General features: G+C 46.8%; 2 protein-coding genes across 4 annotated transcripts; one reads left to right on the top strand and one right to left on the bottom strand.

Moving 5' to 3' along the window:
- Positions 1-36,246: 36,246 nt before the first annotated feature.
- On the top strand, positions 36,247-54,192 carry CYP11A1 (cytochrome P450 family 11 subfamily A member 1). Its single transcript, XM_079991624.1, has 9 exons — positions 36,247-36,641; positions 42,561-42,716; positions 44,171-44,370; positions 46,623-46,826; positions 49,224-49,384; positions 50,254-50,420; positions 51,065-51,143; positions 52,138-52,329; positions 53,435-54,192. Exons 1-9 carry the CDS (start codon positions 36,352-36,354, stop codon positions 53,555-53,557), a joined length of 1,572 nt encoding a protein of 523 aa, XP_079847750.1. The 5' UTR covers positions 36,247-36,351; the 3' UTR covers positions 53,558-54,192.
- A 797-nt stretch (positions 54,193-54,989) lies between these two features.
- Positions 54,990-241,928, bottom strand: CCDC33 (coiled-coil domain containing 33). 3 transcript variants are annotated; one of them, XM_079991516.1, is made up of 24 exons: positions 241,652-241,928; positions 240,048-240,116; positions 216,070-216,227; positions 180,387-180,520; positions 167,583-167,692; positions 162,069-162,170; positions 159,976-160,067; positions 158,713-158,833; positions 148,528-148,651; positions 147,129-147,262; positions 145,777-145,848; positions 128,031-128,150; positions 93,124-93,174; positions 76,814-76,878; positions 75,396-75,423; positions 64,589-64,784; positions 63,020-63,108; positions 62,215-62,346; positions 61,260-61,350; positions 60,241-60,368; positions 59,002-59,088; positions 58,749-58,872; positions 57,171-57,226; positions 54,990-55,198 (listed from the first exon to the last, which is right to left on the bottom strand). In XM_079991516.1, the coding sequence occupies exons 1-23, from the start codon at positions 241,700-241,702 to the stop codon at positions 57,222-57,224; spliced, it is 2,283 nt and encodes a 760-aa protein (XP_079847642.1). In that variant the 5' UTR covers positions 241,703-241,928; the 3' UTR covers positions 54,990-55,198; positions 57,171-57,221. The 3 variants fall into 3 exon arrangements, with proteins under 3 accessions (XP_079847642.1, XP_079847640.1, XP_079847641.1); XM_079991514.1 differs by lacking the exons at positions 54,990-55,198; positions 57,171-57,226 and adding an exon at positions 57,608-57,745 and having other exon boundaries at positions 58,753-58,872; XM_079991515.1 differs by lacking the exons at positions 54,990-55,198; positions 57,171-57,226; positions 240,048-240,116 and adding an exon at positions 57,608-57,745 and having other exon boundaries at positions 58,753-58,872.
- Positions 241,929-248,322: the final 6,394 nt, after the last annotated feature.

The raw sequence follows: 248,322 nt of genomic DNA, 5'->3' as shown, positions 1-248,322 counted from the left end.
TCACACTTCATCTGAGAAACACAGGGCAGTTTACATTATAAAAACACAAAAATACACAAGATAATAACAGGCAAAACAATAACCCTCCCCTGCCAGAGGGAGGCTATAGATTGTTTATTTAGCCAAAGGCCTGGTTGGAGAGAGACATTTTAACTTGGCACCTGAATAAATGTAAGGAAGCAGCCAGGTGGGCCTCACTGGGGAGAGCATTCCAAAGGGGAGCCATTGCAGAAAAGGCCAGTTCTCATGTTGCCGCCCTCCCCAGTCCCCTTGTGTGGTGGGGCACATGAAAAAGGGCCTTGGATGATGTGTCTTGCATCATTTCTCCCGCGAAGCATATTTTGCTCCAAGCAAATCCATGCAGATTCCCCCAGAAGGATCAGGGAGTAAAAGAGCTCCAGTGATCCCATTTTACTTCAAGGTGGAGTTTAAATGCTGATAAACGGTTTTGTGGTGCGCTTCCCCTGCATGGAAATTATCTGAAACTGTTGGGATGGAAAATGCCCCACACTTCATGTGTGCCAGATGGATGATCCCTGTCCTAATTTTCCTGGGCTCCATGTTCCAACACACAAATATATCAAGCTGCCTTGAACTCAGTCAGACCACGGAGCCGCATGGCTGGGATTGCCTCCTAATCTGGCAGGCAGCCAAGGCAACCCTCTGCATATGAAGTCTGGGCTGTGCCCCTGAGCAACAGCCATCTCCTCCCCAAATCCAGGATTCTCAGCAGCTTGGCTGGCATTCCGTCTTGCGCCCTAAGCAAGAGTTGTACCCCTAACAATGACAGCAGGTGAGCTGCCCTTTTGTATGTCATTTTCACTAAAATACTCATTTTTATGCACATGTTTCCCCAGTTTAGGCATTTTTTAAAATGTTGACTGCCTAGAGAAAGGTGGCTTTTGAAGAACTGCTGTGTTGCAGTCATCATACCTATTTGGAAGGTGCAAATTTGATAACTCAATCAATCAATCAATCAATCAATCAATCTTTATTATGGTCCAGAGACCCAACAAATCGTTACAAAGCAATGCACAATTCAGACAGCCTACCTCCAGGTTAAACAAGCATTTTGTTCAGACTTAAAGATAGGGATCATTGGTTCTTGCAACCACCGATAAAAACTTTGCCACTGCTAATATTCTAGCGTTTGTCCGGTCTTCCTTTTTTTTAAAAAAATAAAATAAAATATTAAGAGTTTAAAGATTACAAAAAGAAAGAAAAAGAATTAAACATGACGGTGCGAGACTGGTTACATTATTTTCAAATAAGAGAGGCCTATCACTCGGACAGGAAAATTGGTTTCCAGGTGGAAAAATCAAAGCTGGAAATAGAATTGTTAGAACCCAATGCTAAGATATTGTCGAGAATGTATAACCTGCTGTTGAAGTGGAATACTGAGGATGAAACGGTAAAATCTGCTATGATAAAATGGGCACAAGACGTTGGTCATAACATTATGTTTGTTGACTGGGAACAGTTGTGGACCACCGGTATGAAATTCACGGCATGTAATGCCTTAAGAGAGAATATTATGAAAATGATATATAGGTGGTACATGACCCCAGTCAAACTTGCAAAAATCTACCATTTGCCCGATAATAAATGTTGGAAATGTAAAGATACTGAGGGGACATTCTTTCACCTTTGGTGGACGTGCCCAAGGATTAAGGCTTTCTGGGAGATGATATATAATGAACTGAAAAAGGTATTTAAGTATACTTTCCTGAAGAAACCAGAGGCCTTTCTTCTGGGCATGGTCGGCCAATTGGTGTCAAAGAAGGACAGAACTTTCTTTATGTACGCTACAGCAGCAGCAAGAATACTCATCGCAAAGTATTGGAAGACACAAGATCTACCCACTCTGGAAGAATGGCAGATGCAAGTAATAGACTATATGGAACTGGCTGAAATGACCGGCAGAATTCGAGATCAAGGAGAAGAGCAGGTGGAAGAGGATTGGAAGAAGTTTAAAGCCTATTTACAAAAACACTGTAAAATCTTTGAATGTTGAGGACATTGAAAAAGAAAAGAAGGGGTTCTAGTGACTGAGTTAATTAAGAGCACAAAGGGAGGGATTAAGAGTCAAAATGAACAAAATTGAGCTTGCTGAACTAATTATTACATAGAATACAAGATCGGGAGGCGGGTGGAAGCAAAGAAAATAAGGTTTTGAAGGTTATAATTGGAAAGTGAGTTTATTTTTATGTCAAAATTTCCTTTTTCTTTTTTCTTTTTTTCGTCTTATTTTTTGTCTATGCTTTTTTCTTTTCTTTTTTGTATAATGTTTGTGAAAATTTTTCTTTTGTAATGTTTGTGAAAATATGCTTTTTTTGTTCTTTTTGTGGAAAATGCAATAAAAATTGTTTAAAAAAATAAATAAATAAACATGACAATATAATAAAATACAAAAACAAAAACAAAAACACTACATGAAACATTGAATTAACAAAACAAAACAAAACAAAAACAATTAAAAACACTTCCAATATTTTCAATCTTAACTTTCATTCACTTGTTTCATTGACTTCCTCACGCCTCCCTTTTTGTATTCCACTTCAATTAACTGTTTCAGCAATTCCTTTCCATCTTCATCTGTTTTCTGTCCTATAATTAATCTTAACATATTCTAACCTTATTTTTTCCCTTTAATATATTAACAATCTATCTATACCTAGTTCCTTATAACATTTCTGCCAAAGCCATATAACTTCATTCCACCATTTTTCTATAGCTCATTAATTTTACAATATTTCTGTAAATAATCTTTAATTTTTTTCCAATCTTCTTCCCCCAACTCTTCTCCCTGGTCTCGGATTCTGCCAGGCATTTCCGCCAATTCCATATAGTCCATCAACTTCATCTGCCATTCTTCCCGGGTGGGTAAATCTTGTGTGTTTGTCTGGTCTTCCAATAGGAACCTGACATAGTGAGCCTCTGCTTTTCCCGGGAAAGGTACCAGCAAGGTTAATATCAGTTCAGACCTGGCTTGCTCATATTTCACGCAGTGCAGCAAAATATGTTTTATGGAATCGATGTCTTGAGCACACGAGCAAAGTCTGTCCTGGTAGGGAACTCCTCTCAACCTGCCATCCGAGACTGCTAAAGGAAAGACGTTTAGTCTGGCTTTGGTGAATAACCTTCGATAATTTGGTACTGTCAGGTTTTAAATGTAAGATGGTAACTTAAAGACAAGCCCATATTGTACTCCTACTGCCAGCAGACTGCAGGCTGCGTGTGATCGAGATCGCAAGTCACTGTGTGCATTATCCCATAATCTTTGCTTTAACGTCTTTAGGGCGCCTTAAGCACCCTAGGACGCAGGTGGCGCTGTGGGTTAAAGCCTCAGCGCCTAGGACTTGCCGATCGAAAGGTCGGCGGTTCGAATCCCTGCGGCGGGGTGCGCTCCCGCTGCTCGGTCCCAGCGCCTGCCAACCTAGCAGTTCGAAAGCACCTCCGGGTGCAAGTAGATAAATAGGGAGCGCTTACCAGCGGGAAGGTAAACGGCGTTTCCGTGTGCGGCTCTGGCTCGCCAGAGCAGCGATGTCACGCTGGCCACCTGACCCGGAAGTGTCTCCGGACAGCGCTGGCCCCTGGCCTCTTAAGTGAGATGGGCGCACAACCCCAGAGTCTGTCAAGACTGGCCCGTACGGGCAGGGGTACCTTTACCTTTACCTTTAAGCACCCTAAGCAAGAGTTGTACCTCTAACAATGACAGCAGGTGAGTTGTCCTTTTGTATGTCATTTTCACTAAAATACTCATTTTTATGCACATGTTTCCCCAGTATAGGCATTTTTTAAAATGTTGACTTCCTGGAGAAAGGTGGCTTTTGAAGAATTGCTGTGTTGCAGTTATCATACCTATCCAGAAGGTGCAAATTTGATAACTTTTGCTGTTAAATGTGAACTGAATTTCTCCCCCCTTCCTGGAGGGAGGGTGTGTCCTGGGGAGAGACTCATGGGTCAGTCAGAGAGGGGGTTCCCCACCCCCAGATGTATCCCCTGTAGCAGTGGTGCCCAAAGTGGACACTAGTGGCCCTTGGGGGGGGGAGCGGTGGGAATATTTTTTTTTGGGGGGGGGAGCTCTAAGAGGCAAGGGGTGGCAGCAGGAGGTGCTGGAGGTAGAAATAGCTTTGAAAAACCACTATCCCTGGATCAGATCAAGTCCATCAGTTTTGCTGGATTAATTAAACTAGATAGTTTTTTTTAATGGATTTTGAATACATATGTGATTAAGTGTTGCTGTTTTGAATTGTTACCTTAGTGCAAGCTGCTTTTCTGAATAATGCTTTCTTTAAGGGAGGGGGCACTGGGGAGGAGTCTATGAAACCAAGGGGGTAGTGGCCCCCAAAGGTCTGAGCACCACTGACCTAGACCTTTGACTGTAACTCCGCAGGGATGCAGGCCGCATCCTGCCCTCGGCTCACAGCCCCCCCCCCATCAGACGTGCAGGTTCCACGGGGGAATGTGCCCAAGGCTTTAAGCTCTCTGACCGTAGTTGTCAACCTTCCCTTTTTTTGCAGGAAATTCCCTTATTCCAGCGCCGTTTCCCGCTGCTATCCCAGATTGTTAGATATCCCGTAGACTGTCTCCGGGACAGGTGAGGCTGCTGGTCCCTTGTTTTCTAATCCGAAAGTTGACAGCTATGTCTCTGACTCACTTTGGGTCGTGTCCAAGGTGAGCAAGTGCATGGAAACGTGAGCTATGACACAAAGCCAGAGAGCTGCCACGCTGGAGCCGCCCAACCAGTTGGCAGGAAAAGTCATCAGACAATGAGGCCCGTGGCTGAGGGACGGAGACCAGCAAGATTCCCCGGTGACTCATTGACAGAAGCACCTGCTACTAATGGGAGCTGCCTCACGCTGGGCTTGGCAGCAAAGCCGCTCCTCAGGCAAGCGCCACAAAGTGTTTTGCTCATCCAGTGGTTTTCTCAAGGCTAAAGTGAGTAAGAAGAGTCCCGCAGGAATGAACCACCTCATCTAGCATCCTGTTTCTCGCAGAACCAAATAAGGGGATTGTGGGAAATCTACAGCCAAGACTGGCAGAGTGAGGTCATTTTCTGCTCTGGACTTTGTGGCCATAAACACACTTTTGCGCTTCCTTCAAAATGTGGAAAGCCACCACTGCCAGATTTGGAGCCCCTTTTATGATGCTGCATCCGTCATCATATAAAAGGATGTCACATAGAGGAGGGAGAAAGGTTGTTTTCTGCTGCTCCAGAGAAGCGGACACGGAGCAATGGTTCCAAACTACAAGAAAAAAGATTCCACCTAAACATTAGGAAGAACTTCCTGACAGTAAGAGCTGTTCGACAGTGGAATTTGCTGCCAAGGAGTGTGGTGGAGTCTCCTTCTTTGGAGGTCTTTAAGCAGAGGCTTGACAACCATATGTCAGGAGTGCTCTGATGGTGTTTCCTGCTTGGCAGGGGGTTGGACTCGATGGCCCTTGTGGTCTCTTCCAACTCTAGGATTCTATGATTCTATCCCAGACCAAGATGCTCTTCAGATGTTGCAGCAGTCCAGGACTGGGGCTTCTGGGCCAGATGACCCTTCAGGTCCCTCCAACTCTGAGGGGTTCAGCACCCCCCATGACCGATGCCCTTTGTGCTCTGAGTCACTGGGTGCAGCTCTAAAGCTTGGATGTTTCGCTTTCAACTTCTTTTGGGGAAGAATTTCCATTTGAGGTGGGAGCTGGTTCCTTACTTGGAAAGAATAAGCCTTCCCCAAACTATTGTTCCACAACTGGCATCTGTTGATATTGTGTTGCGGTTCCTGTTATGATAAGCGACTAAAATGAGAACTGGCAAAAATAGCCCCAGCATTGTTTAGAAAGGCTTCCTTTTTGCCCAAACACAGTAAGGAGCAAAACATGTCTCTGCCAAACCTGTGGCGAGGAACGTGCTCCAGTTCAAGGGCTGTCCTTCCTCAGGGGCCGTGTGCAGGGTGGGAGTGGGAGGCAAAAGTGGGACTTCTCTTGTGCTTGACCCAGAAGCTGTAGTTGGAACTGTCTGCTGCAGCACAATTGCTGACAGGACTGAGGCCATGTCAGCACATAAGACCTCTGCTGCTCCTTTGCTACCAGGTCAAGTTCAAGGTGTTACGTAAAGGTAAAGGGACCCCTGACCATTAGGTCCAGTCGCGGACGACTCTGGGGTTGTGGCGCTCATCTCGCTTTATTGGCTGAGGGAGCCGGCATACAGCTTCTGGGTCATGTGGCCAGCATGACTAAGCCGCTTCTGGCGAACCAGAGCAGCGCACAGAAACGCCGTTTACCTTCCCGCTGGAGCGGTACCTATTTATCTACTTGCACTTTGACGTGCTTTCGAGCTGCTAGGTTGGCAGGAGCAGGGACCGAGCAATGGGAGCTCACCCCGTCGTGGGGATTCGAACCACCGACCTTCTGATCGGCAAGTCCTAGGCTCTGTGGTTTAACCCACAGTGCCACCAGCGTCCCCAAGGTGTTACTACTAGCATGTAAATCAGAGGTGGGCAAGGCTTACCTTGCCAGGGCCGGTTCACTGCCACGGAGCCCCCTCCTTGGGCCGGATCACAGGCGTGTGTGAGTACGCGTGCCCACGATTTCCGGCATCTGCGCATGAGCAGACGCAATTTCTAGCGCTGCTCGGCGAGTCCCCATACCGTGATGCGCCAGTTTAGTGCAGTGCGCGGGGACTCGCTGAGCAGGTGGCTCAGTTCGGGGTGGCTTGGGGCCGGTAAAATGGCCCCTGTGGACTGCTTGTGACCCATGGGTCTTAGGTTGCTGACCCCTGATGTAAATCCCTTAACAACTTGGGACCAGTTTACCCACGAGATGGCCTCACCCAACATGCGCCCACTGAGCTGGTGGAACTGGCACACCTACAGATGCCACCTACACCCTGGAACTCCCTGCCTATTGATACCAAGCGGGTGCCTTCCCTGTATTATTTTCGGCACCTGCTAATATCATTCTTGTTTAGACAAGCCCACCCAAGTTTTCAGAAAGCTGATGTGCATTTGAACCTTTTAGTATTTTAACTTTTTGTATGTTTTAAACTACTGTCATTTTTACATTATAATTTTCTTGAATCATAGAATTCTAGAGTTGGGACCACAAGAGTAATCTAGTCTAACTGACTGCGATGCAGGAATCTTTCGCGCAATGTGGGGCTCGAACCCACAACCCAGAGATTAGGAGTCTTGTGCTCTACCAACTGAGCTATCCCAGTTTTATATTTCTGTAAACTGCTTTCAGGTTTGTTTCTCACAATCAAGCAGTGTATAAATTTTATGAAATAAATAAAAATAAATAAAAGTAGATGGAGTAAAAGTTGTGTGCAGTGCAGTGGTACCTCGGGTTAAGTACTTAATTCGTTCCGAAGGTCTGTACTTAACCTGAAACTGTTCTTAACCTGAAGCACCACTTTAGCTAATGGGGCCTCCCGCTGCTGCCATGCCGCCGGAGCACGATTTCTGTTCTCATCCTGAAGCAAAGTTCTTAACCCGAGGTACTATTTCTGGGTTAACGGAGTCTGTAACCTGAAAAGTCTGTAACCCGAGGTACCACTGTAGTCACACCTGAGCCACACAGAAGTCAGTGGTTTTCTATCCCAACCCCCACTCCCAGCCCTCCATCCAGACAATATCAAAAGGATGTACTTCTATGTTTTTGTTTTTTAAAAATGCATTGGATCTCACTGGAATGCGCTCTCTCTCTCTCTCTCTCTCTCTCTTTAACAAAACTTCAAAGGAAGGAGAGTCCTCAACCTACCGAGGGAGACTGGTCCATTGAGTCTCCTCTAGTCTTTTCCAGACTAAATATACCCAGCTCCTTCAACCACTCCTCATAAGGCTTGGTTTCCAGACCCTTGATCATCTTGGCTGCCGTCCTCTGCACACGTTCCAGCTTGTCAACATCCTTCTTAAATTGTGGTGCCCAGAATTGGACACAGTATTCCAAGTGTGGTCTGACTAAGGCACAAGAGAGCGCTACTTTTACTTCCCTTGATCTGGAGACTAGACTTCTGTTGATGCACCCTAGAATAGCATTAGCTTTTTTTGCTGCTGCATCACACTGTTGACTCATGTTCAGCTTGTGATCCACCAAAACCCCTAGACCCTTTTCACATGTACGGCTAGTAAGCCAATTGTCCCCCATCTTATATTTGTGCATCTGCTTCTTCCTGCCTAAGTGCAGAACCTTACAGTTGTCCCTACTGAAATTCATTTTGTTAGCTTGCGCCCAGTTCTCCAGTCTGTTAAGGTCTGTAAATGTTAATGTAATCTGTCAATGTAGGTTTGTTACAGTTAATTTATATTTGTTGATATTTGACCTGCCCAGCGAACATGTCCCCAAAATGCATTCATGATGCATAAAAAATGAATATCATAGCAAGAATGAAAGTTTGAAGATGGATTCTCTTCGGGAAATTGCTCACAAAAGATTTGGCTGTGTTGCATGCAAAGGTTTGTATCAGGAGAAACCCACACTGAAGTGCTGGTGATTTTTTTAAAAAGAAAAACCACAAGCTGATATGGAACAGTGAAGCTCCCAACGTAAGACAGGGAAAAGCAAAAAAGAGAAATTGAAATTGATTCACCCACCGCTCTGTGGGACTTTGTTCTTGCAGTGCAGCTATAAAGCTGGAGATGTTGATGGCCCCTGACTCACTTGGTGGTCTGGATGAATCAGCAAAGAGGTCTGGTTTCCCTAAGCCATGGCTTCCTTCTCCTTCCACAGGCCGCCTCCACACACTGAAACTCTGTGGGTGTAAGACAATGAGAATTGCAATCCATGCAGAAGTGCTCCTTGTTCTTCACGGGATGCTCTTTGAAGGCTATTCTCCAGCTATCAAGCAGAACACCATGCTGCCTCTGTTCTTCTTTTAATAGAATGAGGAACTCCACAAACCTTCAGAGTGCACCTACTTCATGAGTCTGGTGTGTCTCTGAGGGCTGGCTGGCTCCAGGCCTCAGTGGGCCCTGAGAAGCGCTGGTGCCAGGTTTTGGACGCCCTTGGCTGGTGGTACTGGGCCTCATCTCAGCATTGCCCCCCAACTCTACTTACAATGATCACAGTGGAACTAGAGATCTATAGAACTGTAGGGTTGGAAAGGATCCTGGGGCCATCTAGTGTAACCCCTGCAATGCAGGAATCGCAGTTTAATAATCCCCGACAGAGGCTCATCCAACCTCTGCTTAAAAACTCCTCCACCTTCCAAGGGAGTTGTCGACTGGGAGCTGCCTGTTTGTTGTTTTACGGAACAACAATGAGTTTGAATGGCCTGATCGTCTTTCTTCAAGGCATCTGATGAAGCAGACCATTGGCCATTGATCACTGAGGGTCTGGCAACACTCTGGGGGGCACTCCATTTGCCCCCTTACCTATTCCAATGAAAGTGCCTGTCTTTTCTCTTTGCCAAACACTGAAGTCTCTAGTGGCAAGAGAAATCAAAGCCAGGTGGCCTGAGAACAGGGTTTCGATCGCTTAACTGGGACATGAAATCCGATGACGATCTGGCATGCTAAATGCGACCCGGACCAAGCCAGGTAATGCTGATGTCTCTTGCACCGTGGTCTGCTTCCGCTTGACTGGCAGGATACAGGAAAGAAAATGCCCCAATTTTTCGCCCGCTCATTCCCCATTTGCCTTTCAGTTTCACGAAAATCTCTGGCAGCTTTTGGACATTCAGGAAATGTCCCTTTTGTGGCACGTAGAGTGAGTTTCTATTTCAGGGTCTGAGGCAAGCAGGCCTCACCCTCTGTCAACAGGAAGCCTGCAGGAATGCAAAGCAGAGGTTACCTGGGACATCCTGAAACGGGACAGCAGAAGAATGGGCTTGCACGTAATTGTGCCAAGTCAGAGGTGAGTCTCCCTCTCGGGCTGCAGGATCTATGACTGCGTGTGCCACACTGCAGCATGACTTGCCAACTGTCTGACTAAGTCCGTGCTCATATTTTGCCCATTGTTCTCCCTCAAAGGTCCTCATCAGGTGCAAGGATGGGCTTTATTTCATTTTGGCTATACAAACTTCACTCCCGTCCAAAAGTATGTAACCCATAACAAAGAAACAAGAGCATCAGTCTATTGGTTTATCAGTTTTGGTTTCTGTTCCTTTCTCAATGTTTCCAATCTTAAAGTCATTCCCAAAGAGTTTATTTGCATAGAAGTTTGGGAATTGCAGCTCTGTTGGGGGAAAGAGGAGTTGTCTAACAGCTCTCAGTAACGTTAACAAACTACAGTTCCCAGGATTCTTTGGGGGAAGCCATGACTGTTTAATGTGTAAAGTGCAGATGGAGACTTAAAGGTAAAGGGACCCCTGACCATTAGGTCCAGTCATGACCGACTCTGGGGTTGCGGTGCTCATCTTGCTTTCTTGGCCGAGGGAGCCGGCGTACAGCTTCCGGGTCATGTGGCCAGCATGACTAAGCCGCTTCTGGCGAACCAGAGCAGCACACGGAAACGCCGTTTACCTTCCCGCTGGAGCAGTATCTATTTATCTACTTGCACTTTGATGTGCTTTCGAACTGCTAGGTTGGCAGGAACAGGGACTGAGCAATGGGAGCTCACCCCGTTGCGGGGATTTGAACCACCGACCTTCTGATCGGCAAGTCCTAGGCTCTGTGGTTTAACCCACAACGCCACCCGTGTCCCAGATGGAGACTTACTCTCCCTTTATTAATCTCTTGTCTCAGATTACCATATCTACTGAGGGCTACAACAAAGAGACGGGGAGTCATCATTTTGTGACTCTCTAAAGCAGGAGTAGGGAATCATTTTCAGCAGGAGGGATGCACACCTTTCTGGGCAGCTGTCTTGTGAGGGGGGCACATACCAGTGGTGGGCGGGGACCAAAAAGGGGCAGAGTTATGAACATGCAGTAGACTAGTTTCTTCTCTCTCTCTCTCTCTCTCTCTCTCTCACACACACACACACACACACACACACCTTTGGGCTGGGTGTTCATCAGTATGCGGATGATACACAGCTCTACCTCTCTTTTAAATCAGAACCAGTGAAGGCGGTGAAGGTTCTGTGTGAGTGTCTGTAGGCGGTTGGAGGATGGATGGCGGCTAACAGATTGAGGTTGAATCCTGACAAGACAGAAGTACTGTTTCTGGGGGGACAGGAGGCGGGCAGGTGTGGAGGATTCCCTGGTCCTGAATGGGGTAACTGTGCCCCTGAAGGACCAGGTGCGCAGCCTGGGAGTCATTTTGGACTCACAGCTGTCCATGGAGGCACAGGTCAAATCTGTATCCAGGGCAGCTGTTTACCAGCTCCATCTGGTACGTAGGCTGAGACCCTATCTGCCTGCAGACTGTCTCGCCAGAGTGGTGCATGCTCTGGTTATCTCCCGCTTGGACTACTGCAATGCGCTATACGTGGGGCTACCTTTGAAGGTGACCCGGAAACTACAACTAATCCAGAACGCGGCAGCTAGACTGGTGACTGGGAGCGGCTGCCGAGACCATATAACACCAGTCTTGAAAGACCTACATTGGCTCCCAGTGCGTTTCCGAGCACAATTCAAAGTGTTGGTGCTGACCTTTAAAGCCCTAAACGGCCTCGGTCCAGTATATCTGAAGGAGCGTCTCCTCCCCCATCGTTCTGCCCGGACACTGAGGTCCAGCTTCGAGGGCCTTCTGGCGGTTCCCTCACTGCGAGAGGCCAAGTTACAGGGAACCAGGCAGAGGGCCTTCTCAGTAGTGGCGCCCGCCCTGTGGAACGCCCTCCCATCAGATGTCAAAGCGATAAACAACTACCTGACATTCAGAAGACATCTGAAGGCAGCCCTGTTCAGGGAAGTTTTTAATATGTGACATTTTAGTGTACTTTTCATCTTTGTTGGAAGCCGCCCAGAGTGGCTGGGGAGGCCCAGCCAGATGGGCGGGGTACAAATAATAAATTATTATTATTATTATTATTATTATTATTATTATTTGTTCTCCACCCAAGTAAAGAAGAATCCCCATCAGAATTCAAACTCAAGGAGGGTGTGAAGCACAGCCAGTGGGGCCTGGGGACAGTCCTGAGGGCCACATCGAGAGGCATTCGGCCCCCCAGGCCCGACGACCCCCCATCCCTGCTGCAAAGTTCTTTGTGTATCAGTAACACTTCATGAAGTCTAAAAGTTATGCACAGTAATGCATATGGAATACAGTGGTACCTCGAGTTACAAACGCTTCAGGTTACAAATTCCAGTAACCTGGAAGAGTTACCTCGAGTTGAGAACTTTGTCCAGAATGAGAACGGAAATTGTGCACCGGCGGCATAGCAGCAGGAAGAGGCCATTAGCAAAAGCACACCTGCAGTTAAGAACAGTTTCAGGTTAAGAACAGACCTCCGGAACGAATTAAGTTCCTAACTAGAGGTACCACTGTATAGAATTATTTATCTCTTTGGCCGCAAAAAATTGTCGACCTCAAAGGTTATTTTGTCTGGTCCTTTGCCCGCATAGGAAATCGACAGTTCTTGGTCTTGCACCAGAAATGCAGGAAGCTTTGTGTGGATGGATGCTTGTTGCAGTGGATCATTTTTGGAATAATTGGGGTAACTTGCAAAGTATGGAGGGGACTTGATCCAACTGGCCATGTTTTGCATCATTTGCATCACGCTTTGCATCGAGTTCAAGGTATTCCTATGGGCATATGTAATTTTTGAATGTTGATGACGTTGAAATGAAAAGAAGGGGTTCTAGTAATAAGGCAAAATAAGAACATGCAAGAATGGATTGATATTAGATGAAAATTTGAAGCTATAATACATGAGGACAAATAATTAAGGGTAAATTAAGAGGTATGAATTTGCTGAACCAATTTTTAAATGGAATACAAAAAAAGGGAGGTGTGAGGAAGTCAGGAAAATAAGTTAATGAACGGTGAGAAATTAAAAAGAGGGGTTTTTTTTACTTTTTTACTTTTCTTGGTTTTGTGTTGGATAATGGTTTTTGTATTTTCTTGTGTTTTTCTTTTTTTCTTCTTTTATCGTATTGTAACTCTTTGTTTTTTTCTGTTAAAAAATCTTAATAAAATATAATTTTTTTTAAAAAAAAAATACTATGGGCATATGTAAAGCCTTGGGACCAGTTTGCCTATGAAATTGCCTTGTGCCACTGGTGCCCACCCAATCACTTGGGCCCGTTTGCAGGGCCCACACGATCTCCGCTCCGCAGTCGTTTAGTGTGGCAGCTGTACCCTCCCTTTCAGTTCAAGCAGACCCCTTCCCAGTATTCTTTCCAGCGGCTTCTAAAAACATCCTTGTTTAGACAAGCCTACCCAGAAATTTAGAAAGCTGCTGTGAATTTTAACCTGTTTTAGTATTTTAACTTTCTATATGTTTTAAAGTCTTGTAAGTTTTTCCTTGTTTTATTGTTCTAGCTTTGAGGTTTTTCCTTCTTTATTTCAACCAGGCAGTGCATACATTTCATGACATACATAAATACAGTGGTACCTCGAGTTACAAATGCCTCAGGTTACAAATGCTTCGGTTACAAACTCCGCTGACCTGGAAGAGTTACCTCGAGTTGAGAACTTTGCCCCAGGATGAGAACGGAAATCGTGCACCGACGGTGCAGCGGCAACAAGAGGCCCCATTAGCGAAAGCACGCCTCTAGTTAAGAACAGTTTCAGGTTAAGAACGGACCTCCGGAACGAATTAAGTTTGTAACTAGAGGTACCACTGTAGATAAATTGGAAGAGAAGGCTATTCCGTCCACCTCTCCACAAAACCTATTCGGTTCTTCTGCTTTCCTCTTCATCAGTCAATGATGCTAATCACTCAACACAGTTCGCTCAAGACAAAAGGTACTCACAGGCACAGCAAATGAGCGAACCGTGTTGAGTGATTAGCATCATGGACTGATGAAGCTTGTTGCGAAACCTGAATAATATCCAGAGAACACCTCTCATCTATTTGGCTTCAGTTGATCATTTGGCTTTGTGCTTCCAGCTAACGACCACTTGAAGAAGGCTTTCAGGAAACCACTCCTACGTTTATTGCTTTGTGCTTCCAGTGAACGACTATTTATTCCAGCTTTGTTGTGATATATTTATCGCATACATAACCAGTACAGCAACGAGAGAGACACTGGTACATTCTATGTTCATGAGTATCTCTGGGCTTGGTTATGCACATTGCACTTCAGTTTGTCACATGAAAGATTGTTTTTCCCCGCTCTGGAGGGCAGGAGTTGAACCAGTGGCTTCAAATTACAGTGGTACCTCGGGTTACAAACGCTTCAGGTTACAGATGCTTCAGGTTACAGATTCCGCTAACCCAGAAATAGTGCTTCAGGTTAAGAACTTTGCTTCAGGATGAGAACAGAAATTGTGCGGCGGCGGCGGGGCGGCGGCAGCAGGAGGCCCCATTAGCTAAAGTGGTACCTTAGGTTAAGAACGGACCTCCAGAACGAATTAAGTTCTTAACCCGAGGTACCACTGTACTCATTGTCTAGTTGGTTTATGAGGGTATATATTTATTCCATTAAAATTGTTCTTTATATTCATAAGCCAGTTCTGGTGTTGTTGGTTTGTTGTTCAATTATTGTTATAACACCTGATACTTTTTGTGTATACAGTGGTATCTCGGGATGCGAACAGGATCCGTTCTGGAGCCCCATTCACATCCCAAAAGGAACACAAGAAGCGACGGCGCATCTGCGTGTGCGTGGGTCGCGTTTCGCTGCTACCGCGCATGCGCGTGACGTCCTTTTGAGTGTCTGCACATGCGCGAGCAGCGAAACCCGGAAGTAACGTGCTCCGTTACTTCTGGGTTGCCGCGGAGCGCAACTCGAACGTGCTCAACCCGAAGCTCATTCAACTTGAGGTACTGTAACAACTTAATGGTGAGTACCAGCACTGTTTTTTCTTTTTCTTTTAGGAAAAGCACCGGTCAGAAGCAAAGTCCTCACTTCTCATTTATTGGTTTCTTCTTCCCTCTAAACAAACCAATTCAGACTCAAGCGTCTCCTTCCGGATTGAGATCACGGGGCTAAAAATAATTAAAGAAATAATCCCCACCCCCAAAGCCCTTGGAGGTACAATGCCACATTCTTTCAATTGCTTCCTCCTTTTCCTGGGAATGACGAAGGTCACTTCCCATTAGCGGAAACACATGGAAGGTTATTTACCTATTCATTTTATTCATGGTATTTATAGTCTCCTTTCATGTACCAAAAATCAAAATACAAAATCATCTAAAAAGGACCGATAAATGTCTATATTCTGGCATAAGGCTGCAGTTTATTGTGGGTTCAGAATGTGAGGTTGTACATCTGTCTCTGTCTCCATCTGCACTACACACTTAAAACAGGATCATACCACTTTAAACAGTCATAAACTCCCCCAAAGACTCCTGGGAAATGTATCTTGTAAGGGGGTTGAGAGCTCACAAAGCTACAGTTCCCAAAGGGGTTTAACAATCAATCAACCTTCCTAGGGAACTCTGGGAATTTTTGGCAGCATGGCAGCCAACTCCAGGAGGCCGTGGCTGCTTAAAGGTAAAGGTAAAGGGACCCCTGACCATTAGGTCCAGTCGTGGCCGACTCTGGGGTTGCGGCGCTCATCTTGCTTTATTGGCCAAGGGAGCCGGCGTACAGGTCATGTGGCCAGCATGCCTTTTTTTAAAAAAATAATTTTTATTAACCGGCCAATCAAATCAAATCAAATCACATCACATAAATTCCGAATTACAAAGCCGAATTTTAAATTTTGTTGAGGGAACCCATATTTCAAGATCCGAAGGGGGATTCTGATCATCTTCTTGCCACTGCGTTAATGTCCAAATCAGTCCAAACAAAGTTCATAATTCTATCCAGTCTTATCTTGCTGTTTCCACATCACATCTTGTTCATATATTTTCTCTTTTTTCTTTATGATCTCTTCTGATAGTCCCCTTAAGCCGATAAACACCAATAATAATCCTGTGTGAATTTTTCCGTTCTTCCAATCCTCAAATCGAGGTGGTTTCCATATATCATTGCCTTCATAGATAACAGCACTCTTTCCATCATTAATTACAGAACTGTTGTTCTTAAGTCCCACTGAGGAGTTTCACCCGCAATATAAAAGCAGCTCTATTTCTCCTCTCAGACTTAAGTCCTCCAACAGAACTTCCCAATATGGCGACGGAATTTTTAACTGCAGCATTCCAAAGCCCTTATACATTCCACGCTCTTCTTAAAACATGCTTTGGTTCGAAAGTTTATCTCCACACAGCCTTAAATCCACAGCTTAAGTCCTTAAAACGACATTTCTGACTTGTGAGGGGAGGGGAGGATTCTTGTTTAATCACATAAGGGAAAGAAAGGAAAGTTTCCCCCCTCCCCCATCAGTCCCTTTGCCATACCGAGTCTTGGCATATCTTCTCATGATTTATACTTGTTCCTCCGACTCGTCTTGTTTTATCAGAGATCTCTTCTGTTAGCAGTCTTTACTCCCCCTTCTTCCTTGAAACCTGTGCATTTGCTTCATCCAAATTGTTTCTTTTGAAGTTCTTGCAGCTAGTGGCGCGGATGAGAGACGGCGTCCAGGAGTGCCGAAATCCCACAGGAGGGCATTGTGCCTAGTGCCCCCATCCCCACAAATTCGGGGGTGGTATAGGGCACAGCAGGCAAGGGTAGTCCCCCACCACAATCCTGGGGGGGTAGGAAGGCTATTTACTCCCATCATAGCCTCCAATTTACCTCGTGTGGGTCGGAGAGATGTTATTGTCAGCCATCTTCTGATGCGCCCCTAGTGGTCCCTCCGTGGCCAGCATGACTAAGCCGCTTCTGGCAAACCAGAGCAGTGCACGGAAACACCGTTTACTTTCCCGCCGGAGCGGTACCTATTTATCTATTTACCTATTTATCTACTTGCACTTTGACGTGCTTTCAAACTGCTAGGTTGGCAGGAACTGGGACCGAGCAACGGGTCCCCATCGCGGGGATTCAAACCACCGACCTTCTGATCGGCAAGTCCTAGGCTCTGTGGTTTAACCCACAGCGCCACCCATGTCCCTCGTGGCTGCTTAGGTACCCACAATAACATAATGGTGAGGGTTGGGCACCCACAAACTCAATGAGAAAAGCCAGCAGGTGGCAGCAGTGCTCCCTTTGACAGAGAAGCAGTCAATATTCTTCTTAAATTGTGGAGTTCAAAACTGGACACTGTACTCCAGGTGTGGTCTGACCAAGAATAGAGTGGCACAATGACTTCCCTTGATTTGGACACGATATTTCTGTTGATGTACCATTAGCGCACGCTCTCTCTCTCTCTCTTTCTCTCTCTCCCTCTCTCTCTCTCCTGCTGTATAACACTGTTAACTCATGTTAAGCTTGTGGTCCACTAAGACCCCGAGATCCTTTTCACATGTACTACTAGTAAGGGTGGTGTCTTCCATCTTATATATTGGTGCATCTGGTTCTTCATGCCTAAGTGAAGGATCTTATGTTTGTCTCTATAGAATTTCATTCTGTTAGTTTAGGCCCAATTCTCCAACTGTTCAGGTCATCTTGAATCCCAATTCTGTCTTCGGCGGCATTGGCTACCCCTCCCAGTTGAGTATCATCTGCAGAGTGGATGAGCATCCCCTCAGTTCCTTCACCCAAGTCATTTATAAAGACACGAAACAACAACGAACCCCTGACAGAACCTGTGGTACCCACTTGTCCCTCGTTTCCAGGGTGATGAGGCACCATTAGTGAACACTCTTTGGGTTTGGTTTGTCAACCAGCTACTAATCCATCTCACAGTTACCTCACCAAGTACACCTTTTACCAACTTCTCTGCAAGAATACCATGGGGGACTTTGTCAAAGCCGTAGTAAAATCAAGATACATGATGTCCACAGCATTTCCCATATCTACCAAGCTCTATCAAAAAAAAGAAACGAGACTTATCTGGCATTACTTGTTTTTGAGAAGCCCATGCTGGGTCTTGGTAATCACAGCGTCCTTTTCTAAGTGCTCACAGACCAACTGTTGAATTATTTGTTCTAGGATCTTGCCTGGTATCGGTGTCAAGCTTGCTGGTCAGTAGCTACCTGGGTCTTCTCCCCCCCCCCCCCGCCCTTTTGAAGATGGGGATAATATTTGCCCACTTCCAGTCTGCATGGACCTCACCTGTTCTCCAAGAATTCTCAAAGATTATCATCAGAGGCTCTGAGATTACATCCACAAGCTCCTTCAGTGCCCTTAGGTGCAGCTCATCAGGCCCTGGAGATTTGAATTCATTTAAAGTAGCCTGGTGTTCCCTTACCATCTCTTTTTCTCTCTTGGGCTACAGCTCCCTCCTAACATCATTTATTCTGTTATCACCAGGTAGGGCGTTGTTTTCCTTTTGGGTGAAGACAGAGACAAAGTAGGTGTGGGATACTCTCCCCAGGGAGGTTCACCTGGCGCCTTCATTGCACACCTTTAGGCTCCAGGCAAAAACATTCCTCTTTAACCAGGCCTTTGGTTCACTGACATTCAACGCCCTTTTAAAATGTGTTTTGGGGAGTGCTAAGGGTGGATAAAGAAGGCTGATCGCCGAAGAATTGATGCTTTTGAATTATGGTGCTGGAGGAGACTCTTGAGAGTCCCATGGACTGCAAGAAGATCAAACCTCTCCATTCTGAAGGAAATCAGCCCTGAGTGCTCACTGGAAGGACAGATTGTGAAGCTGAGGCTCCAGTACTTTGGCCGCCTCATGAGAAGAGAAGACTCCCTGGAGAAGACCCTGATGTTGGGAAAGATGGAGGGCACAAGGAGAAGGGGGCGACAGAGGACGAGATGGTTGGATAGTGTTTTCGAGGTTACCAGCATGAGTCTGACCAAGCTGCGGGGGGCAGTGGAGGACAGGAGTGCCTGGCGTTCTCTGGTCCATGGGGTCACGAAGAGTCGGACACGACTAAACGACTAAACAACAACAACAAGGGTAGTTTTTATGTCATGCATTTTGTGTTTTTTAATTGTGATTTTATTCTGTAAACTGCCCTGTGACCTGTGGGTATAGGGTGGTATACAATCTAATAATAATAATAATGATAATAATAATAATAATAAAGCAGTTCTGCCTTCTCTCTGTTCCCTAATAGCATTTCCCCATCTTCTCCATGCAGGGGACCTACAACTTGCTTGTTCTTCCTCTTTTTTCAAACATACCCAAATAAACATTTTTTAAATTTATTGTTGAGCTCTCTTGCAAGCCTGAGCTGATTCTTAGTTTTAGCCCGCCTGACATTCACCCTGCAACTGTTGGCTATTTGTGTAGACTCTTCCACTGTGATTTCCACTTTCTTCCATTTCTTATACACACCATTCTTAAATTTCAGCTCATCTGTAAGCTCCTTATGCAGCCACAATGGTTTCTTTAGATGTCTCCTACTTTTCTTTCTTGTTGAAACTGTCTGAATTTGTGCCTCCAATATTTCACCTTTAAGAAACTCCAGTCCAACTTGGACTCCTTTTTCTTTGAGTATTTCAGACCATGGGATCTCAGCTCCTGAAGCTTTTTGAAGTTGGTCTTCCTAAAGTCTAGAGTGCATGTCTGACTACACTTATCTTTCCCTTGCCATCACTTCCTCCCAAGTTTCCCATTACTTCATCAACCAGTTCCTCCCTGTTGGTGAGGACCAAGTCAAAGACCCTTTGTTGCTTCTTCAAACTTCTGGGGAAATGAAATTGTCAGTGAGGCAACCAGTTACAAATCCACCTCACAGTTACCTCATCCTGCCCACATTTTATCAGCTTCTCCACAAAAATACCATGGGGGACTTTGTCAAAAGTCTTACTGAAATCAAGATACACTATGTCTACAGCATCCCCCTGATCCACCAAACTTGTAACACTATCAAAAAAAGAAATGAGTTTGGCATATGTATTATTTTCGAGGAGGGGGAAGAGCCTCTGGTGGGGGACACGTTGTGCTCCTTCTGAGGTAATTGTCCACCTTTGGTCCCCACCCTGCACTCAGCTCTCCCCTGCGGCTCCTAGAAGTTGTTAGCAGGCGACAGTGGCCACATACCAGGGAACAACTTCGACTGGCCAGCTAAACCAGGTGAGGGCCGCCAATGGGTTTCAAACCTTCAGTGAGTTAGGGACCTGCCCTGCATGTGAAGACAGACTCTGGCGGACTGAGCAGATGAGACCAAGATTGGGTCCAACGGTCAAGAAGGCATGTGCTGTAGAGGAAAGTGGGGACCAGATGGGGCTCATCAACCTGGGAAGGTGGTCCATCTAGGAGAAGGAAAATTCTGGTGCTGAAACTGCGCTGCCTTGCAGAATATCTTCAGGAAAGGAAAAGGCTCAGGAGTAAACCCTACACAAATCTGGAGTGGAGTCCCTAATACGATTGGATGGTGCCTTGAACACCTCCTTTCAGCAACTCCTGCAGCCAAGCTGGTGCCAAACATATTGGTCTGTTTCCTTTGGACCACATCAGTGAGGCCAAGAGGGAGGTCCCATCATCTGGGCAGTCCAGAACCTCTATACACACTGACCAGGCTTGCTCCCTGGGGAGGTCACTTTGTTGCCGCTCACACACTGGTTTGACTTCACCTACCGTATTTTTTGCCCTATAGGGCGCACCGGCCCATAGGGGGCGCACCTAGTTTTTTGGGGGGGAATAAAGAATTCCCCCCCCAGGCGTTGGGCTGGGGAAGCCCCAGTACAGGCTGCTATCTGCAAGCCCCCAGAACAGGCTGCTATCCGCAATCCTGCTGGGCTCCCAAGGCTTGCGGAGAGCTGCCCGAAGCCCAGGGTGCGCTGCAGAGCGCTCCCCGGGTTTTGGGCTGCAGGCTGCTGTCCGCAAGTCTTGGGAGCCCGGCGGTAACTCCAGGAGCCCAGCGGGTACTTAGGTGCACTCCAACGTCTATTGAGATAGACAGATGTCAACAACTCTGCTCAGCATTTACACTGGATGCAGCCCTTAGGCAGGTTTGCACTAAAATGGAAACTCAGCAAATTTCTCCTTTGTCCCTGACACTTGCCAATAATCTTTTGCCTAGGGTTGGAGCAGGAGTCAGAGCCGTCTTTCCCATAGGGCTTAGTGGTGCATTGCGCCAGGGCGCTGGCCTCTCAGGGACGCCCCAGGGAGTGGGAGAGCTGCATGGCTTTGCCGACGGCCTCCCCTATTCCTGCACACCCACCAGCTGCGCCCCGTCAACCATATGGCATGCAGCTTCCCTCCCAAGCCTCTCCTGCAGCGGCATGGGGGAGAGTCCCCCCCTATGGCTGGCAGTGCGCAGCTTCATGCTCCCCACTATCCATGGTAATTTGGGGGTGCTTGGCGGATATTTGCACCCCGGCGCCACATCTGCTAAAGATGGCCCTGGCAGGAGTTATGGGCTCAGCTTGAGTCCAGTGTACGATTGGGGACGCAATGCCATTGCCCTCCATTACTGAAATATACTCAGAGTCGCAAAGTGATTTCATGCTCTTTATTCAGCTCATAGTGGTGAGGAGGAATGAATGAAAGTCCCCTCAAAGTATCTGCTTTATATACATTATTTACACAATGGGCTGCACATGATTGGCTAATTTCGGAATTCTACTGTAAGCCAATCAGGTTGTGGATTCACTTCTATCTGGAGCATGATTGGGTGGTTCCTGCCAACCAATCATACTGCTGCATTGTTCTAGGACCAATCAGACTGCTGCATTCTGAATCCTATTGTTCTAGGACCAATCAGACTGCTGCATTTTGGATCCTATTGTTCTAGGACCAATCAGACTGCTGCCTTTTGGATCCTATTGTTCTAGGACCAATCAGACTGCTGCAGTTTGGATCCTATTTGACTCAGTGCATAACAATTACAGATCTCAACTTCAGATGGAAAGAGTGATTTGTGCAGCACATGTGATAAGGAAACCTGTGATTCTATATTGTCTTAAGGCAGATGCTAGAGATTCCTGACTTGGTCTCCACGGATTAAATGCATTGCTGGCACTTTCGAGATTCATATGGCAGGGGAGAAGACCGAGAATTAGGTTTAAACTACTCACAGACCGAAAGGAAAGGGGGGGTTTTTCAGTCCCGAATTTAAAACTATACTTCGAGGCTGCCTGCCTATGTTGGGTCAAAGACTGGATAACCCTAGAGAATACCGACCTATTAGATTTAGAGGGGTTTAACAACAGGTTCGGTTGGCACGCTTATCTCTGGTCAAACAAAGAAAAAGCACATAAAGGGTTTTCAAGCCATATTATTAGAGGACCAATATACGAAGTCTGGGAAAAAAATAAAAAAAATTTAGAATGGAAAACACCTTGGCGGTTGTCCCCAATAGATATCCTAACAATTAAAAAAGTAAATATGGAAGAGCAAAGACTGACATATGAAGACCTACTGATAAGATCTGAAGGCGGCTGGAAACTAAGACCTTATGAAGATCTGAAAGGAAAAATAACAGGCTGGTTACAATATCATCAAATAAACGCAATATGGACGGAACATAAAAAAGTAGGAATGAATGAAAAAAAATCCAAATTCCAGATTGAAATAATTGAAAGTAAAACCAAGCTATTATCTAAAATGTATGACATATTATTAGAATGGGATACAAAAGATGAAGAAATTAAGGAGGTTATGGTAAGATGGGCGATGGATCTGGGGTACAACATAGAATATGAAAAATGGTCAAAACTGTGGAAGGAGGGAATAAAATTTACGGCAAGCGTGGCAATTAGAGAAAATTTAGAGAAGATGATATACAGATGGTATATAACCCCTGTAAAATTAAATAAGATGTATAAGACAGGAAATAAGGCCTGCTGGAAATGTAAAATAAAAGAAGGTAGCTTCCTACATATGTGGTGGACATGTGAGGAAGTGAAGAAATTTTGGAACCTGATTTATAATGAATTAAAAAAAATATATTTAAGTACACATTCCTTAAAAAGCCAGAGGCTTTTCTATTAGGAATCATTGGGGAAGAAATTAAGAAAGAAGATAGAATTCTATTCCAATATTCGACAGCAGCGGCCAGAATATTAATCGCACAAAACTGGAAAAGCACAAAATTACCAACGGTGAGGGATTGGCAGTCAAAATTATTTGAATTTGTTGAATTGGCAAGAATGACGCAAAGGGTCAGAAATAAAAAAAATACAAAGTTTATTGGAGATTGGAATAAATTTATGGTTTATATTGATGGAAACTATAGAAACTTACCAACTATAGTAGGTATGTTATAAAACTTACGATGTAAAAACTAGTAACCAATACCAGCTGCAGAAAGTGAAGCCTCTAATTTAAGAAACCCGAAATCAGAAGGGAAGGAAGTCAGTATGTGTATCTGAAATGTATACTGTAATGTAAATGTTCAATGTTTTTCCTTTTTTTTTTCCTTTTTTGCCTTTTATTAATTCTCTTTTCTAATTCACTTTTTTTTACATTTATGTTGAGGTCTATGTTTATGTTTTGTACGTGGCAAATGAAAATTAATAAAAATATTTATAAAAAAAATAAATAAAAAATAAATAAATGCATTGCTGGCGATTTCTCCTGCTGTGAGTGGAGTCTGCCATCTAGTGGTAAATTTATTTGATTTGATTTGTAGGATTTCTGCCTTGTCCTTCACCAGAAATTCTCAGGGCAGGTTACAGTAATAAAATTTAGCTGTAAAAGTAATGAAAAACAGTACATTTGTGAAAACAAGTAAAAGTCTTCCAAATGTAGCAAAAAAGGTGGGACCCGCAAAACACCTCAAATGTTGGTGCAGTTTTGAAATCAGTGGTTATAATCAGGGCAGTTTTGAAAGGCCCAGTCCACCATCTCAATTCAAAATGGCACCTGATTGTACCCAAACACAGAGAGGAAACTTGCTCCTCCAACTTAGGAACCATCATGCAGAAATTGGTTACAATAGTGGTTCCCAATTACAGGTCTGGGGATTTTAGGGTATAGCTAAAATTATTTGCTTATTTGGGGCTACCCCACATTTTATTCAAAAAATTGCAGAGGTTACTACGATAGAGTTATCAAAATTTTCAGAAGTAGGGGGTCTGTGGCTTGGCTTTTGAAAAATAGGGGGTCATCTGTAATTAGCTAATTGGGAACCACTGGGTTATGATATATTTAGAGGTGTTCAGATGGTAGCGAACAAGCTGTTATCTAAAATATAAAGGTGCTCCCCTAGGTGGTTCTGAAACACAGAGCCTTGCTGACATAGCTGAGTACAGTGGTGCCCCGCAAGACGAATGCCTCGCAAGAAGAAAAACGCGCAAGACGAAAGAGTTTTCCGTTTTTTTAGTCATTCCACAAGACGAATTTCCCTATGGGCTTGCTTCGCAAGACGAAACGTCCTGCGAGTTCTTGCGAGTTTGTTTCCTTTTTCTTAAAGCCGCTAAGCCGTTAATAGCCGCTAAGCCGCCAAGCCGTTAATAGCTGCTAAGCCGCCAAGCCGCCAAGCCGTTAATAGCCGCTAAGCCGCCAAGCCGTTAATAGCTGCTAAGCCGCTAAGCCGTTAATAGCCGCTAAGCCGCCAAGCCGTTAATAGCTGCTAAGCCGCCAAGCCGCCAAGCCGTTAATAGCCGCTAAGCCGCCAAGCCGTTAATAGCTGCTAAGCCGCCAAGCCGCCAAGCCGTTAATAGCCGCTAAGCCGCCAAGCCGTTAATAGCTGCTAAGCCGCTAAGCCGTTAATAGCCGCTAAGCCGCCAAGCCGTTAATAGCTGCTAAGCCGCCAAGCCGCCAAGCCGTTAATAGCCGCTAAGCCGCCAAGCCGTTAATAGCTGCTAAGCCGCCAAGCCGCCAAGCCGTTAATAGCCGCTAAGCCGCCAAGCCGTTAATAGCTGCTAAGCCGCTAAGCCGTTAATAGCCGCTAAGCCGCCAAGCCGTTAATAGCTGCTAAGCCGCCAAGCCGCCAAGCCGTTAATAGCCGCTAAGCCGCCAAGCCGTTAATAGCTGCTAAGCCGCCAAGCCGCCAAGCCGTTAATAGCCGCTAAGCCGCCAAGCCGTTAATAGCTGCTAAGCCGCTAAGCCGCCAAGCTGCTAATAGCCGCTAAGCCGCTAATAGCTGCTAAGCCGTTAATAGCCGCTAAGCTGCTAAGCCGTTAATAGCCGCTAAGCCGTTAATAGCCGCTAAGCCGCTAATAGCCGCTAAGCCACCAAGCAGTTAATAGCCGCTAAGCCGCTAAGCCGTTAATAGCCGCTAAGCCGCCAAGCCGTTAATAGCCGCTAAGCCGCTTATAGCTGCTAAGCCGCTAATAGCCGCTAAGCCGCTAATCTCCGCTAAGCCGCTAATAGCCGTGCTTCGCAAGACGAAAAAAACCGCAAGACGAAGAGACTCGCGGAACAGATTAATTTCGTCTTGCGAGGCACCACTGTATATCCATGAGGCAGAGCTGACCATTTTATCTCAGGGAAATCTGGGCTCCTTTGTGGAAGGCACTTTACTTCTCCACAGGCTTGTGAGGATGAAACCTACGTGTAGGTAGAAGCTCACCTCTCAAAATATTGCTATGTGCCAGACAACTGTGGAAAATTGCATTCTCTCCCTGTCTCTCTCTTGTCAAAGCATCTCTGGGCACAATTCAAAGGGCTGGTTATGACCTAGAAATAGTTGCTTCGCTTAGATCCAGGCCATGGGTAGGCAAACTAAGGCCCGGGGGCTGGATGCGGCCCAATTGCCTTCTAAATCCAGCCCGCAGACGGTCCGGGAATCAGCGTGTTTTTACATGAGTAGAATGTGTCCTTTTATTTAAAATGCATCTCTAGGTTATTTGTGGAACCTGCCCGGTGTTTTTACATGAGCAGAATGTGTGCTTTTATTTAAAATGCACCTCTGGGTTATTTGTGGGCCATAGGATTAAGTTCATTCCCCCCCAAAAAAATATAGTCCGGCCCCCACAAGGTCTGAGGGACAGTGGACCGGCCCCCTGCTGAAAATGTTTGCTGACCCCTGGTCCAGGCTATCTGAAGGACCATATCTTCCCAATATGAACTGGCTGTTTTTAAGGAAAGGGCTGGTGCTGTTTTTATTGTAATTATATGCATGTTTTAATCTATGTTTTAGCTGTTGCTATTGAGTCCCTGTCGGGGGGAAAGGTGGGACATAAATAAATATAATTAATAATAATTTATATCCTACCCTTCAGCAAGAAAGTCCCTAGAGTGGCTCAAGAATCAATAAGAATAACACAGTTGCTGCCCCCACCCCCACCTTACAAAATAAAAAGGCACAACACAAAAGGAAATAGCGGTGCGGAGGGCAGAGGGAATTCTTAAATGTCACAAGCTATTCTTATCACTGTTACAAGAATTTAAGGTCTCAAATATATAAATTAAATGTTCATGAATTTACAAGGCAAACATATACATAAGTATGTAAACCACATGTCTCAAATAGTACAGAACAATCCTGAAACCATTTTGACTCTCCCAAATTGACCTCAAAGATTTCTCTGCAAGGAGGAATGAAATGGGAAAACCTCTCCATTGTCTTTTGCTTACCTGTCTTTAGGGCATCTTTGTAAGAATAGGGTGAGCCTGTGACCTGGATTCAGGAATTAAAATATTTACCATCACAAAAGAATAGCCAGGCTGCCCAAGTAAGCAATCATTGGCCACTGTCAGGTACCCTGGCAGGCAGGATTTCTGTTGTAGACCGCCTCCTGTGATGTATGTATGATGTTTTTGGGGGTGGTCTTGGGCTACAGGGTGGGCAATTTCAAAAGTCTATATAAGGGCTTGCACACCATTGTTCTGGGTTCCTCCTCCCTCCTGCGTGGGGTGTGTGTGTGAGCACCTTGCTGCAACAATTTAATAAAGATCAGGCTTACTAGCTGCTTTTGGCCTCTGTTATTTTCTCCTACTGATAGGGAACCTACTTAAGGACTCTCTATGGGTTCTTGGATATCCCATAAGTGAAAAGGAGCAGATTTTGTTTACATCATCACAAAGAGCACTTCTGAAAAGAGGCTTTGGCCATCCCAGGAGGAGGGGAGAACCCAGCCCAGTGGTGGACTGGCCAGGGTGTCTGTCAGCATCGCCCTTGAGCCAGTGTCACCAACTGGACTCATGCACTTCAACCCCGACTGGGCTAGGTGAGCTGGGTAGCACTTCCAGAGACCACCTTCTTCAACTGGAACAGGTCAAAGTGCTGTGGACTCACAGCTTAGAGCTGTGAGCACCGGATTCACTTCCACAATACAGTCGTCGCACAGCAGAGTATAGCAGAGTCTAGCAGTGTATAAACCACTTGGAGAGCAGCTCTGTAGAATATCTTCTTTTATTCTATAACTATAACTATAATACAAAACCATATACAGAGCTAAATAGGTCTAAGCATAGATGAATGCAGCACTGAGTGTCTGCAGCTGCTCTTAGCAGCAACCTTATCTCTACACACAATCTCTAACACTCAGTCTCTCTCTCCGACACACTGACTGACTGACTGACTGACTGACTTGGTGCTGGAGCTGAATAAGTAGAAAGCAGCACACTGCTCCTCCTCTCCGGAGAATCAGCAGACTCGTCAGGAGATTCTTGGATATGGGAGGGGTGAAATTTCCTCAGTGTCAGCTTGCCCAATGGCAAGTTTGTTGTTGTTGTTTAGTCGTTTAGTCGTGTCCGACTCTTCGTGACCCCATGGACCAGAGAACGCCAGGCACTCCTGTCCTCCACTGTCCCCCGCAGCTTGGTCAGACTCATGCTGGTAACCTCGAAAACACTATCCAACCATCTCGTCCTCTGTCACCCCCTTCTCCTTGTGCCCTCCATCTTTCCCAACATCAGGGTCTTCTCCAGGGAGTCTTCTCTTCTCATGAGGTGGCCAAAGTACTGGAGCCTCAGCTTCACAATCTGTCCTTCCAGTGAGCACTCAGGGCTGATTTCCTTCAGAATGGAGAGGTTTGATCTTCTTGCAGTCCATGGGACTCTCAAGAGTCTCCTCCAGCACCATAATTCAAAAGCATCAATTCTTCGGCGATCAGCCTTCTTTATGGTCCAGCTCTCACTTGCCAATGGCAAGTGGGCCACCTTAAATATTAGACAATAAGTTAAAAAGGTTAATTACTTTTGAGCCTCATTCATGGATCACTGCCTTGTCATTGCGAAGGGGCTTGAATAACTCAAAGTAGCTATGAGCTATGCCATGCAGGGCTACCCAAGACAGACAGGTCATAGTGGAGAGTTTGGACTAAACGTGATCTACCTGGAGCAGGAACCGGCAAGCCACTCCAGTATCCCTGCCAAGAAAACTCCATGGACAAAAACAACAGGCATACTCTTGAGAGTCCCATGGACTGCAAAAAGATCAAACCTATCCATTCTGTAGGAAATCAGCCCTGAGTGCCCACTGGAAGGACAGATCCTGAAGCTGAGGCTCCAATACGTTGGCCACCTCATCAGAAGAGAAGACTCCCTGGAAAAGACCCTGATGTTGGGAAAGATGGAGGGCACAAGGAGAAGGGGACATCAGAGGATGAGATGGTTGGACAGTGTTCTCAAAGCTACCAACATGAGTCTGACCAAACTGCAGGAGGCAGTGGAAGACAGGAGTGCCTGGCGTGCTCTGGTCCAGGGGGTCATGAAGAGTCGGACACGACTAAACGACTAAACAGCTTGAGCAGTTTGAAAATACAAATTCCAAGATAATACAATCAACTATGAAACAACTATTAACATGTTAATCCAAATTATTAAGATTATGATACAAGAAAGAATTAGTCATGAAGTTTCTCAAGCAGAATATTATTCTATTCAAGTTTATTCAAGACAAGATAATTCATCCATCCATCAGTTTAGCATTATTATCTGGTATGTACTTAAAGGGGTTATCTGTGAGCAACTGCTTTCAGTTGTGCCAAGTAATGATGGTACAGGACAGGGACTTTTTGATCTGTTGAAACACTTAAAATGGATCCCCAAAATGTTTGTCTGATAGTACAGAGGGAGCTGCAAGCTACCATGGCCAGTATAAAAGGTAAAAGGGACCCCTGACTATTAGGTCCAGTCGTGGCCGACCCTGGAGTTGCAGCGCTCATCTTACTTTATTGGCCAAGGGAGCCAGCGTACAGCTTCTGGGTCATGTGGCCAGCATGACTAAGCCACTTCTGGCGAACCAGAGCAGTGCACAGAAACACTGTTTACCTTCCGGCCGGAGCGGTACCTATTTATCTACTTGCACTTTGACGTGCTTTCGAACAGCTAGGTTGGCAGGAGCAGGGACTGGGCAACGGGAGCTCACCCCCGTCGCGGGGAATCGCTGTGGTTTAACCCACAGCGCCACATAATGGTTGACAAAGTAGGATTACTGATGTGGTTGATCAACATGTTCCCATACGGTGCTATGCCCATGTCTTGAATTTGTTTGGTGATAACTGATAACTGTTGTATGTTTCGTGCCTGCAGTTTCTTTTTTAATTTGCTCAAGAATTTAGCGACTTTTGAGAAAACACCATACAACAAAATGGCTGTACAGATAGAAGTTGTTGGGAAACATATAGGACAAGAAAAAAATGAAATTATTAAAGTGAGACAGGAAGGTCAGGAAAATCCAATGCAGCAATAACTTTATTTGGATGTTTTGATGCTGCTGCAGTTAGTACTTTCGTAAATCTATTGACATGCTTATAATCAGTGATACAAGATTCGGACAAGTTTGATGCACAAACAGAACAAGAAGAAAATGTTTTACGTCAAAGTCTTATAAAGTTGGAAAAAACATTGACAGCATTTATTTACTTGTATATATTTGAAACTACAGCCCCGTTATCAAGTTATTTGCAGATAAGTCATTTAGATATTTTTACTGCATGGAGTTTAGTAAATTCAGCTATAACAAAGTTGAAGGAAAAGACAAGAACATTTGATAATGTTCGCAGCAAGGCATTGGAATTTGTAAATAAATGAAACAAGAAGATTTCACAGTTGAATGTGGATGGAAATCAAACATTGGGAACTGACTCTTTGGAAATAGCATTGCCAATTCAGAGGCAGAGGAAGAGGACAAGAATGGCAGATGAGCTTATAGATCAGGGGTCAGCAACCTTTTTCAGCCGTGGGCCAGTCCACCGTCCCTCAGACCATGTGGTGGGCCGGACTATATTTTGAAGGGGGAAAAATGAACGAATTCCTATGCCCCACAAATAACTCAGAGCAGTGGCATAGCGTGGGGGGTGCAGGGGGGCCCGGCCGCACCGGGCGCAACATCTGGGGGGGGTGCGCGCTTGCCGCCTCCGAAGTCGCCGAAGAGCCTCGGGCGCAGGCTGTAGCAGAGCCCCATGTCTCGCGGAACCGACGAGCTGTGCGCGCGTCCAGGCTAAAGGCGTCCGGCAGGCAGCGGCTCGCCGTGGTCCCCGCGCGTCAGGGCCGTGGAGGGCGCTCCAGGCAGCCCCTCCTCACAGCCCCGCCGCGCCGCCGCTGCTGCAGCTGCTGGGCCATGTTGCATTTTCCTCGCCTCTCTGCCCTCCTCCTCCGGGCAAGCGGCGTCGTTTGGGCGGCAGCGCCAGCGGCAACTCGCCTCAGATCACCTGACACGGACCCGCCGCCGCCGCCGTGGCTACCTTACCGTAAATACCCCAGCCCAGGCAGCAGCAAGAAGAAGCTGGCAGCGGTGGCAGGTTAGGGGTTAGGGGCGCAAATTACTTGCCTTGCCCCGGGTTAGGAGGCACAAATTACTTGCCTTGCCCTGGGTTAGGGGGTGCAAATTACTTGCCTTGCCCCGGGTGCTGACAACCCACGCTACGCTGCTGACTCAGAGATGCCATTTTAAATAAAAGGACACATTCTACTCATGTAAAAACATTCCCGGATTGTCTGTGGGCTGGATTTAGAAGGCGATGGGGCCGCATCCGGCACCTGGGCCTTAGTTTGCCTACCCATGGGTTATGCACTTCTCTAGGAATAAGTCCCATTGAACTCAGTGCTTACTCCCAAAAAACCAGGCACAGAATTTGTGATCCCTGCATAGCAGGGGGTTGGACTAGATGACCCTTTGGGGTCCATTATGACTCTACAATTCTATGATTCACTGGAGGTTTTTAAGCAGAGGTCAGAAGGCCACCTGCCAGGGATTCCTTAGCCGTGGTTCCTGCATTACAGGGGGTTCTTGCTTCAAGCCAGCTCTCCATTCAGCCTCCAGAGGTGCTTCAGTTTCCCCAACGGACCCCAAGGGAGACAAACAGGACTGCTGTTAACAATTGCGAGGAAAGCGTATCTCCTACTGTATCTGAATGGATTGAGAAAATGTGGTCCCTAGTAACTATTATTAAGTTCACTTATTACAAAAGAATATAGTGGTACCTCAGGTTAAGTACTTAATTCGTTCTGGAGATCTGTTCTTAGCTTGAAACTGTTCTTAATCTGAAGCACCACTTTAGCTAATGGGGCCTCCTGCTGCTGCTGCTGCACCGCCGGAGCACGGTTTCTGTTCTCATCCTGAAGCAAAGTTCTTAACCCAAGGTACTATTTCTGGGTTAGCGGAGTCTGTAACCTGAAGCGTATGTAACCTGAAGCGTTCCGGAGCCCTGTTCGCATCCTGAAGCTAATGCAACCTGCGTCCATGGGTTGCGATTTGCTGCTTTCCATGCATGCGCGTGACATCATTTTGAGCGTCTGCACATGCGTGAGCGGCAAAACCCAGAAGTAACGCGCTCCGTTGCTTCCGGGTCGCCTGGAGCACAACCTGAAAATGCTTAACCTGAAGTTACTTCAACCCGAGGTATGACTGTACTTATAAACCAGGTTCGTTAGGAGAAATGGTATTTTTTGGCAGTGCTTTGGAGCAACAAGTTCAGTGATAATGTCCAATTTTAGGCTGCTTTCAGCCTGCTGTCATAGTGTTTCTTCATGCCCTTAATTATTTTATTTATATTGTTTGTTAATAAAATATACACAGGGATGTAATAAAAGAAAGTAAAAGTGTTAATCAAATAATTATGCACTCTGTAACGGCGGGTTTCGAAACCTCCTGTTTTCAGTGGGAAAAGCTGACAGGAACACTTTGCTGCTGTGTCAGAACAGAATGTACACAGGGTCAGATTAAGACCTTCAGAGGCTTTTTAAGCACTGAAAAGATTATGGTGTCCCCACTATACGCAATTCAAAATTAAAACAATACTAAACCACAAAACAACATTCTAAAATAAAAAGCCCATAGATTTATTTCAACACATGAGATTTCCTTGCATTCTTATACAGTATATGTTAATAGGCTCCCTCCCTTAGCTGGAGATAAGTAACAAAAAGACAGCAGGACAAAATGGAGTAAAAGTGCAAGGATGGAGCGAAAGAAGTCTAAACAAGTTCTGATTTCCTGCTATGACGACTGCTATAATGTCTTTTATTTTTTTAAATGTCAAATTCCCCCCTTTTTTAAAAACACCTTTCTCATATTTCGCCCCCGTACCCTAAGCACATGCTTAGTCTGTCCATTGGATGTGCCATCACTAATTGTACAGCTCAGGAAAAGGTCCCATTAATAATAATAATAATCATTTTATTATTTCTACCCCGCCCATCTGACTGGGTTTCTCCAGCCACTCTGGGCGGCTTCCAACAAAATATTAAAACTGCAATAAAGCACCAGACATTTAAAACTTCCCTAAACAGGGCTGCCTTCGGATGTCTTCTAAATGTCAGATAGTTGTTTATTTCCTTGACATCTGACAGGAGGGTGTTCCACTTAGCCACTACTGAGAAGGCCCTCTGCCTGGTTCCCTGTAGCGGCTCACCTCTTGCAATGAGGAAACCCTTCAAATCTTATGATTTTTATAGACTTGAGTCTTATTTAGCAGAAAAAGCAATTGCTAAAATGGTTAGACCATTTTTTGGGGGGAGGGGAGTGGGGGTTAATTATTTATATATTTATTTATACCCCGCCCATCTGGCTGGGTCCGTCAAACAATAGTCCGTCAAACATTAAAAGCTTCCCTAAACAGGGCTGCCTTCAGATGTCTTCTAAAAGTCTGGTAGTTGTTTTTCTCTTTGACATCTGGTGGGAGGGCGTTCCACAGGGCGGGTGCCACCACCGAGAAGGCCCTCTGCCTGGTTCCCTGTAACTTGGCTTCTCACAATGAGGGAACTGCCAGAAGCCCCTCGGCGCTGGACCTCAGTGTCCAGGCAGAATGATGGGGGTGGAGACGCTCCTTCAGGTATACATTTCATCTTATTAACTATCTGCTTTGGTATGTAAGTTTGGATCAAAGTGCTGCCTCAAAAAACAACCAGCTTTAACAACCAGCTTATCAATCAATATATCCATTTACATCCCCTCCTTTTTTATCCCCCCCCCCCGAACTTCCCTCATCTCATCTCTCCGGTTTCTTTACACATATTATCCTCTGCATATTGTAAAATTGTACACATCATTGCCTTATCTATCACATATTCAACTAATAAATTTGTGGATGTTTATTCAAAACCTGACAAATCATTTTGTTGTCGTTTAAAATAATTTGTAAAAATTTCCCATTATTCCTTGAAGTACGATTGTCCTTGTCACGCAGTTTATATGTCAACTTGGCAAGTTCTGCATAGCTTATCAGTTTTTCTTGCCTCTGTTCTTTCATTGGGATTTCCTCGTTCTTCCATCTTTGTGCTTACAAGACTCTTGCCGCTGTTGTCGTTTTTTATTTTTCTTGGCAGGTCTTGTCCTACAAACCCTAACAAAAATGCTTCTGCTTTTTTCCACCAATGTGATTTTAAACATTTTTTTTCAATTCATTGTATATCATTTCCCCAAAATTTTTAACTTCTCTACATTCCCTACATTGTTTGAGTGTCAATGCTAAGAAGTTTCCATCAATATAAAGGAAATTGTTAATACAAGCAGGTACAGTTTGTCGGGCAAAGGTTTTCTTCCTGTGCTGGATGAATGACAACCTGTCTACCCTAAAAGGCTCCCAAGGGTGGGGGGCTTGCCCTGTAGCCGCACAAAGTTTTTGTGTCGGTTCTTCAGAATATGCAATGTCCCAAATTACTTTTGTGCATTTAAACCCTCTCTCCTTTCTAGCTATGAAAATTCTTGCTGCCATAAATAAGCAATCAATTAAACATTTTCATAAAACCCCTTGGTTGTCTTCGCTGAATGCACCCAACAATGCTATTTGGGGAGGTGTTTTTTCACAGACTTTCCCAGCATTTTCATTATTTTTGCAAATATCTTGTCCCAAACTGGGAAACTTTGGCACAGTCCCACCACTCCATTTTGGTAACCATCCAATTTCATTTTTGTATGGTTTTGAAAGAATTTTCTTTAAATTTAGCTGAAGTTGTGTTATAAGGATTTTTTCCTACACAGCTGCCCAATCCTATTATTGTTTTTATCATCACCATCAGTAGTAATTACCCTCCCTTCAGCCTAAGGTCCAAGGTCTTCATTATCCATAGCAGCTAAATTCCACACTCATTTTAGGGCCTCTTTTGCTCCCACATCAGTTTAGGTAACATGGTTTATAAGACAGATATAAACCCTTTCTCCTGGTCACTTGTATTAAGACATAATTTTTCAGATTGGGTTAAGCTTATGTTACCTTGCTGTATAAAAGCTGTTGTCCGGTGACAGTACTAATTTAATTCCACACACTTCTGGGTAATGGTCTGGCATAGATACAGTAGTACCTTGGTTTATGAACTTAATCCGTTCCAGAAGTCCGTTCTTAAACCAAAGCATTCTTAAACCAAGGCGTGCTTTCACATAGCAACGGGGGACTCAATTTACACTCAACAGGAAGCGGAACATGCTCTGCTTCCGAGGCAAAGTTCACAAGCCAAAACATCTACTTCCGGGTTTGCAGCATTCTTAACCAAAGTTGTTAATAAACTAAGTTGATCTTAAACCAAGGTACCACTGTACATAGGGATGTGGGTGACGCTGTGGTCTAAACCACAGAGCCTAGGGCTTGCCGATCGGAAGGTCGGTGGTTTGAATCCCCGCGATGGGGTGAGCTCCCGTTGTTTGGTCCCAGCTCCTGCCAACCTAGCACTTTGAAAGCATGTAAAAGTGCAAGTAGATAAATAGGTACTGCTCCAGCGGGAAGGTAAACGGCGTTTCCGTGCGCTGCTCTGGTTTCACCAGAAGCAGCTTAGTCATGCTGGTCACATGACCCTGAAAAACTTGTCTGTGGACAAATGCCGGCTCCCTTGGCTAGTAAAGTGAGATGAGTGCCGCAACCCCAGAGTCGTTTGTGAGTGGACTTAACTGTCAGGGGTCCTTTACCTTTATCTTTGTACTACTGTATATAAATCTTGCAAGTTAATAAAATTAATTTCTTTTAATGCATTAATGCTTCTTTCCCTATCCTTCAGCTAAAAGCCTGGATGTTCATGTGATGGGATTATTGGGGAAATGCCTGGAATAAAAACCTCACCTCTGTACTTCCAGACTTCCAAAATTGTTCTCTGTGTGCTATCCTGTGATTTCCAGCTATTAACAATTTTTATTCTAATAAATAGGACTCTGTTGCAAGGATGTTCCATTTGGACCATTGCTTGTCTTTTGGGGCTTTGATATATGAGTGCAATATAATTTTAGTAACGGAATTACCCACCCAGCCCTCTGATTTTCTGTATCTGAAATGCTTTAAAAAAGGTTTCCAATGTTGCGTTCAGCCTGTATATATGTTTAAATAAACCTTGCAGCAACGAAAATGCCATCTGTCTCCAGTGACCTTCGTTTCAAGGAAACCGTTTCTAAGGTCTAGATTTAAAATGCAAAAGGTTTCTGCTTCCTTTACGATTCATTCTCATCGTCATCAGTGAATCTGCTTGTCTTTAGAATTAAAAAGGTAAAGATACCCCTGCCCATACGGGCCAGTCATGTCCGACTCTGGGGTTGTGTGCTCATCTCGCGTAAGAGGCCGGGAGCCAGCGCTGTCCGAAGACACTTCTGGGTCACATGGCCAGCGTGACAGAGCTGTTCTGGCGAGCCAGCACCAGCGCAGCGCACGGAAACGCCGTTACCTTCCCGCTATAAAGTGGTACCTATTTATCTACTTGCACTTGGGGGTGCTTTCGAACTGCTAGGTGGGCAGGAGCTGGGACCGAACAATGGAGCTCACCCCGTCGCAGGGATTCGAACCGCCGACCATGCGATCGGCAAGTCCTAGGCACTGAGGTTTTACCCACAGCGCCACCCGTGTCCCTTAAGAATTACTTTAGAATTACTTTAGAATTATATCTTTAGAATTACTTACCCATTATTTGTTTTGGTTTATCTCGTGTGTACTTGCCTTTAAAGTTACACGTTATCTTAGCCAAAAGACTTTGTTCAAATGAATAATATCATAAAGGGGGCGGGCAGATGGGCTGGGATTTCAAGCCAAAAGCCACTGGGCGTTCGGCATCCTTGAGACGGCATCCCAGCTGCTATAAGAGCCTGACCTTTGGAGAACTTGCATCACTTCCAAAGGATTTCTCCTCTGGCTGCTTTGTTCTCTCTTCCTTTTTTCTTTTATTCCCTCCTGCTGCAATGCAAGCCAGGCATGGTTTCTGCCTCCCTGGCTTGGGCATCCCCAGCAGCTTGAGGATCTTATACTGGTCTGAAACTACCCGGCCTCTGGGCCACCGCAGAGTTCACGCAGCTTCTGGAGAGTTGCACCACTCTCCTCTGCGGGAGAAAGTGGGCAGGCCATTTGACCAATTACCTGGCCACTGGAGAAACAGCTGGCTCAACCTGTATCACTTCTGGAAGGAAGACGGCTTCCACAATGTCCACAACATCATGGTAAAGAAGTTCCAGCAATTTGGGCCAATCTACAGGTAAGGGGGTCTCTTTTGGCTGATATGTTCCACCCTCTCTCATTTCTAGCAGCTCCTTGGGCTTTCTGAAACGATTTGCTCATTGCTTTTTTTCTTTAAAAAAATATGTTTAAGGGGTGCTTTCATTTTCACTCAAATAAATCACCATTTTATAGTTCAAATCAGGGGAAATAAATAAATGGACAGGACAGAGAAGGCTTATTCCAAAAGATGGCTTTTAATTTTTTAATTTTTTTTAAAAAAGGAAACTCAGAGGGGAAGACACAAATTCTCAGACCAGAATTTGTGGTTCTGCCAAGAAAGAAAGAAAGAACTGATTATTAAGGACCACAGAAATTATTTTTTAAAAAATATATCCAGAAAAGAAGGAATTGAGGTCCTTCCAGAAGCCTTCCCGTATCCAAAAATAAATGGTAAAACAGAGGGGGACGACGACCAGACATTGACAGATACTTTCAATTGGGGTGGGAAGAAGAGAGAGAGAATTAGTGAAATAAGAGAAGGAAGGGGAAGGGGCGCAGGGCGCATCTCCCAGGGGAGGGAGCTTTTTGGCGGGGGCGCCCAAGGCCAGAGGATCAGAGGACGGCGGAGCTCGCAGGTGGCCGCTTCCTTCCTGCCTCTCCCCTCCTGCTGCCGCCGCATCCTTCCCAGGTGCATTTAGATTCACAAAACGTTTAGGGGTTCGCGTCCCCCGCGCGTCTCCCCAGAAAAAAGGACTGGATTTGCTCATGGGACCATTTAAGACTAGGCTGCTGTTTAAAGGACATCAACCCCCCCCCAGCTCCCATTCCTGGGAACTGTAGTTTGCGATGAGTGCTGGGCGCAGTGCTATGTGAGGGGTAATTTACAGTTCCCAGGCCACTTTGGTGGGGAAATGTGCTTCCATTGTCCTTTAGATGATTGATTCACAAAATAGGGGGTGGCAGCGGGATCGCCTAGGGGGGCGCTAAGAGGCAAGGGGTCGGCGCATGGCTGTCAACTTTTCCCTTTTCTTGCGAGGAATCCTATTCGGAATAAGAGAATTTCCCTTAAAAAAAGGGAACAGTTGACAGCTATGGGTGGGCGCTGGAGCTGTGAATGAGCTTCAGACTTTGAAAAGTTTGTCATCAATTTTGGTCAGTTCAACTAAATAGTTTTAACTGGATTTTGAACAAATCTGCAACTAAATGTTGCTGTTTTGAATTGTATGGTGTTATTGTCCTCTTCAGTGGGTCCCGCAAAAAGCCATTTCCTTCCCCCCCTGAGCTGTTAGCCTGGAATCTCACTGACCCAAAGGAAAGTCTGGCCCAAACTGGCTGGCCCTTTGACAATTGTAATTATTGTGACAATTCCAATTATAACGGTGAGTTATGTTCAACTAACATTTACTCAGAGGAGATCTAAGAGCCATGGCTAATTTCACCCAGTATTCTCTGAGTAAGAATTGAATATAATTCTGAACATGTCTTATTTTTGTTCTTTCTGTTTAACTAACATATCACTCGGCTGTTTTGATTGTTTAACTGATAACTGATTAAGCTACTCTGTGATTTTTTGCATCTTATCTGACTTTATTTGCTGACTTTGGCATTGTATAAATCTCTCTCTATGTGTACGTGTGTGGTTATAGCTATACATATCAATTAGCAAATAGTGTGCAAAACTGTTCTCTTTTCTGGCAATGCCATTAAGCAGGCACCCATTTACAGAGGGGAAATGTTTAAATCAGCTTGCTTAGTTTGTAGAGTTTGTTTTATATGATTTTTCCCCTAGTTTTGATTTTGTATATCAAGAAGCCCTCTTAGAAGACCAAAAAACCATTGCAGCTCCTTGCAATCTGCTTACTATTCCAAATATATTTAAATATTGCCCGTCCTCATTCAGACCTGCTTCCTTGTTTCCCCTTTGTTGGACATCTTACATCTAGGGGAATACGAATATATATATATATATATATATATATATATATCTCCCACTCATCTGACTGGGTTGCCCAAAGTTCCCATTGTTTTGTGTATGTTTTCCTTAAGAGAAAACACTTGTCTGCCCAGCCCCTACTTTACATAGAGCAGGGGTCAGCAAACTTTTTCAGCAGGGGGCCGGTCAACTGTCCCTCAGACCTTGTGGGGGGCCGGACTGTATAGTGGTTCCTCGGGTTACATACACTTCAGGTTACATACGCTTCAGGTTACAGCTCCGCTAACCCAGAAATAGTACCTCAGGTTAAGAACTTTGCTTCAGGATGAGAACAGAAATTGTGCAGCTGCGGCGCAGCAGAAGCAGGAGGCCCCATTAGCTAAAGTGGTGCTTCATGTTAAGAACAGCTTCAGGTTAAGAACGGACCTCCAGAACGAATAAAGTACTTAACCCGAGGTATCACTGTATTTTGAAAAAAATATATGTACGTATTCCTATGCCCCACAAATAACCCAGAGATGCAGTTTAAATAAAAGGACACATTCTACTCATGTAAAAACATGCAGATTCCCGGACCGTCCGCAGGCTGGATTTAGAAGGCGATGGGGCCGCATCCGGCTCCTGGGCCTTAGTTTGCCTACCCATGGCATAGAGGAAGATATGGGTGGTGCTGTGTTCTAAACCACTGAACATCTTAGGTATGTTGATTGGAAGGTCGGTGGTTCGAATCTGCACAGCGGGGTGAGCTCCTGTTGCTCTGTCCCAGCTTCTGCCAACCTAGCAGTTTGAAAAGCACACTAGTGCAAGTCTGTGCACTCTGGTTTCTGTCACGGTGTCCTGTTGTGCCAGAAGCGGCTTAGTCCTGCTGGCCACACGACCCGGAAAGCTGTCTGTGGACAAACACCTGCTCCCTTGGCCTGAAAGCGAGATGAGCACTGCAACCCCATAGTTGCCTTTGACTGGACTTAACCATCCAGAGGTCCTTTACTTTTTTACTTTGCACATCAGATCCTTGCTCCTTACTCTCACCCTGTCTTTAGAGATGGTGTGTGTCTTTCAGATAAGTTAATAAAAATATTTTTGGCCTCAGCAGAACAGGGTGTTTCAAAATGATCGTTCCATCAAATACAATTTACTGCCAGCAATTTTGGTGTGGTTTTTGCTTTTTGCTTAAGAACATAAGAGCCTTCTGGATCAGGACAAGAGGAGCCCATCTTAGTTTTGCTCCCTGTTCTTCCAGTGGCCCATTATGTGAAACCTGAAACCAGGATTTGAGCACAGGACCTCGTGATTTCCAGCACCTGGTATTGAGAAACATTGTGCCTCCAACTGTAGTCAGAACATAGCAATCCCGACTAGTTGCCATCGATAGCCCTTTCCTTCTCCATGAATGTGTCCAATCCCTTTTTGAAGCCACCCAGATTTGTGGCAATCACAACCTCTTGCAGGAGGGAGTTCCATAGGTTAACTGTGCTGCTTCAAGACAATTTCAGCATCAGAGAATGAAATAGCAGGTATCATAATGTTAACAGGAATTCATTTCAAAAGGCTGTGGCCAGAGGGCCTGTCTGCCAGCTCAGTCAGTCTGCTGTCCACCTGCTAACTGTGAGTAATATCCAAGGCAACACGAGGACCAAGTATAACAATGCAATATCAATATAAACTCTTTATATAGTCTATACGGAACACTGAACAATATGAGAAATCAAATAAACAGAAATCTTATAAATCTCTTATATCCGGAATCACTGTTCACTACGTCTGTTTGCAGACCACTTCGGCAGCGTTGGACGTCATAAAACAAAGCTTTAACGGCTTGTTTTCATCAGATAAGAATCTGACCCTTTGCTTCTTTCAGGGACTTGCATAGCCCACAAAGACTCTCAGAGACTTATGTTTATTTGGTTCTATGTTTTCAAGAGAATCCATCAAGAGTGCACATTTAGTGATTTTCAGAGATTTATATGATTTCTGTTTATTTGGTTTTCATATTGTTCAATGTTCCGTATAGACTATATAAAGAGTTTATATTGATATTGCATTGTTATACTTGCTCCTCGTGTTGCCTTGGATATTACTGATAATTCTTTGCAACACAGGGGTTTAATTGTTTGGTTACACCTGCTAACTGTGAACAGGTAACTTCAAGGCTTCTGCTCTCTCACTGCCTTGTCTTTAAACTGGCCTTGAACCTTTTGTGTGGGAACTTGCCCTCTTGACCAGGGGTCAGCAAACCTTTTCAGCAGGGAGCTGGTCCACTGTCCCTCAGCCCTTGTGGGGGGCTGGACTATATTTTTTTTTGGGGGGGGGAATGATGCAAGAGCACCATGAGCCCCGGTGGCTGCTTACCTGTGTCTTGTGAGCAGCAGGGACTGGTAGCAGCGGCGATGGCGGAGGAACAATGAGCGGTGAGCAAAAGGGCTCTGGAGAGGGGCTGCTTAAAACCGCAGCCGCTGGAGCGCTGCTGCTGCTGGCACCAACAAAGCCCAGCCTCCTTCCTTCCTCTGGGCAGGGCGGGGAGAAGCCAGGAGGAGGGAGGGAGAAGATGCCAACGCCACGTGAGGGAGAGGGAAAGAACGTGTGCGCTGGCGATCCACGCGGCGATTCCCGGACCATCCGCGGGCCGGACCCAGAAGGCAATTGGGCCTGATCTGGCCCGTGGGGCTTAGTTTGCCGACCCATGCTCTTGGCAGTCTTTTAAACAGAGGACTGTCAAGTGAGACGTAGAATTGTAGAGTTGGAAGGGAACTTAAGCGACATCTAGCGCAACCCCCTGCAGTGCAGGAATTACAGTGGTGCCTCGCAAGACGAAAATAATCCGTTCTGCAGAAATTTAAAATCTATTTACAGAAACACTGTAAAATTATTGAATGTTAATGACGTTGGAATGAAACGAAGTGGTTCTAGCAACAAGGCAAACTAAGAATATGCAAGAATGGATTGATATTAGATGAAAATATGAAATTATAATATGTGAGGATAAATAATTAAGGGTAAATTAAGAGGGTATGGATTTGCTGAACAAATTTTTAACTGGAATACAAAAAAGGGAGGTGTGAGGAAGTCATGAAAATAAGTTAATGAGTGATATTAGAAAGAGGGATTTTCTCTCTCTTTTCTTTGTATGTTAAACTGGTTTTTGTATTTCTGTGTGTGTGTTTTTCGTTTTACTGTTTTGTAACTCTTTTCTTGTTAAAAAATTAATAAATATTACTTTAAAAAAATAATAATAATCCGTTCTGCGAGTCTCTTCGTCTAGCGGTTTTTTCGTCTTGCGAAGCAACCCTATTAGCGGATTAGCAGATTAGTGCTATTAGCGGCTTAGCGGTTTAGCGGCTATTAAAGGCTTAGTGGCTTAGCGACTAAGAGGCTATTAGCGGCTTAGCGGCTTAGGAAAAGGGGGGGGGAAGCAAAAAAAATCGCAAGACTCGCAAGACGTTTTCGTCTTGCGAAGCAAGCCCATAGGGAAATTCGTCTTGCGAAGCGCATCAAAAAACGGAAAACCCTTTCGTCTAGCGGGTTTTTCGTCTTGCGAGGCGTTCGTCTTGTGGGGCACCACTGTATAGCATGTTCAGCCTGTTTGATGCTGGGTCTTCTGCTGCTACACTTTTGTGTTACTTGCCGAAAAGGCAAGTAAGAGGTGACATGATGGAAGTTTCTAAAATTATGCCTGGCATGGAGAAAGGCTTTTCTCCTTCTTGCATGACGCTAGTTGGTGAAGGGACGCAGCAGCTGCAAGCCGTGATGGCTGGCTGTCTTCTGCCGCCAGGGCTGAAGGCAGCAGCGTTTGTGAACACCAGCGGCTGGAAAACACAGGAGCAGAGTGTGATGTTCTTGTTCCCTGGACCTACTTGTGGGTTTCCCACTGGCACAACTGGCTGGCCACTCCAAGAGCAGGATGACAGACTAGGTGGGCCGTTGGCCTGATCCAGCGGTCTCTCCTTACGTTCTTCCTCCAGAAAAGAGAAGGCCTGGGTGGTGAGCAGTTGCAATTCACCCTGTTCCTCGTTGCTCTTGCTGCAGGGAGAAGCTGGGCACCTACGAAAGCGTCAACATCATTGATCCTAAGGATGCGGCTTTGCTCTTTAAAGCGGAAGGCGTGTACCCAGAGAGATTCATGGTACCACCTTGGACGGCCTATCGCGACTTCCGCAATAAGGCATACGGAGTGCTTCTCAAGTAAGGCTTGTGTGATGTCTTGGGGGCAAGAGGGCATTTTGTGACCAGGGAATCTATAGGGGTGGGGAATAACTGCAGAAAAGCATACATAGGGAATCTGCAGGAAATCTTAGGGGAGGACTGTTCATTTTATTTATTTATATTTTTTTAAAATAAATTCTTATTATTCTTCTCCTTAAACAGTATTTTAACAATACAGTAACACACACATTTACTTTCAGCTTTGCCAAGCCTGTGGCCTCCCTCCCTCCCTTCAGCAGGTTTTCCACTTTCCAAAACCTATCTTGCACTTTAGCTCTTTAGCCTATTGTCCACGCTGTAGAATTTATTTCAGTCCTGCTAGTGTCTTCAGATTTTTGCAATTATTATTCAAATATGCAATAAATTTACTCCAGTCCCTTTGAGATTTTTGATCGTCCTGGTCTTGAATCCTGCAGGTCAGTTTGGCCAGTTCTGCAAAGTCCATCATCTTCGCCTGCCACTCCTCAGTCATTGGTAATTCCTGTAACTTCCACTTTGGGGCCCATTTTAATGGTGACCGCCAGCCACTGGGAAGTATTATGTTTGAGTCCTACTCAGAGTAGATCTATTGAAGCTGATGGACATCCAGCTCAGTGCTGCCTTCCCCAACCACTGCTTTGGATGCCAACTCCTGCCAGCCCCAACCAGCATGTCAAAGGGTTAGGAGTGAGGACTGTTCATCCTCGAAACCCAATTATTAATAACTTTCAGGGGGGATTTGAACATATTCCTGTTTACCCAGGCATTTGGGTGAATCTGACCCCTTTTGACATTGAGATGAAGAGGTCACAGAGGTCACGAGTCCCTTTCCATGCAGTCGCTGGACTTCCTATAAATGCTGTTGGCTAACACTTATTGGAAGTCCAGGTAATTACTATTAGTGTAAACTTGGGATCAGTTTATTCGCTGGGATCACCAGGCACTGTCCCCCAAGATGATCATGTGGGGTAGTACATGATGCCTTGCCCCAACTTGATCACTTCGATGGGCAGAACTGCCCCTGTTACAGGTGCCAAAGAACACCTGCTCCACTTTCACAAGACCTCCACCTTTCAGCACCTACACTTTGGAACTCCCCGCCAATGGATACCAAGCCTTTACTGGACTTTTTTTGGTGCTGGCTAAAAAAATTCTTGTCTAGACAAGCCTACCCAGATGCTTAGATAGTTGATGCAACGTTTAACCTGTTTTCAGTCTATTTTTATTTTAGCATCTTGAAAGTCTTACATTTTTTATTAATTCTCCTTATTATGAATTTTATTGCTTTATCTTCTTATTAAACGAAACCTGTTTTGAGGGTTTTCTTTTTACAATGATAAATGTCATGAGATAAATAAGTAATATGAAATGATGTAAGACCCTGCATACGTTTCTTCTGCATTTCCCTGGGATCTGTCCTCGCTGATCCTTCTGTTTCTCTTTCACCCACTTAGGAGTGGCGAGAGTTGGCGCCATGACCGCCTGGCCATCAACAGGGAGGCCCTGTCCCTCAAGATGACCGATCACTTTGTGCCTCTCCTAAACGAGGTGGGGGAAGATTTTGTCCGGAGAGTGCACACACAGATCCAAAGAAGTGGGCAGGGGAAATGGACGGCTGACCTCAGCAACGAGCTGTTCCGGTTTGCTCTGGAGTGTGAGTGGGCAAGGGGGCTTGGTGGGAGGGAATATATTGCAGGAAGGTGTGCTAGGTGACCCCCAGGGTCCCTTACAACTCTGTCGTTCTATGATTCCAGGAATAAGCGGTGGCTTGAGAGAGGATACAGATGCCTCCACTGTCAGAGGCAGCATGGCTTCCAAATACCAGTTGCTGGAAGCCACAGAAGAGGAGTGTCTTGGTCTTCCACTGCTTATGGGTTTCTCCTTGGGGCATGTGGTTGGCCCCTGTGAGAACAGGATGGTCCATTGGCCTGATCCAGCAGACTTTTCTTATGTTCTTCTTTTTTTCTTTTTCCGTTTCCTATAAATCTTATTAGGGACGCAGGTGGCGCTGTGGGTTAAACCACAGAGCCTAGAACTTGCCAATCAGAAGGTTGGCGGTTCGAATCCGTGTGATGGGGTGAGCTCCCATTGCTTGGTCCCTGCTCCTGCCAACCTAGCAGTTCGAAAGCACATCAAAGTGCAAGTAGATAAATAGGTACCACTCCGGCGGGAAGGTAAACGGCGTTTCTGTGCGCTGCTCTGATTCGCCAGAAGCGGCTTAGTCATGTTGGCCACATGACCACATGACTCAGCCAGTAAAGCGAGATGAGCGCCGCAAGCCCAGAGTCGGCCACGACTGGACCTAATGGTCAGGGGTCCCTTTACCCTTTACCTTTATAAATCTTCTTCTTATTATTTTACATCCACATACAATCTTAGGTACATGTACAGCCTTAAATAATTATACCATTAAATATTGATTCAAACTTGTATTTGTACATGCTCTTTTCTTATAATTTCTAACTAAACAAAAATAAACCAAAGTAAAAAATCCAATAAAGTAAATTATATGAAAACAGACTTCCCGTCATTTCCCGATGTAAGTTACATTTACGACATTGAATGTACTTATACTTCTTACCTCACTCTTACTATAGTCTCTAGTACTTTCTTACAACATATCGTACTGTTATTCCTTGCTTAGTAGTATTTAATTTACACAAGGGTCATTCAAACACTGCCATAGATGTTATGTCGTTATATTTTTGTAGGTATTTCTTGAACATATCCCATTTTTGCGTGAATGATTGTTTTGTATTTCCCCTTAATCTATCTGTCAATTGAGCCAATTCTGCATAGTCTAATAACTTATTCTGCGATTCCCTTACTGTTGGTACTTTCCCCCCTTTCCAGTTCGATGCAATTAATAACCGGGCAGCGGCTGTTGCACATATAAAGATTTCTCTTATATTTTTCGGGATATCACTGCCTAAAATTCCAAGTAGAAATGCTTCTGGCTTCTTTGCAAATGATAATTTAAAGATCTTTTTCATCTCATCATAGATGTGGTTTCAGAACTCTTTAATTTTTTGGCATGTTCACCACATACGGTACATATCTCCTTTTGTTTCTCCTCACTGCCAACATTTGTCTGAAATATTTTTATACATCTTGGAGAGTTTTGATGGTGTAAGGTACCACCTGAACTGCATTTTCACCATATTTTCTTCAGTTGTGTAACAGGCCGTAAAATTCATGTTTTCCAAAGAGTTTCCAATTCACACCTTGCTATGGTGTTGGCTGAGGTAAAAGACAAGGTAAAAGACAAGATGGCGCCCACCCACAAGGCACATGCAGAAGCCTTCCATAGGCCATTGTCTTCCACTACAGGGCAAGGCAGATGCCGCTCAGCTCTGGCCTCTTCTGCTACCTCAACACCTGCTGCCTCACTCTGCATCACTGTAGGACTGGCTCTGAGTTAAACTGTGCAACTCCCTCCCGCAGTAGGCAGCGATGGCTAGCAACATGTGATGGCTTCAAAAGAGGATTAGAGAAACCCATGGAGGAGGAGAGGGTTGTCAGTGACTATGAGCCACCATGGCTCTACCTCCACAGTTGAAGGCAGCATTGCTTTCAAATACCGGTTGCTAGAAAGAGCAGGAGGGGAGACTTGCTGTTATGCTCGGACCCGGCCTTGTGCGGTTCCCACAGGCAACTGTTCAGCCACTGTGAGAAGAGGATGCTGGGCCAAGGCTTTTCTTATGTTCTTGAGATCTTAAAGTCCATTGTGCAACAACACCCAGCCACAGGAAATCATAGAATCGCAGGGATGGAAGGGACCCATAGGGTCACCCATGGGATGTGCGGCCAATGTGCTACCCATTTGACTCCCACCCCCAGGTGGACAGAGTATGGGGCGTTTCTGTACAGCAGGGATTCATTTTCTTCTTCTGCCCTTTCGCCCAGCGGTGTGCAATGTCCTGTACGGTACCCGCCTGGGACTCCTGCAGGATGTCATTGACCCAGAGAGCCAGCAGTTCATCGATGCCGTAACCCTGATGTTCGACACTACCTCGCCGATGCTGTATCTCCCGCCGAGCCTTCTGCGCAGGATCAACTCCAAGATCTGGCTGGACCATGTGAAGGCCTGGGACATCATCTTCAAGCATGGTGAGCATGTGTTTACATGGAGCCCCAAGGATGGGGCACCTTTCTAAGGTCAAGGGCCTTCTAGGGTACTTTCTTGGCAACCTAGAACCTGGCAACCTGGGAGGTAACCTTCTAAGCAACCTCCCAGGGGATGGGGCAGAGCAGGAAATGCAAGTTTTACCTTTGCACAGTAGGCTAGTCCTTAAACATGCTCAGACTTCTCTCTCTCCTGCATTCAGGTCAGCAAGAAGCACATTGCTTTAGTTTCTTTCCTGCATTGTGGTGGGTTAGACTAGAAGACCTCTGGGATCCCTTCCGACACTAGTTCTAAGATTCTGTGATAACCAGAGTTCAAGAACACATCCACTCTGAGGGAAATATCTACAACTAGAAAAGAGTTCTCGGATTTATTTTATCTGACTCTGATTTTACAAAACAAAGTTGGTAAAACAAATGAAGTGTCACGAGATCAAGGTCTTTCAGGAAACAGATAACTTGTTACTAATTATACTAAATCTAGTGACTGTATTCTGAACAAGGTAGTAAGTGCACAGCTTCTTTTAAACTTCAGTGGCTTATTTCAGTCATTGCTCTTCCATTAGGTGTTACAGGTTCCTAGACTAGATGGTAAATGCTCTGCTTATTTCCAGTCTCCTTTCTCTAGCCGTAGGTGTTTTCCTCAGGGTGTATGTTACAACGACAGACCAGAGCCAACCTTCCTTAACTTTCCCTCCGGCTCCCTCTTAAACCATCACCCTCTCCCTCAAAATGGCTCCTTTTATTCTCACTCCCAAAGTGATGGCTCTGCCCCCCCTTGACTGGCTGTCTTGACAGCCAATCAGAGAGAGGGTCCAGCCCTTGGGTGGAATTCCAAGACATGGCATCACCAAACCCTGGTACAGCTCGGCTGTCCGTCACACCATTGATTGTGAAAAGGAGAGCAGGAGTGGAAAACTGCTGGCCCTCCAGTTTCTACTAGAGGCACGGGCAGTTGCCAGGGATGATGGGAGGAGTTGCTCGGGGACATCTGGAGGGCCACAGGCCCCCCAAACCCGAAAGAGCAACATGGCAAAGAGTAGCTCCAAGCTCCACCTGGGGGTGGAGGGGTGGGAAAGAAGGCCTTTGAGGTGCTTCAATGAATCACAGGAATGGTGTCTGAGCAGTTGAAGGAGGAGGGGAGGGGGGCAGAGCAAGGGAGACTCAGAGTCCCAGCTTGCCTTCAGCATCAAGGCTACATCTAGGAACGTGTAAACATCAAAAGCTGACATATGGTCATTTATCCGTTTCGCCCTGTGCTATCCATGCAGCGTTCTCCAAGGTCACACAGTGAGGTCTTAATTTATTTGGAAATGCTTTTCGTTAACTGTAAAAGAACAGTAAGAACAGAAAAAGAGCCTCCTGGATAAGGCCAATGGCCCATCTACTGTAGTGCAGCATCCTGTTCTCACAATGGCCTATGAAATGCTAATAATAAATAATAATAATAATAATAATAATAATAATAATAATAATAATAATTTATTAAATATACCCCACCCATCTGGCTGGGTTTCCCCAGCCACTCTGGGTGGCTTCCAACAAAGTATTAAAATACAGTAGTCTATTAAACATTAAAAGCTTCCCTAAACAGGGCTGCCTTCAGATGTCTTCTAATAGTCTGGTAGTTGTTGTTCTCTTTGACATCTGGTGGGAGGGCGTTCCACAGGGCGGGAGCCACTACCGAGAAGGCCCTCTGCCTGGTTCCCTGTAACTTGGCTTCTTGCAGTGAGGGAACCACCAGAAGGCCCTCGGCGCTGGACCTCAGTGTCCGGGCAGAACGATGGAGGTGGAGACGCTCCTTCAGGTATACTGGACCGAGGCCGTTTAGGGCTTTTAAGGTTCAGCACCAACACTTTGAATTGTGCTCGGAAATGTACTGGGAGCCAGTGTAGGTCTTTCAAGACCGGTGTTATATGGTCTCGGCAGCCGCTCCCAGTCACCAGTCTAGCTGCCGCATTCTGGATTAGTTGTAGTTTCTGGGTCACCTTCAAAGGTAGCCCCACATAGAGCGCATTGCAGTAGTCCAAGTGAGAGATAACTAGAGCATGCACCACTCTGGCAAGACAGTCTTAGAATCTCATTTCTTGTAACTTGTGTCCATTCGTTCGGGTCTTTCCCTCTGGAGCAGCAGAAAATAAGCTTGATCCATCTACCATGTGACAACTCTTCAGATATTTGAAGATGGCTCTCCTACCTCCTCTCAGTCTCCTCTTCTCCAGGCTAAACATCCCCAGCTCCTACAACTGTTCCTCCTAAGTCTTGGTTTCCAAACCCTTGGTCACCCTCCTCTGCACCCCTTGCAGCTTGTTAACATCCTTCTTAAACTGTGGTGCCCAGAACTGGACACAGCGCCCACTTTCTTCCTCTCTGTCTCACCAGCTGACAAGTGTATCCAGAACATCTACCGAGACCTCCGCCTGAAACGGAGAAGTGACCAAGAGTACACGGGCATTTTGTCCAGCCTCTTGCTGCAGAACAAGTTGCCTCTCGAAGATACGAAAGCCAGCGTCACAGAGATGATGGCAGGAGGTGTAGACACAGTAAGAGATGCAGGCAGGGCTGTTGACAACAAGTGTGAGTTGTAGAGATCTGGCTTTAAAGGGGTCCTGAACTGAATTTCTCAGCAGTGCCTGCCTCTAAACCAAACTGTTACAGGAGACACTTAGCACCTGTTTCACATTTGTAAGAACTCAGTTTTTTAGTGTGACACTCTGGAACTCCCTGCCTATTGAAATCAGGCGGGCACCTTCGCTGTACTGTATTCAGCGACCGCTGGAAACATTCTTGTTCAGACAAGTCCACCAGATGTTTAGAACAGGGGTAGGCAACCTAAGGCCTGTGGGCCGGATGCGGCCCAATCACCTTCTCAATCCGGCTCACGAATCAGCTTGTTTTTACATGAGTAGAATGTGTCCTTTTATTAAAAATGCACCTCTGGGTTATTTGTGGAGCCTGCCTGGTATTTTTACATGAGTAGAATGTGTGCTTTTATTTAAAATGCATCTCTGGGTTATTTGTGGGGCATAGGAATTTGTTCATTCCGCGCCCCCCCCCCCCAAAAAAAAAATATAGTCCGGCCCACCACATGGTCCGAGGGACGGTGGACCGGCCCATGGTTGAAAAGGTTGCTGACCCCTGGTTTAGAAAGTCAGTGTGAATGTTAATCTGTTTTTAGTCTATCGCTGATTTTTTTGACTGTTTAAAATAATTCTTTTTACTGATAATTTTATGCTTTATTGCTGGAAACTGCTTTGAGAGGTTTATCTTACAACCAAGCAGTGTATAAATTTTATGAAACAAGATAATACATTTGAAGAAGGCATCGATCCAGTATGTACAAATATTTGGGACAGAAGCCAGCCCAGTATCTCCTTCCTTCTCTCCCCATTGATTCATGGTCTGCTTCCAGACTTCAATGACCCTCCAGTGGGCAATGTATGAATTGGCCCGGGCTCCTGGCCTGCAGGAGCAGCTGCGGTCGGAGATCCTTGCTGCCAGGTCGTCTTCCCAGGGGGATGTTCTGAAGATGTTGAAATCTGTGCCGCTGCTCAAAGCTGCTATCAAGGAGACACTGAGGTAGGGCAGCAGGCGATGGGGCGGTCCCTGTCTAGGGTGGAAGGATTGCCACATAGGGGGGAAGCACCCAGGCTCCAGAGGCTGCCTGCAGTCTAACTTTGGGTACGTGGCAAGGAGTGGGGAAAGAGGGTGGTGGTAGGAAGTCAGCAAGAACAAATCGGGTTGGCAGGAATGGGTCCCTTCCACTTCTGCAATTCTATGCTACTACCTCTGGAGTGGGACATGGGTGGCGCTGTGGGTTAAACCACAGAGCCTAGGACTTGCCAATCAGAAGGTCGGCGGTTTGAATCCCCGCGACAGGGTGAGCTCCCGTTGCTCGGTCCCTGCTCCTGCCAACCTAGCAGTTCGAAAGCACGTCAAAGTGCAAGTAGATAAATAGGTACTGCTGCAGCGGGAAGGTAAATGGCGTTTCCGTGCACTGCTCTGGTTCGCCAGAAGCATGCTGGCCACATGACCCAGAAGCTGTACGCCGGCTCCCTCGGCCAATAAAGCGAGATGAGTGCCGCAACTCCAGAGTCGGTCACGACTGGACCTAATGGTCAGGGGTCCCGACCTTTACCTTACCTCTGGGGTTAAGCTCTCCAGAGTGGATTAGGGCTAAGTGGATGAATGTCTTCCCCCCCCCCCCCCGGTCTTTCCTGAAGGCTCCACCCGGTCGCAGTGACATTACAGAGATACGTGGCGCAAGACATCATTCTTCAGAATTACTGTATTCCTGCCAAGGTGAGTAACCAGGATGGAACGGCACCATTCTTTGATCTACCATTACCGTTGTGAAGCTGTGTGTTGATAATGATGCTGTAATGGTTCTAGGGGTTGCTCGTGCGTAAACCGGCGCCACACCTGGCTGGGTTGCCTGAGTGAACCTTTTCTGTCTGGACAGCCACTCGCCCATGGCTGTCTCAATTGCTGGCAGAATCCGTCAGTGGGAGTTTCTTGAACTTCTTCCAGCAAAGAAGCTCTTTGACGCCTAGTCTCCGCCTACTCTCCCTGCGCGGAAGCCTTCTGTGCAGGGAGGGTGTGGGCAGCGGAGGACCCGTGCTCTCCCCGCTGGTCCCTGGCGAGGAGTCATGGGACCGCCTCGCCGATTTCCCCATCTGCCCCCCTTCTCCACTGGTGCTGCGCTGATTTCCTTCCCCAGAAGATGGGCTGCTTCTCCCCATCCCGGGACGCTCTCCGGAATCCCTCTGGAGCTCCCTCTCTCCCTCTGGTCCCAATGGCAGTTCCCTGACAGATGCCATGATCCAATTCAGTGATCAGCAAAGATTTTCTTTGTTTTCCTGGGCCTTAGGGCAGCATCATTGGTATGATTGTACCATTAAACCCATTTTAAATATCTTAGTGTGACTTGATGGCTGCATTTTCATTATTATGACTACTTGGTTGTGACTCGCTTAGGGGCTTTAGTGGGAAGCAAAACATATATTTAATAAAGCGAGCCTAGCCAAGCCTAATCTAACCACCAAAGGGGAATTGGGAGGGGGGGCCATATCAATGGCGGACCTTGGCGTCTCAAATTTCAGTGGCGTCCTGTGCAACTGCAAAATCTGGTGCTCATATCTGGGACGTCCATAGTTGTGGCCCCTGCTGTCCCAAAAGCTCCATGCCTGGTGTTACTGAGCCAGTTGCACTCTCCTAGACCCGCCATTGGGCCACATACATGAAAAATCTGAAAACCTAGGTATATATTCACTAACCCTTTTCCTCCTCTGCACAGACATTGGTCCAGGTGGGACTTTACGCGATGGGCCGGGATCCCAGGTTTTTCACCAAGCCCGAGCAGTTCAACCCGCACAGGTGGCTGCAGGCGGACTCCACGTACTTCCGGGGGCTGGGCTTTGGCTTTGGCCCACGCCAGTGCCTTGGGCGCCGGATTGCTGAGCTAGAGATGCAGCTCTTCTTGATCCATGTGAGTCTGGCCCTGCCTCCCCCGTGACATGAATAACCAGGTGCACCAATATAGGATGGGGGGATGCCTGGATGGTAGCAAGACATGTGAGAAGGATCTTGGGGTCCTAGGAGACTGGATTCTCAACATGCAGGGAGGTTAGGCTGGCCTCAACCAGAGCCAGGGCTTTTTCGGCTGTGGCCCCGATCTGGTGGAACGCTCTGTCACAAGAGACTAGGGCTCTGCGGGACTTGACATCTTTCCTCAGGACCTGCAAGACAGAGCTGTTCCACCAGGCCTTTGGCCAAGGCATAATCTGACCCCCTCCTTCGGTAATCTTCATAGAACTCTAGCCCAATGGTTGCCATCAATTTGATTCTGAATTGGTTTTAGAATGAATTGATTTTAGAATGCTGTGTTACTTTTACTTTTATTATTGTTAGCCACTCTGAGCCCGGCTTCGGCTGGGGAAGGCGGGATATAAATTATTATTATCATCATCATTATTATTATTAGAGTCAACTGTGTGATGCAGCTGCAAAAACAGCTAATGCAATTCTAGGCTGCATCCACAGAAGACTTTTGTCTGGATCAAGGGAAGTCATGGTACTGCTCTGCTCTGCTCTGCTTTGGTCAGACACCAGCTGGAGTCCCATGTCCAGTTATGTGTACCAAAGCAATGGAAAAAGGAGCCATTGAAAAAGGCTCATCACATCCAATTCTTTTTTTTTATTAGCTTAAATTTGTATCCCACCTTTCCACTGAAAGGTGTGGCAAGTGGCATCTTGATACAAAACAACAAGAGCATACTGCTGTATCCAACTTACTTGTTCAGAATAGCCCTGTTGAAACCAATCATGTACAGCCCTATGCTAATTGCATGGACTTGGGTTTACTGTCAGTAATACTGAGACACAATCTGTATTCTCCTTTTCAGTGATAGAAAAAGGAGCTATATATATACAGTATGAGTCTCTGAGATTTAAAACTTGCTGCCCTGGGTATGGACCTCCAAATCTGAGTCTTGGGGCTCCTGGCTATGCCCTCACAAGCCTACTTGTTCTCCTGGATCGCACCCTGGTACTAAATGCTTCTCTTGACCCCCCCCTTCCTTCCATCTCTCTAGATGTTGGAGAGCTTCAAGATTGAGACCAAGAGGGGAGTGGACATCAACACCACTTTCAAACTCATCTTGGTTCCAGATAAGCCCATCCAATTGACCCTCGGGCCTCTGCACTCCCAGCTGTGAAAGGAGAAGGAGTTCCCATTAGCCTCTGGGGCAAGGCAAGACACATGGAGCCTCCTTCAAGGGGAATGGGGAGCTGCCTGACCGGTCCACTCATATCTGTGTATAAAGATCCCTGGGTGTCCAGTGGCCGTTTTTCCTAAATGCAAAAAAGGGAGACACTAGCATTGAGATAAATAATTTGGGGTGGGACTCCTTAACTCCCACGCAGTACAATTTAGACCAGGGCTGGTGGCTTCACCCACCACTGGAACGTGGCCCCAGAGCTGAGAAAGGTTCTCCACCCTGATTTAGACACTGGAGGGGAAAAGCATGATTGTTGCACAGGTCTTCCCATAGTCTTAGGGCCAAGCCAGAGGCAAGTCTAGAAGGCTTAAGAATGTTAGACAAACTCTGCTAGATCAGGCAACTCAGCGGTTCAGCACCCAGCTTCTTGCAGTGCTGTGGGGAGGCCCCACAGACAGGCCTTAAAGGCATTAGGCCTCTTAAGCTGCTGACCCCTCGTCCAGCAACAGTGGAGCCACGAGTGCCTGTGAAGACGGGTTTTCTACTGAGCCAGCAGCTGTTGAATGACTTCCACTCCAATAAAATTGTTGAATTCTCTATTAAAGGCACTGGTGGCAAATGTCACAAATCAACTGCATGTTGTGTGGAGAAATTTGTTCTTTCCCCTGTCTTTAATCCCCCGCCAATCAATTTCAGTGGGTGAAATGTTCACTTCCTAGGGACATCTGGTTTGGAATTCAGTCTTGACTGCCTTGGAACTCAGCCCAAACTAGCCCCAAATTTGTCCGGGAAACAGAATAAGCCAAGCCAAGGCAATCTGATCTGAGTTTGGGGAAACTCGCTTGCTGCCATTAAGAGCGCCCATTATTCAGGCAGACATTGTCTGGGGATGTGGAAACCAGACTTTGTTCTGTTAGCCACCATCCTTTTTTATATGATGAAGGGGATAGTACCCCCAACCTCAGCGTCCTTCAACAAGCCACCCCCCTTCTTGCAGGGAACAAAGAATGTGGCAGGACTCACAGGGGATGGAAATGAGAGGGCAGGTTGAGGAAGCCCCTATTCCCAGGATCCTCCCTGGCAGATCCACCCACTCTTGTCAGAGCCAATCCCACCTGCCCCCCCTGGTTATTGGTCAATCCTTCCTCTGCATCATCCTGACTCAGCCCGTTTATGAAACTTACAGGGAGAGAGACTGGGTAGCTCCTGCGCACGGCAAATGGTCCCAGCAGGAGCAAAGGGTTGGCTTCTACCCGAGCATCTTTACAGTGCACCAACCTCCTCTCTCCCTCCTGGTAAGCAAGCGCTGTACCTCCACCCCACCTGCAGGATACTTCTGTCCTCCCTCCACCTGTATTTCCAGTAATTTTCTTCTTCCCAAGCAAATCGGCATCAGCTGGTGGGAGTCCATTGATCTTGAAAGTATCCATTTGGGGGGAATGTATGCCAAAACTTTTAAAAAGTTTATTAGGGAATGCCATGCTCCATTCGGTCTCTTGAGGAATGGGTATGAAACTTGAGGGGTATATTTACAACAGATGATCTGCCCTGCCATCAAGCGTAGATCGCCACAGGCTGCACAAAGGACGAAGGCTCCCAATGCTTCTTGAGCTGACTTTGCTAATTTGGATGAGTCTTCTGAGAAGAGGGAAAGAGCAGGTGTCAGGAAGGTGTCTAGAATCTCCATGACCCAGTCGCCAGATCTCCTACCCACTCTGTCTAACATTCTGAGGGCCTGGACAATGTGGTTGCCGCAAGGGCATGTGCACCCCTGTAACATGGTGCAAAATTTCACTCAACGTTTCTGTGTGTGGAAAAAAAGGCAATGATGTAGAGGTTTCCTTGCACATCCCCTGTCTGGGCAGAATGCTCTAGACATGCTCCCAATCTGCCAGGGAGCCTATTTAGAAAGATCAGGCATCAGGTATGTTGGTACAGAAAGTCACAAATACAGGTACAGTGGTGCCTCGCAAGACGAAAAGAATCCGTTCCGCGAGTCTCTTCGTCTAGCGGTTTTTTCGTCTTGCGAAGCAAGCCCATTGGCGGATTAGCGCTATTAGCGGCTTAGCGGCTTTTAGCGGCTTAGCGGATCAGCTGATAAGCGGCTTAGCGGCTTAGAAAAAGGGGGGGGGGAGGAAAAAACCCCCGCAGGAACTCGCAAGACATTTTCGTCTTGCGAAGCAAGCCTATAGGGAAATTCGTTTTGCGAAGCGCCTCCAAAACGGAAAACCCTTTCGTCTAGCGGGTTTTCCGTCTTGTGAGGCGTTCGTCTTGCGGGGCACCACTGTATGGTTGAATGACCCAGGGGGACCCGTGGCTGTTGGGGGTGGGTGGGTGGGCAGGAAGGAAGGAGAGGCTGGCATTGTGGGTGGGGGGAGGAGGACACTGAAAAGGCTGAGGCCTACCCTGACTACTAGCTGAGTCTTCGGGGAGAAGGTGGGAGCAGGGTCGTCTTAAGCATATCTGGCGCTGTGGTGCAAAGATCCCTCTGGTGCCCCATTCCCCGTTTCCCAGTTGTCAACCTTTTCCCAAGCTACTGCAGGGATCGCTCTCCTCCCGTGGGGCTTGGGAAGGAATCTGCACACCTGCCAGCCATATAGTTGGCGGGGCACAGCTTCCATCCTAAGCCTCTACGGGGATCGCTCTCCTCCTGCGGAAGCTTGGGAGGCAAGCTGCACGCCAGCCAGCCAGATGGTTGATGGGGCGCAGCTGGCAGGTGTGCAGGAGGGAAAGGGGAGGCTGCTGGCAAAGCCGCGCAGCTCCCCCACTCACTAGGGCGCCCCTGAGAGGCCGGCGCCCTGGCACAACGCACCAGTAAAACCAATGGGAAAGATGGCTCTGGGTGGGAACTCACCACTTGACTCATCCCTGCAGAGAAGCCTCTCGCAAAGGAGCTTCCCTCAGCACTGATAGGTTAGGTGGGATTAGGCCATGCTGATCCTTTGGAGCAGACATGTGGAATGGGTTCTCAGGCTGCTCTCTGTTTGGATTTGGATTTGATATTCCCCTTTATCACTACCCGAAGGAGTCTCAAAGCAGCTAACAATCTCCTTTCCCTCCCTCCCCCACAACAAACACTCTGTGAGGTGAGTGGGGCTGAGAGACTTCAGAGAAGTGTGACTGGCCCAAGGTCACCCAGCAGTTGCATGTGGAGGAGCAGGGAAGCGAACCCGGTTCACCAGATTATGAGTCCACCACTCTTAACCACTACACCACACTGGCTCTCTGTAACACCTGTCCCCAATTAACGAAAACTAGGGACTCTGTGGATTGGTTTTGCATGAGGCAGAACCCCACATTTGTAGGGTATTTTTGGCACCTGAGGTTCCAAAACCAAAACTTCATCTCTGATTGTCAGATTCCTGGAGAAACCCAATGTCACCCTTGGTGAAACATGAGACTGGGTATGTTGCTGGACTCTGGACCCCCATCAGCCTCGACAATCTTGTCCATTGGTCAGGGATGATGATGGAAGCTGGAATTCAGCAACACAGGGCTCCCTCTCCCTGCCCTTGAGCCGCTGGGTCAAGACACTTGCCCACCAAGGGGCAGCCCTTGCACTGACCTATAATGGAACCAACCCTTCACTGGGCTACTTTGGGGCACTCGCCTTCACTCCATATATCTTTGCGTTCTTCTGCTCTTCATCTCCTCTCCCTTCTCATCCTGTGAGTGGGTAAGGGAGCACTCTGATGAGCTAGAGGCATACTAGAACTTTCCAAGCTAAGTCTAGGCTGAACTTTGGGGGTGGGTGGGGTTGTGCACAGATGAAACCCTAACTCCCTCTACTTTCCCTTTTGAAGGGATGCAGTTCCCAAGGTCCAGAAGACACCAGAGCTCCCTCGTGGCTCTTATTGGTCAGATGTAGGGATGCAAGGAGGCAGCAATTTCCGTCCCATCCTGGTTTTGTTGCAATCAGCGTGGTTTCCATTCTGCTGCAGTTCAGCTTCTGCTAAAACTTAATGCTTTTCGTCTTACTATCCACTATGGCTGAAGCTTATGCAATTAATTTTAGTGGAAAGATAATGTCAAAATAATGCAGGAAATAATATAAATATGTATCTAATGTTTGTGGACTGAAAAAAGATTGCAAATATACCATATATACTTTCCTGACCTCAGGTGAACAAGCAGATTACAGGAATTTCTGCCCCTATTTCTGTTTCCAGTGGAATTCTTTGTGTGCTAGATAGTTGTGACGAGGGATCAGGGAGAAAATCAATTCAGCTGGCATATGAAGCTGTATCTATAAAATTCTCTCTTTCCAAAATAAGTTGAGAACCAAGACAGAGAAGCAGCTTTTGAAATTCACACTTATTCCAATTTTTCAGTGAACTCCAGCTGAACAGTTTTTTTTACAAAATTGCATCTATTAGGGGGAAGTCCCTATAAATATGAAAATATTAGTGAAAACAACATACAAAAATGCATTATATTAGAAGCAATTGTTTGCAAAAAATATGTATGTCAGTCAATCAAAAGTGCGAACAAAGATGTGTTTATTAGGAAAAATTGGCACTAAAATCACTGGTGCATTTTCATGAGGATTTATTTGTTTATTTATTTTGCAAATTAATGCAGAAATGTGGAGAACCAAATTTAAGGGTGGAAAAATGAGAAACTAAGAGGATAGAAATTGACAGATGCTTCCATCCCAAGTTGTGATGGTCTGGATGTCAACCAATAAAGGTAAAGGTAAAGGGACCCCTGACCATTAGGCCCAGTCGTGACGACTTTGGGGTTGCAGTGTTCATTTCACTTTATTGGCCGAGGGAGCCGGCATACAGCTTCCGGGTCAGGTGGCCAGCATGACTAAGCCGCTTCTGGCGAACCAGAGCAGCGCACAGAAACGCCGTTTACCTTCCCGCCAGAGCGGTACCTATTTATCTACTTGCACTTTGACATGCTTTCAAACTGCTTGGTGGGCAGGAGCAGGGACCGAGCAACGGGAGCTCCTCCCGTCGTGGGGATTCGAACCGCCGACCTTCTGATCGGCAAGTCCTAGGCTCTGTGGTTTAACCCACAGCGCCACCGGTGTCCTGTTGCAATTAGATCAGGAAGGAATGGGATGAACTGCCCCACTCTTGGTGTAAACGGTTAGACATAGATGTCTCCCTAAGGCCCACCCAGAAAGCCATCATAACTTGCCCTGGGAAACTCTATTCCTGCCCACAGTTATGCTAGTTACTCACCAGCAACGTGTCCCCTAAGAGTAGAGGGGTCGGTGACAGGTCCAATCCAAGATCGCGCTCCAGAAGTCGGGTGCTGTAGTCCTGCTTCTCTCGCCCCCATTTCCTGGCAGACTCCTCCAGCTGTGGCAGAGAGAACAGACAATCCCTGAGACAAACTTGTGCACTGTTCTGGTTGCCTTGTCTCAAAACGGATACCGTAGAGCTGGAATTCATGCCAACGGATGCGAAGGTTAAAAAGAGGCCCCTTACCTGGTACTCCAAGGCATTGATGCGAGCCTCTGCCCTCTCCAGTTTTGAAATCAAAGAGAGCTTTTCATTGCTGTTGGAAAACGTATCCTGTAGGGTGGGGAGAGAAAGTTATATAACATAAGAAGAGAGGAAGCAGCACGAGAAAGGTAATACACTGGTACCTCGGGTTAAGTACTTAGCTTGTTGCAAAGACCCATGGAATCAGACTGCCTGAAACACCCACTTCTCCGCATACTCAATCTCTCTTCCTTTGAAAACTTTCTGCCCAACTGCATTATTTGCCACCTGTTATTTGTTTCCACCCAGCTCTGCTCACCTGGAGATCAGCCTACAGAGGCCTCCCTCGTGCTATGTTCCCACCTCTTTAGCGGAGTACCGTAGCTTTGTGGTGTCCTTGCATGCAGAAATTCTGATGTCCAACCTCTGGGCAGTGGTGTAGCGTGGGTTGCCCCCCTCACCCCCCACCCCATGCTATGCCACTACCTGGGATTTCTGATCAAAAGGATCAGGTGTCAGGGAAGAGACCCAGTCACAGTGGGTTAATTATGGGCTAGTGGCAAAGAGGGCAGACATCTCCCTCAATTTGGCCATAGTCCAGGATTAGCTAATACCATGGATGCTGAAGGAATTTGTTCTTTACACTTTCTGATAATAACTGCCCTAAGTCAGATTAGCCTCAACCAGAGCCAGAGCCTTTTCAACACTGGCCCCGGCCTGGTGGAAAACTCTGTCTCCTGAGACCAGGACCCTGCAGGATCTGATTTCTTTCCACAGGGCCTGTAAAACAGAGTTGTTCCTCCTGGCCTTTGGCTTGGAATCAATTTGATTCCCTCCCCCTCTTTCTTTTTTCCTTTCTCCTCCTGTGATGAGGCTGCATTTTAATGGTTTAATGTTGCATTTTAACCTTGTTTTTAAGTTGTATTCATTCAACTTGTTTGTATTATTGGTTGTTAGCCACCCTGAGTCCGGTCTTGGCTGGGGAGGGTGGGGTATAAATAAAATTTTTTATTATTATTACTACTACTACTACTATCATATACTGCATAGTAATGTAAAATGTGAGTAAATTCAAAAGGGTATTATGCACAGGACATCTGTCCTGATTTATTTCAACAGAGAATTGTGCACAGGAGAACTGTCCTGATTTAATCCAGGACAATTGCCCTGTTTTATTTCTGTAAGGTATTTTGTCCAGGGAAAGTGCACAGGATGGATGGTTGCTGAACAGCAACATCTTACCGGTAGCGCTTGCTGCTGCAATATGATGGGGGAACGATAGCAGGAAGACTTTCCCAGTTCGTCTCGCAGCCTCATGTTCTCCATCATCAAGGTGGAGTAGAGACCCTTGGACCAGCTGTCACCTGGAACTAGGGGTAAAGAGAGCAGAAGATGCTCAACTAAAGGAAAGAGAAAGCTGTTCCAAAAAGGAGTAGGGAAAAGCCTCTTTACATTTTCAGGGGTGCAAGCTCAGCTGATTTCTACCTACAGGACCGCCTCTCCCGGTATGCCCCACGGAGAGCCTCAAAGTCCATAAATAGCAACACCCTAGAGGTCCCGGTCCCTAAGGAAGTTAGATTAGCCTCAACCAGGGCCAGGGCCTTCTCAACACTGGCCACGGCCTGGTGGAACGCTCTGCCTCATGAGACCAGGGCCCTGCAGGATCTGATTTCTTTCCGCAGGGCCTGTAAGACAGAGTTGTTCTGCCTGGCCTTTGGCTTAGAATCAGTTTGATTCCCTCCCCCTCTTTCTTTTTTCTTTCTCCTCCTGTGATGAGGCTGCATTTTAATGTTTTAATGTTGTATTTTAATCTTGTTTTTTAAGTTGCATTTCAATCAACTTGTTTTTTATTGGTTGTTAGCCGCCCTGGCTGGGGAGGGCGGGTTTAAATAAAATTTATTCTTCTTCTTATTATTATTTATTATGACAAAAATATTTGTATATCACTATATCATAAAAATATATCAAAGCAGTTTCCAATAATAAAACCATAAAATGAGAAATCAATTAGTCATTGTGGATGGATGTAGTTTTAATTGCCTGGTGGAACAGAAAAGTTTTCAGCAGGTGTTTAAAAGATGGCACAGAAGGTGCCTGCTGAATCTCCAGTGGCAGAGTGTTCCCCAGGACTGAGCCAATGACACGAAAGCCTTGCTTTCTTGACGTCAAATGAGCCTTGCCAATGCAGGGAAACAACTTTGAATGCCAGCAAGTGCAGCAGAGATGCTGGAGACGCACAAATTGCCAGCAGTCACACTCACCTGAGCCGAGGGGTGCTTCTGAAAACTGGGTGTCATCTTTTGACTGCTCCTTCATCTTCCCTTCCAGCATCATCTCCATCCTTTCAATCACCTTTCAGTGGAAAGAAGCACCTGGTGAGTTTACAGGAGGGGACCCTTCACTCCACCCTAAGCTTCTGAGAGACGGTTGTGATGTGCTGGTCTCCAGCAATGGGCTCAGTGCAATGCTCCCGCTCATTGCCATAGACCAGCAGTCACATTTCATTGCAAAAGATGGAAATGCCAAGGAAGCAGCTCTGAGTGAACTGCTGGGCAGGAGTGCCAGTTTGGCCCCATGACCATGGATTCCTGGGGCCGTGGCTGCCATGCAGCATGCATGGCCCTGGCACCAAATTTTGTGGCTGCCTGGCCCCTTCATGGGGAATTTTGTGAGTGTTTGGGCACCCAGGGCCCCAGGGAGTTGGCACCTATGCTACTGGGAGAGGTTGCCTCATGGGTAAGATTTAGTATAACAGTAAGACAGACGTCCTTGGGAAATGGTGGTCTCTCCTTCAGTTGAGTTATCTAAGTAGAAGCTGAACAGGCTCAGTCTCATAGGCCATTCTGTCAGCTGCCACATGATACCAGAGACCTTACAGTGACTTTCATGAGGTGGTACCAGATTCTGGGCTTAATGTTTTTATGGGGTGAGTGCCCTATAGATGGCAAAGTGTCTTACTCTACTCCAGGCTCATCCACACAGCTTTCTGTGCCACAGTTCCAGGTCTGCACTTTAAAGCTCTGAGACTGAGTGTCTTTTTTGCCCTGGTGATTTCCCCATAGAAGCCTGCTCTTGACCGCTGAATCAGAGTAAACAGCAATCCACAGGAAACCTGAATTGCCATTTGTGCTGAGTCCCTCCTGAGCAGCCTCCCCAGATTCTGCCCCCAAGTCCTACCCTGATCTCTTCACATTTCTCCCACTCGTCTTCCCTCACCTTTTCTTGTTTCTTCACCGCATCTTCCAGAGCTTGCACCTTGGCGATCTTGGCCTGGTATTTTCTTAGCACCATTTGCTGCTGCTGGTGAGCTCGTTGCAGCATCACGAGGTCCTTTTCTCGGTCATTTTTCTGGTAGTGGGAAAGGACCAAGGCCCTTGAGATGGGATGGAACCAGTCCTGATTTCTTTGGGGGTGGGGAGTGAGTGGTAGAGGCTTCTTTGTGGAGGACTCTGGACAGACCCAGACCCAGACCTAGTGGGGACTGACTGATCCTCTGCTGAACAGAGGTAGAAAACCTGTGATCTTCCAGAGGTTCCTGGACTACAAATCCCATTATCCCCGATGGACAAATCTATCCAATTCCATTTCTTTCCATTTCTCATTTTCTCAATCTTAAGTTCACTTCTCTCAATTTCTATGTTAGTTTGTGATTATTATTTTTAAGTGAACACGAAAAATCGCACACATGTGCATTTTACATATTAAGTGCATTTTTTAATACGAAATCTCCCCACATATCACCATTTTTTTCACACACACGCCCTTTTTCTTTTTTTTAACTAAGAGAAGCACGTGTGTGCACTTTCTCCTTTGGGTATGCATTTTTTGGTTGGATAACTTCATTGCAAAATGCAGTGAAGTGTGAGTTTGGGAGGCTGGCAATGTTTCATTTCAAATTCTGGGTTGGGAATCAGGTAGGTTCCTATTAAAATATGGACCAAATAAATCACTGCCCCCATTCCTACCCACAATGCAGAGTCTCTCCAAAGCTGTGATGAATGGCAAACACAGAAGCGCTTACCCGAATCAGTTCATTCTGCAGCCTTTGAACCCGGTCCTTCATTCTGGCCATCTCCCGAGCCCCAGCACTTAGTTTCTGCTTGAGGGTTACTAAAAAGCAAATGGCAGAGCCTGGAGAAAACCCCATCCAGGGAGGACCATGTCTCTCATACACCATGGTGGATGCTCTGCCTTCTGTATTGAAGGGGACTGGACAAGATTACCCTTTGGGTTCCTTCTACCCTACAATTCTATGATTCCATGATACGAGAGGCTTCTTGACTTATGTGTCCCAGTTCTCAACATCAGGGAGTGAGGCTATGAACATGGGAAGCAGCTTTATATAGAATAAGACCATTGGACTATCTCATCTGTCACTGCCCACTCTGACTGGCAGCACTGCTCAAGGGTCTCAACCAAAGGTGTTTCCCATATTATTATTTTTTATTAAAAAAAACCTGATACAGCAGGGGTTGAATTTGGGACTTTGAGCAAATTGTGTGCTTTAGCTCTGAGCAATACAGAGGATGACCAGGTAAGGCGAAGATGAGATGAGAACATAAGAAGAGAGTGTTGGATTTGGCCAATGGTCCACCAAGTCCAGCATCCTGTTCTCTTCTGCTTGGGTCAAGCTTGCAGGTTTCCCACTGACATCTGGTTTACCACTTTGAGAACAGGATGCTGGACTAGATGGGCCATGGACCTCATCTAGCAGAGCTCTTCTCATGGGACAGTGCTCTTGCCCTTGGGTTCCGCTTATGGGTTTCCCACAGGGCTCTGGTTGGTGTTCATACAGGGCTGTTCCAAAGCATTGATCCTCCTATGATCCTCCTTTTCAACACTGGCTCCGGCCTGGTGGAACGCTCTGTCTCATGAGACCAGGGCCCTGCAGGATCTGATTTCTTTCCGCAGGGCCTGTAAGACAGAGTTGTTCCGCCTGGCCTTTGGCTTGGAATCAACTTGATCCCCTCCCCCTCTTTCCTTTTTCCCTTCTGTGATGGAACTCCTATTTGGGGACTTCCCTGGCTTTTTTCTGGTCCATGTAGGACCAGTTGGGATAGTTGGCCTTGGTGAAGATTTGATGTTTTCATCCCCCAAAAGTTTTTGATTTGAGTTTCCACTGAAATGAGGCTACATTTAATGTTGTACTTTAATCTTGTTTTTCAGTTGTGTTTTAATCAATTGTTTTTATACTTGGTGTTAGCCGCCCTGAGCCCGGTCTTGGCTGGGGAGGGCAGGGTATAAATAAAATATTATTATTATTATTATTATTATTATTATTATTACTACTACTATGTTAGAACCAAATTCCAGCTTGGCCGTAAACAAGGATGGGGCAATCTGTCAACTGCCTGGCTACCCTTTCTGCATTTGTGATGGTCACCATCTGGTACTTAGAGGTATACTGCCTCCAACAGATGACGTAGCATGCACCAATCATGGCTAGTAGCCTTAGGTTTGGGGACAACACCTGAGTGGCCACCCAGTCTAGCTGCCACTCAACAAGCTCTACATCCTTCCCCCATGGGGGACCTTCACCTGTCCCCTCCTGTGTCATATGGATTGGCAGAGAAGTAGGCAATCTCCTTACATATCCTGTCAATGATTTCAGCCTTTGTCATGACATCAGGGTCTATGTCGTGAAACAGGATGCGGCCCACATCTTCATGCATGGCGAGGTTGCGTCGCAGGGCGCTGTTCTCAGACTCCAGGTTGGTGACGTGCTGGCGCAGGGACAGGATATCATCCGCCATCCTCTGCATGGCTGCATGGTAATTGTCCATCTCCTGGCAGCCATTGGAAAAGAAGAAGAATCATGACCCAGTAAAGATAGTTAGAATCCACAAATTGCACCCTGTTAGTTTTGACAGGGCCTGGTGATTATCAGCTTGTGGCAAGATGGAGGTGGGCTTTTTCCACCAGTGCCACCTGTGTTGTGGAATGTTCTCCTGCTGAAATATGAAAGACTCCCATCAGCATTGGCATCCCGCCAGCTCTTGAAGACACACTTGTTTAGACAAACGTTACCCAGAGTCTCTTATTTTCACTGGTGCTGTTTGGATGGATGGGTTTTGTTGCACATTGGAAGGGGACATTTATGAAAGGTATAAGTGCAATTTATTCCGAACAACAGGCAAACTTAACAGTAAACAATGTATTAAATGAAAAATGTATAATAACTAAGGGAACGAGACAGGGATGCCCTCTGTCTCCATTATTGTTTATTTTAGTATTAGAAACATTGACAAGGAATATGACTGGATGAAAGCATAAGAGGAATTACATTAGGGAGTAAAGCGTATAAGTTAAAAGCATTTGCAGATGACCTGGTTATAACTGTGGAAGAACCCTTGGAAAATATACCAAAGATAAAAAAGATAGATAAAATTGGACAAGTAGCAGGTTTCAAACTTAATAAAAATAAAACAAAAGCGTTATTAAAGAATACGTCAGAACAAATGAAAAATTAATTTAAGCAAAAAACAGATTTAGTGGTACTAAAGAAAGAAAAGTATCTAGGGATATGGTTAACAAATAGAAACATAAATATTTTTAAAGATAATTATATAAAAGTGTGGAATGGAATTAAAAGAGCTATGGAGATACAGGGAAGGATGAATTTAACATTGTGGGGAAGGATCTCAGTGATAAAAAATGATTTTCTTACAGTATGGTTCAGGAATCCCTTGTGTAATTTTACTTTCTCATTCCATAGATAATCATGCCAACCATATCTCTTATCATGTCCTTCTAAACCCAGTATATCCGTATTCTTTAATTGTACCCATTCCCGCAACCAGCAAAGACAAGACGCTTCATAATATAATTTCAGGTCCTGCAGTGAGAATCCCCCTCTTTGTTTTTCATCCATTAATAATTTATATTTTATTCTGGGCTTTCTCCCCCACCAGACAAATTTAAAAATATCTTTTTTCCATTGTTTGAATTGTTTTGCTCCTCTGATTATGGGTATTGATTCAAACAAAAACAGCATTCTTGGCAATACGTTCGCAAAAAAAATAAACATGAAAGAGAATTGGCCTATGTACAAAGATCTGTTAACAGAGGTGGAAAATAAATTGAAGGTAAAAGAGTATGGAGAAATAAACCACCTGTTAACAGATTGGTCACAATACCACCAACTAAATAACATATTCAGAAGTGATAAAGAAAAAGGTTTTGGGAAGGAATTCTCAAAGTATGAAAAAGAACTGTTGGAGAATAATGAAGAATTATTATCAAAAATGTATAAACTACTATTGGAATGGGAGACGAAAGATGAGGAGGTTAAAGATGTAATGATAAAATGGGCAAAGTATTTGGGATATCATATCCCACTTGAGTCATGGGGAAAGCTGTGGAAAGAGGATTTGAAATTTACGGTGTGTAGTACATTGAAAGAATATTATATGCAAATGATGTGTCGCTGGTATTTAACTCCAGTAAAGATTGCAAAGATGTATAAAATTCCTCCAAAAATATGTTGTAAATGTAAAGATAATGAAGGCACTTTTTTCACATGTGGTGGATTTGCAAAAAGGCAAAAGACTTCTGGGAAATGATAGATAATGAATAAAAAAAAATGTTTAAGATAACTTTTCATAAAAAACCAGAAGCCTTTTTGCTTGGAATAATGGGGGAAGAAATACCAAAGAATGTAAAGAGACTATTTATGTACACTACCATGGTGGCTAGATTGTTATTTGCCCCAAAGTGGAAAGAAGATGGCGTACTAACGAAGGAAGAATGGACAAACAAGATGATAGACTATGCCAAAATGGCAAAAGATCAGGCATCAAGATGAGAAGAAATTCAAGCAAGATTGGATAAAATTGATAGATTATGTTAAAGAACACTGTAAATATGTTAAAACATTAGCAAGATTGGTGTAGCATTTATGAGATAATTGGAAATCTTAGATAAAAAAATTGAAAAGTAATTATATGCAAGGGTAAGAAATGTATTTTTTTTTTTGGAAACTGGGGGTGGGGAGAGTCAGACAAGATGAATTTGGTGTTAAGATGAATGGGGAAATGTTGTTATTTTAGCCACTAGCCACAGCTGGAGGCAGGAGTGCTTCTGAATAGTAGCTGCTGGAAACTATGGGGCTCTTGTGCTCAGGTTCTGCTTGCAAGTTTCCAAGAAGTCATCTGTGTGACTACTGTGACAGCAGGTGCTGGACTAGATGGGCCATTGGCCTGATTCAAAAGGCTCTTCTTATGTCCCTATGGAATAACTGTTGTTGTTTAGTCGTTTAGTCATGTCCAACTCTTCGTGACCCGATGGACCAGAGCACGCCAGGCACTCCTGTCTTCCACTGCCTCCCTCAGTTTGGTCAAACTCATGTTGGTAGCTTTGAGAACACTGTCCAACCATCTCGTCCTCTGTTGTCCCCTTCTCCTTGTGCCCTCCATCTTTCCCAACATCAGGGTCTTTTCCAGGGAGTCTTCTCTTCTCATGAGGTGGCCAAAGTATTGGAGCCTCAGCTTCAAGATCTGTCCTTCCAGTGAGCACTCAGGGCTGATTTCATTCAGAATGGAGAGGTTTGATCTTCTTACAGTCCATGGGACTCTCAAGAGTCTCCTCCAGCACCATAATTCAAAAGCATCAATTCTTCGGCGATCAGCCTTCTTTATGGTCCAGCTCTCACTTCCATACATCACTACTGGGAAAACCATAGCTTTAACTATACAGACCTTTGTTGGCACGGTGATGTCTCTGCTGGGATTATGGATGTTTATTTAAACATTTTGATGAAATGGTTTTTCATCATGTCTTTTCATTGTTCGAGTCATGAGGAGGATCCATCTGTAGTAGCTCTTGTCATCAGTGGCTGACATGTGTTGATTTCAGCCTGGGTCTGATTTCTGAAACTTGTGGTTGGTTAGACAAATTCATGGAGGATCAAGCCATCAGTGGCTGCTGGTCAGAGTGACAACTTATTGTCTCCAGTATGGGAGGTGGTGTGGGACGCGGGTGGCGCTGTGGTCTAAACCACTGAGCCTAGGGCTTGCCGATCGGAAGGTTGGCAGTTCGAATCCCCATGACGGGGTGAGCTCCCGTTGCTCTGTCCCAGCTCCTGCCAACCTAGCAGTTCGAAAGCACATTGAAGTGCAAGTAGATAAATAGGTACCGCTCTGGCGGGAAGGTAAACGGCATTTCCGTGTGCTGCTCTAGTTTCACCAGAAGCGGCTTAGTCATGCTGGCCACATGACCCAGAAAAACTGTCTGTGGAGTGGACAAATGCCACAACCCCAGAGTCGTTCATGACTGGACTTAACTGGTAGGGGTCTCTTTACCTTTTTATGGTGTTATACGTTGGTATGTCAGGATGTGGGTGGCGCTGTGGTCTAAACCACCGAGCCTCTTGGGCTGGACGATTGGAAAGTCAGCAGTTCGAATCCCTGTGACGGGGTGAGCTCTTGTTGCTCTGTCCCTGCTCCTGCCAACCTAGCAGTTCAAAAGCACGCCAGTGAAGTAGATAAATAGGTACTGCTCTGGCGGGAAGGTAAACGGCGTTTCTGTGTTCTCTGGTTTCCATCACGGTCTCCCATTGCACCAGAAGCAGTTTAGTCATGCTGGCCACATCACCCAGAAAGCTATCTGTGGACAAACGCTGGCTCCCTCGGCCTGAAAGCGAGATGAGCGCCGCAACCCCAGAGTCGTCTGTGACTGGACTTAACTGTCAGGGGTCCTTTACCTTTACCTTTGTGGGAGGTGGCATGCCTCTGAATGGCATTTGCTAGTAATCACAAGACTGGGGAGCACAGCTGTTGCACGGCCTGCTTGTGGGGTTCGCAGAGGCATCCAGCTGGCCACTATGAGAACAAGGCAAGCATTTGGCCTGATCTAGCTGTAGGGCTCGTCCTATGTTTTCATGAGGTAAGCAATCAAAAAAGGATTCTCCTCCCCAACCCCCTCTAACCTTGGCCAGATTGCACACGCCAACTTCCTCCCGTGTCAACAGCTGTTTTGGTTCAGCGAGATCCTGCCCCGCAGTACGAGAGTGACCTTGCCTGCTTGTTCCAAGCCACACTGCTCTCCCTCTTCCCTCCCTCCCGCTTGTCTCTCAGCAAAAAGGCAAGTAGTTTGCACACGAAAAGGTCAGCAGAATTGCAGCAGAGGGACCTTGTCCTCCCGCCCACACAGCACAAGATGCTTTCCCAATCACCTGCAGCTTTTCTCCGAATGAAGATAGCGACCCATCCGGCTATAGAAAGCATGTAGGCACAAAAGCAGATATGAGAGAGGCAAAGTGCAAGCTTTGTGTTCTTACACGTATCCCAAATGTTGGTGCCGGAAATGTAGATCCTCCTGGAAGCATTTTTGCTAGGGATAACAGGGGATGAATTAAAAAAGGAAGACAACAAACTATTCATGTACGCAACGACTGCTGCTAGAATGGCTCAGAAATGGAAATCCCAAGAAATCCCAACTTTAATGGAGTGGCAGACAAAAATGTCTGAATACGTAGAACTGGCGAAATTGACTTAGAAGATTCGGAACCAAAAAGAAGCAAAGTTTGAAAAGGATTGGAGTAAATTTGTTGAATATATACGGAGTAATTGTAAGACTTTAAAAACTGTAGCAGGATTAATCTAAATCTTGTGATGTGGATGGAGTGTAAATAAGAAACTGTAAGAAAAGATTTGAGACATGAAAACCGTTGAAGGGATGGAAGGAAGTTCGGGTGCAATATGGCGCAGGGTAAATAAGAAGACATACAATTTTTTTAATGTAAGAGTATTTGTTTCATTGGTTGTTGTTACAAAAAAGCAATAAAAAGTATTGCGGGGGAGGGATCCTCCTGGATTAGAATAAATTCCAAATTGGCTCTAAATAGGGACGGGCAAGTCTGTCAATGCTCTAATTTTTCCAACCTTAAGTTCAGTTCTCCACATCACTTGCCAAACTCATCAGCAAATTTCTGCTAATACGCACATGTTTTTATGCAATTTTGCCATATACACACATTTAAGCAAATCATTTTTTTTCCTAACATGAAACATTTTTGAAGGTTTTCCCATGCTAACACATGCATTTTTAAGGCACACCTCACTTTAGTATATGCACTTTGGAACACACTTTGGCTGGAGAACTGCATTGCAAAATTGGGGAAGTGTGAATGTTGAAGAATGGATGTGTTTTGATTCACATATTGTTTTGGAAAGTGTGAAGAGGAGGAGGAGGAGGAGGAGGAGGAGGAGGAGGAGGAGGAGGAGGAGGAGGAAGAAGAAGAAGAAGAAGAAGAAGAAGAAGAAGAAGAAGAAGAAGACAAAGACGAAGAAGAAGAATTTAATTGCACTTATTTGCTGCTTTTCTTTTATAAAAAGTGACCCAAAGCAACGTACAAAATAGCACAAAGATTAAAACCAGCATGAAGCAAAAATAAAAACCTAAAACCACATTCATTCCTATCAAAGGCAGGTCTAACACATTCTGGCCAGTGAAAGAGAGCACAAATAGCTAAACCCCTCAAAATTAAGGGCCAAAAGTCTGGGTAAAGAGAAGCGTTTTCCATGCTGCCTAAAAGGAGATAGTGAAGGTACATGCCTCTCTGGGGAAAGCATCTCACAAGTGGGGGGCCAGCACTGAAAAGGCCCATTCTCATGTCTCCCTTCTCTGCACTTGCCTTGGAGGGAGCACACAGACAAGGGCCTCAGATGCCAAATTCAGGGTCCAGGCTAGTTCATGTGGGGAGAGGCAGTCCTTGAAGTACCAGAGTCCTGAGCTACAGTGGTGCCCCGCAAGACGAATGCCTCGCAAGACGAAAAACTCGCTAGACGAAAGGGTTTTGCATTTTTCGAGGTGCTTCGCAAGACGATTTTCCCTATGGTCTTGCTTCGCAAGACGAAAACGTCTTGCGGGTTTGCTTCCTTTTTCTTAAAGCTGTTAATACCGGGGGAATCCGCGCTCCGCAAGACGAAAAAATCGCAAGACGAAGCAACTCGCAGAACGAATTAATTTCGTCTTGCGAGGCACCACTGTATGTGAGGCCTTATGGATCAAAACCAGCCCTTTGAACTGAGCTGAGCTGTACCAGAATTGCTTTAACATGCTCGGACTGCCCTGCCCTGGTCAGCACTCTGGCTACAGAATTCTGCACCAGCTGTGGTCTCTGACCTGTTTTCAAAGGCAGCCCTATGCCCAGTGCATTGCAGTAATTGATCCTGGCAGTCATCAGAGCACAGACAACCGGAGTTAGGTGACCCCTGTCCAAATAGGGGCGCAGCTGGGCCACCAGTCAAAGTTAAGGCAATCTGTGCCACCGAGGCTACCTGAGCCTCAAGTGACAGGAGTGGACCCAGAAGTCCCCCCAAAACGACTAATTAGGCTGCTTTCCCTTGAAATGCAAATCATTTTCCCATGCTTCACACTAAATAGCATCCAAATTTCCTGCCAGGCAAATGCTTGGGGCAGATCAAGCAGATCACAGCAAATAGGAGGCAGTAATCCAAATGTGAGGAACGCAGGTGGCGCTGTGGGTAAAAGCCTCAGCGCCTAGGGCTTGCTGATCGAAAGGTCGGCGGTTCGAATCCCCGCGGCGGGGTGCGCTCCTGCTGCTCGGTCCCAGCGCCTGCCAACCTAGCAGTTCGAAAGCACCTCCGGGTGCAAGTAGATAAATAGGGACCGCTTACCAGCGGGAAGGTAAACGGCGTTTCCGTGTGCGGCTCTGGCTCGCCAGATGCAGCTTTGTCACGCTGGCCACGTGACCCGGAAGTGTCTCCGGACAGCGCTGGCCCCCGGCCTCTTGAGTGAGATGGGCGCACAACCCCAGAGTCTGTCAAGACTGGCCCGTACGGGCAGGGGTACCTTTACCTTTTACCTAATCCAAATGTGAGCAGCAGTTTCCCTTGGCAGTGGGGGTGAGAGGGCACTTGGGGACGGGGATGGCCATGACAGAGTTGCCTCCATGCCAAACTGCTGACCTCACAGGCACCTGGCCTTGCCCCAGTTTTCAATGGGATGCCAAGAGATAAGCTTGGTTTGTTTGTTTGCAGAACAGGGAGATTGACTGCCTGGAATTCTGGAGAGGGGGAGAATGCCTGCCCTTCTGACGGGTGACGAGGAAGCCTGCTGGAGATCACTGTATACGGCAGTATCCTGATATGACTCACAGCCCAGGCATCAGAACTGAAGGCCTCAGCCCCCCCCCCCCGGCAGGGGAATGGATGGGTGCCCAGTAGGGTGCTTGCTTAAAAGGTAAAGGTACCCCTAACTATTAGGTGGGACGTGGGTGGTGCTGTGGGTTAATTCACAGAGCCTAGGACTTGCCGATCAGAAGGTTGGCGGTTTGAATCCCCGCGACAGGGTGAGCTCCCGTTGCTTGGTCCCTGCTCCTGCCAACCTAGCAGTTCAAAAGCACTTTAAAGTGCAAGTAGATAAATAGGTACCACTCCAGCGGGAAGGTAAACGACGCTTCCTTGCGCTGCTCTGGTTCGCCAGAAGTGGCTTAGTCATGCTGGCCACATGACCCGGAAGCTGTACGCTGGCTCCCTTGGCCAATAAAGCGAGATGAGCACCGCAACCCCAGAGTTGGCCATGACTGGACCTAATGGTCAGGGGTCCCTTTACCTTTTAACCATTAGGTCCAGTCATGGACGACTCTGGGGTCGCGGTGCTCATCTACAGGCCGAAGGAGCTGGCGTTTGTCCACAGACAGCTTCCGGGTCATGTGGCCAGCATGACTAAGCTGCTTCTGGCAAACCAGAGCAGTGCACAGAAACACTGTTTACCTTCCCGCCGGAGCGGTACCTATTTATCTGCTTGCACTGTTGTGCTTTTGAACTGCTAGGTTGGCAGGAGCTGGGACTGAACAATGGGAGCTCAGCCCGTAGTGGGGATTCGAACCGCCAACCTTCTGATCGGCAAACCCTACGCTCTGTGGTTTAGACCACAGCGCCACCCATGTCCCTAGTGTGCTTGCTTTCAGGCTGCCAAACAGAGAGGAAAGAGACGTAGGAAGAGCCTGCAGGATCAGGCCAGTGACCCATCTAGTCCAGCACCCTGTTCTCACAGTGGCCAACCAGATGCCTGTGGCAGACCCATAAGGAGGATCTGAGCACAAGAGCCTTCTCACTCCCTGTTGTTTCCAGAAGCATTTAGTGCCTCCAACTGTAGAGGCAGAGCGGAGCCATCAGTGCTAGTGGCCTTCAAAATTTCCTCCTCCATGAAATGGCACCTCTTCAGATAATGCAGAGCTCCTTTATAATTCCCAGCACCCTTAACAAACTACAGTTTCCAGGATTCCTGGAAGGGGAGCCATGTGCTCTAAATGTATGGTGTGCTTTAAATACGTTTTTTAAAAATGCATTGTTTTACAAGTTTGGTGTTTACTGCCCCCTTTGGGAGAAAAAGCGGGATAGAAATTTAATACCAACCGTAATACCCAGGGGACGCAGGTGGCGCTGTGGGTTAAAGCCTCAGCGCCTAGGACTTGCCGATTGAAAGGTCGGCGGTTCGAATCCCTGCGGCGGGGTGCGCTCCCGCTGCTCGGTCCCAGCGCCTGCCAACCTAGCAGTTCGAAAGCACCTCCGGGTGCAAGTAGATAAATAGGGACCGCTTACCAGCGGGAAGGTAAACGGCGTTTCTGTGTGCGGCTCTGGCTCGCCAGAGCAGCGATGTCACGCTGGCCACGTGACCCGGAAGTGTCTCCGGACAGCGCTGGCCCCTGGCCTCTTAAGTGAGATGGGCGCACAACCCCAGAGTCTGTCAAGACTGGCCCGTACGGGCAGGGGTACCTTTACCTTTTAATACCCATCAGTCCCTGACAGTATGGTCAAAGGACAGTGAGTTGCAGTATGGGAAAGGCTTATTTATTAGCTGGCTAGGGCGTTTCTGCAAATCTACTTCTTTGCTGCAGAGGGCAGCATCTTTCTTTTAATAGATTTGTTTTAAAAAGCTTCCAATAGCTTCATGTTCTCCCAAAGATTTCCATAGGGACATCGCAACACAACACAGCACAACTCAACTCAGCACAATCTTCCCTGTATTCTTTTCAGCGCCTGCTAATGACATTCTTGTTTAGACAAACCTACCCAGATGCTTAGAAAGTTGATGTGAATTTCAACCTGTTTTAGCATTTAAACTAGGGGTAGATTTTCAACTGTTGTTGTATTTCCCCCCTTGGTTTTATTGTTTTATCTTTCCGTAAACCCCTCTTGGGGCTGGGGGTGGATGGGAACACACTGCCTTTGCTTGTAGGTAGTGCCAAGATGGAGCTATCTTCAAATATCTGAAGGGCTGCCACGTGGAGGGTGGGGCCGGCTTGTTTTCTGCTACTCTGTGGGGAGGATCCAAACCGATGGATTCAAATGATAAGAAAGGAGATTCTAGCTAAACATCAGGAAGAACTTTCTGGTGGTAGAGCCATTTAACAGTAGAATGGACTCCCTCAAAAGGTGGTAGACTCTCCTTCCTAGGAGGTTTTTAAGCAGAGTTTGGATGGCCATCTGCCAGGGATACTTTAGCTGAGGTTCCTGCATTGCAAGGGGTTAAGACTAGATGACCCGCCGGGTTCCTACCCCCTCTACAATTCTATGATTCTAGAAAGTGCCATAACTCTGTCCAAATGTTATCCTATTTATCCAAACAGAGTCTGTGCCTGTAAGCAGTCTGTTCATAGGTTGTGAGTGATGTCATTGATTAAAGGGTAATAATAATAATAATAATAATAATAATAATAATAATAATTTATTTATACCCCACCCATCTGGCTGGGTTCCCCCAGCTACGCTGGGCAGCCTCCAACAAAATATTTAAAAAACAATAAAACATCAGCCATTAAAAAACTTCCCTAAACAGGGCTGCCTTCAGATGTCTTCTAAAAGTCAGATACAGTGGTACCTCGGGTGACATACGCTTCAGGTTACAGACTCCGCTAACACAGAAATAGTTGCTTCAGGATGAGAACAGAAATCGTGCTCTGGTGGCGCGGCAGCAGCAGGAGGCCCCATTAGCTAAAGTGGTGCTTCAGGTTAAGAACAGTTTCAGGTTAAGAATGGACCTCCGGAACGAATTAAGTACTTAACCCGAGGTACCACTGTAGTTGTTTATTTCCTTGACATCTGATGGGAGGGCGTTCCACAGGGTGGGTGTCACTACCCAATTGGTCTGACGTCAGTACACCTGTTTCCACCCAACTTTTCCATATTACCATCTTTTTTGCAATTCCTAGCATGCGGTTCCCCCACAAAGTAAGGTTAGCATGTGAAAATGGGTCAAATTTGTTTTTATTGTTGAACCTAATGGGCCCCATCTGGCAAAATGGGTCATTTGTTACAAAACAGATACACACCTGCTGCTTCACCTCAGCCCTCTGCATTCATTTACGGCACCTTCCCAACCCCACCCTTCCTACAAGCATAAAATGAACAGGAATCCTTTAGATCTCTTACCGGATCTGGGACCTCCTCGACGATGGGCCTGCCAAAGGCAGAACAAGGTATAAGTCAGTGCTGGGAATATCTTCCTTGGGCCTTCCAATTGAAGGGCATCATTTGTATGGAGGGAACTCTGTGACAGAGGCAGGCGGATTGTGGCCTTCCACGCACGCACAGGCTAAGGAATTATCTGACTCCAGAACCCTGACATTTGGACCAGGAATGTGCATTTTGCAATGAAAAACATACCGGGGGGCTAACACCTGTTCTTGGGGTGGGGCACTCAGCAAGGAATCAGCCAATCTGGATGGGAAGAACATTCTAGATCAGGGCCCTGAGGCTTCCCCTCCTGCTTCAGAAATAAAACAACCAACTAAAGTCGTCTTCTTCTTCCTCCTCTTCTTCTTTTAAAGTGTGCTTATCAAACAGTTTGGCCCACAACTCTCAGTTGTGTCTGTTACAAAGACATGACCCAGCTAGAGATGGTCAAATACAAACGACTCTCCATTTACACAGGGGTTACATTCTGAACCCCCGTGCACACCAGTGAAATGGGGAGTCACTTGTATCAGCTCAGCTTTGCTGGTCCACAGAGCCGCATGAGCCGGAGGGACAGCATGGCTTGCTCAGCTGATGTGCAGGAAAGCAGCCGCAGCTGCGCTTCCCAGCATGTCAGCTGTTAGATGGGAAGGCCTCCTGCTTGCGAGGAAACCCCTCCCCAGAGCCTGAAGAGGATGCCCTGGGCTCTGGGGAAGGTCACCTCGTGAGCCAGGAGTGCTCCCCATTTCCGGGATCCACTTCCGGTTTCCCTGTAGCACACATGTGTACAGTCACGTGGAAATAGAGTGCACGCCAATGGGGAGTTGCCTGTATGTCATTTTTTGTTTCTGTCAGTTTCTCATTTCCCTGCCTTTCCACACCAGTTTGCATTAAAAAAAGAGGTCCTCATCAAAATGCATCAACATTTTAGTGCAAATTTATCCTAATTTTTGCAAAACCATTTTTACTGATATAATGCATTTTTGTATGTCATTTCACTAATTTATGCATTTAAATCATAGCTGTCAACTTCAGATTTGAAAATAAGGAATCAGCAGCCTCAACTGTCCCAGGGACAGTCTACTACAGTCTACGGGATATCTAACAATCCGAGATAGCAGCGGGAAATGGAGCTGGAACAAGGGAATTTCCTGCAAAAAAGGGCAGGTTGACAGCTATGATTTAAATTCTCAATTTGCCCCTGCATATGCGTTTTTGTACACATTACTGGTCTGGGAAATTGCACTGGTACAGGTTTTGAATGTTGGCTCTGCTTTGGTTCTCCGATTCTTTGTGTGACTTGAGTGAGTTTGCCTTTAAATGGAGATGGATTGGATTGCCCCTCCCCCTTTCCCTAGAGGTTGCCCTCCTGTCAATTCATCGGCCCACCCTACCTGGGACGCTTCTCTGGGAGAATCTCCATCACAGCATCGTGGGGTGGCAACTCATCTGGGTTTATCTGCGAGACAAAAGACAGTCACTAAAGAAAACCATCAGGTAAAGTCTGCTGTCACCCACACCCCTGACCCTCATTACTCAGAACACAGTGGAGGCCCAAAGTGGCAGCTGTCAGTGTCGTGCCTTGCTACATTCCACACCCCTCCCCAGCAGTTGTGCTTTGTTTGTTTGTTTGTATCTGTATACCTCTATATCATTAAAAAAAGTCAAACTGCTTTACAGCAACAAAAACATACAATACAGTGGTACCTCGGGTTACAGACGCTTTAGGTTATAGACTCTTCAGGTTACAGACTCCGCTAACCCAGAAATAGTACCTCGGGTTAAGAACTTTGTGTTAAGTTGTGGGTGAACATATCAGACGACACAGCGATTCTTCAAACAGCTCTGGTTTATTCACAGAACAGAACTGAACTGAAGGGTTCAGCCAGCCTGCTTATATAGAGCTCCACTACAACGCAACTGTAACACTTTCTTTAACTATCCAATCCCTGAACGTCACTTTCAATCCCTTATTTGCATATGTGGATCTGAGTGAAAACTATCTACAGTATCCCCCTGCTGGCCCAGGGTGAGAACTTCAGTACATAACACTTTGCTTCAGGATGAGAACAGAAATCGTGCTCCGGCGGCACGGCGGCAGCGGGAGGCCCCATTAGCTAAAGTGGTGCTTCAGGTTAAGAACAGTTTCAGGTTAAGAACGGACCTTCGGAACGAATTAAGTTCTTAACCCAAGGTACCACTGTAATACCATAAAAAGCCATATAGAAAGTTCAAAACAAATATCAGTTAACTACAGCAGAAAGTCCTAGTCTTAATTGCCTGCTCAGGCCTGTTTTCATCAAGCGTTTAAAAGTTGGCACAGAAGGCTGAATCTCTAGGGCAGTGGTCAGCAACCTTTTTTCAGCTGTGGGCTGGTCCACTGTCCCTCAGACCATGTGGTGGGCCAGACTATATTTTGAAAAAAAAATGTATGAACGAATTCCTATGTTCCACAAATAACCCAGAGATGCATTTTTAATAAAAGCACACAGTCTACTCATGTAAAAACACGCTGATTCCCAGACCGTCCGCGGGCTGGATTTAGAAGGCGATTGGGCCGCATCCGGCCCCCGGGCCTTAGGTTGCCTACCCCTGCTCTAGTGGCAGACAGTTCCACAGGACCGGGCCAATGACACTAAAGGCTCTATTGCTCATTGTTGTCAAACACGCCTCACGACGGACGCCTCCTGCAAGTGATCTGAGTGATCAAGCTGGGGGTATAAGGGTTTAGGCAGTCCCTGAGGTATCCTGGACCTAAGTTGTTAAGGGCTTTGTAAATTAATACAAGGACCCTGAACCTGGCTTGGTAGCTGGTGGCTGGCAGTTTTGCAGCACTTTGGTATGGCTGTGTGCTGATGGCAGTTGGCAGATGGCTGCCACTCCATCACCAGAATCTCAGGGAATTGTTGTGCTTTCCTCCCACTTTTCCTCCGAGGAATTTGAGGCAGCTTGTATGGTTCTTTCCCCTCCCTCCTGCTCCCTCAACAGCCCTGTGAGGTAGATAAAACAGAAGGATTGTGACTGCTGCAAGGTCACCCATGCCCCTTCTGCAGGATCCTACCACTTTATGAACAGGCATGGCTGAGAACTGTAGTTTGAGGGTGCTGAGGGTTGTTTCCTGATTCCCTTCACAGAACTACAGTTCTCAAAGTGGTTTTGCAGTACAATAAATCGCTCTTCACAGGGAAGCTGCATGAGGCGGGTGGCGTGCAAGGGCAAATCCTTGCACCAACAGAGCCAGAGACTTAAGTGCCACTTTGGATACAAGCAAATAGTAATAACAATAATTAATAATGTCATTTCAACCCAGCCCTCGTAGAATTTATTTGTCCTTTCTATGCTCTGCTTATCCATCCATTTATCAATCCATCATCCATCATTAGAAAGACACTTGATCATTTAGTTACTTTGGAACTCCCTGCCTATTGATATCAAACAGGCGTCTTTGCTGTGCTCGTTTTGGTACCTGCTAAAAACATCCTTGTTTAGACCAGCCCATCCAGATGCTGAGAAAGTTGATGTGAATGAATTTTAATCTGTTTTAATATTTAACTTTTCTATGTTTAAAAGAATTGTGTCAATTTTTTCTTGTTTTCTTGTTTTTGTAAACCGTTTCGATGGTTTTTTAAAAAACCAATCAAATAGTATATAAATAAATATAAATATAAATATAAATATAAATATAAATATAAATATAAATATAAATATAAATATAAATATAAATAAATAGAATGTAAATAAATATTATTAAATAAACAAACAAACAATACTCAGTGTCATGCTAAATTAAAGCAAATCCCCTTTGCTGTTACTGCAAATACAGCCCCTACAGGGAAGGGCATGTAACACTAATTCACACTAAATGAATGTGAAGGTAGACAGCGACAGACTTGCAGGGTAGAACAGGCTCTCACTATATATGACAAATCAGAGGGAAGCAACTACAGAGCTCAGCCGGATTTCCTCTCATGGAAGTACATAGGATTGCAGCAGAAATGGTTTGTTCAGCCCCAGCCGCAAGAATCCCAAAGTCAAAGAAAGACTGTGAGAATTCTACTTCCTCCTTCTGCAGCCCCAAATACTCACTGTTGCAGAGAAGGGGCGGTAATACAGTGCCATCTGAGTGCTTTGGATGTGCCTCACGCCATCCCATGGGGGGCAGAAATAAAAAGATCCTCTGGCAGAGATCAGATTAACAAGCCTCTCCACTGGTTGCCAGGCGCCTGTCACTCCAAACAGCAACCTCCAGAGGTACGGCACAACTCCGGAACCGCAAAGCAAACAGGTGTGCTCACCTGTCCTCCCGGGAGAGGCTCCAAAGGGCTTTGCATCACATCTGCCGGCTCCATCTCCAACAGAGACAACTGCTAATGGGACGCAATGCCAGCTGGACCCTAAACTGCATGAAGGCAAGCCACAACTCTCCTGTGGGCAGGGCAGGTGTTTGCACCTGATTGCAGAGGTGACCTGCTGCCCACCTTACTCCGGAAGCTGCTGTTGCTACAACACAGCTCCTTGTAGCAACCAGGGTGTCAAATCTCCTTTGACACACAGGGACACAAATGCAGCACCTGTTGAATGTTGGGGCTTTTTTGGACGGTTGTTAAACATGCAGGTGCCTTGGCAGAAAGCAGAAAGATCTACAGAAAGCAGAAAGGATGCGGGATGTGGGTGTTTTGTTTTTTGTTTTTATAAATATTTATTAGATTTTTCCAAGTTAATACAAAACACAAACAAAAAACAAAAATGCACAAAAAATAACAAAAATACAAAAAAGCAAAACAAATATAATTTTCATTACTTATTCCATTAACTTATTTCCCGGACCTCCTCTCACCTCCCCCTTTTGTATTCCAATTCAAGTTCTTAACTCAGCGAATCCTTATTATAACTTGTTATAACTTATTTTAACTTATTCCTCAACCTTTACATTACAGCTGATAACCACTTAATTTCTGTCCAACATCAATCTAACATTCATTAATTTTGCAATATTTCTGCAAATAGTCCTTAAATTTCTTCCAATCTTCTTCCGCCGACCCTTTTCCCTGGTCTCGGATTCTGCCGGTCATTTCTGCCAGTCCCATGTAGTCGATCATCTTCATCTGCCATTCTTCCAGAGTGGGTAGATCTTGTGTCTTCCAGTATTTTGCAATCAGTATTCTTGCTGCTGTTGTAGCATACATAAAAAAGGTTCTGTCCTTCTTTGGCACCAATTGGCCAACCATGCCCAGGAGAAAGGCCTCTGGTTTCTTCAAGAAGGTATATTTAAATACCTTTTTCATTTCATTATAAATCATTTCCCAGAAAGCCTTAATCTTTGGGCACGTCCACCAAAGGTGAAAGAATGTACCTTCAGTTTCTTTACATTTCCAACATTTATTATCGGGCAAATGATAGATTTTTGCAAGCTTGACTGGTGTCATGTACCACCTATACATCATTTTCATAATATTCTCTCTTAGGGCATTACATGCCGTAAATTTCAAACTGGTGGTCCATAACTGGGATGCAGGATGTGGGTTAAGCCTAGGGCTTGCCGATCAGAAGATTGGCAGATCGAATCCCCGTGACAGGGTGAGCTCCCGTTGCTTGGTCCCTGCTCCTGCCCACCTAGCAGTTTGAAAGCACGAAGTGCAAGTAGATAAATAGGTACTGCTCTGGCGGGAAGGTAAATGGCGTTTCTGTGCACTGCGCTGGTTCGCCAGAAGCGGCTTAGTCATGCTGGCCACATGACCCGGAATCTGTACGCTGGCTCCCTCGGCCAATAAAGCGAGATGAGCACCACATCCCCAGAGTCGATCACGACTGGACCTAATGGTCAGGGGTCCCTTTACCTTTACCTTTACCTTTAAAGGAGCAGGTACCCTGGCAGAAAGCAGAAAGGACTACAAAAGTTGGATTACAACACCTGGAGGGCCCTGGGTCATCTGCACCAGGTGAAAGGATTGAGACGGACTGCAGGAAGGATGCACACACATATGAACACTTGCAAATCAGTAGCCCCTGGTCCCCTGTCCAACGGACGGGGACATTTGCTGCGATGCTCTTTCTGGGAAGCAGGGGTGCCAATGGAGGTCACTTCTACACCATAAATTGAAAAGTGCACATCCAATGAAGCTGAATGTTGGGAGATTTGGGACAGATAAAAGGAAGGACTTCTTTACGCAGCACATGGTTAATCGATGGAACTCCTTGCCACAGGAGTCAGAGATGGCTACCAACTTGAGTGGCTTTAAAGGAGGATCAGACACATTTGTGAAGGAGGAGAGGGCTGTTGGTGGCTCTGCTCTTCTTCCACAGTGGGAGGCAGCGATGCTTCCAGATACCAATAGCTCGAAAGGGCAGGAGGGGCATCTCCAAGAGTTGCTCTTGGGCTCAAATCCTGCTTGCAGGTTTCCTTTTGGGGCATCTGCTTGGTGTGGGGTGTGAAACACAGAGCAGTCAAGTACAACATCCCTAGAGTGGACATAAAAAGGGGGTGTCTGGACCAGCCAGTCGGAACTTCCTGTTTCCTCCTAGGCTGGGACAGACTTCCTCTACATGTGACCAGAGGTGGGTGTGACCTCACCTATGCAGGTAACAAAATACCTCAGCGGAGGTCGCCCTCTCTCTCTCTTTGACTACATTCGCCGAAGAAGCAACGTCTTAGTCTAAGATGCTTTCTTGGCTTCTAGCCAAGAGAAGACAAAGGAGCTGTCTCCTTATGGGATAGTTTCCAGGTATATTACTTTTGTAACTTAAGTCTGCCTTAAGTGAACAGAATGTGAGTGAGTAAACTCTTTTTATACTTTTATAGAAGACTGTGTTGTGTCTACAGTGGTACCTTGGGTTACAGACTCTTCAGGTTACAGACTCTGCTAGCCCAGAAATAGTGCTTCAGGTTAAGAACTTTGCTTCAGGATGAGAACAGAAACTGTGCTCCAGCGGCGCAGCGGCAGTGGGAGGCCCCATTAGCTAAAGTGGTGCTTCAGGTTAAGAACAGTTTCAGGTTAAGAACGGACCTCCAGAACGAATTAAGTTCTTAACCTGAGATTTCTTTTATGAGGAACTAAAGGGGAAATTACCAGGTAACTTATTTTAGAGGCTTTAGGGAGCCTGAGCAAAGGCATCCGCTGTGGAAGTTTAAAAAGGGGAATGTTGCTCTGCTAAATTGTCGGACTTTTTAACACAAGTTGGAAAGGCTATTATCAGACAATATATCCTCTCCTGAATCCCACACTTGGCTACTGTGAGAACAGGATGCTGGACTGGGTGGGCCATTGGCCTGATCCAGCAGGCTCTTCTTAAGTGCTTCTGGGCAACTTTGAATAGTCATGGCTCTGTGGGATGTAAACACAGGAGCAGTCAATGACAACATTCCTAGAGTGTACATGTTAGAACATGGGGAGGGATGTCTGTCCAGCAAGCAGGTAAACTTCCTGGGGACGGACTTCCTCCACATGTGACCAGAGGTGGGTGTGGCCTCACCTGTGCAGGTAATGATAAAAGCACAGGGCAGGCAGCCATTCTCTCTCTTGCTCTCTTGCCTCTCTCTCTGCCATCTTCCTTCCATGAGGAAACATCTAAGGATGCTCTCTTGGCTCCCAGCCAAGAGAGGAGATAAGGACTATCTTGCTACAAGATAGATTCTAAGTGTATGTAACCTTTTTAAAGCTGTCTGCCTTCTGGGATCACATTGTGAACAGAACGTGAGTAAACTCTTTTATACTTTTATAAAGACTGTGCCGTGTCTTGTATTTTAAGAGGGAACAAAAGGGGAAATTACCAGAGTAATTATTATAGAGGTTCTAGCGAACCTGTGCAAGCGTTACCGTTGCAAACTTAAAAGGGAATGTCATAAACTCTGCTGATATTTTGGGAACTTGTTAGCACAAGTTGGATAAGGATATAATTAGTCAATATATCCTCTCCTGCACCCCAGAACATTCCCACAGGCTCCCCCCCAAAGCATCCTGGGAGCTGTATTTAGTCCAGGGTGCTGAGAGTTGATGGGAGACTCCCTATTCCCTTCACAGAGCTACAATTCCCAGACTTCCCTGGTAAGAAGAAGGATTGACAGTTAAACCACTTCGGTGGTACAGCAGGGCTTTGAATGTATGGTGGGGGCTGTGTCCCCTGACTGGCCTCGTCTCCATGGGAAGCAGAGCCCCACTGTGTTTCCCGACCCCTGCCAGCCAGAGCCCAACCTTAACTCTCTCTCTGACTCAGCACCAGGCTCCTCTAGAGATGACAGAGAGAGGTATCAGTCCCGCAGTCCCTGCTGCTTAGATGCTCAGCACCTTTCTCTGCCATGCACTCCGCTTCTCATGTTTCAAAGGCTCAATTAGCTTCTGAGGCTTCTCAGCTTTTAAATGTCTCCCTCGGTGACCTTCCTGGGAACGCCTCACATCTCCTTGGGCATCAGCTTGGTCTGTTTTGCTTCATCCATCCTGGATCTGTCTATGGGGGAGAGATTTGGCACGGTTTGCATCGTCCGCTGTGTCTTCTTTCAGCAGCCAAAATGACCTTGTGCTGGCGATCCGCTGCTTTCATTTCCCCTGTAAAGTTGCATGCGTCTACTTTGGGAAGGAACGTTGGGAGCTGCCTTTCACCAAATCAGGACATTTGTCCGTCTAGCTCAGTATTGGCCACACAGTCGGGCAGCGCAGCAAAGGCTCTCTGGGGTTTCAGTCTTGCAGGCGTCTCTCTCAGCCCAACCTGGAGATGCCATTACAGTGGTACCTCAGGTTACATACGCTTCAGGTTACATACACTTCAGGTTACAGCCTCCGCTAATCCATAAATATTACCTTGGGTTAAGAACTTTGCTTCAGGATGAGAACAGAAATTGCAGTGGGAGACCCCATTAGCTAAAGTGGTGCTTCAGGTTAAGAACAGTTTCAGGTTAAGAACAGACCTCCTGAACAAATAAAGTACTTAACCCGAGGTACCACTGTAGTGGAGATGGAACATGTGCAGCACATGCTCTGTCACTGAGCTATGGTGGCTATTCCTTGGGGAAGCGACAGCCTTCAAGGCATGTTTTATTTTATTTTTATTTGTGGCATTTCTATCCAAGACGCTCAAGACGTGCATGCTTCTCCCCACTTCCTCACTGAGTCCCCACAAGAACCCTGTGAGGTTAGCTAGGCTGAGAGGCATTGGCTTGCCCAAAGACACAACCAGTGGGCTTTCTGGCTGTGATGGATAGCTGAGCCAGACCTGCGTCTGGTGATGCAGCCCCTCAGAAACCTCTCTCTGATTGGCTACCTAGACAGCCAGCCAGAGGGGGGTGGAGCCACTGGTGGAGGAAGAGGAGTGCGGGGGGAGTGCACTGCCCCCGGCAGCGTGATCCCAGCAGGGTGCCATCGTGGCTCCCCTGCCTGCGTTTGGGCGTCCTGCCCCCGCAGGTAGCACTCCCCACCCCCAGGGCGTGCGCCATGCCCCCAGGACGCACACCCCGCTCCTGCGGGTGGTGTGCCCCACCCCAGGATGTGTACCAGCCCCACCCCTGCCTGCTCTCCGCCCCCCCAGTGCTGGAGCATGAAGCTCCGCCACTGGGTGCAGCCAGCACTTTCCTGCCACACGCTTTAGACCAGGGGTCAGCAACCTTTTTCAGCCGTGGGCTGGTCCACTGTCCCTCAGAACATGTGGTGGGCCGGACTGTATTTTTTTTGGGGGGGGGGATGAACGAATTCCTATACCCCACATATAACCCAGAGATGCATTTTAAATAAAAGCACACATTCTCCTCATGCAAAAACACCACGCAGGTCCCACAAATAACCCAGAGATGCATTTTAAATAAAAGCACACATTCTGCTTGTTGTGGGGTTTGTGATTTCAGCTCTCTTGACATAATATGCTGGAGACAGTTCTCTAGTAACACTTCTTTATTAAAGCAACAAGACTAAGACCTGAGGAGGGGAGAGCTACATTTATAGGGACAGGGAACTAGCTAGAAAGGATACATTTTGGAGGGAACAATATCAGGCAATCACAGTCCTGCCTTTTGGAGGAAACCAATAAGACAGCGGATCCAAATACAGCAGCTTAAATGAACCAATAGTAGCTGTACCCTCTGGAACCAAAAGGTAGTTACTTTACCCTAATGCAAATACAGACAATAATAATACAGATATAAAATCCTTTGACTCAATACACAACACCCCTTCCCCCCTAGTGAGCACAGCAGACGTAATCTCTCAGGTACTGTGGGGTCCTACAACTTCTACTTGATCTCCTGACAACAGGTGTTGCTGGTTCTGGATTGGGTGTCACCTGTGGTATGGGGGCTGCTATAGGGGTTTCGTCAGGAACAGATGGAGTCCCAGACATCTCAGGGTCCCCTACCTGTACCTCGTCATCCTGAGGACTAGCAGACCCTGGTTCATTTGCTGAAGCCCCTGGTGATTGCACCTCTGGGCCATTTTCACTCTGGTCTTGCAGCTCTGCGTCGTTAGCCAGGGATGAATTATCAGACTCCTCCCTGCTGAGCGCTCGGCGCCTCAGCTGATCTATATGTCTCTTCCAAACTTGCCCGTTTTCCAAGGTCACATAATAGGACACAGGTCCACTAGTCCGGGTGACCACACCAGCCACCCACCGCGAACCTCGTGAATAGTTCCTCACCCAGACCAGATCTTCAGGGGCGAAATACCTTGTTGTGTCAGTCTCAGCCTGGGGGTTTGCTCTTGAATTACGGTTTGGCATTTTATCCGGGTGGACATAATCCAGCACCGTTACCAATCTTCTACCCAAGAGCAGCTCAGCTGGCGACTTGCCCGTCGCAGTACACGGTGTCGCATGCTGCAAAAATAACATTCGCGCGATGCGAGCTGACCAGTTACCCTCCATTAAGCGCGCAATGGATTCTTTGGCTGTTCTTACCATGCGCTCCGCCTGCCCATTGGAGGATGGGTGAAAGGGCGCGGATGTGACCCCTCTTATGAAGTTATCAGCCAAGAATGCCCTGAATTCTTGGGATACAAAAGCTGCCCCATTATCTGATACAATGGTCTCAGGTAACCCGTGGGTTGCAAACAGCTGCCTCAACACCTTGATTACGGCAGCTGATGCCATGCTAGGGACCATCGCCACTTCTAACCATTTGGAATATGCATCGACGATAATCAAAAAGACCTTCCCCTGGAATGGCCCAGCAAAATCTAAGTGCAGCCGGCTCCAGGGAGCTCTGGACTGCTCCCACCAGTGAACTGGTGCTCTGGCCACTTCTGGCCGCACCTCTTGGCATGCCTTGCATGTTTGTACCCATTGTTCTATGTTCTGGTCCATTCCAGGCCACCACACATAACATCGGGCTAGCGACTTCATCCTGACCATTCCCGGGTGTCCCATGTGAAGCGTCTCAAGAACCCTGTTTCTCAGTGGTGCTGGGATGATCACCCTATCTCCCCACAGGAGACAACCCTTATGCATGGATAACTCGTGCTGCCTTGTCGCATGAGGCCTGAATTTGTCTTCATGCGGACCACCTGGCCACCCCCTCCCCACCCAAGTGAGCACACGGGAGAGAACAGCATCTTTCCTCGTTTTCTCAGCAATATCAGTAGCCATTACAGGAGCCCCCGGAAGTGTTTCCAGCATCATTATGTGCTCCGCTGGAGCAGGATCCTCATTGCTCCCGCCAGGAAGGGACAATCGACTCAGCGCATCAGCGTGGCACAACCGTTTCCCCGGCACATAGGTCAAGGTGTACTGGAACCCGTTCAGGAATATAGACCAACGCAACATTCTGGGGGAGAGAATTTGTGGCATTTGTTCGGGTTGAACAACCCCAACAGTGGTTTGTGGTCCGTTTCAATGGAGAAATGACGACCGTACACATAATCATGGAACTTTTTGATTCCTGCCACAATTGCAAGCGCCTCTTTGTCAATTTGAGCATAGTTGCGCTCCGTGGGCGACAACGTACGGGAATAGAAAGAGATGGGCATTTCCGACCCATCCGGTTCCCTATGACTCAGCACCGCCCCCAGGCCGTATTGAGAGGCATCACATGCCAGGACCAGCAGCTTTGAATCATCATAATGAGCAAGGACGCTCTTGCTACTCAGCATTCCTCGCAAGGAGTCAAAAGCTTTCTGCTGCTCCTGCCCCCATCGCCACACATTCTTTTTCTGCAACAGTCTATGTAATGGTTCAGCTACCAAAGCTTTCTGGGGTAAGGACGAATGATAAAAGTTAATAAGTCCCAGGAATGACTGCAACTCCGTCTTGTTCTGTGGTCGTGGTGCCTCGATGATGGCCTTAACCTTAGCATCTGTGGGGTGGATGCCTGATGCATCAATTTTAAACCCCAAGAATTCCACAGTTGGCACCCCAAAACTGCATTTTTCCTTTTTTAGTTGCAACCTCACCTCCTTGAACTTGAGCAACACGGCACGGACACGCGCAACCAGTTCCTGTGGGTCTTTTCCAGCAATCAAAACGTCATCAAAAAATGGCAAGACCCCCGGCAGACCTCTTAACAGGCGTTCCATGAGCCCTTGAAAAATCCCTGGGGCCACACAAACTCCAAATTGTAATCTGTTAACTCTGAATGCCCCTTTATGTGTGACAATAGTCTGTGCTTCCGCTGATTGTGGGGTTACTGGCAGCTGTTGGTAAGCTTGCGCCAGGTCAATTTTGGCGAACACCTTGCCTCCAGCCAGTTTAGCCAACAGATGTGATACGACTGGAATGCGGTATGAGTTTCCCCTGAGTGCCTTATTGATAGTACATTTGTAATCAGCACAGATCCTGACTTCCCCATTTGCTTTAAGGGGCGTGACGATTGGAGTCTCCCACTTAGCGGAGTCCACGGGTGAGAGAACTCCCTGCTTGACCAATTTATCCAGCTCTGCTTCGATCTTGGGTTGCAGTGCAAATGGCACTCGCCTTGGTTTGAGTCGGATTGGGGCCACCCCAGGGTCCAATTCGAAGTCAACTGGGGGCCCTTTATAACAACCCAGTTTTCCATTAAAGAGACCAGCAAATTCTTTGCATAATGCCTCGCTCATCTCAGGGCAGGTTTGGATTGAATTAAGCCCTGATATACTCAGTCCCAGGGTGGGGAACCAGTCAGTGCCCAGGAGACTGGGGCGACAGCCCTTTGCAATCACCAGTTTGAGTACCGCCTGTTTGTCCCGGAACTGTACTCTCACGGCGCACATTCCCATGACATGGATGCGGCCTGCTGAGTATGACTGCAAAGTTGCCGGGAAGGGCTCCAGAGGGGGCAACTTACCCCTGGGAAAGAATGTCCTCGCAGTCTGGTCCGACACGATAGTGAATCCAGATCCAGAGTCCACCTCCATGTCACACAGCTGACCCTCAATCTTCACCTTGACGTGTGCCTTGCCTTGCGCTGGAAACTGCACGACCCTCCCGTTGATCTCCGTTACGTAGTGGCAGTCCTTTAGAACATGGTTTGCTGTGGGCGATCTGCGATGCTCCAGTCTAGGTGCTCCTGTCGCTCCCAACGCCGCCGATCTACAGACCCTGGCGATGTGACCTGTCTTTCCGCACGTCCGGCACATAGCATCCCGGAAACGACAACTCTTCCGCTCATGGTTTCCGCCACAACCAGGGCACCTGCCTCGGTGATCTTTGTGCACTGTGCAGGCCTGACGCACTGACTCGACCCCACGGACTGGGCTCTGGCTCGGAGTAGCCTCTAGCTCGTCCATGGCATGCGCAACTTCTATCTGTGGCTTAGGGGCCCTGCGACTGGCATCAAGCTCCTCTCTTTCATAATTCTCCGTGGCGGTGGCCTCCTTCAAGGCTGAAGCAAGGGTAACCTCTTCTTTGGCCACGATGCGTCTTCTGGCTTTCTTGCTGCTCAGACCACCGATAAACCGATCCAGGAGAGTCTCTTCCAGATCTTGGAAGTCGCAGTGCTGAGCGAGCTTCCGCAGTTCAGCTAGAAATGCAGATACAGACTCCCCAGCACGCTGCTGCCTCTTATGAAACTCCATCCGCCGGGCCATCTTGGTCTCAGTAGGCGCTAAATGGCTTGTTAGGCAGGCAAGAATATCTTTGAGAGATGTCTCACTTAGCTTCGCTGGGGCAAGCAATGCCTTGGCCAGCTTGAAGATCTCAGGCCCGCAGTAGCTCAGGAATGTGGCCCTTCTTTTGCTGGCATCGGTGATCCCTTGAGCCACTGTGAAGAACTCGAAGTGTTCGACGTAGTATTCCCACGTGTGGGGCTCTAATGGCTGGAAGGGCTCCAATACCCTTGGACTCTCCATTGTCCTGTGGGCAGGATCGTCTTCTCAGCTGGCCAGTGAGTCTTGTTCTTAGCTACAATCCGGACTCTGAGGCAGGGCTGCATTTAACCGCTCCTCAGCATTCCGGATCCCATCCTCGTCGCCAGTTGTTGTGACGTGGGGTTTGTGATTTCAGCTCTCTTGACATAATATGCTGGAGACAGTTCTCTAGTAACACTTCTTTATTAAAGCAACAAGACTGAGACCTGAGGAGGGGAGAGCTACATTTATAGGGACAGGGAACTAGCTAGAAAGGATACATTTTGGAGGGAACAATATCAGGCAATCACAGTCCTGCCTTTTGGAGGAAACCAATAAGACAGAGGATCCAAATACAGCAGCTTAAATGAACCAATAGTAGCTGTACCCTCTGGAACCAAAAGGCAGTTACTTTACCCTAATGCAAATACAGACAATAATAATACAGATATAAAATCCTTTGACTCAATACACAACACTGCTCATGCAAAAACACCAGGCAGGCCCCACAAATAACCCAGAGATGCATTTTAAATAAAAGCACACATTCTCATCATGTAAAAACACCAGGCAGGCCCCACAAATAACCGAGAGATGCATTTTAAATAAAAGCACACATTCTACTCATGTAAAAACACCACGCAGGTCCCACAAATAACCCAGAGATGCATCTTAAATAAAAGCACACATTCTACTCATGTAAAAGCGCCAGGCAGGCCCCACAAATAACCCAGAGATGCATCTTAAATAAAAGGACACATTCTAGTCATGTAAAAACACACTGATTCTTGGACCGTCTGTGGGCTGGATTGAGAAGGCGATTGGGCCGCATCCGACCCCCGGGCCTTAAATTGCCTACCCCTGCTTTAGACCCAACCAGTTATATTTCCTCTGCTATCTATTTCATTTATTTATTGCATTTATATCCCACCTTTCCCTCCACGGAGCTCAAGGTGGCATACATGGTTTTCCCACCTCCTCATTGAACCCCCACACAATCCTGTGAAGTAGGACAGGCTGAAGGGCAAGAGTGACCGGCCCCCGAGGTTGCAGCCAGTGGAGCGGGGACTTGAACCCTGGTCTCTCTCAGCTCATAGTCCGTCACTCTGTCCATGACACCACCCCTGGCTCTCTGCTAGATTTATTTTATTTTTTTTCAATAATATTTATTCAAGTTTTAAAAGGTTACAAACAAGATCACAATATATAAAAACAAAACATATCCAAAATAAAAATAAAAATAGAAAAATAGAAAAAGCAAAAACAGCTAAAAAAGAAAAAAAAGATACAATCCAAAAGACAAAAAACAGCAACAAAAGAACAAATTAAACCTTAATATAACTCCCTTTCCTAACTTATCTCCTTGACCTCCTCACACCTCCCCTCTTTGTATTCTAATTCATATAGATATTTCAGCAAATCCTTCACCTTATTTTTATCCTTATATCTTATCTTATTATACTGTAGTTTTCCATTCTTTCTTTCACCAATTAACCATCCACTTTTACTTTATTTAATCTTATTTCTCATTAAAACTTATATATCTAAACTTATCCTTGAAACGTTTCCCCTAGGGACTGAAAATATTCCATTCCACGATTTTCCCATCTCTTATTAAAAAAAACGAGAAAAAAAAACAGATTATAATATATACATTTTAAATTCCCAAAAACAAATTATAATATATACATTTTAAATTCCCAATTTTCTTTCACCAACTCCCCTCCCCGGTTTCGGCCCCTGGCAATGGTTCCATCAATCTCGGAAAGCCATCAACCCGGAGATCTTAAGTCCGAGGCTCTTAAATCTCTTTCATGTCCCCTCTGCCAGTCTTTTTGGTAGTCTTTGGTGTTCAAGAACAGATCTCGGGGAAGCTCTAACCCATCGGTAGTCATATTCCTTCTTAGCAGGTATGCCAGACTTCCGTAGTTAAAAGTAGGGCCTATAGGATATTCCAGATCTTGTTTCACACTCCTTTCAAATCCAAGGGCCCCAAAAGCTCCAGCCTCCACCTGGCTCAGGTTTATATCCCGGCTCTCTGCTAGATTTAATAGGTCAAGTGGGACCAATTAAGGTCAAGGGGGCACACTGCTGGGTGTAGATTTGCAAGCCGCTTGCCCGGACCCTCAGAGACAGGGCACAGAGGAGAGAGACAGAGGCAGAGATATACTTTGCTGCTCCTCAACTCTGTCATCCTGTCAGCTGGGGACCTGCTCCTTCACCCTGTTTGCGCATTGTAAGATTTCACAGAAATGTGCTTTAGTCTCACAAAGTACGGGAAGAGTACTTCACGCAGACAAAAGGCCAGTGGTGGTGCTGTGGTTAGTGTGTCAGACTAGGCCCTGGGAGACCAGAGTTCGAATCCCCGCCCTCTCAGCCATTGAGCTCTTTGGGTGTGATATTGGGGGCCAGTCACTTGCTCTCATCCTAACCTACCTAGCGGGTCTACTGTGAGGGTACAATTAGGAGGAGAACCATGTATGGCACCCCGAGTTCCTTGGGGGAAAAAATGAGACATAAATGTAATATATAAATAATTAAGCCTGCAACTTACATATTCAGTTTTACATGCTTGGCAAAATAATTTTTTTAAGGGTGGGGCAGAATGGGGTCATGCAACTGGGGGAAAAGACTTTGGCAATCCCACCTGTCATTGAACCCAATGTGTTTTAACTATACAGCTGCAATTTTGGCTTTAGGTATGATCCCTGGAACGTAACCCCTGGGAGTGTTGTGGGCTTACTGTAATAAGTCAGGAAATATTGACAAGCCAAAGTTATTATAATTTTTCAGAGAAGTAACTCCAAAAACACTCGCAAAAAAGAAGCAGCAAATCTGTATCTTTGTTAAGGATATGCTTCATCTCAGCCAAACAGACAAGTGGGGATGTGGCTATAGATGCTTAATGCTTAAAACCCTAACAAATTAGCATCATTAGTAATCAGTGACAAAGCAAGAGAGTGGCTTCCTCTTTGAGCCTTGGAGCAGGGACCTGTCCGTCTATACTTCCATTGCTGGAATTGGCACTGCTACAGGGGCCACACAATACCCTTTCTGCAGCGCCTGTACTTTGGAACTCCCTGCCAATTGATATCAAGCAGGTTACCTTTGCTGTGGTCTTTTTGGTGCTTGCTTAAAAACAGATGTATAGAATGGGGAGGTAACTTTAATCTGTTTTGTATTTTAACTTTTGTATGTTGTAACGCACAATTTTATTGATTTTCTTGTTTTGTCTTTTTGTAAGCTGCTTTGCTTTTATTTATTTATTTATTTACAACCAAGCTGTTTATAAATCTTATGAAATAATAAAATAAAACATATTGATGGTGCTGTGAAAACAGAGAGCAGCACTGATACCCTGAGAGGTGGCCTGGCCAAACAGTACTGTAGACAGTCAAGGGGACACATCCCTCAAAACAAACCATGCTTTTGATCATGAAATCAGACAACACGGTGGCTTGAGCCACACTCACCTCTTTTAGGTCAATCAAGGAGCTCTTGTGCTCAGGAGCAATGAAGGAATTCTGGAAAACACAATATAGTTTCCCCTATTATTTTCCTCCAAGGACAATCCTCACAGAAGAAAATGGTTATAAAATCAAATCCACTGAATGTGGTGTGGATATGAAGAAGGCAGGTCGGGGGCATCTGGGTTCTGAACAGATATTGTTCATGGTTCTCCAAGAACGCCCTGCACCACAAAGATGTCAAGAGCTAATTGTGCAGGTTTAGAGACACTCGTTTTTATTTAATGAGATTTGCAAATGCAGTAAACAAAAGCAAGCAAACAAAACATCAAGTTAAAAAAATAAGAATAAAAACAGTCAAAAGAGCAATACAAAATAGCAGAATAAAAATCATAATGATCATAGGTAAAGGGACCCCTGACCGTTAGGCCCAGTTGCGAATGACTTTGGGGTTGCGGAGCTCATCTCGCTTTATTGGCCAAGGGAGCCGGCATACAGCTTCCGGGTCATGTGGCCAGCAGCAGCTTCTGGCGAACCAGAGCAGCGCACGGAAATGCTGTTTACCTTCCCACCGGAGCGGTACCTATTTATCTACTTGCACTTTGATGTGCTTTCAGACTGCTAGGTTGGCAGGAGCTGGGACTGAGCAACAGGAGCTCACCCCGTCGCAGGGATTCAAACCGCCGACCTTCTGATCGGCAAGTCCTAGGCTCAGTGGTTTAGACCACAGTGCCACCCTCATAGAAAGCTTTAAAAAAAGAATGAGTAGCATAAAATATATTCCATGGTGGGGTACAAGGTTCATATTTATACGTAGTCTAATTTTGCAGCTGCCCCTTACTTAACTAACATCACTAACGAAGCTTATAGATGGGCTTTCTCCAGAGCCCGCTTTGAGACAATGCCCTCAGCAGTGCTGTACGGCAAATTTACGCGGGTACCAATGCATGCGCGTCTCTGCCCCTATATGTCTAATAGGGTAGAATCTGTCACTCACATCCTTCTATTTTGCAAATTCTATAGTGAAGAATGAGTTCAACTTATTTTGCCGCTTTTATCAAAATTTATACCCCTTCAACATCATTTGGAATCCTCCCCCGAAATTCTACGAAAATACCTTCTGGAAGATTCCTCAAGCTCAATATCATATGAGGTGGCCAAATTTTGCACTTTAGCAATCAGGAAGCGTAAATCTCTTTTGTTGAATGGCACACTGCGAAGTTCCCTTGTGTAATATTTTTTTTTCTCTTGATGCTGTTGTTGATTTCCTTTTGTTTGATCTTGTGGTGTTCTGTGTCGCTGGCTTTTGCCGCAATAAAACTTGACTTGACTTGGATATTTATACGTAACTTATGAAATAATCACAAATGTTGCCAAATAAACTCATTTAGTAGGAATGTGCCAACTATAAGAGAGTTTGGCCATATCAATCACAAATCGCCCCAAGCAGAAGCTGGAGGGGCCCACCTCATCCCTGGCAACACATAGTTTATAAGTCAGTTTTTTTGGAAATGGAAATAAGCAGGATTTCCTAAAACCCTCAATCCAGAGAGTAACAGGATGCGTCCTTCCTCCAGAGATCCCTAGATGAGTGGCAACCAGCAAATATAGAATGATTTGTTGAGGAGTAACAGCAACAGCAGTCATGAAATTAAAAGACGCCTGCTTCTTGGGAGAAAAGCAAAGACAAACCTAGACAGCATCTTAAAAAGCAGAGACATCACCTTGCCAACAAAGGTCCGTAGAGTTAACACTATGGTTTTCCCAGTAGTGTTGTATGGAAGTGAGAGCTGGACCATAAAGAAGGCTGATCACCGAAGAATTGATGCTTTTGAATTATGGTGCTGGAGGAGACTCTTGAGAGTCCCATGGACTGCAAGAAGATCAAACCTCTCCATTCTGAAGGAAATCAGCCCTGAGTGCTCATTGGAGGGACAGATCGTGAAGCTGAGGCTTCAATACTTTGGCCACCTCATGAGAAGAGAAGACTCCCTGGAAAAGACCCTGATGTTGGGAAAGATTGAGGCCACAAGGAGAAGGGAACGACAGAGGACAAGATGGTTGGACACTGTTCTCGAAGCTACCAGCATGAGTTTGACCCAAATGCGGGAGGCAGTGGAAGACAGGAGTGCCTGGCGGGCTCTGGTCCATGGGGTCACGAAGAGTCGGACACGACTAAACAACAAGAAGGCCAGCTTCAGCTCCATTCAAGATGGATGAGAGACACAATTTAGCATCTAAGGTGACCTATTTGCCAATAATAATGTCAATCTCCATGGCAGAGAACTTTTGCTTCCAGAACTTCTGAATATTCTTATATCCCCACCACATATGTGGATAAGTTCATTGCACACTCATTTTTTTTAAAAAATAAACGTATGACTTTTATCCAAAGCAGCACTAAGTCACTCATTCTGTTAGTGCAATGGGTTCCTTTCCTCCCCACCCCTCCTGCAGGCCCCCTAAATCTGTTCTGGGGTTTCCCTGCAACCTGCCTGAGCAAACAGGGGAAGGCACAGAGTTCACATGGTGGGGGGGGGGTGTAGGAAAGGGGGAAATGTTCCATTGCACAAGCATAAATCATTGCGCTAGCAGAAGGAGTGCATTGGACAGCACCCAATATTCCTATGCAGCTTTTCCTGGGAGGCTTACAGCAGTAAAATTTTGAATTTGAATGTTAAAATAGAACAACCCAGAAGAATAAAGCCCATTCACAATAAACTCCTGCCTTAAATCAGCAAATGGAGACAAACAGTACGCAAGGTTCTGCAACCTGAATCACAACCCCTGTAGGGTTTAGATGTGTGACACCTGTGTGACATATACAGGGCAACCATTTGACCTTTGCCTTCCACCTTCATGAGTCATTACAAGCTAGATACTTACGCCTCAGCGGAGGTCTCCTTGGGAGGCAAGTGGTTCAACAGGTGTTTAACACCAAAGAGTTAGGGCCCACAGCGGCTCCCACCTGATTTGGGAACTGCTGAGATACATCCCACACAGGATCGTATTTCCCTTCCTATAGGAGAAGCGAACGTTGGTACTTACTATGATAGGTTCCTTCTCTGTAGGGAGAAATATGAACCGGCCCTCCCAGGTACAGTCATACCTCAGGTTACAGATGCCTCAGCTTGCGTTTTTTCGGGTTACGGACCGCTGAAACCTGGAAGTACAGGAACAGGTTACTTCCGGGTTTCGGCGGTTGCGCATGAGCAGAAGCCCTAAATCGCGCTTTGTACATGCGCAGAAGCGCCGAATCACAGCCCGCGGGTGAGCAGATGCGCTGCTGCGGGTTGCGAATGCTGCGGGTTGCAAACATGCACCCCGCACGGATCACGTTCGCAACCTGAGCGTCCACTGTACTGCTGTGTACATGGGAGAGGTCATCAAACACAGAGCATGGAGGGTTGCCCAGGGGGCCAGACGTACCTCCCCACAATGTTCAGGGGCCTCCTATCTCCCCATCCCTCTTGCTCTTTAGCACATACTGGTGGCGGCAACGGCGTCCCCCTTCTCCTCTTCACCCGTCCTATCTACACGGCAAGCTTGGGATGGGAGTCCAGGCAACAGAGAGGCATGTCCCACTGGGACTGCTGAATTTCCTGCTCCGAGCTATTTGGTTTCCTTCTTTTTTAGTCTGTTAGCCAGTGTGGTGTAGTGGTTAAGAGCGGTAGTCTTGTAATCTGGGGAACCGGGTTCGTGTCTCCGCTCCTCCACATGCAGCTGCTGGGTCACCTTGGGCCAGTCACACTTCTCTGAAGTCTCTCAGCCCCACTCACCTCACAGAGTGTTTGTTGTGGGCGAGGAAGGGAAAGGAGAATGTTAGCCGCTTTGAGACTCCTTAAAGGGAGTGAAAGGCGGGATATCAAATCCAAAACTCTTCTTCTCTTCTTATTCCTGACTGTACAGTTACCTGCTTAAGCACAAATTGAACTGGAGATAAAGGGGTTGTCCCTGCCCCAGGTATACTCTAAAACCCCCCACAAACAAACCGACAAACCAGTTACTTCCTGCCAGTGGTGAGATGGGCAGTGACAACAAACACAGGATCATACTTCTCCCTACAGAGAAGGAACTTATCACGGTAAGTACCAACGTTCGCCTCTCCCCAGTACACATGCAAAATCTTGGGTTGTATCCAATGTGCCACTAAGTTAAAGTCATTGCAGTTGTCTCTTCCTCCTTCACTGGCCTTTCATCCTGCACTCCCTCTTCCACAGCAGGCTCCCAGGGACCTGGTGGAGAAATCACTCAGAAGCAGATCCTCAGCTCCAGCCAGTTCACTTTTCTCCATGGCATCGTCTTCCCCCTTGCCTTCAGCTACTGAATCTCTTCAGCCATCCCTTCTATCTGGTTCCCTTACAGCTGGGCTCTTGGATCACTTTAGGCCCCATGTATCATCTCATCCTGGGATATGGGTGGCGCTGTGGGTTAAACCAGAGAGCCTAAGGCTTGCTGATCAGAAGGTCGGCGGTTCGAATCCCCACGACGGGGTGAGCTCCTGCCAACCTAGCAGTTCGAAAGCACATCAAAGTGCTAGTAGATAAATAGGTACCACTCTGGCAGGAAGGTAAACAGCATTTCTTTGCACTGCTCTGGTTCGCCAGAAGTGGCTTAGTCATGCTGGCCACATGACCTGGAAGCTTTTCGCCAGCTCCCTCGGCCAATAAAGCGAGATGAGCGCCGCAACCCCAGAGTCGTCCGCAACTGGACCTAATGGTCAGGGGTCCCTTTACCTTTACCTAGCATCTCATCAGACAGGTCTCTGACTTTTTTCTCCAAGGAGGCTTCTCCCACACTCTGCTTGCAGCTGCTCCATTTTATCGAACCACTATCTCTGTCTGCTGTTGATCCAGTTTGTCAAGCAGTTGATCCGACTGGCCTTGCTGCTCCATTTGTTCCCGGCTTTGCTGCTGGAGCATCAATCTGAACTGCTCTAGAGGTATACCTGTTCCTCCCTTCACCTTGACTCAGGTACACAGGACTTCCTCCGGGAAAAATGAATCCCACTTTTGACACCAGTGTTGCATGCCACCACAATCTATGAGTGAAGTGAGATTCCTGGTGTTCCAGGCGTTTACCCAGAGTTCAGTTTCCTTGGAATGAGGGACAGTGGAGACTGCTACGTCTTTAGGATATATGGTTTATTAACACATATATACAGCCTGAGTCTATGATAGAGGGGCCCCCAGTATTAACCCCGCAAGAAGGTCTTGCTTCTCCCAAAGCCACAGCCTTGGATTCAAGCAGAAATCAAACATGCATCTCCCACTCAGGCTTCTGCCTGCTTCTAGCTCTCTTTCACACACCTCTGGGCCTTTTCCTTCTCACCAACAGCCAGGTGAGGGAAGGGTGATGATGAGAAATTCCTTATTAATGACTACAAGAAAGTTAAAAGCTTCGCATTTCCTGTCAGCCTGAGGTTTATTTAGATTCTAAATATATATATTCCCACAGCTTCCTTTCCCTTTAGTAATTTTGTATGCCTTTCATATGCTAGCAAAGAGAAATTTCCCTGTATGATCTCCCTCTTTTCCTCTCTCTCATTCACCATATATATATATTTGTTCAGTGTTTTCTCCTGCACACTTATTTATCTATTTTACAAATTGCTTGGGGAGTCTTTGATGCCTGTGATGAGCTTCAGATGTTGGAATCTATTAATCTTCCATGTCTGCAAAGAAACTGTTTTGCATGATCTCATGGGCCCAGCTGCAAACCTTCCAACCCCCACCAAAAAACACCAGGGACTACCTGGTGCATTTCAAGGGGTAAATGCAGACAAAGGGATTCAGGGGCAGGTTTGCCCCTTTAACATGCCCAAATTTTGGATGGCACGCCTACCTAATATATGGAAAAGTGAAAATTCATAAAAATTTTACCAACCATATAATAAGAAAGTCACTCTTTGCTGTATGGGAAAAATATAAAGACCTGATGGAGCCTAAAGTCCTGTGGTGGACTTCTCCAGTAGAAGCCATAGCAGTAAAACGGAAAAATACTCAGGAAAGCTGGCCAACATATAAAATACTTCTAAAAAATGAAGATAACCAAAAAAATTTTTTTAAAAATTGAGGAAATAACAGAACACATTTCAGACTGGTTCCAATACTATCAGTTATTTGAAAAATTTAAATCTGACAAACAAAAGGGGTTCTCAGTAGATATTTCCCGATTCGAATCTGATCTTGTAAATTCTAAAAGAAAAACTCTTTCCAAAACTTACCGACTCCTCCTTGACTGGACAGTCAAGGAGGAGGAGGTAACAGTGGCAATGGTGAGGTGGTCCCAGGATTTTGGCCATTCAATAACCATGGCCCAATGGGAAAATTTATGGAAGATCAATTGGAAATTCACAAACTGTTACACAATTAGAGAGAACTTTCAAAAAATGCAACATCGATGGTATCTAACACCATGGAAACTTTCAAAAATGTATAAAAATGTGTCAAGTAATTGTTGGAGATGCGGAGACTCAGGAACATTCTACCATATGTGGTGGACATGTAGGAAAATACAGGTATTCTGGGAGAGTATACATGCAGAACTGCAAAAAATGCTAAAGATCTCTTTCAATAAAAAACCAGAGGCCTACCTCCTGGGAATAACAGATTTGGATATTCCACAAAAGAGGAAGGGTATCTTTTTATATGCGATGGCAGCAGCAAGAGTTTTGATCGCAGCAAAATGGAAGAGTAATGAAATCCCATCTATACAAGATTGGATCCAAAAGCTCACAGAATATGCCGAATTAGATGGTTTATCAGAAAAAATAAAGAATAAATCAAAACAGGAATTTGTTTCTAAATGGGAGGTTTTCAAAGAATATCTGAAAAATAAATATAGTAGTTTAAATTCTGTTGCAGCATTCGAGGAACTTCAGTAATAGTTGCTAGGTAGATAGAAGAAATTAGATTTATTGAGAATAAGTTTAATTATGAAAAAAATGTGTATTGGCAATAAGTAATATGAATTTGAAATATGGAATAGACGGGAAGTTGGGTCTTTAGTGTTAAGACCAATAGATGTTTTATTGTTTGCCAATAAAATTATGTGTCTATGGTTATTTTTGTAATTTGTGTGCAATTTGGTATTTGTGTTTTTTTTGTGGGGTTTTTTCTTGTTGTATAAATAAATATTATTTGGAGGGGGGGGGAAATAATATGCCCAAATTTTCTATTCCAGACAGGGCGAAAAGGAGGCACCTGTGTGTGGGAAGAGCCTTGGAAGAAAAAGCATAGAACCATAGAATTGTAGAGTTGGAAGGGATCCAAGGGCCATCTAGTCTAACCCCCCCGAGATGCAAGAATCTCAACTGAAGCATCCCTGACAGATAACCATCCAGGCAAGAGAGTCTACCACCTTCTGAGGAAGTCAGTCCTACTGTTGAATGGCTCTCACCTTCAGAAAGTTTTTCCTGTAAACAACAGATGAGAATCTCCTTTGTTGTAACTTAAATCCATTGGTTTGGGTCCTCCCCTCTGGAGCAGCAGAAACCAAGCTTTCTCCATCTTCCATGTGACAGCCCTTTAGATGTGACAGCTGTCAACTCTCATAACTTCCCCTGGTTTTTTAAGAAGCTCAGCTACTGGCTGCATTTCTTCACAGGCCCTCAACAAACGGGTTTTATGGAGGCTTGAGCCAGGAACCAGGCTCAGGACGGCTTATATAACATGTAAAGGTAAAGGTAAAGGTACCCCTGCCCGTACGGGCCAGTCTTGACAGACTCTGGGGTTGTGCGCCCATCTCACTTAAGAGGCCAGGGGCCAGCGCTGTCCGGAGACACTTCCGGGTCACGTGGCCAGCGTGACAAAGCTGCTCTGGCCAGAGCCAGAGCCAGAGCCAGAGCCGCACACGGAAACGCCGTTTACCTTCCCGCTAGTAAGCGGTCCCTATTTATCTACTTGCACCCGGAGGTGCTTTCGAACTGCTAGGTTGGCAGGCGCTGGGACCGAGCAGCGGGAGCGCACCCCGCCGCAGGGATTCGAACCGCCGACCTTTCGATCGGTAAGCCCTAGGCGCTGAGGCTTTTACCCACAGCGCCACCTGCGTCCCTATATAACATGTACAAATTACATAATTACAAACATAACAAAAGCAGTCATAAACAATATACAAAACATAAAAAGTACAGAATGAAATCGAACAATTTCCACATAAATAATAATAAAAGCAAAATACAAAAATAATAATATCAATAATAAAATAGTATCAATGATTATTTACACAAGCAGGGCTCAAATACAAAAGTTCGGTTGTGTCTAGACTAAACTTGTGAAGAATACAGAGATCATAAAGATTTGATTGATTATGAAAGAATCTAAGGAAGGGAAATGATTGAAGAACAGATGTAAATGTGAGTAAGACAACTAAGAGACGTGTGGTGAATGCGGTGGAAGTCTTTTATAATATTTTAACTAAGATTTGCAAGAATTTGGTAATATTCCAGGTTATGAAAAGTATTTTCTTTTGTCTTTTCTTTTGTCTTTTTTCTTTATATCTTTTATTTTTCCTTTTCTTTCTTTTTATTTTTATTAGTTTTCATTTTGGAAAATATGTATATAAGTGTGTTTACAGTGTTATGTATTGTTCTTTGTTTTTCTTTGTTTAATTTCTATTTTTTGAAAAAAATAATAAAAATTAAAACAAAAACAAAAAACAGCAAAAATGGACCCCCCCCACCGGCCCCAATCATGCACTGAACATGCTATTTGTACAGGGACCTGTGTGCAGATTCTGAGACTGTTCTTAACCTGAAGCACCACTTTAGCTAATGGGGCCTCCCGCTGCTGCTGCGCTGCCGGAGCACAATTTTTGTTCTCATCCTGAAGCAAAGTTCTTAACCCGAGGTACTATTTCTGGGTTAGCAGAGTCTGTAACCTGAAGCGTCTGTAACCCAAGGTACCACTGTAAAGTGTTGTGTGTTGTAAAGTGCTTTATACAAATGTGACACTAGATGGCAATGGTGAGCTATGGCAAATTCAATATATTTTTCAATATATATTTTTTTTTTTAAAAAAAATGCAATCACAACGTTTTTTATACGTGCCTAGATTCCACCCTGTTCTCTCAGTGGTCAACCAGATGCACATTACGGGAATCCTGCAAGAAGGCTGGAGCACACGAGCCATCTCCCTTCCTGTGGTTCCTAGCAACTGGAATAGTTTGTTTGCTTCACGTTGGCCCTGGAATTAGGGTGAAAGAAAGGGCAGGCTGGCCCTCATTCCAAAGCAATTATGGTCTATGTCTCCCTGGAGAAGAGCAAAGATTCCACCCTGTAACCTCAGTAACTAGAGGTCACGGAGACACAAGATTTACAGATGCTGCTCAAGGCCTTCCTGTGTAAATGATGATGAATCTACCAGGCTGTGCTCAGGCATTGCTGTTATCTGCAGCACTGCACTCATGGCTTGCAGGAGGGCTATTGCTGCTTGCCTTGCTGATGCTCTTGGCGTTCTACAAAAGCCGTTCTCTGTTGCCTCCTGTCCACAGAATCCCTGTCCCGGTTTCTCCAAGGCTGGGAACGTCATCAGAAACACCTTTAAAAGCAAAGAGCATCGGACCCAGGAGTGCAAAGCTGTGCTTTTCTCTACTGGTAGCATGTGCTGCTTAAAGGTAAAGGTAAAGGGACCCCTGACCATTTGGTCCAGTCGCGGACGACTCTGGGGTTGCGGTGCTCATCTCGCTTTACTGGCCGAGGGAGCCAGTGTACAGCTTCCGAGTCATGACTAAGCCGCTTCTGGCGAACCAGAGCAGCGCATGGAAACGCCGTTTACCTTCCGGCCGGAGTGGTACCTATTTATCTACTTGCACTTTGACGTGCTTTCGAACTGCTAGGTTGGCAGGAGCAGGGACCGAGCAACGGGAGCTCACCCCGTCACGGGGATTCGAACTGCTGACCTTCTGATCAGCAAGTCCTAGGCTCTGTGGTTTAACCCACAGCGCCACCCGCGTCCCACGCGTGCTGCTTAGCAAGTGCCAAACATCAACATTGGCATGAAAAATATCCTTCATTCCATGCGAAAAATGGAATACCAGGAAGATTTTGTCCAACTCCATTTTTAACAGATGGAATGAGTGGTTCTGAGGGGAGATTTAGAGACATACCAGTCCAATTATTTGTTTATAAATACACATATTTACTGCAATAGGTGAGGCTTCATTTTGCAGTTAGAATGCTACAGCATGACAGGAGTGAGGCCTCTGCGCTCAGAGATCTTCACTGGTTCCTGAGCTGCTACTAAGCTGAGTCTTCAAAGGACTTTATAACTTGGGACGCAGTTTACCTGTGACTCCCTATATATGCCCACTCAACTGCTTTGATCTACAAGATCGACAATGTTACAGGTGCCAAAAATACTCGTTCTGCATTTGTCAGGCAAATTATGGGACAGGACAGGAGAGAGTATTAGGGATCTAAAAATTTATTTACCTGGTGCACAAATGACTTCAAAGCAATCCATTACAATGGTGCATGGGGTATACAGTGGTACCTCGGGATGCGAACGGGATCCATTTAGGAGCCCCGTTCGCATCCCGAACAGAACATAAGACGTGACAGTGTGTCTGTGCGTGCCGCTGCTTCTGCGTATGCATGTGATGTCATTTTGACCATCTGCGCATGCGCGAACGGTTAAACCCAGAAGTAACATGCTCCGTTACTTCCGGGTCACCGCGGAGCGCAACCCAAATTGCTCAACCTGAAGCGTATTTACCCCGCGGTATGACAGTACAGTGGTACCTCAAGTTACAAACGCCTCAGGTTACAAACACCTCAGGTTACAAACTCCGCTGACCTGGAAGAGTTACCTCGAGTTGAGAACTTTGCCCCAGGGTGAGAACGGAGTTTCAGGTTAAGAACAGACCTCCGGAACGAATTAAGTTCATAACTAGAGGTACCACTGTACAATGGTTTTTTCTCCACCGGACAGAAGGAACCGGAACCCCTTTCTCCGGCCCACCCCCCTCTGCCCGCACCTGAACTCTCCCCACCCCCACTCTCCACCAGGGCCGTGCAAAACCCCCTCTTGCTCTCCCAGTCCAATCCAGTGGTGGAGCTTAATGCTCCGGCACCGGGGGGGGGGGCAGAGAGCAGGTGGGGGCAGGGCTAATGCGCACCCCGGGGGGTGCACTCCTCTTCCTCTGCCAGTGGTCCAATCCACCCCACCCACTCTGACCGCACAATAACTTTTTCTTCCCACACCAGAACAGGTCCCTGCAAATCCCTTCTCTCACTCCCCCCCCCATTTTGAACAGTAGTTGGAGGAGGAGGAGCTTGAATATGTGAAAAAGATGTCCCATTTGAAGTCTAAACAGGAAAAGGGACACTGTTCTCCAACGAAAGGATGATCACGCTTTTCTAGGGATGGGTGGCAACCCAATCATTTAGTGTAGCATTTTAGAATTCCTTTCCGGTGCCTGCTAAAAATGTTCTTCTTTTGGCAGGCTTATGCAGATGCTTAGAAATACTGATGTGACTTTTAATGTATTTTACTTTTTTAAAAAACTTTTTTGTATGTTTTAAAGTATCGATGCGATTTCCTGCTTTTTTCTTTTTGTAAACCTCTTTGAGGCTTGTTTTACAATCAAGAGGTGCATACCTTTTACAAAATAAATAAAAATTAATAAAATGCCAAAAAAGGGAATCTCAAAGCGGCTTACAGCAGTAACACATTGCTCAGAGCACCTTATGACAACAATTAAAATACAACCCCGTGTGATTAAGCTATACAACAACTTCCACAATGTAAGAGAAGATCGGGGGAATCTGCAGCACTCCATATATTGTTGAGGACGCTCAGTTCTCATCGGGCTTTCTGGGAGATTTATTATGCCCCCTGCCCCATTTCTCCCACACCTTACAAAATGCTTTTTTGTGCTTCTGCAGAAGCCTGCTGTTACCTCCCTCTTGTGCATAGGTGATGCCAGTTTGGCTCCACTCAGAATAAGCAACTTTGCTATCAATGCACAAGACGCTGTGTGCTGAGCCTATCACCTTGTTTAGGTCCCACAGCCCAGGTTTTAATCCATCAGCTGCTGGCAGGTCCAATTGATGCAATCCTTGCCAGCAGATGAGCCATCGATAACCTTGCATCTGTGATGTCCCTGTCTGTTTTCTTATTTAATCCATCCTCTGTCTGCATTGCTCTCCTGCATGCCATTGTTAAAGAGACTTCTTTGAGCCCATTTTCCTAATCCTGATATCTTAATTGTACGGAGGATCACTGATGTTTGCATTCCCCTGGGGCTCCTCTGTTTGGCTTTATCCCTTCTGATTTCCCACAGGATTGCCATGGATCTCTCAGCTAGTGGTGCTCAATATGCCCCCACCCTCAAAGCAGACAGTAGGGAAATTCCAGGCTAGATGTTCTAACACCATATTGACAGAGAGCCAGTGGTGGTGTAATGGTCAAAGTGCCATAACACTGGGACTCAGGGATTTCCAATGAAGCTGAGTGTAGGAAAATTCAGGTCTGATCTGTTACGGAAGGGGGGGGGGCATGTCTTCTTCACCTTCTTCTTCGCTACAATATATTTGCTCAATTTCTCTAGGACTCCATCACCCCTCCCCTGTCCTCCATAATCCCTCAAGGTGTCAAGACCCTAATCCTGTCAAATCGCTCTGATCAGCCTTTCCTCCAGGCAATGTCAGGTGCCAGACTATGCATATTTGGGACCATTGTTTTCTCATCCCCAGGAAGTGTTTATCTGTGCATATCTCCAGCTCTGCATATTCCCCCCTCCCTCCTCCATATGTTAATCTGTGTAACCCAACCTCCCTTTAATATATTCATGATGTAATCTGTGTAACCAAACCTCTCTTTAATGTATTCATGATGTGTTTTGCACTGTATTCTGGGACATGGAGGGAGTTTCAAAAACTCATGTCACCCCTTTCTCAGGGTTCAATCTCGCCTTGAACCTGTTGCGCAATAAACTTGGATCTTCTGCTGTTTGCTCCTGTCTCCGGCTGAGCTCATTTTCCTCCGCAGGGACCCACGGACTTAGTCCGATGAGCTGGGTGGCAGAGCAGCCTCGCACCCAGATTTTTGCCGTAACAGATCAAAGAAAGTCCACAAAGAAAGGTTTGGAATTGCCCAAGAAAGATGTTAAATTATTTTTGTATGCCACAACTGCTGCTCGAATATTACTAGCTAAGAAGTGGAAAACACAGAACTACCAACTGTGGAAGAATGGCAGATGAAGATGATGGACTTTTCGGAGCTAGCTGACCTGACTGGAAGAGTCCGCGAGCAGAATGAGGAGGAGTACCAGGAAGAATGGACGAAATTCAATGACTATTTAAATACGTTAAGTTAATTTAATTGGAAAAAGCTCGCAATTACCAGTTAGGCTTGGACTTAAATAAGTAATGTGAGGAATTATTATGTTTAAGGCTGAATTGGGAAGAAAGACTGATGTTAAGTGATTAAGTTAAGATTTTAAGAACTTTGATTTGGAAAACCGTTAAAATGATATCCATTGAAATTCAACTAGGGGGATACGAGGAAGTCACTGAACAATGTTAAGAAGATTAGTTTTAATAAGGTTATGATTTATGTTTGTCTGTTTATTTGTTAGTGTGTTTCTTAATTTTGTGAAAATCAATACAAATTATTTTTTTTAAAAAAAAGGATCGGGCATGACTGTTGTGTGTCACATGCCTGTTTACATTCCAGCAGTCTGCTGGGAACTTCCGTTTGTATATTGCTTTTGCTTTCCTACTGCTTTGCTGGACACAAAGGGAAGCAGACATGTTTTCCCTTTGTTCCTGAACTATGCTGAATAAATGCCTGTAAATAATGCTTACACATGTCTCTGTCCGCCACTTCCATTGTGAGAACTTATTTACTCTGCTGATAAGAGTGTGCCGAGTCTCTAAACGTATCTGAGGCTCATGTCGCAGATTGATGCTGTACCGGAGATTGCCCGGCTGCCTGCCGATGGCTGGAGCCAGCTGGGGGCCTGCCAAATGCCCCCGTCTCCCCTGCAGCATTCCAACAGTGTAATGGTCGGAGTGCCATAACACTAGGACTCATGGACTTCCAATGAAGTGTAGGAAAATTCAGGACTGATAAATGAAAGTCCACAACTCAAGAACAATGGAACTCCCTCTAGCAGGAGGCAGCAATGGCCACCAGCTTGGCTTTAAAAAAGGACTGAAGAAATTCAGGAAGGAGCAGAGGACTGGTGATGGCTCCTAGCCACAATGGCTGTGCCCTGTCTCCACCATTAAGCAGGGCTCTTCTCATGTTCTTATCTATTTTCAGTGATGGGCATCAGATCACACACCTGAGCGAAGGCCTTCCACCGCAGTGCTCCACTGACTTACTTTTAAAGCCTCCAAAGAATGAGAGTCTACCACTTCTGAGGGAGTCTGTCCCACCATCAAACGGCCCTTCACAGTCAGAAAGTTCTTCCCAAGGTTGCGTGGGAACCTCCTTCCTTGTGAACGCGTGCATTTGAGATGGAAGAGAGATTCCATTTTGCGAAAACCAACTCATCTTAACTTACGGTTTCGGTGCCTCAAATCAAGCAAAGATTTCATGGGTCAAATCCTGATCTGGAGGGTGGCCTTGCAATACCAGTGGGAGAAAGACAACACTGAGCATGTGAGACTGAGCGGTGGCAGAGGGACACCCCCAGGAGGCCCTTCTGAAAGTTAAAATCAGCCACCCTTCCCCCCCCCCCGTATTTATTTCCAACACACATTCCTTCCAAATGATCAATCTCATCTCCTGTCCTGCACCTGGGTGGCGTCATTGGGAATTAATTGCCCTTTATCTGGTTAAACTGGCGATGAACTCAGAAGCTATTTGCCTTCATCTACTGTGAGGCAAGATGGCCTGCCGTCTTGTAATGGGAGCTGGAAGGAGGAAGGAGAGGAAAATTCATGCCAGGGATGAGAACGGTATATTATCCTCCGCATTGCTATTCAATTTGAGAGTTAATTGGATTGTATCGGAAAGCATTTGATCTCAGCTGAGGCTGGCTTAATAGAGACACAGCTTCACTCCGAGCTGCCCCATACAAAACGGGTGGTTTTGAGGGAGGGCAAAGAGATGGTCATCGCTGCCACGCTACAGATCCAGCTGCCAAAGGCAGATAGTATGTCCAGCAACAGAATAAAAGCCATTGGATTACACTAGTAAACCCTCTGAAGAGACAAGCTCTATCTGGCTGGGGTTGGCTTTGCTCAGCCTGTTCCTCTGAGATAAGGCAGGGGAGGCAGCCATCCATCCTGGGCGGTGTCACACAAACACTCCGATTTCCCCGCAACCTCCCCCCGTCCCTCCCCATTCCCGTTTTTCAAAGGGCTGGAACACTGGGAGAGATGAAAGTCATCAAGCAACTTCCCACGGCCTCCAACCAAACATGTTCAAAGACGCGTGTCGCAGGCTCAGACGTCAGGCTCAAAGATCGTGGCCCAAATAATAAGAGCAAAAGAGGTATAAAGCACAAGCGAAGATAAAAAAAGACCAAACCTTCAAAAGGATAGTTTGAGGCGCAAAATGCACCACCTAGCGCTTTTTTCCACACGACTTTGCATACTTTTGCCTAAGAACTTTCTTAGCATTGAAACAGGGTGTGGTGAGCCACTTTTAACAGTCATGGCTTCCATGGAAAACACTGTCTGGAATTAACACCTCATTATGGTGCAGTAACATATGGAAACCTGCATTACATGAACAACTTAACTGGTGCATCTGTTTTTATGAAAGAAAGAAAAAGGCAACCTCTTTTGTGGAATTTTATTGAATACATAAAAAACACAATTTATCTCTTCCACAAGTCGCTCAAAAAAATTGGGATAAATAACTTATAACTGGTTGAAAAATGCTATGGTTGTAATATAGAGTCTTTTATTCTTGGTAGTCCTTGGGCCTCTGATGGTTTAAGTCATATGTTTCTGTATATCTTGTAAGTCATGTGCACCACACTTGCCCTCTTCATTTCTTATGATAGTGCTCTCCACTTGCCTGTCTGTTTTGTTGTTTAGTCATTTAGTCGTGTCCGACGCTTCGTGACCCCATGGACCAGAGCACGCCAGGCGCTCCAGGCTTCCACTGCCTCCCTCAGTTTGGTCAAACTCATGCTGGTAGCTTCAAGAACACTGTCCCACCATCTCATCCTCCGTTGTCACCTTCTCCTTGCGCCCCCCATCTTTCCCAACATCAGGGTCTTTTCCAAGGAGTCTTCTCTTCTCATGAGGTGGCCAAAGTCTTGGAGTCTCAGCTTCAGGATCTGTCCTTCCAGTGAGCACTCACGGCTGATTTCCTTCAGAATGGATAGGTTTGATCTTCTTGCAGTCCATGGGACTCTCAGGAGTCTCCTCCAGCACCATAATTCAAAAGCATCCATTCTTTGGCGATCAGCCTTCTTTATGGTCCAGCTCTCACTTCCATACATCTCATCTCAAACATCCCGATAGCCAGCTTTATCATTTCTTCTTGTGAATGTATCATCCCATTGCAGCCTTGGTTTAGTTTTAAAGTCTCATGAAATTCTATTTTGTCACTTGGGTTATATGGATAAATTTAATAAAATGCCTAAAAATAACAGTCTTGGCTTTCCAGAGTTCAGAAGGTGGCCATCATATCACCTGTCTTCTCTTCTCCAGGCTAAAAATGGCCAACTCCCTCAACCGTTCCCCATAAGGCTTGGTTTCCAGACCCTCCCGCAACTTGGTCGCCCTCCTCTGTGCATGTCAATATCCTTCTTAGGCTGTGATGTCCAGAACAGAGCCCCGGACTCCAGGTGGGGTCCAAACAAGGCAGAATATTGCAGTACTATTACTTCCCTTGATCTGGACACTTGATTTTTGTTGATGCAGCCAAGAATCACATTGCCTTTATATTATTATTATTATTATTATTATTATTATTATATTATTATTATTATTATTATTATTATATTATTTGCTGTTGCATTTGGTCAAGGCCAATTGCAAGAGTCCATCACATCCGGCATTTTAAGATCTATATGGCACTCTCCGCCTCCTCCAAATCTCTCCCACATGCCTTACTCTTTGGTTTACTTTTATAAAGCCAGGAATTTTCTTCCCAAAGCTTCCTGTTGAGATGTAGGCTTTCACACCTTTTCCCTTCTGCAGAGGCAGGGGACTTTTGAGGATGGTCTGTCCTCTGAGGCTGATGGGTCCAATGGGTTTCCAGACAGTTGTGGGGGATTTTCTGGATGATATGGCTGGCACTCCTGCTGAAGCCCTGCCAGACCTCTGGAACATCCAAATTGCTTGGGCAGTTGCCACGATCGCTCCGGATTGCCCTCTCTCACTTTGTGGAGCCCATTAGGCTCCCCGGTATACTCCAGAGCTTAGGGCAAGGAAACAAGTTTGGAGACAGCTCAAACTCAGGTGAAGGAAAGTTCTGGTTGAATGCAACGGGACATCATCAAACCTACCTAGTGGCAGTGAAGGCAATAAAGTATACCTTCTTTGCTACATTTGCATTCTCATTTCGTTGTCCGGCGGAGTTCTTCCTAGGCAGTGCTGGGCTTTTTACAGGCTGGCCCAAAGGAGGTGACCGAACAGCTGGTAGCTCACTGTGACTTGTTTGCAAAGCATTTTGAGCATAAAATCGCTTGCACCCACAGAGATCTTGACTCTGCTGTTATAGCAGATGAATCTCATGGGGTGTACAGAGCACTGTCTTGCCCTGTTGTGTTGGATGAATTTCAGTTCATCCAAGACTCAAGGATGAGGACAAGGTGCTTGGATCGGTCAGGGCACTATGGACTCTTGTCCCTCTTGGCTGATAAAAACTAGAAGGGGACAGCTGGCTGGACCAGGGAAGTGGTTTATGCCTCCTTGCGAGAAATGGCGGTCCCTGCCTGCTTGGAGGAGGCAGTGGTGAAACCACTTCTCAAGAAACCATCCCTGGACTCAGAAAAGTAGCTGCTAGTTAGTTGCTTTTCGCTCCCTGGGCAAGGTTCTTGAGCGGGTGGTCTCGGACCAGATCCAGGCACTCTTGGAAGAAACTGATTTTCTAGATCCATTTCAATCAGTGTTTAGGCCCGGTTTTGGCACACAAACTGCTTTGGTTGTCCGGAATGATGGTATTCGTCACTGAGGCACTGGGTGGGCAGTTCCCTAGACTGGATGGCTAGGAGGTTGCCTGCTCTTAATGGGGTTACACTCCCTCTGAAGGAGTGGGTATGCAGCTGGATCTTCTGCATCCTTTGCTGTCACTTGAGGCTTAGGTGGCCTCAGAATGTCTTCCATTAGCTTTGATTGGTGGCCCAGATGCCCCCCCCCCTATCTAAACAGGGAGAGCCTAACTTCTGTTGTCTATGCTTTGGTAACCAATAGGTTGGATTGCTGCAATACGTTATATGTATGGCTGCCTCTGAAGATGGTTTGGAAGCTTCAGCTGGTGCAGAATTTGGCGGCCAGGTTGCACCAATCCTGGTCCAACTGCACTGACTGCCAGTTAGCTTCCAGGCCCAATTCAAAGTGCTGCTTTTGACCTATAAAGCCTTAAACGGCTCAGGACCACAAAACCTCAAGGACCGCTTCTTCCCATATAAACCAACCCGGACTTCGCAATCATCATCCGAGGTCCTTCTTTATGCGCTTTCTCAACAAGAGGTCCAGAGGGTGGCAACTCAAAAATGGGTCTTTTCTGCAGTGGCTCCCCATTTGTGGAATGCTCTCTCTCCCCCCCCCCCCCCCCGGAATGTTCATTATACACATTTAGGCACCAGGCAAAAACCTTCCTCTTCAACCAGGCCTTTGGCTGATTCACATCCGATGCCCTTTTCAATGTGTTGTGGGAGGGGGGATTATTGGCTTGTTGTTCTTATTTTTACTATGTATTTTGTGGTTTTTATACTGTTATTTAATGTCACGAACCGCCCTGAGATCTGCGGATGAAGGGCGGAATACAAATTTAATTAATAATAATAATAATAATAACCACCACCTTTTCTCTCATCCTTGAAAGTTGTTTACTGAGCCTACATATTTTAATGACAGTGACTTTGCAGGTTTTATTTACTGGCCCAAGGTGGGCAGTACATCCATTTACTCAAAGAGCATAAGGTCAGCTTGTACTACAAGGCTGGGATATGCTTCATTCAACACTGATAATGCCGATATGCCATTGGGGGTTAATGACGCAAAAAGGAAATAAAGATATCTCCCCCTCTCTCTCCCCCTCACCATTCAATATGCCAAGATATGACATTTCTCACATACACCATATTCTGCTCATATTCTGTCTGCTTCAGTTTGGCTGGCAGACCCTGCTTGGCTCAGAATTCTAATTAGCACAAAATAATTTGGGCTTGTTAGCGAGCTAGCTACAACAACGTCTAATGAGCTCCTTTCGTTTGGGCTGTTAATTAGCACTTAAAAAGGTCTGTTTGGCTTACAGAATTAGCAGTAAATCAGGCACCAATCAACTGTTCCATGACAAGTGCAACAACGAGGTTTTGCAGCACTCTGCTGCCTAGGCAGGACTCAGCCGGTTTCTAATCCATGCTGCACAACAGCTCAGTTACATCTACCAGAAGTGGTCTGGACGTGTTCTCTCCCCCTCCCGCAAATTTCCAAGGCAGGCTCTTGAAGAATGAGAGCATATGCAACAAAGCTCATAGGAATACATGGGGAATCTGCAAAATCCAAGTCTCATCTGGATTATTGTAACTCGCTCTACGTGGGGCTGCCCTTGAGACTGACCCAGAAACTCCAGCGGGTGCAGAATGCTGCAGCGAGACTCCTTACGGGGTCCTCGCTGTGGGATCACATTCACCCAGTACTGTTATGTAGTGAAGTTTCACCCTGGGCCAGCAGGGGGATACTGTATATAGTTTTCACTCAGGTCTGTAGATAGTTTTCACTCAGGTCCACGTCAGGCTGTTGTTGCTACAATGTTGACAGCCGGCTGCCTATAAAAGCAGGCCGGCTGAGCTGTTTGCAGTCAGTTCGATTCCAGCTTACAAAATAAAGAGCTACTTGGAGAAATCGCTGTGTCGTCTGCTATGTCAACCCACAACTTAACAAGTACTATACCAGCTGCACTGGCTCCCGGTGGAGTACAGGATCAGGTTTAAGGTGCTGGTTTTAACCTTTAAAGCCCTATACGGCCTAGGACCCTCGTACCCACTGGACCGCCTCTCCTGGTATGTCCCATGGAGGACATTACGGTCTTCAAACAAAAACATCTTGGAGGTCCCGGGCCACAGGGAGGTTAGACTGGCCTCAACCAGAGCCAGGGCTTTTTCGGCCATGCCCTGATCTGGTGGAATGCTCTGTCACAAGGGACTAGGGCCCTGCGGGACTTGACATCTTTCTGCAGGGCCTGCAAGACAGAGCTGTTCCACCAGGCCTTTGGCCAAGGCACAGCCTGACCTCCTCCTTTGGTAATCCTCACAGAACTCTAGCCCAATGGTTGCCATTAATTTGATTTGAATCAATAATGAATTGATTTTAGACTGCTGTATTACTTTACTGTTGTTAGCCGCCCTGAGCCCAGCTTCGGTTGGGGATGGAGGGATATAAATCAAATATCATCATCATCATCTTTGTTCCCAAATAGGTATAAAGTGCTTGAGAAGAAAAGAACATAGCCTGCTGGATGAACCCAGTCCAAACTTCCTGAGCTAATATATGAATTGAAAGCTGTTGAAAGGCTCTTCTAGTCCAGCACTCTGTTCCCACAGTGGCCAATCAGATGCCTGTGGGAAACCAGCAAGCAGGATTAGAGCACAAGAGCCCTCTTCCATAAGAACAGCCTGCTGGATCAGGCCAATGGCCCACCTAATCTAGCATCCCCTTCTCACAGTGGCCAAGCAGATGCCTTAAAGGGATGCCCGCTAGCAGGTTTCAAGCACCAGAGCTCTCTTCTCTCCTGTAGCTTCCAGCAACTGACATTCAGAAACATTTCTGCCCCCAACTGTGGAGGGAGAGCAGGGCCATCATGCCCAAGAGCCAGCATTAGCACCATCCTCCATGAATTTGTGAAACCTGTTTTAAAGCCATGTGAAGGAGCGTCTCCATCCCCATCGTTCTGCCCGGATGTTGAGGTCCAGCACTGAGGGCCCTCACTGTAAGAAGTCAAGTTATAGAGAACCAGGAAGAGGGCCTTCTCGGTGGTGGCTCCTGCCCTGTGGAATACCCTCCCACCAGATGTCAAAGAGAACAACAACTACCAGACTTTTAGAAGACATCTGAAGGCAGCCCTCTTTAGGGAAGCTTTTAATGTCTGATGCATTACAGTATTTTAATACTTTGTTGGAAGCCGCCCAGAGTGGCTGGGGAAGCCCAGCCAGATCGGTGGGGTACAAATAAATCATCATCATCATCATCGCAGGACGGTGGATGAATCCAGCAAGCTTCGTTTCTAAAGCAGATACTGTTGATGTCCCAGCTCTACCTCTCTTTCACATCAGAACCAGTGAAGGCGGTGAAGGTCCTGTGTGAGTGACTGGAGGCAGTTGGAGGATGGATGGGGGCTAACAGATTGAGGTTGAATCCTGACAAGACAGAAGTACAGGGGGCGGGCGGGTGTGGGGGACTCTCTGGTCTTGAATGGGGTAACTGTGCCGCTGAAGGACCAGGTGCGCAGCCTGGGAGTCATTTTGGACTCACAGCTGTCCATGGAGGCACAGGTCAATTCTGTGTCCAGGGCAGCTGTTTATCAGCTCCATCTGGTATGCAGGCTGAGACCCTATCTGCCCGTGGACTGTCTCACAAGAATGGTGCATGCTCTGGTTATCTCCCGCTTGGACTACTGCAATGTGCTCTATGTGGGGCTACCTTTGAAGGCTACCCAGAAACTACAACTAATCCAGAATGCGGCAGCTAGACAGGTGACTGGGAGTGGCCGCCGAGACCACATAACACTGGTCCTGAGAGATCTGCATTCTAGTACGTTTCTGAGCACAATTCAAATTGTTGGTGCTGACCTTTAAAGCCCTAAACAGCCTCAGTCCAGTATACCTGAAGGAGCGTTTCCACCCCTATCGTTCAGCCCAGACACTGAGGTCCAGCGCCGAGGGCCTTCTGGCGGTTCCCTCACTGCTAGAAGCCAAGATACAGGGAACCAGGCAGAGGGCCTTCTCGGTAGTGGCACCCGCCCTGTGGAACACCCTCCCACCAGATGTCAAAGAGAAAAATAACTACCAAACTTTTAGAAGACATCTGAAGGCAGCCCTGTTTAGGGAAGCTTTTAATGTTTAATAGGTTATTGTATTTTAGTGTTCTGTTGGAAGCTGCCCAGAGTGGCTGGGGAAACCCAGCCAGATGGACAGGGTATAAATAATAAATTATTATTATTATTATTATTATTATTATTATTATTATTATGCTTCTCTGGTTCAGCAGGGACGATCCCTGCCTGACATCCTAGACAGCAGCTGCCAGTCAGTGTGGGCAATACTGAGCTAGAAGAACCTAGAGCATAACTGGGCATGAAGCAGCTTCTGGTGCTCTTATGCTTTGTATGCAGAAGGTCCCAGGTTCAATCTCTGGAATCTCTAGGAAGGGCAAATAAATACCTCTGTGTGAAACCCTAGCAAGTCACTCTGCCTGTAGACAATATTGAGTTAGGCGATTGTGTCTTTCCATGAGAACATGTACGGCACTGTCCAATATGATGATTCATCCTCAGACACCTTCCCTATAAAGAGCAGCATGAAACAGGGCCGTGTTCTCGTTTCAACACCCATTGATATATTCTTCTCCCCGTTGCTCTCCTATGCGTTCAACTCAACTGAAGATAGTGTGTACTTTCCTTTGAGGAGTGATGGGGGTCTGTTCAACCTGGCACGCCTCTGCGCCAAGATAAAAGTGTGGCAGATACTTATCCAAGAGATGTTTTTTGCAGATGACGCAGCCTTGAAAGCACACTCCAAGATTCATCACTGCGGAGACTCATCAGCTGTTTTGCTAAGCCTACGGGGAGTTTGGCCTTACCATCAGCCTGACAATGGCCAACATTTTGGGTCAAGACATTGCCAGCACTCCACGGCATCAGCACTGGTGACCACATGTTTGAGGTGGTAGACAATTCTCTCTACCTGGGTCCCAGCATAACCAGCAATCTCTCCACCATCGCTGAGTTGGACAAGCATATTGGTAAGGCAGTTTTGGCAATCACCTCTCCAAAAAGGTATGGGAAAATGTGATGCCAACAGCCAATACCAAGATGAAGGTCTACTAGGCTTACGCATTGAACACGCTGCTCTATGGGAGTGAGTCATGGGCAACGTACAACCGTCATGAGCGATGCCTCAATGCCTTCCACATGCACTGTGTCAGGAGGATTTTGGGTATCACATGGCGGGAAATAAGTCAAAACAAAGATGTGCTCTTCTAAACCAGGGGTAGGCAACCTAAGGCCTGGGGGCCGGATGCGGCCCAATCGCCTTCTCAATCCAGCCCATGTACGGTTGGGGAATCAGCATGTTTTTACATGAGTAGAATGTGTCCTTTTATTTAAAATGCATCTCTGGGTTATTTGTGGGGCCTGCCTGGTGTTTTTACATGAGAAGAATGTGTGCTTTTATTTAAAATGCATCTCTGAGTTATTTGTGGGGCATAGGAATTCGTTCATCCCCCCCCCTTCAAAATATAGTCTGGCCCACCACATGGTCTGAGGGACAGTGGACCGGCCCATGGCTGAAGAATGTTGCTGACCCCTGTTCTAAACCCACATTCCCAGGGTGTTTGCACTCCTGTCTCAGCGACTTCTATGCTGGCTTGGTTACGCCCACAGAATGGAAGATGGCAGGATTCCCAAGAAAGTTCTCCACAGGGCAAATTGGCAGGCCGACTCTGTGCTACAAAGATGTCTGCAACCACGACATGAAGGCTGGCAACATCAACCCTGCAGTGTGGGAACCCATTGCAGATGACCACAGTGCCTAGAGATAGGCAGTCATGTACCCCTAGCTGTGGCCAGAGGAGAAATGGAAGGAGTGCAGAGCTCTGCAACCATGGCAGGTACTGCAAACTTCCAACAGCCTGACCTCACTCCAAAAGGCACACTCCTCTGTTGTCTCCCAAGACAAATGGATGCCAGCCAATGGTCTGACTCAGCAAAGACGCATAGAATCATAGATAGAAGAGCTGGAAATAATCATGAGGGTCATCAAGTCCAAGCCCTGCAACACAGATTCCTGTGTGCCCACAGAATGACAGCCTTAGTGACACCTACCCCTCAGTCTGAGGGGTTTGCAGCCTTCCCCCATCCCCCTTTCTCTGACTCTCCTCCCAGATCGTCTTACTCAGGCATCCCTCTTCAAAGTGCCATTTATCGAAAGCCAGCAAAACGGGATCAGCCTCAAAATTCTACCTTGGTAATAACAAGCCTTGCGGCAGGTGGCAGCTAATCGCAGAGGATTAAGGGCTGTAACGCAGAGAAGCTTGGAAAAAGATTGGTGCAATCCAGCACCCCGAAATGCATTAGCTTCCATTGTCCTCCTCGCCAAATGGGCTTTGCTCGGTTGCTCTGGCCCTGAAACAGGAGCCAATTCCAGCTCAGAGCGACAATAGGAATGATTAGAGCTGGAAGGGGGTCAAAATCCCCAGTAACAAGCCTCTTCAATCACACATAAAAGCACAGAACTGAAGCATGACAAATGTGTTTTGTCAGGAAAATACAGGGAGGATAAGAAGAGCCTGGCTGGGCTGGATCAGGTCAGTGGCCCACCTAGTCCAACCTCCTGTTCTCACAGCGGCCAACCGCAGTGGGAGGCCATGGGAAGCCGGCAGACCGGAGATGAAGGCAGCAACAACTCTCCTTGCTCCCTCCTGCACATGGCGAGCATTGCATGTCAGAACAAATGCCTGAATGGAGCAGGGAGGTGCATGCTTTTTGCTGAATGCATGTGCATTGATTCTAAATGGCACTAGATGGCACTGTAACAACTGCAGATGGATGTCAAGCAGAAAAGATCCTGCCTCCCGAATCTTGGAGCCACCCTGACTTTCACAACCTCTTGCCTGGACCGCTCTTGACAATCTCTAGTTTGGCAGAGTGGCGGCACCAGTGGCATGCAAGGCCAGCAGGAGACTTGCAGGATCTTGCTATACCGTCTTCCAAATTGGAAACGCCCCCAGTAGGTTACTAAGGAGCGTGTGAGACGAGCCAGGAAAACTGATGTCTGTGAATGGTGAGTCTGCTCCAGTTGTAGAATACACATGCGACTTGAGCAAGGAGTGCCTAATGCCCTGCCCTGAAAGCAGGCCGAAGGCAGAAACTCAAGACAGGAAACGTGGGGAATGTCTCAGGAAATTGAGATAAAAGAGCTCTACACCTCTCCACTCACCCAGGCTGGCCTGGCCATGTCACCTGTCAAATGTTTTCAGTTTCCGTCTGACAGTGCACCCATGCAGAACAGAACCATGTGTGTGTGGCATCCAGGGACGCCACAAAGACCGGGCGCTGTGGCAACGTCCTGTTGAGGGTGAAGGCAGGGCTGTGGGGAGAGGATGGGATCCCAGCCCTAGAGCAGGACAGCTTGAGTGACTTCAACACTGCATGGAAATATGGCAAAGGTGTTCCGCCCTGCAGGGCGGGGATTGGAGAGGCCTTCTGGGCCCCCATTAATTCCTCCGTTTGCCTTGGGGAGGCCACCGGGCACCCTAGCTGGGCAAGCCCCTTCTCCCTCGCCTGAAGAAAGTAACAAGAGGAAGGGTCAGAAGGTGTGACACCACTAGCAGGGTCCGAGAGCCCACCTGTCTGCTTCCCAATGCTGCCACCCCAGGAGCTGCTGCCGCAGCCCCTGTCTACTGGCCAGGGGAAATTGAGTCTGCCTAGGATCAAGTCAAGGGACGCGGGTGGCACCGTGGGTTAAACCACAGAGCCTAGGACTTGCCGATCAGAAGGTTGGCAGTTCGAATCCCCGCAACGGGGTGAGCTCCCATTGCTCGGTCCCTGCTCCTGCCAACCTAGCAGTTCCAAAGCACGAAGTGCAAGTAGATAAAGAGGTACTGCTCCGGTGGAAAGTGTTTCTGTGCACTGCTCTGGTTCGCCAGAAGCGGCTTAGTCATACTGGCCACATGACCTGGAAGCTGTACGCCGGCTCCCTCGGCCGATAAAGCGAGATGAGCGCCGCAAACCCAGAGTGGGTCACGACTGGACCTAATGGTCGGGGGTCCCTTTACCTTTACCTAGGATCAAGTCAGAAGCCATGATTTAGGAATTTTGTGACAGTCTCAGAAAAATCGGGACACTTGGAGGGTATGGATACACATCTGAATTAGGGAGAAAGCCGATTCAGTGTGTACTGAAAGGTGAATTTGCCTAATCCACACTTCCCGAAACAACATGCAAACTGAAACATAGAAACGTCCTTCTAAATTGGCCCTTCTCTGAATTTTACAGTGGAGTCTTCTAGCCATGTAATGCGTACAAAAGAGCCTATGCTGTAGCTAAGCGTGAATAAAGAGGCATTATTAGTGAAGCTCACAAAGAAAAGGTAACATAGAAAAAAAGGCATTATATTGGGGGAACCTGCTTTGCAAAACGTGTATATTAGGCAAAATGTGCCTATTAGGAGAAATTTGCATGAAAATGCTGATGAATTTTCATGAGGACTTTTTAAAAAAATGCAAATGGATGTGGGGAAGTGTGTGAGTGGAGAAATTGAGAGGAAATGGAACTACTAGTACTCTCCCATCCCTCATCCATATGAGGAAGTTGTTGAAACCCTTCGGTAGGCAGACTGACAGGTTAAAATGACAGAGTATAGTCTGGGAATGAGGACGTCCCACACTCTAGCCATGTTCACCCCATTACTGCATATGTTTATGGTTTTCTTTCTTTCTTTCTTTCTTTCTTTCTTTCTTTCTTTCTTTCTTTCTGATAGCTTAAACATGCATTTTTGCACACATTTGATGCTAATATATGTTTCCTTTGCCATAAATCCCCCCCCCTTCCAGCTGATAGTCATCATTCCGTGGCTGTTGAGCACGCTTAGTCCTCATTGACTTTGGGGGGAGGAATGAATTTGCTTTCCCCCCTCCTTACTTGTGGTTCTTAAGCTTCTGGGTCCCCCCAAAGACTATTGGTACCGCCTCCTCCCCCCGCTTTCCCCCCTCTATAGAGACTCCAACCCATCAGTACGCACCAGCTGAATTTGCTACTGGAAGCAGTGACGGCCATAAGAACTTCAGGCCCTGGGCCTTGGTGGCTGCTGCTGTGTGTTGAATGCATTTTATAATAAAACCTACACTGACTAAAATGCACCTTGATCAAAGGCTCATTCCACTTTCTCTCTTGCGATGCCAGCATTCACACATACAAACAGACAAGTGTGAGTGCAGCTGAAAGGTGCTTGGAGTGACATGTGTGAAAACTCTCCCCAGAGCCAGATTCGCACACCAGCTGCTTTTCTCCTTCTGCCTCTTGTCTCTTGCTCCTAACAGCAGGCAAGATCGTCAACGTTTTCTATCACAAATGCAAACTGCGACCTGGGACTCCCGTGTCATTCAACTCACAAGAGGAAAGTTGGAAGAGTCAGGAAAGATTGCAGCTCATGATGAACCTCATTTGCCATGCCCAGAGTACAAGGCATATCTCTAAAAAAGGAAAAAGCAATGGGCATTTGCAAAAGGTCTGTGGCTGAGGCCTTGCAAACCATCCTACTTCTCTGCAATCTTGAGATTTGTGTCAGCTAGGACACAGCCGCCAAAAGCAGGTCTGGACCCAGTGAAAAATGTTTCAGGCCCCCCAGCAAGGACAGATCAGCTAAAAATATTTACGTGGGATACAAAATAAATGTGCAATATTGTGTTCTTGTTAATAATAAATATGGAAATATGCATACCTGTTGAAAATATTAAGATCCTAATGATTAATATGTAAAATATAAGCTGAACTAACCATACACTTTAAACATTAAACTTGTATGTGTAATACCACACAATGTGTATCACATGATGATTTTGCCTACAAAAACATACAAATGCGACTGTGCACCACCGCACTGTTTGTGTGGAAGCAAACATTTGTACAGAATTGGGAATGATCCAAAATGCTTGGTTGACGGCACAAGTTCACAAACACTTATTCAGAACAGTGTGTGCACTGAACAAGAAATACGTATTTTGTCTCCAACCCCATCGTTCTGCCCGGACACTGAGGTCCAGCACCGAGGGCCTTCTTGCGGTTCCCTCACTGCGAGAAGCAAAGTTACAGGGAACCAGGCAGAGGGCCTTCTGAGTAGTGGCACCCGCCCTGTGGAACGCCCTCCCACCAAATGTCAAGGAGGAAATTAACTACCAAACTTTTAGAAGACATTTGAAGGCAGCCCTGTTTAGGGAAGCTTTAAATGTCTGATGAATTACCGTATTTTAGTATTTTGTTGGAAGCTGCCTAGAGTAGCTGAGGAAGCCCAGCCAGATGGGTGGGGTATAAATTATTATTATTATTATTATTATTATTATTATTATTATTATTATGATACATGGACCTCTTTTGGACCTCTTTTGGACCTTTGTAGTGGTTCCCACCCCCACCCTGGCCACCTGGTCCTGGGCTGGGATACCATTTACAGCCCATGATAACACTGAAGACATCTGCTGCAATTCTAGCTCATGTAATAATAAAAATGTCTGTCTTCTGCTTTGGCCACGTGAGAAAATAAACCCAGCAACAGCAAAGGAGGCTTCCTCTGGAAAACCCTCACATTATTCTTTCTTTTCAGATGCCCTAAGTCAGTTCTGATGAGCTTGGCTAAAGCAGGGTTCGGGAGCCTGCCGTCCTGTCAATGCTCCCATCAGCTTCAGCCATCATGGCCAATAGGCAGGGATGGCTGTTGGAGTCCAGCACAGGCTCCCCACCCCAGACCCAAGGGATGCAGCAGGATAAAGGACCTTTTCCAGACTGAGGGTGGCATTCTTAACATAAGAAGAACCAGTGCTATTTTTCTAGAAAAAGAGGAGCCGGAACGCAACATTCTCTTGGAATGGCAATGGCGCCCACCTGAGAGGGGCCAGAACTGAGTTCCAGCAAGTTCTGGCTGAGAAAAAGCCCTGAGGTATTGGGCCAATGGCCCATCCAGTCCAGAATCCTGTTCTTGAAGGAGCTACCCAGATATCTCAAGTACAACCTGAGCACCAGAGACCTCTCCCCTTCTGCCTTTCCCACCAGCTGGTATTCAGAGGCATTGCTGCCTCCGGCATCATCTGAGATCAAGGACACAGTCAACCGCAACCCCCTGTACTGCTTTAGATGAGCATTTTCCTTTAACGAACCCTAGGGCACAAAACCATCTCTTTCACCCCGACTTTCCACTTGCTCTGAACTACTCAGAAGGCAGGGATGCGGGTGGCGCTGTAGGTTAAACCACAGAGCCTAGGGCTTGCCGATTGGAAGGTCGGCGGTTCGAATCCCCACCATGGGGTGAGCTCCTGTTGTTCGGTCCCTGCTCCTGCCCACCTAGCAGTTCGAAAGCACGTCAAAGTGCAAGTAGATAAATAGGTACCGCTCCGGCGGGAAGGTAAACGGCGTTTCCGTGGGCTGCTCTGGTTTTGCCAGAAGCGGCTTAGTCATGCTGGACACATGACCCAGAAGCTGTACACCGGCTCCCTTGGCCAGTAAAGCGAGATGAGGGCCGCAACCCCAGAGTCGGCCACAACCGGACCTAATGGTCAGGGGTCCTTTTACCTTTACCTTTTACTCAGAAGGCAGGGACGCAGGTGGCACTGTGGTCTAAACCACTGAGCCTAGAGCTTGCCGATCAGAAGGTCGGCGGTTTGAATCTCCGCGATTGTTTGGTCCCAGCTCCTGCCAACCTAGCAGTTCGAAAGCACGTCAAAGTGCAAGTAGATAAATAGGTACCGCTCCGGCGGGAAGGTAAACGGCGTTTCCGTGGGCTGCTCTGGTTTTGCCAGAAGCGGCTTAGTCATGCTGGACACATGACCTGGAAAACCTGTCTGCAGACAAAGGCCAGCTCCCTCGGCCAGTAAAGCGAGATGAGCGCCGCAACCCCAGAGTCGTCCACAACTGGACTTAACGGTCAGGGGTCCTTTACCTTTACTCAGAAGGCTTCCTCACCCACTAGGCTGCAGGCATTCGCTCACGTAGCATTTGCTGAGCTGGTTCATGTCCAGCCGTGATGCATCAAGTCGTTTATTGTGTTTTTTTCATATTAAGCCGTGGTCAAAATTAACTGCATACAGCAATGAGCGGCAAAGCAAAAAAGTTCAGTAGATTGAGTGAGTGGGGTTTGGATATCTGTATGCTGGGGGCAGGGGGAGCAAAAAAATAGCTTCTTGTATTTTATTGCCAGCTTTGTTCCAGCATGTGGAACGAGAACCCAAAGCTATGGATGTGCTTGTTGCACGAGCTGAGAGAGAGCCAGCGGTTAGCAAGCAGGCGGCAGCATCACAATGAAGGTAGCAGGATGCACTAAACCTATACAAATTCCTCTGCAGCATTAAAAAATAGGTTGCTTTGTGAAGAGGAAACAGTGCTGTTGCGGTTTTGCATTACAATAAACCCATTGCTTAAATCAACACGTTGCAGATGCAAGCATTAGTTTCTGCATTATAGAGAAACTGTGTTTTTTGGGAGGAGGGGCAGAAAGAAGAGCACACAAAACCAGATATAATGGGGGAAACCCACCGAAATAATCTCTCTATTCACACCTACCACCCTGAAGCTTCACAGTTGCATAACTTAATGCAGATATCCAAAATCGTTCTAGAAACAAGCTCCATTGATGCACAGCTTAGTAAGGAATCTTCTGCATGGTTTTATAAGATTTTAAAGTCTTCAATCAAAGCAGCGGGAGGAAAAAGTCAGTAAGTAGCAGCCTCACACTGCTGCCTTAAATATGGGGAAGGGGCTCTGAAGGAGGGGTGCTTAACAACCTCTAGACCTGCTGTTAATTTGTGGAGCCACTGGGCAGGAGGCTCCAATTTAGCTGCATTGTTTTTCCTGATTTAAATACCCTACACACACACACACACACACACACACACACACACACACACACACACGTTGCTAATAGCCATTTGGGGAGGGATGCAAATAGCTGTTTGACCCCTCTATTTCTTGTGCTTGCAGGTGGCAGGGAGGCTAGCAAAAGCTTTGGAGGATAAATTTACAGTCGGAAAACCAAACCATGTGAATGCTCTCTCTCACACACACAATCACACAACCACACCCCTGTGCATCCAATACCCATCCTTATCCTGAAGTTTTATAATGCAGAAAGACTGAAAACCTAAATACAAGCTATTGTATGAACCGTTAATTTTCATTAGACATTATTGTTATTTTTATTCGGTGTTATTAACTTGAAATTATTGCAGCCTGCCCTGGGACCTTACGATGAAAGGGGTGTGATAAATTAAAATAATCACCATAATAATAATAATAATATTTCATTCTCTCTCCTCTCAAACACATTTATTAGGGCAACGCTTGCAGAGCTCTGTGATTACCACTCTCTGGTTCAGACAGCAACTGTGGCAAATCCAGATCTGTGGCTGCTCTGGAACATCTGGGCCAAGGATGCAAAAATGTCAAATTCTGCTGTGTGTAAATTCCCCCTTTTTAAAGTGCTTTTAAAAATGCAGCTGTTGCCATTGCGCCCTTTGTTCCTCTTCCTGGGCATTTAATAACCAGATTTTAATGGCATGCTATTTTATTTTTATTTTTTTAAAATCCAGACGGATGAAGTGTGCGAGACCTTCACTTAGTGACTGACGCACTAGTAACGATTTTATCAATCCCTCAGGTTTGATGAAGTCAGCCATATATTCACAGTCCTGAAAGATACGAGTTCTGGGGAAAGCCTGGGGTCTAAAGACTAATGCAGCTGTAATAGCAAAGAATTAGCTAAATGGTTTCAGAACTGAATCCTCTTTATTGTGCCGGAAGCCTTGAAACTCATACAGCCAGACATAGGCTGCTGTTCCTTTTTAATGGGGTCAGAGTACAATACCTGCTACCAGTTGTCAATTCCAGGTTTTTTTTGGGGGGGGGGACCTTGAGCAGGTCCCTCCTCCCAAGAAAGACCCCCCCTTCCTCCCTCTCCCTTTGCGTTTTCCATTTGTTTGCCCTCCACTCCCCATGAACCAAAATACATAGTCCCCCCCCACCCCACCAAGGCAGATTGGCTAGCAAGTTAGAGGAACCTGCTTCCTCTCCTCTCAAATTATATTATCAGGAGAGAGAAAACCAAGTCCTTCTTCATGCAACTGTGGAACTCGTCACCAACCTAGAAGGCTTTAATAAATAACAATAATAAATTTTTGTTTATATCCTGCCCTTCCCGGTTCAGAAAACCGGGCTCAGGGCGGCTAACAACAAATTTAAAACAATTGATGCAAAAAAAAAAAAAAAAAAAAACCAGCATAAAATACAGCATAAAACGTGAATAGCAATAAATTCAGAATTCAAAAATCAATTTAGGGGGGAAATCCATCCAATAAACATTAGATGATCACCAGGACTAGCTGGCTAAATTAGTCCTACTTGGGCCAGTGAGGAGACCAGGGGAGAATTAGCTGTGGGATCCCAGAGCGGGGAATCTTCATAAAAAGGGGAGGGGGAGGGAAGGAAGGAAGGGGAATAAAAGAGCAGGCTAAGTTCGAATTGAAAGCCAGGCGGAATAGCTCTGTCTTACAGGCCCTGCGGAAGGAAGTTAAATCCTGCAAGGCCCTGGTCTCATGCGACAGAGCATTCCACCAGGTCGGAGCCATCACTGAGAAGGCCCTGGCCCTGGTGGAGGATAATCTGACTTCCTTAGGGCCCGAGACCTCTAAACTGTGATTATTCATGGACCTTAAGGTCCTCTGCGGGGCAGACCAGGAGAGGCGGTCCTGTAAATACGAGGGCCCTAAGCCACAAAGGATTAGACGAGGATTGGAAGGGGCTGTTGAAGGTGACAGTGGACTCTCTTTCCCTCGAGGTTTTGATGCAATTTGGAGGGCTACCTGTCATAGAGTCTTTTCCTGTTCCCTATTTTGCGGTGGGGTTGGGCTAGGTGAGCCTGGGGGGGGGGACACCTTCCAGCTTTAGAGTTCTGTAATTCTGTGATTCTTGGATTCTGTGACCAACGACTATCAGTCACGATAGCTCTGCTGTGTTTCGTGGTCACAGGTAGCAGTGCTTCCGAATACCACTTGCTGGAAGAGAAGAAGGCTTTTGTGCTCCTGTTTTACTTGCTGGTTTCCCACAATGGGCATCTGGTTGGCCCCTGTGATGGGGCCTGATCCAGCAGGGCTCTGCTTTGAAAGGGCAGGTGAGCAGATGAGGAGAAGGAGTGCTGGGAGGTTCACAAACAGTGGACCCCACAGAGGAATGTGGACCTTGGCACATGCCCAGTGATGTAGAACTGTGACTGTACGCCCAATGCCTGGCCTGCAATGCAGATCGGAGCTTCTAGAAACAAGATAGACCTTGTTCAGGCAGTTGGTGGAGGAGCGTGTGTGTATTGCCACTGCCCCTGGAAAGAGCTCTGCATTTGTTATGTACTGAGTTGAATAGGATCCAAAATGCAGCAGTCTGATTGGTCCTAGAACAATAGGATCCAGAATGCAGCAGTCTGACTGGTCCTAGAACAATAGGATCCAGAATGCAGCAGTCTGATTGGTCCTAGAACAATAGGATCCAGAATGCAGCAGTCTGATTGGTCCTAGAACAATAGGATCCAGAATGCAGCAGTCTGGTCCACAGGAGCCACCCAATCCAGCTCTAGGTGGAAGTGAATCCGCAACCTGATTGACCTACTGGTGAATCCCAGAATTAGCCAATCACATGGGGCCCATTGTGTAAATAATGTATATAAAGCAGACATTCTGGGGGAACTTCCATTCCTCCTCACCACTCTAAGCTGAATAAAGAGCATGAAATCCACTCTCGACTCCGAGTATATTTCAGCATTCAGTCTTCATCCGACTCTTTTTTGGGGGTAGTGGGCACATTTGGAATTCTGAGAAAGTGCCATGGGTGCCAGTCTTAAAATGGCTGCTGTGAGGTTCATGTCACAAGAGAAAATGGCCGCCAAAGCCAAAGAGGCAAAGGAAAGAGGCAGGGCCACAAAACAGTGCTGGTCTTCCCATCCCACGTCCATCCATCTGACCACACACACACACACACACACTCTCTCACGAGGAAAAAAAGGCACCTGCATCAGTTGCCACCACACTCAATTGCAGAAATAAGCTCTTGTCACCTCTCCTGGAATACAGTGGTGCCCCGTAAGACGAATGCTTCGCAAGATGGAAAACCCGCTAGACGAAAGGGTTTTCCGTTTTGGAGGTGCTTCGCAAAACAAATTTCCTATGGGCTTGATTCGCAAGACGAAAATGTCTTGCGAGTTCCTGCAGTTTTTTCCCCTCCCCCCTTTTTCTAAGCCGCTAAGCCGCTTATCAGCTGATCCGCTAAGCCGCTAATCAACTAATCCGCTAAACCGCTAAGCCGCTTATCAGCTGATCCGCTAAGCCGCTAATAGCGCTAATCCGATAAGCCGCTAATGGGCTTGCTTCGCAAGACGAAAAAACCGCAAGACGAAGAGACTCGCGGAACGGATTCTTTTCGTCTTGCGAGGCACCACTGTATATATTTTCCAGGTGAGTCCACTGCCTCAGATATATGTACTTAATCCTCTCCCTGCTGTTTGTGTGCTTCTTTCCCCCCTCTTTTAGTATCTGTTTCCCTTTTTCATATTGTATTGCAGGACGGAACACCTTAATAAAAATTACTGCAAAAATAAAAAATATAAATTGATGCAGTTCTAGCAGTCGAGCTGCTTGCTTCAGGAGTGTGCTTACGTTCCATGTGCTCTGCTTTTGTACTTGCAAATCGCCAGATGTTACAAAGGCACCGTAAGTTCCCAGTGATTTCTAACTTCAAGGGAAATACAGCTCCGTAGTCCTGCCGCTAGACCTTCCCATATCTCACGTAGCTCAAGGAAAGGCAGTCACTCACCTCTTTTCGGGGCACTATGCTTGTCCAGGGCTCCTTGATGGTCCCCAGCTGCCCCACCAGCTCTGGATCCAGGACAGGGAGGCCATCTGTGGTGGATGATGTCAAAAACAGGTCTGGCCTCTGTGTAAAAAGAAATGTAGAACATTACAATGCTAATTATTGCATGGGTAATGGTTAAGGGACGTGGGTGGCGCTGTGGGTTAAACCACAGAGCCTAGGACTTGCCGATCAGAAGATTGGCGGTTCGAATCGCTGCAACGGAGTGAGCTCCCATTGCTCTGTCCCAGCTCCTGCCAACCTAGCAGTTCAAAAGCACATCAAAGTGCAAGTAGATAAATAGGTACCACTCCGGCGGAAAGCTAAACGACATTTCCGTGCGCTGCTCTGGTTTGCCAGAAGTGGCTTAGTCATGCTGGCCACATGACCCGGAAGCTGTACGCCAGCTCCCTTGGCCGAAAAAGCGAGATGAGCGCCGCAAGCCCAGAGTCGGCCATGACTGGACCTAATGGTCAGGGGTCCCTTTACCTTTAATGGTTAATATTTTGTATCAATATTACAGTGGTACCTTGATTTACGAACTTAATCCGTTCCGGAAGTCCGTTCTTCAACCAAAGTGTTCTTAAACCAAGGCGTGCTTTTCCATAGCAGCGGGGGACTCAGTTTACAAATGGAACACACTCAACAGGAAGCGAAACATGTTCTTATTCCAAGGCTAAGTTCACAAACCAAAACACCTGCTTCCGGGTTTGCAGCATTCTTAATCCATGTTGTTCATAAACTAAGCTGTTCTTAAACCAGGGTACCACTGTATAGGACTAGTTGCATTTTTTACGTACAGAGCCGTGAAACCCATGTATGGATGAAGACGCTGTTTTGAAAACTGTAAAATTAATCATCAAATCATGACAACCATCAATATCATTAGCTTTATTCAAAAACTTCAGACACTTCTGCGGAAAACTGTTGAGGCTGGATGGACTAGAGGGTGGTGGTGGTCTGCAGGACTGGGAGACAAGGTCAATGGAGAATCAGAATGTGAGGGAAATTGGGAGGGGGGGAATTCAATTCAGTTTGCATTTAGAAAGTTAGGATCTCAGCTCAGTCTCAAAGATTGCCAGCTGATTTTCCTAGCTGGACTGCTGGGTCTTTAACAGTTAGCAGAAAAAGCATCAATTTGTGAACACTGGCTTATCATACAACTATTAAAAGGTGTGCACGTCCGACTTGGGAAACTCTAGTACACATGTATGTACTTGCACAGACCCCTTTCTTGCAAAGAATAAGGCAGGGGTCAGCAAACTTTTTCACCACTGTCCCTCAGACCTTGTGGGGGGGCCGGACTATATTTTGAAGGAAAAAACCCAATGAATTCCTATGCCCCACAAATAACCCAGAAATGCATTTTAAATAAAACCACACATTTTACTCATGTAAAAACACCAGGCAGGCCCCACAAATAACCCAGAGATGCATTTTAAATAAAAGAACACATTCTACTCGTGTAAAAACACACTGATTCCCAGACCGTCCGTGGGCCGCATTTAGAAGGTGATCTGGCCCCCGAGCCTTAGTTTGCCTACCCATGAAATAAGCCATCACATGCTCCTATCACTGTCGGCCCCAGATCAGTGACAAAGTTGGACATCTTGCTTTCGGCTTGGGAGCGGCTGCCTCTCCTCCCTTGGCAGGGCCCTACAGATCAATTAGAAGCTGCTGTCTGTAGCTCATCAGCGGTGCAAACAAACGACACACTCAGCAGATGGTCCTTAAGCAAACAGGGGTGGCTCTCTAATTGGAGCGGATTCAGCGAGCGCAAAAACTTCAATCATTCCCGAAAGGAGCCAATCTCCACCAGCTCCCTCGGCATTCGTTGACGTGCCCAGCAAATGAGTCCGACTCATTTCCCTGTAATGCATCCCTAACTCGCCAAATTGGCCGCTCCGGGTGGCTGGTGGCAAAGTGGCCCTCGGAGCCTCCTGCCACCGTGACTAGAGGCCGTGATGCCTCATTAGGGCTGCCTCAGACTGTAGAGGCATAGTCATCGTGGTGGGTAGCCAATGATAGCCCTCTTGTCCAATAATTCGTCCAATCCTCTTTCAAAGTCTTCCAAGTTGGCAGTCCCCATGGGCGTAGCCAGGCTGGGGGGGCAACTACCCCCCTAAATCAAGGAAATAAATAAAAACACTTAACTGACCAATCATGTTTCAGATAGCTAGGTTCTGCCCCCCCCTTCCAAAAAATCTCCGTCTCTTTCTTATCGCAATTTCCTTAAATCTTTGGGGTGTTTGTTTTGGCTCCTAACAAATTCTTCGTGGGGTATTATAACAGGAGTTGTCTGTGCTGTGCTGCGATCCCCTCTTTATTTCAAGCCAAACTCTGTGTCTAAAAAAGCTTTTTATCTCGTCTCTCCCTTGCTGCCCACCTTCGCTAGTGGGGAGTTGTTAAAGATTTTAAGTTCTCTACCGCCGTTTTTGGGAGTAAAACGTCTTGTTTTTAACAGTCTCTCTCTTTTTGGAGAGTTTGGCACTGCCTCGCCAGGTTTTGGGGTGTTTGTGTCGGAGAGGAAATTAACCCTTTTGTGCAGAGGTCCTCCCTGCTTCTTGGCTATATACTTTGTTTTCTCGCTTTGGGAGACCCCTTATCGCGCTGCCATGGGCTCTGCCCTCAGGATCCCCCCCTGAGGTCAGGTGACTTACGCCTTGTCGCCCGTTTCTGCCTCTCTCCAACACTGGGTCTGCCTCGAGACAGCAGGAGCACAGATCCCCACCCGACTGTAGGCGTGCTGCTACAGAAGTCCCTCTACATCCTTTGTGAAGAAGGACTGCCTTTTACTTCTGCTTCTTCTCTCGCTCAGATCCTCTTCCATCCCTGGAGTCTGTGCTCACGAGAAGGATGTGTAGAGTGAGCAACTGCCCAAATGGTGGTAGGGGGGTGCCCTTGTTGACCAGCGCCTTATTAACTCCATATTTCATTCGGCTGGGAGGCCTTTGACCTTGGCTGAGTGCCCTTGGCATCCAAAGCAGTGGGCCTGGGCAGCAATCATGCCCCAGTTTGTACGGACCTTCGTGGGGAAGAAGCGGCTCGTGCAAAATGCAACAGTTTACCAGGCTCCTTGCAAATGACAGCAAGTGCGCAGATGGCACCCAAGGTGGGCTGGAAGGATACAGATGACTCCAGTTCCACACCCCACCCCACTTTTTGCCTGACAAAGACAGGGCAGGTTGCCTAGCAGTGCTGCACATGCTCCTAATTCAATTAGCTCTCTCCTAAACCCTCCTCTGGGAGAAGTGAGTGGGAACGGACAAATGTTCTTCCACAAAGACGTTCATTTCAATGTCTCTGTGTGTGCATGTTCTGCTCCGCTTTGCTCCGGCCCTGCTGTCTTCCACTCATTAGCTGCCTAACAAAGCGAGGCTGGCTCAGTCCGTTTCCATTCGGCAGTCATTCTATCACTCCTCTGTAATTTCTGCAGCAATCAAGATTTTCTAAGGATGCTGAGCCAAAGAGGAGGGGGATTAGGGCAGGAAGGAACCTGGCAGAGAATAATGGAGAGTCCACAACCCACCTCCATTCAGGCACTAGCCTTTCATTTCCTTCTGTAATAATCTTCCCCCTCCCCCTTACTGTAATCACAACGGCTCTTATATGTGCAAGCTAACACAGCTGCAGGATTGCTGGAGTTGCTTGTTGCTTGCTCGCTCACTCGCTTGTTTGCATGCTCACTTACTTGCTTCTAACCCCACAAATTTCTGTGCTGGTCCGTCCCCTGGCCTACAAGCAGTGGATGGCAGGATGCTGCCTTACTTTGGACCCAGCCACTGGGCCCATCTCACTCAGTAGCAGTGGGCAACATTCATGTAAGCTTTCCTCAGAGTAAAAATGGGAGTGGCAGTGGGAAGAAAATGAGTGGTCAGAAAGAGAAGACAAGGAAGGCGTGTCAGAAGCTTAAGAGATAACAGGGCTTAGTCAGTGGGGAGAGTCTGTGGCTGAAAGAAGTCAGGAATCGGGGGCAGGAGCTGAATCAGGGAGGCCAAGAGGCAGAGATGAGACAGGCTGGTGAAGAGGCACGAGTGTCTCCCCCTCCTGCTGCAATGAGTGTTGGGATACTGCTGGGGAGACAGGGGCATCAGGCAGGCCCCCAGCTGGCTCCAGCCACTGGCCGGCAGCCGGGCGATCACCGGTCTCCCTTGGAACAGCATCAGTCAGTGACACGAGCCTCAGATACATTTAGAGACCTGTGCACACTCTATCAGCAGAGTGAATAAATCTTCTCACAGTAGAAGAGGCGGACAGAGCCATGTGTAAGCAGTACAGTGGTACCTCGGGATGTGAACAGGATCCGTTCCGGAGCCCCGTTCGCATCCTGAAGTGAACGCAACAAGTAACAGCGCGTCTGTGCGTGCGTGAGTCGCTTTTTGCCGCTTCCGCGCATGCGCGTGACGTCATTTTGAGCGTCTGCGCATGTGTGAGTGGTGAAAGCCGGAAGTAACGCGCTCCGTTACTTCCGAGTTGCCGCGGAGCGCAACTCAAATGCGCTCAACCCAAAGCACATTCAACCCGAGGTATATTACAGCATTTTATTCAGCAGCAGGAACAAAGGGAAAAACATGTCTGCTTCCCTTCGTGTCCAGCAAAACAGCAGCAATGCATATACAAATGGAAGTTCCCAGCAGATCTGTGCTGGAAGTAAGCAGGCATGTGACACACAACAGTCATGCCTGTACCCTTTTAAGGTGGAATGGAACTATATCCTAACAATGAGATCCCTTCCCCCTTGGTCTCCCAGAAGGGGGCAGAGGCAAGAAGAGAGCAGAGGAGAGGTTAGCTTCACAGAGGCACAGTCTCAGATTACTTGGGCGAAACCCCTGGAAAAGAGGAGACTTAAGACAGCTGTGGGGAGGCAGGGGCTTTCAGTCTCAGCAACTGGTCCATAGGGCAGGACCCACCAGGGATGAGCTGCTGTGCTCATTAGGCCTGACATTCTGTCATGTCTGTGCAGATCCTGGTCTTGCTAATAAAGAGTTAACTCCAACATGCACAATGTGATTTACTCACTGGCTCATCAATGTATTATGAATAAATAAATTATAACTTGGCAATAGTACCTAAGGAAGCCATTTCAGCTGGACGAAGACTAAACACACACACACACACACACACACACACACACACACACAACTCCACTAAGAGGATGAAGATGTTTGTGAAAAACAGCACTTGTTGAGAATGAGTGTGTGAGGTGAAAGGCAGATAAAATTAATGGACTATGCAGAATTGGACAAAATGAAGGAAGGATTCGAAACCTGCGGGACCAGAGATTCACAGAAGATTGGACGAAGTATATGAACTATTTGAAGAGCAACTGTAATCAACAAATTACACTGGTAGGACCACAAGAAGTTTTGTAAGGAGAAATATATGAAACGTTACAAAGTAGAAAAAGAATAGAGATACCAGCTATGAGACTTAAATGTAATAGGGAAAGTAAGATATGTATACTAAGAGATCAGATTGGAAAATTTTCAGACGAGATTGATGGAAGTCAAAAAAATTGTATAAGATGTAAAAGTATGTTTAATTGCTGTTGAATAGGTTAAAAATTGAATAAAAATTAATATATAAAAAAAGAGAATGAGCGCGTGAGAGAGAGAAAGATCTGGTTTGCCAGGATGTAAAGAGGCGTAGAAGTGGGAGCCCCGCAGTCGCCTGTCAGATAAAGCCAGACGTCCATGTCCCATCATCCCTGGGCCATGCGGGGCAGATGGGCTTGAAGCGGTCCAAGGCTCACCATCCCTGTTGCAGCCTCTCAGTCTCTAGGGAGCTCAACACAGAGAAGGGCAAACACTTCCTTGCAAGGGTGCCTCTTTGCTCTCACGTAGGCTCAGATATATTTTAGGGCTGAGCTGAAAATTCTCCAAAATATTGGCATACCAGTGGCCTGGTCACCTGCTTTCCTGGTAACAGCAACAACAATTGGTTTGTGTAGCGTTGTTCTGATGGGAGTGGGAAGGTTCTGGGGGAAGCTACTGCCAATCAGTGCCAGACCCTATACAGTGGTGCCCTGCAAGACGAATGCCTCGCAAGACGAAAAACCCGCTAGACGAAAGGGTTTTTCGAGGCGCTTCGCAAGAAGAAAACATCTTGCGAGTCTTGCGGGTTTTTTCCCTTTCCCCCCCCTTTTTCTAAGCCGCTAAGCCGCTAATAGCCGCTAATCCGCTAAGCTGCTAATAGGGATGCTTCGCAAGACGAAAAAACCGCTAGATGAAGAGACTCGCAGAAGGGATTATTTTCGTCTTGTGTGGCACCACCCCAAACCCTGAAATCTCCAAAATCTTGTAAGAGAGCTGGACAGCAGCAAAACATAAGAGGAAGCTCATATCATCCTAAAGGTAAAGGTAAAGGTACCCCTGCCCGTACGGGCCAGTCTTGACAGACTCTGGGGTTGTGCGCCCATCTCACTTAAGAGGCCAGGGGCCAGCGCTGTCGGGAGACACTTCTGGGTCACGTGGCCAGCGTGACATCGCTGCTCTGGCGAGCCAGAGCCGCACACGGAAACGCCGTTTACCTTCCCGCTGGTAAGCGGTCCCTATTTATCTACTTGCACCCGGAGGTGCTTTCAAACTGCTAGGTTGGCAGGCGCTGGGACCGAGCAGCGGGAGCGCACCCCGCCGCAGGGATTCGAACTGCCTACCTTTCGATCGGCAAGCCCTAGGCGCTGAGGCTTTAACCCACAGCGCCACCTGCGTCCCACATATCATCCTAGCCCTCTTTTATTTCATAGAAACACAGTGTTATAGACTGTAAGGGGTACCCAAGGGTCATCTAGTCCAAGCCCCTGCTATGCAGGAGTCACAACTAAAAAGTCCCTGACAGATGACCATCCAACCTCTGCTTAAAAACTCCAAGGAAGGCGAGTCCACAACCTCCCAAGGGAGTCCCTTCCACTGTTGAATGGCTCTTGCCCCCAGAAAGGTCTTCCTAGGATATAGGCAGAATCTCACTTCTTGTCATCTATTGAATCTATTGGTCCAGGTTCTCCCATCTGGAGCAGCAGAAAAGAAGCTTGCTCCATTTTTTGCGTGACAGCCTTTCAGATATTTGAAGATGACTACCATATCACCTTTCCCCCAATATTTTCCCCCTCTGCACACATTCCAGCTTTTCCATATCCTTCTTAAATTGTGGCACCCAGAACAGGACACAGGGCTCCAAGGCAGGATAGAGCAGAACTATTGGTATTCAAAGCAAATATCGCACACAAGCCATAGGATTCCCATGCCCTTTCGTTCTGCAGAAATGAAAGTCAGATAGCACTACCCCCTGGAATGTCCCAGTGCCTCAGTAAAGCATGGAAAACACAAAGGTAAACTAGAAAGGATGCCAGATCAGGTCCGTCCAGATGAGACAATAGTATGCTAGCAACAAGGAAACAGACAGGTGCAGTTTTCAGATAACTCCCTGCATTAGGTACCAGTACAAAGCCATATATGTGGGGTGTGAAACACAGAGCAGTCAAATACAACATTTCTAGAAAGGACATAAAAAGGGGATGTCTAGATCAGCCAGTCAGAACTTCCTGTTTCCTCCTGGGCTGGGACAAACTTCCTCTACATGAGACCAGAGGTGGGCATGACCTCACCTGTGCAGGTAACAAAATAGCACAGGGAAGGCAGCCATCTCTCTCTTCTCCATTTTGCTTTTGTTGAAGAAGCATCAGCCTGATAGAGTCCAAGTGTATATATTTTGTAACGTAAGTCTGCCTTCTGGGATCCATCTGTGAACAGGATGTGTGAGTAAACTATTTTATCCTTTTATAAAAGACTGTGTTGTGTCTATTCTTTTTATGAGGGAATAAAGGGGAATTACCAGGAAATTTATTTTAGAGGCTTATTCAAGCCTGGCAAACCTATCTGCTGTGAAAGTTTAAAAGGGGAATGTTACTCTGCTAAATTGTAGAACTTGTGTTAACAAGTTGGGAAGGATATAATTAAACAATATATGCTCTCCTGCCTCCCTGAACATTCCCACAATATACATGTTGTAACCAGAACACCTAAAATATTGGCTCACTTCATATTAGGAATGAGGGAGAAATTTGGTCCATTCTGCATTAAAAGATGAACCTACTGAACTCACACTTTCTAAAGCAAAACATGACCCAAAACTCAGTCTTTGCACTTTTCTGGTCTAGTAGTGTGTACAGAAATGCTGTTATTCTGTAGTATCACACGCACTGAAATGTGTTATAATAGGGGGAAATGCCCAGAACTTTGTATTTTAGGGGTAAAGGCATTCAAAAAAGTGCATTTTAAGAGAACTACATACTAAACAGCTGATGGATTTTCATGAGGGCTTAAAAAAAAAATATGCAAAGGGATGTGGAAATGGGGAGAATTAAACTTAAGATGGAAAAAATGAGAAACTGGGAATCACAGGACTGTAGAGTTAGGGTCACCTCGTCCACAATGCAGGAATCACAATAAAGCATCTTCCTGGACTTTGCTGGAGTGGGGCTCCTGCAGACTTCACCTCTGCAGGAGGGCTGTACTGTCTAGAGAAGGAGCTGGGTCCTTAGTGTGGCAGCCTCTACCCATTACATATTACACTGGGAAACAATTTTTTACTTTTTGAATGTTGTCTAGATTTCTACAACTGATTTAGGGTATTTTTGCACTGCTGAATTAGAAAATGGCATCCATTTCTCTCCATCAGATCAGGTTTTTGTGCTATGTTGATTTGAAAAAAATCAGATCTTGTGACAAAATCGATTACATTTTTGTGGCACTTGAGCAGCACCATCTCTTTTCATGCCTTTTTCAAGAAGCAGGGGTTGGGTTTTGTTTACCCCATTAATCCCAGTCTGCATCTGGGTACAGTGGATGCTCGGGTTGCAAACGTGATCCATGCGGGAGGCACGTTCGCAACCTGCAGCATTCGCAACCTGCAGCGCCACGTCGGTGCACGCACGGGTTGCGATTCGGTGCTTCTGCACATGCGCGACTGCCGAAACCCGGAAGTAACCCGTTCTGGTACTTCTGGGTTTCGGCAAGTCCGTAACCCGAAAAAACGTGACCTGAAGCATCTGTAACCTGAATTTGAATTTAAAGCTGTTTGCAATATATGAAATGATTCTAATTCATTTTAACATAGGAGATTTTTTATTACATATTTTTATTGTGGGTTTTTTTTTTATTGCTACATGGCTTTGAGATGCTACCTGGGAAGCGATTCATAAATAAAACAAGATCAACAAATGGCACCACTGCAGGCAAAGTGACAAAAAAACAACAACAGTCATTGTCGTCAGAGAGTAGATGCCCAGATGCCCTGGCAAAAGACTGCTCTCCTCCACCCCAAGGGAAAGAGCGTCTCTTTTTCAATCGTCAAACATTATCAGTTTTATTTATGTTCTCTCCCCACCTTTCTACAGCCCACTGGGCACTAAGGGACTTGTCAGTAGCTGAAACTTTAAAGCAAGTCGCATCGCATGATGGGGTGTTTAATTCTACTGTTATCAGCTGGGATTGCCTTTTGTGTGTTTTGCTTCTTCTAAAGACCACCCGAAAACCCCAATTTGTTACTTGGTTAAAACAGTTTAAAATGACAGCGAGCAAGGAAAAGAAATGTAGGATCAAAAGTGCTGTTTCTATTAGATTTAATTAAACCCCCCCAAATGGTAGCTCATACCACGCAAATGCAGATTTTGTGTCAGTTTTTTTGGGGGGGGGGTTCTGGTTGTGGAAATGTTGCTGCCGTATGACTCGTTAGGTCCGTGTGTCAGCTACTCTCAAGGATGAAAAACGCAACACAAGAAAAGCCTGTTGGATGCGGCCAGCAGCCCATCTTGTCTAGCATTGTGCTCTCACAGTGGCTGAACAGTTGTCTGTGGGAAACCGGTCTGGGGTGTGAAACACAGAGCAGTCAAATACAACATTCCTAGAGTGGACATGTTTAGACATGAAGAGGGATGTTTGTCCAGGCAGTAGATAAACTTCCTGTTTCCTCCTGTGCTGGGACAAACTTCTTCTACATGTGACCAGAGGTGGGCGTGACCTCACCTGTGCAGGTAACAAAAGCACAGGACTTGCCACCACATCTCTTCTCTATTTTGCTTTTGTAGAAGAAGCATCAGCCTGAGATGCTCTCTTGGCCAGGAGAGGACAAAGGAACTATCTCCCTGTGGAATAGATTCCAGGTGCATATATTTTGTAACTTAAGTCTGCCTTCTGGGATCCATCTGTGAACAGAATGAGTGAGTAAACTATTTTATACTTTTATACAAGACTGTGTTGTGTCTATTCTTTTTAGGAGGGAATTACCAGGAAACTTATTTTAGAGGCTTAAACAAGCCTGGCAAACCTATCCGCTGTGTAAGTTTAAAAACAGCAATGTTACTCTGCTAAATTATAGAACTTGCTAACGCAAGTTGGAAAGCATATAATTAAACAATATATCCTCTCCTGCCTCCTTGAACATTCCCACAACCAGCAAGCAGGATTCAAACTCAAGAGCCACTCTCTCTCCTCTGGCATTCAGAAGGATTGCTTCCTCCAGCTGCGGAGGCAGAGCTAGTAACCATCAATAGCCCTCTTTTGCATTAATTTGCCTAATCCTCTTTTAAAGCCATCCCTGTTTAAGGCAGGGGACATTCCCAGCCTCACCTGGAAATGCTAGACGTTGAACCCAGGACCTCTTGCATGCAAAGCAGATTCACCTTCAAACTCAGCCATGGCCCTTCTCCATGAGGAAAAAGAATGAAAGGGTGATGGAGGCAGCGGGCACAGCAACTCAGGAGATTTGTGGCCTGGTACATGAGAATGTGTCTCAGTTAGGCTTGCCATATGTCAGGAAAATTCCTGGCATGTCCTGGTATTCAGGTGTAAAAATGGCTTCGGGAACGCAATGGAAAAACCAGCAGAAACTGCTCAAAAAGCTTAAAAATCATGATTTTGGGGGGAGGTTTGGGTTAAAGCCTCAGCGCCTAGGACTTGCCGATCGAAAGGTCGGCGGTTCGAATCCCTGCGGCGGGGTGCGCTCCCGCTGCTCGGTCCCAGCGCCTGCCAACCTAGCAGTTCGAAAGCACCTCCGGGTGCAAGTAGATAAATAGGGACCGCTTACCAGCGGGAAGGTAAACGGCGTTTCCGTGTGCGGCTCTGGCTCGCCAGAGCAGCGATGTCACGCTGGCCACGTGACCCGGAAGTGTCTCCGGACAGCGCTGCCCCCTGGCCTCTTAAGTGAGATGGGCGCACAACCCCAGAGTCTGTCAAGACTGGCCCGTACGGGCAGGGGTACCTTTACCTTTACCTTTTTTTCTTCCAAAAAGCTCAACAATAAAAGCTCAAAAATTTGGCAACCCTAGTCTCAGTGGAATGGGGAGGCATGAAGAGGAGAAGGAGATGCAGGCTGGAACCTACAGAGCTCATCTTTTTCTCATGCTTAACCGAACCAGCATGTTCCTCCTTTGTAAGCTCCCTAACATGCCTAAGGGACGCGGGTGGTGCTGTGGGTTAAACCACAGAGCCTAGGACTTGCTGATCAGAAGGTTGGCGGTTCGAATCCCCGTGACGGGGTGAGCTCCCGTTGCTTGGTCCCTGCTCCTGCCAACCTAGCAGTTCGAAAGCACATCAAAGTGCAAGTAGATAAATAGGTACCACTCTGGCGGGAAGGTAAACGGCGTTTCCGTGCGCTGCTCTGGTTCGCCAGAAGCGGCTTAGTCATGCCGGCCACAGGACCCGGAAACTGTACGCCGGCTCCCTCGGCCAATAAAATGAGATGAGTGCCGCAACCCCAGAGTCGGTCACGACTGGACCTAATGGTCAGGGGTCCCTTTACCCTTTACCTTTAACATGCCTTTGAGTTGTCACTGAATTGCTGGGCAAACTAATCCTGCTAACATACGTAAGTGAGTGCCAATCATACGGTGGTGAGTGCCAATCACTATGTCAAAGCAGCATCACCCACAAAGAAGAGGAAGGACTCTGTTTGCTTGGGGGATCGCGGGGTATCTAGAAGTAGGGGGGAAACGTGAGGAAACCTCCTAAAAGGGGGCAACCCTCCCTCCAAATGGCTGAAACACAACGGTACGTTCACAGGCCTCTTGTCTTATTCACTCTAGCCTGTTGCCATACCAAGGCTTGGTCCCGTGTGTGCGTGTAGAAGCAGGAATGAAAAACATAAGAGCAGCTGGATCACCCCAATGGCCCATCTAGGCTGGCAGACTAGATGCCTCTGGGGAGCCCATAAGCAGGAGCCGAGCGCAACAGCGCTCTCCCCAACTAAAAATCCAAGGGCGCAGAAAGGATCTACAGGTGACCCCAACTGCCTCTTGGATACCAGTGATTTTGGCACATTTTAAACCTTTCCAAAGCCTGCACTCTTTACACCGACCGCCTGCCAGGTTGCTCATAAAAAAAATCTGATGGATTCTGGGAGGTTAGCGCTTAAAACGGTCCAGTTCATCGCAAAGCTGTGATTGCTTGAACCCGCGGCGCCGCTTCCCACCGCCCTCCTCCCTTTGCTTTGTGCCGCTAGCAACAAATCCATTTTTTTCTCCATTGTTGCTAGGGCCGATTTGCTGAAACAAGCTTTAAGGGCAGGATTGAGAAGCTGAGCTTGTCACCTGATATTCCCCCCCCTCCCCTCCCTCGCTTGTACATACATTAGTTGGGGAGGGGGAGAAAGAGGAGGAGGAGGAGAAGTGGGGAAGGGGGATAAAAAAGAACACAACAGCCCCTAGATCAAAACAATAATCAGCTAAATGAATTCCGCAGCATTTTCCCGCATGACTAGGAGTGATAATTTAGTGCAGCAGCCAGCTGGAAGGAAGGGGATTAATTCTGCACTTACCAGCACCTCTGTGAATAATTCATCACACGCGGCCCCCCTCCGCTGACCCCCTGGGCCATTACTCCAAAGTAGCTCGCCAGACAGCCCTGCCCCAGCCAGGGGGCCCGGCGCTTTGTGGGGGGAGAGCAATGGAATTAACCTGCCGGCTTGAAGTTCGGTCCCAAATTAACTTTGCGGATGGGGAGGGGTGGTGGTGGGGAGAAGGGAGAAGCACAGCTGTTTTCTGCAACTGTAGCACCAGTCCCAGAATGCCCCACCCATGCCCTGTAAAAATAATGTTTCTACAATGTAGATATACTTAGGAGGTTCAGCCCTGGGCAATGAAAGAGTCTCTACTCTGTGCAGTCTGTAACTGCTGTTATTAATTGCAATACAGTGGTATATCGGGTTACATACACTTCAGGTTACATACGCTTCAGGTTACAGACTCGGGTTACATACACTTCAGGTTACAGGCTAACCCAGAAATAATACCTCGGGTTAAGAACTTTGCTTCAGGATGAGAACAGAATTTGTGCTCCAGCGGCGCGGCAACAGCGGGAGGTCCCATTAGCTAAAGTGGTGCTTCAGGTTAAGAACAGTTTCAGGTTAAGAATGGACCTCCGGAACGAATTAAGTTCTTAACCCGAGGTACCTCTGTATTATGAAGAATTTTATACCTTACAGGTAAAGGTAAAGGTACCCCTGCCCGTACGGGCCAGTCTTGACAGACTCTGGGGTTGTGCGCCCATCTCACTTAAGAGGCCAGGGGCCAGCGCTGTCCGGAGACACTTCCGGGTCACGTGGCCAGCGTGACATCGCTGCTCTGGCCAGAGCCAGAGCCAGAGCCGCACACGGAAACGCCGTTTACCTTCCCGCTGGTAAGCGGTCCCTATTTATCTACTTGCACCCGGAGGTGCTTTCGAACTGCTAGGTTGGCAGGCGCTGGGACCGAGCAGCGGGAGTGCACCCCGCCGCAGGGATTCGAACCGCCGACCTTTCGATCGGCAAGCCCTAGGCGCTGAGGCTTTAACCCACAGCGCCACCTGCTTTTCACCAAATGTCTCAAAGCAGCTTCTGGAAAAATAAAAAGCACAATCCAGAGGATTGCATCTAAGGTTAGCCCTGCTCAGAGCAAACCCACTGAAATTAATGTACCTAAATGAGTCCCAGTAGGGGGTGACAGTGCGGGTAGCAGAGGCCAGGCACCCACATAAAAATTTTTATGGGTGCCCAGGCACCCAGGGCCCCCTGTATATGGTGCCGTTGTCTAGCAATAGCAAGCAAACAAGCAAACAAATATTGCAGCTAATGTTCTGGAGTCCAGCAAAGCTTAGCATTTGCAATGAGTGCAGATGAGGCTGAATGCCTGACCTCCAAGGCCTATGGGAAGGCAGTGTCACCAAACGAGCCCATTAGTAAATTACACAGTTAAAAGCTGGCGTTAACTCTTCATTTGCGGAACACAATCCTCACAGACATGGTGGGGTTTCAGGCCTAATGAACACAGCAGCTCATGCCTTCTAGGTCTTACTCCATGAAATCATTGCTGAGACTCAAAGTCCCTGCCTCCCCAGAGCCTTCTATGTCTCCTCCTCTCCAGGGCTTCTTGCAAGCAATCGGAGACTGCGCCTGCATGCAGCCTGTCTTTGCTCCGTCCATTCCATGCCTCTCCTGGTTCTGGGAGTCCAGGCAGGAGGGGCGATTACTGCAGCAGGAGGGGGAGACACTCATGACTCTTCACTACTAGCCTGACACATCTCTGCCTCTTGGTTTCCCTCCTTTCACTTATCTGCTTCAGCTTCTGCCCTGATTCTGGATTTCTTTCCACCACAGACTTTCTCAACTCACTGAGCCTGTTACCCCTTCATCTTCTGACAGCTCCTCTTCCCAGTCTTCTCCCCCTGACTAGGAATTTTGAGGTTTTAGATATATGGTAATGTTCTTAAGTGTACCAACCAAGCACGTACATAGATCAGCACAGGAAACCTGAAACCATTTTGATTCCCAAACTGACCAAATGTTTTCCCTGCAAGGAGGGGGGGGGGGGTCAGGGAGCCTTCCCATTGTCTCAGGAATTGAGTAATCAGCATTTTATTGGGTGACAGACTATCAGGAAAGGCAATCAGATAACCTGGCAACCAGGAAAAACAACATTCAAATTCCTGTTTTAGACCGCCTTTTCTGTGATGTAGGTATGATGTATCTGGGAGGTGGTCTTAGGTTACACCCCTTCTGTGATGTATGAATGTTTCTGGGGGTGGTCTTGATCTACAGGGTGGCAATTTCAAGAGTCCTTATAAGGCCCTGTGCGCGATTGTTCTGGGTTCCTCCTCCTTTTCTGCGTGTGAGGGGAGCACCCTGTTGCAACAGATCAATAAAGATCAAGCTTACTAGCTGCTTTGCTTCTCAATATTCTTTGGTTGGCCTCTGTTATTTTCTCCTACCAATACCCCAATACTATGGATACCTCATAAGGGAAAAGGGCAGTTTTTGTTTACAACACTACTCATCATTGTCCCACCATCATTCCCTGGGATCTGAGCCTTCTTCCCTTGATGGTTCCTTCCACCATTCCTCTGTGTCCAAACAGTCCATGATGAGCAGCAACCTGAGAGAGGCCATGAACTCTGAGCACTGGGAACAGCAGGTTAGATTTGCACACGTGACTCAGTGCAAACGTCGATTCCTGTTATTTGTGGGCCAGCTGCTGGCAGACAGAAGAGAACCTCTTGGTATTTTAATCAGCCTCCCTCCCCCACACTTTCTCCCCCTTTTTTGCTGCAGAGCACAGGGGCAGGCACATTCCCTCCATCCTTTACAACCTAATTTGGACTGACAGGCTGGAGTTGGTGCTTAGCAAGGCTGAGCCTCTCGGCTTCTCTGTTATTTTAACACAGACTCCTTTGCAAGCGCTTGAGGCAGAGGAGGGAGGGCAGAGGGCTTTACAAGAGAATGCAAACCATCATCTATATTCATGAACTGCCTCCAGGGGCACTCTCTCTTTCCAGAGGAGCTGGCTGCCCAGTTGCCTGCTGTCTGCAGTGATTTTTGCACCTCTCGGGCAGGATCACATGATCACATGAGGGCCGGTGGAGGGGAGCTCCATTCAAGGCAACAGCCCAAGAACAGGATCGCCGGCCCAGGTTCAAATAGCAGCATGGTTAGAGTCAGGAGTGTGCAGTCTGGTGCCAAGCATGCAAAGGTCTGGAGCATTTAACATTCTCAAGACAAGTGTTACTCCAATGCTCTACCCAGAACATTTGGAATCCGAGTGCTTTTGGTGTATTGGCATCTTCGGCTTGTTTTGATTCTGACAAAGCATCACATTTGAAGGATAGTGTCAGGGAACTGACATCGGAGTCAGAGGTGGAGGCAAGGCTCTTGAGCGATGCAGGAGAGGGGGCCAGCAGGGAGAGAGGAAGCCCATCGGCTGGGGAAGGAAATCAGCGCAACACCAGTAGGAGAGGGGGGCCGATGGGGGATTTGGAGAGGGGTCTCCAAGACTCCTCGCTGGAGACCAGCGGGGAGAGCACGGGTCCTCCGCTGTCCACACCCTCCCTGTGCAGAAGACTTCCGCGCAGGGAGAGTAGGAGGAGACTTGGCGTCAAACAACTTCTATGCTGGAAGAGGTTCAAGAAACGCCCACTGACAGATTCTGCGAGCGACTGAACGGCCACAGAGTGAAGGGGCTGCCAGCCGAGACAAGGTTAACCAGGCAATCTAGCCAGCAGCGACGGTAACTTACGCACAAGCAACCCCTTATAACCATTACAGATAGTATCCAAAGTATCACAGAGACAGGCGTTCAAAGAATTATAGAATTGCAGAATTGGGGTCCCTTCTAACTCTACCATTCTATGCTTCTATGAAAGGAGATTCCAACTAAACATCATGAGGCACTAGTCCATGGGTAGGCAAACTAAGGCCTAGAGGCTGGATCCGGCCCAATCACGTTCTAAATCCAGCCCACGGACGGTCCGGGAATCAGTGTGTTTTTACACAAGTAGAATGTGTCCTTTTATTTAAAATGCATCTCTGGGTTACTTGTGAGGCATAGGAATTCGTTCATTCCCCCCCTAAATATAGTCTGGTGTGTGGGGCTAGAGTCAAAAGTGGATGGGATCAGAGCCCGAAATGGAAGGGGCCAGACTCAATAGTGTCAGAAAAATGCTGATGTGTTAACCAAACTGAACCTGTAGACACACCAATGACAACAGGTTATCAGGTAGATAATACTGAAGAAGCATTTTCTGACACTACACAGTACAGAAGTGTGCTAGGCAAACTAAACTTCATTGCCAGACGTTGAAGTCCTGACACTGCAGTTAGCACAAATTTGCTAAACAGACATGTCAACAATCCTACAGGTGGGGGCACTCATTTCTCTCTCTTTCCTTGCTACCTTCATATTTCCCCTCCTCTCCAGCAGGGAAGCCAGCATGCCCCCCACATTGAGCGGGTGCTGTCACACGACACGTGACGCTGCCTGGGATGCCCCAGGTGGGGCAGGATGAAAAAGGGAATTCTCCATGCCTGCTCATCCCAGCCGCTGATTGGCTTTTGGGCTGCCGGGCGGAGGCTGGGGCTGGAGAGTATGGAGGGTGGCGGCAGTGGGGGGGGTCCTCTCAATATTGGTGGGGTGCTGCCACCTGCCAAAAAATATTGGGGGATTTGAAGCCCCCTCTGTCCCCTATACCTGACGCCGCTGCTCCCCAACCACATGAATCAGGCCAAGGGCCACCTGAAACTGGGCTGAGGGCTGCATGCAGCTCTCAGGGTACAGATTGTTCACCAGTGTCCTACATGGACCATCTGAGCTGTCCAATCCCACCCCCTTATTTAACGAAGGCAAGATTCTCGGATATCTCCTATCTGGAGCTCCCCAAGCTGATCTTGCTGGCATTTCCATGTGTCTCACCTCTGAATTTATCAACTGAACACCAAGCTGGACAGTTGGGACTTCTCCACTTCTGGTGCGCAGGTTTGTATCCTGAGAAATCAACAAAGACAAACGGTTGATTAAGAATTGTCAACACACAGAGTTATGAACTGCATGGCTGGATCAGATCACAAGTCCATCGAGCCTGGGGCCCAGTCAGCGCACAGTCAGCTATGGGTCTATTTGGAAAGCCCACCAACAGGGGGATGTTGGGTAGCTCAGTTGGTACAAGCATGAGACTCTTAAACTTAGAAAAGAGGGAGGGATTTGCTGTATAAGCTTAATGGGAGTGAGAGGAAACAAGAAGGAGATCAAAGTAATAGGACTCTGTCTGGAAAGACTGAATCATCCAAATTGGATGGTTCAGTCTATAGAGCAGGCATAGGGAGACTAAAACTCCCATCATCCCTAGCTAACAGGACCAGTGGTCAGGGATGATGGGAACTGTAGTCTCAAAACATCTGGAGGGCCAAGTTTGCCTTTGCCTGCTATAGAGCATGAGACTTCATCTCAGTCATGGGTTCGAGCCCCATGCTAGGCAAAATATTGATGACCCTCGTGGTTCCTTCCAGCTCTGAAATTCTATGATTCTATGATTATAAGAGCATAGGTGAAGGGACGGGCCCAGGGATGAGTGTATCTGTAGGTTCCTCTCTTTGTTTCATTTTCCCAATCTTATGTTGAGTTCTCCATTCCACTTTGCCAAACAGAGCAGCTGTCCAGCAGTGTGGGAGGCACATTACCAAGCAGAAGAGGGAATGTCCACAGGATCCACAAGGACTAAGGGCAGGTCTGTGGAGGCTGTGGCATCAGCAACTTCCAGGTGGTCTAATTCAGGGCTGAGGAATTTGTGGTCCTCAGCAATGAGGAGTATCATGAGGATCACTCATGACCAGAAATGGAGTAAATCACTAGAGGAAGAGTGGGGGAACAGGAGTACCAAGGTGGTCCACAAACAAACAATTATGAAAATACAGCTACCTGTAATTAAAATGCATAGTAATACAACCATACACCCATAATTTAAATATATGACATATAAGTCCATTAAATCAGCATAACACTTGAAACAGCAATCAAAAACAGGAGACCCAAGTCAGAAGCTGTGTTTTCAAGAGACGGCAGAATGCCAGTACTGATGGGACCCCCAGTATTTCAGCAAGAAGGGAATTCCATAGCAATGAAAAAGACCGTTGATGTGTCACCACAAGTTGATAACCATTAGGCCATAGCCAAAACTAACCAGGTCTCATTTGTTGATCTTAACGCCCTTTACAGTGGAGGGGCAAGGAGATTTTGCAGCAGGTCCTGTTGCCTATGGTCGCTATTACCTGGATGGGAAGGTTTTCTACACGAACTCCATTCCTGCTGCTGTCTGCCACAAGCTTCCGATAGACACGATTACTTAGTGGCAGCACAGAGAAGCCCAAAGACTTTGGTGGAATTTCCAGGTCTCCATCCAGATCTGGTGGGCAAGCAGGGATAAAAACATCTTGATTAGTCCTCCATTGAAACATGGCAGGGATGCTTTCAAAATCCTCCTCGCCCAAAATTTCACCCCAGGCTCCTGAGTTGGAAACCAGCCGATCTTGTCTCCAAGAGGAATTGATGTTTGGGGCTGCTGGCCAAGGTGGACCTTGCAGACCCAAACATCAGGACATAGAAAGAGCCTGATGGATCCAGCCAATGGATTATCCTGTTCTCACAGGGGTCCACCACAGTGGTCTATATATATACAGTGGTACCTCGGGTTACATACACTTCAGGTTACAGACTCTGCTAACCCAGAAATAGTACCTTGGGTTAAGAACTTTGCTTCAGGATGAGAACAGAAATCGTGCTCCGGTAGGGCAGCAGCAGCAGGAGGCCCCATTAGCTAAAGTGGTGCTTCAGGTTAAGAACAGTTTCAGGTTAAGAATGGACCTCCAGAACAAATTAAGTACTTAACCTGAGGTACCACTGTAGTACCAGAGTGCTACATTCTTAACCAAAACTGACCATCAGGCAGTGCTACTTTTGACAGTCCACAATCAAAAAATGAATTGAATGCCTTACCCCAGATCTTAGTGCTGCTAAGCGCCACATCTCATCTTGAGAACCCCCCACAAATCATTTCACACTCCCATATGGCCTTATCTCCCTGGGGGGTTGGTCCAGAGGGGCAGGTTGGGCACTGCCCCACCAGCGTCAATCTGCCTTCCTACTTACAAGCAAGCCAGGGGGGGTGGCTCTGCCTCTCAGCTTGCTCCTCCTTAGCCTCACTACTGCTGTAATAGAACTCAGCAAGGAGGAGGCTGGGGTCAAAACTTCGTTAAGAACATCACTAGACCTGCTGGATCAGGCCCATCTTGTCTGGCATCCTGTCATCCCAGTGGCCAACCAGACGGCTATTATTTTATTTGAGCCCAAGAGCACTCTCCCCTCTTGCAATTTCTAGCGTCACTGCTTCTGACTGTGGAGGCAGAATATAGCCCTCATGCTTAATAGCCCTTTCCTCCATAAATTTGTCCAATCCTCTTTTAAAGCCATCTGAGTTTGTGGCCATCAATGTCTCCTGCAGCAGTGAGCTCCATAGCTTAACTATGCACTGTGTGAAGAAAGACTTATGAATTCAGTTTCATTATGCATCTGCCAATTTTCGCGCTACAAGAGTGAGATAAACACTCATCTTTCCAAGCCAGGCATAATTTTATCAATTTCCACCCTTACTTCCCAGAGATAAAGACTTACTTTTTTTGAAGTATTCAATCACCAGGGCGGTATCATCCGAGAAAGCTGTTGCTGCATCCCGTCCTTGGAACAGGTAGGACATGTTCCACGTTGGCTGCTCAGGAGGTCCAGCAGCTGGAGCAACCTGGTGATCAGTGAAAAGTAGAGGAAGCCCAGTCAGGGTATCAGAAGAGAGAACAAATGGCTTGTTCCTGTTGTGTATGCTCCATTCTATTCCCTCTAATTTCCCACCTAATTTCTCCACCCTCAACAGTGGGGAGAAAAGAACCCAGTGCTCTCATCTGAAGGGACAGCGGAAAGGAATGATCTTCAATATCCCACAAAGAGAAAAGAAGTCCTAGGCAATGTGGACCTTTGACGGAACCTGCTTCCACATTCCTTTGAAAACAGAATGCAAATGGTCAATTCCTGTCTCTGAGAGTAAAAAAGAAGTCAAGACTAAAGAGGCTGAAAGATTTTGCTGCCTGGGCATGCGAGGAGCCCTTTCCCAGAGGTGTGTGTGTGTGTGTGTGTGTGTGTGTGTGTGTGTCAGCAGACACAGGGCTGGTCCTCAGCATCTGTTTCTGATACTCTACATCACCATGAGTTTGTATTGAATTATATATATATATATATATATATATATTAAATAATATTTATTAGTGTTTCAAGAAGTTACAAGAATAAAAAAGAAAGAAAAAGAAAAACAGAAAATACAAAATACTGGAAAAAACCCCAATTAAAAACAAATCCATCTTTCCATATCTTATCTATCATTTGCTTGTTTCCTTGACCTCCTCACACCTCCCTTTTTTGTATTCTAGTTCATTAGTTGTTTCAGCAAATCCTTTCCTTTTTTGTTTTTATCTTACTAATTTATCTTAATATATTGTAACTTTACATTCTGACCTGTTAACAATCCATTTTTACTTAATCCTTTATAACATTACTGCTAAAACCACATAGCTTCATTCCAGCATCCTTCTAACATTCCTTAATTTTACAATGTTTCTGTAAATAGACTTTAAATTTCTTCCAGTCTTCTTCTACCGACTCTTCTCCCTGGTCTCGGATTCTGCTAGTCATTTCCGCCAGTTCCATGTAATCCATCACCTTCATCTGCCATTCTTCCCAGGTGGGTAAATCTTGTGTCTTCCAATACTTTGCAATAAGTATCCTTGCTGCTGTTGTAGCATACTTAAAAAAATTCTATCCTTCTTTGGCACCAATTGGCCGACCATGCCCAGGAGAAAGGCCTCTGGTTTCTTCAGGAAGGTTAGTTTTGGTCTTAGTTTTGGGTTCTAACAATTCTATTTCCAGTTTTGATTTTTCCACCTGAAAACCAATTTTCTTGTCCAAATTATAGGCCTCCATTATTTGGTAATAATGAAGCCAATCTCGCACTTTATTTTTTAGTTTTTCATAACTCTGCAGTTTTAATCTGTCTCCTTGTTCCAAAATTTCCCAATATTTTGGCCATTTGGCCTCCATTTTGAGCTTTTTCTGAGCCTTCACTTCCATTGGTGACAACCACCTTGGGGTTTTATTTTCAAGCAAATCCTTATATCTTATCCAAACATTGAACAGTGCTTCTCAGCATCTGTTTCTGATACTCTACATCACTATGAGTTTGTATTGAATTATAATAAATGCTTGATGAATCTGTTTCCTTCTGTTGTGCTTTTGATAGGATTATAAAGATGGCGACGTTACAACATGTGCAGAGGAGGGAGGCCAAGAGGACCAGCCTTGGAAAGTGGAGCAGTGGGTGCTGGGATGTGTCCAAGGGAACGGGGGGGAGGGGCAATTTGCAGGCCCCCAGCTGGCTTCAGCCCACCGGCTGGCAGCCGGGCGAACTCCGGTCTTGGAACAGCATCAAAACAGCGGCACACAGCTAGGGAAGCCTTCAAAAGCTTGAGCACGCCTCACTCAGCAGAGTGAATAACATGCAACAGAAGTGGCGGACAGAGGCATATGTAAAGCATATTTACAAGCAGTTTATTCAGCATAGTTCGGGACAAAGAAAAACATGTCTGCTCTCTTTCATGTCCAAGAACAGGAAGCATAAGCAAAAGCTATACACAACTGAAGTTCCCAGCAGGCTGTGCTGGAAGTAAACAGACATGTGACATACAACAACTCCACATGCCTGTTCTTAAGGTGGAACAGAACATCAATATCCTAACAGAGGGCACATGGCAAGCTATCGGCAGTCTGGTGGCACAGTCAACGAGTCCCTTTGCCGACTCGTGACCGACTCTGGGGTTGCGGCGCTCATCTCGCTTTATTGGCCGAGGGAGCCGCCGTTTGTCCGCAGACAGCTTCCGGGTCATGTGGCCAGCATGACTAGGTGGGCAGGAGCTGGGACCGAACAACGGGAGCTCACCCCGTCTCGGGGATTCGAACCGCTGACCTTCTGATCGGCAAGTCCTAGGCTCTGTGGTTTAACCCACAGCGCCACCCGCATCCCAGCTGCAAACTAGATGGCTTCAAAAGAGAACCAGATAAATTCATGGAGGAGGAGAGGGCTGTCAATGGTGACCATTGATGGTGACCTGTTGGAGGTAACAGTGCTTCTGAAGACCAGTTGCTAGAGACCAGAGGAGGGGAAGGGAGTTCTTGTGCACGGATCCTGCTTGTGGGTTTGCCATAAGCATCTGGTTTGCCACTGTGAAAAGAGGATGCTGGACTAGATGGGCCACTGGCCTGATCCAGCAGTAGGCTCTTCTGGTTTCCTTATGATTCTATAACACATCATCAATGCTGAGAGCTATTTATTTTATTTATACCACAAAAAAGCACACCAAGAAGTCAATTGTGGATTAGAAACCAGGATAGGGCCCTGTTTCGATGTATTCACCTTCATCAGCTAATTTTTAAAGGGTCATGTCAGTTTGAAAATTTTCAATTTCAATACTTCCAAATTGAAAACGCACAGAAAAGCTCAAGATACACGTTGATCTACCCACACTTGTTATGCTTGAGAAACATAGAAAATAACAGGATATATTTATCTGAAAGTCTTCAAACTTAAACTGACTTCTGCTCAATGATTGAAACTAAGACCTCCACAACGAATCTGGACTAACATGAATTTATCTCTGCTCATAAACTCTTATCTCTAATTCTGTAATGAATTATTGTGTTATACATATTTTTATGAGTTTGAGTTTGTAATCTCTGTTAGAGTTTGCAATCTCTATTTGAGTTTGTAATCCTTGTCAGAATACATACTTTTGAATGGATTAGTTTTTGTTACTATTGACTATTGATTTGCGAGTAGGGACCACTCCCACTATTGAAACTTACATTGGCCTGAGTTCTTGGTGTGCTTTTTTCTTGGTATATTTAATAACAAGAACTCCAATTTATTTTATTTAGGCAGAAGCATCCTCAGAAGGGGTTAACCTGGGCACTGGCTGCTCTCCCCTCAGCACCCTGAGAAGAGAGATGCCCACTCAGCCCACGTCAGCTTGACCACAGAGTCAACAGAGTGACAGGGGGGGGCACCGCTGGGGTGGCAGAAGGATCGAAGCTGATTAGCCGCCACATAAGATTCGCCCGTGGAAAGCCATTAACCTCCCTAAGCAGAGCTCGGCCTTCCCTCAGAGATCCAGAGAACTAAGTGCATCGATCAGGCTTTTGCACACAGGGGAAACCATGGAAGCCTCTCTCTCTCTCTCTCCCCTCCCCTCCGGCCTTCAACTGGGAGCAGATGAAAGGTGGGCAGTTATTATTACTGTTATTTTGCCTTTCCCCCAGACAGGGGCTCAAGGCAGCTTGCAGCTAAAACAGAAGCAGCTAAAAACCTAGGAGGCGGGGAATCATTAAAACACAATTAAACACTAACACAAATTAAATTTCCATTTCACTTTTGATTTGTATACTGCCTTCCTGCATTGCTAGGCACAAGGTGGTTTACAAGATCTCCATGGCTCTTTCTCTTACCACTTGCTTCTGTTCTTATAAAGCCTTGGCATACAGATAATGACAATAAAAAGCATAACAGCACCATCTCTTTCATTAAAAGCAGCCAGTTCCCCAAAGCCTTTTGGAAAAGGGATTTCACCTGCCGGCAGAAGGACAGCAAGGAGAAAGCCAAGTTTAGCTTCTCTAGGGAGGGAGTTCCAAAGTTGCCTGGGGGCAGCCCTCTCCCGTGAGGGTGGTGGGACCAAGAGAAGCCCCCCACAAAAAAGTTCTCAGAGCCCAGGCAGGTAAGTAGGAGGGAATGTGGTCTTTCAGATAGCCTGGGCCTGTGCCATGTAGGGCTTTACAGGTCAAAACCAGTGCTTTGAATTGTGCCTGGAAACAGGCTGGCAGCCAGCGGAGCTGTTGTAACAAGGGAGTCATCTGCTTCCTATAACCAAATGCTAACTCTACCTATTTCACACTTTGTGAAACAATATTGTTATGATGATGATTCATGGCATTTCCATCCCACCTTTTCCTCCAGACCTCACCTGGAGTACTGTGTCCAGTTCTGGGCACCACAGTTCAAGAAGGACACTGACAAATTGGAACGTGTCCAGAGGAGGGCAACCAAAATGGTCAAAGGCCTGGAAACAATGCCTTATGAGGAACAGCTAAGGGAGCTGGGCATGTTTAGCCTGGAGAAGAGGAGGTTAAGGGGTGATATGATAGCCATGTTCAAATATATAAAAGGATGTCACATAGAGGAGGGAGAAAGGTTGTTTTCTGCTGCTCCAGAGAAGCGGACACGGAGCAATGGTTCCAAACTACAAGAAAGAAGATTCCACCTAAACATTAGGAAGAACTTCCTGACAGTAAGAGCTGTTTGACAGTGGAATTTGCTGCCAAGGAGTGTGGTGGAGTCTCCTTCTTTGGAGGTCTTTAAGCAGAGGCTTGACAACCATATGTCAGGAGTGCTCTGATGGTGTTTCCTGCTTGGCAGGGGGTTGGACTCGATGGCCCTTGTGGTCTCTTCCAATTCTATGATTCTATGATTCTATGATTCCAAGGAGCTCAATGTGGTGTACATGGTTATTCCTCTCATTTAATCCCCATTGCACTACACTGTGAGCTCCACTCTGACTGAACTTAACTACAGGGATACCTTGGTTTACAACCATAATCTGTTCCGGAGGTCCGATTGTACAGTGGTACCTCTGGTTGCATACGGGATCCGTTCCAGAGGCCCGTTCACAACATGAAAAGCCCGCAACCTGAAGCGCCGTATCTGTGCAGGTGCGCGGCACGATTTGGTCTTGTGCGCATGTGCGAGCGGCAAAACCCGGATGTAACCCTTTCCGGTACTTCCGGGTTGCCACGGGACGCAACCTGAAAAAACGTAACATGAAGCAAATGTAACATGAGGTATGACTGTAAACCAGAACAGTTTGTAACCCAAGGCGTGCTTTCGCTAATGGGGCCTTCAAAAAAAATTTGATTGTAATCCGAAAAAAGGGACATACACTTCAGGGTTTGTTGTGGTTGTAATCCAAAACGGTTGCAAACCAAGGTACCACTGTATATGCAAATCTGCCGCAGTGAGCATATGTCCAGGTTGGGGGCCCCCTGAATGTGCTGGAGGAGGGCACTGTGAGCACATGCATTCTCAACCCCAAGACCCCCCCCCATGCACTGAATAAAAAATGCAGAGATGGCAAAGGTGGGTTGGGCTTGCCATTAAAGAATGCAAGAGGTGTAACAAGTCTTTAGAAAGGGACTTTCAGCTCCCCTGGAGCAAAGCTTAGAGTAAAACTGGCCACTATTTCCAAAACTCATGCCAGGAGTGCAATGTCTGGACAGCTAATTGTGCCCCATACTCTATTTCTAAGGGACACCACAGTATGCCCTCTAGCCATAAGCATGCTCAGCCCATGTTGTGCACCAAGGAGTTAAATGGCTTGCCAAAAAGCACATAAGGAAGGGAGGGGGGAAGAAAGGGGAGGAAATACCATGACAGTTCAATTCCCTCCGCGGATTAATTTGTAATTCAATTGCTAAATGCAACCCTGTGTGCGGCAAGCATGATTTATGGTATGTAAAGCAAACCACACTGGGTTGGGGGTGGAGGTGTTGCATTCTTGTCTTTTGCTTCTCTAAATCCTCCTCTTGCTTCTGAGGCTAAATAAGAGATATCAGCTTTCAGAAGTTGTCCCTTAAGAAGAAAATACCCTAACCTCCCATTATGGATCAGTCTGATCCCAAGGCTAAAATGAAGACGTCGCCCTGCCTACCCTGGGAAAAGGAACAAAATCACTGGCTTTCCTGTAAGGAAAGTGGGGCTTTCAAAGGGTAGGAGGAAACCAAAAGTGAGGAAGCTGCCTCATACAGAGTCAGACCCTTGGTCCTTCGAACTCAGTATGGTTTACACTGCCTGGCAGCAGCTCTCCAGGGTTTCAGGCCGAGCAGAGTCCCAGCCCCACCTGGAGGTGGCAAGGATTGGAACTCGGAAGCTGGCAATAGCCCTCCCAGACTGTTGCACACATTCATTGCATTTTTCATTGCATTGCATTCCATTTCACATTCAGATTGTGCAGCACCTTTCTGTATTTCTACACACAAGGCCATTTGCAAGCTGACGCAACAACAAAAAGGTAAAGATAAAGGTACCCCTGACCAGAGTCGTCCAGTCGCGGACGACTCTGGGGTTGCGGTGCTCATCTCGCTTTACTGGCTGAGGGAGCCGACGTTTGCCTGCAGACAGCTTCCGGGTCCTGTGGCCAGCATGACTAAGCTGCTTCTGGCGAACCAGAACAGTGCATGGAAACACCGCTTACCTTCCCGCTAGAGCGGCACCTATTTATCTACTTGCACTTTGACGTGCTGTTGAACTGCTAGGTTGGCAGGAGCAGGGACCGAGCAACAGGAGCTCACCCCGTTGCGGGGATTCGAACCGCCGACCTTCTGATCGGCAAGCCCTAGGCTCTGTTGTTTAGACCACAGTGCCACCCTGATGCAACAAAAAAATATACAGCAAAGACCAGGTATCTTATAACAATCCAATCCAATACAAAAAGTCATAACAAAAAAATATGATTGGAAGCTAAACAACCTATCAAAGTAATACTCAATGATCCATGAGAATTTAATAGTACACAATAAAATTAACTCTCACAGTATCATCAAATAATAACTAAACAGAAATTCATTCTCAACAGTTACAGTAAATCATTACTAAACTATAATCAATAAAAACAACAGCAAGTCACAATGCATAAAATATCACAATACATTAAAAAAAAAAAGGTAAAAGGCTCTAATTCGGAAACAAAGTCATATAACTTATAATGTTTTTTTAAAAAATCCCTCCTCTCCCTTCCCAGCTGTTTCTCCTGTTCTTAAAGACATGGCCTGACAGAAGCTTCCGTGATATGCCAACTGAATTCAAAGTACACCCCTCTGAAGATGGAGGAGCATGGTGCATAGGAATGTAGAAGGCTGACTTATACTGAGTTAAGCTCAGCATTGCCCACACTGTTTGTGTTCTGAGCACCACAGTTTAAGAAGGATGTTGACAAGCTGGAAGTTGTGCAGAGGAGGGCGACCAAGATGATTGAGGGTCTGGAAATCAAGTCTTATGAGGAATGGTTGAGGGAGTTAGGTATGTTTAGCCTTATGAGGTATGTTTAGTCTTATGAGGAATGGTTGAGGGAGTTAGGTATGTTAGGGGCTGAGAGGATACATGATAGTCAGATTCAAATATTTGAAGGGCTGTCCCATGGAGGATGGAGCAAGCTTGTTTTCTCCTGCTCTAGAGGGTAAGACCTGAACTAATGAAGAACTGCACTCAGAGGTGTGAATTTTAAAAGATGTTTATATGTGTCCACCTGTGCATTATTTCTGAAAGGGTGGCTTAGATAAGCTTGCTTTCTAATGCAAACTGAACAGAATTTCTCCTCTATTCCCACTCAGCGACAGAGCGCACTACATGCAGAAGGGACTGAGGTGCAATCCCTGGTATCTCTGGCTTAGGCAGGAGAAGGGCTCTTTCCCAGGATAAAAAAGAAAGGCAAAGACCCCTGGATGATTAAGTCCAGTCAAAGGTGACTATGGGATGCGCCACTCATCTCACTTTCAGGCCAAGGGAGCCAGCGCTCGTCCACAGACAGCTTTCCAGGTCATGTGGCCAGCAGGACTAAACTGCTTCTGGTGCAACAAAAACCAGAGATGTCAGGGACTCAGCGGGAGCGCAGGGAGGAGAGGAGATGGAGAGCGAGGGGGAGCAATCCGAGGGCAGCGTAGGAGAGGATGACAGCAGCCCGATAGATTCCGTGAGCCTCTCCAGCGAATCGGAAGATTCACAGAAGGGGGCGCCGATGGGCAGGGCAAGGGGGGACCCAAGGGGGACACCCCAGAAACAAGGGGCCAGCGGGGACTCCCAGAGCAGCAGTTGGAAATCAGGACCAGCTTCCCCACCAGAGCGTAGTGGGGGGGAGGAGTCCCAGGTATCAGAGCCCACATATTCACCACCAGCGAGAGAAGATGAGTCAGGGGTGGCCACGCCTCCATCGGAGAGCGAGGGAACGGTCAAGAGGAAAGTTGCAGGCTGGGCGCGCGCGCCAAGTTCAAATGTACAGGTGAGCGGCACAGAAGGTAGCCCGGATAGGGAACCAGGTCCTAAAGCCCGCCGGAAGGAGGGGGAAGAATCATCAGGGTCAGCGTCAGAGGAGTCCAGAAAGGATGAAACCCTAGCGGGCAGGAGGGCCCAGAGGAGAGAGGAACTTAGGAAGAGGTGGAGCAAAGCGAGAGTCTTAAACTGGTGTGGAAGGGGCGGAGACTCAGACGGGACTTCGCCGGTCTAGGGTTGAGACGTAGAGCTGCGCGCTGCGGCTTTAAAATGGAAACTGAACCTCAATAAAGACTTTTGTACATAACTACAGCCTAGCGTTGGTCCTCTGTGAGCTGGGACCTAGAGGCAGCTCTGACAGTAAGTCCCGTCTCAAGAGCGCACGGAAACACTGTTTACCTTCCTGCCGCAGCAGTACCTATTTATCCACTTGCACTTTTTGGCGTGCTTTTGAACTGCTAGGTTGGCAGGAGCTGGGACTGAGCAACGGGAGCTCACCCCGTCGTGGGGATTCGAACTGCCGACCTTCTGATCAGCAAGCCCAAGGCTCTGTGGTTTAGACCACAGCACCTCCCAGGATAGCTTCTGCCAATCAGTGCAAAGGTAGCTTTTTTTAATACTACACAACAAATCTGCAAAAGGGTTGAGAAGGGAGACTGGCCAGTTCCACTGGGCCATTTAATTGAAAAGCCTTCTTTAAAACCAACATTCAATCCGGGCTTTTAAAGAAAATTAACAGGGTGTGTGACGAAAGGAATAAATTTTCTCAGCCCAGATGGCTCTACTAAATCATTTATGCCGCCAAACCTGCCTCCTTTTTGCCAGCTTTGTTTGGCACCAGGCCTCATCAAAGAGGCTGTCAGCTGAATCTGGATGAACCCCCTTTTGATGGGACTTGGCTGCAAATGTCTTCCTCTTTAGGCTAATTTCCCCCCTCCCCACCAGTTCATCCCCTGAGGGATTGTTTCTTAAGTTGTAGGAGCCAAAAGGAATCTGTTTCGGATGGCAGCTTCCTTTATCTTGGCAGGAAGGGATGCAAGAGGTAAGGTCCACGAAGAGGCCTTGGAGGAACTGAAAAGGGGGATAGGTACTGTGAGCAAGCCTGAAATCCTCCCTCCAATTACAAATTGGATGAAGAGCAAAACAAACAAACAAAGCAAGCACACTCAGGGCCCTCCAGCAGCATTTCTTCCTGCTGTGCCTGAGTCATGCTGGGAAGAGCATGACTCTCCAATGCAACTGTGCAACCCACTAGTCATGGGCCTCAGGTAGGGGCCTCCACCTCTTTCTGTGCAGCCCTGAGCTCAGAGAGCAAGAGAGAAGGGAGGGAGGGAGGCTATATGGATATGGATGAATGGACAGATGGGCCATGGACAGGGGTGTGTTTGGTCTTTTAAATTTCAGTGGTGCCCTGTGTAAGGCCAAAATCCAGCTCCCTCCACTTCTGGCCTTGCATTCTGTGTGATGCTCTGCCGTGTCCTCCTTTGCTCAGCGCCCAGTGTGGGGGGCAACTGGTTGTGCTGCCCTAAATCCACCTCTGGATACTTTTGGCTGGCCACTGTGGGAACACGATGCTGGCCTGGATTAGCCATTGGCCTGATCCAGCAGGCTCCCTATCTCTCCTTATGTCCTTCCCCAAGGCAGAAAACTTTCAAGAGACACTTGGCTAGTACCTGTGGGTTTCCTTGGTTGGTGACTTGCGGGACCTCAAAAGCCTCCGTTGGAGGATCTGGGAAGGTGATGTCCTTCTCTGGGACCGGGTGATCATAAAGCGGCCGGGCCTTCATCTCTTCCCTTCAGAGGGAGGAAGGGAGGGGGAGAATGGAATTATAGGGGTTGTTTGCAGCTACACCTTCGGAAATGTATTGCCAGATGTCTAAGAATGACAACACAACTCTAGGCCCATTTCCTCAGAAGCAAGGGTGGGAAAGTCTGTCCATTGCAAATTCTCTTGCTCCTTCCATCTTAAATTCACTTCTCCACATTTCCACATCAATTTGCTTTTTAAAAATAGTCTTCATAAAAATTCACCAGCATTTTAGTGCTAATTTCTCCTAACACACAACTTTTTGGATGCACATCTAATACGCACATTTGGCAAAGTAATTTCCCCCAATACAACAAATTTTTGTGTGCTATAATCACGATATGTCCATTCATACGAACACGTTATCTCTGTATATGCATTTTTGCCAATACTACTAGGCTGGAGAACTGCACTGCAAAATTTGGGAGAGCGTGACTTCTGACGAATGGCTGCATTTTGGTTTGTTTTTCATTTCTGGACAGCTGCAGTTCAGAAAGTTCAAGTTAGCTAGTTGCCTACATCTCTTTCACTCACCGGGGATGTGTGGTAGGATCTGCACTAAGGCAGAATCTATGTCCTCTTGTGCAAAGATGCTTAGGATTATGATTAAGACATGTATAGAACTGCCCTGTCCCATCCTGTCCCCCTTCATGTGCCTTTAGCTAGAATTCCTGCATTGCAGGGGATTGGGCTAAATCAGGGGTCGGCAATTTTTTTCAGCAGGGGGCTGGTCCACTTTCCCTCAGACCTTGTGGGGGGGCCAGACTATATTTTTTGGGGGGAAATGAATGAGGGATGATGAGCGGTGCGTGAAAGGGCTCTGGAGAGGGGCTGCTTAAAATGGCGGCCGCTCAAGCTGCTGCTGGCACCAACAAAGCCCAGCCTCCTTCCTTCTCTAGGCAGGGCAGGGAGAAGCCAGGAGGAGGGAGGGAGGAGGCGCCGCCACTGTGGTGTGTGAGGGAGAGGGGAGAATGGTGCAGCCCGAACGATCAGAATCAGATCCACGTAGCGATTCCCGGACTGTCCGTGGGCTGGATCCAGAAGGCTAGATGACCCTTTTGGGTACCTTCCAACTTTACAGTTCTTTGAGTCTATTCTTAGCAGCCTGTTGTGATTTCTCCCCACTTACATGTAAGCTTTGACGTTGTTCACTATCCGGCCAACGGCTAAGACAGTGCCATCGGGTTGTTCCAGAGGCTCATTGATCCCCTTGAGGAATACCTGAAATCAGAGAGAACAATGATTACCAAAGACCTGGTTCTGCTCTTAACACATGTTCACAATCATCAACCCTTCCCCTCACTTCTGCCCTAAATGTTACTTCTTAGCATCTTTGACTTCTCATAACTTCTTATTTCTTCCATTTCTTATGTATTCCCTTCTTACATCTCATCTCATCTGTAAGCTCCTTATGCAGCCACTGGTTTCTTTAGATGCCTCCCACTTTTCTTTCTTGTTAGAATTGTTTGCCTTGTGCCTTCAATATTTCACCTTTAAGAAACTCGCATCCATCTTGTACTCCCATCTTTTGAGTATTTCTAGCTATGGAATCTCACCCAGCAGTTCCTTAAGTTTTTTGAAACCAGCCTTTTTCAAGTCTAGACTGCATGTCCAACCACACTCAGCTTTCCCTTGCCTCTGGGTCATGAAACCCAAGAGGACCTGATCATCATTTCCTCCCAAGGTTTACAGTACTTCCACTTTATTAATCAGTTCTTCCCTGTAGGTGAGGACCAGTCCAAGATAGACAATCCCCTTGTTGCTTCTTCCATCTTTTGGAAAAATGAAATTGTCAGTGAGGCAAGGGAGAAATTTGTTGGACCTTATATTTTTGGCAGAGTTTAACAGATATCGGGGCAGTTGAAGTTTCCTTTAACTACCATATCTCTCCTTTTTGAATGTTTGGCAATCTGCTCCAGGGAGGCATCACCCAAGTCTTCAGTCTGGCTTGGCGGTCTATAGCTGACACCACTGTAAGGTCCTTGTTGCTTCCCTCTCCTACAATTTTTACCCATATGCCCTCAATCTGTTTTCCATGGTATTCCATGTTCCAGGTCATGAATTTCATCACAAGTGTACATATTCTTTATGTATAATGCTGCTACTCCCTACCTGCTTGGTCTATTCCTTTTGAACAGGTTATACCCCTCAATTTCTACATTCCAATCATTAGTCTCATCCCACCAGGTTTCAGTAGTGCCTATTAGGGTCATATTAGCCACTTTGCATCAAGAGTTCAAATTCATCTTGCTTGTTTCCCATACTCTGAGTATTAGTATAGAGACAACTGAAACCATGAGTCATTCCCTTCCTTCTTGCAGTTTCCTGCCCTTTATCAGGTTTCTGGGGCACCTCCTCAGTTTCCTATGCATCAATCAAGCTACTATCACCAGTACCAGTATTATCCCATCTGTAATATTGTCTCCCTCCCCGTTAAGCTCTCCTAATCAGGTGGCATCCTCCAAATATTGTTGGGCTTCAGCTTCCATCAGCCCCAGCCATCATGGCCAACTGCAACTAACGGAGGAGCAGAATCGGGGGGGGGGGGGATTCGTGCTGTGAGCCCCTCCATGTTATGCTCAGGTTGTATATATTTGCAAATAAAACAATCTATCCTCTCCACCGACCTTCCTTCCAAGGAGACAAAACCTAGAGTGAGTGCTGGAACCCCTGGAAATTCTCACTGCTCAGAGACTGGGGTGCTACGTAACAATATTAAGGGTTTTTTTTTAATATAAAAAGGTACCTTAAAAGGGGGGAGGAACCACAATCATTCCTGATGGAGGAGAGTTTCCTCCTATTCCTTCACTTTCTCATTTCCACCAATACAACAAAATTAATGGAGACAGGATCTCTAGCAAGCAGGGATAGAAACTGGGAGAGGAAGGTAGGAAGGGAAAGGATCCATCCATTCCAGACCCTTGATCATCTCAGTCACTGTCCTCTGCACATATTCCAGCAAGTCAACACCTTTCTTAATTAATTAGTTTCCATTCATTTAAAGTCACCACATGCTGTGTGAAAATTCCCCACCTTTCTATGTTCTGAAATTGTCGCCAATCTATTTGGTCAGCAGAAATAGGATTGCAGCTGCAGGAACTTTCAGGGCATATGACCCCAAAGGTCTTGGCACTGGCCTGGTGCCACTCACCTCCTCAGAGGTCCCAAAGATCGTCAATTCCACCTCGCCCACCATTTTGGATTTGCCAGCCTGAGCCTTACCTCCAAGCCTGTGTAATTCATTCCAGGGTAGCGGGAGATGAGACTGCCTTTACGGATTATGGTGACATGCAGCTTGGTCCCCGCTGGGTCCTTCTTCCTAGGCTGTTCAGGAAAGAACGAAATGCTTAAGGTGAAATGGGAATGGAGAGAGAGCAAGCAAATGAGGCAGCAAACCAAGAGTTTCTCAACAGTCCAGATTACTCTGCGTTGACCCTGAGCAGCCATAACAGCAGGCACTGATAATTAAAGCCCATTGTCCTCTGGAGTGCCCTGTCTAGAAAGATCAATGTCATCAATCTTTCCCCTTTGGCATTTAAACATTTCGCAGCCCAGGAAGACCTGCCACCAACCTCTGTGGGAAAAGTAAATAATGTTTGGATCAGCAGAGAAAAGAGGCGAGGACTGAGAACACGTTATACATTTAAAACACACTGTTTCAGAAGACACAAGATTTACCCACCCGGGAAGAATGGCAGATGAAGGTGATAGACTATATGGAACTGGCGGAAATGACTGGCAGAATCCGAGACCAAGGAGAAGAGTTGGCGGAAGAAGATTGGAAGAAATTTAAAGTTTATCTACAGAAACATTGTAAAATTAAGGAATGTTAGAAGGATGTTGGAATGAAGTAATGTGGTTTTAGCAGAAATGATATAAAGGATTAAGTAAAAATGGATTGTTAATTGGTGAAAGAACAGAATGCAAAATTATAGTATATTAAGATAAATCATTAGGATAAAAATAAAGATGGAAAGGATTTGCTGAAATATCTAATTGAATTAGAATACAAAAAAGGGAGGTGTGAGGAGGTCAAGGAAATAAGCAAAGGAAAGAAAGTTATGTAAAGGATTGATTTGTGTTTTTTTTTAATTATCTGCATCTTTTTTTCGTGTTTTTTCCTTTGTTCTTGTATTGTTCTGTATTTTTTTTGTTTTTTTTCTGTTTAAATGTGTTCTTTGTTTTTTCTTTTTGTAACCTTTAAAATCTCAATAAAAATCTATTGGAAAAATAATAATAAAACACACTGTTTCCCCCAAAGGGTCCTGGGAACTGTAGCCTGCCAGTGCCACTACAATTCCCAGTGCCACTACAATTCCTAGCACCAACACTGAACTGAGGGCTGTGAGGGGTAGCCCTTTCTTCCCAAACCCATAAGCAGACTTGCCACAAAATGGTGACCCCCTACAGATTTCTTCAATGTGAGTAAAGCAGCCATGCTTGGGCCGCCAGCAGCTTTGGGTGACCATTTGGGATCATGAATAAATCAGCCGGAGAAACACAAAGAACCACATGGAAAGCTAATCTTGGGGCCACCGGAGTCTGCAAATGGACTTTGGAGCAATCACACCACAAGACAGCTAATCATTATTACCTCATCAATACAAGCACTCTCCTTAAAAATCACTGCTCAAATGAGGGGAAATGGCGTATGGAATAAAGGTCAGGTTTTTAATGCAGAGAGGGAGGAAGTTAACAGGCGTTACATTCTGCGCTGCGTGAAACCTTCACAAAAATGCAGAATTCCTCTCCCCCATACCCGCCCAGGATGCAGCGGCTCCTTCTGAGGCAGAGGAAGACAAGTCCATCTTACCCAGAGCTGACGTTTTAGGTTTGTCCCCCTCCTCCTCCCTACAAGGACAGGAATTGAGTCTGGGGGAGAGGAAGAAGCTGACAGCCACTGCAGTCCCCTGGACCAGATGTACAGTAAGTAGGCAGCAGGCAGGTGGGGGCTGGCTGAGGGCAGATGGGCAAGGCAGGGCCCCATCCTCCCCAATCGAGCAGTTCCAAAGGTCCCAGGTTCAGGGGTGCTGTGAGGGAAGGACTTTGGGGCCCATATGGATTTTCTTCTGGAAGCACATAAAGCGGGAAAGAGTCCTAAACTTGCACTATATTCTACTATGGTTCCAGAAGGGGCTTCACTGTGTTCCGTTCCAGTTGTCTCACCTAAAAGAGGATACTGCATTACAGAGTTGGGAGAGGTTCAGGACAGTTCCAAGAAAGAGCTTCTTCCCAGAGTACAAACACAGAACTACCTCCCAGAGGAGGCAGCAAGGGCAACCAACCTAGATGGCTTTAAAAGAGGATCAGACAAGTTCATGGAGGATAAAGCTATTGTTGGCTGCTGGCCAACATGGCTCTGCTCTGCCCTCCACAGAAGGAGGCGGTAACACTTCTGAGCGCCAGTTGATGGAAGTCCCAGGAGGGAAGAGGGCTGCTCTTGTGACTGGGTCCCTCTTGCTAGATTCTCGTAGTGGGCATGTGGCTGGCCCCTGTGAGAAGAGGATGCTGGACTCAATGGGCCCTTGGCCTGAACTAGCAGGCTGATATGATGTTCTTATGCTTAGTTAGGGGAAAGTCATGAAAACAGAATATGATACGATACGATACGATAATCTTTATTGTCATTGTCCCATACAGAACAACGAAATTGAAAAAATATACATCAGACATTCAAAAACCAACAATACAATATACTCCCACAGAGACTACCTTACACTACATTTAAAACCGAAATCACATTTGGATAGAAACTGTTTCTCAGGTGGCTAGTCCCAGTCTTTATAACCCTGTACCTTCTTCCAGAAGGGGATGTGGGTGGCGCTGTGGGTTAAACCACAGGTCCTAGGACTTGCCGATCAGAAGGTCGGCGGTTCGAATCCCCGCGATGGGGTGAGTTCCTGTTGCTCGGTCCCTGCTCCTGCCAACCTAGCAGTTCAAAAGCACTTCAAAGTGCAAGTAAATAAATAGGTACCACCCCACGGGAAGGTAAACGGTGTTTCCGGGTGCTGCTCTGGTTCGCCAGAAGCGGCTTAGTCATGCTGGCCACATGACCTGGAAGCTGTACGCCGGCTCCCTCAGCCAATAAAGCGAGATGAGCGCCACAACCCCAGAGTCGGCCACAACTGGACCTAATGGTCAGGGGTCCCTTTACCTTTAGCTTCTTCCAGAAGGCATAAGCTGAAAGAGATCATTTCCAGGGTGCACACTATCCTGCACTATCTCTGCAGCTTTCTTGTGACACCTGGAAGCATAGATTTGATCCAAGGTAGGAAGAGTGCACCCAATTATTCTGTCCGCAGTCTTTACAACCCTGGACAGCATTGTTTTCCCCTGACTGTAAACTGCCATGTGAATGCAGCCTGGCTCAGACCAGCTTGATCTATGTTGACTGGAAATGGCTCTCCAGGGTTTCAGACAAGAGGTCTCACTCCATCCTGCCTGGAGATGTCAGAGCTCAAACCCAGGCAAAGCAGATGATGGCCCTTCCCCTCTCTTAAAGGGACCCCTGGGCTCTGGCTTACCACATTTACTCAAGCACATGCTTCTGACTTCTCAGGCTTTGAAAACCTGAAACATTTTCCCATCACGGATTATTGCCTTTGCATAAAGATTTCCTGGGCCTGACCCCAGTGAACTTCAACAAAACGCTTTTTTGTGAGTGAGGCTGCTGCAGAATGTAGTGTGTAAGCCTGGAATTAGGAGGTTGCCAACAAAGGTCCGTATAGTTAAAGCTATGGTTTTCCCAGTAGTGATGTATGGAAGTGAGAGCTGGACCATAAAGAAGGCTGATCGCCGAAGAATTGATGCTTTTGAATTATGGTGCTGGAGGAGACTCTTGAGAGTCCCATGGACTGCAAGAAGATCAAACCTCTCCATTCTGAAGGAAATCAGCCCTGAGTGCTCACTGGAAGGGCAGATCCTGAAGCTGAGGCTCCAATACTTTGGCCACCTCATGAGAAGAGAAGACTCCCTGGAAAAGACCCTGATGTTGGGAAAGATGGAGGGCACAAGGAGAAGGGGACGACAGAGGATGAGATGGTTGGACAATGTTCTCGAAGCTACCAGCATGAGTTTGACCAAACTGCGGGAGGCAGTGGAAGACAGGAGTGCCTGGCGTGCTCTGGTCCACGAAGAGTCGGGCACGACTAAGCAACTAAACAACAACAACAACAACAGGAGGTTGGATCCCAACATGCGGGGGAAGTAAAGATGCCTCCTCTGGAGATGAGAAGAAGACTGTCTTGGAAGACAGATGGTGCATTCGAAATAGTCCTCTGTGTCAGAAAAATTCCCAACAAATGGGAGCACAGCAAATCAAGGAAGAGGCTAGGTGAGAACTCCCTGCAGCAACATCTTCTCTTCTCCATGCAGTAGAATGAGGGCTCATCCACACGTCCCTTATCCACAGTGGTGTGTGGATCCACAAGCAAAAGTGGGTGGAGCAACATACACTAATATTCTCACACAGCCCTCCCTGTTCTCCATCTGTGCAAGCAAGAGGCACTATCAGAGCTTGAGGCCAGACAAAAATATTCAAGGAGGGTGCAAAGCAGAGCAAGTGAGAGGCTGGAAACTTGGAGAGAGCCCTGAGGGCCAGACAGACATGCGTAAAGGTAAAGGTAAAGGACCCCTGACAGTTAAGTCCAGTCGCGAACGGTTTTTCCGGGTCATGTGGCCAGCATGACTAAGCCGCTTCTGGCGAAACCAGAGCAGCGCATGGAAATGCCATTTACCTTTCCGCCGGAGTGGTACCTATTTATCTACTTGCACTTTGACATGCTTTCAAACTGCTAGGTTGGCAGGAGCTGGGACCAAGCAACAGGAGCTCACCCCATCGTGGGGATTCGAACCGCCGACCTTCTGATCGGCAAGCCCAAGGCTCTGTGGTTTAACCCACAGCGCCACCCACGTCCCAGTTCTCCCCTCTCTACAGTAAAGCGCTTGTTTATTCATGACAATCCATCTTTGAAGATGGATAGCAACCTATCAGGGCACATACAGGCCAGGCCTTTAGATTGCTTGCATAGATCATCCAAGCCTGGGGTGGGGACCTTCTCCAGCCCAAGAGCCACATTCCTGTCTGGGCAACTGTCTGAGGGCCACAGGCCAGTCATGGATGAGGCCACAGGCAGAAGTGGGCACTACAACTCATGCCACATTTAACTTGGCCTGGTAGGCAACTGTGTGCACACACTCCCACTCCCTCTCTAACCTCCATCCCAAAAAGAAGAGGCATTAGCAGACATATTCTAAAAAACGCTCAGGGAGGGGTGTGTGTGTGCAAAGCACAGTAACTGAGCTTTGGCCTGGGGAGAGCTCCAAGGGTCAGACAGAGGGGCCTGAAGGGTCACATTTGGCCCCCAGGACCTGAGGCTCTGCACCCCAGTCTGCCTCCCCCAACCATCAAAGCATGTGGGCAGCTTCCCTGAGGAGGAGGCAGCACTCCGAACAGAGGTGGGGAACCTGCAGCCTTCCAGACATGGCTTAACTCCAACTCCCATTGCCTCCAGACATGGCTTGGTTAATTGCCAGAGAGAATGGCCAGAGAGAGCGCAACCAAACAAACATGTGAACAACCATCTATGTCTTCCACAGTAGTCCAGGCCTATGGTGATGGCACAACTTGCCCTTTCTGAACCTTAAGTTAGGTGTGGGCTGAGAAGCCAATGGTACATAGGCCCAAGGTTGGACAGCCAGGCAGATAACGGGAGCAGATTGTGGGATGTGGCTTACCAGCACTAGGGCACAGTGGTAGTGGTGAAAGGGTTGCAGGTACTTCACAGGGAGGCTGTATTTGGCCAAGATCTCTTTGGTGTCTTTGTCGGCCACAATCAGGGAAATGCCTGGAAAAGAAAGAAAAGGAGGCAGACTCATTAGCACATGTCATTAAAATCCCTCAGGGCCAATGTGGACCAAGCAGGAGGGGATTTTCAATTATTTTTATCAGAACAGTGAAGCAGAACACTGCACTGCATTGCTTTTGCATCTCACCTTCTCTCCAAAGAGCACATGGTTCTCCTAGAATCATAGAGTTGGAAGAGACCACAAGGGCCATCGAGCCCAACCCCCTGCCAAGCAGGAAACACCATCAGAGCACTCCTGACATATGGTTGTCAAGCCTCTGCTTAAAGACCTCCAAAGAAGGAGACTCCACCACACTCCTTGGCAGCAAATTCCACTGTCGAACAGCTCTTACTGTCAGGAAGTTCTTCCTAATGTTTAGGTGGAATCTTCTTTCTTGTAGTTTGGATCCATTGCTCTGTGCCCGCTTCTCTGGAGCAGCAGAAAACAACCTTTCTCCCTCCTCTATGTGACATCCTTTTATATATTTGAACATGGCTATCATATCACCCCTTAACCTCCTCTTCTCCAGGCTAAACATGCCCAGCTCCCTTAGCCGTTCCTCATAAGGCATCGTTTCCAGGCCTTCTTCCTCATTTAATCCCTACAACAACCCTGTGAGGTAGGTTAGGCTGGGAGAGGCAGTGAGTGGCTCCCAAGGTCACGCATGAGCTTCATGACTGAGTGGGGATTTGAACCCTGGATTCCCAGGTCCTAACCAGACCTTTAACCATCACACTGCACTGACTCCTTATAGGTTGACTGTAGGAAAGGTAGGAGGACAATTTATGCCATATCCTCACCATGCATTTAAAACTAATGAACCCCTTGCCCCAAGACTTTATTAAAATTATCTGTGGGATCCAGCTCAGTGGTGGAGTCCTTCCTTTGCATGGAAAGGGCCCCTGATTCCATCTCTGGAATCACCAAGGTAGGCTGTGAAGAGCCTCTCTCTGAAACCACGAAACACTGCTGTCTTCCATAGAGGAAAATGCTGTCAGACAGGGCCTTGGCCTGCCATGGCACCCGCCAACTTCCTATGTTCCTATACCACCAGCATCCAAATTGAAAGCGCCCACATGGGATCTTCAACTTGATTAACTAATCTAATGTACATTCATAGCTTTTATCAAGGCTGATGAGTTTCTCAAGCAGATGAGGCAAAAATCAATGTTACCAATTAAGGGCGGTAGCTCACTTGAGCATTGCTCCTAATCATATTTGGTATAGGAATCTCCTAATCACCGTCACCATCATCTAATGTGAAGAATAGAGAAGGTTTTATTATTATAGAATCATAGAGTTGGAAGAGACCACAAGGGCCATCGAGTCCAACCCCCTGCCAAGCAGGAAACACCATCAGAGCACTCCTGACATATGGCTGTCAAGCCTCTGCTTAAAGACCTCCAAAGAAGGAGACTCCACCACACTCCTTGGCAGCAAATTCCACTGTCAAACAGCTCTTACTGTCAGGAAGTTCTTCCTAATGTTTAGGTGGAATCTTCTTTCTTGTAGTTTGGAACCATTTCTCCGTGTCTGCTTCTCTGGAGCAGCAGAAAACAACCTTTCTCCCTCCTCTATGTGACATCCTTTTATATATTTGAACATGACTATCATATCACCCCTTAACCTCCTCTTCTCCAGGCTAAACATGCCCAGCTCCCTTAGCCGTTCCTCATAAGGCATCGTTTCCAGGCCTTTGACCATTTTGGTTGCCCTCCTCTGGACACGTTCCAGTTTGTCAGTGTCCTTCTTGAACTGTGGTGCCCAGAACTGGACACAGTTCTAATTTCCATTGTTTTATAGTTCACAAAACCTGACCCTGCGAGGTTGGACAAGGCTATTCCACAAACTTCCTTGCAAAGAATGGGGGTAGATCTGCATCTTCAGCATCCAGAGATCCAACATATGCTATGAAAAAAAGCCTGGAAAGTTTTCCCAGGGAGGGACAGTCACAGTCTCGTTGCCTAAACTACCTCACAGGGTTGTTGTGAGTATACAATGGTGAGGGAGGTGTGTATGCCACCTTGAGTTCCTTGGAGAAAAGATAGGATATAAATATTGTTACAAAAGTTGGGCACCATCCCCACTCACTGTCGAGCAGTAGCAAGATCCCAGGGTGGGGGGCTGGGATGCCAGGCACTCATATGGGGTCTGTGTTGCTCTGGAGAATTGAGATACAGTGAAGACTGCCATAGTTTTAAGGAATATGGTTAAGTCATCTATTTATACCTTCTGTCTGCATGGAGGGAGTCCGGATCTTACAGCAGGGTCATTTCAAGAGGGACTTGTTCCCCACAGCAGTGCAGCCCTGTAGTCCAAGGTCTCTCTCCCAGCCTCCCTTCAGCCAGCCTGCCCAAGATGGATCCCAGTCTTTCTTCTCCCCTTTCTTCCTCCCAGCACACCTTGCTCTAAAGTCTCTCTCTTCCTGTCACTTCTAACCCACACCCCATGACTATGGCAACCTCTTTCTGCCCAGGCCCAAGATTCCTCTTAGATGGACCATCAACACCTTTTGTCAGGTCAATGCCTCTATCCCAGGTGAAGCCCTGGCTTGGAAAGGAAGCCGAGTCTGTATTTTTCCACTGGCCTCCAATCTGTCATGGGCCAGGAGTCAGCTTCACCTGCTGAGCAGCAGCCTGAAGGAGCCTGATCAGCCTTCTTGCTCCTGATAAGAACCAGCTGGCTCCAGCTTTCTTAAGCAGGGTCTCCAGCCTCAGTCAGTTGCTGGAAACAACATTCTTCGTTCCTGACCAGACCTTGCAGCTTCTTGCTTCTCGTGACCATGGACCCTCAGCTTTACCCACAGATCGTCTGACTATGTGAACTGAGATAGTCCTGACCTTAGGACTGGACTGGACCTTGTATGCAGACTCTGCCTCCAGGCAAGTACCCCCTTGAGACTCAACTGGTTGGCTGGCTTTTCCCTCCACTGAGCTCTGCCATGGGTGACAGCACAGGACTATGACACAATCTTTCTTTCAGTACTCCAAATAATCAAAATCCTACCTTTTATTAATTTCTAGGGTTTAGTGGGGGGGTCTCCCCTAATCTAAAATGAATGAATGAATGGATGAATGTTGAACTTAGTGATCCCTGAGGCTTGTTGCACCCAGGATGCTACTATGACAGCTTTCTCCTAGGCATGCAAGCAGTGCAAGGGAGAAATGGGGTGGGGGAGAGAGAACTGGCTGGTGCCCCCACTCCTATTCCTGTTTCACCACCAGGTGAAATTGGGAGAAGGGGGAGGTGGGAAGTTCTTCACCTGAAGGAGCGTCTCCACCTCCATCGTTCCGACCAGACACTGAGGTCTAGCGCCAAGGGCCTTCTGGCAGTTCCCTCGCTACGAGAAACCAAGTTACAGGGAACCAGGCAGAGGGCCTTCTCGGTAGTGGCACCCGCCCTGTGGAACACCCTCCCACCAGATGTCAAAGAGAAAAATAACTACCAAACTTTTAGAAGACATCTGAAGGCAGCCCTGTTTAGGGAAGCTTTTAATGTTTAATAGGTTATTTTTAGTGTTCTGTTGGAAGCCGCCCAGAGTGGCGGGGGAAACCCAGCCAGATGGGCGGGGTATAAATAAATTATTATTATTATTATTATTATTATTATTATTATTATTATTATTAGTCTAGGTGTTCAAAGTGATGAAGGACTAAGGTGTGAGGGTGGGCAATGGGAGGCAGTTCACTTAACTCTTTTCATGAGCACTCAACAAGGCTTGCTGCAAAATATGGCTTTGTGAATTGAGTGTGTGAATTGAGGCCAGTCATTTGTTTACACAACCCTGCTCTGATTTGCAACCCTCGCCTCCCACAAAATGTTGGCGTGAATTTCCCACATTTCTAAACTAAAATCAACAAGCTTTGAGCAAAAGGCTCATGTGATTAAAAATAGCCCTCTTTCACTGGCTTGTTATTCTTTGCGTTGCTTGTGAAAATGCCCTAAAATCCTCAGGGGCACCCAGTTGTCACTGCTGCTGTCCTTGGTGCTGAACTGTAGTATATTGCTGTTTGGAGGTGCTGTAAATGTTGGTGCCTTGTTGCTTAAGATACACATGGCTCATCAGTACAGCAAAGTGTGGTCCCATTGCAATTAGATAGACTGACCCCACCATGAAACCTTATCTGTTTTCTCCTCCATCTACCCCACAATCCACACTTTTTGTTGTTGGGGGAAGGAGGGGAACCTTGATAATGTGCTAATCTTGCCCTGCTAAAGCAGAACATGAAATCCACAAACAGAGAAGGAACCTTCTAAATAAAGGGCACAAAGAATAGAAATAATCAGTGCTGACCACCAAAAATAGAACAACAGGAGAATAAGCAGGCTGTATTTTTCTTGAAGGGACCGTTTGACTTATTTGTTAAGTACCTTCATTGTGTAGGAAATGGCCAGTAGTCCTCAGTTGACCCAAACCCCCATAAAATAAGAGCATAAGAACCCAAGAAGAGCCTGCTGGATCAGGCCAGTGGACCACGTAGTCCAGCATCCTGTTTTCACAGTGGCTGAGCAGTTGCCTATAGAGATGCCAGTAAGCAAGACCCAGTCACAAGATTCCTCTCCCCTTCCAGCTGTTTCCAACATCTGGCATTCAGAAGCATTGCTGCCTCCAACTGTGGAGACAGAACAGAGCCAGCCTGGCTAGGAGCCATCGACAGACCTCTCCCAGGAATGTGTCTAATCCTCTTTTAAAGCCATCCATAGGTGGCCAACCCTGACTCCTCTGAGAGCCAGTTCCATGGTTTAAGAAAAGTAATCTCTTTAATCTGTCCTGAATTTTCCAACATTCAGCCTCCTTGGCTGTCCATGAGTTCTAGAGTTAGGAGAGAGGGACAACTATTCTCTATCCACTTTCTCCGTGCTCTGGATTTTTTTTAAAAAATAATTTTATAAACCTCTATCCTGTTGCCTCTTATTTGCCTTTTCTCTGAACTAAAAAGTCCCAAACTCTGCAACCTTTTTTTTTTCATAGGGGAGTCACTCCACCCCCTTGGTTGCCCTATTCTGAAACTTCTCCAATTCTGCAGTATCCTTTTTAGGTGAGGCAACCAAAACTGTACACAGTAATCCAAAATCACAGGTTATCCCAATTTTTGTGTGGTTTTTTTTGGGGGGGGGAGGGGCAAGAACAGGAAGTGAAATTTGGGGAGATTCTGATTTATTTATTTTTTAGGGAGGAAGAGGAGCTTGCTGCGTTGGGGCAGCAACCTCCTGTCTGTTTTAAATGACAATTTAGAAGTCACTGGCTCTGCTGTTGGTCTGAAGTCAGGATAAAGCTGTTGCTCTGGTGCCTCCCTCAATATGGTCTCCATGAGGCAAACATGTCTCATCCCCATCCCTCTTCATTATCTCTTGTACCTCAAGTCGCTCTGGTCACAGGAGGCTTGACAAAGGAAGATTCCAGCTGCAGATCCTTCTTCAATAACAGCAGCTTGCTTTCGGTGTGACCCCATCAGTGAGGGGAGGGTGCGGGGGAATCACCAAAGCAACAGCACCTGAATAGACCTCTGATCAGCCGCTGATGATCTGCCAACAAACCTGCCCACCACACTCTCCCCCCTCTCTTTCACATCGCTCCCATCTCTGTTCTTCTCATCTTGATGCACGGCAGACTTAAGCTGCTCCCTGACTTCAGCCACACTCCAGAAAATTGCGGGGATGTTGGCTGCCCACTATGGTTATTACACTTGTGTCAAAGGGCACGGGGCGGGGGATTATTGTGACTCTGCTGGGCCCCTCACCCACTCTTGCCCTTGGCCCAGGGACAGAGCCTCTCTGTACCGCAGAATAATTCCACTTCTGCTTTGCCAAGGTCGCCTTTGCAAAAGAATACAATGAATCCCACAAAGCCCGCGTTGCTGTAAAGGCCCAATCAAGCGAATGAGGCAGCCACCTCAGCTTACTGATTTCAGGCATCATAAAAGGTCACCCAATGGCTTTTAAATTCATCATAATTGCTGCTGCTTTTCCAGCTAGAGAGGGGGTGGGAGGTGCTTGTGGAATTTTCTGCATCAGGCGGCAAAAGTCACTTGACTAGCCTTGGATGCTGTGTGTCAGGGGTCACTAGTGCGCTCCCCAGGACCTCCCAGGGCACCTGCTGCAAATAGTCTACATAAATATCCCTGCCAAAATCCGCCATGCACAAGAGATGTTTGCCCTTCAAGCTCAGGTCTAGTTGGCAGAGGATCAGCCTCTCCTGTATTGAACACCCCGGCCCCACTTAAACACCCCTGGATGCCAAGATTGCACACTCATCATCCCATCCATTCTGGACAGAGAAGAGGGGCAAAATGCCTCTTTATATGAGTGAGCAGAGCATGCTCACACTGTTTCACAGTTCTGTGCTTTTAGATGCTGCAGGCATTCAGTGTAATGCTGTGTCCCTGTGGCAGACATGTTTTTGACTGGTGCCCAGGGCGCACTCTCAAGATTACAAATGTGCCAACTGGCCCCAAAACATTGGTGGCTCCTGGGGTGGATGGGTGGGGTCACCATTTGCAGCTCTGCCTCAGAGAGCAGAATGCTTTCAAGTTGCCCTGAAAGAGAAACAAGCCTTTGGGGAGTTTCTTTGTTTTGAAATGGCTTGGTTTAGGGCAGGCATGGCCAAACTTGGCCCTCCAGATGTTTTGGAACTACAACTCCCATCATTCCTAGCTAACAGGACCAGTGGTCAGGGATGCTGGGAATTGTACAGTGGTACCTCGGGTTACAGATGCTTCAGGTTACAGACACTTCAGGTTACAGACTCTGCTAACCCAGGAGACTTCCGGGTTGGCGCCTCCGGTAATGGCGGAATTCCTCTGATCAGGAGAAATTTGCTTCGTGGAAATCCGGGTCTGGCCGCCACGGCGAAGGCGGAGACCCACTAAAAATCACAGGCGGGTGAAGCCTGTGAACGTGGGATTCAGCTGGCACCTTTTGCGCCTCCCCTACTCGCGGGGAAACCCGGTTTCGGGGATCTGGAGCGACATGGGGTGAGCGGCACGGTGCTTCGAATTGATTGCTTTTTCCACGGAGCGAAGCCGCATAGCTGTTGCCGGAGAGCGCTGACTTTTTCCTGTGGACAATTTGATCTTAAAGCAACTACCCGTGAGTAGAGTGAAGAATTGGATTTTTAAACGTCTTAATTTGGCACGAAACGGGGAGGTTCAAAACAGGAAGTCCGCCTTCCCCTTTTGTAAATAGACTGAAGCAAAGAGGCTGCAAGCTAAAGTCTTGGAAAGCCTACTGTGAAGGACTAAATTTCCATCAGTGAAAAATATTAAATCCCCCTTGGAAACAGGAGAAGAGGGGGGAAGTTTTGGATTGTATATGCTTGCAGGAGAGAGTGAAGGAAGTTAAAATACCACCGCTCCGAACCTGGAAACGGGCTGCTAGTAAGACTGACGTCTTTTGGAATGCTCATTGACCGTGACTAGAACGTTCACTGACAGTTAGTTAAATAAGAGAAATACATTGTTTCCAATGTCTCCGTATGCGTTTAAAAAGGAGTAAAAGTAACTGAAAACTGAAACTAACTTTATTGTTTGAACTGTGTCTAAAAGGACTAATACAAATAGAAACTGTTCCCCTCTAGAGGAAGCTTTTGAAACTGTTACAAGAGCTGATCTGGGGGAATTTCCAGCTGCAAGATAAAAAGCTGTGAGACTCTGGGACTGACCTTGAATCGGTTAAGAATGTCGATAGAAGAGGCCTTAGCGGTCGCATTAAGTAAGATAAGTAACTCACTGGAACAGCTTAACAAGAAGGTGGATGTGGTAACTACCAAAATTGATAATTTGGGACAAAAAGTGAACATCAATACACAAACTATTCAGAAATTGATACAGGAATCTACTTTGACATGGCAAACTGCGGAGAAGGCTAGGGAGAAAGTTGTTGCCGTTGAACCTAAAGTAACACAGTTGGAGAGAGAGAGAGAGTCCCAGCCTTACAGATGCAATTTGATGATCATAAGTCAATGCCTTCTATGACTGAATTTAAAGAAAATCAGATTTTGAGGATTAGAGCCCTACTTGAACTGGAGAAGGAGAGTTTGATGGATTTCATCACGCAGGATTTTGCTGATTTTTGGGACTTGGACTTGGGTCAAGAAGAGATTAAAATTGTGAGGGCCTTCAGACTTGGAAGAGGAGGGGAAAAAGAGAAAGAAAAAAATAAGAGACTGTTGGAACTACCAGAAGAACCTAGAAGAACAACAGTCAATAGTGGAAATTTTGAAAGACGTCCCGAAATATCTTTTGGATTTTGGGTTTAACTACGGAGATTTGGTTGCCCTGTTGAGAAGGAACAAAATCATCTCTAGGTGGGAGTTTCCCCGAGATCTACTCTTCAGCCTCAAAGGAAGGAAAATAAAAATAAGATCAGTTGAAGACAAAGTAAAGTGCATGTATAAATACGAAGAAGACTTGCAGAAGGGACTTGGAAAAGAGTTAAGAGCATCGGACAGAAGATTACCAGGTTGATGAACTATATGGAATTGGCGGAAATGACTGGCAGAATCCGAGACCAGGGAGAAGAGACGGTGGAAAAAGATTGGAAAAAGTTTAAAGACTATTTATAGAAATATTGTAAAATTGACGAATGTTGGAAAAATGTTGGAATGAAGTTATATGGCTTTAGTAGAAATGTTATAAGGAATTAAGTATAGATAGACTATTAGAGTATTAGGGAAAAATAAGGTTAGAATATGTTAAGATAAATATAGGACAGAAAACAGAGAAAGATGGAAAGGAATTGCTGAAACAATTAACAGAAGTAGAATACGAAAAGGGAGGTGTGAGGAGGTCGTTGAAACAAGTAAAGGAAAGATATGACATTGAAATTGTATGATGTATGTTAAATTGTTTTTGTTTTGTTTTGTTTAGATTATTGTGTTAGTGTTGTGTAATGTTTTTATATTGTATTGTATTGTCTTTTTTGTCTTTTTGTCTTTTTTCTTTTTTCTTTCCTTTTTTGTAGTGTTTTAAAGTAATAAATATTTTTTTTTTTAAAAAAAAACAGACTCTGCTAACCCAGAAATAGTGCTTCAGGTTAAGAACTTTGCTTCAGGATGAGAACAGAAATCGCGCTCTGGCGGCCCGGCAGCAGCGGGAGGCCCCCATTAGCTAAAGTGGTGCTTCAGGTTAAGAACAGTTTCAGGTTAAGAATGGACCTCCAGAATGAATTAAGTTCTTAACCTGAGGTACCACTGTAGTCCCAAAACATCTGGAGGGCCAAGTTTGGCTATGCCTGGTTTAGGGCTAAACTGAAATCTCTCTCTCTCTCTCTCTCTCTCTCTCTCTCTCTCTCTCTCTCTCTCTCTCACACACACACACACACACACACACACACACCCCCCTTCACCAGGGGCTTGCTATTTTCAGAGAATCCCACTGCTAGGATTTCCACATACACCTCAAGTAAGTCATCCCCTTTGTTACAAATACTGTACTCTCTCTTGTTAGGAAGAAATTTCTGAGGGTAAAAGCAGGTGGGCTCTCCTTCCTTCGAGGTTTCTAAGTAGAGGCTGGATGGCCATCTGTCAGGGATTATTTAGCTGTGATTCCTGCACTGCAGGGGGTTGGACTAGATGACCCTCAGGGTCCCTTCCAACTCTACAATTCTGTAGATTCTGTGGTTCTAAGTATAGGTAAAGGTAAAGGTACCCCTGCCCGTACGGGCCAGTCTTGACAGACTCTGGGCTTGTGCGCCCATCTCACTTAAGAGGCCAGGGGCCAGCGCTGTCCGGAGACACTTCCGGGTCACGTGGCCAGCGTGACAAAGCTGCATCTGGCGAGCCAGAGCCGCACACGGAAACGCCGTTTACCTTCCCGCTGGTAAGCGGTCCCTATTTATCTACTTGCACCCGGAGGTGCTTTCGAACTGCTAGGTTGGCAGGCGCTGGGACCGAGCAGCGGGAGTGCACCCCGCCGCAGGGATTCGAACCGCCGACCTTTCGATCAGCAAGCCCTAGGCGCTGAGGCTTTAACCCACAGCACCACCTGCGTCCCTGGTTCTAAGTATAAGCCTCTTGCTAAAACACTCACCAACAAGAGCAGGGTTCCAGTACTAGTGCTGTCCATATAAGCCCAGGTTACTCGCAAATCATCAGTCTAGGTCCAAAACATGATCCACCGGCAAAGTCCAGCAACAGTCCACAGCCAATAGTTCAGGCAAGTTGCACCATCTTGGACCAGAACGCCCAACAAGACTGACAGCACCATCTACAGTACTTCAATTAATGCACTCCTTCAGTTTGGTCATAGACTGGCTGGTTACCTGGCTACATGATGGAGTCATCAAGTGCCCTTCATCAGTTCCAACCGACATTGTTTCGCCCTTTAAAAGCATCGTCTGAATCAGTCCTCAGTCAATGGACTGAACTGACTTACTTATGCCAGTGGACAGATGGAGACTGAGGCTGCAAGACAAAAAGTATGCACACAGCCAGCTTCTCTCCCCCCCCCCCCATACACACACACACACACACACACACACACACACACATACATACACACACACACACACCGGCTTGTGTAAATGAACGGCTCATCTGAATTTGATTTGCACCATTTAAGGGTCTGACCCTGAAAGAATACAGACTCTTGTCTCTCTCAATCATTCCAGGCTAGGTTAGGTAGAGGAGTACATCAAGCGCTGCTTTATTTCACTTAAGCAACAGCTGTAATGGAATTAGGAGGAGTGGGTTGTCTGGCTGCCACTGGCTTTGTTTCGCCAGAGTCTGGCATTAATCTAATTGCGGGCGCTAATGCCATTAGCATTGCTACAATTGCCCACATAACATTGCTCAGCTTGGAACGATCAAGATAAAGTCACCAGGGCACATGGCCACTGCCTTGGAAAAATGTAAAAATTATCAACAATCATTTCCCCATCAGATAGATAATTGAGCTGGGCAATGACTGTCTCTGTCTTCCTCTCTGTGTGTGAGTGTGCGTGGGTGCGTGCAATTCTGTGTCAGCTGAAGGATTCAATACCCAAAAGATCTCCGCTTTCCTTTTTGATCAAGCAGGGCTCTAGCCCTATGCAACTCCAGTACTCATCATCCATAACCACTAGTCATGCTAGCTAGGGGCCAGCGGGAGTCTGGCAGTATCTGGAAGGTCACACTCTCCATTCCCACATGCTCATTTTTGTCAAACAAGCTCAGCAGGCTTTTAAGGCGCTACCTTTTCACCCACGCTTACAGCTGGAGTGCCTCTAGCACAATGCTCATGCCGCCATCTTTCTCCAGTGTGAAACAACAAGATTTGATGCCAGGGAAATCTCAGAAGCTGGTGTTAATAGGAAGTGGGGCCTGTAGAGGCTGAAGGTGAGGCGACTGTGTTCAGTGCAATTCTTACTCTAGTGTCTACAGAGAACTGAGTTTGCATTCAACAACACACTTTGAATAGAAACTGCTTCCTTCTAAGAGTGAGTGCTTTTTGCACCTGTTAATTTGTTATGCTCTTGAGAAAGGAAGAAATGGGACACAGACACCATATTTTTTCTGGATAGATTGCTTTCTGTCTGAACCTCTGCTTGGATAATATTGACAATGTCATCGTACTGAATGTCTTTTCTCAGAACCTATGGATACCCTTTTATTGTTCTCTGTTTTTAATTCAAAATTTGTAATAAGAGAGATTGCAAAAAAAAGTGGAACCTTTTCTTTCTTTCCAAAGGCACTCAGAATCATAGAATCCACAAACTGCAATGCAGGCACCACAGCTGATTTGGGCCTGGTGGTTGGGAAGTGCTGGGCAAGGGGCTTTGCAGACCCAGCCAATGTGTTGTGCCTGCAAAGCCCCTTTTAGCCCTGCCTTTGCCTGGCTTCATATACGTGGCTTGGCTGAAATGGCCTCATGGACCAAACTGGGGAGGCCTGAGGGGCTGAACAGCCTGTGGGCCAGAGGTCTGTTGCCTCTGCTCTGGTGTGTGCTGCTAGGAGCATCAGGGTGTGTTTTGGCATGCAGTAGCTTTTCTGTTAGCCATGCACAGCCCTGTGTGGTAGAATATGCATCAACGTCCACATTGATAGAAGATAAATGATGAATCAGCAGTAAAAAGTGCGGGATGTGAAACACAAGATCAGTCAAGTACAACATTGCTAGAGTGAACATGTTTACACATGGGGAGGAATGTTTGTCCAGCCAGCAGGTAAACTTTCTGTTTTCTTCTGGGCTGGGACAGACTTCCTCTGCATGTGACTAGAGGTGGGCATGGCCTCACCTGTGCAGGTAATGACAAAAGTACAGGGCAGGGCAGCCATCTCTCTCTTTTTGACTACATGCATCAAAGAAGCAACATCTGCTTAGCCAAAGATGCCCTCTTGGCTTCCAGCCAAGAGAGGACCAAGGGACTGTCTCCTTATGAGATAGTTTCCAGGTGCATGTTACTTTTCTAAGCTAAGTCTGCCTTCTGGGATCTGATTGTGAACAGAATGATATGTGAGTAAACCTTTTTATACTGTAGAAGACTGTGTCGTGTCTTATCTTTTATGAGGGAATATGGGGGAAATACCAGGACAGTTATTATAGAGGCTTTAGCGAGCCTAAGCAAACGCATCCGCTGCAAGTTTAAAAAGGGGGAATGTTACTCTGCTAAATTGTAGCAGAGGGCCTAATTGTAGCCTGGGCCTAAGCTACCACGTTAGAGGGCCTTCCACCCCCAAGAGGAGAGCGCCTCGTGGCCCTTTCCTGCACTGCACACCTTCTTCTCCTGCCTTCTCCTTGTTCATTTCCACAGTCACTGTCTCCTCCCAGATCGGTCTGTGGGTTGGCTGGGCAGCCACGTGAGTCACGCCCTGGGCTGGCTGCTTGCTGTCTTCATCCGAGGTGGTTTTTCTGGGAGAAACAAAAGAGAAGGAGTCGTGACTTCAAAGCTGGGTTTGTTCACTTATTGCATTGACCACCTTTTTTCTCAAAGGAGCTTGATGTGGTATGCATGGATCTCCCCCGCCTCATTTAATCCCCACAGCAATCCTGTGAGGTAGGTGAGATTGAGAGAAGGTAGTGGTTGACTCAAGGTCACCCACTGAGCACTATTCAAAGCCTCATCTGCCAGGTCATAGTCCAAGACTCTACCCATTACACCACACTGGCCCCTAACAACTGGGTGGCTGATGCTGAGCAAACCATCACGGATCAAGGCGGACTTCGGCTTTCAGAGAAAGAATGCTGCGCAGTGGCCCCAAGACTGCATTACAGATCAGTGTATTCCCAGGTTCAGACCTTCGCTCTGAGCTGCAAAGTGCTCTGTTGTCAGGACTGAAAGCCTTTGGTTCACACATTTCAAGGCGTAGGACTAGCATTGACTACAACTTTATATGCTTTCAAACACCTTCCACTAGTCATGGCACAAATCTAGGTACCACACTGGATCTTATACAACCCATTGCAAAGCGGCAACATAATCCTTTTAATCACAAATACCAGGCCACTAAATCTGGGAGGCCTTGGAACAGCAAACAGAGGCTCTTTTCTGACTCAGGACGCATAAGCCTTCTTAATGAAATCAGAACTGAAAGGGTGTTTGAAAGTCTGCTTTATTCGCTTCCTCCTGCCATGGACTCTCAGGAGGGCCTGGCTTGATAATCCATTTCGTTGCTACGTGACCAAACTGGCCAGCCTGGGAACTGGGACAGAGCAGGACAAGGTCTTAAAGGTCATATGCCAAGAGGGTCACCTCTCAACCATAGCTTCCTTCCAGCCATCCAGACAAATTCGCCCTCACCTTCGTAATGACACCAACATACCCTCCCACATTTCTCTGATGAAAATAGGGACGGCCCAATCCATAATGATAATTTTACTATTTATACCCCACACATCTTACTGGGGTTGCCCCAGCTACTCTGAGCGGCTTCCAACATATATAAAAACATAATAAAACATTAAACATTTTTTAAAAAACTTTCGTATACAGGATTGCCTTCAGATGGCTCAGGGGTCGGATAACTCCATACCCTCCAACGTTTCTCCAATGAAAATAGGGACATCCTAAGGAAAAGTGGGACACTCCAGGATCAAATCAGAAACTTGGGCGGCTTCTCTAAATTAGGGACACCCCTGGAAAATAGGGACACTGGGAGGGTCTGCACCAAACTGGAAGGGGTAGCTAATGTCACAGAAGACAGAATCGAGATTCAATATGATCTTAACAGACTGGAGAACTGGGCCCAAAGTAACGACATGAATTTCAATAGGGACAAATTTCAGGTTCTGCACTTATGCAGGAAAAGCCAGTTACACCAGTGTAAGATGGGGGACACCTGGCTTGTCAGTAGTACATGTGCAGAGGATCTAGAGTCAGTGTGATGCAGCAAAGGTTCGATGGCCATCTGTCATGGATTCTTTAGTTGAGATTCTTCCTTTGCAGGATGTTGGACTAGATGATTCCATGATTCTATGCCTATTGGCTTCCTCCTCTTAGTCTCAGTGTTGCCTCTTAGAGCTCAGCAAGGAGGGAGAGGAGGGGGACTAAACTAGCTGAGTTTGCTCTGTCCATGTACTGTTGGCCTCCTTGCCTTGCTCCCTAGCACTCCCACTTGGTACCAGCCACCTCTGCTCATGGTTTAACTCTGGCTTCCCACAAACAGCTAAGTAGCAGGCGACTCTGGGGTTTCCAGGGAAACCAGATTGAAACTGGAGAGCAGCCACATTTTCAAGTGTCAAGGCTAAAGACTTGCCTGGTGCATGGAAGCTGCTCTAAACTTGAAGAAAAGGCCAAATGAGAATGAGAGAAAGAGGAAATGTGACTTATTTAAGCTGTGTGTGTGTGTGTGTGTGTGTGTGTGTGTGTGTGTGTGTGTGTGTGTGATATTTCTTAAAGGGAAAACTACCTTCTCACAAAAGCTACCTGCCATCCTGAACACAGTTATAAGTAGCAAGCCCAATTCAATATGACGGGGCTTCTTTCTGAAAAAAAACATGTAAAACTGGAAACAGGAAAACTGGCCGGAACAGTTGGAGAATTTGACACACACAAACATAAGAGAGAGAGAGAGAGAGAGAGAGAGAGAGAGAGAGAGAGAGAACATAGCAAAATGACCCCTCCCCAAGTAAGCTTCAAAGCATTTTACAAAAGCCATTTCTGCCACATTGTTGAAATGCACAAATAATTATAAATACACCTTAGTTAAAACCACCACCAAGAAAACAATCCTGTTCTATGACGTGGCATGTTCCTTCTCTATCTTAGAATGCCATCACTGCTAGTATGTACATAATGGGGAATTTATCATTCTGTCCCTTCTGGGAAACAGACACGTTTTAACTGCTTTCAGAGGCTTGCCATGACCGCGTTTTAATTTTGGGCTTGTATTGATCCAGCTAATCAACACCATTATTTACACTTCCCTCTTGCCGCAGTGTTCCTTGGAAACAGCCATCATTACCAAGGTCTTTGCTATCTATTTATATGAGCGCCTATTATCACACACCAAAGAACTAATTCCCTGAAGGAATGATGAAGAGGGGAAGAAGGTACTTGGGGAGAGAGAGGCGGGGAAGGGAGAGGAAGGGTTAAGAACCCCCATCAAGGAGCATTCACAGACGGCACCATGAGCAGGAACCAGAGTGCTAATTAGCAAGTTCTCAGCATTTATATAGTGTTCCATAATTATCCATTTATGCTGTTTATTCTGTGCAAAATCTAAGGCAATCTCTTTCTTCTTCTTTTTTAAAAAGTAGCAAATACGGCCAGAGCAGATGAGAAATTATAAGAACATAGGAAGAGCCCTGCTGGATCAGGCCGATGGCCCAACTAGTTCGGCATCCTGTTGCGTGGCGAGTCCCATTCCCCTGCCCCCCATGGAAATAAAGATACATAACACAATTATGAAGGTTAATGGGCTAAATAAGGCCACAACTTTATTGGTTACAGGTGAAGAGTGGTGTTGGCTTAGGCATTGGTCCTAACAGACTATATCCAGCTTCAGCCCGTCCGCTTGAAGTCCGGGAAGGGTTAACCACCAGTAGGGGGAGTCCTGCTGATGCACATCAACTAGGAACTCCCTCGGGGTCACCGATAGGGGGCGTGCGTTAGGCCCTCACCTCCCTAGGCTTCAGACAGGGCCACACCCCCCAGAATTCCTTTACCAGACTACCCTTCAATATGCGGGGCAGGTGATGGCGCTTCCTCCCCCTTCCATCTACAAATCAATACCAATGCCTAATCGCCAATACCAAGAAAGTTGTGACGATTTGCTACGAGGTAGGTGAAAACCAAGTGGCTGGTGCCAATTTTCCAAGTGGAAAAAATTCCTACCAGGCCCCTCAACGGCGACCAACCGAGGTCCATAGCAAGGTCAAGGAACGAAAACCTTATAGGGCAGGAGGGTGGGAAAAACAGGAACAGCTGGCAGGCGGCAAAGAGGGAGATCCCCGGCTGCGTCCTGGTTTAAATAGGGCAGGCCACGCCCCCAGAGCCAGCCGATTGGCTGGCCAGGGGGTGACATGGCCGGAGATTCCCCCAATCGCGCGGGGGCGTGCAGCCCGCAACCCCACCTCCTCTGCAGGGCGGAAGTGGCTTTCTCACAGTGGCCAGCCAGCTGCGCCAAAAGGGAGCCAGCAAGCAGGATTTGAGCACATGACCAACACTCCCTTCCTGTGGTTACCAGCAACTGGGATTCAGAAACATTACTGGCTCCAGCTGGGGAGACAGAGCAGAGCCACCATAGCCAGCAGCCATTGATAGCCATTGACTGGGACCAACAAAGAGGGCTACCAACAAAATCGGCAGAGAGAGACTGACAGAGATTTAAAGGCCTCAGATGTGAGGAATCCAGGCTAAAAACTGTTTTTGTGGACATGGGGACATTGGGAAGGGACAGAAACCGGGGCGGGGGGGGGGGGGGGAAAGAATTTTTAAAAATACGTTTATGACCTTTGTGTTTGATTATTATGACCTATTTTTAAGATAAAAGGGAAATTCGTGGAAGGAATTCGAGTCGACCTTAGAAAAGGATTTAATATTTATAAGAAAATTGGATAAGTAAAATTTGGCCAAGTAATAAGAATTAAGTATTTCTTAAAAAAAAAATATATATAATAATAATATGTAAAGGATGAGAAATATGAACTTGCTGAGCTAATTTAATTGAATTAGGATGTATGAAGGGGGGTGGGGGGAAGTCAAGAACTGGGGTTAGGAAAGTAAGGATATGAAACTTTATATGTGTTGTCTTTGTCTGTGTGTGTGTGTCTGTGTTTATAAAATGTGAAAACTCAATAAAAATTTTATAAAAAAAAAAAATGATAGCGATTGACTGCATGAAATTATATATCCATGAAATTTAGCTTTCCTTGAAGCAGTGCAGAGAAAGAAGTCCAATACAGAAAGGTCATGCTGTACCCCACCCACCACAAGCATGGAATGAACCAGACTCCCATAATTCCTAGGGGTGTGTCTGATTGGTGTTGCACTGAAGTGCTAAATTAGTGGCGTGCGCACCTGGGAATATATTGAACCTGCCCTGCATAGGGTCTGGCTCTGGTCCTGCCTCCTGAGCCCGAGAACCTGAGTCTAGGAACCAGGGAAGAATTGGTACAGTTCACTGTTTTAATGCCAACGTACTTAATTTTCATTTCCCAAACCAACAGCTGAATTGAAATGCAGCCGATTGGTTGGACTCAAATTCATATGTTTTCTATCTGCTGATCAAATGAAGGCCTTGGCATTCTCACCCCCTTCTGAATCTCAAGCAAAGACCACAGTGGATGTAACCATTTCTTCTTCTTTTTTTCAAATTTTTTTATTCATTTTATAACACAAATAAAAAACACAAACAGAAAAGACAAACAATACAAACAAATTCTTGTCATATCCTTATTTTTCTAAACATTGTTAAGTGGGCTTCCCAAAGTCCCACCTATCTGATTTTCATTTTACTTCATCTTTAGCAGTTTACATATATCATAATTTCTAACCATCTCCCCCCCCCACTTACTTTAACCATAAAAAACTTCACATTTTATCACTTATAAAATACACTATCTTCTACTTCTAACCCTACCGCCTATATCCACTTCCAAAGCTATTCTAAGATTTAAATATTAACATATTTTTTCAAATATTCCTTAAACTTCTTCCAGTCTTCTTCCACCGTCTCTTCTCTCTGGTCTCGGAGTCTCCCTGTCAGTTCGGCAAGTTCCATATAGTCTATCATCTTCATCTGCCATTCTTTGATAGTTGGCAAATCTTGTTTCTTCCAATTCTTCGCTAGCAATATTCTCGCAGCTGTTGTGGCATAAAGGTAACCATTTCTTGAAAGGGTTGCAAGACGGCAAACACACACACACACACACACACACAACCCCTTCAGAGTCAGAAGCTCTTTCTGAGCCCCTCCAGACAAAGCGAGAAAGACTCATCTGGCAGCCTTGGAGCTGGGCAGCCTTCGACACCAGATGGATGAGTGGCTTTGCCCCTTGTCCCTAGGATGTTCCTGTGCATCTCCCCAGCTGTTGCTCTGGGCTACTCTGCCTTTAAAATCCCCCCCGCCGCCGCCGCCAAGCTCCCCTCTCTTCCAAGCAATGAAAAATTAATGACCATTTCTTCACAAGCCATTTGATATCGCCCATCGCTGGGGAGGCCATCTTAATGGAGTCACAGTCCCCCACAATGTGTTAATGGGATGCCTGCTTTAGGGGGGAAATGCTGCCCTGCAACCACCCTGGGTCCCCCTCCTCCTCCTCCTCATTTTTTTTCAACCGTTTTCGCCTCTTAAGTGTAGCTGCTGGCATTTCATCCAGTAATTGGCCCTCTCTTAGCTTAGGCGGATATCTGGGCCTCTAGGAAAATTGCATGCTGCCTGATCACATGACCCTTTTAATCTCGCTCCCCTCCCCTCCCACTCTCCATCCCCAAAAGATCTGGTTGGACCACCAAGGCATCAATAATGGATGAAAGGATGCACTTCCCCCCTCCGCTTTTCATGGCAAGGGCGGGGGGGCAGGTAGAGGCAGCTCAGCAGACAGACAGACAGATCCCTCACTGTAGACATCCTAGAAGCCAAACAGCACACAGAAATCTTTACACACCCACACACCCCACCTTGGGTGAGCTGGAGGCAAAGATCAATAGGGCCTGCTCAGAAATTCTGCTCTCTGCATACTCACACCCAAATCAAAGGAGCAGTCTTGATGCGAAGACCCAGAAGGAGCCAAAGGCTTCGGGCACATTGACTTGGCTTTTCTGATCACTGGCCTCGCCATGCAGGGAAGCAACTTGTCTTTTTGTTTTTAATCAGCTGCTCAGGAGAGCACATTTGGCCACAGATGCCGGCAGACCCACAAAGCCAAATCATGGTCTGCCTGACCCATTGGCTCACAGAGAACCATTGGCATGTGTGTTGAGGGGAGATGCCATTACAAGGGGGCAGAGAGCAGCACTTCAAGGTTGGGGGACGTTTTTCAGCCTGAGGGCCCCCTTCCCTTCTGTGGTCACGTGCCACTGATGGGTGGAGCAACACACACATTTGTGAAATAAGCTAGGGGCTATTCGCAAACTCACCCCTTCTCTATCCTCTGCCCAGGAAGGTCCTGATCCCTAGCTTTGGTTCCTCTTTCAGACTCTACCGTCTCACACAATCAATTAATCAAATGAACAAGTCTGCTTTAGCAAAGTTCACTGCATTGGTTCAAAAATCCCCAAGAAGGATTTCCATAATTGGCAGGTGAACTGAACGTGAATTAAGTTCATTTGGTGACAGAACTTCCTGCAATTTCTACTTCATCTTCAAGTTCGTTCTCTTACGTTTTAAAAAACTCTTCAGATTCTTTGGGCCTTTAAGCTTAAAGAACATAATTGCTAGGGAAACAACTACAGTGGTACCTCAGGTTAAGAACTTAATTCGTTCCGGAGGTCCGTTCTTAACCTGAAACTGTTCTTAACCTGAAGCACCACTTTAGCTAATGGGGCCTCTCGAGGTACTATTTCTGGGTTAACCTGAAGCGTATGTAACCCGAGGTACCACTATAACCATGTCACATCCCACTGATTTGATGTTTTTTTTGCCTCCACTTGGTTATTTTATACTTTAGCACAGCAGCTTGTAACATTCTGAATCCTTAAAACAAAACTTTTTTTTTTGCTGAGGATCATTTGGATTACCTTGAAGTGAACTGTGCGCACTGGACATGAACCAAACTAGTTTGGTTTGGAAAGGGACAACTGTGAACTGGAACCTTTCCCTTTGGGAGCATCTTGAACTCAAATTTATTCCTTTTTAAAAATGAACTTCCCAGCTCTGCACAGTCCCAAGCTGGAAGGGAAAAGAAGAGGGGAAACCCAGCAAGACCCACAACTGGGAAACAGAGAGACGGTAGTTGGCATTATCCAGGAAGAGGCGAGCATTAAGCTTGTGGCATTCCAACGCAGCTAGAGGAGGGAATCCAGCCTCTGGTAATGAGCTCCGCAGGGGCTTGCTGCGCTGATCATAACGTGCTTAGAGTCCCAATGAAGACTGAAGGGGCATGAGGTGTGTGTTCCTGGGCAAATGGGGAGGAGAGACTGAGGTGTGTGCTCTGGACAGACCCACAACAGGCCAACCTAAGGAACAATGGGAGTGGTGGAATGATGGAGCTATTGATGGCTACTAGCGTCAATGGCTATGCTCTGCCTCTATGGGTGGAAGCTGTAATGCTTCTGACTACAACAAGGCTGTATATTGTCTCCCTGCTTACTTAACTTATATGCAGAATTCATCATGCGAAAGGCTGGGCTGGATTAATCCCTAGCCGGAATTAAGATGGCCGGAAGAAATATCAACAACCTCAGATATGCAGATGACACAACCTTGATGGCAGAAAGTGAGGAGGAATTAAAGAACCTTTTAATGAGGGTGAAAGAGGAGAGCGCAAAATATGGTTTGAAGCTCAACATCAAAAAAAACGAAGATCATGACCACTGGACCCATCACCTCCTGGCAAATAGAAGGGGAAGAAATGGAGGCAGTGAGAGACTTTACTTTCTTGGGCTCCATGATCACTGCAGATGGTGACAGCAACCACGAAATTAAAAGACGCCTGCTTCTTGGGAGAAAAGCAATGACAAACCTAGAGAGCTTCTTAAAAAGCAGAGACATCACCTTGCCAACAAAGGCCCATATAGTAAAAGCTATGGCTTTCCCAGTAGTGATGTATGGAAGTGAGAGCTGGACCAAACTGCTTTCCAGGACTGATCGCCGAAGAATTGATGCTTTTGAATTATGGTGCTGGAGGAGACTCTTGAGAGTCCCATGGATTGCAAGAAGATCAAACCGATCCATTCTGAAGGAAATCAGCCCTCACTGGAAGGACAGATCCTGAAGCTGAGGCTCCAATACTTTGGCCACCTCATGAGAAGAGAAGACTCCCTGGAAAAGACCCTGATGTTGGGAAAGATGGAGGGCACAAGGAGAAGGGGACGACAGAGGACGTGATGGTTGGACAGTGTTCTCAAAGCTACCAGCATGAGTTTGACCAAACTGCAGGAGGCAGTGGAAGACAGGAGTGCCTGGCGTGCTCTGGTCCAGGGGGTCACGAAGAGTCGGACACGACTAAACAACTAAACAACAACAACCAGTTGCTTGGAACTGCAGGAGGGCAGAGTTTCTCTGGGAAGCCATTGGGAGAGCAAGATGCTGGACTAGGTGGGCCCCCTGTGAACTGATCCAGCAGGGTATGGATAGTGTTATAAACAAAAATCTGCCCCCTTTCCCTTATGGAGTACCCAAGAGCCCATATAGAGTCCTTACGTAGGTTCCCTATTGGTAGGAGAAAATAACAGAGGCCAACCAGAGAATATTGAGAAGCAAAGCAGCTAGTAAGCTTCATCTTTATTGATCTGTTGCAACAGGGTGCTCCCCTCACACGCAGGAGGGAGGAGGAACCAAGAACAATGGTGCACAAGGCCTTATATAGACATTTTTAATTCCCTGCCCTAGGGACGCAGGTGGCGCTGTGGGTTAAAGCCTCAGCGCCTAGGACTTGCCGATCGAAAGGTCGGCGGTTCGAATCCCTGCGGCGGGGTGCGCTCCCGCTGCTCGGTCCCAGCTCCTGCCAACCTAGCAGTTCAAAAGCACCTCCGGGTGCAAGTAGATAAATAGGGACCGCTTACCAGCGGGAAGGTAAACAGCATTTCCGTGTGCGGCTCTGGCTTGCCAGAGCAGCGATGTCACGCTGGCCACGTGACCCGGAAGTGTCTCAGGACAGCGCTCGGATATGATAACGTTTTTGGGTGGCATGCATACTTGTGGTACGGTAAGGCTAAAGTGTACAAGACATTTAAAAACCATATTGTCAGGAAAGCATTGTTTAATGTCTGGATGAAATACAAAGATTTATTGGAAAATAAAACCCCTAGGTGGCTCTCACCTATGGAAGCAAAGGCCTTAAAAAAGCTTAATATGGAATCTAACTGGCCAAAATATTGGGAAATTCTGGAGCAGGAGGGAGATAAAGTGAAATTGCAAAGCTATGAGAAACTTAAGGATAAGGTGCGAGACTGGTTACATTATTTTCAAATAAGAGAGGCCTATCATTTGGACAGGAAAATTGGTTTCCAGGTGGAAAAATCAAAGTTGGAAACAGAATTGTTAGAACCCAATGCTAAGATATTGTCGAGAATGTATAACCTGCTGTTGAAGTGGAATACTGAGGATGAAACGGTAAAATCTGCTATGATAAAATGGGCACAAGACGTTGGTCATAACATTATGTTTGTTGACTGGGAACAGTTGTGGACCACCGGTATGAAATTCACGGCATGTAATGCCTTAAGAGAGAATATTATGAAAATGATATATAGGTGGTACATGACCCCAGTCAAACTTGCAAAAATCTACCATTTGCCCGATAATAAATGTTGGAAATGCAAAGAAACTGAAGGGACATTCTTTCACCTTTGGTGGACGTGCCCAAGGATCAAGGCTTTCTGGGAGATGATATATAATGAACTGAAAAAGGTATTTAAGTATACCTTCTTGAAGAAACCAGAGGCCTTTCTTCTGGGCATGGTCGGCCAATTGGTGCCAAAGAAGGATAGAACTTTCTTTATGTACGCTACAGCAGCAGCAAGAATACTCATCGCAAAGTATTGGAAGACACAAGATCTACCCACTCTGGAAGAATGGCAGATGCAAGTAATAGACTATATGGAACTGGCTGAAATGACCGGCAGAATTCGAGATCAAGGAGAAGAGCAGGTGGAAGAGGACTGGAAGAAGTTTAAAGTCTATCTACAAAAACACTGTAAAATCTTTGAATGTTGAGGACATTGAAAAGGAAAGAAGGGGTTCTAGTGACTGAGTTAAATAAGAGTACAAAGGGAGGGATCAAGAATCAAAATGAACAAAGATTGAGCTTGCTGAACTAATTATTACATAGAATACAAGATCGGGAGGCGGGTGGAAGTAAGGAAAATAAGGTTTTGAAGGTTATAATTGGAAAGCGAGTTTTTTTATATATATATATATGTTAAAATCTCCTTTTTTCTCTTCTTTTTTTGTCTATGTTTTCTTTTTCTTTTGTAATGTTTGTGAAAATTTTTCTTTTTGTAATGTTTGTGAAAATTCGCTTTTTTGTTCTTTTTTGTGAAAAATGCAATAAAAATTATTAAAAAAAAAAAAAGGAAGTGTCTCAGGACAGCGCTGGCCCCTGGCCTCTTATGTGAGATGGGCGCACAACCCCAGAGTCTGTCAAGACTGGCCCGTACGGGCAGGGGTACCTTTACCTTTACCTAATTCCCTGCCCTGGAGCTCAAGATCACCCCTCCATACATCATACATACATCACAGAAGGGGTGTAACCTAAGACCACCCCCCAGATACATCATACCTACATCACAGAAAAGGCGGTCTACAGCAGAAATCTGAGTGACTTGTTTACCTCCTGTCTGCCAGGTTACCTGTTTAATGGTCACTTGATTGGATTGCCTGGGGAGCCTGGCCAGTCTTTTGTAATGATAAATTCTTAGTTTCTGAGCCAGGTCACAGCCTCACACCCTATTCATATCTTAAATGTGCCCTTAAGACAGGATTTGTGAAGGGAAAGACAATGGGGAGGCTTTTCTATTTTCATTTGACCTTGTAGAGAAAACATTTGCTCAGTTTGGGAATCAAAATGGTTCCAGGTCGGTCTTCCTGTGCTGATCTATGTACGTGCTTGGTTGGTACATTTATGAACATTTAACATATATCTAAGACCTCAAAATTCCTATCACAATAGATAGAAGTGGGCAGTGCCCACCCAGGGGCAGCTGTGGGCAGGAGTCCTGCATTGCAGGGTGTGAACTAGATGACCCTTGGCTGCCCCTTCTAACTCTACAATTCCACAGTTCCATGAAAACATGCACTTCCTCATCCTTCCCATTTTTACTCTGCACATCATTTGGCATGGGTCAGTACTGAACCAAAGAGATCTCGTTCGGTTCTGCATTGCTTCCAAGGCAAATGCAAATCCCTTCCAAAGCCGCATATTCTTCCTGAACTGGTCTAGTCCATTTGGCCACTCAGCATTCTCTTGCCTCGTTTGCACCTCGTTCTGCTGTGTGGGTCAAGTTAGGCACAGAGGAAGAAGAAGAAGAGTTTGGATTTGATATCCCGCTTTATCACTACCCGAAGGAGTCTCAAAACGGCTAACATTCTCCTTTCCCTTCGTCCCCCACAACAAACACTCTGTGAGGTGAGTGAGGCTGAGAGACTTCAGAGAAGTGTGACTAGCCCAAGGTCACCCAGCAGCTGCATGTGGAGGAGAGGGGAATCGAACCTGGTTCACCAGATTACGAGTCTACAGCTCTTAACCACTACACCACACTGGCTACCCCGCTCTCTGCAGGAGCCCAGCATATTAAGCTGAGAAATTGGCATGCCAAGTTTGTTGTCGTTATTTGTGATATTTATTCACCCCCTTTTTCCAGAAAGGTGAATTCATAGAAACTTGCAAAAACAAGTGTGAAAATAAGAGTAATCATGAAGAGGGCTGCTCCTTGATGGAAGTCGAACAGAGCCTGTGCTTGCTACAAGTCTTTTAAAGAAAAAGCTTCAATGCATTTTAGTGCTGTTGATTTAACCATAATGCAGTTACTGGGTGATGTACAAATGGATATGATGAGTGAGCAGATTATCCTTAAAAGGTTCTTAATGGTTGAGGCAAAGGCACTGACATGGGGAAAAGGACGGAAAGCTAGAGCAGGCTGCCAGAGTCTGACCTTGTCCAGGCTCAGGTGGAATTTAGAGGGATGAAGCAAAGTGGATATGATCTGCCTGCAAGATACCAAGATTATCCATGTCTTTCTGCAGACGGGCGGGCGGGCGGGGGGGGAGCTTATGAATTTTATTGAGCAATAAATGTTTAATAGCTGTGTGATTTGCATGACAGGATAAGTAGAAAGTATGGATGAGAAATCCAATCTATTGGTGTCGCTTAAGCACATCATTACTCCTCCAGTATGAGCAGTTCCGGCTTGTATTAACACACACTTCAGCACTGAGTAATAATGTTCACAGTGGGTGACAGATGCTTGGGAATGACATTACCCAGGGCTCCTGGATCATGAGGGTTGGAACTCTTGGGAGGGATTGAGTCCAAGCAACATCATTGGGAATAGGAGGAGAGGAATACCAGTTGAAAACTAGGTGCTGGAAACAGCAGGAGGAGAGGGTGCTGCTTGCTGGTTTCCCAAGGGCATCTTGTTGGCCATTGTAAGAAGAGGGTGCTGGACCATAGGGGCCATTGGCCAGATCCAACAGGCTTTTCTTGTGGGATGCAAGAATCAGGTGCAGTCAAACACAACATGGCTAGAGTAGACATGAAGGTTATCTCAGTCCTCCAGCCGGAACTTCCTGCTTTCCAGGACTGAGACGAAACTTTCTATGGGCAACTAGAGATGGGCATGGCCTCTCCTGAAGTAGAAAGAACCAAGAACCACAGGCTGGCGACCATCTTGTCTCCTCTTGTCTCTCTCGATGCCATCTTAACAACAACACTACTGAAATGCACCTTGGCTCCAGGCCGAGAGAAGAGAAGGGGGGCTTTCTCCCATAAGGAGATAGTCACCACATTTAAACTATGTTCTAACCTTTTAAGTCTGCCTTCTGGGAACCTTTGTGTGAACAGATGATTACTTGTGAGTAAACGTTTTATACTTTACAGAAGACTGCGTAGCGTCTTATTTTAGGAGGGATTAAACGGGGAAAATACCAGGAAATATTTACAGAGACTCTAACGAGTCTGAGCAAGCTATCTGCTGTGCGGGTGTTTAAAAAAAAATGAGGGGGAATATTAACTCTGCTGATTTTGTTGAACTTGTAAAGAAAAGTTGGGATAGGATATCTTAGACAATATATCCTCCCCCGCATCCCTAAACATTCCCACACTTCTTAGGTTCTTAATACTGTTACAAGACACCCCAATCTCTGAGCGGTGTGAGATTCCAGGAGTTTCTAGTCACTTATCCTTGGAATGAGGGGCTGTGGAGACTGTGTTGTCTATATGCGTAAATAAATCATATGTCCTGAACAACCTGAGTCTAAGACGGAGGGGTTCACAGTGCTGACACCTCCAAAAGGTGGTATTGGACATAGGGAGGGGGAAAGAGTTATTTTCTCAGTGGGGAAGGGACAGGATAATTTCCAAGTCTGACTCCAAATGAAGCCCATGGAGTGGAAGTCAAGAGCTCTTAATTTGCTGAAAACACTAAGCGCAGTGACATGGCTGCAGTAGCTCTTCACAGACTGGAAGCAAGCAGCCTTCGACCCAAACAAGAAACTCACTTCAGTCTCTTAGCAGAACCCAGATGCACATGGCAGCAAATCACCTGTGGGTCACTGAGCTAGACAAGTGCTTTCTCCTGGCAGTCACAACAAGTCCAAACCTCTCTAGCTCTCCTGCCACAGTGACCTACTTTTGCCTGCCACTTCGCGGCTGGATATTGAACGGCGCATTTTGACGTCACGCAGCTACACATGCATGACTGAGCAAGGAGTAGCATTTGGTTAGCATCAAACTGCACTCCAGAGAGATACTGAGACAGACAGACAAACAGCAAGTATGTTTTCTGCGTCTCAAGACTTGCGACCTTCTTGTGGTGGAAGGAAAGAGTAAAAAGATACGTTTTGCTTTTTATTTTATTTTTAAAGCAAAAATAAAAACCCAAGTGATATAATCCATACTTGAAAATGCAAGGCTGTGGCTCAGTGGTTAGAGCGCCTGCTTTACATGCTGAATATCCCAAATTCAATTTCCAGTATTTCCAGGTCAAGCTGGGAGCCTGTCTCATTTGAAACCCTGGATAATTGTTGCCAGTCAGTATAGAAAACACTGAACTAGATGGACCAATGGTTTGGCTCAGTGCCAGGCAGTTTACTGTGCTGAAGACTCTTGACAGGATAGGAAATCTTTTGAGGAATTGAAGGGTGGGCTTCAATTACTGTTTTATTGCTGGGTGCCTCACCAGAACTTTCTGACATTTACTGTGATGGCCTGGGAATCAGATTCAGAGGCTGAACCTGAGGAATCCCAGCCTGCACAGGAGTCCCTGCCTCCAGGACCGGCTGAGCCGGGGTTGGGTCTTGAACCTGAAGGGCCCTCACCTGTGCTGGATCCTCAGGAGCAGACACCAGCTGACTCTGCTCTGGCTCCAGAGGTGATCAAGGACCCATTGCCTGCAGGTGCTCCACTCTCAGCTCCGTCAGGGGAAGGTGAGGTTGCCTCTGGGTCCAGTAACCCTCCAGTCTCTCCTGAGCTGCAGAGGCTCAGGGCAGAGAGGCAGAGGGAACTAAGTTCTCACAGGAGGAGTGCTCGCCTTCAGGCCAGGAGAGGTGGGTCACCTGTGGGCCAGGACCACCCTAGACCTCAGAGGAGATAAAGGCTAGTCAGCCCAGTCCCAGGTTGCGGGAGCAACATTGTTGGTATCCTGTTCCTGCCAGCACCCAGTCCTGCTCTCCTGAGTTCCTGACCATGCCTGACTCCTTGCTTTGGACCTCGCTTTGCCCCTGACAGACAGCCTCCTTACCCTCGACCTAGGACCGGACTTAGACCATGCTGCATGGTAACCCCCCGGGACCAGCACATTTACAGTTGTTTGACAGTGGAACAACTTCCTTCCTTGGAAGTTGGCAACCTCATCTCTGCTTAAAAACCTCCACAGCTTTAGCTGTGATTTGTGCATTGCAGGGGATGGACTAGATGATCCTAGAACTGAAGAACTCTACAGTTCTATGATTCATCAAGCACGCCAAGGTTGAAGCCATCAACAGAAGGCTGCCTTTGTGTGAATAATGAATGCCTTCTGAGACCAGCAGAACCTCTGAGCGGAAAAGCAACCCAGCTGCTGCGTAAATTTGAACCCTATTCCTTCTGCAGCAGATAATGTGCTCAACTGCTCCTGGCGTCTCAAAAGCTCATTGTTCCTCAGATGCCCCAATTGCGCACAAACTCTGCTCCTCACTTCCAGGAGCACATCACAGGATGGCCGTGACAAATGGGAGATTTCATGGCAATCTGGCTCCTCAAGGAGAGAGGAAAACAATCTTTAAGGGGTCCTTGAATTTCTTTCATCTGCTCTGAAGTGGCTGAGCTAAAGTATTAGAACAAGGTGTGGAGGGGGACCTTTCCTTTGCCCCTCCCCACCTCGGTCTTGCATGTCTCACCTCCAGGAGGAAGCAAGGGGGGGGGGTCTTGCTATTCCATTCTCACTGATCAGTTGCACTGACATCAACATTTCTACATGTCCTTGCAACATGCACAAGCAATATTCAATGGCTGCATACCTAAGCAATAGAAATCATTCGTATGGAAATCAAGATGTATAAGATGGTGTAAAAAGAACAGGAGATGCACTCAGGGTGGTACATTCTGAGATGACAAAGGCTCTCTCAGCTGCAAGCTTTGTTAGAAAGGATGTCAGGGAATTTAGGAGTAGAAATTGCCAACACGCTCTTATTCATCTCACGTCTGGAATGGAAATCAATCCAGCGAATACGATTGGTATTTACTGTTGTTGTGGTTGTCAGTCTGCAAATGGCAAACAATGGATTATGGCCACGTCCCCTACACTGGCATCCCGTTTCCTTTGCACTGTAATGAAAGGGGTGGGATAAAATAATGGCAACATCATAATTACTTAAACAAGTTGCATAGTTTTGCCCCAACGGACAGCAAGATGAATAAAGTACTTTTTGGCAGATGATGAATGGCATCCGAACAAAAACAGGGCTGCAGTGCAGAATGGAAAGCAATGCATAGAGAGCAATGCCTGCTTACACCCCTAATTGTTTTGACCAGTGACCAGAGAGCTGGACCTTTGAAGTGGAGCTCTTTGAGTGGGCACAGAAGAACAAGAGGCTGCCCTTTAGGTAACTTAATCCCAAGCCATTAAGGGCTTTAAAGATCAGCACCAACATTTTCAGCTGGGCCCAGAAATGCATGCAGAGCCAATATAAATGGTGTAGAATTGGTGTTGTTGTTGTTGTTTAGTCGTTTAGTCGTGTCCGCCTCTTCGTGACCCCATGGACCAGAGCACGCCAGGCACTCCTGTCTTCCACTGCCTCCCGCAGTTTGGTCAGACTCATGTTTGTAGCTTCGAGAACACTGTCCAACCATCTCGTCCTCTGTCGTCCCTGTGCCCTCCATCTTTCCCAACATCAGGGTCTTTTCCAGGGAGTCTTCTCTTCTCATGAGGTGGCCAAAGTATTGGAGCCTCAGCTTCAGGATCTGTCCTTCCAGTGAGCACTCAGGGCTGATTTCCTTCAGAATGGAGAGGTTTGATCTTCTTGCAGTCCATGGGACTCTCAAGAGTCTCCTCCAGCACCATAATTTAAAAAGCATCAATTCTTCGGCGATCAGCCTTCTTTATGGTCCAGCTCTCACTTCCATACATCACTACTGGGAAAACCATAGCTTTTACTATATGGGCCTTTGTTGGCAAGGTGATGTCTCTACTTTTTAAGATGCTGTCTAGGTTGGTCATTGCTTTCCTCCCAAGAAGCAGGCGACTCTTAATTTCGTGGCTGCTGTCACCATCTGCAGTGATCATGGAGCCCAAGAAAGTAAAATATCTCACTGCCTCCATTTCTTCCCCTTCTATTTGCCAGGATGTGTTGGGACCAGTGTCCATGATCTTCTTTTTTTTGATGTTGAGCTTCAGACCATATTTTGCGCTCTCCTCTTTCACCCTCATTAAAAGGTTCTTTAATTCCTCCTCACTTTCTGCCATCAAGGTTGTGTCATCTGCATATCTGAGGTTGTTGTTATTTCTTCCGGCAATCTTAATTCCGGCTAGGGATTCATCCAGCCCAGCCTTTCGCATGATGAATTCTGCATGTAAGTTAAATAAGCAGGGAGACAATATACAGCTTTGTCATACTCCTTTCCCAATTTTGAACCAATCAGTTGTTCCATATCCAGTTCTAACTGTAGCTTCTTGTCCCACATAGAGATTTCTCAGGAGACAGATGAGGTGATCAGGCACTCCCATTTCTTTAAGAACTTGCCATAGTTTGCTGTGGTCGACACAGTCAAAGACTTTTGCATAGTCAATGAAGCAGAAGTAGATGTCTTTCTGGAACTCTCTAGCTTTCTCCATAATACAGCGCATGTTTGCAATTTGGTCTCTGGTTCCTCTGCCTCTTCTAAATCCAGCTTGCACTTCTGGGAGTTCTTGGTCCACATACTGCTTCAGCCTGCCTTGTAGAATTTTAAGCATAACCTTGCTAGCGTGTGAAATGAGTGCAATTGTGTGGTAGTTGGAGCATTCTTTAGCACTGCCCTTCTTTGGGATTGGCATGTAGACTGATCTTCTCCAATCCTCTGGCCACTGCTGAGTTTTCCAAACTTGCTGGCATATTGAGTGTAGCACCTTAACAGCATCATCTTTTAAAATTTTAAATAGTTCAGCTGGAATACCATCACTTCCACTGGCCTTGTTATTTGCAGTGCTTTCTAAGGCCCATTTGACTTTACTCTCCAGGATGTCTGGCTCAAGGTCAGCAACCACACTACCTGGGGTGTACGAGACATCCATATCTTTCTGGTATAATTCCTCTGTGTATTCTTGCCACCTCTTCTTGATGTCTTCTGCTTCTGTTAGGTCCTTACCACTTTTGTCCTTTATTATGGCAATCTTTGAACGAAATGTTCCTTTCATATCTCCAATTTTCTTGAACAGATCTCTGGTTCTTCCCATTCTGTTGTTTTCCTCTATTTCTTTGCATTGTTCGTTTAAGAAGGCCTTCTTATCTCTCCTTGCTATTTTTTGGAAATCTGCATTCAATTTCCTGTATCTTACTCTATCTCCCTCGCATTTTGCTTGCCTTCTCTCCCCTGCTATTTGTAAGGCCTCATTGGACAGCCACTTTGCTTTCTTGCATTTCCTTTTCATTGGGATGGTTTTCGTTGCTGCCTCCTGTATAATGTTGCGAGCCTCCATCCATAGTTCTTCAGGCACTCTGTCTAGCAAATCTAAATCCTTAAACCTGTTCCTCACTTCCACTGTGTATTCATAAGGGATTTGATTCAGATTGTATCTTACCGGCCCAGTGGTTTTTCCTACTTTCTTCAGTTTAAGCTTGAATTTTGCTATAAGAAGCTGATGATCTGAGCCACAGTCAGCTCCAGGTCTTGTTTTTGCTGACTGTATAGAGCTTCTCCATCTTTGGCTGCAGACAATATAATCAATCTGATTACGATGCTGCCCATCTGGTGATGTCCACGTGTAGAGTCGTCTCTTGTGTTGTTGGAAAAGCGTGTTTGTGAAGACCAGCTTGTTCTCTTGACAGAACTCTATTAGCCTTTGCCCTGCTTCGTTTTGAACTCCAAGGCCAAACTTGCCAGTTGTTCCTTTTATCTCTTGATTCCCTACTTTAGCATTCCAATCCCCTATAATGAGAAGAACATCTTTCTTTGGTGTCACTTTTATAAGGTGTTGTAAGTCTTCATAGAATTGGTCAATTTCTGTTTCTTCAGCACCAGTAGTTGGTGCATAAACTTGGATTACTGTTATGTTAAAAGGTCTGCCTTGGATTCGTATCGAGATCATTCTATCATTTTTGAGATTGCATCTCAGTACTGCTTTCGCCACTCTTTTGTTGACTATGAGGGCCACTCCATTTCTTTTGCGGGTTTCTTGCCCACAGTAGTAGATATGATGGTCATCCGAACTGAATTCACCCATTCCCATCCATTTTAGTTCACTGATGCGCAGGATGTCCAATATTTATTCTTGCCATCTCATTTTTGACCACATCCAACTTACCAAGGTTCATGGTTCTTACATTCCAGGTTCCTATGCAATATTTTTCTTTACAGCATTGGACTTTCCTTTCGCTTCCAGGCATATCCACAACTGAACGTCCTTTCGGCTTTAGCCCAGCCGCTTCATCAGCTCTGGATCTACTTGTACTTGCCCTCCGCTCTTCCCCAGTAGCATGTTGGACGCCTTCCGACCTGAGGGGCTCATCTTCCAGCATCATAACTTTTATATGCCTGTTGTCTTTGTCTATGGAGTTTTCTTGGCAGGGATACTGGAGTGACTTGCCGGTTCCTCCTCCAGGTGGATCACGTTTGGTCAAAACTCTCCACTATGACCTGTTCATCTTGGGTGCCCTCCTCGGCATAGTTCATAGCTTCTCTGAGTTCTTCAAGCCCCTTCGCCACGGCAAGGCAGTGATCCATGAAGGGGGTTGGTTTTGTTATAAGAATTTTATGGTCATATATAAAAAAATTAAATGTTCATAACTGTGCATATAAACCACATGTCTGAAACCCCACAGATTAGGTCCTGAACAAATTGACCTCAAATATTTCTCTGCAAGGTCAAAGTGGGAAACCTCCCCATTGTCTCTTTCCTCACAAATCCTGTCTTAAGGGCACATTCAAGATATGAACAGAATATGAGCCTGTGACCTGTGACCTAAATTCAGGAATTAAGTAGTTATAATAACAAAAGAGTGGCCAAAACCCAGATAATGCAATCAGGTAACTTGCCAGATAGGAGATAAACAACGCACTCAGATTTCTGTTGTAGACCGCCTTTTCTGTGATGTAGGTATGATGTATCTGGGGGGGTGGTCTTGGACTCCAGGGTGGGCAATTTAAAATGTTTATATAAGGGCTTGCGTGCATGGTTCTGGGTCCTCCTCCTCTCTCCTGCGTGTGGGGGAGCACCTTGTTGCAACTGTCAATAAGGATCAGGCTTACTAGCTGCCTTGTTTCTCAATATTCTCTGGTTGGCCTCTGTTATTTTCTCCTACCAATAGAGAACATAAAAAGAAGACTCTATATGGGCTCTTGGGTACCCCATAAGGAGGAAAGAGTAGGGGTTTTTTTCTCTTATATCAGTTTTTGAACAAACAAGCAGTGTATAAATTTTATGAAATAAAATAAATGAATAAATAATAAACACCAGGGTGGTCACATTCTGCCCCATTTGAAGATTTCAAAGCATCTTCAGAGGCAGCTGCACACAAAGAGCATTACAGAAATCCTGCTTGGAGAACAATATTATATAAATATAGTAAATAAATATTTTAATGGCAAACATAGCAAATGAATCATGTCCCCCAGTCTTTATATGTGTATCCCCCCTTTCTTATGTCACCGAAGCAGACACTGACCACGCCTACACCTGCTTAGACAGGTTCAGCAAGGCATGTTTTCAGTCCAGGCCCTGTGTCGGAAGTGATGGTGCACGGTAACCCCACAGAGCTGTAAAGGGGGAGCTCCTGCCCCCCACAATTCCTCGTACACCCCACAGCTTTTGTTCCTCAAATAATAATTACCCTCCTCCACTGGCTACGACAAACATTTAGATAGGAAGTCATTAGGGCATTCCTCAGACGCTGAAGTCCCACCGACCCAGCAAGAGGAACAGAACTCATTTCTCATCTCAGCGAGCCATGAACAGATGCACAGAGCTGGCTTTTACAACCCACCAAATGCTGTTGAGACCGCTTGCATCAGCGATGAATAAAATTAGAGAGGAGCAGGAATTAAAAGGGACATAATGTAATTGAAAACCAGGAGCCTTTGGGGGGCAATATCTTGGCTTCAATTGTTACGGCTTTCACTTCTTCAGCACTTCCACGGGGGCAGGAGGGGAGGAATGAATTGGATTGACCCTGACATCTCTTTCGCATCACCTCTGAAAGTCCTAAAAGAATGGCTGGACCAGTGTCCATGCTCAGAAATTTAGCTTTGACAAATTAAGCCCTTGCCTAAGGCTAGAGAGGGACGCGGGTGGCGCTGTGGGTTAAACCACAGAGCCTAGGACTTGCTGATCAGAAGGTCAGTGGTTCAAATCCCTGCAACGGGGTGAGCTCCCATTGTTCGGTCCCTGCTCCTGCCAACCTAGCAGTTCTAAAGCACGTCAAAGTGCAAGTAGATAAATAGGTACCGCTCAGGCGGGAAGGTAAACGGCATTTCTGTGCGCTGCTCTGGTTCGCCAGAAGCGGCTTAGTCATGCTGGCCACATGACCCGGAGGCCAATAAAGCTAGATGAGCACCACAACCCAGAGTCGGACACGATTGGACCTAATGGTCAGGGGTCCCTTTACCTTTTTAAGGCTAGAGACACCACAGCAGTAAGAGCCGTCTTGAGAAATTGCCCTGAAAAGGTTACCTCTGTGAACACATATTCACATGTTTATGTGTCTTTTTGTTTGATAGTAAAACAATTGGAGAATTCTGATCCAAACAGAAGCAGGAGTGGAAATTGCCCATGTTCATTGATAACGTCCCATGCTTGAAATGGAAATCAATCCAGCTGCTACTGTTCAATATTCACTGTTGCTGTCGCTTTCAGTTCACAAATGGTACATAATTGATTACACACACACACACACACACACACACACACACACCATTTGCACTGGATTTCCTTTGCAGTGAAATTAATGGGGTGGAATAATATAATTCCTGACATAACGTATATAATCTTGCCACCGTGGACAGCAAGACCAAGTGTTTGGCAGAAGACAGATTGCAGCAGAATGGAAATGGTGATGTATGAATATATGACGAATTTAAAAACCTATTTAAACTTAACATCAAAAAACCCTGGAGATTTTCCTTCTAGGAATATTACCAACAGAAATAAAGCAAAACACAAGACCACTGTTTATCTACTCAATTATGGCTGCAAGAATACTCGTAGCCAGAAGTTGGAAATGTGAAACAATACCAACAATAATCGATTGGCAAACACTCATGGTAGAGTATTTTCGCTTAGCAAAGCTGACTGGAAAAGTTAGGGGAGCCCTAAATCAAAAAGTATATAGAGAATGGATATTATTCAAGGAGTATATAAGATCACACTGTAAAAATGAAACTATCCTGGCAGAATTGAATGATACTTGTGTATAATAAATAATTGCAAAAATATCTTAGAAGAATATGCAGGAAAAGCTATAAAATAAACTGTGCAATAAAATCAAGATATTAGGAAAAAGTACAACAAGAATGATTGGAAGTTTTTGTTCTAGAAGACTTTATTGGTCAAGATATGATAATACAACCGATATTCTTTTATTTTAATGTTAATTCTTCTTTGCTTTTTATTTTTATTCTTGTTATTCCTTTTTCATTTTCGTGTCAAATTCTGTTGTAACTATTTGTAATGTATTTGTATGCTAGTATTTTAAATCAATCGCTGAAGAATGGATGCTTTTGAATTATGGTGTTGGAAGAGACTCTTGAGAGTCCCATGCACTGCAAGAAGATCAAACCTTTCCATTCTTAAGGAAATCAGCCCTGAGTGCTCACTGGAAGGACAGATCCTGAAGCTGAGGCTCCAATACTTTGGCCACCTCATGAGAAGAGAAGACTCCCTGGAAAAGACCCTGATGTTGGGAAAGATGGAGGGCACAAGGAGAAGGGGACGACAGAGGACAAGATGGTTGGACAGTGTTCTTGAAGCTACAAACGTGAGTTTGACCAAACTGCAGGAGGCAGTGGAAGACAGGAGTGCCTAGCGTGCTCTGGTCCAGGGGGTCACAAAGAGGCGGACACGACTAAACGACTAAACAACAACAACAATTTTAAATCAATAAAGATATATTCTAAAAATTAAAAAAAGGAAACAGTGCTGTATGCAACAAATACCAGACAGAATGTAAAATCAGAAGAGCCTGCTGAATCAGGCCAGTGGCCCACCTAGGTCTGCATCTTGTTCTCACTGTGGCCAACCAGATGCCTATTATGGGAAACCTGCAAGCAGGACCTCAGCACAAAGGCCCTCCCTGCCTCTTGTGGCAGTGAGTTCCATAGTTCAACTCTACGCTGCATGAAGAAGGACTTCTTTTTATCTGTCTTGAATCTTCCGACATGATAGCCATGTTCAAATATATAAAAGGATGTCACATAGAGGAGGGAGAAAGGTTGTTTTCTGCTGCTCCAGAGAAGCGGACACGGAGCAATGGATCCAAACTACAAGAAAGAAGATTCCACCTAAACATTAGGAAGAACTTCCTGACAGTAAGAGCTGTTCGACAGTGGAATTTGCTGCCAAGGAGTGTGGTGGAGTCTCCTTCTTTGGAGGTCTTTAAGCAGAGGCTTGACAACCATATGTCAGGAGTGCTCTGATGGTGTTTCCTGCTTGGCAGGGGGTTGGACTCGATGGCCCTTGTGGCCTCTTCCAACTCTATGATTCTATGCTTCAGCTTCATGGGATACCCACATATTCTAGTATTATGAGGGGGGGGGCGGGACTTTTCTTTGTCCACTTTCTCCACACCAGGCATAATCTTATAAACGTCTATCATGTTGCCTCTTCCTCGCCTTTCTCTAAACAAAACAATCCCAAATGCTTCAACCTTCTTTCACAGAGCAGTCACTTCAGCCCTGGATCATTTTGTCTGCTCTTTTCTGAACTTTCTCCAACTCTACTATATGCTTTTTGATATTCGAATGGTTTCTATTGGCTCTTTAATTGCGCTCATCTGCTGTGTCCATTCCTTTAACATTAGGGTTTTGTTTTTGTTTTTTGAACAAATGCTTTTAAGGATTCACAGTTAGTGTTTTACTGGGGGCTCCCCAACCCAATAAAGGTGGTATTTGTTTTGTTTTGTTTGTTTGTTTTAAAAAAACCAAACACCTCACATTTCAAAAGGAGCTATTTCGATACAAGGGGGAAGTGCCATTCATGTGCAAATTAGCCTTTGATTGACAACACGCCCAAGCCTCCCTCTCATTTGTACCTTTTGCTAATTCACATTGCATAATGGATGCAGCTTTCCCTCTGCCTAGCAACAGCCTCATTAGGGGCGCCTCTTAGGCCAAGGTCTGCCTGGATCTCAACACTGCCCAGTCCCCTTTATGCCACTCTCAGAAATCAAGGCGGCATTCCGGCAAACAATAGCCTATATATCTTTCTGCCTCAGTTCTCCTCACCATGGCTACTCAGACACCTGCTGCACGTGGCAGGTCTAATTTGTGAGATATGCAGATATCCTCCACCCACAATTGCTCCTGTTTGTCAATTTGTCAATATCGGTCAAAAACTGTCATTGGTATTGCCAATATGCCAATTTAGGAACCAAATGGACTTGATCTCCTGACCGTCCATTGGACTTTAATTTCTCTTGATATGTTCTGTTTGCATGATACGTTGGTCTATGGAATTACACTTTGTGAGATATTATATGTTGAACTGTGTTTGAAATAGAAGTTACATAGTCAAAAACAGCCTGTTACGTTGTGTGTGTTGTAACCAGGATTGTGTTTACGTAACCTAAGGTTTAGTAGTGTTTTGCGTGTCATAGCATCTGGACACCAAAAGGGTCTGCTGGATCAGGCCATTCTATTGATCTGGTACAGCAGGACTTTAAGCAGCTGACTTCCTAACCAGGGTATTGTGGGGTTTTTTTTGGGGGGGGCAGTCTAGATGATGCTCTGGGTCCCTTCCAATCTTTGTGGGTCCTATACGCTGTGAGGATTAGAATCTGAAGTAGGATTCTACTGCTAAACCGGTCAGGCAAGTCTCTTTGTAGGCCAATGACCATAGTTGGTCCTCATCAGCTAAGTGTCCTTCTCAGCACCCCAAAAGAAGGAGCCAGGCTGCAAGAGCTGCAACTAAGTGATGGGGCCCTCTAGGCTAATGATGGGCCTTTCCTCCACCTAGCTGCTAGGTAGGAGAATGAAAGCCAGTGTGGTGTGTGAGGGCTGAACTGGAAGCAAGACAAGGAGAAGCTGCAACTAATGGAGAAGCAAGATCTGTTGGGGTGTTAATGCTGTGGTCCCTCCACCTTATGCTTGGGTTGTATAGATGTGTGAAATAATAATAATAATAATAATAATAATAATAATAATAATAATTTATATATACCCTGCCCATCTGGCTGGATTTCCCCAGCCACTCTGGGCGGTTTCCAACAGAATATTAAAATACAATAGTCTAAAACCATGTACTAAACATAGTCTAAAAAGTTAAAGCTATGGTTTTCCTAGTAGTGATGTATGGAAGTGAGAGCTGGACCATAAAGAAGGCTGATCGCTGAAGAATTGATGCTTTTGAATTATGGTGCTGGAGGAGACTCTTGAGAGTCCCATGGACTGCAAGAAGATCAAACCTTTCTATTCTGAAGGAAATTGGCCCTGAGTGCTCACTGGAAGGACAGATCCTGAAGCTGAGGCTCCAATACTTTGGCCACCTCATGAGAAGAGAAGACTCCCTGGAAAAGACCCTGATGTTGGCACAAGGAGAAGGGGCCGACAGAGGACGAGATGGTTGGACAGTGTTCTCGAAGCTACCAGCATGAGTTTGACCAAACTGCGGGAGGCAGTGGAAGATAGGAGTGCCTGATGTGCTCTGGTCCATGGGGTCATGAAGAGTGGTACCTCGGGTTACAGACGCTTCAGGTTATAGACTCCGCTAACCCAGAAATAGTACCTTGGGTTAAGAACTTTGCTTCAGGATGAGAACAGAAATCGTGCTCCGGCAGTGCGGCGGCAGCAGGAGGCCCCATTAGCTAAAGTGGTGCTTCAGGTTAAGAACAGTTTCAGGTTAAGAATGGACCTCCGGAACGAATTAAGTACTTAACCCGAGGTACCACTGTATCCTAAATACACCACATTCTGACCTTCATTCCAAGGATACCGAACCCTGCATAAGTGCTGGAACCACTGGACTTGCTCACCACTCAGAGGTTGGGGTGCATGAAACACTGGTGTTAGCGGTGGGATCGCATTTCCCGTGGGAGGAAATGTGAGGTGGCGCTGTGGGTTAAAGCCTCAGCGCCTAGGACTTGCCGATCGAAAGGTCGGCGGTTCGAATCCCTGCGGCGGGGTGCCCTCCCGCTGCTCGGTCCCAGCACCTGCCAACCTAGCAGTTCGAAAGCACCTCTGGGTGCAAGTAGATAAATAGGGACCGCTTACCAGCGGGAAGGTAAACGGCGTTTCCGTGTGCGGCTCTGGCTTGCCAGAGCAGCGATGTCATGCTGGCCACGTGACCCGGAAGTGTCTCCGGACAGCGCTGGCCCCTGGCCTCTTAAGTGAGATGGGCACACAACCCCAGAGTCTGTCAAGACTGGCCCGTACGGGCAGGGGTACCTTTACCTTTACCTTATATCCTCTGAGAAATCCATCCAACCCGAAGAGACTCCACTGTCCTTCATTCCAAACTGAACTCTGGGCAAGCGCAGGAACCCGTAGCCTCTCTCCCCACTTGGAGATTGAGGTGGAATGTAACACAGGCATGCCTTGTAGCCACATGATGGATCTTGGTTTGGTGCGGAAGACGCTGGACTAGATCAGCCTCTTGCGGATTCTGATCTAACAGCACTGACCTCTTAAGTCCACGGCAGGCAGTAGCCTGAATCACAGCAATTTCATCTGACTTTCATCTGGGTCTTTGGCACAGCAAATGCACGGACAGCTCTTCCTAGACTGTGTGCGTTGTTGAGGCTTGGAGAGGGGAGGGCCAATAATGGGGGGTGGGGTGGAGAATGAGCTCTAAAGCATTCTTGGTTTTAATCTCACACATTGTTGCTTTCTCGCTGCTTTGAATGTCACTCCTGCCTCCAGGCGGGTCCAGGGTTGAGAAAGACTCCCTGCCTTTTCACCCAGGCATTTCCTGTGATTCTTGTTCAAATGTTTTTCCAGTACGGCTTCAGACAGAAATGCCATAACAATATAAATGGTAAAATACGGAGATGCAAAGGGTGTGGAAAGGATGGAGTCATCGCCCATAGACACCACCCCCACGCACAGCTCAGTAGCAGATCATTTGTCTTGCAAGCAGCAGGTCCCAGGTTACACCTCCAGCATCTCCAGGTATCGTCCACACTGAGCAACATGGACCAGTGGCCTGACTCAGTATAAGGCAGCTTCCAGTTGTTGTTGTTGTTGTTGTTGTTTAGTTGTTTAGTCGTGTCTGACTCTTCGTGACCCCATGGACCAGAGCACGCCAGGCACTTCTGTCTTCCACTGCCTCCCGCAGTTTGGTCAAACTCAGGTTGGTAGTTTCGAGAACACTGTCCAACCATCTCATCCTCTGTCGTCCCCTTCTCCTTGCGCCCTCCATCTTTCCCCACATCAGGGTCTTTTCCAGGGAGTCTTCTCTTCTCATGAGGGGGCCAAAGTATTGGAGCCTCAGCTTCAGGATCTGTCCTTCCAGTGAGCACTCAGGGCTGATTTCCTTCAGAATGGAGAGGTTTGATCTTCTTGCAGTCCATGGGACTCTCAAGAGTCTCCTCCAGCACCATAATTCAAAAGCATCAATTCTTCGGCAATCAGCCTTCTTTATGGTCCAGCTCTCACTTCCATACATCAGTACTGGGAAAACCATGGCTTGAACTATACGAACCTTTGTTGGCAAGGTGATGTCTCTACTTTTTAAGATGCTTCCTTTTTAGGGCAGCTTCCTAGGATCCTGAAAACGCACCTTTCTTCCAGGACCCAGAGATGCACAACTGCTCAGCGTTGTAACACTAGAATTCGAGGACATCTAATGAAGCTGAAGACTGGAAGAGTCATGAGAGGTAAAAGAAAGTCCTTCTTCAAGCAGCGCGTAGTTAAACTATGGAACTCCCTCCCACAAGAGGCAGTGAAGCCACCAACCTAGATGGTCTTGAAAGAGGATGGGACAACCATGAAGAAAAAGGCTATGCATGGCTACTAGTCAAGATGGTTGTGCTCTGCCTCCATGGTCAAGAGGGCGGCCGTGCTTCTGACTACTAGTGGCTGGAAGCCACATGAGGAGAGAGGGCTCTTGTGCTTGAATCCTGCTTGCAGGCAACTGGTCTAGTGACAACAGGGTGCTGGAACAGGGAGCCATTGGCCTGATCCATCAGGTTCTTCTCATGTTCTTATCCCCAACCCTTAATCCAAATATTGCAGCAGCCATTCAAAAGCTACCTTCTGGTGATGAAACCATTCGTGAGCCACTTGCACCAAGGAGCAGTCTGTATTCTCACAAGATCTGCATTTGACCATGAAAAGTCTTTGCATCCATCCATCTTGTGAGTGGGTGGAAAACACAAAGGCCCAAGAGACCAGTGTTTTCCAGGGTAACAAATTTTGGCTCCAGCATCTCCAGGAGAGAAAACTAATGGGGAAGGAACTTGTCTTCTCTCACCTCCTCCCTGGCTCATGGCAAAGCCCACGGAGGGGAACATTTGGGCTTAATTACAGCATCAAGGGATCTTCTGGAGAGGAGAGGTTGGGCAGGGGAAGGGCTGGGGAAAATGTGTGCGTTCTGAGTCATCTTGGGGCGAACACACTATCTCCTTTGAATTATTACTGGCAAAAGAAGCTGGTCACAGCCCCAGAGTCTGAAATCCTCACAGACCCACATCCAACTGCTATCATAAAAAAGTTTCAACAGCCTGTGGAGGCTGTTTCATTTGGATGAATGGGGAGGTTCCCCGCCACCCTCAGTGAGACATCCACCAGCCCCCTGCCTGCCTGCCTGCCTGCCTTCTTACTTAGAAGCAGACCAGGCAGTGGCCCTGCCTCTCAGCTCCCTCCTCTTCCTCCCTAGGCTCAGTGGTGTCTCCTTAGAAAAGGGGGTGGCCTCCTTCCTTGGAGGTTTTTAAGCAGAGGTCGGATGCAGTGGTGGATCTTGGAGTCTCAAATTTCAGCGACGTCTCCGAGGCTCTGTGCCCAGTGTAACCAAACCAGTTGTGCTCCCCTAAATCTGACTTTGTCGGATGGGCCACTTCTTCTTCTTCTTCTTCTTCTTCTTCTTCTTCTTCTTCTTCTTCTTCTTCTTCTATCACTCGTAGCCAAGTAAGATTGTCTTCCATAAACACGGTTTTAACAATGAGTCCATAAGTGACTGTGGAGGCCAATTCTGGACCTACACGTCCTTCCACAGTGGGGACATTGGTGCCCGGGTGGGAGTTGATCACGGTGTGGATTTACCTTCCTCTTAGCACGTTTCTCCCTTGTGTTCTGAGTTCGAGTGTCTTCAAAGTCCACGACGCCTTTGGTAAAGGCTGTTCTCCAACTAGAGCGCTCGCAGGCCAGTGTTTCCCAGTTGTTGGTGTTTATACTACATATTTTTAGATTTGCCATGAGACAGTCTTTAAACCTCTTTTGTTGACCACCAGCATTACGCTTTCCATTTTTAAGTTTGGAATAGAGTAGTTGCTTTGGAAGACGATCATCAGGCATCCGCACAACATGACCAGTCCAACGAAGTTGATGTTGAAGAATCATTGCTTCCACACTGGTGATCTTTGCTTCATCCAGTACACTGATATTAGTTCGCCTGTCTTCCCAAGTGATGTATGAGTAGTTGGAGTGGGCCACATATAACGGATTTGTCAGCTGCGTTTCTTGCCTTGCAGGGGATTGTTCTAGATGACCCTTGGCATCCCTTCCAACTCTATGATTTTATGATTCTATTTTTTTTAAAATAATATTTATTAAAATTTTAAAGGTTACAAAAAGAAAAAGTAAAAATACCACATTAAACAAAAATAAAACAACACATCACAATATGAAAAAACAGAAAAGCAAAAACGCAAAGAAAAATACAGCAAATCTTCTCATTACTTATCTTTCATTAGCTTATTTCCTTGACATCTTCACACCTCCCTTTTTTGTATTCTAGATCAAATATCCATTTCAGGAAATCCTTTCCCTCTTTTAAAATTTTAGTCCTGTAAAATATCTTAATATGATGTAACTTTACTTTTCCTCCTTTCACCAATTGTCAGTTATTCCCAAATCCTATATATCATTCCTGCTGAAATCATATAATATTATTCCAACATCCTTCTAACAGTTATTAATTTTACAATGTTTCTGTAAATAATCTTTAAATTTCTTCCAATCTTCCTCCACCGACTCTTCTCCCTGGTCTCGGATTCTGCCAGTCATTTCTGCCAGTTCCATGTAGTCCATCACCTTCATCTGCCATTCTTCCCGGGTGGGTATATCTTGTGTCTTCCAGTACTTTGCAATAAGTATTCTTGCTGCTGTTGCGGCATACATAAAGAAAGTTCTGTCCTTCTTTAACACCAATTGGCCGACTATGCCCAAGAGAAAGGCCTCTGGTTTCTTCAGGAAAGTATATTTAAATACCTTTTTCATTTCATTATAGATCATCTCCCAGAAAGTCTTAATCCTTGGGCACGTCCACCAGAGGTGAAAGAATGTACCTTCGGTCTCTTTACATTTCCAACATTTATTATCGGGCAGATGATAGATTTTTGCAAGCTTGTTCTTTTCAGCTGTGCTTCAATTTGCATGGGGTGGAGTGTGGTATATTTGTAAACATTTTATCAACACTGTCTATTAAATATGTTTTAAAAATTGTCCAGCTTTCCAATCTTCTTATAATCTGGGGAGGGCAATGTATCCACAAGCATGCCTTCCAGCTTATTTGCATGGAGTTCTATTATGCAGGGAAAAGCCTTATAAACAGCTCTGGGTGGGCAGGGGCTTGTAGGGCGAGCTTGGCGTGCGCACAGAGAAAACCCTGCCAGTCAACAATGGGCACCTTCCCTTCCCCCAACATGGCTTGGCAGCTTGATCCTGCCCTGGAGAAACATGCTGCTCTTGGGGTCTTCTCCCTCCCATCAGCACTATTTTATAGAAAACCTCAGCAGAAATGGGCAGCAAATCAGCAAGCAGATCTATATCTGGAAATGGGCCAACCTTTGCTTAGAATAATCCATGCACATTGTCAAGTTGAAGGGGTACGATTTGGTCATCTTAGACTACGGATTAGGGAGAGGGAAAAGAATTTGATTGGGTTTGCCTTCAGAATTCACCCTTTCCAAAACAATACTCAAAGCAAAGCACAGCCAGATTGGCACTCTTCCAGATTTTGCAAGGCAAAAGTAAAGGCTACAAATGATATGCTTGTGCAAGGGCAAAGGGTACATCAAAAGCAGATAGCTGTGAAAGCAGCATACATTAAAAAATGCATTCTATTGAGAGAAATTGCTTTGCAGGAAAACAACTCTATATGTTAAGGGGAAATTGCACCCAAAATGTATATATTAGTAGAAATGCACTGTAAATTCCTGATGACTTCCCACAAAGTCTGATGTGGAGAACTGTAAAAATGAAGAACCAAGAGAAACGAAAGCTGACAGATTTGCCTATCCCTGCTCTGGGTTTAATGCATTTTAGAAAGCAGAGTCTGTCTTGCTCCATTCATTTAAATATGCAGTAAGACAGCCCTGCTGTGTTTGGGGCTCTTTTGCTCATTCTGGACTCTGGACATCTGCCCAAAAGTCCGACTCTAGTGCTGCCACAAATCTTTTTCCCAGAGAGGAGAAACGCAGTTACTGTACTGTTTAGGATCCATTGGGTTATAACCTACGAGATTGCCTTATGCCATATATGCCCACTTGATCGCTTTGAACAGTAGAACTGGCACAGTTAACAGGTGCCACTTAATACCCCCACCACATTTGTAAGAAATATCTAGTGTGGCAGCACCTACACTTTGGAACTCCCTGCCGATTGACACCAGCTAAGACACCTGCTAAAAACATTCCTTTTTAGATAAGCCTATCCAGATAGCAGGGGACGTGGGTGGCACTGTGGGTTAAACCACAGAGCCTAGGACTTGCTGATCAAAAGGTTGGTGGTTCGAATCTCTGTGATGGGGTGAGCTCCCGTTGCTCAGTCCCAGCTCCTGCCAACCTAGCAGTTTGAAAGCACGTCAAAGTGCAAGTAGATAAATAGGTACTGCTCCGGCGGGAAGGTAAATGGCGTTTCTGTGCGCTGTTCTGGTTCGCCAGAAGCGGCTTAGTCATGCTGGCCACATGACCCGGAAGCTGTACGTCGGCTCCCTCGGCCAATAAAGCGAGATGAGCGCCGCAACCCCAGAGTTGGAACAACTGGACCTAATGGTCGGGGTCCCTTTACCTTTACCTTTACCTTTACCTTTACCCAGATGCTTAGAAAGTTGATGCAAGTTTTTACTTGCTGACAGCAGCAAGAATGATCATAGCTAGGAAATGGGAAAAGCAAGGAGGATTTCAAATAGAAGAATGGTATAAAGAAGTGTGGGATATAGCTGTCAGGGAACTGACACCAGTGCGAGAGGTGGAGGCAAGGCTCCAAAGCGATGCAGGAGAGGGGACCAGCAGGGGGGGGAGGAATTCAGCGCAACACCAGCAGAGAAGGGAGGGAGATGGAGGATTCGGAGAGAGGTCTCCAAGACTCTTCACCCGAGACCAGTGGAGAGAGCACGGGCACGCCTCTGCCCACTCCTTCCATGCGCAGAAGAGTCCCGCGCAGGGAGAGTAGGCGGAGACTTGGCGTCAAACAGCTTCTATGCTGGAAGAGGTTCAAGAAACGCCCACTGACGGATTCTGCAAGCGACTGAACGGCCACGGAGTGAGGGCTGTCAGCCGAGGCATGGTTAGCCAGGCGATCTAGCCAAAAGTAATGGCAACTTACGCACAAGTAACCCCTTATAACCATTACAATAGCAATTAATGATAAATTAACATGCACTATCTAAGTAAGAAGGGAAATATGGAAGAGAAATGACTTTGAGGAAATATGGGCGGTATTTGTGGTATTAGTATTGTTAAAACAGAAAGGGGTCATGCCATCTGAAGAAGGGTAATTTTTTTGGAAAGTTGGATAATTATAATAAATAATGGTCTTGGGGTGGGTGCAAATTTCTATTTGTATTCTTATTACTCTGTTAAAAAAGAAAATTTATTTTAAAAAGAAAAGTTGATGCAAGTTTTAATCTGTTTTTAGTTTGAAATTTTAACTTTCTGTAAGTCTAAAATTATTGTTAATTTTTCTTGTTGGTGATTTTATTGCTTTCTCTTTTTTGTAAACCACTTTGAGGGTTTTTTCTTTTTTTTACAATCAAGTGGTATATAAATTTTATGAAATAGAAATGTAAGTACCTTGAGTGAGTAGAGCTAGCAGATATCCTGCTACTGACACCTCTTGTTAGGCCAGCTCTTATTTATTCCCACCCCATCCATTCAGAAAAGGGTTAAGAACTCTGGTGCAGATGATCAACTGAGCGGGGGAATGCAACTTGTGGATCATTTTATTTAAACAAATAAAATAATATGATCCCAGCTTTATTTTAAAGCTGACATGTTCGTAGAGCATACAGAGCCACATAGTGGTTGGCCTTTAATTCTTAATAGCCTCTTTTAAATGCAGGGTTAAGGTCCAGAAATGCAAACTGCAACTGTCAAGAGCTCAGCACCAAATGCAAAATTCTGTGTTTGCAAGCTTTGGTGTTGGAATTATGGAATATGCACAGCTGTGCCTCCCAGTGCCGAGACCTGGGATTCAGGGATGCTGAACCGACGTTCCTTCCCCAAACATCAAACCTTGTTTGCCAAGACACTAAGCACACCGGGAGTACCTTTGCTTCCCTTGGAGGAGGGGGATTCTATATTCCAGGCCTCTTTTTTAATAATAATAATAAAAAACCCTGCTCATGATTCAGACACTCAGAATTCAAAACAACTCAGTGATGCCCTTTCAATTAGTCTGCCATACCAGAGTCAGAGGCCTTTAATTGAGTCCCAGGATGCATCTATTATACACAAGGCTGGGTAACTCAGGACATCAAGATGCAGCTCTGTTTTATTTATTCCATTCAAAGTTTAAAATGCTGGAAGTGCTGCCTTGGTCTCTCACCCACCAACTGTAGAAGATATCACAAGCCTGTGGTGAAGGATGCAATCACCTACAGAAGTAAGTATTTGAATTCATAGAGTAGAGCGGGTGGAGTGGTTTGTGTGTCACAATTGCCTCTATTCCTTCCGTCTTCTTCATCAGTTTATTTACAAGTGGGAACTGCAGCAAAATGTTGCAGCCATGCCCTTTTCCAAGGTACTCCATTTCATTTCCCCTCTCACCCAGTCTCCTTTCCCTCCCCTTCAGCCTGCTGTTGCCTCACTCTTGTACTCAGGTGGTGCCATTGGGGCTACATAAGCAACGACATTCATACAAAGGTTCTCCACTCCTGACATAGGTCTTCTGTGAAGCAGAACACTCCTCACCCAGGGAAACTTTCCTGCGACCAGTGCTTTTTTCTGGGGGGGATGGACGCAGGGGGATGCGTACCCCTAAACATTTTGCGTTGCCCCTGTCAGGAGCTCGTCCTACTCTTGAGTAGGACCCTGGCAGAAACACATGCCCAACTGGCATGTTCCCTCCCTCCTGGTCGATCGTTCGGGAGCTTCAAAAGCTTTCTTCTGCCCAAAAATCACAGCGACCGATGCCAACAGACATCGGCACACTTAGGGATCCGCAGAGTCTTCTCAGCTTGCGTAACAGACCTCAGCAACCCAGCATTTTGGCTAATCTACTTTATTTACATATAAACACACACGGAGCACTGCAACATGGCTCCCTCTCTCACTAGCATCAGACAGCAAGGAGAAAGAACAAAGGACAATAGTCCCACTTCGAGGAACACAATTACACAAACATCCTGTCTCCATCACTTCCCACTCTGTGGAGTCAAAACATACACCGTCATGTGATAGACAACAATCCTATGACTGAGGTCACGGAGCAGGAGGAATTCTAACAGCCCTAGCCGACCGACCGATGGACCGACATGCCAGCTGTCTCTGCAGTAGCAGCGCAGACTGGAGCTCCGTCATTTTCCACGCCAGTGCCTGGGGAGGGGAGTCTAGGGCGACCATGGTGGAGGCGACGGTGCTGCTCCCCTTCTTCCTCTTGCTGGGCTAGAGACAGCCAGTGAGCGCTTGCCCCGCCTTGCTGAAGCCAACCCAGTCGCCGCCATTGCCGGGGGCCTACCCGTCCTCTCAGCGCCACCTCAAGTCCGTCGTCTGGGGTTGGGGGGGAGGGGGCAAGGAGCAGTCAAAATGAGAGTACCCCTAAACATTTTTTTTTTAGAAAAAAGGCACTGCCTGTGACCGTGACACGTCTCCCCAAATTGACACAATCTCCTTGCACTCAAGAAAACAGCAAAAGATAGAGTCAGAAAAGATACTCACACGATGACATAGGGATTGGGTACGTTGCCCTTCTTGGTCGAGGGAAGATTGCTGGCCCCATGCAGCGTGACCTCAATGGATTCCATCTCAGGATTAGCCAAGTGCAAGGCGTTGGGTCTGGAAGTCAGCGTTCCTGGCTCTGCAGGATCCTCCTTCACCTGCCCAGGGGAAGCAGAAGAAACACCAACTCAGCAGAACTGAGGTTTGTCCAACGACATCCACTGCAGAATGTGGCAGCAAAGCGGCTGGTAGTTAAACTCTGGAACTCAGATTGGAGAACTGGGCCCAAACTAACAGAACGAATTTCAATAGGAACAAATGTAAGGTTCTGTACTTAAAGAGGAATAACCAGCTGCACAAATATAAGATGGGGGACACCTGGCTTGCCAGCGGTACGTGTGAAAAGCATCTTAGTGGACCACAAGCTTAACATGAGTCCAGTGGTGGAGCAAGCCGATTGGGTGCCTGGGGCAGCCTGTGCCCAGGGGAGGGGGCAAGCCAGGGCAGGATGCTCTGTCTGCCTCCTCCCACTCAGCCACCCTACAGCTGAGGGGGAGGCAACGGGCAAACTGTTTGGGGCAGTGCGGAGGCTGCGGGCACTCAAGCCACTGTGTCACTCCCAGGAGAGACGTGTGGCTTGGGCGTGCTGCCCACCATTTTGTCACCCCCCCTCAGTGGTGACACCCAGGGCGGACCGCACCCACCGCACCCCCCCTTGCTACGCCCCTGCATGACTCAACAGTGTGATGCAGCAGCGAAAAAAAGTGAATGCAATTTTGGGCTGCATCAACAAAAGTATAGTGTCCACATCAAGGGAGGTAAAAGTACCACTCTATTCTGCCTTGGTCAGACCATGCTTGGAATACTGTGTCCAGTTTTGGGCAGCAAAATTTAAGAAGGATGTTGACAAGTCGGAACATGTGCAGAGGAGGGCAACCAAGGTCTTCAAGGGCCTGGAAACGAAGCCTGATGAGGAATGGAAAAGATAAAAAGTCTCCTTTTTACCAGGCTCCACATACCCAATGCCCTCATGCACCACTCGGACAGAAAAAAAGGTTTGTCATCCAGGCTTTTGACATGTGGCTTTTGGAGCCAATTCTGGTTGGAAATTAGGGTAGAGAGGATGTGTTGAAGGCATTAATGGCTCAATCTCGCTTCATCTTAAGACCTGCTTTGGCAACAAAACCCCTAAAGGGCCTCTGTGCAAATATACCAGAGGACGGCAGAAGCAAGAGTTAAATCTCTGGCCTCCTTGACTTGCAAATGAAAGGCAGCAGAACACCCTTTCAATCATCTTTTCATTAGCACCTCATCTGGCTTCATCGACAAGCAACATCCCAAGAGCCTTGCAAAGCCTTCCTCCTCTAATTCAAAGAGCCAGAAGTTCTTTGGAGCACGCAGAGATGCCACCTGCACCCCCACCAATCAAAACCTTGCAGGTCGGAGGGGAGGAGGAGAGAGAGAAAGGTTGTTACACACCTCAGCGGATGCAAGGCGCAAGCGATAATAAGGGCAAAGAAATCTGGGGAGAGTTCCTTTTGGTGGAGGCGTTTTAAGAACATAATAAGGGTCTTCTGGATCAGGCCAAGGACCCATCCAGCCCAGCATCCTGTTCTCATTGTCTGCCTGAACACTTGCCTGTGGGGAACCCACAAGCAAGACACAAGCACAAGATTTGTCTCTGCTCCTGTGGTTTCCAGCAACTAGTATTCAGAAACATTCCTGCCTCCAACTGTGGAAACTGTGGAAGCAGTGGAAGACTCCCTGGTCCTGAATGAGGTAACTGTGCCCCTGAAGGACCAGGTGTGCAGCCTGGGAGTCATTCTGGACTGCCAGCTGTCCATGGAGACGCAGGTCAATTCTGTGTCCAGGGCAGCTGTCTACCAGCTCCATCTGGTACACAGGCTGAAACCCTACATGCCCACAGACTGTCTAGCCAGAGTAGCACATGCTCTAGTTATCTCCCGCTTGGACTACTGCAATGCTCTCTATGTGGGGCTACCTTTGAAGGTGACCTGGAAACTAGAACTAATCCAGAATGTGGCAGCTAGACTGGTGACTAGGACCGGCCGCCGAGACCATATAACACCGGTCTTGAAAGACCTACACAGGCTCCCAGTACGTTTCCGAGCACAATTCAAAGTGCTGGTGTTGACCTTTAAAGCCCTAAATGGCCTCAGTCCAGTATACCTGAAGGAGCATCTCCACCTCCATCATTCTGCCAGGACACTGAGGTCCAGCGCCGAGGGCTTTCTGGCGGTTCCCTCATTGCGAGAAGCCAAGTTACAGGGAACCAGGCAGAGGGCCTTCTCGGTAGTGGCACCCGCCCTGTGGAACACCCTCCCACCAGATGTCAAAGAAATAAATAACTATCTGACTTTTAGAAGACATCTGAAGGCAGCCATGTTTAGGGAAGCTTTTAATGTTTAATAGGTTATTGTATTTTAGTGTTTTGTTGGAAGGCACCCAGAGTGGCTGGGAAAACCCAGCCAGATGGGCAGGGTATAAATAATTTATTATTATTATTATTATTATTATTATTATTATTAGCATAGCCATTGTGGCTAGTAGCCTTCAATAGCCCTTTCCTCCTTAAATTTGTCTAATACTCTTCTAAAGCCATCCAAGTTGGTGGCCATCCCTGCTTGCTGAGGAAGGGAATTCCATAGATTAACCATGTGCTGTGTGAGGAAAGACTTCCTTTTATCTCTCCTGAATCTTCCAAAATTCAGCTTAATTGGATGTCCTTCCTTCATAGGGGAGTCGCTCCATCCTGTTGATCATATGTGTTGCCCTTTTCTGAACCTTTTTCCAACTCCAACATCCTTTTTCAGGTGAGGTGACCAGAACTGTACACACCATAGGTTTGTATAATGGTATTATGATACTGGCAGTTTCATTTTCAGTTCATTTCCGAACAATTCCCAACATGGAATTTGCCTTTTGCACACTGCTTTGGTGGGTGGCCCACAGGCTGAAACATGGCACTGTCAATGATGGCCAGTCAAGTGTTATCACAAGACGAACAGGTCACCAACTGGTATGACAACAAAGAGGGCAGAAACTGGAACACCATTGCAAACTGGAACACGTTGCAAAGCCCTACTTGACACCTGTCTTCACAAGAGAAGCTTCATGCAACCCAACCGTGAATGCAAAGTTTATCCATTCCCCATGGGCTGAGTGGACCTAAATGCAGAGTTTAGTACGGTAGACACTTCCCATGCCACCCGCTTTTGTCATGTCACCAATTTAACCCTGCAATAGTAGCACAGTAAATAATGAAGGTTTAGTGGGGGACCAAGCAAGTGGTGTAGCAATCACAGGTCTGTTTTACTACATTTAAAAACTGTAATCATATTCAACGCATGTTGTTGTTGTTGTTAATATTATTATTATTTTCCTCCACACATCATGTTGTTGTTGATATTATTATTTTCCCCCACCACATCATGTTGTTGTTGTTGTTGTTGTTGTTGTTGTTGTTGTTGTTGTTGTTAATATTATTATTCCCCCCACCTTTTCCCCTGACAAGGGCTGACAGATAAAATCGAAACAGATAAAGACATAGGAAAAACATTTTTAACTAATAAACATTAATATAATTAAAACAATATAAGATCTAGTAAAATATTCAATTAATTATAATACAAACATCACAGAACCACCCCTTTCCTTAAAAATTTCCAGTTCCTAAAAGCCTGTTGGAACAAGAAGGACTTCACCTGCGGTCTAGCTTCTCCAGGCAGGGAGTTCCAAATGGGTCTGGGAGCAGTACCACTGAGGAGGCCCCGCCCACATTCCCACCAAGAGTCCCTGTGAGGGTGGGGGGACTGAGAGAAGGGCCCCCTCCAAATATCTCAAAACCTAAGCAGGTTAATGTGAGGGAATGGGGTCCTTCTGATAGCCTGGACCTATGCCATGTTGGGCTTTATAGGTCATAAGCAGCACTTTGAATTGTTCCTGGAAACAGACCTGCAGAAAGTGGAGTTGCTGTAAAAAGAGAGTTGTCCGCTTCCTATAACGCACAAGGTCCACAGGCAAAATCTCCAGTCCAGGCATTTGACCAGACCCAGAACTGATGGTGATGATTTATTTGACCCGTGATTTACTCCTGAAGGGAAGAGGCATGCAACCCTGTCTAGAGCAGACTGCACATCACTCCTCCCGAGGAACCCCCACTAACAGACTCCCAGTCTGGTTTGGACAGAGCCCCAGTTTCTTGGCCCTTATCCAGTCCATTACTGTGACTGGGCACTGGTTCACCACATCCACCAACTTCCCTGCAGAGGATAAAAAGGGAAAGCAAAGCTGTGCACCATCAGCATATTGATGACAACACGCTCCAAAAATTGGCATGACACCCAAGACTATTTCATATGAGACGTAAATGTTCTGAGCTTGGATGGTGGTTGCAAGTTGGGAGGGGGGATAATCCTTGGACAAGATATTGGGATGGACCTTCCCAGCTGCTGCCACTGCTGCTGCTGTCCACCTTCTGGAAAAGAGAAGATTGGGCATGCAGAAGAACATGTTCCTTTTCCTTGCTCATGTCACCATTTGCTTACTCAGAGAGGTTCGGTGAATAGGAATCAACAGGGAGAAGTAGGTGTAGCTGGGCCAGGGATTGGCAATGCCCCCCTCTATGTTGTTGTTGTTTAGTCGTTAGTCGTGTCCGACTCTTCGTGACCCCATGGACCAGAGCACACCAGGCACGCCTGTCCTCCACCGCCTCCAGCAGCTTGGTCAAACTCATGTTGGTAGCTTCGAAAACACTGTCCAACCATCTTGTCCTCTGTCGTCCCCTTCTCCTTGTGCCCTCCATCTTTCCCAACATCAGGGTCTTTTCCAGGGAGTCTTCTCTTCTCATGAGATGACCAAAGTATTGGAACCTCAGCTTCAGGATCTGTCCTTCCAATGAGCACTCAGGGCTGATTTCCTTCAGAATGGAGAGGTTTGATCTTCTTGCAGTCCATGGGACTCTCAAGAGTCTCCTCCAGCACCATAATTCAAAAGCATCAATTCTTCGGCGATCAGCCTTCTTTATGGTCCAGCTCTCACTTCCATACATCACTACTGGGAAAACCATAGCTTGAACTATACTATCCCCCCCTCTGTAGGAGCAGCCAACTCCGAGGGCCCAAGGGGATTTGGCCCCTCCCAATAAAATATCTGATGGTGCCACCGCCCCCCCCCCAGTTGATGGGCATTGCCATTCAAATGATGTGTGTGCAACGTGTCATGTGTTTGATTATGCAGGGTAGGGCTTTTCTGACCCCCCTCCCCATATTTTATTGAAGTTGGCACCTCTGCCCCCCTCCACTTGCATTTGAGCCTTGGTAGCTGCCCAGTGATGCAGATCCCTAATATCTGCTCTGCTGCTTGACTTCACCAAGGCAAAACTCAAATACTTGCCTAAGATCCAGGACAAAGCGCTGCTTTGTCTGGTGCTACAGTGCGGGTGATAAGCAGGCTACTCCACGGAGGGCATTCTTGACTCTACAGAAAGCGCCCTTTAGGTTCTGCTTTATTTCATTTCACCAGTTCAGCAATGTCTTGACGCAATTAACTCTGCCCTCCGGGACACAAGAAAGAGGGCTGCTCTCTTTTACAATGAGCCTGGAATGTCTCCCCCCCCCCCCGCTCAGTTAAGAGGAAAGAAAGAAAAGCACATGTCACATATCACAAGCGTGATCTCGCCAACGGATGAACCCCAAGGCCGCACTGCCGGTGCCAGCCCGGCTTAGGAAAACAAGCCTCCCTCAGCAACTCGGTGCAACTGCCTGCCCATCTGCAAGTAGCATGCAAAGATTGTGGCGCCAGAACAACCGAACCGTGACTGCTCACAAAGCGGGGCAGCTACCTTTGCCAGGCAAAACAGGAACAGGCCCTGAACCCCCAAAGTACTGTGCAAAAGCAAGTGTCCTGAACCTCAGGACATACCCAGAGGTAAGTCCTAATAGTGCCCTAAAAGGGCAACCCTAGAGAGTAGTCAGATAGTCCAAATGGTCAAATGTCAGTCCAGGTGTAGTAGTAGTAGTAGTAATAATAATAATAATAATAATAATAATAATAATAATAATAATAATAATAATATATTTATACCCCGCCCATCTGGCTGGGTTTCCCCAGCTACTCTGGGTGACTTCCAACCGAATATTAAAAATAATACAGCATCAAACATTAAAAACTTCCCTAAACAGGGAATCCTGTTGTCTTCAGCTGTCTTTTAAAAGTAAAATAGTTGTGTATTGCCTTGACATCTGCTGGAAGGGCATTCCACCGGGCAAGCGCCACTACTGAGAAGACCCTCTGCCTGGTTCCCTGTAATTAGGCTTCTCACAGTGAGGGAACCGCCAGAAGGCCCTCGAAGCTGGACCTCAGTGTCCAGGCTGGACGATGGGGGTGGAAACGCTCCTATTTTCAATGGAGAAATGTTGGAGGGTATGGAGTTATCCAACTCCTGAGCCACCTGAAAGCAATCCTGTATAGGGAAGGTTTTTTTTAAATGTTTAATGTTTTATTATGTTTTTATATATGTTGGAAGCCACCCAGAGTGGCTGGGGCAACCCAGTCAGATGTGTGGGGTATAAATAGTAAAATGATCATTATGGAATGGGACGTCCCTATTTTCATCGAATAAATGTTGGAGGGTATGCAAGGTGAGGTTCCTGCCTCTGGTTGGAACACCTGGACTTTGCGGATTCACTTCCACCTGGAGCTGGATTGGATGGCTCCTGTGGACCAATCAGACAGTCCCAAAGTCACCCTCCAGTAGTCCAGTGGCTTACCAGATGCCTGTGGGAAGCCCAGACTCACCACTCCTGAGGTTTCAAGCAACTGAGATTCAGAAGCATTTCTGTCTCAGACCGTAGAGGCAGGACATGGGTAGTAGCCATCCATATCCCTCTCTTCCAAGAATTTGTCTAATCCTCTTTAAAAGCCATCCAAGTAAGTGGCCATCACTGCCTCCGGTTGGAGTGACTTCCACAGTTTAACTGTGTGTCCTTTCTTTAAAGGTAAAGGACCCCTGACAGTTTAAGTCCGGTCGCGAACAACTCTGGGGTTGCGGTGCTCATCTCACTTTAAAGGCCGAGGGAGCTGACGTTTGTCCGCAGACAGTTTTTCTGGGTCATGTGACCAGCATGGCTAAGCCGCTCTTCTGGCGAACCAGAGCAGCGCACGGAAACGCCGTTTACCTTCCCGCCGGAGCGATACCTATTTATCTACTTGCACTTTGATGTGCTTTCGAACTGCTAGGTTGGCAGGAGCAGGGACCGAGCAACGGGAGCTCACCCCGTCGTAGGGATTCGAACCGCTGAACTTCTGATCGGCAAGCCCTAGGCTCGGTGGCTTAGTCCTGAATCTTCCAACATTCAGCTTCATTGACTGTCTATGAGTTTTAGTGTTATGAGTATATAGTGCCCTGATATTTTATGAGATGGTGGCTTATATCTATATTATCCATCCACCCATCCATCCTTTTATAAATGAATAAAATGCGAAATTACTTGAATTTCTTGCCCAATCCCTACAGCCTGAGTAGGCATGTATGAGATTGCAAGCCCTGCCCTCACTGCTCTCCTCCTTGGTGCTTGTTCCTTATTCCTTTGTAAATTCTTACCAGTTACTTCATTCTTGAACAAAGCTTGCTGAGAACTCCAGTGAGTCACTAGGGGAGGCCGTCGGTTTCCAGGATGTTGGATCATCCGCACCAGCTGCCCCGTAACAACCATTATTCCAAGTTCTGTGATTAATAGCTATGTGGTTTTTAAAAAATGTCTGAGATCCTATTTGTGTTGGGGGGGGGGGATAAGTAAAAGATAAAAAGAAAAACAGCAATTCCCAAAATTGAAATGTGGAGAAGAGTGCTATTGTGGGTAAGGAAGGCAGAAGTATTAAAGATGGACCAGTGGGGAGGGAGCTACAGAGAGACCTAAAATGGACAATTAACATTGCGACACTGTGGGCTCATCGACACGTCCCACTGCTTTCCCAAGGGAAAACCCACCATTTACCACTGAATCGGACCAAACGTCAATCGGTTTTCCTGCGGATTGATGTCTCTTTTGATTCAGTGGTAAACAGTGTGTTTCCCCAGGGAAATCTACAGGCCAAATGAAAAACTGCTCAGACTCGTGCCTGAAAAGCATGGAAGAAGCGGAAAATCTCCCGGAGCCAAGGTCAAGCGGAAGTGTGGATGAGCCCTGGGCGAGAGCTGGTATAGTCAATGCTCTATTTCGCAGGAGTCTGCAGGAGGATGATTTGCTACATTTCCTCCTAAGTCAGTGGTTCCCAAGGTGGGCAGCGGAATAACCTGTGAGGGGTGCACTAAGAGGCAAGGGGCACTGGAGGTGTAAATGACTATCAGGTTTTGAAAAGCTGGCATCGCTGGATCACACTCATCCACCTTCATGAATTAGTTAAACTAAATAGTTTGAATTGGGTTTTAGAATAATGTCCAAATTGGCAATATGTCATGGAAAACCTGGATGTGTGGCAAAGCAATGGAAAAAGCAGCAGAAATAGCCCCAAAAGCTCAAAATCACTATTTTTGGGGAGGGGTAAAGATAAAGGTAAAGGGACCCCTGACCGTTAGGTCCAGTCGCAGATAACTCTGGGGTTGTGGCGCTCATCTCGCTTTACTGGCTGTGGGAGCCGGCATACAGCTTCTGGGTCATGTGGCCAGCATGACTAAGCCGCTTCTGGCAAACCAGAGCAGCGCACGGAAACGCCGTTTACCTTCCCGCCGGAGCGGTACCTATTTATCTACTTGCACTTTGACATGCTTTTGAACTACTAGGTTGGCAGGAGCAGGAACCAAGCAACGGGAGCTCACCCCGTCGCGGGGATTTGAACCTCCGACCTTCTGATTGGCGGGTCCTAGGCTCTGTGGTTTAACCCACAGCGCCACCCGCATTTGAGGTTTCCCCAAAAGAGCTCAACTATTCTGGGGCCTTCCTTAAAAAGCCCAACAACGTTGCAGGAGTCAGGAATTTTACTTTTTTAAATATGGCAACCATACCTTATTCTGAATAATGCTTTTTATAGGATAGGGGGCTCTGGGGATGATCTTATGGAACCAAGAGGACGGGGGCCCAAAAAAGTTTGGGAACTGCTTTTCTAAGTGAAACACAGTTGACCCAACTGAACTGCAGTGGTGACTATGTGGCTCTGAGCTCAGCTCATTATCTGGCACAGCAACTCTGTGATCTATCTATCTATCTATCTATCTATCTATCTATCTATCTATCTATCATCTATCTATCTATTTCTAAAATTATTTATATACCACCATCCAGTGCTTTTTTTCTAGAAAAATAGGAGCCTGTACTCATCATTAAGTTGCTACAGCAAGTGCTACACATTTTAACAACAAAAAAGAGATGCTAGTATTGCATACACTTGAGTACCCCCAGAAAAAAGGACTCCCACCATCTCATAAAATGCCAGAACATTCACCAGTGTGCTAGTAGCACCATGTTCCCAAACTACAAATAAGTGCTCCCTCCAAACATCTTCAAATATATGTTAAATAGCAATGGGGACAAAAATGTGCCTTGCAAATCCCACTCCCACCAAGGTTACTCTTAGGACCAGTCCAAGGCTACTACCTAGTGAGCTTCATGGCTGAGTAGGGATTTGAACCCAGGTCTCCCAAGTCACGGGACGCGGGTGGCGCTGTGGGTTAAACCACAGAGCCTAGGGCTTGCCGATCGGAAGGTCGGCGGTTCGAATCCCCGCGACGGGGTGAGCTCCCGTTGCTCGGTCCCTGCTCCTGCCAACCTAGCAGTTCGAAAGCACATCAAAGTGCAAGTAGATAAATAGGTACCGCTCCAGCTGGAAGGTGAATGGCGTTTCTGTGCACTGCTCTGGTTCGCCAGAAGCAGCTTAGTCATGTTGGCCACATGACCCGGAAGCTCCCTCGGCCAGTAAAGCGAGTGCAAGTAGATAAAAAGGCACCACTCCGTCGGGAAGGTAAACGGCATTTCTGCACACTGCTCTGGTTTGCCAGAAGGGGCTTAGTCATGCTGGCCACATGACCCAGAAGCTGTACGCCGGCTCCCTTTGTCAATAAAGTGAGATGAGTGCCACAACCCCAGAGTCGGCCACGACTGGACCTAATGGTCAGGGGTCCCTTTACCTTTACCTTTACCTCCCAAGTCACAGTCTAACACTCTAGCACTGTCTAGCACTGACTCTCCAAAAGCCAGTGGGCATCTAATTGAAGCCAAATGTTAGAAGGTTCAAGGCAGACAAAAGAAAGTACTTTTTCGCACAATGCATAGTTCAGCTAGGAAACTCCCTCCCACAGGGGGAAGCAATGGCCACTGACTGAGATGGCTTTAAAAGAGGGTTAGAAAGATTCAGGGAGGAGGAGAGGTGTAATGGTTCTAGGGGGTTGCTCGTGCGTAATTTGGCGCCACTCTTGGCTTGGTTGCCTGGTTGAACCCTTTCTGTCTGGACAGCCACCCATCCGTGGCTGTCTCAGTCGCTGGCAGAATCTGTCAGTGGGCGTTTCTTGAACTTCTTCCAGCAAAGAAGTTCTTTGACGCCCAGTCTCCTCCTACTCTCCCTGCGCAGAAATCTTCTGCGCAGGGAGGGTGTGGGCAGCGGAGGACCCGTGCTCTCCCCGCTGGTCTCCGGCGAGGAGTCCTGGAGCCTTCTCTCCGATTCCCCCATCTGCCCCCCTCCTCCACTGGTGCTACGCTGATTTCCTTCCCCAGCGGATGGGCTGCCTCTCTCCCTACTGGGACCCTCTCCGGCATCCCTCTGGAGCCTTCCCTCCACCTCTGGCTCCGATGGCAGTTCCCTGACAAGAGGGTTCTCAGCGGCTGCTGGCCAGTTTGGCTCTCCTCTGGCTCCACAGTGAAGGGCAGCAATGCTTCTGAATCTCAGTTGCTGGAGCTCTTGTGCTTATGTTCAGCATGTAGGTTCCCCAAAGGCACTGGCGGAGGAAGAGGGGGCAGGGGGAGTGCATGCCCCTGGCAGTGCGATCCCGGTGGGGTGCCCTTGCGGCTGTCTCCCCCTGCCTGATCTGGGCGTCATGCCCCCACAGGCGTCATGCCATGCCCCAGCAGGCAGCGCACCACACCCCCAGGATGCGCACCAGCCATGCCCTGCCTGCTCTCTGCCCCCTGGGGCTGGAGCATGAAGCTCCTCCACTGCCCAAAAAGGCATCTGCTTGGGTACTGTGAGAACAGGATGATGACCTAGATGGGCCATTGGTCTGATCCAGCAGGCTGTTCTTATGTCTTTATGCTATTTATTTATTTATTTATTTATTTATTTATTTATTTATATCCCCCCTCCCCAGCCAAAGCCGGGCTCAGAGCAGCTAACAATAGTAAAAGTAACTCAGTTTACATAGAAGCACAATCAATTAATTAAAATACATTCTAAAATCAATTCATTCTAAAATCAATTCAGATTAAAATTAATGGCAACCATTGGGCTAGAGTTCTGTGAGGATTACCAAAGGAGGGGGTCAGGCTGTGCCCTGGCCAAAGGCCAGGCGGAACAGCTCCGTCTTGCAGGCCCTGCGGAAAGATGTCAAGTCCCGCAGGGACTTGTGACAGAGCATTCCACCAGATTGGGGCCACGGCCGAAAAAGCCCTGGCTGTGGTTGAGGCCAGCCTAACCTCCTGGAGCCTAACCTCCTGGAGCAGGAACCGGCAAGCCACTCCAGTATCCCTGCCAAGAAAACTCCATGGACAAAGACAACAGGCATATAAAAGTTATGATGCTGGAAGATGAGCCCCTCAGGTTGGAAGGCGTCCAACATGCTACTGAGGAAGAGTGGAGGACAAGTACAAGTAGATTCAGAGCTGATGAAGCCGCTGGGCCAAAGCCGAAAGGACGCTCAGTTGCGGATATGCCTGGAAGCGAAAGGAAAGTCCAATGCTGTAAAGAAAAATATTGCATAGGAACCTGGAATGTAAGAACCATGAACCTTGATAAGTTGGATGTGATCAAAAATGAGATGGCAAGAATAAATATTGACATCCTGGGCATCAGTGAACTAAAATGGATGGGAATGGGTGAATTCAGTTCGGATGACCATCACATCTACTACTGTGGGCAAGAAACCCGTAAAAGAAATGGAGTGGCCCTCATAGTCAACAAAAGAGTGGCAAAAGCTGTACTGGGATGCAATCTCAAAAATGATAGAATGATCTCGATACGAATCCAAGGCAGACCTGTTAACATCACAGTAATCCAAGTTTATGCACCAACCACTGGTGCTGAAGAAACTGAAATTGACCAATTCTATGAAGACTTACAACACCTTATAGAAATGACACCAAAGAAGGATGTTCTTCTCATTATAGGGGATTGGAATGCTAAAGTAGGGAATCAAGAGATAAAAGGAACAACTGGCAAGTTTGGCCTTGGAGAGCAAAATGAAGCAGGGCAAAGGCTAATAGAGTTCAGTCAAGAGAACAAGCTGGTCTTCACAAACACGCTTTTCCAACAACACAAGAGACGACTCTACACGTGGACATCACCAGATGGGCAGCATTGAAATCAGATTGATTATATTCTCTGCAGCCAAAGATGGAGAAGCTCTATGCAAAAACCTGGAGCTGACTGTGGCTCAGATCATCAGCTTCTTATAGCAAAATTCAAGCTTAAACTGAAGAAAGTAGGAAAAACCACTGGGCCAGTAAGATACAATCTAAGTCAAATCTCTTATGAATACACAGTGGAAGTGAGGAACAGGTTTAAGGATTTAGATTTGGTGGACAGAGTGCCTGAAGAACTATGGATGGAGGCTCGCAACATTATACAGGAGGCAGCAACGAAAACCATCCTGTAATGGTTGTAAGGGGGTTACTTGTGCGTAAATTGCCTTCAGTTTAGTCCGTTTGTTTGCTCAACCATGTTTAGGGTTGGAGCTCGCCCTCCGTGACCTGTTAGTCACTTGCAGAATCCGTCAGTGGGCGTTTCTTGAACCTCTTCCAGCATAAAAGCTGCTTGACCCCAACTCTCTTCCTATGTTCCCTGCGCGGGACGCGTCTGCGCAAGTGAGGGGAAGGCAGGGGCGTGCCAGCACTCTCTCCACTAGAATCGGGGTGAAGGGTCTTGGAGCCCTGTCACCAATTCCTCCATCTCCCTCTCATCTCTATTGGTGTTACGCTGAATTCCTTCCCCCCTGCTGGTCCCCTCTCCGGCATCGCTCTGGAGCCCTGCCTCCGCCTCTCGCTCTGCTCGCTCTGATGTCAGTTCCCTGACATCCACCTCCCTCCCAGGACTCCCTCCACCCCCGGCCTGACCCTGTGACGTGACCTTGTCCGCTTCGTCAGCCGACGATGCAGGGAATCCCCAAAAGGAGCTACTGTCGTCATCCGAGAACTCAAACCCCGCTTCCCACCCGTTCCGATTCCTCACGGGAGGGGCTTCCCAATCTGATTCTTCCTCTCCTGACGATTCTCCTCCTTCCTCTGGGGAAGCTGGAAAACCCACGAAATCCTCCTCCTCCTCATCGGTGGTGGCAAATTGCTCCTCCCAGAATCACTCCAGGGGTTTGGGCTTCCTCGGATACCTGTTGTGGAACTCTTCCACCAGATATTCATCATCTATTTCCCCCGCGGGAACCCACGTGTTTTCTGACTCGGGTTCCCCCTCCCAAGCTACTAGGTACTCCACCTGCCGCCCCCGCCAGCGCGAATCCAGGATCTCCATTACCTGGTGGTGGTGTTCCCTCTCTTCCAGTTGTGGGTGTGTGAGCCCTTCCCCTCCTACCCCCCGGACCCTCCGCTCCCCCCTGTACGGTGAGAGCAGTGACCTATGAAATACCGGGTGGATTTTCATGCTGTCTGGCAACTTGAGCCGGAATGCCACCGGGTTCACTTGGTTTGTCACCTCAAATGGTCCCAGCCGTTTTGGCCTCAGCTTCTTACACCCGCCCTTGAAGGGTAAGCCTTGTGTGGATAACCACACCCGGTCCCCCACCTGAATGGTCTCCCCTTCATGGCGGCGTTTGTCTGCTTGTCTCTTGTACGCCTCCTTGGCCCTTTCCAGATTTATCTTAAGCTGCTGGTGCAGGGCTTCCATTTCTTCCACGAACTGCTCTGCGGCGGGCACGCTCCACCCTTCCTCCCCCCTCCCGGGAAAGGCCCTGGGGTGACACCCATAATTAGCCAAGAACGGGCTCATCCCCGTGGACACATGCTCCGCATTGTTATATGCAAACTCTGCCAGTGCTAGCTTTTCTGCCCAATCGTTCTGTCTCTCGTTGACGTAACAGCGTAGATATTGCTGTAAAATGCTGTTCGCCCTCTCTGCTTGCCCGTTAGTTTCCGGGTGCCTCGCCGTCGAGAATCCCACCTCCACCTGCAATAAGTTCATAAGCCTCCTCCAAAACCTCGAGGTAAATTGTTTCCCTCGGTCAGAGATAACCCTCGAAGGAGCTCCATGCAACCTGAAGATGTGATTCACGAACAACTGGGCGGTTTCCTCTGCAGTCACTGCATGAGAGCACGCTATGAAATGGCACATTTTGGTTAGCAGATCTACTACTACCATGACTGCTGTCTTCCCTCTGGATTTGGGTAAATCTGTCATGAAATCGATAGACACCACCTCCCAGGGTCTTCCCGGTGTGGGTAAGGGTTCCAGTAGCCCTGCCAGGGCTGCCCTCTCTCCCTTGGCCCTTTGGCAGCGGTCACACCCCCGTACATACTCTCGTACATCTTCCCTCACCCTTGGCCACCAAAACTCCCTGGTGACCAGTAACATAGTCTTGTGTTGCCCAAAGTGCCCCGCTGTTGGGTTGTCGTGAAGCTGTTTGAGCACCCTTTCCCGCAAGGCCTCCCCGGGCACATACATTGCTCCCTTGTAATACAGCAGTCCTTCCCTTTCCTCAAAACCACCCTGGTCTCCCCCAGTTCCCCTGAGTTCCCTGATTCTGGTTTGGGCGAATTCATCCTGGCGAATTAGCTCGGTTAGTTCTCGCTTCCCAACCAATGTCCCCCCACAAACCCATCGTTCCTCAGGGAACACGTGTCGAGCTTCCGGTGGTCCTTCTCCTTCCGTGTACTCCGGTTTCCGGGAAAGCGCGTCTGCTCTCACGTTCTCTTCTCCTGGCACGTACTTGATCTCAAAGAAGAACTTGGAGAACTCCTGTGCCCACCGAATCTGTCTCTGGTTGAGAACTCGCGCTGTTCTCCAGTATTCCAAGTTCTTGTGATCAGTGCAAACCTGAATCTTGTGCTGAGCCCCTATTAGGAGATGTCTCCACTGGCGAAATGCTGCATAAATAGCTAACAGTTCGCAATCATACACCGTGTAGTTCTGTTCCGATTTATTCAGCTTCCTTGAGAAGAAGGCGCACGGCCTCCAGGTGTGTTGGCCCGGTCCCGGCTGGAGTAACACCGCTCCTATCGCTCTGTCCGATGCGTCCGTCTCTAGCCTCATCGGCTTCTGCAGATCCACGTGCAGGAGCTGTTCCTCCGAGGCGAACGCCTTCTTTAGCCTTTCGAAGGATCGTTGGGCACTTTCCGTCCAGACGAACTTCTTTTTGCTACTGAGGCAATCCGTGATGGGCGCGGTCAAGTGGGCGAAGTTCTTGATGAACTTCCTGTAGAAGTTGCTGAACCCGAGGAACCTCTGCACATCCTTCTGGGTTTGGGGGGCCTTCCATTCCAGCACCGCCTGCACCTTGCCGGGGTCCATGGCTAGGCCTCTGTCTGACAACCTGTATCCCAGGAATTCCACTTCTTTGGCGTGAAACTGGCACTTTTCCAGCTTGACCCACAGCTGGTGCTATGGTAGCCTTTTCAGCACTTCCCTGACGTCCTGTTCATGCTTTTTTTCATTGTCCGAATAGATCAGGACGTCGTCCAGAAATGCTACGCAGTTCTTGTACAACAGGGGACCCAGCACATGGTGCATGAAGCTTTGGAAACAGGCTGAGCCCGACTGTAATCCAAATGGCATGACTAAGTACTCAAAGGCCCCTAGGGGGGTGAACATGGTGGTTTTCCATTCGTCCCCCTCTCTCATTCTAATCAAGTTGTATGCTCCCCGAAGGTCCAGCTTGGTAAAAATCTTACCCTTCCTTACCCTAGTCAGAATATCATCAATTCTGGGCATTGGGAAGGTCACGGGTTCCGATACGAGGTTTAATCTTCGATAGTCCACGACTAGCCTCGGCTGATCCGTGTTTTTCTTATCCACAAAAAACACAGGGCTGCCCCCCACTGCCTTAGATTCTCTTATAAACCCCCTTTTCAGGTTCTTGTCTATAAAGTCTCGCAACTCCTGCATCTCTTGGTCCGACATGGCATACAGCTTACCCACCGGCAGCTGCGCCCCAGGGAGTAGGTTGATTTGGCAGTCGAAGGGCCTATGTGGCGGCAGCCTGTCCGCTTCCCTCTCGCTGAAGACCTCTTGTAAGTCCGCGTACTGTGGCGGCACTTCCGCTCTCTGCTTCAGTGTAGTTGCTGCCACTCTGGCCAACCTCACTCTGGGCTTCACTCCCCCTAGACAGTGTTCCAAACAGTGCGCTGACCCGAAGGTGACTGTCCGTTGATGCCAAGCCACCACTGGATCATGTAGCACTAGCCAGCTCATGCCCAGGATTATAGGGGGTCCCGCCAGTGTGGCCACGTGAAAGGCAATGGTTTCTGTGTGCCTGGACACACTCATTCTCATTGGCGGGGTTTGATGCGTTACCTCCCCTCCCAGCAGCTCCCTGCCATCTATCGTGGTCACTTGGAGTGGGAAATCAAGTGGCAGCAGGCGGATCTGGTGCTCCATTGCAAACTCCTTACTAAAAAAATTACAGGAGCTGCCTGAGTCCAGCATTGCCTTCACCTTGACTGGATGTCCATTTGGGAGTTCTAGCACCACCTCTATCGCTATAGAAACCTTGGGTGGGTCTGGTTGGGGCACTTCTGTTAGTTGTTCGCTTGGCTGCTGCGCCCCCCTGTGGGCAGTCAAGCACTGGCGTTTCCCTGCACCTTTTCCTCTGCTCCCTCCTCCTCATTTCCAGTAGCTCCCACCATCCCTTGCCAAGCCTTTCTTTGTGGGCAGACCCTGGCAAAGTGCCCTGGCCGTTGGCAGAGGAAACATTTCTTGGTGCTTTTCCCAGCCCTTCCTTCCCTTTTGCCTCCTTGGTGGGCGCTCGGAACCTCACGTGCGCGCGCCCCATCAATTTCCACTGGCACCACATCATCGGAAGGCTGCTTTGGCATCTCAGGAATGCGGTAGTCAGGGCAATGCTCTCCTCTCCCTCCCCGCCTTTCCAAAGCTCGTGCTTCCTGGCGAGCGCCCATCGCCATCGCAGCCTTAGTCAGCTGATCCATAGTCTCCGGGCGGGGCGCGCGGGAGAGCTCATCTTTAACGGTTGGGGACAACCCCTCCTCAAACAGCATCCGTATGGGGGGGCTATCTAGATCCCATTCGAGCCTGTGTATTAACATCGCAAAGCGGGACCAGTAGTCTCTAACAGAAAGATCCCCCTGCCTGCATCTCATCAGCTCCCTCTGGGTCAGACTCTCCCCCAATTGGCTTGAATACATAGCGTCCATCGCCTGAAAAAACTTCCTGACGTCCTTCATGGCGGGGTTCTGCGCGGCCATTAGGGGTCTAACCCATTCCCTCGCGCTGCCCTCCAGGTGCCCCACAATATACGCCACCTGCGCTGCCTCGTCGGCAAAGTCATCCTCCTGCAGCTGCAAGGCGTACTCTATTTCTGTTCAGAATCCATTATATTCCTGGGGTTTCCCCCCAAATTTGTGTACTAGTCCGGGCACCTTTTTTGCCACAGGGGTGGGTCTAACCTGCGCGTCCTGGGTGCGCCTCTCATCCAGCCGCGCCATCAGCAGTGCCACATGCCTTTCCAGCTCCTGGTTCCTCTTCACTAGGTCCTGCGCCCCCGCAGCTGGCTCCGCTGCCCCGGCGCCTCCAGTCTGGCTCATGTTTCCACTGCTTGCGCATAAGTAACAGCAGGGACTGACGGATTGCTGTAATGGTTGTAAGGGGGTTACTTGTGCGTAAATTGCCTTCAGTTTAGTCCGTTTGTTTGCTCAACCATGTTTAGGGTTGGAGCTCGCCCTCCGTGACCTGTTAGTCACTTGCAGAATCCGTCAGTGGGCGTTTCTTGAACCTCTTCCAGCATAAAAGCTGCTTGACCCCAAGTCTCCTCCTATGTTCCCTGCGCGGGACGCGTCTGCGCAAGTGAGGGGAAGGCAGGGGCATACCAGCACTCTCTCCACTAGATTCGGGTGAAGGTCTTGGAGCCCTGTCCCCAATTCCTCCATCTCCCTCTCATCTCTATTGGTGTTACGCTGAATTCCTTCCCCCCTGCTGGTCCCCTCTCTGGCATCGCTCTGGAGCCCTGCCTCCGCCTCTCGCTCTGCTCGCTCTGATGTCAGTTCCCTGACACATCCCAATGAAAAGGAAATGCAAGAAAGCAAAGTGGCTGTCCAACGAGGCCTTACAAATAGCGGGGGAGAGAAGGCAAGCAAAATGCGAGGGAGATAGTGAAAGATACAGGAAATTGAATGCAGATTTCCAAAAAATAGCAAGGAGAGACAAGAAGGCCTTCTTAAACGAGCAATGCAAAGAAATAGAGGAAAACAATAGAATGTGAAAAACCAGAGATCTGTTCAAGAAAATTGGATATGAAAGGAACATTTTGTGCAAAGATTTCCATAATAAAAGACAAAAGTGGAAAGGACCTAACAGAAGCAGAAGACATCAAGAAGAGGTGGCAAGAATACACAGAGGAACTATAGCAGAAAGAAATGGATGTCTCGTATACCCCAGGTAGTGTGGTTGCTGACCTTGAGCCAGACATCCTGGAGAGTGAAGTCAAATGGGCCTTAGAAAGCACTGCTAATAACAAGGCCAGCGGAAGTGATGATATTCCAGCTGAACTATTTAAAATTTTAAAAGATGATGCTGTTAAGGTGCTACACTCAATATGCCAGCAAATTTGGAAAACTCAGCAGTGGCCAGAGGACTGGAGAAGATTAGTCTACATCCCAATCCCAAAGAAGGGAAGTGCCAAAGAATGCGCCACCTACCGCACAATTGCACTCATTTCACACGCTAGCAAGGTTATGCTTAAAATTCTACAAGGCAGGCTTAAGCAGTATGTGGACCGAGAACTCCTAGAAGTGCAAGCTGGATTTCAAAGGGGCAGAGGAACCAGAGACCAATTTGCAAACATGCGCTGGATTATGGAGAAAGCTAGAGAGTTCCAGAAAGACATCTACTTCTGTTTCATTGACTATGCAAAAGCCTTTGACTGTGTCGACCACAGCAAACTATGGCAAGTTCTTAAAGAAATGGGAGTGCCTGATCACCTCATTTGTCTCCTGAGAAATCTCTATGTGGGACAAGAAGCTACAGTTAGAACTGGATATGGAACTGATTGGTTCAAATTTGGGAAAGGAGTGCAGCAAGGCTGTATATTATCTCCCTGCAGAATTCATCATGCGAAAGGCTGGGCTGGATGAATCCCTAGCCGGAATTAAGATTGCTGGAAGAAATATCAACAACCTCAGATATGCAGATGACACAACCTTGATGGCAGAAAGTGAGGAGGAATTAAATAACCTTTTAATGAGGGTGAAAGAGGAGAGCGCAAAATATGGTCTGAAGCTCAACATCAAAAAAACGAAGATCATGGCCACTGGTCCCATCACCTCCTGGCAAATAGAAGGGGAAGAAATGGAGGCAGTGAGAGACTTTACTTTCTTGGGCTCCATGATCACTGCAGATGGTGACAGCAGTCACGAAATTAAAAGACGCCTGCTCCTTGGGAGAAAGGCGATGGCAAACCTAGACAGCATCTTAAAAAGCAGAGACATCACCTTACCAACAAAGGTCCGTATAGTTAAAGCCATGGTTTTCCCAGTAGTGATGTATGGAAGTGAGAGCTGGACCATAAAGAAGGCTGATCGCCGAAGAATTGATGCTTTTGAATTATGGTGCTGGAGGAGACTCTTGAGAGTCCCATGGACTGCAAGAAGATCAAACCTCTCCATTCTTAAGGAAATCAGCCCTGAGTGCTCACTGGAAGGACAGATCCTGAAGCTGAGGCTCCAGTACTTTGGCCACCTCATGAGAAAAGAAGACTCCCTGGAAAAGACCCTGATGTTGGGAAAGATGGAGGGCACAAGGAGAAGGGGACGACGGAGGACGAGATGGTTGGACAGTGTTCTCGAAGCTACAAACATGAGTCTGACCAAACTGCGGGAGGCAGTGGAAGACAGGAGTGCCTGGCGTGCTCTGGTCCATGGGGTCACGAAGAGTCGGACACAACTAAACAACTAAACAACAACAAACCTCCCTGTGGCCTGGGACCTCCAAGATGTTTTGGTTTGAAGACCGCAAGCTCCTCTATGGGACATACCAGGAGAGGCGGTCCTGTAGGTACGAGGGTCCTAGGATGTATACATGGGCTTCTAACCGCCACAACAATTACAGAATTTGCACACCGGTTGGCGAGGGCCCTAGCCTAAGCATCCTGCTCCTTCTGCCATGTGCTGCTGTCTGAGCTCACTCTCCTCTTCCACATGCTGACATTATCCAGCACCCCCACCCCTCACCTTGTCAGCCTTGCTTCCCGCTCCTCCCCTCCCCTCTCCCTCTCCCATGTCATCCTGGCAGCCAGTATGGGCCTGTGCTATTCCCACCGGGCCTCTTGAGGGCTGAGCAAAGAAAACGAGAGGTTAAGTGCAAAGCTCCCCTCTCCCGAATGCCGTAATCATCCTGTGATGGGAATCAAAGTGAAAGTAATCACAAGAGGCAACAGCCTGTGACTAACGGCTTTTTGGCTACAGATCTGGGCTGGCGGCAAGCAGAGAAATGTTCCAGGGATGAATGGGAGCATCGGGGCTATTGAGGGCTGCTAGCCACAGTGGCTCTGCTCTGGCTCCGCAGCTGGAGGCAGAAATGGTTCCAAATGGGGATTGCAGGCGCTCAGGTCCTTCACCTGCCTAGCCTCCAACATACCTCAGGTACAAATAAAAGGTAAAGGTAAAGGTACCCCTGCCCGTACGGGCCAGTCTTGACAGACTCTGGGGTTGTGCGCCCATCTCACTTAAGAGGCCAGGGGCCAGCGCTGTCCGGAGACACTTCCGGGTCACGTGGCCAGCGTGACATCGCTGCTCTGGCGAGCCAGAGCCGCACACGGAAACGCCGTTTACCTTCCCGCTGGTAAGCGGTCCCTATTTATCTACTTGCACCCGGAGGTGCTTTCGAACTGCTAGGTTGGCAGGCGCTGGGACCGAGCAGCGGGAGCGCACCCCGCCGCAGGGATTCGAACCGCCGACCTTTCGATCGGCAAGTCCTAGGCGCTGAGGCTTTAACCCACAGCGCCACCTGCGTCCCTTCAGGTACAAATAGGGACATTCTATTCTACATCAGTATCATTCCTTGAGCATTTCCTCCTGGTCAAGTACAAAAGTTATTAGAGGAAACATGGGAAAACGACAGTATTTTAAACACAGGAATCTTTGAATTCATGTACAGTGGTACCTTGGGTTACATACACTTCAGGTTACGTATGCTTCAGGTTACAGACTCCGCTAACCCAGAAATAGTACCTCGGGTTAAGAACTTTGCTTCAGTATGAGAACAGAAATCGTGCTCTGGCGGCGCGGCGGCAGTGGCAGGCCCCATTAGCTAAAGTGGTGATTCAGGTTAAGAACAGTTTCAGGTTAAGAATGGACCTCCGGAACAAATTAAGTACTTAACCCGAGGTACCACTGTATTGCATTTAAGCAAGGCTGATGGGGGAAATAAAACCCCAAATCAATAAATGTTGTTGTTGTTGTTTAGTCGTTTAGTCGTGTCCAACTCTTCGTGACCCCATGGACCAGAGAACGCCAGGCACTCCTGTCAATCAATAAATACAACTAGTTACATATATGTGTTTGTGTGTGGAGACTATGCAAGGTCGTCATGTATTTAGGAGTATTTTGGAAGCATGTTAGCTTTGAACAACCTCTATCGTTCAGATTCTGCAGGTGTGTGATATGGGGTATTCCAATGTTTATTTAGGGATGCAGGTGGCACTGTGGTCTAAACCACTGAGCTTGCCGATCAGAAGGTCGGCAGTTCGAATCCCCATGACGGGGTGAGCTTCTGTTGCTCGGTCCCTGCTCCTGCCAACCTAGCAGTTTGAAAGCACGTAGTGCAAGTAGATAAATAGGTACCGCTGCGGTGGGAAGGCAAACGGCGTTACCGTGTGCTGCTCAGGTTTGCCAGAAGCAGCTTAGTCATGCTGGCAGCAACCTCAGAGTTGTTTGCGACTGGACCTAACAGTCAGGGGTCCTTTACCTTTACCTTAATGTTTATTTTGGGGTCCAGGGTCTTTTGAGTTCATGAATACATAAACTCCCCCACTTTTTAAGTATTTCAGAGAAAATCAGGAATGTGTAAGCAACTTCAGCATCCTGGTGCTGTGGTGAATTCTGGATGGATCAGTTACAAAGATTCCCCCCCCACACACACACACAAGCCCCCCTCCCCCAACTGTCCTAGGACTCCCCTTCCTGGGAGAGATTAATGCCTTTTCCCCATCCATGTGAGAAGCCAGGCAGAAAAGGGCTTTGGAGAGAGGCGCTTTTGCTCCGGAGGACTCCTCCCCATCTCCCTGAATCCCCTTCCTCTCTAGGAATCTATTCCCGTTCATTTTAAGCCATAGAAAGAGCCAAGCTGCAGGATCAGATCTCTCTGCATCTCTCTCAAAGCAGGAGCCAAATACGAAACCCCCAACCACCGCACACACTAAGGAACAACAGTTCAGAAACACTTCAGGTTCCCAAATGAAACTGGCAATGAAAGACAAGATAGCTATATGAAGAAACTGGGCAGGGACCTAAGATGTCTGGGGGCAAAGCAGACCCTCCCCGTTGTGCACAATGTTGCTGAGCGGCTTGTAAGAGCATGCAAATGAGAACCCAAAGTAGGTTGCTGCTTATCTCTTTCCCTGGCCAGAAGATGGAAGGAGCGATGAATGAAAACATGGAGAAAGATTTGAGGGTGGTTTGGAGGGGGGCAGCGGCTGGCATTTGGGAATTGGGACTCTGCATGACAAAGGGCTCCAATACTTTGGCCACCTCATGAGAAGAGAAGACTCCCTGGAAAAGACCCTGATGTTGGGAAAGATGGAGGGCAGAAGGAGAAGGGGACAACAGAAGACGAGATGGTTGGATAGTGTTCTCGAAGCTACCAGCATGAGTTTGACCAAACTGTGGGAGGCAGTGGAAGACAGGAGTGCCTGGCGTGCTCTGGGCCATGGGGTTCTTAGCTTCAGTGCAGCAGTGCTATGACAGCCCTCCACTCCTAGGGCTCTTCCAGAAGACCCGCTTATTGAGCACCCCTCAATTTGCTTATGCAGAGGTTAGACTGTGCCCGGTCTTTACAAAGCATTTGTTCTGGTCTCTTTACAAGGCACTGATACAACAGTACAGTACAGTGATACAAAGCAGGCATGGTCGCAGTTCAAGAAGAAGAGTTTGGATTTGATATCCCACTTTATCACTACCCAAAGGAGTCTCCAAGCGGCTACCATTCTCCTTTCCCTTCCTCCCCCACAACAAACACTCTGTGAGGTGACTGAGGCTGAGAGACTTCAGAGAAGTGTGACTGGCCCAAGGTCACCCAGCAGCTGCATGTGGAGGAGCGGGGAAGCGAACCCGGTTCACCAGATTACGAGTCCACCGCTCTTAACCACTACACCACACTGGCTCACAAGCACAAATTCCAGCTGATAAAAAGCACTCGAGGAAGTCAGAGAGCAGGGAGAGAGTGTGGCTTGGTCAGGGGAGAGGGACACCTGTCTCGGGAAAAGCCAAAGGCCAGATAGAGAGGCTGGCATATGCCCATATGTGGCCCACAGGGCTGGACTTTTCTACACCAGGCACATATGACTTACCATAGACTACTATAAGCTTTGCCAAGGGGTACTCAACACTTCATTTCTAAGCTTGCATCCAGCAACTTGCACCTACCTTCTTTGTTCCCCAGGAAAGGAAACTGAATGGGTTTCGTATGCGGGATTTGCTGCTCTCTCCTTTTTTCTAAAGACCCAAAATTCAAAAACCAAGAGAAACAGAAAGAAATTCTCAGTTTCACAAATGGGTACTGGCCTTACTCTGCCCAGTTCACACCAAGCAGTGAATGAAGGGGGGGGGCTGTGGCCCTCCAGATATCCATTGGACTCCAACTCCCCTCAACTCCAGTCAACAAGACCAGTGGTCAGAGACGATGGGAGAGGGTCACAGTCTCTCAGAGTCTCTGGCCATGCAGGCTGGGACTGATTGGGTTTGGAGTCCTACAACATCTGAAAGGTCAAAGGTTCCCCATCCTGGGTCTAGCCAATATAACTTTGAGTTAAGTTCCTGGCCTGGGCTTGGAGTGTAGAAGACTTACTGAGCGTTAAGCACCTGGAGACATCAGCAAGGGAGTTACTCAATGCAACAAGACAGGGGCCAGCCATATAGTTGCATATAGCTACCATTAGAAAAGTGTGGTTCAGCAAAGGTTGTCAATCCACTGTTCCAGTGATTGGGCAAGGATATAAAATTCCTTTTCTCTGCCATGTCTTCCTCAACCTGATGCCCCCCAGATGTTTTGGTCTACTACAGGGGTAGGCAACCTAAGGCCCATGGGCCAGATGCGGTCCAATCACCTTCTCAATCCGGCCCGTGGAATCAGTGTGAATGCCCTAATAATAGCCCAATTTCATGCTGTAAATCTCTTTGAGAGCTTTTTCAAGTGCATAAATCAGCGTGAATCTACATGAGTAGAATGTGTCCTTTTGTTTAAAATGCATCTCTGGGTTATTTGTGGAGCCTGCCTGGTGTTTTTACATGAGTAGAATGTGTGCTTTTATTTAAAATGCATCTCTGGGTTATTTGTGGGGCATAGGAATTTGTTCATTTTTTTTCTTCAAAACATGGTCTGTGGATGGTGGACAGGCCCATGGCTGAAAAAGGTTGCTGACCCCTTCTCTACTACTTCCATCATCCCAAATGTTTGCCCATGGTGACTGGAGCTATTTGGGAGTTGTAGTTCAGCAAGCAAGCTGAGAAAAGCTGCTTTGAGGCTAAAACGAGGCAGTGAATGCTATCTAGTAGCTGCTTCTGGGCTTTTAGCCACAGCAGGGGGTCACCCAAAAGAAGACAGAGGCCTTCTACTGTGGGAGAAGATGTGATAGCTTTCCCTAACCTGATGCCCTGCAGATGTCTCATCATACTTAACTCTGCAGCTATTACAGTGACCATTTTTAGCTTCCTGAAAAGTGCTGCTCCTTTTGTTGTTTATTTTGAACTTTGAATTCTGGAGGTGTGGGGCAGGGATGCAGCATACCACATAATCAAATTGTAAACTGAGCAGTGAATTGAACTGGAACAGAAATAGTTCTTTTTTGGAGGGGTGAACTGGAACTAGAACTTAGTCCTTTTCAAAATGAACTATTCAAGCAGTGCATCAGTAATACTGCTAACTTTGTGGATTTTTTTTAACCTACATTTTTTTTTTCATACTAGAGATGTTATCCCAGGGTATGTTTTTCTGTGTTTGGGGAGAGGGCAGTGAATGTTCAGCAACTCACCTCCTGAGCAGGAGGTTCCTCTTCAGGATCATCGTTCGTTACTTGAGACATTTTTTGTTTCTTGTATAGGAGTTATTTATCTACATTGTAAGGCCACTGCTATGTCAGAATGAAGCCTGACTCCAATGATCATTACTGTTGCTTTCCTTCCTTTAAAACAGAAGGCATACTCCATCCTAGCTTCAAAGGAGCCTCTGCAGAGGTCAGTCCAAGGAGAACTTTGCTGAAAGTCATCAGTGAGGCGACCCCCAGAACTGCATCTTCCTGGTGTGGATTCCACCACAACTGTCTGCTTATGACATCAGTAGCATCACAGTTCTGCGGCCAGCATTACCTTCTTTTTTAAGGATATAGATCGATTTGGAATTTTTATGCACTTGAACAAAGCTCTCAAAGAGATTTACAGCGTGAAATTGGGCTATTATTAGGGCATTCTCATTAGGACATCCTAGGGTATCTCAGTTCTAAATATTTCATCTTCGAAGGCTGCTCCTGCTCTCCCACTTTGCCCCTACAAAGGGCAGGGGATAAGTTTTGCTCCAAAATAGGTTGGAGCTAAACTAAGCTGGTTGTACATTGTTCCCATTGAAACCAATGGGACTCAAGTCACAGCTAGCATTGCTCAATGATTCCTTTGGGACCTGACCTGACTTTGTATGGATTCAATTTGCTGCCTTCAAACACAGTGCTTTGCTCGATTAAGTTGAAAGTTCTTCCTGCATTATTTTCGGTTGATTTTGTGTGTGTGTGTGTGTGTGTGTGTGTGTGTTTCTGGCCAGGGCTGTGCATGGGCCTGCCAATCTGATTCAGGGCCTGATCCAACCAGATGCAGCTCTCCTCCTCCCCTGCCTTCCCACCCACACCTGTATGTTTAAGCAAGGTAGGGGAGAGGGGAAGGCTACCTGTGCCCACTCTCCTTGCCCTGTTTTTGACCGTTCCAGAACACTCTAGGTGGACCCAATCTGATCCAAGGCAATCTAAACCTCTCTCAACCCGGGGGCCACTAGGGGGCGCATCGGAAGATGGCTGACAATAACATCTCTCCGACCCACACGAGGTAATTTGGAGGCTATGATGGGAGTAATTCGCCTCCCTACCCCCCCCCCAGGATGGTGGGGGGGGGGGGACTGCCTTGCCTGCTGTGCCCTATACCACCCCCAAATTTGTGGGGATGGGGGCACTAGGCACAAAGCCCTCCTGTGGGATTCCGGTGCTCCTGGACGCTGTCCCTGATCCACGCCACTAGCTGCAAGAACTTCAAAAGAAACAATTTGGATGAAGGAATGCACATATCTCAAGGAAGAAGGGGGAGTAAAGACTGCTAACAGAATAGATCTCTGATAAAATAAGACGAGTCGGAGGAAGAAGAGAAATCATGAGAAGATACGCCAAGACTCGGTATGGCAAATGACTGATGGGGGAGGGGGGGGAAACTTTCCTTTCTTTCCTTATGTGATTAAACAAGAATCCCCTCCCCTCACGAGTCAGAAATGTCGTTTTAAGGACTTAAGCTGTGGATTTAAGGCTGTGTGGAGATAAACTTTTGAACCAAAGCATGTTTTAAGAAGAGCGTGGAATGTATAAGAGCTTTGGAATGACGCAGTTAAAAATGCCGTCGCCATATTGGGAAGTTCTGTCGGAGGACTTAAGTCTGAGAGGAGAAATAGAGAAATAGAGCTGCTTTTATATTGTGCGTGAAACTCCTCAGTGGGACTTAAGAGCGACAGTTTTGCGAGATTAATGATGGAAAGAGCGATGTTATCTATGAAGGCGATGATATATGGAAACCATCTCGATTTGAGGATTGGAAGAACGGAAAAATTCACACTGGATTATTATTGGTGTTTATCGGCTTAAAGAGACTATCAGAAGAGATCATAAAGAAAAAAGAGAAAATATATGAACAAGATGTGATGTGGAAACAGCAAGATAAGTCTGGATAGAATTATGAATTCTGTTTGGATTGATTTGGACTGATTTGGACATTAACGCAGTAGCAAGAAGATGATCAGAATTCCCCTTCGGATCTTGAAATATGGGTCCCCTCAACAAAATTTAAAATTCGGCTTTGTAATTCGGAATTTATGTGATGTGATTTAATTTGATTTGATTGGCCGGTTAATAAAAATTATTTAAAAAATAAAAATAAACCTCTCTCAACCCAATGCAGCTGAATCCTGGATCAACCCAAGTCAGGATCTGGGATTTGGACGGATTCATGCATCAATTTGGGATGTATAATTCTGATAGGGTACCAAAACTCCCTAGTTCAACATAGTGCAAGGGTCAGCAAACTAAGGCCCACAGGCTGGATCAGGCCCAATTGCCTTCTAAATCCGGCGCACGGATGGTCCAGGATTTGCTGCGTGGATTGCCAGCGCGCACGTTCTTTCCCTCTCCCTCTCACGGCAGTGGCACCGGCACCTCCTCCCTCCCTCCTCCTGGCTTCTCCCTGCCCTGCCTAGAGGAGGAAGGGGGCTGGCTTTGTTGCTGCCAGCCCCTCTCCGGAGCCCTTTCATGTGCCACTCATGGTCCTGCCGCCTCCAGCCCCTGCCGCTCACAAGACACAGGAGCTGCGGTTGGCTGAGCGTTCCTCTCGAGCAGCCGTCACTTAAAGCAGCCCCTCTCCGGAGCCCTTTCGTGGGCTGCTCATCATCCCTCCACCATCGTTCTTTTTTCTCTCTCCCCAAAATATAGTCCAGCCCTCCACAAGGTCTGAGGGACAGTGGACCAGCCCCCTGTTGAAAAAGTTTGAGGACCCCTGACATAGTGGATTTCTAGGTGAATATACAAACATCATAAATGTTTTTAGAATGCTTTCTTGTGTTTTATATTGTTGAAATGCTTGCCACCCAGACCTACTTTGGGCTGTCAGATAATGATAGGAATCCTGCTGGATCAGGCCCAAAGCCTTGTCTGTTTCCTCCCATGATCAACCAGACGCCTGCCAGAAGCTCACTAGCATAAAGGCAACAGATCTCTCTTGCTGTCGCTCACCACAAACTGGGATTCTGAGCTTAGTGGCACCATCAGGTCAGGACTCTGAAGCAGACGTTCAGGGCCCCAAATGAAGTAGCACTGGTTTATCACATTGTGAGGTGTTACTACCTAAACCACAATGGGAGGTGCCACCCACTGGTGTGGGGAGGTGGGACTACCAGGGGGTTGCTAAGAGGCAAGGGGGCGACAGGAGGCACTGGAGGTGTTGGTGACTATCAAGCTTTGAAAAGCAGGTATCATCCATTATGCTGAATTTGTTAAACTTAATAGTTTTAATGAAGAAATGTCCAATTAATTGCCACTGTTTTGAAATTTAAGGCCTTATTGGGCCATGCACTGCTGTTCTGAATACTGCCTTTCATATGGTAAGGTAGGGGGTACAGCGGATGAGTTCGTGGAACCAAGGAGGCAGTCACCCCCCCCCCCCAATATTGGGAAACCACTGAGTGCCAGTACTCATTAGACCATGAAGACCAGACTCTAAAATGAGATGTTCAGGTGTCCTTCTGGCTTGCTGAATTAAAACTTCCGAAACTGGTGTACTAACAGTGTTCAACAATGAATCCCTCCTATTTCCCTTCCTCCCCCAAGACACATGCATGTATGGGATTCTTGAAATGGGTGATTCTCCCTCCCCTCCGCTGATCATTCCACCGTCAACCCCTTTGCTTAACATACTCAAAGCAGGGAGCTGTTACACTTCCCAGAGCCCCACAGTGACATCGAAGATTTCCCCGCATGAGATTTATGAGCAGTTGTTGGAACATGCCATCTTTATCCCTCTCCTGAGATCTCATAAAATAATAGTGGGCTCGGTGGTATGAAGATGAACTGATCACCGACGTAAGCTTTTCCTAACTCAATAGTTCCCTGGGTGCCCTTAAAACCAGATGGAGACCTCAGGATGCAGGCTAACGACGGCAGAGTAAATGAGGAAAGAGCCCATTTGTGACAGGGAAGGATGAGAGCAGCCCCAGAAAATGGAGCGATATTGCTTTACACTTTCTGTGTCTGCCAGCGAAATACACGTGAACCACAGGGAAAGGGAGTGAGGCTTCCAGGCTGGGAGAGGAGCAAACTGGACGTCCAACGAAGCTGAATGCTGGAAGATTCAGGACAGAAGAAAGGGCTCCTTCACACACTGCATGGCTAAACTGTGGAACTCCCTCCCACAGAAGGCAGTAATGGCTGCCAAGAGGATTTTAAAAGAGGATTAGACAAATTCCTGGAGCAGACAGTTGTCAGTGAGTACTGGCAACGACAGCTCTGCTCTGCCTCCAGAGTTGCCTCTGAATCCCAGTTTCTGGAAATGACAGGAGGAAAGCGGGCTCTGGTGCTTGGATCCTGCTCTCTTTGAGAACAGGATACTGGACTAGATGGAGCATGGGCCCGATCCATCAGGCTCTTCTCATGCTCTTACTGTGCTTGAATCCTGCTTGCAGTTTTCCCACTGAGGCAGCTGGTTGGCCACTGTAAGAATAGGAAGCTGGACTAGATTAGCCATTGGCCTGATCCAGGCCACCTCAGGCTACCTTCTTCTGATCCTCAGAAGTTGCCACATTCAAGGCTGACCAAGGCTTTGCTTCTTTGGCCTGTTTGTGAATGTTGTGGAATACAAAGGTCAGTTCCACAGTTCCCCGGAAGACGCCTTGCCTTTCTCCTCCTTTGCCCCATCCGATTAATGATTGATGCATCTGATAATGAGCAGCGATAAGAAGAGAACAGGGATGGGCAACTTGGGATCTGGCTTCACAACCCATTAGGCAGAGGGACAAGGGTTAAACAGCATCATTACAGACCATAACAGCAGTGTAACAAGAGAGTGCAAGGATTTCATTAGCAAATGGGACAGTCCTGAGAGCAGAGAGAAGATATGGAAGGCTGATAACAATTTCTAAGAACTTGTGTGCTGAGGAAAACAGGGATGGATGATAGGATAGTCACCTCAACACTTACTATTTTGCATTTACCAAGAAACTACATGATAGAGAACATTACAGTGCAGTATATTTGCTGGCTGCCATTAACAGGCTGTGATGGCCTGGGAGTCTGATTCAGAGGCTGAACTGGAGGAATCCCAGCCTGCACAGGAGTCCCCACCTCCAGGGCCGGCTGAGCTGGGGCAGGGCCTTGAATCGGAAGCGCCTGCACCTGTGCTGGGTCCTCAGGAGCAGGCACCAGATGAATCCACTCTGGCTCCGGAGGTCATTGAGGACCCATTGCCTGCAGGTGCTCCTCTCCCAGCCCTGCCAGAGGAAGGTGAGCCTCCCCCTGGGTCCAGTAACCCTCCAGCCTCTCCAGAGCTGCAGAGGCTCAGGGCAGAGAGGCGGAGGGAACTGGTTTCTCCCAGGAGGAGTGCTCACCTTAAGGCCAGGAGAGGCGAGTCACCTGTGGGCCGGGACCGCCCCTGGCCTCAGAGAAGATAAAGGCCAGTCAGCCCAGTCCCAGGTTGCAGGAGCAACATCGCTGGAAACCTGCTTCTGCCAGCACCCAGTCCTGTTCTTTCAGAGTTCCCGACCACCCCCGGCTTCTTGCTTCAGATCCCACTTCGCCCTTTGTGGACTGTCTCTAGATCCTTGACCCAGGACCGGACTCTGACCACGCCTCCCCCCGGGACCAGCACACAGGCTTAAACACAAAGAAGTGAAACAAACAGCCAAAGCAAAAACAGATTGGGGACTTTTGTATCATAATCAGGAAGTAGTATTAATTTCACTTAGTGTTCCTGTTTGTCATTTACTGATAATAATGACTCATGTATAAAGCACTTAATTTCCCCGCGCCCAGAGGTCATACAAACCAGAAGATCCCTATAAGTATCTTTGTCAGTGTCAAGATGAGAGACTCCAAAACAGGCTCAGGACTGCTTGAGAGCAAGAGTTCCAGGACCATGGACAGCTGAGAGCAAGAGGGAGTGTGTTGCCTCAGCACTGACCTGTTCTACCTGCTGCAGTCTGGCCTGCAGGACCCTGTGGTTTCCAGCAACTGATAGAAACATTGGTGCCTCCAACTGTGGAAGCAGAGCTGAGCCATCATGGTTGGTAGCCATGACTAGGATAAGGCAGCTTCCTATGTACATTCCTGGGATCTCAGAGACTTGGGGTGAAATCTGGTGCCAGTGGTGGTACTGGATGTGGAGACATGGGGGTGGCGGAAGGGGCATGAACATAAGCTTCTTTCCAACATCCTCATGTGTACCTCCAAATCCTCACAATCCCCAATGTTGGTAGCAAAATATCGTGCCACCATTTTGCTATAGTAAAAGGGAAAGGTAAAGGGACCCCTGACAGTTAAGTCCAGTTGCGAACGACTCTGGGGTTGCGGCGCTCATCTTGTTTGACTGGCTGAGGGAGCTGATGTTTGTCAGCACACAGTTTTTCTGGGTCATGTGTCCAGCACGACTAAGCCGCTTCTGGCGAAACCAGAGCAGCGCCATTTACCTTCCTGCCAGAGGAATTTATCTACATGCACTTTGACGTGCTTTCGAACTGCTACGTTGGCAGGAGCAGGGACCGAACAACAGGAGCTCACCCCGTCGCGGGGATTCGAACCGCAAACTTCCAATCAGCAAGCCCAAGGCTCAGTGGTTTAGACCACAGTACCACCCGTGTCCCTTTCGCTACAGTAGCTGATTTTAATATGCTCAACAAGGATGCTTATCCCAGATTTCT

The sequence above is a fragment of the Podarcis cretensis genome (assembly GCF_951804945.1).
Source record: "Podarcis cretensis genome assembly, chromosome: 9".
NCBI lineage: Eukaryota > Metazoa > Chordata > Lepidosauria > Squamata > Lacertidae > Podarcis > Podarcis cretensis.
This window is presented reverse-complemented; position numbering and strand designations above follow the sequence as displayed.

Coding starts and splice junctions, on each gene's coding strand:
- CYP11A1 (XM_079991624.1), top strand. CDS start 36,352: ATGCAAGCCAGGCATGGTTTCTGCCTCCCTGGCTTGGGCATCCCCAGC. Junction 46,827..49,223: donor GGACATCATCTTCAAGCATG/GTGAGCATGTGT, acceptor CTGTCTCACCAG/CTGACAAGTGTATCCAGAAC. Junction 49,385..50,253: donor TGGCAGGAGGTGTAGACACA/GTAAGAGATGCA, acceptor GTCTGCTTCCAG/ACTTCAATGACCCTCCAGTG.
- CCDC33 (XM_079991514.1), bottom strand. CDS start 241,702: ATGTCTCAAGTAACGAACGATGATCCTGAAGAGGAACCTCCTGCTCAG. Junction 160,068..162,068: donor TGAATTACACAGGCTTGGAG/GTAAGGCTCAGG, acceptor CTCTGATTTCAG/GTATTCCTCAAGGGGATCAA. Junction 128,151..145,776: donor TTCAGTTGATAAATTCAGAG/GTGAGACACATG, acceptor CTTTTTACACAG/AGGCCAGACCTGTTTTTGAC.